The 288,358-nt window shown below is 41.2% G+C and overlaps 6 protein-coding genes and 1 long non-coding RNA gene across 16 annotated transcripts; 2 read left to right on the forward strand and 5 right to left on the reverse strand.

Moving 5' to 3' along the window:
* Positions 1-13,919: 13,919 nt before the first annotated feature.
* On the reverse strand, positions 13,920-43,758 carry UBE2D3 (ubiquitin conjugating enzyme E2 D3). Its single transcript, XM_038399897.2, has 7 exons — positions 42,756-43,758; positions 22,838-22,901; positions 22,716-22,747; positions 18,605-18,682; positions 18,133-18,238; positions 16,584-16,677; positions 13,920-14,781 (listed from the first exon to the last, which is right to left on the reverse strand). Exons 1-7 carry the CDS (start codon positions 42,777-42,779, stop codon positions 14,736-14,738), a joined length of 444 nt encoding a protein of 147 aa, XP_038255825.1. The 5' UTR covers positions 42,780-43,758; the 3' UTR covers positions 13,920-14,735.
* LOC122459830 lies at positions 43,710-49,480 on the forward strand. Of its 4 annotated transcripts, none has more exons than XR_006280777.1 (4): positions 43,710-43,843; positions 46,626-47,111; positions 47,325-48,772; positions 49,362-49,480. It is a non-coding gene; the product is annotated as an uncharacterized LOC122459830 (long non-coding RNA). The 4 variants fall into 4 exon arrangements; XR_006280779.1 differs by lacking the exon at positions 43,710-43,843 and adding exons at positions 45,372-46,117; positions 46,337-46,439 and having other exon boundaries at positions 46,626-48,772; XR_006280776.1 differs by having other exon boundaries at positions 46,626-48,772.
* Positions 49,481-64,516: 15,036 nt separating this feature from the next.
* Positions 64,517-86,199, forward strand: CISD2 (CDGSH iron sulfur domain 2). 2 transcript variants are annotated; one of them, XM_038399902.2, is made up of 3 exons: positions 64,517-64,778; positions 83,956-84,170; positions 85,806-86,199. In XM_038399902.2, exons 1-3 carry the CDS (start codon positions 64,676-64,678, stop codon positions 85,893-85,895), a joined length of 408 nt encoding a protein of 135 aa, XP_038255830.1. In that variant the 5' UTR covers positions 64,517-64,675; the 3' UTR covers positions 85,896-86,199. The 2 variants fall into 2 exon arrangements, with proteins under 2 accessions (XP_038255830.1, XP_043369145.1); XM_043513210.1 differs by lacking the exon at positions 64,517-64,778 and adding an exon at positions 70,569-70,813.
* Positions 86,200-89,551: 3,352 nt separating this feature from the next.
* SLC9B2 (solute carrier family 9 member B2) lies at positions 89,552-118,352 on the reverse strand. The gene is made up of 13 exons (XM_043513209.1): positions 118,057-118,352; positions 113,532-113,634; positions 112,669-112,849; positions 110,106-110,276; positions 105,858-106,000; positions 104,394-104,521; positions 103,526-103,701; positions 100,878-100,984; positions 99,600-99,749; positions 98,413-98,521; positions 97,529-97,665; positions 94,585-94,875; positions 89,552-94,368 (listed from the first exon to the last, which is right to left on the reverse strand). Exons 2-12 carry the CDS (start codon positions 113,622-113,624, stop codon positions 94,636-94,638), a joined length of 1,635 nt encoding a protein of 544 aa, XP_043369144.1. The 5' UTR covers positions 113,625-113,634; positions 118,057-118,352; the 3' UTR covers positions 89,552-94,368; positions 94,585-94,635.
* Positions 118,353-122,197: 3,845 nt separating this feature from the next.
* Positions 122,198-140,799, reverse strand: BDH2 (3-hydroxybutyrate dehydrogenase 2). The gene is given in 14 exon segments (XM_038400905.2): positions 122,198-122,423; positions 123,820-123,842; positions 123,845-123,911; positions 124,784-124,842; positions 127,699-127,812; positions 129,319-129,379; positions 132,489-132,502; positions 132,505-132,596; positions 133,357-133,386; positions 133,388-133,437; positions 133,439-133,452; positions 136,020-136,098; positions 138,168-138,247; positions 140,646-140,799. Coding segments are annotated over 14 exon segments (891 nt in total). The 3' UTR covers positions 122,198-122,369.
* A 4,706-nt stretch (positions 140,800-145,505) lies between these two features.
* Positions 145,506-220,641, reverse strand: CENPE (centromere protein E). Of its 6 annotated transcripts, XM_038399874.2 has the most exons (46): positions 220,170-220,641; positions 218,660-218,754; positions 217,676-217,765; positions 217,474-217,592; positions 215,585-215,704; positions 210,360-210,441; positions 210,091-210,158; positions 209,938-210,006; positions 208,329-208,380; positions 206,388-206,475; positions 205,982-206,108; positions 204,676-204,795; positions 196,930-197,088; positions 196,130-196,274; positions 194,892-194,989; positions 194,505-194,561; positions 194,255-194,422; positions 192,751-192,825; positions 192,378-192,500; positions 191,844-191,978; positions 190,900-191,077; positions 190,212-190,366; positions 187,819-188,133; positions 185,861-186,172; positions 185,500-185,658; positions 184,806-185,018; positions 181,872-182,030; positions 180,269-180,490; positions 178,718-178,876; positions 176,061-176,282; positions 174,715-174,864; positions 173,699-173,920; positions 170,647-170,796; positions 170,154-170,375; positions 162,619-162,819; positions 162,386-162,532; positions 157,245-157,457; positions 155,621-155,830; positions 154,736-154,945; positions 152,900-153,121; positions 151,625-151,828; positions 150,097-150,209; positions 149,506-149,603; positions 148,334-148,496; positions 147,572-147,825; positions 145,506-146,262 (listed from the first exon to the last, which is right to left on the reverse strand). In XM_038399874.2, the coding sequence occupies exons 1-46, from the start codon at positions 220,223-220,225 to the stop codon at positions 146,165-146,167; spliced, it is 7,017 nt and encodes a 2,338-aa protein (XP_038255802.1). In that variant the 5' UTR covers positions 220,226-220,641; the 3' UTR covers positions 145,506-146,164. The 6 variants fall into 6 exon arrangements, 5 of the variants coding, with proteins under 5 accessions (XP_038255802.1, XP_043369163.1, XP_038255803.1 ...); XM_043513228.1 differs by lacking the exon at positions 174,715-174,864 and having other exon boundaries at positions 220,170-220,546; XM_038399875.2 differs by lacking the exon at positions 192,751-192,825 and having other exon boundaries at positions 220,170-220,545.
* A 2,662-nt stretch (positions 220,642-223,303) lies between these two features.
* On the reverse strand, positions 223,304-238,759 carry LOC119854667 (radial spoke head protein 4 homolog A-like). The gene is made up of 6 exons (XM_038399515.2): positions 238,018-238,759; positions 236,518-236,752; positions 233,796-234,554; positions 230,569-230,713; positions 224,215-224,332; positions 223,304-223,652 (listed from the first exon to the last, which is right to left on the reverse strand). Exons 1-6 carry the CDS (start codon positions 238,578-238,580, stop codon positions 223,418-223,420), a joined length of 2,055 nt encoding a protein of 684 aa, XP_038255443.1. The 5' UTR covers positions 238,581-238,759; the 3' UTR covers positions 223,304-223,417.
* Between the last annotated feature and the right edge of the window lie 49,599 nt (positions 238,760-288,358).

Consider the following 288,358-nt stretch of genomic DNA (forward strand, 5'->3'; position numbering starts at 1 on the left):
GCTGGTCATGTTCTTGAATGCCAGAAAAATCGATTCCCGAAGCAAGTCATTTTCTCACAATTGAGCCATGGCCAGCAGATGAGGGGGGGGCAAAAAAGCACTTCAATGACACCCTCAAAGCCAACATGAAGAAGTGCAGCATCGATATGAATTTATAGGAAATCCAAGCCTCTGACTGATTAAAATGGAGAAGGACCTTGTGGCAAGGATTCCACCATTTCAAGACCCCAGGGAGACAACAAGCAACAGAGAAACAGGAAAGGAATGAATATGCCTCAGCCCAACTCAACAGTCCATATCCACCCCTTCCACCAGGAAGTGTCAGCCCCAACTGTGATAAGATCTGTGGATGCCAGATAGGTCTCATTAACCACCTGCAGATCCACCAGCAATAACTGGCTATCATTTCTTAGAAGACAATCATTCTCGAACTCTGAGGGATCGCTTGCCAACTACATCTATACTGTGGGGGTTGCACCATGTGGCTACATCTGTGCAGAGATCCCTAAGGTAGGCAAGCCTTCCAATTCATGGTTGATTGTACCAGAAGGGTGAAGAGCCACAGCCAAAGTCTCCATGTGAGGAGGCCATTTTATGGGCTGGCATAAAGGCTATAGGACTGCACTGCGATATCACAACTTAGCTCTGGACTCGGGGAGGGATAGGCATAGAGAATGCATTTCAGGCTTTATGCCAGTGAGTTTCCTCCCAAGATGTTAGAAGCAAAATTAGGAAACAAATGAAGATTATTTTAAGCAAGAGCATTGTTAATTGCCTCACTAGTATAGAGCTTCATACTGAGGCATTATAAGCAAAATATAAAATCACAGATTTCAGACCTACAATTTTGTCTTATGGTTGTTTTCAGAGTCTATGTAGGTCTTTATAAGCTCACGCCTAAATAAAAAAATATCACTAATAATCATGAGCAATTCAAAGTTTATAAATTTGTGGGACAAAAATAAATTCAAGTACCATTTCTACGATGATGACCCAGAAATCTACCTCTCTAGTTTTGACAGGAGACAGGTCTGGAGTAAAATCTAGTCCTCTCTCTAACATCTCCTCGTGGGCATCTAGCAGCCAGCTCAAGCTCAACACTGCTAAAACAGAGTTCTAATCTTTTCCTCCCCCTCTCTTGATCATTGTGGACAATGCCCACCATCCTGGCTGTCACTCAGGCCTGTAACCTGGTCATCATGTTTGATTCAGACACCTCTTGAATTCTTGCATAAGATCTCCCAGTTACAGCTTTTCTTATCGATCTACACAGCTAAAGCTCTCATCCAGCATCTCAATTACTGCAACCCATTATGTCTGGCTTTGATACATGCAGTCTTGCTCTGCCCACATCTGTTCAAAATGTTGCTACAGTGGTCATTCTCCCAGTCCATTTCTTTCTCAGTACACCTGTCCATTGGCTCCCCCTTCTCTATCACAAACATAAGCAACTTGTCTTCACTTTCAAAGCTCTTCAGTCAATCCTGATCCTACCTGTGACCTCTCATTCACTATCAGTCTGACACTCATATCCATTTGGCCCATGATGGCAGCTTCCATTGTCCACGTATTAAAATTTTCAAACAAACACCTTCGTGCCTTCTCCCATGCTGCCCCGCACACTTAGGAAGTGCTTAGCCATGAGCTAGGTGTTTATATAGTCATTGGGCCAAAGAAAGAATGACTATAACCCAGTGGTTAGGGCATTCAACTGGGATGTGAAGATCATCATCAATCATCATCATCCTAGCAAATTCTAAAGGGATGTGATCTCATTGTCGATTGAGCATCATCCGGCTTGATCTCTAGCTAGGTCCTTAAGGTGGTCTGGCTGGATATTCAGTTTATGTCCATCCCTGGCACTTTTATTGCATCATGAAAGTTTTTGGTCCCTGATCGCTGGCTCTATAGCAGCATTAGTTGGTACACATGCTTTGGAATTCATTGGTCTTCTATTCTAATATGTCCATAACCAAGAAAGCCAACAAAACTCAATGAGTGAGGATGGAGTTGGTTGCTAGGTTCAGCTTTGAATATCCTCATTTCTAATCTTGTCCTGACACTTGGTATGGAGCAGCTGACAGACAAGAAGAATCCAAAATGTCAATCTGCTCTTCAGCCTTCCTCTGCACCCATGTTTCACTTTTGTACAACAGAGTTGGTATAACCATGGTTCTAAATTTGCAGCTTCGTAGCAAACTTGAGGTCACAACATCCCCACAGAGGCCAGTGAAGGGCCCAAAAACGGCAGCTGCTATACAAATATCCACATCTTTTGAGCAGCCTCCAGCATTGTCTATAACACTGCCCAAATATTTGACAGCGCCATCTGCTTGATGCGTGCATTAATCTAGGGACGTTTGTCTGCCCTACCAAATTCATTAACATCATATGTCAATTCCACCAAGACATGACTGATCAAGTACCCTCACATGGTGGCCATTCCAAACCATTTCCCATAACTAATGGGGTAAAACAAGGCTGAGCGCTGGCACTGACCCCTTTTGGTCTCTTTGCTGCTGTTCTGATTTATGCAATGAACAACCTTCAAAAAAAGGGAATATACATAAAGGTACAGAAAACTTCTTAATCTCCAAAAGTTTACTGCAAAAAACAAAAGTTTTTGAGGAACACATGTTAAGCCCTTTTTGTGGATGATTTAGTCACAGTGAAAGTGACCTACAGCTTATCCTTGACCAGTTCTTAGAAGCAACAAAACAGTTTGGACTCACCATCAGCCTGGAAAAAACTGAAGTCCTCTTTCAACCAGTTCCATCAATCATGAGCCAAACATCACTAATCACTTTACATACCTTGGCCATACTATCTCAAGTGACAGTTTTGTGGATCAAGAAATATCAAGTAGAATCTGAAAGTCAAGCCAGGCCTTCAGAAAACTTTGCCAGTGATTGCTTCACTTTTATATGGATGTAAAATATGGACAGTTTACCACACACATTAAGCAACTTGAATAATTTCATGTGCTGTGTCTGCTCTGTTCTGAGGTCCACTTGTGAGACAAATGTCTCAAATACTAACATCCTTGAAAAAAAACAAAAACCACCAGCATTGAGGCAATGATCATCAAAGCTCAGCTAAGACGGGCAGATCATGTTAGCCGAATGGTTGGTGATAGACTCCTGAAAAAAGTGTTGTATGGCGAGCTGAAACTTGGAAAATTCAGGAGTGGTCAACAAAAATGCTTCAAACGCTCCCATCAGCAGAATCTTATTTCATGATGCATAAATATTAATAACTTTGAAGATACAGCCACAGACAGATCTGAACGGAGAGCAATCATCAATAAAGGTTGCCAACACTTTGAGGAAAACAGACACAAAAAACTGATTCAAAAAAGGGTCAAGTTTCATGCCAAGTCTTCGGTGAGAACCTGCACATTCCTGTGTTATATTTGTTTGCAGTCTTGCTCCTTATGGACCAGACTATACAGGCACATGAGAATACACGCGATGTCATGATGTCATTGACTGATATGACAGACAGCCATACTAGTAATTACACCTCAATTTGTGATGTAGATGTATATTTAGTTACCATTTAAAGTTCCAGTTACAAATTAGACCAAACTAAAGTCCTGCCTACATTTAAGAAATTTGCACTGGCATAAGTTAATCTGCTGCAACCCCCTAATGTGGATGTAGTGCATCAATTTAGTGTGGTGTTTATACTAGTAAAAGTTAATCCAGTAAATTGCAAATAACATCAATTTAATTATACTGGTAAAAATTTCTCATACATAGAAAGGAGCTAAGGGAATAGACTTATTGGCTCTTAGCCATATGTCATTAAACAGTAAAACATTGGTCAAGCTCTTAAAGCCATGATATAGCTAGAATTGTGTGCAATGCACTTAGTACATTAATAGCACTACAAAAAAGAGACACCCTTTTACATATTCACATGCGTAAGAAAAGACGTAAGTGTACTGATGTTATAGCATATACAATAATAAAATTTGGGAAGACACTTCCATTCTAAACCTCTTTCAGTTGCTCATAATGGTCTAAAGTATTTTCTTTTCAGTTTAAACTCCATGTTTGGGCTCAGACCAAAAGTTACCATGTTTGTATATTTCCAATAGGCAAATGTAATTTTTGTGATAAATTATAAATACAAGAGAGGAATTTGGAAAGAACCTGGTTTCTTCAAACTTACTTGTCACCAAAGCAATGAGCCTCAACTTAACCTACGAGGAAAAAGTTGTGGGACTTTATTTTTTTAAAATAAAAAAAAAATGTTTATTTACAAATGCATTGCCTCTTGGCCTGCCAGCTAAATTCTGCATCCTCGGTGTAGTGAATAGAAACTTTCATTTACTTAAAATATCATCTGCAGCTTTGACAATTACAAGAGATGCTAATAGTGTAGAAGACCACGGTTTTCCTACTGATAGCAGAACACTTATCTGAAATGGCAAAGGTTGCCTTAGAGAAACAGAAGAAAAATATTTGACATTAGCCAAGCCTACTGAAGGTGTTACACAGAATTCTCCCTTTCATTTTAGCACTAAAAACTTGCTCACATTTACATGGCCACTGAACCTCACAGTTTGTTTTAGCCAATTCAGTTCTAACACATTTTGGCCCAGATCCACAGTTGGGCTAAGTTGCAATAGTGACAGTGATTTTAATTAAGCTCTGCTGATTTACAGCAGCTGCATCTGGCCCTTCACATTTAAATTTTGATTGTGTGTTTTGGTCTCTGTTAAAATCTTCACTAAACACCAAGATAGGCTGAAGCTGGTTCAAGGTTAGATTTTTTTTTTTTAATTACAACATTGGTAAATATTTGGCCAATATTTCATTTAATTTTATTGCACCTATGAATATATGTTTACAGAATAACCAATTTGAGGGAAATCCTTCTAATTATCTTTTCACTAAGGACTTCTTCATTCCTACATAATTAGCTCATAATCTTAACAGGATATAAACATACATAAAACATAAAGGTTATAATTCAAAGTAGATGACAAAAGTAGCCCTAAAAATCCCTGTTTTTCAGTAAAAGTGAAAAGACCCAACATTCTGGTTATACTGGACCTCTCAGTCTTTTGACAAAGATTTATCATGGGTTGTTATGTTTGCAAATATGATGTTCCTTAGGTGTCTGGACCTGCCCTTGAACGGTTCTGGACAGACCCAGATCAGTCAGTGGACAATTTGATTAGAAAGTTTCTGAATTCCCATTTGATTTGATAGGCAGCATTCCCCAAAGGATCTGGCCTATTGAATGCAGTGTTGTTGTAGCTGTGTTGGGCTTACTGAAGTCATTCATCATACGTTGTGACATCAGTTGTAAACATAAGGTAGTTTCCCCAGTACTCCGATATACAATTGTATATTCCCATGCTCCATGGACCCTGCAAGTTTGGTCTTGGCCATGAAGGATTGTGTAGATGACAGGAGCATCTGGATCCATCAGAGCTTTCTTCACAGTCCTGTCAGAGCAAACTTTTGCTAGTAGATAGAAATTGTCAATTTGTACACCTGCTTATTCAGAGACTCTTGGGGTTCATCGTCATGTGCAGCTGCGCCACTGTAGCACTTTAGTGAAGACGCTTCTATGCCAACACAAGAGCTTCTCCCATCAGTGTAGTTAATCCACTGCCCCGAGAGGTGGTAGCTGTGTTGCCGGGAGAAGCTCTCTCCTCGCCATAGCACTGTTGACACGGAGGGGCTAGGTCAGTTATAACTACATGGCTCAGGGGTGAGGATTTTTCACACCCTTGAGCAACATAGTTATACCAATATATGTATGTAGTATAGACCTGGCTTAAGTCACCTTAAAAATCTTGGTGCTACTTTAACCATGAGCTTTCATAAAAAGACGTGACATACACAAAGGGTTTGGTTTTGTTTGTATTGATTATGTAGTCTCAGCCCTTTTTTTTTTTAAAAAAAATATCACACATTGACCTCTCCGCACACAAGCTATGATTATTGCAATTACCTCAGAGTTTATCTGCTAGTTGAAGCTTTTTCAGAAAGCAGCAACATAGCTGAGCAACCCCAGCCCACTTCCCTCCAGCATAACCTTAGTAGTCCTGTGTACATGGTCGTTCCTCTCCTTCATAGAGCCACTCAGACTGAGCCCCAGCAGCCTTCCTTCCTTAAGCAGCCAAGGCTGTCCCTCATTTCCCATCTCCATCTAATCATTAGGAGCCCTAGCCATTTCAGTAGCACCTACTCAGAATACCAGGAGTAGCTGCCACTCCAAAACATAATCTAGCCAAGAGTCAACTGGAACAGTTTCCCAGCCAGCCCCTGGCCCCCAGAACCAGTCCAGACAACAAGTAGTGTCCCTCGTATCTGGTGGCAGAGAAAAGATAAAGATTAGGGCTGTGCCACTAGAGGAGGGGGACAAAGAATAGGGAGTGTAGTGGAAGAAAAATAAAACTAGGAGTCTGATAGGTCAAATATGAATGATAGTCTTGTCGCATAATCTCCTGACTTGTGATCCAACCAGGGCTGGCCTTACTAGAACTGCAATGGGAATTTTGCTTTCCATCTTCTCTTTTTCTTATATAGTTTCATAGAATATCAGGGTTGGAAGGGACCTCAGGAGGTCATCTAGTCCCAACCCCCTGCTCAAAGCAGGACCAATCCCCAATTTTTGCCCCAGATCCCTAAATGGCCCCCTCAAGGATTGAGCTCACAACCCTGGGTTTAGCAGGCCAACACTCAAACCACTGAGCTATCCCTCCCCATCTTGGTCTTCATGTGTTTACACTAGGCTGCAATTACTAAACTGATATATCACTATATTTCTAAGAGATTGCTTACACTGAAATTGAGAATAAAAGCAGTATAAATCCATCTGCTGATTTTCATGTCAATATTCAGAATACTTTTCTAGGTCAGATCAGAGCCTTGGGAAGAATGCAAAATACAGAAGCTTGCAGATGGACTGCATTTTATTTCCTAAGAATTCACCTGCAATTTTTTTTGTTCTACACAGTATGTTTTAAGTTTTTGCTTCTTTCCCACTTTATCAGACAAGGGCAAAGTGTGTCTCTGCTCCAATAGTGATACCTTCACAAAGCCTTGCTGGGGGAAGAGGAGAGACTTTATGGAGAATTCCATTGGTAAGTTTAATGGATCTCCTACTTCAAACCCTGCAATAGAAAAGTAACAGAATTGATGGATTTTAATAGGATCTCCTTTTCTAAAATATCTTTGAATTGGAATTAATCTTTCATATCTAGATGTCAGAGCCACATTCCAATTAAGGCCTCATTTACACTCAAAACTTGAGTCAATGTAGCTACAGCACTTCAGGATGTAAAAAATCCAAACCAGATTGGCACTGCTATGCTGACCTCCACCCCGTGTAGGTACAGTTAAGTTGACAGAGTAATGCTCCCGTTGACTTAGCTACCGTTGCTTGGGGATGTAAAATTACTGCAACACCGAAAAAAACCCTTCTGTCACTGTAGTCGCTGTCTACACTATGGCACTACAATGGCATAGCTATGGTACTGTAGCTTTGCTGCTATAGCATAGACATAGCCTATGACTTGAGAAATCTGTGTACTTAAGGCAGCAGAATCCTATGAAGTTGATCTAGAGCACTACACCAAGGGTTTTGTTTGCCAACATCATTGGTGTGTGTCTTTTCCAATTTTTTTTATGTCCGTTAATAGTAAGGGGGGGTTGGCTATATAGCAGATTCTGGGACCTTGGGATTGATATGGCATCCTGCAGCTGCCTACCTAGAGGAATGGGAGACATAGAATAAACCAGTGCAGTGGGTTCAGAAGTCATGCATATTAAAAAAGCCATGAAGACAGGCAGGGAGTAGAACTCTCAGCCACAGAAAGATTTCTACATGTTTATTTTTTGTGAGGTGGGCAGTACTAAAGTGTCTCGGGCCAGAGGAAAAACAGATTTGTGAATTAGAGGTAGATAAGCCTTGGATTCTTTTTCTATTTCGGGAAAGTTGAGACATGTAACCACATTCTCTGTGTCTGGACTGGTAATTATACCAGTATCAGAATTCCCCAGGATGGAAATATGGCCTGTTATGACCCTTACTGCTACAAGAGGTATATAGACTCTTAAATTGATATAAGGCTACTTTCCCTTGCCCATTCCCCCTAATTGGGCTCACATTTTGGTATTATGTCCAATAAACAGCCCTCTTATTTTTTCAGGGGAAAACTATCCCACTCCATCCAAGGTATTAGACTGTCCAAGTTTTGCTCCCAATTGTCTTTTGCATAGAACAGGAATGAACGCAAGCAGAGCGAGAAAAGAATTCTAGCTGTCTACCTCAAGAATATTGAGCAGCTGCATTTCCACTAAGCAAACCGTGCTGTGCAATTTTCAGCTCCTAGATAGCTGAATGCATTTTGCTCACCCCCACTGTAGGCAATCCCAGAATCTGTATAAAGTTTAATACCTATCTGCATGAGATTGTGAGCAGGAGCTAGAAATCTCCTCCCAAACCCAGGACTGAGATTATATTTAAAGCATGGGTATACTTCTGCTCATCCACAGTAGTCACTTAAAAGGCAGCCCCACACTCTACATCCAGAGGTGAGCCAGTAGAACTGCCATGGCTTGTAAATGAATCTTTAAGAATCCAGGGGGAGACTATGACTTGGAGATGCAATCTGACAAGGCACAGCTGTTGAACAAGCAGCATATGCCAATCAGCATCCCTGAGTCTCCAAGAATACTTGAACAATTTCCAATGCAATGCTGGACTTCATTTCATGTTGGCAGAAAGCAATAAACTGGTTTAGTGTTTTCAAAACCATGATAACACCCATTGGCTAAGAAATGAATGAGAGTCTTTATTCATTTCTGGGGAGTAATATCACCTTTATTTTAGAGGATGTTATAGTCTATTAACCAATGATAGCCAATCTCCAGGAAACAGAACCAGTGATTTTGGGGGCAGATGGGGATGTTTGAGGAGTTTCTCAAGTTACCATGTGTAACAGACCTTACCCAACAATCTAAAGAAACAAGGTTCCACTGCTGTTGAAAAAGGGTAGCAGAGACTGGAGCCCTTGCTTCTGACAGCTAGTCATTTTGGTCTGTAAAACCCCTTTTTTGGTTTGTAAAATGACTAACAAAAAGCTTTGGCCAGACTCCCTTGTGCTGGTCAGTTTACCCCTTCTTTCTTGGTGCAGTTGTGCTCCAAAAATCTATGTTTTCATGTTTGAAAATAGTTGGGTTTCTGGTTCTCCTGGTTGTGAAAATTATGCTTGATAATTGTTTTCAAAGTTAACTGAACATAAGGCTAGACAGCATGAAAGAATAAGAGGCCTGAATGACCCTTTTTCTCTAATAAGTAACTTATGAAACCCTACAAAATAAAAATCACAATTTAAACAGCCTTATTTCACAGATGATCTAAGCACATCATGTTATGTTTATCCCACAATCCTCAAGTGCCTGGGTTGCCACAGCAGCAGCATATCTTCATCTTGGACTTCCTCAGAGTTGTAAAAACCAAGTTATGGTGAAGGTTCAACAAGGCCTCTGGAAAGGAGCACTCTCCTCTCCCCAAGTACCAGTAGAAGCTTTGATATCTAGGTACAAAACTGTGACCTAAAAGACAGTAGGAAAAGGTAAGCTTGAAGTTTTTCCCCAAGACAGTTATAGCAACTTTTGCATTTATACCTGATTTAAGTATTTATAGGTGTTAAGGAAAATAATTAGTACTGGCACTGCCATGGCTCAAAATGATTACAATTCAATTGTTTATCACATGGAGCCCTTTGATGGTAGTTTATAAGATTCTTCCAGTGACCTTTTATTGAGTTATTTAGGGACAATATGAGGTGAAAGAACCTCCAGCTTAACTAATTTTAATAGTCAAAAGCCTAGCAGCTGGGGTAGTATGTCATTAATATAAACTCCCAAAACTTTGAGTCATATTGGAGAAAGGAATACATCATTGCAAACACACACACACACACACACACACACACACACACACACACACACAAAAAGGCAAATAAATGAGTATATACTGTAGGAGCTTTTCAATCAGCCATTTTCACTTTTTGGTAAGAATGGTTACTTCACCTTAAAGGATGAGTAGCTTCCAAAGTGACATGGCCGAGTAGGATTTTCAGGACTGTATTGGCAGTTAGGTAAACAGTAGAGCCTAAAAATCCCAACCTTGAGGTTTGTTTTGTACAGAGAATCATTTTGGCTGAAGCCGATTTATATAAAATTTTGCACTCACTGCCTTTATCAGAAGACTTGATCAGCATTCACAACTCACTGAAGTCAAAGAAGTTCAGAAGTTTTTAAAATAGTACCCAAATTACATGCCTAAAACCACACAGTCAGTGGGTACAAATAGAACAAGTTATCCTGAGTCTAAAATCCACTCTATCACCTATAAAGACAGTCTTAATGCAGGAGCATATGCAAGCTTTCAGCCTGCTTGGGATTTTGACAACCTCAAATACACTGTAAGCATGCACTACCAAAAAACTTTTGTGGCAAACCAAACCAGAATAATATATCTTCTTCTGTGTTTAAGGTTTATATTGAAAGTGAAAACATTCAGCAGAGCGCTGAACCCTCCGCTGTCAATACCATCTTTTTAGACTTACTAAAGGAATCTTGTTTTTTGGGCATACTCTTTGCTTGTGTATTAGCAGTAAAGAATTTGTACTTTAGGAGTTAACTGGCTGTAGATTGTGACTCAATTCCATTCTCGTGCTAATGTATGTAATGCATTTACTATCACTTGAAACACTGGTCTTAGTTAATTTTTCTTTATGTATAGTAAAGATGCAATCAAAGCGGGAGGGGTAAGGGGGGGGTTAAGTTCCCTTAAGAAAGTTCTGAGATAACCTTATGATCACAACAAAAGATCTTCATTTGTGCTCCAATCTCCATCCTGATCTCCCTTAGCTGTCTTTCACTGTATTAGACATACTTGCAGATAAAGTTTCTTTTGAACCACTTATCACATCCAATAGATCTATGAAATCAAGTCTTTCAGCTACCTGTGGTCTTAAGAAGTGGTGATTTCTTCAGTACCAGGTTGGATCCATTGTGATTAATAATTTCCAATGTTGGTAACTGAGTAGGAATAGCAGAGAACGTGAAGAGATTTCTAGCTTTAGATGTTCTAACATTAAAATGGGCAGACAATATCTGAATTAAGACTTTTTCCCTCATTACATAAAGACTAGAACATTTTTAAACAGGTTTCTCATCACCAGAAAGGTTAAAATATGATCCTCTAACTTACCACTCTAGGTTTTTCAACTTCCCTTGTTTCCTGACAAGCTTTTAAAGACTAAAAGCCTAAGTTATTCACTTGTGTTTTTGCTTCTCATATTCAAAATAACCGACATCAAAAACCCTTTGATCATTATACAGATTTATAGGATTTGGGACATCTGACTAATATTTGTTTAGAGCCTAATCTAAAACCCACTGAAAGGTGAATGCCCTTTATAGATTATTTATGCCTATCATGCAAGTTAATGTACGAGTTTAACAAGCTGAGTTGTCAATTTCTTCCTTCAAGATGTCCTAACTGACAAAGCTCTGACCCATACTGATTTGATATTTTCTGTTATGCCATGATGACACAGTGGATTAATTGGTAGTTGTATTAGAGAAAAGTAATTTAGAATATTTAAGTCTTAAACTCCTAATTTTTCCTATTCAATTTAAGCCTGCGAATTGTAAATTAGCTTCAGAACATAGAAGCTACTTCCATTATTATATGCACCATCCTTGACTTAAATCTTAGAGCTGGCTGGGAAACTCAATTTCACTTCTGCAAAAAGTTGAGATTCTGGAAAAAAGCTTCATCCCGACAGACAAAAGCCTAACTCTCAAAAGTTTTATGGAGAGAAGTGAAATTCCGCAATATTTAGTCTTAGAAACACCACAAAAATGTGCCTGCTATGAGAATGTTTCAGTATTTCCAGAACAAAAGATATGCTCCCTGGCTCTGATCGAGAAGTTGCCAAGGAGCTAGGCACGTATACTGGCAGCGAACGAAGCAGGTTTCCATCCTAAATTTAGTTGAAATTGACATGTTCCCATGGAAATGCATTGTAAAGTCACACTATGAACACAGTTCAAGCAGCACTGTCTGGCACATCCCATGAGGGGGAATCACTGAACACCCGAACTTCTCAGTCTCAACTAACTGGCACTGACCAACTGAAAATGTCAGAAAACTTCTGACAGGCTAAAATATATAGCCTATCTTGATTCTGCACAATGCTTCCTCACTCTAACATACCGAATCCAGCTTCAATTTGTAGGTGCCTTTGCACGTGAATAACTCAGGTAGATTGAGGACCAAGGCATTTTTTTTCCTGTGGCAGTAAGACCTCAACTGGATGCTACTTTTCTCTTCCTAATCAGGTCACTTCATAGTCTTCTGGCTTGATTTTCTGCTCAAGTTAGATGGCACTGCTCTTACAGCAATCAAGAGAGTTTGCTGAATCTCGTACAATTAAGATTATGCATCCTTCTAAATTTAAGGAACTAATCTGATCTGCATAACACAAACTACAAACTTCACCCATGAATTCCTGCAACAAGCCCATAGCTTGTTTGAAGAGGAGTACATTGTACCTGGGAGAGGAGGTAGTAAATATATCAAATGGACACTCAAGCAATGAAGACATTGAGCAACATCTGTTTCACATCTTACAAACATTACGTGAGCACAGTCTTACCTCTCAATCTTAAATTGCAATGCTCAATAAACATTAAGTTTAATTGTATCTTAAAAAATTCACCTGATCCCAGAAGAACTGATATAGATACACCCTGTAGAAATGGGAAAGAGCTACAAAAATCCCGTTACTGAACTAGTAATAGGTCCATGCTTAGTCACCAATGACACCTTTTCTTAAATATGCTTTCTGGAATATTAGGCAAACTAGACAGAGGTGAAACTGTGATTTCAAATACTATTTTAAAACCAGAACAAACCATGTACCAAACTACATATTCAAATATTTTATAAAAGTTAAGGTTTAACATTTATTTTACATCTAGCTTTCCATATCCATGTTGAGACAAGGAATTAGAATGCACATAAACTATAAGCAGTGCAAAAAGTGCTGCCAGAGAGAAGTCACAGATGCACAAACTGATAGCATAGGACTAGGAAAAAAATGAAGCTATGAACACTAAGAATGGAGACAAAAAATAAGAAAATCCATGGAAGAAGATGGCAGGAAAGAAAAGAGCAGGATGATTAATAATGCCCTTGTTGCTGCAGAGGAAATAACTAATGGCACAAGACAGTGTTTCTTGTCAAATAAAAAAATCCAATAGCAATGACTCTTTATTCATTCACGTTTAGTCACCTGAAATAAATGTCTGTTGTATTAAAATATTCATTAATTGTAAATGGCAGCATGGCAGAACAAGTCTTTTTCAATGGATAACAAACATCCCACATAGTAAAGTCACTTCGACACAGCCTCATGACAACTCCCACATCAAAACAGTATTTTATTTTGCATTTTTTGCCCCATTATTACTCCCACAATAAGATCTTTCGGCTATCACGTGTACAAGGTGAAGAAAAGCTTCTGTTAGCAAACAGGGTGCATCTGGAAATGCCTCCACAATACACCACTTCAGATCTGCTGGGTCCCAAGTCCATCCCTGAACTCTGGGCTCCCAGAACCAAGTATAGCACACTAAGGCTACACTACTAGGTTAGCTTATTAATTCTGCATACAATCAGGCTGATCAATGTGTCAACCTGCAACCGACCAAGTATTATAACTGATAATGGCAAAAGAGATTCACTCTATTGAACTTTACATCATTATCTGATGTCAAACAATGAGGCAAATCCCAACAGTATATACAAAAACCAGCTTTGCTTTTACAAAAGATTGTTTCCCATATTGATTAATCCAGGCAGCTAACTCATTGGTTTATGCAACTTTATTGAAGAAAATAAATCAGTTACTAGCAGAGCTATTAGTTGATCACTCATCCATTGACAACTTGCTTCATTTATTCAGTGCTTTATTAAACAGTGTTCTGGAAGATAGATTAACTAATAGCTCCAAGCCTCCTAACAAAATTTAAATGAATTACAAAAATGTTCTGAGACCCTGTTTTGGAATACAAGGGATGTTTGACTTCCAAATTTTCATTCTCTGTAGAACAAGAACTGGTCATTCTTTTATTGACATGCATAAAATACATCACATTTTCTGTTCTGATGCTATAGATTCTGTACCAATTCTTCAGCCATGTCAGTTATGAGCATAAGCATATAATAAAACATCAAAGCTCTAACACTGGAAGGTTTAAAACAGGATGGATGTTGCTACTGCAATGTTACTTCCTTTGATGTAAGAAAACTGAACATCCATCTCCCCTCCCTTCAGGTGATATCTTCAGTATCTGTTAGAGCAGTGAGGAATGGTTTTAGTCTCATAACCAAGTTAGAATGAAGACATTGGCCACATAATACACATGCTCCTTTTAAAAAAATTTCTGAATGTTGGGCAATTGTTCTTGTGTAACTACTTTATGGATTCTAAAAGCAGTTATTGTCCAAAGCTGGAAAAACTAAAGTCTTCTCAGATGAGCATGTGCATGAATGGAAGGAGGTAAACAAAAAATAAAAAAGATGAGGTCTGATAGGGGAGCAGCCGGATAAGAAAATCAAAAAAGGAACAGTAATTTAAAGTTTATTCCAGCTATAATGCAGGTTATTCTGACTTTAAGGTATCATCACATGGCATACTTCTGAGTCCATTCCCGAGATATTCTGTTGTATCTGTTAATAAAGGAAGAAACACATTAAACAGGCCCAGTTAAACCACAGTGATATTTTAATATACTATTTTTAGAAGAAAGTTTTCAGTAATTTCTTACTGAAGAAATTCACTGCTGCTTCTTTTAACTGGCTGTTCCAGTTCTTTCTATACTTTCATATGTGGTCTTTTACTGAAGAAAAGCAAGTCTTACTAGAATGGTTTTCAAGAAACTTAGAACAAAAGCCTACATTTTGAGACTATTTGAAACACACACTTAGATTGCACAGAAGATAGGTAAGCTGCTAGAAGCATGTTATGAAACAGATTATTGCACGGGGGGGGAGGAGAAGAGGAGTAAAAAGGGTTGAAAATTAAAAAGTTCACTTTTCTGCTAGATATATCAGGTTGTTTGGAGCCTGATTTTAGAACAAAGTCTAAAGAATACTGCATGCTATGATTAGAGATGATATATTGAACCCTACAGTCAATTATGTTATTGGTGGATTTTCAGTTATGTCCTGACAATTTCAGTTGGAGAATGATGCAAGACTCCATTTTTCACCCCAGCATACTGCCCAGGCACAGAAGTTTTGACTGAAAATTAATAATGGAATTCCAGCCAGCGTTTGCTTTTAGAAAGGGATATTAAAATAGGTCATGAACTTTTTGTACAACACACTAGTCTACAGGAATTGGGCGGATACAATTAGTTTACTTAACAGCATGCTTGTCAGTATTAAGTTAATTTCCAACTATACAAGCATAAAAAAACCAAACCAAACAGTCCTTTTTTTAGCATATTAAATTTTGCCTGTGCACAGTCTGAATTTGGACCACCTAGATTTTTTATTTACAACATGGTGGTTTAACTACACAGACCAGTTCACTCCACCCCCAGTCTCTACAAAATTTGGTTAAATACTTACCGGGACAGAGGTACAAGATATCTCAGAACCTCAACAATTCAAATAAAGTTGGTTTCTTACTACCACTATATTTGTTTTACCATGCAAGAATATTATCTATTTGTGAGATACAGTAATTGGCCAATACATTTCACACTAGTCACAGATCAAGCTGTTAAATATTCAGGTTCAGCAACTGATAAATCCATTATCTTTGTTAGTTAATCCGGTGCCTTAAAGCATGCAGCACTCAAGTGCTGACAGTCCCCATTTTGTTAAATGCACCATCAAGTGCAAATATTCTTACCCTACAGCATAGCGTATTTCTCTGTCCACTCTCTTGCTAACCTATTGTACCTAATTGGACAAGTATATTTAATATTACTATACAAACTTCAACAGCTATTTCACTGAGTTCTATCCGAGTAGAACTGTAAAAAACCATGTTTGAGACAAAACAGTTTCTACACAGATAGAAGATCATAAAGCCTTTATCCAATGGGAAACTCCAAAATGGAAAAAGTAGGCAGTTATCAAAAGGCGGCACTGGAGTATTAACAAGGCTAATTTCTCTCCTCAAACTTTAGGGGCTTTATATGAACTGATACTATTTCAGAGAGTCTCACATGAGACTGATTAAAGTAGACCAATAATTTTAGATAAACTTTCACATAGAAAATCACTGCAACATTAGCGAAACACCTCCGTGCAACTTCAAAGATAGCACACATTTCTTCGTATTTGCATGTTTCCAAAGCCAAAAAATACCAATTACTTCTTCCTATGCCACAAATTCAGTCTAAGATGGAGAGATCACAAGTAACTAACTCATTCATTCCCCACCTTTGCTTTCTAACGCAAGAAGAGTGTGTTTCACAGTATATTAGTAAATTATCCTTATATAATTCTGTACTTACTTGTCTCTGTCTGTTTTATAGATACGTGCAATCTCTGGCACTAGGGGGTCATCTGGATTTGGATCACATAACAGTGAACAAATGGATAAGAGAACTGCAAAATAACAGAAAAGATTGCTCAACAGTGAAATCTGAACAAAGATCTCAATTAAATACAATGGAAATACAGTCATTTGCTTTGTTAGGACAACCTCAGTATGCTATAAAGAAAAGATTTGTTAGTCTTCCGTTTATGATGCATGCTGAGTAAGTTTAAAGGTAAATTTGGTAGCCCAACTCTAAATGTGTGGCTTACAATCATTAAAATATATTTATAGGATGTTTAACCCCCTCCCCACTTTGTTCCTGAGCTCCTCGGACTCTAGCAGCTCCCAGTGTCCCACAAATATACACAAAGAAAGGTAACACTGTCCAAACTATAATGTAACAGAGTGGCAATCTACTGAGCCATTTATATAGCTGATCAGCTCTTTCACAGCTAGAAGTCTGTGATAAACAGATTAGAATCAGATGGGATTTCTTTTCTGCAATAGTAATAATACATTAATATTCTAGGCTGATCAAACTAGATACATACTGATAAGATAAAAGGAAACACTAAAGTAAGACTACTATGGAGAAATACTGTTTGAAGCAACTCATTCTTTACATTCTTCATTTCCCATCAGTGGTTTTTAAAATTGTAAAATTCAGAATAAGCAAGCTAGGGGTATAGTGTCAACACAACATGCTATCATGTGGTGGATCCAAATTCAGACCCAAGCTTGGTTCTTGCTTCTTGAATAGGCAGGAATCACTAGTTCTGTAGGTAAAGGAACCCTTTGCTTATTCTGACTAGTGCAACTCTGATCTAAGGGGGAATCTACCAAACCAAAAAATGGAAGTGAGCTCTGGTGAGCTTTTCTTGAAGTCAATTAGTTTCAAGAGTTGAATTAATTAGATTTAATGAGAATATTCACATTTACAGGAAGTGGAAGTCAAAAAAAACCCCATAAAGCAGTACTGATCACAAATCCAAAATATGATTACTAAAATTCATATATGGAAATTAATACTCCATGCTAGCAGCTAGCAATTAACTGTAAAGCATTAGACTGATCACAATCTAAAATTAGGAGTTTTCTATGTGCACAGATGCACCAAGTTACAAATTTTAGGTCAACCTAAGCAAAATGTTGTGTAGACACTTATTTTGGTTTAAAACCAGGTTTATTTCAGATTAACTTCATTTAGGAATAGGTTAAAACTGAAATAAGCCACTCTCATAGAAGTGTCCATTTAGGGATTCAACTGCACTGGTTCATGCTGGTAAGTAGACAAAGCTTTAGTAATAGCTAAAGTAAAACTGCACAAAGGTTTTGTTTTGTTTTGTTTTTTTTTAAATAAAAGGTGAAATCAATAAGCATGCAACAATGTAATCATTACCACATATGCAAGATGTCCTCTTCTCAGGCTACAGTATAATGGGAAATTAATGGAATGCCAAGAAAAACTAAGCAAAAATATTACAGTATCAAAATGAAGATGAAAATTGTAATGTTTTCTTCACCTTTAGAAATAGTTAAAGCAGGAGACCACTGTGATCTTAGAATATCGAGACAAATGCTGCCATTACTGTTAATATTTGGATGATAGATTCTTGTTGTAAATGCAACCTATAACAAAAAAATAGGTAAGTATTTGTGTTTCACATATGCTAAATTGCGTAATTAAGAGTTAAGGTGCACAAGAAAGACTTACTGAAACATGTATTGTGGTTCTTTAGCCACCAAGCATTTGAATCAGATACTCAGCACTTACATGCTACTTTTTTTCATCACTGTACAAACATGAGTTACCAACACTTTATATAGATAAGTATCATCTCCACTTGTCTGGCAGTGAAGAAGTTAAATGATTTGTTCAAGACAAAAAAGCCCAAGTGAAGCAGGGCTGCTTTTAGAAATCAGATGTTCCATATTTCCATTCCTATGCTCGGTTCATTAAAGAGCATTAGTCTCACAAAAGAAAAGACTACTTGCCTTAGGTGGTTTGAAAGGGTAGTCTGTAGGAAAGTGAATTGTCAAGAAGAATACGCCGCCTTGATATGGACTGTCATTCTGTCGAAGAAACACGTCCACTGTAATTATACTTTGTGAGAAGATCCACTACTTAATTAGCAAGGCAAATCATTCACTTAAACACAAATAAGATGTTTAATCCACAACGTAAGCACTGAATTTTGATCATACCTGGGCTTAAAATTGGTGGAATGAGATAACTGAGTGCAGCAAGTCAAGCTGGTCACTGGCAATGAATTTCCTCCTAAAACAATTGTGTTCTGTAAAGCCTTAGTTTAAAGCCGGGGTTCTCAAACTGGGGGTCGGGACTGCTCGGGGGCACAAGGTTATTACATGGGGGGCGGGTCACAAGCTGTCAACTTCTACCCCAAACCCTGCTTTGTCTCCAGCATTTATAATGGTGTTAAATATATAATGTGTTTTTAATTTATAAGGGAGGGGGGAAGGTTCGCACTCAGAGACTTGCTATGCGAAAGGGGTCACTAATAAATAAAAGTTTGAGAGCCACTGGTTTAAAGCAAGTATGTTACATGCAGACCAGAACTGGCCCTGACAGCTTCTTCCTCCCTGCAGTTCCCTCTGCAATTTCAAATGTATCCAAACTGCAGCAGCTCAGAAGGTCAGAAGAAAGCTGGAGTGAGAGGAGCTTAGGCAGAAGTAAGTGCCTGACTAGCCACAAGCAACTGAGCCCTACTCCCCCTGCCCTTGTAGCAATTGTTTGTAGGCCAGTTGCTGTCCTTCCCAGCCTTCTGCACATTCTGTTCCTGCCATCATCACTGCTTAGCCTTCCAGTCCTTTTTCTCACCACATGCCTTTTTCTCCCTGCCTCTGGGTTGCACATAACCATGTTCCTGGAAAATGTATTTTCTTCCCCAGCTCAGGGAAAAAGCAATCATAACGATAACCTCAAGGGGGGAAATTCTCAGGTTCAAGTGGTGGTGGAATTACTGTCAAAAGTAGGGCAACAGAGAATACTCTCAAAAGGCGGAGACTGAGGCAGTGACTTGTCTTGGGGGGCGGGGGCAGGAAGTAGCACATACAAAAAAGAGGAAGTTTTAGAAAAAGTAAAAGCTTTTATTAAAAAAAAGTCTTTTTAAGTGCAATATTTAACTTTGCTGGCTAAAGAAGCATATTCCACGATAAGAACGAGCTACAAAATTTGCCTATTGCCTTTTTTTTTTTTTTAATTAAACCACATACACAGCGCCTCAGGATTGAGCAAAAGAGGGTAATGTGACCCTTGTCACAATGGATTTCACATATTTGGTTTACAGGAATACTGGAAGTTGGCTTTATTCGGTTTATCTATTTTTTAATTACATCATATCCTTTAAGACCAATCTCTTGTTTATATACAGACTAGACACGTCCTATTTCTTAAATTTATATATACTTTAATATCTGCAAATGAAGCAGTGTAGTGAAAAGCCAATAGATAAGTCAAGGGGCAAAAATGTAGTGCTAGAGTTGATACTTCAATGAGACAGCCTTGGCAGAGATTAAGCGCATCATGTAGTATTCACTGAAAAACTGCTATATTGGCAAATGAGAAGTTCAAAAACTACTTCAACCCTCTTCATCGCTCACGAAAGCTTATGCTCTAATAAATTTGTTAGTCTCTAAGGTGCCACAAGTACTCCTTTTCTTTTTGCAAATACAGACTAACACGGCTGCTACTCTGAAACCTATACTTCAACCCTTTTATTGTATACATGCTGGAGGCAAGTCTTAGTGGTTATTAAAATGAAGTCACAGAACTGGTTAGAACAAGTGTAGAAAAGAACTATGAAAGCTTCCTAATACCTCTCTGACAAGGAGAACTCAATCCTTACTATTAGACTTCTGTGTCAGTAGTGGGTCTCAGATGTGGAATATGTTAAACCATCTGCAGTACCAATGCCTACGCTGTCATTAAGGTATGAGGCCTACAACACCAGCAGACCACTAAGCTATTATCCTAAAGCAAGGATAATTCTATCTAAAATACTGCTCTAAAGTATGCGCCCATACTATTCCAAAGGGCATAACTAATAAATGCCTTTTGACTGATAGCACAAAGATTAAGTGGGAAAAGAGGATAAACAACTCTGAATGAGCAGGGAGAGATAGAACAAAAGAAAATCTCTGCATCTGAAGTCCAACTATACTTTTAGTGTTCTGTGACCATGCAGAGTCAATCATAGAAGTATTACTCAATGACATACAATGGAGATCTTTCCATACTTTTGGAAATTTACTTCAAGTATTAGTATAGCTATTAAGCAAACATTCTGGTCTCTCTGGAGAGCATACTTCGTTGCATTCAGAGGGATAAGCTATAAGAACAAATCCAGCATTTGAACTCTGAACTGAAGATAGAAAGATTCTTTAGTATGCCACCCAAAAGAAGCTCTGCACTAAATGGTATCAATAGAATACCTAAACCACATTGGATACATGTGTAAGGTCAAAGTAGCACATTAACACCAACGATTAAGTTCTACTCTAACATGACTAAGGCCTAGTCTACACTTAATTTAGGTCAATATAGCTATGGCACTCAGGAACGTGACAAATCTACACCCTCGAGTCCAATAGCTATGCCAACCTAACCCCTGCTGTAGACCCAGCTAGGCTGATGGAAGAATGCTTCCATAGACCTAGCTGCTGTCACTCAGGTAAGCGGAGTTCCTACAGTGACAGAAAAACCCTTTCTGCCGTTGTGGTCTGCATCAATAACCCAGGGTTACAGCAGCATAACTATGGCACCTCAGCTATGCCACTGCAGAAGCTGGAATTTAGAGATGGCCTAAAAGTGTCACTGAAGGGGTTCCTTGTTTATTAGCACTTGACTCTTAAAATTTAAAAATCCGAGCAAACTGAATCAAATCAACTGCCAGCCTCAAGACAGCCTGGAATCTGAAAGTGTCCTAGTACCTTCTCATACCCCATTAATAGTGACAGTGCAGGTGAAACAAGCCTTCAGTTACATAAGTGCAACCCCATTAGCTTTCAGTGTGGTTGTACAGGTATAACTAAGACCTGATTTTGGCCTGCAGCATCTTATTGCTCATTACGCATAACGAGAGAATCTAATCCAATGTTCAGATCCCAAGCGGAGTATGCACAGCCGGCAATTATATCACTCCACCTGTAAACTGAGCAAATTTGGAGTTGTTCTAGATATGAAACCTTAGTCACATTAAGAATCTCTTTTTAGAGTAGAAATGCACATTAATATAATTCTCTTCATTATAAAAAAAAGCTGTTTCCAGATCCCAAATACAAACCATACACCAGTGTACTAGTTTTACTGAAGGAAGAACTTTGTTAGAAGGCATCTAGCCATAGCTTCCTGGAAGACTATTTAGGAGTTTTTTAATAGCTTTAATCCAAATATGCACGCTTTTGAAAAACTTGATAAAGTTATGTTTGGCCATTTGATATGCTGTAATATTTCAGTGTGGTTTCCTAGAAGCTTCAACTACTTGGTTAACTGAAGTACTAAGAAGTCTAACTTGTAATGCACTTAATCCTCAATCAGGGCAAGGGGCTTTAGACATTCTTCTTCCTAGTCAAGTTATACAATCACATTAAAAAATTCATAGTAAGCATGCACCGCATATTTTCCTCCCATATGCACTTAGAACACTTTGCACTTCAGAAAACTTCTCTATTTTTACAGAAGTGCTTGAAACCATGGTAAGATCCACCAGTCCAAACTTCAGTTTTCCTCATCTACACAGAGGGGTTGCACCAGGGCAGCTATATTGACAGCTGAAATTCTGCATGCAGACAAGACCCAAGGGGATCAGAACTACAGAAACTGTTTGGCATACAAACATTCTACATGACAAAACCTTGCATTGCGATGCAGGACATTTTAATTCAGGTACATGTCATGTTACAGAAGTGACACACCAACAATGAGGAATCTGCTTAACTAAACTCATTTTTTCCCCTCTCTGTTCTCAAACTGGCATTTTTGGGAGTGTCTAAATTAAAAGATTGGAAAAATCTGAAGACAATTCTTGCTGAATAAGAATTATGATTTCAAGTTAGTATTAACATTCATGGGAGTCAGAATACTTACAGGTCCCATAATTGTTGCTTGCCAATGGAACACTAAAAAGGAAAAAAAGTCAGTATTACTACTTAGGCACTATATACTTTAATTAAAATCTGAACAAAACATTAAAATTTAATGCTACTTACTATCATCTCCAACTGGACCTGCAGAACACTGTGCTGGAGGGTCACGGGCTAAGTCACTAAGTTCCTAAATAGAAAACATTGTGTTCAGAGAGAGAGAGAGAGAGAGAGTGAGTGAAGTGCCACTGCCACTGTCCAATTGGATGTATAGAAAATCCTTAAATTGTGATATTTTGGATAAAAAGAGAGAATTATTTGGCAAACCTATCAACCGGAGCAGTTGTGGTTGGTATTAGGAATGTCTTCACGAAAGAGTTAACAAGACCTGCTAGCCCTGGCAATTTAAATAAGTTAGTGAATTGAGTGCCGATACTTAGAAAGTCAACAATAAGAACAGAATTACTACTTGTAGCTTTTAGATACCCCAATGCAGGGAAAAAAAAAAATAGCATGAAGAATTAAATGAAGCCCAACAAATTAAGATTTCCTTCCTTAAAAAACACTTAACACCACAAGGGGAAAAGAACAGATAAAATGTCTTCACACTGTGCAAAAAAAACACTGAATTTTATCATTTCTATTCTGGACAAACAGCAGCACAGCCATTTCATTTCCTCTTCACCTCGATGTAAGATAGATCCTACATATGGTAGTGATTTTATATATATATAAAAATGAGAGAGAGAAAGAGACCAACACCCACCAACAGACCAGTCTTTTCAGTTCACCTTTTAGAGGTGAAAGGTTACAAAAGCAATACATGCTTTTAAAACAAACATGCTTTTAAAACATGCTTTTAAAAAAAATGCAATTAACACTATATCAATTTCACTGTAGTACGTTTTTAAAATCCTGAGAAATCTGAACAGCAGACATGGTTTCTCAAGTGGCTTCACAAAAGGGAATGAAAATAGGGATTTAGAAAAAAAGATTTTAGTCCATTTATAGCAGTTGTGAAATCAAAACAATAAAACCGGAAGTTTCAGTCTCAGATTTCTCAGCTAAAATAGCAATTTTCTTGAATTTCATCGAAAAACAGTGTCAACTGCCATTTACGTAGTCAAAAGTAAGTCAGTTTACTTACTCTTAGCATACTAAAAGACTGCGGAGGGATTTTAAAAAAAATTCTTCACCGCTAACCTCTAAGACATCAAGAAGTCATGAGTGCAAGGAAAGCAAACTAGCCACCTCTTTCTATAATGCATTAGTGTTAGAAATCACATGCATTTCACTACAAGTTACTAAAACCAAGCACTTTGCTATAGGTCAAAGGTTTAAGAAACTTAGACTTGAGTACTGTGATGCACAGACATACGGAAATTTTGACGATGCAGCTTAACAGCTTTTATATTCATCTTAGTCTGTGGTGAACTTACACACACCTGGAATAAAAACACTTTTGACCAATTATGGTTTTAGCAAACTCACCACCTGCTAATACTTTAACAGCAAAGAGAAAAAATGCAGGCCAACATGGCATTAAAAGGGATTTCAATTTTGTGTATCTTTAGTCAAACAAGTGCATCACTCAATGTAGGATAGCAGTTATTGGAAGGCACACCAAAAAGTTAACCTATTTTTCTATACTGCCTCACCTCTCAAAGTTTCTTCAAAATACTCTTATCAGCAGTAATTTTTTTCTGCTCCATTTTAAAGTCCTGACAACATAAACCAGTTCACTTTGTACTATTTCCGTCAACACTGCAGAAAACTGTCTAGCAAAACAGATACAGCGTGGGTGAGGCAAGTCTTTTATTGGACCAACTTCTGTTGGGGGGAGGGGTGGCCGGCGGCGCCGGGGAAGAGACAAGCTTTTGAACCTCCACAGAGCTCTTCAGGTCTGGGAAAAGAAAAGCTCCGTGGAAGCTCAAAACTTTCTCTCTCTCACCAACAGAAGCTGGTCCATTAAAACCTATTACCTCACCCACCTTGTCGCTAATATCCTGGGAGAGAGACAGCTACATCAACACTGCATATAGCAAAACAGAGGTAACTAAAGTTTATCCCCTTCCCTCCTAAATGTTTAATTTAATCTGAAGTGTTAATATCAAAGCTTAGTTCGGACCATCTACAGAGCTAATGTAAAGTATAGCAATCAATTGCAGTCTAGGAACTTTAACAAAAACAGCACAGGTAAGTTCACTATTTACCACTCCTCCCATTCTTTTACAATAGATTATCTGACTTCACTCTAAATCAGGACGTTACACTGGCTAGAGTGGAATATTCCATTATCCTTTATTTATGGTACTTTGCCATTGTAACTAGAAAGGCAAGTGTGGCATCTCTAAGTTAATTTAAGTCAGCCTGTTTTTGTTTGCTTTTGCAACAAATCAGACAAATTATGGATCAACAAGGCCTGAATTTTACAGCTGGAGACTTCAAAAAACAGTTTGTATTGCAATGTTTCCCCTGCAGTTCAGTTTTGCCAAGCAATGGCAGAGTGAAACAAACAATATTATGGTCAGTTTTTCTACTGCTATTCTGACATAGAGGCAGCTGTTCTTTCCAAAGAAATCAAGATAAATCCCATGTGAAATGTCTTTACTCAATTTGTGCATTTTTTCTATTAAATGGCATAGATTCTTCAATTTTAAGAGGATTTAGGTCTCTGCATCATCTAACGATACATTTTCTGGTACATTATAATGTTGATAAGATCCCTATGTTGTTACAGGGTTGTTCTGTAAGGACATTCCAACAGGCTAAGAAGTGGTTTAATTTTAATTCTTGAAATGATACTTGGGAAAGGAGAAGGAACGCCCTCGGTTCAATGTGAAGTCTCAATTCCTCTAAAAAGGCATGTGTGGATGAGAAATGTGATTACATCCATGTACATGAGAATGGTCACTTTTCTTAATATCTAGCTAAAATCTGTGGAGTTCCACTAGAGAACCCCTCTAAATACTAAAAGTGTCATAACAGATGATGCATCTACAGTGAGTAGAAGCAGTCTTATGGTGTTTAAAAACTGAGATACGTTTATTTACACTGTCACTGGGCTATCCATTTGATCTGGGAGAAGCAACAGATCTGTTGATATGTTGTGCTTTTACCAGAAACTGTCAACAGCACCTAGAGCCCTAGATGGGCTCTTTAGTTTGCAAAAAACATACAAATATAAAGGACGTGGTACTGAAGGAGGAAAAAATTGAGGTTCGCACTGCAACTTTACTAAGGTTGTAAGAGGCAAATCCCATGGACCAGGGAGAGTTTCAAAGGATATGGAGGTCTTCAGAGCAACAAGTTCAGACTAAAAGGCAACTGAGACATGAGAGATCTCTTTTAGTGGAAGAAGGATTTTCTAATAAATCTAGTAAAAGAAATGCCAGTACTTAAGCTAGAGGTAGAAACACTTGACTACCGGTGAAAGAAATCCCATCTAAAAAAAAAAAATGAAGCCGAGGACAACAGTTCAAAGCAAAGACAGACTGTATGTGTATATACAGTTTAGCTAATATTAACAGTTTGAAAGTTAACACATTTGAGTTTCAGGACTCTTTACTCTTCAAGTCACACTCACCACAAGCATTTACTCCAATATGGAGGTATCCACTTTACTCATTAAGAAAATGGTTTTCGATACTGGTTAAAATGACTGTCAGTGTATAAGTAGCCTCAACAGCCTGAAGGACTATTGTTTTGGCTGGCCTACTGTGGTGATTAGATAAACCACGTCCTGATTTTAAACAGATTTAATGGGTAAAAATTCCAGTGCAGAAAGCATCATATAGCACATCACATTTCAACTGCTATACAAACATCAAACTTCAAAAGCCTCAAATACAAGATTAGGTTAACACTCTTTGTTCGCCTCCATTCCTTCATTTGGAAAGATGCATTTTTCATTCCTCTTAGCCCCACTACTTGTGTGACTAGCTAGAACTAAATTTCACAGCAAGGCCAACTGATTTCAGATGTGCTCCAGCAAGAATCTGAGAATTCTGCACAAGAGTCAATGTCAAAAATTTAAGTACATTTTCACATTTAATATAATCAACCTAGTTGTTAGAATATAGATCTTCAGGCCTGCCTGTAAAGGTCTATTCTTTAAGAACTTAGGTGTATTTTTTAATCACTTAGCTAGTTACAGGGGTATAAAAAACAAAGAATCAATATCACATTCTGCCTGTGCATGGGCCATCTCTCACTTTGGCTAAGCAGCAGGAGCAGCCATAAGATGGGAAGCGTAGGGTCACATCCCAAACCAGTCACATTGAAATAAAGGTGGTACTGGGCTGTTAGGAATATGATAATGCCCATCACCATCAGATAAAGATGGTTTAAGAAAACTTAGTTTGATAGCATCCTGTCTGGCAAGAAATCACTTATCAATGATTGTTGTTGCAAACCCTCATTTCTGTATTGTTTTATCTTTATGGCCCCCACTTTTCTATTGTTAACCTGTCTACTTCTCCAATTGTTTCTCTCTGCTGTACAATTAATTTTGCTAGGTGTAAATTAGGGTAGTGGGATATAATTGGTTAGAGAATTACGTTACAATATGTTAGGATTTATTAGTTAAATTTCAGTAAAATGATAGGTTGAGGTATAGCTGAGAATATTACTATAAAAACTGGGGTCAAACAGGAAGTGGACGGGAAATTGGAACCATATTTGTTAAGGGGGGAGAAAGGGGAACAGGGACGCAGGCAAGGCTCTGCAGCATCAGAGCTGCAAAAGGAACATTAGGGAACCGACTATCGGCATACAGAGATAAGCCCGACTGGTGTGAAGGGTTTCGGAATATGCTTGTGACACGAAGTGGGAATGTTCTTAATGTTTTCTCTGAATACTGTGTGGGTGCCTCAGTTTCCCCTATACATTTCTTAGTTATCTACGTGGTGGGATATGGGTGTGTGACTGTCAGAGCCCGAGAGGGCAGGTGTAATGCCATATACACAGACACTGGCTGACACCCTGTGTCCTGGCAACTGATGACCTGGGCCACTCCCCTGCAAGGTGTCAACTGAAGGTATTGGAGAACAAAGAGATCAGGTGGCCTCCTGGCCCAAAAAAGAGAAAAGGCTAGAGGAGGGGTTAGAGGGAGTTTCAGTTTGGAGCTGGTTGGAGAGACGGGGGGGGGAGATGCTGGGGCTGGGCTCCCCACCCCCCCAAGATGGACCTGACTGAGGGGGTCCCGTTTTCTGTACCTACAAGCTCTGTTCCTGTTGTCTAACAAACCTTCTGTTTTACTGGCTGGCTGAGTGTTTCAGTGATTCACAGAAAGTGGGGACTACAGGGCCCTGACTCCCCCACACTCCATGACAGCTTGCTTGGAAACTAACCCCAATAAATAGTGTTTCTCTCCTGCTGGTAATAGCTCACCTTACCTGATCACTCTCATTACACTGTGTATGGTAACACCCATTGTTTCATGTTCTCTGGGTATATAAAATCCCCCTACTGTATTTTCCACTGCACATATCCGATGAAGTGAGCTGTAGCTCATGTAAGTTTATGCTCAAATAAATTTGTTAGTCTCTAAGGTGCCACAAGTACTCTTTTTTTAACCCCAATAAACACTGCATTGTCTGCACTTTGGACTTCTGGTCTTTTGCTGCTTGCTGTCTGCGTGACAAGAACCAGGGAAGTGGGAGGGTGAAGGGAAAGCCCTCTAATACTAGTTTTCCCAACGTTTATAGTAATACTGAATTCTATGTTGTGGCATTCTCAAATTTAATGTGTTGCTCATTTATGTTACAGCTACATTAACGAAGTTTTCAATGGAAAGAGAGAGGTATTTTGCATATGGGTAGCTGAAAAGTTCCATGCTTGCTCTTAGAGATGCCTATCGCTATTGTCTAAGCACCTCCTCCTACAGAGGACCAGAAAAATCATGATGGCATATAGAACCTGGAAAAGTGGGAGGCCATTTGGGTTATGGCATTCAAGATACAATTAAAGTTTTTCACACTAGGGAAGGCAAACATCTGATCTTTCCCCTCTTCCTTTGACGCAAGGCGTGGGTGAGAGAAGAGAAGGAGAAATAAGGAAAAATCAGAATACATTTTAATTTTTAAAAAGCTGCTAGGCTTTTTGAAGCACCCTTCTGTAGTAATTTCTGTCTGCAGAAAACAAGGGGCCCTGTTTACTCTTTCAATATCTTGTTTGTGTTACTTTCTGCTTGTTCCCTCCAATTTCTGTTCCCTTCTTGTTTCCCTTTGGTCTTAGTCTCCTCTTCCTTTTTTGGAAGGCAGATTTAAGGATACTCCATTAGGATTCCTCAAAAAATCCCCAGTGGAGATTCCATTTGATGGGGAATAGACCTGTCTCCATCCCAAGTCCGCTAATGATACCTTTTTTCAGTTTACAGGGACAGTTTTGAGAAACATGACCAGTATTTCCAAGCAGCTGAGACACTCATCTACAGAGATCTCAGACCCAGCTGGGAAGGAATAAATGACCAGTCTTGGTTCAGAACTTGGATGTACTACTATTAGATGGAAAGATTAGTTTTGTGATAGAAGCAAAGGACTAAGAGAATCTAGTTTTCTGTCCGGATCGGCCATGGACTTCCCGTGTAGCTTTGGGCAAACCACCTCTGTATCTCAGTTTTCAAATCTATAAACATGCGATAGCCATATTATGGATTAAATGTACAGCATTTTAAAGCACTAATTAAGGATTAATTACACTCCAGTGCTCCTGTTAGGGCACTATGGGGTGCAGTGTACTTAAGTAGCAGTACAAGTAATTTGCCCCAGTAGGGAAAGTTATGAACATGGCAAGGTAGTTGGGAGAGTGAAAAAAGATACCCTCAGTTATGATCCTCATAACAGATTTTAAAACACAAAATCAGCATTTACTAAGAGTTTCTGCTAAATTTTTGGCCTAGAAGTTTACAGTAGCTTTGTATTAAGTAGTAATAAGGGAGAAAAGAAATGACAGCATTTCCCCAATATTCCATGTGAATATGAAAGCTATCCAGTGGTTTCAAGACAGGAAACATTTATCACTGTACTATAAAAGTTAATTGCTTATTATATTTGTGTAAAATGGGCAAGTCATTGTTGATGCTGGGAACCATAAGTGAATTTCTTGGGTTTTGGATGGAAAGTAAACCAAAATTTTAACACTAGTTTTTGCTTAATTTTTTTTTGTACTACTGTATTTGAGCACACACATTTATAAGTGTACATCACATGTAATTTCAAACACTGGATTGTGCTCCAAGTACACACCACTCTACAGAGCATAAATTTTGTAACAAAAAGACCAACTCAATTGAGACCCCTTTTTCAGATGTTATTTTAAAAGGTTTGAGAGAAGACATCTGAAGGGAAAGCGAAGACCGCTCAGAGGACCAACAACAGCACTTGTGTGCAAATACAGGCCCATACATTGAGTAGAGTTAAGAACATTTCATAAATATAGCAGCTAAATGTTCAGAGACCTGATAAATTAAGAAGTTAGCCTGTTATGCAACGTGTCTTGCAAGATTCTATCTGTCCACCCTTCTCTCCCTCCCAGTTAGAGTTTACATTCCACATCATAGCTGCTGTCCGCCCCTCCCTGGTCCAAGTTGAAATATTATCTACTAATTCAACATGAATGCCAGCTGACTTCACCCCATGGATTCTAGTGGACACGTTTTTCCTCTCCTACTGTCAAAAGTGTAATAATCTAATGGGGAGTTTAAGACTTGTTTTTGAAGATTAAATAGTTAAAATAGATTTATTCATAAAAAAATGCATTGCAGTCTTCTGGTAACTAGTTAAAAAGGCACAATAGAAGAGGCTGAATTGATCTGCTAGTTTCAAAGAAGAATTTGTTTAAACTAAGAATGAGAAATTACAGATCAAAACGTAACTCCAGGAATATTTAAGCCCTAGCAAAAAGGCATTTAAAAATCATAGAGCCTTCTTATAGTCCATTAACTTGACACTTAAAATGTCAACACCCAAGAATGCATTATTACATTAATCTTCACTCATTGGTTGAGACTTGAGGACTACTCTGTGAAAGGAAGGATTGGACGTATCTAAAAAGAGGGATAAGAAAAAAAATGTAAGTCCGTGTTTTAAGATTAAAAATTGAAGCGTCATCCAGTGACTAAGTTAAATGCCAGGTTTCAGAGTAGCAGCCGTGTTATTCTGTATTCACAAAAAGAAAAAGGAGTACTTGTGGCACCTTAGAGACTAACAAATTTGAGCATAAGCTTTCATGAGCTACAGTTCACCTCATCGAATGCATCCGATGAAATGAGCTGTAGCTCGCGAAAGGTTATGCTCAAATAAATTTGTTAGTCTCTAAGGTGCCACAAGTACTCCTTTTCTTTAAGTTAAATGCCTTTCCCATAACCTCCACTCATAGCAGCCATTAGAGTACTAGAATTAGAACAGACGACCAGATTAAAAAGCCATAATAATTCCAGTGCTACTCATACTTAAATGGGGTCTCAAATGCAAGTATAACTAGCAAAAAATATATACTAAGGGCCAGTTACTTGGAAAGTAATAAAATATAATGGAACAAAATCCATTATACTTATTACAAATAAAAAATTAAAAACAAAAGGAGTAGACAAATATAAGCTGTGACCTAACAAGTAAGTCACAAGGGTTAATATTTACATAAGAAAAAAGCATTAAATTATTAAGAAAGTAAACATGGGCTAAAGTGACCAGAGCGAACAGGCAAGGAATAAAGCCATCGTACAGAAACAGGTACAGAAAACAATGAAAACAAACCCGAGGATCATTGATATAGTTAAAAACACCACATTTTCATTCTTATTAGTTTGCCAATACATTGCATACCTTTCAGGTACATTCCTGTTTTGTCTTTAGAACTTAAGCTCTTCAGGGCACAAACTAAGTTTATGCAGTGTCTAACAATGTGGTCCTGATCAGGGCTGATGGATGCTACCACAGTACAACTGTTATATACAAAATGAAAAACCCCACTTTAAAAGAACATTATGGCTGTAATTCAAGTACTCAAAACTTAGGAAGTGTCAGACTTCAGGTGCAACTTTAATTCAGCTTCAGTACCTTGTACATATGCATGAATTATATTAGTCTAATTACGATCCCAAACTATTTAACTGAAAGGACCCTTGCCTCAATCAGTGCACAGGATTGTGTAGTTGAGGACTTGCCTCATTTGTTATAGAAGTTAGAATGGGTACAGAGAATAAGGCAGGGATTACAGGAAGAGAAAGGTCTCATTGTTATGGCAGATGAATGGCACTCCAGAGAACTGGATTCTATTCCCACTTTTCACACGCAGTTCCTGATGCTGGGCAAATTACTTAAACCAAACTTCATAGGTGACCACTACCCATTTTCTTCATTTTCTGAATGCCTAACTCAAGACACCTTGAGCTTGATTTGCAGACATGGTGAGCACTCAACTGCAACAGAAGTCAGCTGTAGTTGTGCTTCCAACATATCAAGTACTACAAAAAGGCTAAGTAATCTTTTTTTCAAAAATGGCCATAGGCATCTCAAATTAGGCATGCAATATGAATGTATGCTTTCAGGCTTAATCTCTTTGCTTCAATTCACAATCCATAAAATTGGTTTATCCCTATCTCACAAGAGTGTTGTGAAGAAAACTTCATTAACGTTTGAAGCACTTGGATTTCCGGTAGCAGACACCACAAAAAGCCTAGGAGGAAATTAATAAATCTGTATTCAGTGCAGTTTGGACAGTATGCAGAAAATAAGAACTAGGACCACATTTCTTTTTATCATTATTCAGTATATCGAATGGCTATCCATTCAGTGAGTACTGTCCATCCTTTGAATCTAAATTGGAATTTCTCTAATCTGAGAAACTCTGCAACCTTCACATACAAGAAAATCCCTATATTAAACACATTTCCAAGTTTTTTTTTTTTTTTTAAAGTAAAAAACCCAAAATGTATCATGTGGAACATACTGATGCCCCCCTCCCGCCATGGGTCATCAGCAGAGCTGGAACTTTTTGAACCACAGAATAGACCACCACCTGAGGTTGCAGTAGAAGGCTATTATCCTCTGTGGAGCAGCCACCGGGGGGGAGGGGGGGAGGCGAATAAGACTCACTTAGCCATGAAACACACTGCTAATTTGCTAGACAGTGGAAGACTGTTCAAACTCAGGAATTCGTGGTTCAATTCTAGTTTCTGGAGGTGGTTCTCTCTACTCAGACTCTTCCATTTCCATCCCCCAAACCTCCTTGTTTTCCTCTGCTCCTATCCACACCCTGCCCACCCCAACCACACTACCCCAGATCCTATTGTCCCCAACCCTCTGCATTTGAGTCAAGTTTTATCCTCCCTTCTCCATGCTGCTTGGGAGCCAATAGAGGGAGCTTTGACAACACAGGATAGAGTCCCCATGTTCTCACATTGCTGCCCCTGCAACCAGTAAGTACAACTGAAATAGAGAATCCTGCTCGGGCCCTTGTGTCTTGGGCTGGAGAATGCTCAGTGCCAATCATAGAAATGTTCTGCCAAACAAACAAGCCTTTGCTAAATAAAGTAATTGTGATTTTTCATACTGGTAGTTCAGCCAAGCTTGAGTAAATTTTCCACAGAGACAGCAAATTTTCAATTCCCTGTAACAAAGCATGGAGACACTACGGCTTCTCAGAATATTCTGAAAATGTTTTATAATGGGCAATGTAACTTGCACTTTTAGTAAACACACAACCACTATTTAGATCCGTTTAGGCAACCTCTGGCACATGTGCCAAAGGCGGCACACGCAAGCTGATTTTCAGTGGCACTCACACTGCCCGGGTCCTGGCCACAGGTTTGGGGGGCTCTGCATTTTAATTTAATTTTAAATGAAGCTTCTTAAACATTTTTAAAACCTTATTTACTTTACATACAATAGTTTAGTTATATATTATAGACTTATAGAAAGACCTTCTAAAAACATTAAAATGTATTACTGGCACGCGAAACCTTAAATTAGAGTGAACAAATGAAGACTTGGCACACCACTTCTGAAAGGCTGCCGACCCCTGGTTTAGATTCACACTGAATCTCATGTCAGCATGTCACTCGATTTATTTACCCAGGATTATTTTATTTTAAATTTTAAAGTATGCAATGTCAATTTTTGAAATTCTTAGTGCAGCTTTTCATTCATGTGAGGCCCTAGCTACCACTTAAGTGGCTGATTTCTTATGGACCCTCACTTTTTATGAATACAAAAATGTGAATGAGAGCTCATGTACATGGGGAAATTTTGCCATTTGAAATGGATAACTATACTACTGCTACAGATATATTGTTGTAACTTTCAGTGTGTAAACATTCTGGAAGAATGTCCACACAGGAAGTTCACCAGTACACCTGTAGAAATATACATTTTACTCCCAGGAAGTTCAGTCAGCTGATATATCAACTTGAAATACTAAATTCCCCACGCTCAGGCAGGACCATCCCTACTCTCTGAAAGGCCCTCTGATCTGCTTTGTGAAAGGATCAGAAAAAGGTATATTGTAGGCTTTACACAGGACAGCATCTTCACATCTCCAAAGTGTCTTCACTAAACAGCTGAACTTCTGGTTTCCTCTCACACCTTCCACTTAGACCCACCCCTCTTATGGGAGGGGAAAGAGAGAAAAGAAGGATTTGACAGCTGCCCAAACACTCCTCAACACACACCTATGTTTTTTTGATCCCTCTGCTTTTTTCATCTCAGCTGCAGATTGCATCATGCTCCTTTTGCTATATATAATGCTTCAAGCAGCAGAGGAGTGAAACTAACCAGGTGTAAGGAGCAAAACCTGTTTCTCTTCTCTCCTCACCCACAGTAGTCAGAGACCGTTTATGCCCCTGCTGCTTTTAAGGGAAGTGACGCACGTGTTGGAGCGCAGACTGCAAGACCAAAACAAGGTGGCTGAGATAATATCTTTTATTGGACCAACTTCTGTTGGTGAGAGATACTCTTTTGAGCTTACAGAGAGCACTTCAGAGCTGTGAAAGCTCAAAAGCTTGTCTCCCTCATCCGCAGAAGTTGGTCCCATAAAAGAAACCGTCTCACCCAACTTGACTCTCTAATATCTTGGGACTGACACAGCTATAACACCACTACATACAACAATGCAAGGTACCAAATTTTGCCATTTGAAATGAAAACCACAACACGAAGAAAAATGAAGCACAACTTAACAGCGACATCTACTTTATGAGCAAATGCAAGGAACAAAACATAACTCTTGACCTCTACAGACAAAACTAAAACTATGTTGAACAGCTCTGCAGACAGACTTCATAAGAACTGTGGAATCGCTTATTGCACCTCACATACTCCAGAAAAGATCACCTCAGACAAGAAGCCACCACATGTACATGGGGAAGAAAAAAAAAAAGATCAGGAAAGTCACCTGAAAATCATGCAAGAAATCCAAAACAACTATCAAGAAAAGCTGATGACAGCCATCCAACTCAAAAACAAGAAGTGGAACCAACTACTCTACAACCTACAAAACTCCACCTCCAGGAGAAACCATGGCACCAATAAGAAAAGGAGTACTTGTGGCACCTTAGAGACTAACCAATTTATTAGAGCATAAGCACCAATACCTACTAAATGAACAATACATGATGCCCGAACATCTATCAAGACCACCACTAATGAACTGAATTATCTGCACTCTCTAAGGGTATGTCTACACTGCAATTGACAACCCACAACTGGCCTGTGCCAGCAGACTCTGCCTCATAGGGTTTGGGATAAAGGGCCCCTAACTGCAGTGCAGACATTTAGGCTTATCTGGGCTTCAGCTGCAGCTCTGGGATCCTCCCACCTCACAGGGTCCTAGAGCCCGGGCTCCAGCCCGAGCATCTACACCACAATTAAACAACGTCTTCACCCAAGCGCCAGCCAAGGGTCTTTAATTGCAGTGTAGACATGCCCTGAGGGATTGAACATCTGCTCTGTCACAGAACTGGATACCAGACTAAGAGCAGGTCAACACTACAATTGATGACCTATGTAATTACTGCAGTGGCTGATGTCCACACTACCCTCTTTCTGCCAGTGGTGTGCATCCTCACCAGGAGCACTTCTATCGACTGAAGAGGGGCAGTATCGGGGGGGAGGGGAGGGGAGGGGAGAGAATGGTGGTTCTGAGAGCCTGGCTTTTCACCTCCCCGCTCCTATGCAGGAGTAGGGGGAAAGCCGCATGTGGCTTCTCGCCTCCAGCAGGGAGATCTGCACCTGGAGTCCAGTTGGCCGCTGACCCCAGGGCTCCCAGAAGGGAGCCCAAGTGGCAGGCCAAGCCGGAAGCCTGGATGACAGCCTAGCTTATAGCAGAGACCCAGTAGCAGCATGACTGGGAGCACTACAGAGGCTACTGTGAGAGGCAGTAGCTATGTCAGTGGGAGGAAGTCTCCCGCTGACATAGTGCTGTCTAAACCAGCGTTTAGGTCAGCGTAACTTGCCTTGGTCAGGTGCGTGGATTATTCACACCCCTGAGCAACGTAAATTATACGCAAGTGGTAGCAAAGACAAGCCCTGAGTAAGTTTCCCAGACCTGAAAAAGGGGTCTGTGTAAGCTCGAAAGCTTGTCTTTCGCCAGCAGAAGTTCATTCAATAAAGAATATTACCTCACCCACCTTGTCTCTAATATTCTGGAACTGATACGGCAACAACAACACTGCGTACACCAAAACAATTCATTCTTGGCCTTCACAGTTATTTTCAGAGGCCCACTGTCCTTTAAAATAGGCAGGTGGCATTTTTTGTTAATTGGGGCTTTGAAAACAGAGTTTATGTTTAATCTCAAAAAATATGGATAGATTCTTTGTCACCACCATACTATACAGCTAGACCCCATTTGCTGAGACCCTAAAAGCCAGCTCAGAGTCTAACCGACTCCAAGTATGAAGAAAGAATAACACATACTGGAGGATCAAAGTGACTGGAAGGCTATCAGTGCAATTTCTAGCAAGCTGAAAAGAAAAGGTTTAAAATTAGTTGTGTGGTGACCATTACTATTTCGTGCAATCTGAACCTTAATTCACGTTTTAAAAAGTATTTGCAGTTCACTCGACCAGGAACACACCGGAATCCAAGAATTTTAAAGGTAACCTACAAAAGTATTTTAAAACATTTTCTTTTTCAGGTGTTTAAAGGTTGCCTGAAAAATGTATTAGTCCTGGTCTACATTACAGGGTTTGAGTGACAGAAGCTGCCTTGCGTCAAACTCACTAAGGAAAGGTCTTCCCTTAAATTTGGCTCCCACAAATACAAGTGCCTCTCTATGCCGAGTCAGTACTATACCCCCATGTTCCCAAGCGACACAGAGTCACAGTTGATGCAATTAGGTTAACACAGTGTCAGCGTAGACACTGTGCTGCTTGCGTCAACTATTACTGGTTTTCAAGAACTGTCCCACACTGACAATACAATCGATACAAGAGCTCCTGGTAAGGATGCACACCACAGACCCAAGCAACCAAAATGTGTACACACACAAGCTATTTAGTATCTGCGGTAGCTATATGCTGACACAAGTTAACTCAACATTTTGTAGTGTAGACATGGCCTTAATCTTTAAGCTCAAATACCAGAAGTGTCATGGTCTTGCTGGAGAACCTGTGGGAGTTCTCAGGAATATTTATTTGTAAGATGTAAGGCATCAAGTGAAGGGGCCAGAGTAACAAAGCCTTCATTTATCCAAAATATTAGCCACTGTAGTTAATGACCTGTTAACAAAAACAGTGACAGAAAATCCCTTTCCCTCTTCTTTATCAACTTTCACTCTTTGCTCTTGCAATGCACCCTTTCACTATTTCTCCAGCAATAAGACTTTTCTGAACTGAAGTATTTTACAAAAGAGGCATTACCACCAATTCAGCTGAAAATATGGTAACATCAGAGGTAATTTTTTTTGTAAAATCCCTGGTGTACACAATGGCCATAGTCTTCCAGCCTAGATAGGGCTGGAATTTCAAACGTAATAACGAGAAGAGAAAAAGTCTAAAACTTTTCAAACTTCTGTCATAAAGAAGCAAAAAAGAAACAAACTCAAAGTTTGTGCTTCAAAGATGATCTACAAAGAGATCTTATTGTTATCAATTGTTTTTTCCAGGATCCATTCTACTGCTTAATACCCATTTTCTTACAACACTGCTTATTTGCCCAACCTTTTAACAAGCACAAATTCCCCAATTCCTGTAACAAGGTCAAAACCTTGCCTCCAAATCACATGATAAAGGCAAACAGAGCAAATCATTGATCAAGATATAAACATGACAACAAGGATTGCTGTATAGTGGCAATTCCCACCTTACTTGGTAGGAAGCCATTTTAAGGAACTTCAACGACTACTTTTAATAACTCAAATAGCTGTATGGTACTAAATAGATAAAGTAACTAAGAACTATGGGACCATCTTGACTTATTGAACCATCGTGGCATCTCAGTATAATTTTTCTTAGCATTTCTTACTGAAGACCAATCCAATTGATGCACAGGAAAGGTAATTTATTGTAAGAATGCACTGGAGGTGGGAAAATCTGTTTAAATTCTGTTGAAACATTTGATTAATTTAAGGGGACACGTAGTTGCTTCTGTGTTTGAATTGTTACAAAATCTAAAGTTACTAAATCTAAAAGATTAAACAAAACTTCTATCTCGTCTCCCCCAGTTTGTGTACTCCACATATATGTATACAGTGCTATCAGAGTCAATTTCACTATTTGCCTTGCATAACCAGTTTTCCTTTATTTGCTGTTTGAGAACCCTACACAACAGAATAAAAACTTAAATTAGGAAAATGATAGAGCAAAAATATGTTAGAGGGGCTCAAGAGCCAGATTTCAGAGTAGCAGCCGTGTTAGTCTGTATTCGCAAAAAGAAAAGGAGTACTTGTGGCACCTTAGAGACTAACAAATTTATTAGAGCATAAGCTTTCGTGAGCTACAGCTCACTCCAGACTAATTTTTAAAGCATGATTTCAAGTTACTAACCCTTTATCAGTGGTTAACCGACAACTTGCCTCAACAAATCTGAAAAATATTCTGCTTCATATATATATATATATATTTTTTTTTTTAACACACTGTCACTCACTAGTGTCCTCTGGGCATTAAATGCAGTGTACATCTTCCATTTGAATCAGTTTTTTAATCCTGCTCCTGCACTCTCTCCAAAATTATTAGCCTGAAGAAAAAAAAACTTGTCCTGCACAATATTATGGAATCTTTGGTCCCACGGTGCACAAACAGATTAAAAACATTTTAATTCCCTTATTTTAAGAGTAGTTGCCATTAAAACGGTCTGATGTAGTCAGATTCCCATTAGATCGGGGTGGCCACCCTGAGCCTGAAGAGGAGCCAGAATTTACCAACATACATTGCTAAAGAGCCACAGTAATATAACAGCAGCCCCACATCAGCTTCCCCTCCCACCCATCAGCAGCTCCACTGATCAGCACCTCCCTCTCCCTCCCTACACCTACTGATCAGCTGTTTTCTAGCATGCAGGAGACTCTGGGAGGGAGGGGGAGGAGCGAGGGCATGACAGACTATGGGAACGGGGCAGGAAGGGGTGGAGTGGGGTCAGTGACTGTGGCAGAGCCAGGGGTGAACAGTGAACGCCCCTGGCCCACTGGAAAGTTGGCACCTGTAACTCCAGCCCCGGAGTCGGAGTCTATACAAGGAGCTGCACATTAACTTCTGAAGAGCTAAATGTTGCTCTGGAGCCACAGGTTAGCCACCCTTGCATTAGATCATTACCATCCCACTTCTCTGGGCAGAAACTGACAAAGTATTTTGCATTGGAAAATAATCTCAAATTGCCACTAAACTGAAAGCTACCTAGTACCGGTACATTGGTAGTAATGTAATGTGCTTATATAAATAAGCGTGAAAAATTAATGCTGTCAGTTATAACATTTTCATCTATTTCTTCCCAAATACCAAAAGTCAGCATTCTGTTTTAATGTTAATTTAACCCTCAAACAAGAAAACAGTAGTTTCAAGGTTAAAACTGTAGACTCAATGACTTGAAGATACTTTCATAGAAAGTTACCCCAAAATACATAGCCTAATATTGTCACCTATTCTAAAATGCAGCTTCAAAATGGTTGATGTAGTGCCAAGTCAATATTAGATAGCCTTTGTAAATAAATTTTTAAAAAAGTAGTCTTATCCTGAATCCCAACTTTTTGGAACTAATTTCTACATGTTAGCAAGACCTGAAAAGTCAATTTTTACTTACCTGCCAAGCCTCAAGTTTAATGTTTTGGTTCCCTTCAAAGAGCATAGTCCATAACAAAGGAATCAAAGCAGATCAGGGATTGAAAGAAAATGCCTCCCCTTTGGGTGTTTGTGATGTCATCTGCTGAAGATAATGAACTCTGACCTTGGCACATAAAATGTCTACAGACTTGTAGGTTACTGAATCAGGTACGTACAATTACAGCGCTCTGAGGTCCTGGACTTGCATTTTGCAGCCCTGGACTAGTGCCAAGCATATACTATAAGGAAGCATGGAGTTTCAAAGTCTCATCTGTTGCACCACAAAAATCTAGAAGCTGATGTCTGGATGAGCTTGCCATTTAAAAGCTGGGGATCCCAGCTCTTCAACCACTAAAGCTAGAGATGGCTGCTTTGTCACTGGTGAGACAGATCTTAAATTCACCTCATTTGTTTCTGATCTTTATTTTCTTATGCTTCAATTTTAGCATCAATTCTCCCGAGAGCCTGGAAAGCATCTCAGAATCCAAAATTACAGATAAAGGATTAATCTAACTGCTGAAAATCAAGTCACAACTGTAAACAGAACAAATTTTGAGGCATATCTTGCAGCCTGGTTTGGCTACACTAGTCAAAAATGGTTACCATTTCCAACAACTAACCCTGGACAAGAAAGATTTGAACCCCTGGACATACTTATATTATTAGTCATGTTTATTACAACAGTGCCTAAGAACTATCTAAAAATGCAGCCCCATTTTGTTAAGCACTGTAGACAGTCCCCTACACCCCAAAGATCTTGCAATCTAAATAGACTTCTTGGTACAAAATTACTTTTAAAAATGTGCTAAGGCTCCAAGTAAAATATCAGGTTAAGTATAGACTATGCATCTGAAAGTTTGTCTTGATTTATACTTGACAAATTCCTCGGCCCTACAGAAGTCTGAGTTCAGGATGCATTTCATTTGCATGAGTTGGTGACAAAGCATACCAGGGAGTCTCCCAGCTGCATTTTAATTTAAGTTATATCATCCACTGTTACAGTGGAAACAAGTTTTCGTGGCAGGTTTACCAGAAACTATTTTGAAAGCGTTTTAAGAGTATCATTTTAATTCAAATCTACACTTCTACTTATAACAGTTTTGAATGTAAGAGGAGTTGTTCTTGAGTGTGAGCAATAAATTAAGACAAGCACCACATTATGCTCCTGTTAGATAACCAAACTAGTAAGTCAAGCCACCAAACCTCCTCCACAGTAAGTGTCAAGTTACTGTAACATTTAAGAAAAAAAAATATGACAAACCCTAACCACTGTATCCAAAATTGAGATTTTCAGTGTATGATTTAAGGGCACTATGAGATTCTGGCTTGTTGGAAAGCAGAAGAGTGACAAGGAGAAAAATAATCCATCCAGTCTCAAAATATTTAAAATGCCATAATGCTTGCAAGTACAGATCAACACCAATTTAGAGCTTAAGCTATTTATCTTTAATCATGCTTGTCATTAAGACCCCAACAATTTGGGAGCTTGGATGCTGCACTATAACACTAAACCTTTGTTCCACAGGAACATCACAACTGAAATTAAGATTTACAAAAAGAAAAGGAGTACTTGTGGCACCTTAGAGACTAACAAATTTATTAGAGCATAAGCTTTCGTGAGCTACAGCTCACTTCATCGGATGCATTTGAAGTGAGCTGTAGCTCACGAAAGCTTATGCTCTAATAAATTTGTTAGTCTCTAAGGTGCCACAAGTACTCCTTTTCTTTTTGCGAATACAGACTAACACGGCTGCTACTCTGAAACCTAAGATTTATAAGTTACCTAAACCCCTCCCTCTGCCACTAACCTTCCTCTCGGGAAAGGTTGAACTGCCATCACCCCAACATTTTTTTTGAGTTAGCTGTAAATTTACTCCACCCTGCTGGATTGTGCAAGGACGAAATTCTCAATACATCACACAGTCCTCCGCCTCCAGTAAAGCAAGAGATGAGGTAAAAAGCCATTCCTCTACATTATGGAAGTAGTGGGTTTGCAGGGGGAAGGGGAAAGCTAGAGGAGCAGCTGCTCCTGTGCAGTGTGAGTTGACGGGAGTGTGGACGCGTGTGTGTGTGTGTGTGTGTGTGTGTGATGTTATTGCAGAAACCAAGAGACCCGGAAAGAGCCTGAACTAGGCAAACCCGCCGCCATCTTACAATGCGGGAAAGAAGTTACACGCCAGGGAAGAGAAACCAATTTGGCCGGGAGGTGGATTCCCCCCTCGGGAAGGAGCGGCCCAGCACTGACTGTCCCTGCGATGTAAACACAGCCACAGCACAGCCGGGGAATCAGTAACAGCAGCGGAAGCGATGGAGGCGAGAAGCCGACACCATCTCCGCGCCGGGTGACACTGACATTTAGAGCCCCTGCCCTGGCCCTCCGGACAGCCCACAGCGTCCCCCGAGGCCCCGCGACCTTCCCGGTGACTGCGACAAAAAGGGCTCCCGGGCGACACCACCCGCCCTCCCCACGTCGCCCCGCACAGCCAGCCCGAGCCCCGGAAGGAGATCAGCCACCCCCCTGCCCGACAGGCTCCCTGCTCCTCACCGCAGACGAGGGTCACCCGCCCCGGCCGCACGCCCCCCTCACTCCCCACCCCAGCCGGGGGCACCGCGCACACAGCAAGCAACGCTGCCCCCCTTCCCCTCCGCGCGGGACCCAATAACCCCGAGCGACAGCAACACCGCCCCAGGGACAAGCCCCCGCCGGGGCCTGACACGCAGCCCCGGCGTCGGGGGTGGGTGGGGGGGGGTCAGCAGCGCCGTCTCCTCGGCCCGCCCCTCGCTCACCTTGTTGATGCGTTTGAGCGCCATTGTGTGTGTGTGTGTGTGTGTGCGCGCGCCGCCGCCGCCGCCCGCCGGGCCTGTCTCTGCGCCGCGGTGACTCCGGGCTCCGCTCGCGCTGAGGGGGGAGGGGGGATAGTTGCGTCTCTCCTTCCTCCGGAAACAGCCAGGGGCGCCCGCCCGCACGGAGCGCAGCCGCCCACAGCCTCCTCCCGACGGGCGGGTCCGGCCCCTACTCCGGAGATCGCTGGCTGCTACTGCCGCCGCCTCTCCCGCCCGGGAGAGGACAGACGATGAGCTGAGCTGAGCTGAGCTGAGCCTCCGCCGCCACGGAAGAAATCGAGCTCAGCCCCCCTGCACACCCGCCGCCGGTGGCGAGGCCGAGGAAGAAAGGAGGGGACAGCAAGCACCGCCCCCCGCTCCCGGGGCGGGTCACTGAGGAGCCTCGCCTGCACCCCCCCCCCGACTGGAGCGGGGGAGGGACGTGCTAACCGCCGCCGCCTGGGAATCCGCGCACGCGCTCCCGAGACTGACGGGGGAAAGTCCGGGGGGCAGGCTCAGGCTCGTGCAAGTTGCGCGCATGCGCCTTCTAGTGCTACGGCGGCGGGGGGAAGAGAGTAAGCGCACGCGTTCCTGTTCTGGGGTGGGGAAAGAGGCGCCGCTTGGCCAATCAGAAGCTTGTCGTTCGCTCTTCGCAGACAGTGTGAAACTGGAGCTTCCGGTGCATTAGGCAGGGCCCAATGGCCGCTTGAGGGGGCGGTTTGTCCGTCGCTCTGCGGGCTACGGAGCAGCCCACAGAGCGAAGGGTCTTGCCGGGCCTTCGATTCTCCTGCGTCCCCGCCCCGAAGGGGTTCGTCTGTGCGTGTGCGCAAAATGGCCGGTGCGCCCGGATCTGCGTTCGTGTTTAGCTGACCGCGTACTGGTATCCCTCCGCTCAGCCGCTGCGAAGGGGAAACAAACCCCAGCGGGGCTAGAGGAGGAGTGGCAGGAATGCCCCTCCCCTTTCCTGTTTGTCTCCCTTTGTCCTGGGTGTGTTTCCGGGTCCGTGTACGTCCAGTGTAGACGCAGCACGTTTGCGCCTCGGTGGAGTCGAGGTTAGTCCTGTCCCCAGCTGGGTTCACCTGGCCCAGTTACAGGGAGGTATAGTTACGCTGCCTTGCTTCTGCTAGGATTGTTGGAGGTACAGACACATGTTCAGAAACAGACTTCAAAGGGAAACTGCAGAACTAAAATTCATTTGCAAATTTAACACCATTAATTTGGGCTTGAATAGGGACTGGGAGTGGCTGCCTCACTACAAAAGCAGCTTTGCCTCTCCTGGAATTGACACCTGCTCATCAATTATTGGATGTGGACTACATCCACCCTGATCGAATTTTCCCTGTCAACACTGGTTCTCCACTTGTGAAGTAACTCTCTTCTCTTCACGTGTCAGTATATAATGCCTGCATCTGTATTTTTCACTCCATGCATCTGAAGAAGTGGGTTTTTTACCCACGAAAGCTTATGCCCAAATAAATCTGTTAGTCTTTAAGGTGCCACCGGACTCCCTGTTTTTGTGGATACAGACTAACACAGCTACCCCCTGATTCAGAGACATCTTAGTTAGGGTTGCTAACTTTCTAATTGCACAAAAAATTGCAACAACACCCTTGTTCTGTCCTGAAGTCCTGCCCTTTCCCCAAGGCCCCACCCCGTGCTAACTCCATCTCCCCCTTTCCCCCATCCTCACTCATTTTCACCAGGTTGAGGTGCAGGAGGGGGGTGAGGCTGGAGATGAAGGGTTTGGGGTACAGGAGGGGGCTCTGGGCTGGGGCGAAGGCATTCAGCATGTGGGAGGGTGTTCTGAGCGGGGGTTGGGCCGTGGGACGGGGTGCTGGGTACAGGCTCCAGGAGGTAGTTTGGGTGCAGAAGGGGGCTAGGGATTTGGGGTGCAGACTCCGGACGGTGCTTACCTCAGGTGCCTTCCGAGAAGTGGCCACCATGTCCCTCTGGCTCCTAGGCGGAGGTGTGGCCAGGTGGCGCAACTCCTGCAGCCTCCATTGGCTGCAGTTCCCAGCTAATGGGAGTTGCGGAGCCAGCGCTCGGGGCGGGGGCAGCACGTGGTGCCCCAGTGGCTGCCCCTGTGCCTAGGAGCCAGAGGGACATGGCCACCGCTTCCTGGGAGCCGCGCAAAGCCGGGTAGGGAGCCTGCCAGTCCTGTGCCAACTGGACTTTTATTGGCCCAGTCAGCAATGCTGATTGGAGCTACCAGGGTCCCTTTTTGACCAGGTGTTCCGTTAAAAAAACAGACAGGTGGCAACCCCACCTTGCTTGCTGTGGCAACGGCTCTGTGGCTCCTGATCCTTGCATGGCCTTAGTCCTTCCGTGGCTCTCAATTCCCATTCTCCCTGGGCCATGTCTGACCCCCTCCCCATTCCTACCACTGCTCGGCAATTAAAAAGTTAAAGGTGACATTATTACACTTTATAATTAGCTCCTGAATGAGAATAGGCGTGGACAAATTGGAGAAAGTCCAGCAAAGAGCAACAAAAATGAATAAAGGTCTAGGAAACCTAACCTATGAGGGAAGATTGAAAAAATTGGGTTTGTTTGGTCGGGTGAAGAGAAGATTGAGAGGGAACATGATAACAGTTTTCAAGTATATAAGAGGTTGTTACAAAGAGGAGGGAGAAAAAATGTACTCCTTAGCCTCTGAAGATAGGACAAGAAGCAATGGGCTTAAGTTGCAGCAAGGGCAGTTTAGGTTACAATTTGTCAGGGTATTTAAACACTGGTATAAATTACCTAGGAGGTTGTGGAACCTCCATAATTGAAGATTTTTAAGAGCAGGTTAGACAAACGTGCCAGTGTGGGTCTAGGTAATACTTAGTGCTGCAATGAATGCATGGGACTGGACTAGACCTCTCTCTGGAGGTCCTTCCAGTCCTACAATTCTATGATGGAAGTTCACACATCAGGACTATTATTTCAGGCTGCCTGCAGACCAAGGCAGACAACACTTTGGAAGGCTACCTTTGTTAACCATGAGGACTAGAAATCTTATTTAAAAAACAGTTTAGATTTGGGAGAATCTGACTCTGCCCCTGCATTCACAAATGTGTCAAAAGGGCAATGTGTTTAACACTTCAGTGACTCTTAAGTAAATTAAGTCCTGATGTCTCCAAGAAACAAAATAGAGCTTGTTTTATCTTGGACTCCGTATGATCTTCAGAGAATGTGGTCAGGAGAAAGTCAAGACTCTGGAGAAGGCTAGGTGCAGAGAGAGGCTCCTCTGAGAATGGAACATGAGGTCCCTTTAGGGTGACCAGACTCCCAATATTAGGGGCTTCATCTTATAAAGGCAACTATGCCTCCCTCCAAAAAAGGTTTCAGAGTAGCAGCCGTGTTAGTCTGTATTTGCAAAAAGAAAAGGAGTACTTGTGGCACCTTAGAGACTAACAAATTTATTAGAGCATAAGCTTTCGTGAGCTACAGCTCACTTCATCGGATGCAGTGAGCTGTAGCTCACAAAAGCTTATGCTCTAAATAATTTGTTAGTCTCTAAGGTGCAACAAGTACTCCTTTTCTTTTTCCCTCCAAAAAAGTGTCTCAATATTTTGTACTTGCTATCTGGTCACCCTAGGGCCCTTGCAGCAAGAGCTGGGACGATTCTGGGAATGGAATAAGAAGCCCTCTGTAGGAGGTCAGGTATGATGCTGAGACTTGGCTTATTTATTTTACAAGAACATCATAATAGTAAAGCCAAAAATACAATTGTATGCCTGCCTCTTTAGGGGGAAGAGCTGTGGCTCAAGCAAATATTTAAGAGTCTTCACTCTTCCAAGATTTTGAAAATGACACCTACTTCAAGCCTTATGTCCATTTCTATTCTAGGAACCGGGTGGTACCTGGATCCTCAAGCACTTGGAGCCATTCTCTCTGGAATTAACTTGATTATCACACTGAGTTCCATGGACTACTGTAATTCTCCCAGAACACTTCTAAAAGACCCATGGAGCTGCTGCTTTTATCCTGGTGGAGTAACTGGTCAGTCTTAAACAGTGATGCTTCCTGTCTAAAGGTTTATAAAGCTTTTTTTAATATAGGTAACTCAGAACAAGGCTGCTTTCTAACTTTGTATTAGATGCTTATATTTGTGTAAATTCAATCATACTTAGATTTTTGAGGCAAGAACCTTACCCCATTTTGATGACGTAGCAAACATGTAAGAGGACAAAATCAAACTGCAAACTGACCTGGAGAGATTAGAGCAGTGGAGTTTTCAGGAAATTATGGGAGGTTTACTATTAACAACTGTGATGTCCAGGGAAAAGAAATAACCAGCTTAGATACATAATTAAACAATCATATCCATTTCAGGTTTCAGAGTAGCAGCCGTGTTAGTCTGTATTCGCAAAAAGAAAAGGAGTACTTGTGGCACCTTAGAGACTAACAAATTTATTTGAGCATAAGCTTTCGTGAGCTACAGCTCACTTCATCGGATGTATCCGATGAAGTGAGCTGTAAGCTCACGAAAGCTTATGCTCAAATAAATTTGTTAGTCTCTAAGGTGCCGCAAGATATCCATTTCAGTGATTTGAGTTTGTTTTCGTTATGTTGTCTTTCGTATTGCTCTGTTATTACTTTTCTGTGTACCCAAGGAGTCTAGTTACTGCAGAAGAGATGTGGGCCCAGGAGGGGAAATGTCCACAAGAAAATCTCAATCTTTAAAAATGTTTCCCAATATAAAAAAGTTTGAGAAGAACTGGGTTATAGGGCAAACACATTGAAAATAATATTCTGCCTTATAAAATTAAATGTTTTTTAATATGGGACTGATATGTGGCTCTTAAGGGATTTTAGCAAGTGTAGCCCTAAGAAAAAAAATGATGTTTTTCTGTGTGATAAATTTTACCCAGTCCGAGCATCTTCTTTGCTCTTACTCCTTTTGTTACCCAGATGCTTGCATCAGCACTATACCATATAATCATTATTACTGTATTCCAGAGATGTGGTCCAAACCACATCTTTCATTAATGTCTCTACAATGTTTTGGGCCATTACTATAGAATACCTTACTGTTACTTATAGCTCATTGTAATCCTGAAAGTGAATAATTTTGGAGAAATCAGTAAAATTCCAACTATCCATTTTTAAAAAATTTTCACTAATTAACAGTTTTTAGACACTTTTTTTAATGTGGAATTCTCAAAAATAGTTTTATTTTGAAATCTGAAATCTGATTAGGCATCTTTGAGGATGTCATGCTTTGCTATTTTACAATAAAATGGTTGAGAAATAAATTATAAATGAGTGAAAATATAGCATGCATCTCTGTAATTTTTCTTGCTAATTTAAGTGTGCAAGAATGGTTATCCTGGTAAACATCTTGTTTTTGTGTGCTGTTTCAAAGATCACACATCAAAATAAAAACGTATTTGAAAGTGTGATCTCATGTACTTGTGATAAAATAAAAATAACTACTGAGTGGTTTCATGTGTGGTCATTGGTTTGTAATAGATCATCATTTCTGTAAATAAGAATATATTGTCATGTTAGGTGAATATACATGATTAAATAAAAAATAGGTAGTTTGTATGCTCAATAGTTTTTATTTAAAAGCAATTAAATTAAATACATAATAGTATGTTAATGTAACATGATACTTGAGATTTTAATTCAAAAAAGGCAAGGACATTTAAAGTTATGTTACTGATTTATTTAGAGTTATAAAAAAATAAAAACAGGGCACTGCCCAAGGTTTTAGCTCCCCTGCCATAAATTACAAAAACATATAATAATAAACCACTTGCAGAACAAACTCTCTCCTACCATTCTGATTTCTCTCAAATCTTTTAGCAATGTTATATATATATATATTTATCAGCTTTGAAAATTATCATGAATATTCAGTAACTCTTTGATCTCAACAAGAATAATTAGGTTAGTAAAGACTAGTTGTGCAAGTAAGGGTTTGCAGGTTCAGGCCCTATTATGAAAGCCTGTGCAGAGTTTTGCAATGCTGACATAAAGTAATGAAGGTTTCAGAGTAGCAGCCGTGTTAGTCTGTATTTGCAAAAAGAAAAGGAGTACTTGTGGCACCTTAGAGACTAACAAATTTATTTGAGCATAAGCTTTCGTGAGCTACAGCTCACTTCATCGGATGCATTTGGTGGAAAAAACAGAGGGGAGATTGATATACACACACAGAGAACATGAAACAATGGGTTTATCATACACACTGTAAGGAGAGTGATCACTTAAGATAAGCCATCACCAGCAGCAGGGGGGGGAAAGGAGGAAAACCTTTCATGGTGACAAGCAAGGTAGGCTATTTCCAGCAGTTAACAAGAATATCTGAGGAACAGTGCGGGGTGGGGTGGGGGGGGGGAGAAATAACATGGGGAAATAGTTTTACTTTGTGTAATGACTCATCCATTCCCAGTCTCTATTCAAGCCTAAGTTAATTGTATCCAGTTTACAAATTAATTCCAATTCAGAAGTCTCTTGTTGGAGTCTGTTTTTGAAGCTTTTTTGTTGAAGGCTAGCCACTCTTAGGTCTGTAATCGAGTGACCAGAGAGATTGAAGTGTTCTCCAACTGGTTTTTGAATGTTTTTTTTGTAAAGAAGATAACACCATATGAAGTAATGGAAAATACTAGTGAGACAAGTTATGATTGCTGTAGGAACAATGAATATGGATTTCCTGATTTACATACATTTAGCATTTCAACCTTAATGTATTTGCCTGTAAATATTAGTGTTTTGAATTTGGTTAATTTTATTTAGACTGTTAAGATCAATCCTAAATAAATGGTGGTGGGATTTTCACATATGTAATTTAGCCAATCCCTGTACAGCTACGATTTGTTCATTTATATACCACCATAATATTTATTTAAAAGTTGCAAAAGAAGTAGTAGTTTTTTTCCTCAGACATTGAAACACTGAGTTCCTGGCCACAATGTCATATTTGTGAATCAGAGGCCTCTGAAATCATAGCTGGGAGATATGGCTTACTTGTTAAATAGTTTTCAGAGTAGCAGCCGTGTTAGTCTGTATTTGCAAAAAGAAAAGGAGTACTTGTGGCACCTTAGAGACTAACAAATTTATTAGAGCATAAGCTTTCGTGAGCTACAGCTCACTTCATCGGATGCATTTGGTGGAAAAAACACCAAATGCATCCAATGAAGTGAGCTGTAGCTCACGAAAGCTTACGTTCTAATAAATTTGTTAGTCTCTAAGGTGCCACAAGAACTCCTTTTCTTTTTGTTAAATAGTTGAGTACTAAAACTTTATATTACAGCACTGTTTTAAAAACAATTTATAAAGTACCACACATCCCTCATCAGGTATTTTCATAACATCTCAAACACAGTGGAATACTTTACCACTGTCAAACCTGTATTAAATATTGTGTAAGTTGAATTACATGTGTATGAAATATTTATGTAGTGATACAGTAACCGTTGTCTACATTTTGCTACTTTATTATCTTCTACAGATCCACACTAAGAGCCAAATTCTGAAATTCTTACTCCAGCAAAAGTCTAATTACATGACAAGTTTGAAGTTTTAAATCCAAACAGTTTTTGAGTCATGGAAAGGCATTTGAACAATTTTCTTGAAGTGCAAAAATCCATCAAGTTTTCACACACTACTAACTTAAAAACTATGGAAGAGATTTTCTTCAAAATTTCTATAGACACACAAAAAAAGAATTAAATTTCAAGAATACCTTCTCAACCATATCAAGCATTACAATAAAACTAGGAGCAATGGCCTAAAGCTAAGAAAGGAAAAAAGTTTAGACTAGACATGGGGAAGGGGGGAATCTTAAAAGTACAAGCCTAGAACAGATTTATAGTGGAGTTGGTTGGGGTATCCTCAGTTCAAATATTCAAAAACTTGTTATGTAAGACTGCAACGTGGGGATAAAAAATGCTGTAAAATGCAGTGAGGTATGGATCAGATGGGGCAGTCAGTGTTACGGGAGTAGCTGCGACTCCACATTCACATAGATTACAGCACCCAACTGCTCACTGGACCTCAGTTTTCCCTATAACGTCTGATCTTTGTTTTTTTTCAAATAGGCAAAAACTGATATTACTGTTAAATACCACAGTAGAATCTATAATCTGAGGACAATGCATCTGCACTTGATCCAATGACCATTTAAATCAGGAGGAGACATCATGGAAAAAAAATATATACCTGTGAAGTAAAGTGAATAATTTAGTTCTTTGTAGACAGAAATCATACTATTCTTCCATTATATGTGGCACTAGAGAGATAAATTAGATTAGCGAAGGTTTTTGTGATTCAGGAGGTTTAAAATCTTGGTAGTATATTAATACTTGACACTGAGACCCAGATTCAGCAAAGCACAGGCTTAACTTTAAGCACACAAGTAGTCCCATGGAAATGGTTAAATGCTTTTCTGAATGGATGCCTTATATAGCATCTTCCATTTGATGATCTCAAAGTACTTTACTAACTTTAATGAGGTAGGTACTCCAAGTATTGTTATCCCCATTTTAGCGACAGAGACTGGAATTACAGAGCGGTTATGTGACTTGCCCAAGGTAAAACAGGAAGTCTGTAACAAAACCAGGAATAAAACACAAAATGGTGGTGGTGGGGAACACTCTACTTTGCGATTATACTTCAGGTTGCTTTGGCACTACCAAAATAAATATCAGGGATATCAGGGTCCAATTCACAAGTATGTGCTGGACTAAAACTGAAGTAACAAATTAATTCAATGGAGTTACATGCCTCTAGCTTTCATCCAGATCATACCACTCGATCCATTGTCTACAGCCAAGCGCTACGATATAACCGCATTTGCTCCAACCCCTCAGACAGAGACAAACACCTACAAGATCTCTATCATGCATTCCTACAACTACAATACCCACCTGCTGAAGTGAAGAAACAGATTGACAGAGCCAGAAGAGTACCCAGAAGTCACCTACTACAGGACAGGCCCAACAAAGAAAACAACAGAACGCCACTAGCCATCACCTTCAGCCCCCAACTAAAACCCCTCCAACGCATCATCAAGGATCTACAACCTATCCTGAAGGACGAGCCATCGCTCTCTCAGATCTTGGGAGACAGACCAGTCCTTGCTTACAGACAGCCCCCCAATCTGAAGCAAATACTCACCAGCAACCACACACCACACAACAGAACCACTAACCCAGGAACCTATCCTTGCAACAAAGCCCGTTGCCAACTCTGTCCACATATCTATTCAGGGGATACCATCATAGGGCCTAATCACATCAGCCACACTATCAGAGGCTCCTTCACCTGCGCATCTACCAATGTGATATATGCCATCATGTGCCAGCAATGCCCCTCTGCCATGTACATTGGCCAAACTGGACAGTCTCTACGTAAAAGAATGAATGGACACAAATCAGACGTCAAGAATTATAACATTCAAAAACCAGTTGGAGAACACTTCAATCTCTCTGGTCACTCGATCACAGACCTAAGAGTGGCTATACTTCAACAAAAAAGCTTCAAAAACAGACTCCAACGAGAGACTGCTGAATTGGAATTAATTTGCAAACTGGATACAATTAACTTAGGCTTGAATAGAGACTGGGAATGGATGAGTCATTACACAAAGTAAAACTATTTCCCCATGGTATTTCTCCCTCCCACCCCACCCCCCACTGTTCCTCTGATATTCTTGTTAACTGCTGGAATTAGCCTACCTGCTTGTCACCATGAAAGGTTTTCCTCCTTCCCCCCCCTGCTGTTGGTGATGGCTTATCTTAAGTGATCACTCTCCTTACAGTGTGTATGATAAACCCATTGTTTCATGTTCTCTGTGTGTGTGTATATAAATCTCTACTCTGTTTTTTCCACCAAATGCATCCGATGAAGTGAGCTGTAGCTCACGAAAGCTTATGCTCTAATAAATTTGTTAGTCTCTAAGGTGCCACAAGTACTCCTTTTCTTACTGGTAGAAAACAAACAATACTGTGGTGAATCAGGCCCTCTAAAGATTTTTGAAATGTCTTTAACAATATTATAACGTCTCACACTATAAACCTGACATTATTTAAAAACTGTAATTTTCACCATTTGTTATTAAGTATTTCCATTTCATTTAATTTGGACACATTTGGTATGGTTCTCATTTACACTAAGGCTACTTTTTACCTCTCTGGCAGCATAAAGGGGCCTTTACACTCTTAGTGCACATGAGAATTAGTCCTTAAACTTAGATTGGTGAATGTCAGTTTTTTCTAGTTAGTTTCATTCTCTAATCCTCTTGCACTTAGAACAGTGCTTTCAGTTTTTGTTTCCAATGCTTCAGGAGAATATTTAAATTAAAAAACTATCTTGTTTTCACTGAAATGAAACTATTATGAAACATTTGTATTCATAACAGGTTTTATAAACTCTGATCTGCTGAGGTAGTACTCAAGTGCATTGCAAAATTGACTCCTTGAGTGTTTTCTGGTCAGAGAATTTCAGGATTTTATTCTAACTGCATTTACACTGATTTTATTCCAATATAAAGCCACTGACTTCAGTTGAGTTATTCCTGATTTAAGAACCAGGCCCAATGTGTCCAAAGAGTTCCATAGAGCTTTCAGGCCAGATTATGCTCTCAACTACACCAGCATAAATCTGGAATAAATTCAATTATTTCAGTGGAGTTAGTGACGGTTTACACTAGTGCAACAGAGATCAGAATTTGACCTTGCATTCACACTAGTGTAAATCCAGAATAAACCCATTGAAGTGAAGGGAGTTATACAAAAGTAAAACCAATGAGAGATCAGAATGAGGCCCTTTGCCTTTATATCCACCGGTTCCAAATCAGCATTCCTCAGCTTGGTACTTGATTCAGTTTAATGAAGCATTTGTGATATTTAGTATCTTGTTCTGCCTTAATCTAGGCTTATTGCAATTTGCTTTAGAGTGTGAGGATAATTTCATTGGTAGTTTATTCAAATGCTTCTTACCAGGTTCATGGATCCTACAGGCCCGGTGGTCTCAAACAGCTCTGTAATAGCCCCCAGGAGAACTGCCTTCAGAGGTCAATCCTCAAGGGTTGCACTCTTTCTCTGTGGTAAGTCCCGTGGCTTCACTGGCTCCGGGGACTGAACCTCAGAGCCTTCAGCACCCTTCCTTCACACCGTGAGATCCCCTCAGCAAGTCCACCTAAATTGGACACATGGGGGAGAGTTACATACAAAGGGAGCAATGCACCCCAACTTAATCTGGAGTGCCTCTCAGCCAGCATTATAAAAACAGTTTTGTTTTGTTTTTTGGTTTGTTTTTAAAATATACGGAACATAGCGTAGGAAGCCCTTAGGTTAGCGTAGGAAACAGGAAGCTAGAGTGAAGTCCAGCCGGGTCTGTACAGAACCCAGGGCTCTCTCTCAGCCCACAGTCGAGAAGTGTCTCTGCTTCCAGCAACCCACACTATACAATCCCCCACCTGGCCCCTCCTCAGTCCTTTGTTCTTCTTCCTGGCAAACTTGTCAACGGGCTAGCCACCTTAGTTTTTTGTTCTCCAGCTAGTCCAAAGTGGCCGGCTTCCTGAATGACCTTCCATGGTCATTAGTTGATAGGTACCAAATATCTGGGCCTTTGTCTTCTGTGAGATCACAGATGAGTAACAAGGGGGTTAATCGCTTCCTCGGGGGCAGTGCTGCCAGACCTGGCACTGGGAGTGAGAGTCTGTATCAGGAATCTCTAGAGCACTATTATTAAACCAACAGCTTTCAGAGTAGCAGCCGTGTTAGTCTGTATTCGCAAAAAGAAAAGGAGTACTTGTGGCACCTTAGAGACTAACAAATTTATTTGAGCATAAGCTTTCGTGAGCTACAGCTCACTTCATCGAATGCATCCGATGAAGTGAGCTGTAGCTCACGAAAGCTTATGCTCAAATAAATTTGTTAGTCTCTAAGGTGCCACAAGTACTCCTTTTCTTTAAATCAACAGCGAAACATAAAATGACTTATCCTAATAGCACAATGCTACTGGTCATACTTATCCAGCAGTAACTTTGAACTGAATTTAGTTGTGTTGTGGAGATCATATACTCAGACTTCAACAGAGAAAGCTAATACTTGCTTGCGCTATTAGCCATTCAAATCACACTGCACTGCAGGAACTGGCATTCTCACCTTTGATGTCCCATATAATGCGACAATAATTGGCATTTTACTTCACAGGGAACTTTAAAATTAAATAATGGTACATATTATTGGTATGGTACAGTAGGTACTAAGGTATTTTATAAACAGAGCACCTACTTTCAAAACATAACAGTTGCATTGTGAACAATGCACAATGAACAATAGCCAGACTAAATAGTAATATACTCTTGCTCAGTTTTTTCAGGTAGTAATTCTTCCCTTATTATATTCTAAAATAATGTAACAGTAATTTTATAATTTGCTACTTAGAATATATCCATTATTTATATTATAAATAATAACGTACAATAGTTTTTTGCTATAGCCTCTCAGTTATGGTGTTCAGTAAGGAATATTGGATATTTGCAATAAACATTAGTGGAAATCACTGGATACATTCATTTATAAGAATGTCAGAGATTCTTTTACTTCATATCATCTTAAAAAAATAGGTCTGAAGAACAATTTTTTGTTCTGTCATTCGATAAATGAACCCCGGGGTTATCTTTTATTTTTCACAAAATATCCTACGGAGGAACTTTCCTAATGTCCCTATGGAAACTATTATCTTCTGCTTCAACCTGAACACTGTGCTGTCCTAGAACACTGCATTACACACTCAGTGAGAACAGGCGTTCGCATGGCACTGTTGTAGGTGGTGTTGCAAGATATTTATGTGCCAGACGCGCTAAAGATTCCTATGCCTCTTCATGCTTCGGCCGTAATTCCAGAGGACATGCTTTCATGCTGATGACGCTTGTTAAAAAAATAATGTGTTAATTAAATTTGTGACTGAACTCCTTGGGGGAGAATTGTATGTCTACTGTTCTGTTTTACCTGCATTCTGCCATATATTTCATGTTATAACTGTGTCGGATGATGACTCAGCACATGTTGTTCGTTTTAAGAACACTTTCACTGCAAATTTGACAAAATGCAAAGAAGGTACCAATGTGAAATTTCTAAAGATAGCTATAGCACTCGACCCAAGGTTTGAGAATCTGAAGTGCCTTCCAAAATCTGAGAGGGATGAGGCATGGAGCATTCTTTCAGAAGTCTTAAAAGAGCAACACTCTGATGCAGAAACTACAGAACCCAAACCACCAAAAAAGAAATCAACCTTCTGCTGGTGGCATCTGACTCAGATGATGAAAATGAACATCCATCGGTCTACACTGCTTGGATCATTATTGAGCAGAACCCATCATCAGCATTCTGGAATGGTGGTTGAAGCATCAAGGGACGTATGAATCTTTAGCGCATCTGGCATATAAATATCTTGTGACGCTGGCTACAACAGTACCATGCAAACTCCTGTTCTCACTTTCAGGTGACATTGTAAACAAGAAGCAGGCAGCATCATCATCTGCAAATGTAAACAAATTTGTTTGTCTGAGCGATTTGCTGAACAAGAAATAGGACTGATTAGATTTGTAGGGTCTAAAGTTTTACATTATTTGAATTTGAATGTAGGGTTTTTTGGTACATAATTCTACATTTTTAAGTTCAACTTTTATGATAAAGAGATTGCACTACAGTACTTATATTAGGTTAATTGAAAAATACTATTTCTTTTGTTTTTTACAGTGCAAATATTTGTAATAAAAAATAAAGTGAGCACTGTACACTTTTTATTCTGTGCTGTAATTGAAATCAATATATTTGAAAATGTAGACAACATCAAAAATATTTAAATAAATGGTATACTATTATTAACAGTGTGATTAATTTTTTAATTGCTTGACAGCCCTAATAATTATTCCTTCTAACAACTGATCAATCTTATACTTCTATAACCCTACAACTTAACTCTATTTAACATACAATGACATGACATGTTAGTTAATCATAACATCACACAATAAATGAATAATAAACTAATGTCATTACACTACTCAGTATAAATGTTTCCAGCGAAGTGCAGTTCAATATGTTATTTGAGAAGCCTCAGTTGGAATACTGTGCCCAGTTCTAGGCACCACACTTTAAGACAGATGTGGAGGAACTGGAGAGGACAACAACATAAATGACAAAAAAGGTTTAGAAACCTGACCTATGAGGAAAGGTTAAAAAACAACTAGATATATTTAGTCTTGAGAAAAGAACACTGAGAGGGGACCTGATAACAATCGTCAAGTATGTTAAGGGCTGTTATAAAGAGGACAGTGTTCTCCATTTCCACTGAAGATTTGGCAAGAAGAAATTGGTTTAATCGGCAGCAAAGGAGATTTAGGTTAGATTTAAGGAAAAAACTTTCTAACTATAAGGATAGTTAGATACTTGAAAAGGTTACCAAGGGAGGTTGTGGAATCCTTGTCACTGGAGGTTGAAAACAGATTAGACAAATACCTGTCAGGGATGGTCCAGGTATATGTGGTCCTGCCTCAGCATGGGGGAGATGGACTAGATGACATTTTGAGGTCCCACCCATCCCTACATTTCTATGATTTTAAAATTATCTTTTGGAGATGTGAGTCTTATTTGTTTTCTGACTTATATTATTCATGTCATTAAAACACGACTGTTGGAAAAAACTGCCAAACAGCAATTAAGTATCCAAAATATTTTTTAAAATAAGGTAAGCTTGATTAGTTATAAATACTCTGTGTCTCTTGAACTAACACCGAATTTATCAGGGAACGTTCTCAAATGTTATGGGCTAAATAACAACACTGATGCTAATAACACATGTTAGTAAATTAAAGGACATTACTATTTACAACGATATGCATATTTTAGTATTGATTATCCTGGTTCTGTTCTACTAAGCTAAGTATTTGGAATATGCATATTATTATTTCTACTACAGTAGAACCTAGAGATCCTATCCAACATCAGAGCTCCATTGTGTACAAACCCATAGTAAAGGAAGAGTCTTTGCCCCAAAGATCTTACAATGTCATAGGCAAGACAGACAAAAGATAGCAAAAAGAGTTAAAACATACAAGCAGAAGATTGCAAACTGAGACAAACAGATTAAGGGTTTATCTACGTGGGGATATTTACCAGCATAATTCTTCTGGTATAATTATACAGCTATAGTTATATTGATATCATTTCCTGTGTGGATGCTCTAATTCCAGAATAAGAGTGCTGCTTTCTGGTTTCATTTATGTCACCTTGAAAGCAGTATAATCTAACCCAGAAAGAAACACTCAAAGGGTATGTCTACACTATGAAATTAGGTCCATTTTATACAAGTTGATTTTTAGAAATCGATTTTATACAGTCGATTGTGTATGTCCCCACTAAGCACATTAAGTCGGCGGAGTGTGTCCTCGATATCGTGGCTAGCATCGACTTACAGAGCGGTGCACTGTGGGTAGCTATCCCACAGTTCCCGCAGTCTCCACTGCCCATTGGAATTCTGGGTTAAGCTCCCAATGCCTGATGGGGAAAAAACATTGTCGAGTGTGGTTTTGGGTACATGTTGTCAGTCGCCCCTTCCTCCCTCTGTGAAAGCAATGGCAGACAATTGTTTCAAGCCTTTTTTTCTGGGTTACCCATGCAGACACCATACCATGGCAAGCATGGAGCCTGCTCAGCGCACCACTGCTGTTGTGAGCATTGTAAACACCTCCCGCATTATCTTGAGTATGTGCAGAACCGGGCTAAGAGATGCCAGCATGAGGACGATTGTGATGAGGACATAGACACAGACATTCCTGAAAGCACAGGCTGTGGCAATTGGGACATCATGGTGGCAGTGGGGCTGGTTGGAACACCAATTCTGGGCCTGGCAAACAAGCACAGACTGGTGGGACCGCATAGTGTTGCGGGTATGGGATGATACGCATGCGAAAATTTCGCAGCCACTGTGAAAGGCCACTTTTCTTGAACTTTGTGAGTTGCTTTCCCCCATCCTGAAGCGCTGGAATACCAAGATGAGAGCTGCCCTGACAGTTGAGAAGTGAGTGGTGATAGCCCTGTGGAAGCTTGCAAGGCCTGACTGCTACCAGTCAGTCAGGAATCAATTTGGAATGGGCAAGTCTACTGTGATCCAAGTAGCCAATGCAATCACTGACGTTTTGCTATCAAGGGTAGTGACTCTGGGAAATGTGCAGGTCATACTGGATGGCTTTGCTGCAATGGGGTTCCCTAACTGTGGTGGGGCATTAGACGGAACACATATCCCTATCTTAGCACTGGACCACCTTGTCAGCCAGTATATAAACTGCAAGGGGTACTTCTCAATGGTGCTGCAAGCACTGGTGGATCACAAGGGATGTTTCATTCACATCAATGTGGGACGTCCAGGGAAGGTGCATGACGCTTGCATCTTTAGGAACTGAGGGCTGTTCGAGCAATTGCAAGAAGGGACTTACTTCCCAGACCAGAAAATTACCGTTGGGGATGTTGCAATGCTTATAGTTATCCTTTGGGACCCAGCCTACCCCTTGCTCCCAAGGCTCATGAAGCTGTACACAGGCAGCCTGGACAGTAGAAAGGAGCAGTTCAACTATAGGCTGAGCAAGTGCAGAATGGTGGTAGAATGTGCCTTTGGATGTTTAAAAGCTCGCTGGTGCTGTTTGCTGACTAGGTTAGACCTCAGTGCAATCAACATTCCCATTGTTATTGCTGCTTGCCGTGTGCTCCATAATATCCGTGAGAGTAAGGGGGAGATGTTTATGGCGGGATGCCAGGTTGAGGAAAATCGCCTGACGGCCAATTTTGAGCAGCCAGACACCAGGGTGATCAGAAAAGCACAGCTAGGCATGCTGCGCTTGAAAGAGGCTTTGAAAACCAGTTTCATGACTGGCCAGGCTACGGTGTGACAGCTGTGCGTGTTTTTCCTTGCTGCAAACCCGCCCCCTTTGTTGATTTTAATTCCCTGTAAGCCAACCACCCTCCCCCCTTCAATTACAGTTGGCAAAGGAACTAAAGTAACTATTGTTTTGAAACCATGCATTCTTTCTTTATTAAAAAAAAAGTGAGATAACTGACAAGGTAGCCCAGGTGGGGTGGGGTATGGGAGGAGGGAAGGACAAGGCCACATTGCTTATTGCAGCCACCCTACCAATCCAAACAGTTTGAATGACAGCCTTCTGCTGCTCGGACCATCCTCTGGAGTGGAGTGGCTGGATGTCCGAAGCCTCCCCCCACTGCGTTCTTGGGCATGGGGGTGAGGAGGATATGGAACTTGGAGGAGGGCAGGTGGTTATACAATGGATGCAGCAGGGGTCTGTGCTCGTTGGCTTTCCTGCAGCTCCAGCAGACGCTTCATCATGTCTGTTTGCTCCCCCATTAGCCTCAGCATCGCCTCCTGCCTCTGCTCTTTGTGCTCACTTAATGCTTTCCTGGCCTCTGCCACTAAATGCCTTCATGCATTAAGCTGTGTCCTATCAGTGTGGGAGGACTGCATGAGCTTGGAAAACATGTAATCGCAAGTGTGGGTTTTTTTGCCTTCTAATCTGCGATAACCTCAAGGACGGAGATGATAGGGGGAGCATAGAAACATTTCCACCTGGGGGGGGATAAAAAGGAGAGTAAAATTTATGATACATTTCTGAGAACAAAAGGGAGACTCTTTCACAGTGAATCAAGCACAGGAGACAGCACATGTGCTTTAGGTACAAGGTCGCATTTTGCCTTTTACATTGAGCACCTGCCGGTATGGTGACACATCACACACAGCTGGGCAACAGAATTTGGTTTCCAAGCAGCCACGATAAGCCTTTTCGTACGCGGGGTTGGCTTCTTCCACCTTCATAACATGTGGGAATGGTTTCAAACTGCAGCGCCATCCTTTCCCATAGCAAGCAATGCTGGTTGGGTTTCATATTTAAAAAGAGTGGGCTGCGGTTTTCAGCACACACCTCCCCCCACCCCACTGCATGGCTATTCTCTGGGATGATCTCTTCACCCCTCCTCCCACCGCGCGGCTATTCTCCGGGATGATCCCTTTTAGCCAACAGCAAACAACCCAGCATGAATGGGGTCCTTTTACTGTTCCCTTACAAAAATTCCCCTATTTCAACCAGCTGACCATGAATGATATTCTCCTGAGGCTAACACAGAAAGATAAAGACCAAATGTTGCTTGAATGCGACCAAAACCCAGGACCATTCGCTGCCACGCTTTGTGCTGCAATGATTCCAGACTACTTGCTACTGGCCTGGCCTAGTAAAGTGTCCTACTGTGGAGGATGAAATAAGGCAGCCCTCCCCAGAAACCTTCTACAAAGGCTTTCAGAGTTCCTCCAGGAGAGCTTGATGGAGATGTCCCTGCAGACTTCCCGCTCCATTCTGACACGTTAACAGACTTTTCCAGTAGCCGTACTAGCCGTGAACTCATCCCAATTCAGGGCAAATCAAACATCAAACACTACTGCTTTTAAACCCTGTACTGTAGTTACAAATGTGCACTCAACAGAGCTGCTTTCTCGGCTTCAGGGTCAGGGATTCCGCCTCGGGAGGGTATTGGCTCCAGGGTGACGAAAAGGTCCTGGCTGCCGGGAAGAACAGATTCACTGCTTGCCTGCTGCACATTCTCCTCCTCCTCCACAAAATCCTCCTCCCTGTTGCATGAGACTCCCCCCTTGCAGGTGTCCTTGGACAGTGGTGGGGTAGTGGTAGGGTCCCCCCCAGAACAGCATGCAGCTGATCATAGAAGCGGCATGTATGGGGCTCTGACCTGGAGTAACTGTTTGCCTCCTTTGTCTTTTGGTAGGCTTGCCTGAGCTCCTTAACTTTCATGCGGCACTGCTGTGTGTCCCTGTTGTAGCCCCTCTTGACCATGTCCTGTGTGATTTTGGCATGCATATATATATTAGCATTTCTTCTTTTTGATCGGAGTTCGGCCTGCACAGATTCTTCTCCCCATCCAGCAATCAGATCCAATATCTCCCTTTCAGTACATGCTGGAGGTTGTTTGCAATTCTGGGGGAACTGCATGGTCATCGTGCTGCTAAGCTTGCCACGCTGACCAAACAGGAAATGAAATTCAAAATTTCCCAGGGCTTTTACTGTGTACCTAGCTAGTGTATCAGAGTTCAAAGTGCTGTCCAGAACGGTCACATTGGAGCACTCTGGGATAGCTCCCAGAGGCCAATACCATCAAATTGTGTCTGCACTACCCCAAATTTGACCCAGCAAGGTTGATTTTACTGCCACTCCCCTTGCTGGGGAGGAGTACAGAAGTCGATTTTAAGAGCCCTTTAGGTTGACGGAACAGGGTTGGTTGTGTAGACACATTCATTTTAAAATTGACCTAATGTGGCTAAATTCGACCTAACCCCATAGCGTAGACCAGGGCTAATAATTCTTGAAAAGCATTCACACGGGAAGTTATACCAGTATAACTCCAGCTGTATAATCCTACTGGTAAATTTTTCTTTGTAGGCAAGCTTTAATACTATGATCCTACAAAGAGCTCCATGCAGGTAGACTCCTGCATGGAGCCCCATTCACTTACGCCAGCTCTGAGCCTAAATCTTCCCCCCTAAAGTCACACAGGAAGTCTTTGGCAGACTTGGGGACTGAACCCAGATATCCTGAGTCCCAGTTCACTACTTCATTCCAAAGACAATCACTCACCTTCCAATAGCATACCGAATCCCACTCAGACTTTATTTTCTTTATACATTTTTCCATAATAAGTGCATGACTCCATGCTTTAAAATAACAAAACCACTCAACACTAAATTTGTGTATGTGATGTGTATACAGACAGGTGAGAAGCAAAAAGTGCAGTATGTCTAGTATCTCTGCAGTGAGTAGAATGCAGACTACAACAGGACGCAGCAGTTTCAGAGAAACGTTAGCAGTGCTCTCCGTTGATCACAGTCAGCATCAAGAGGAGACAGAGCAAAGAAGGGAGGTGGGAAGGAGACTACAGATACAGCATGACAACCCAGTACTGATTTCAGTGAGTGTTTTGCTTGATTTGTAGCTGCAAGTGCAGGCCCTGAGAAAGTTCCTTCATCAAAAAGTTGCAGTAGGAAGGTTATAGCACAACAAATCTGATTTTTAACCTTTTTCAAACTGTTCTAGCCTTTAGCTCTTTCATTATCTGCATAACAGGATCTTATCCAAAACCAACAGAATCATTTTAGGATCCAGTCATGGTCAAAGTGAGAGCCTCAGGTCAGGTAATGAACTCAAGGATACACTCAGAGCACAGGAATAAACTAATCACCTTAAAAAAAATAAATGATGGGGATGTGGTGGAAGGTGTTAATAGTAGCTAAAGATGGGAGCTTAGGAAGGACAGTAACAGGACCCCAAAGGATACAAACAAAATAGGTTTTGCTTGTTTAACACAGGCTGTCTTGTTTAAAAGCATGCTTGGCTCTACTTTTAGTCTGCTTTAGCTCTATCGCATGGGTTATTTTAAAAAATTGTTTGATAGTCACTTGTTATTGGAAATAGACACACTGAAGATTAAAGGTGAAAATGACTCTCGGATGAAACCTGAAAGAATTTCAAAGTGATCTAAAGGTTTATCTTGAATAGGATTTAAAGGTCTGATATTAGATATTAGCCCTAGTAAAACCCTAACCAAGACAAGACAGGTTGTACTTTAGTACCTGCTAATCTAATCAAGTTCAATTGCAAGAAGGTGCCTAGGGTTTAACTTGAATAAGCTAATGGCTTGTCTACACTGGCAATGTTAAAGCGCTGGCGCGAAAGCGCTTTAATGTGGCTTGTGTAGTCACGGAACAGCACTGCGCTCTTAAAAAACAAAAACAAAAAAAACCAACCCACCTGCACAAGGAGCACAGCTCCCAGCACTGGTACACTGTCTATCCCGGCACATTACAGCGCTGAAACTTGCAGCGCTCAGGGGTGTTTTTTCACACCCAGATCATTAATGAAGATGTTGAACAAAACTAACCCCAGGACCGATCCCTGGGGCACTCCGCTCGATACCAGCTGCCAACTAGACATCCAGCCGTTGATTGCTAGCTGTTAAGCCAGACAATCTAGAAGCGGCGAGATGACGGTGATGGCAGATTTGTCTTAATTCCATTTTCCTCCATATATTCGGTTTTTATATTGCTCTATCACTGCCTTTAACTATGTCTCTACTTTCACCTGTTTCATATTATTTTATAAAATAGTATTACCTTCGCCTTGCCTATTCCCTTTCTACTTTTGCCTTTTTGCATTTTAACCCCACTTTACTAACGGAAACTACGTCATGCACCTTCCAGACCTTTGCTGATGTTTAAGCCCCCTGCAATAGTCTGCACACTTGTGCCAATCCAAGTCCCCTGATTTGGAAAAGTGGGGTGGCATTGCTGCCCTCCTTGAGCGCCTCCCGCTGCCCTCTGCGAGGCCTTCCCCGGGGCGGCGCCCGGAGCTCCGGCTCTCGGGGAGCTCATCCCCCCGCGCCCATCCCGGCCTCACGTCTGGCCGCAGTCCGGCCGCCAACGCTTCCCGCGATGCCCCGCTGTATGCAGGCGAGTAGCTCGCAGGCACAACCTCGCTCGTGCGCTTAACGGCCGGCGGGTCCCGGCCCGCTACGTCACCGCAGGACCCTAGAGCTCGCGGGGCTCAGAGCCAAGCCCCAGGCCCGCCGCCAGCCCGAGCCCCCGGCACGCGGGAACAAGCTAAGCACGCGCCGCCCCAAGCGCTAAGGGGAGGCGCCCGCGCCCGCGCCCGCGCACGCGCACTAGCCTCCTGTCCGCCCGGTGGGCCGCGCCGTCCGCACATGCTCAGTCGCGGATAGCCCCCCACCTCCCTCCTTGGAGGAAGGGCATCGTTGTGGCATGACAAGGGAGCGGGTGGGGAGGTCGCCGCGTAGCGCTCGTCCCCCCGCGTCGCCATGCCGCTGGAAAGCTTGGCTCGCATCGTCAAAGTGCAGCTACCTGCCTACCTCAAGCGCCTGCCCTTGCCCGAGAGTATCAGCGGCTTCGTCAGGCTGACAGGTACCGCGGGCTGCGCCCCCTCTGCTAGCCCCGCCAGGATCCAGCTTTCCCCCGGCCCTGGCCTTCCCTATTCCCTCCCCCCGCCTCCTCCTATTCCTCGCCGCCCCCAGCCTAGTCCTTCCCCTTCCTGCCTCATCCGATTCCCCCTTCCCCGGCGTCCCCCACCTCTTCCCTTCCCAGCTCCCCCACTTCTCCCTGATCCTCCCCCTTCCCACTGCTTCATCCCCATCCCATTGCTTTCCCCTCCCACGCCTCCCCAAGCTCCCCTTTCTTGCCCCGAGGAGTATCAGGAAGGAGGAAGTGAACCAGCTAACGTAACTGGCAGGAGAGTTGCTGATCTCTTGCTGGTGGGTGAAAGTTTGCCCTTGTGTGCCTTAGTTTCCCTCTGCCTAAGGGGATGACTGCACTTCTGCCTTGTGTGCTTCACAGTAGCAGACAGAGAAGCAAGTCTGTGGCTAAAATAAAATAACCTCCAGGGGTAAAATATTTACTCTTGCAAAATGTTACTTCCCCCAGATCTAGTGCGAGTTGTTCCTACCAGTCTTAAGAATTGACTCTGTTGACTGCCAGGCCAACCCAGCGCGGTAGTCTTCCCTGGATTGAGTGGCGCTGTTGACTGCCAGGCCAACCCAGCGCTGCAGTCTTCCCTGGATCGAGTGGCGGTCTTTATGCGTCTAATATCACTTCCAGCAACAAGATTTTGCAGTCTGAAAATGGGTAATAAATCTGATTATGCCTGGAATAGAATGGAATAGACTCTCCAGCTTGCTTCTCTATTGCTACATGGCCTGTGCCCGGCTTATAGGACAGAAAGCAAGTTTTATCATGAGACATGACTTGAAGACCTGCAGGGAGCAGCTGTTTTGAGTAAGAAGGGGATGTATGTTTTACAGGTCTTTCCTAACTGTAACCGTACTTGGAAATCTTACACATCACTTTTGTAGCTCTCCCTCAGTTCAAATTGTAATCACAACTCAGCCTGGACTAATTAACCATTTTGTAATTGGTAAGTATAAGACTTGTACTTTTAACCTAAAAAACGAATCCACATTAGGTTAAAAAAATGTCAAACAGGCTTAACAAGTTTTTATCTGTTCCATAATTACCAGCAAAGATTCTTAAACCAGTGTTAAACTGAACCTACTTTAGAAATATCAGCTAACATACTTTGTGCCTGATTTTCATTTACACTGAGGCCCCTTTACATTTTGACCGATTCTCATTACTGCTTACCATGAGCCTTAGACTAAATTAATATCACGTTGTTTTTAAGGCTGCATCTGTAGTTCAGTTACAGCCAAGTTAGGGGACCTGGTTAACTTTGTTCTGTAACTAGCCTAACCGAGTTGCTGAACAAAAAAATCCACCACCTTGATTTCTTAAAAACAACTGTTTGACAGAGCACCCTTTAAAAAAAAAGTTACATAGTATTTAAAGTATTTCTCTAAAATGTTATAGAAAGGATTTTCTGCCCATATGGTGACTTTTTTTTAAAATAAATGTCTCCTTAGCAAGGGAAAAAACTGACTGACTACATAAGGGAAATAGGGAAAATAACCATACAAAGTGCTGCCAATTGCACAAAGTGAACTAACTGAAAAGAGATTTTTTTCCCCTCCTAACTTTGTCTGTGTTCTCTGTACTTACTACAATTATAGTTTCCAATAGAATTGTGATTTTTTCAGGTTTGTGTCCCATTAAGATCCCAACTATGTTACAAATTAGAACTATTTGAACCTGGTTTCTAGACTCAGTTGTAGTGGGTATAGGACCTCAAGTATCATATTGTTTTAGCTAGCATGGTTTGTTTGGAGACATAAAAAAATTAAATTGTTCTGGCAGGGTAAAAGGTCCTTTAAGATGCAGTCAGACTAATTTGTCCATACTGCATCACCAAGCTGTACCATCTTCATGAGTGTTGGAAAACAGTTTATCTACAACTAGGCTTAAGTACTATTTTCCAGCATGTTTATGCTGTGTGTTTACTTAGTATCCCAAAATATCTTTGGCTATCTATGCCAGGCTGGACCCTATTGAGCTCTACGCTTCTCCTCAAAGTTCTCTTGTTTGACTGACATTGGTAGTGAAGGGCTGGATTCAGTTTCCATAAAAGTTGATGGAAAGTCTCCACAGTTTCAGTAAGAGTTGGATCAGGTCCTATATAATCTTTAACATTTGATATTTCCTGACTTCAGTGCTTGATCGGGCAACTGTAATATTGCATTAACATAAGAATGTTTTAAAATTTAATTCTCTAGGTTTTTTTTTTTTAAACTTCTTGGATTTAGGTTGTCTACACTAGCATATTTGTCAGTATAATTTATGTTGCTTAGGAGTGTGAAAAAACCCCCCCACTCCTCTGAGGGACATAATTTACACTGACAGAAGCGCTGGTGTGAACAGCGCTATGTCCAAGAGAGACGCTCTCCTACCGACATAGCTACCACCGCTCATTGGAGATTAATTATGTTGATGGGAGAGCTCTCTCCCGTCAGGATAGAGCGGTTACACGAGCGATCTTACAGTGGCACAGCTGCATTGATAGAGCTGTGCTGCTGTAAACTCACTAGTGTAGACATGGCCATAGCCTCTTCTTGCTTCAGCCATCTGAGCTCATACATTTATGTAACTGAGGAGGTATGAAATCTACCTGTATATTCATACACACCACATCTGTCAAAGTGCACAACTGACAGCATAATGGAATACAGTACTTTTAATGCTCAATCCTGCAGTTTCAAACATTATAACTATTAAACACGAGCTTTTAAAAACTTAGCAAAGTACTTACTGGTCACTCAGGCCAGTTAGCATACCAACTTTGAAGTTTCAAGCTTCTGTCGTATGAGTTATTCTGAAAAAGGTAATCAAAACATTTATGAGTGAGGTGGGGAGCAGAGCTGTTTACTCTCAAATCAATTAGCTGAAAGGATTTTGTTTAAACTTAGAATAAAATAAATCACCACGTCTGGGAGGGGCCAATCATGTGACATTTCAGTCCCAAAGGTGAATGTTTCAGAAAGAATGAACATAGGTAGAAGAGGGGATTAGAATGGAAACTGCTGTGTGATTGCTATAGGAATTTGGGGACAATTTTTTAGCTGAAAAATTCCAGAAGTCCGATACATTCACTGGCTCTGGTACTTACTGATTTAATGAACACTTGAACAATCAAGCATAGTGAAAGTATGGATGCAGATACAAAATGCAGTCAGAAATACATGGCTACACGGCTAACATTCCAAATCTGGACACAGGATTCATTTCTGCAGAATGTAATAGGCTGATGTGCATGGTCACACTTAAATGTCTTTTCTCTACGATGTAATGTATGCATCATGTTGATAACACTAAATTGAGAAAAACAGCCCAAAATGCTATGGTTGCAAGGTTGAAGTGTTTCAGTCTTATGGCACACAGCAAACAATGTCTTTTTTCAAGAGCATCCTCCTTGAAATAATATGCTCTTGGCTCACAGCCCCTTTTTTCTTAGCAGCAGCTTGACATAACAGCACATGATTGATAGTATGACTTTGCTTGTGAGCCTAATGTTGGATACCATCAGAGATGAAAAGACATGAAAGTATTCTAGGTTAAAGATGCTGAATCTCTCACCACCACCTATTTGTGTGAGAGCATGCACACTACAGATTGACTGAATTGTGAAAAAGGACATTTGAGCAGAGCTTTCTGGGTGGTGTCTTATGGTTGAACTAAGCCTCTTACATTTGCCAGCCTACTAGTCTTCAAAGATTTACACTAGCTTTTGTGGCAGAGCTCCAGCCTTGTCCCCATGGGTCCCACGCTTCCAGGCGCTTTATGCTAGTTTCAGAGGCTCACTGCAATCCTCCACATAGCCCGTCTCTCTCTCTAGGGCCAGGGATACAGTCTACTGAGCCCTTTTCATCATAAGCCAGCAAGGTCATCAGTGAGAGAACTCCCACAGAAAGAAAAGGGGTACTTGTGGCATCTTAGAGACTAACAAATTTATTTGAGCATAAGCTTTCGTGAGCTACAGCTCACTTCATCGGATGCATTTGGTGGAAAATACAGGGGGGATATTTATATACACACACAGAGAACATGAAACCATGGGTTATATCATACACACTGTAAGGAGAAAGAAAAGGAGTACTTGTGGCACCTTAGAGACTAACAAATTTATTAGAGCATAAGCTTTCGTGAGCTACAGCTCACTTCATCGGATGCATTTGGCTCATCCATTCCCAGTCTCTATTCAAGCCTAAATTAATTCTTTCCAGTTTGCAAATTAATTCCAATTCAGCAGTCTCTCGTTGGAGTCTGTTTTTGAAGTTTTTTTGTTGAAGGATAGCCACCCTCAGGTCTGTAATCGAGTGACCATTGAGATTGAAGTGTTCTCCAATTGGTTTTTGAATGTTATAATTCTTGACGTCTGATTTGTGTCCATTTATTCTTTTACGTAGAGACTGTCCAGTTTGACCAATGTACATGGCAGAGGGGCATTGCTGGCACATGATGGCATATATCACATTGGTAGATGCGCAGGTGAACGAGCCTCTGATAGTGTGGCTGATGTGATTAAGCCCTATGATGGTGTCCCCTGAATAGATATGTGGACAGAGTTGGCAACGGGCTTTGTTGCAAGGATAGGTTCCTGGGTTAGTGGTTCTGTTGTGTGGTGTGTGGTTGCTGGTGAGTATTTGCTTCAGATTGGGGGGCTGTCTGTAAGCAAGGACTGGCCTGTCTCCCAAGATCTGTGAGAGTGATGGGTCGTCCTTCAGGATAGGTTGTAGATCCTTGATGATGCATTGGAGAGGTTTTAGTTGGGGGCTGAAGGTGATGGCTAGTGGCATTCTGTTATTTTCTTTGTTGGGCCTGTCCTGTAGTAGGTGACTTTTGGGTACTCTTCTGGCTCTGTCAATAGGCTTGAATAGAGACTGGGAATGGATGAGTCATTACACAAAGTAAATGTATTTCCCCATGTTATTTCTCCCCCCCACCCCACCGTTCCTCAGATGTTTTTGTTAACTGCTGGAAATAGCCTACCTTGCTTGTCACCATGAAAGGTTTTCCTCCCTTCCCCCCCCTGCTGCTGGTGATGGCTCATCTTAAGTAATCACTCTCCTTACAGCGTGTATGATATAACCCATTGTTTCATGTTCTCTGTGTGTGTATATAAATCTCCCCTCTGTATTTTCCACCAAATGCATCCGATGAAGTGAGCTGTAGCTCACGAAAGCTTATGCTCTAATAAATTTGTTAGTCTCTAAGGTGCCACAAGTACTCCTTTTCTTTTTGCGAATACAGACTAACACGGCTACTACTCTGAAACCTGTCATTATGCAGAACTCCCACAGTCTCTGTTGCTCCTACAGCCTCATGCCAAAACAGTGTAGCCTCCTGTCCTGACAGGGACCCGTTTTCCCCTCCCAGGAAGTGTTTCTGTAGTGGTAGGTTGAGGGGAACCCAGGCCCACCCTCTACTCTGGGTTCCGGCCCAGGGACCCTAATGGTAGCAACTGTTGGCAGCCAACCTTTCACTGCCAGAGTTGCTACATTTCCCTGGGCCACTTCCTCACAGCTCTCCTGATTCTCCCTTCTTCACCCTTACCAATTACTTGAGGGTGTCTTTGTTAACCAGCCCTTCAACCATATTTCCCCTCCCTTAGCTCTCCTCTACCTGCCTGGCATGAGCCCTTTTATAGTATCCGAGGGGCCTTAAGTAGAGTCAGATGGTCACATTAGCTTAATGGCCTCACCTGACTCTTTACAGGTTAGTTGGAGTCAGGTGTTCTCATGAGCCTGGAGCAGTCCCTGCTCTGGTCAGTCAGGGAACAGAAAACTGTTAATCCAGTGGCCAGTATATCTGTGTTCTACTACTCTGCTGTACCCAACTGGCCTGGGTCTATCACACTTTGTATTTTGCAATTATATTCATAGGAGTTTTGTAGATTTGTGGTAGTGACAAAATGTTTTGCACTTCACCATAGAACCTTGCCATGGCAGCAACATTGGTGCTGAAACGGCAGAGTTCTGCTGATTTGCCCCTTTGTGGTATGTATAGGCTTCTGTGATATTGGTAATTTAAACTGAAATGATGTTCACCTCTATGTAAGCTTTTCTTTAAGGACAGCATCAGCAGTAAATGCTGGAGCTATGATACCTTCTGGAAAAGATTAGGGAATTCAGTTCCCACTTCTGTCAAACTTCATATAAACCTTTACAAATATTTAGGAATTATTTTAGTAACTTAGCAGTTTTATTTGCTGTCTGTCACGTTTTTTAAACGGAATATGGTAAGGCTGTACCCGCTTACTAGAGAAGGGGAGAGGAAAAAAAGCTGCCTTTATGCTTCTGTTACGGAGTTACTAGGCAATGCTTTGGAACTACTTTAGATGAAGCCAGTTAGGACTTTGGGGATCCTTTTTTTGTGAGGAGACTGTTTTTAGGGCAAGAAGCTTACACAGCTTTGACCTTTTTGGGTTTGACCTTTGAGCATTTAGGGTTTTTTGTTTTTTTTTTAAACCGTGCACTTTTTACAGTGAGTTCGCATAGGTGGGACTCCCGGGGAAGCCAGAGGGCTGTGCCCCCCCCCAACTTTGCAGTTAGACTTGACTTTTAGTCAGTCAGTAAAACAGAAGGTTTATTAGACGACAGTAACATGGTTTAAAACAGAGCTTGTATAGGTACAGAGACCAGGACCCCTGAGTTAGGTCCATTTTGTGGGGCAGGGAGCCCAGAGCCCCCTCTGGCCCTTGTTTCAGTTTAAAGCTAGCTTAAAAAAACGAAAGTTTTTCACCCTTCCTCTTGCCTTTTTTCTGGGCCAGGAGACCACCTGATTTTTTTTGTTTTTCAACAGCTTTAGTTGGCACCTTTGCAGAGAAGGGGCCCAGGCCATTAGGTGCCAAGGGACAGCGTGTTGGCCATTTTTTGTGCAGACATCATTACACTGGCCCTTTAGGGCTTTGCAACAATTACACCCCCTTATTTTACCCCATAGATACTTAAGAAATGCATAGGGGAAACTGAGGCACACACACAGTATTAGACAAAACATTAAGAACATTCCCATTTTGTCACATCTTCTCCCTAGGAGGGGGGAGTTTGGCCACCACCTGAATTTTGCTTATCCATGGAAAGGGCTCTAATGGGAGTGGACAGTGGAGGGTTTTGCCTGTCATCTCTACATTCTTAGAGGGTGCCTCAGCTCCTGTGAGAGCAGGACAGCTTGGTGACTTACAGAAAGGGTAATTTAATGCTCCTCTCAAACTGACTATGAGAAGGTCTAAAGGCCCCCTCCATTGAAATGTTGGAGGACTTTGATCCAGGCCCCCGAGAACACTGATTGAAACTTACAGAAAGAGAGAGGGTTTCTTTTTTAAAAACAATGAAGGTTGGAAAATATTTAAATTTTTGCTTTACATCTTTTAAAAAAAAATAAAAAGACCCTTTTGAGTTATCTTTCAAAATTTTTATAAGTCAAAAATCTTAAGTCTTATTTGGTATAATAATAATAATTAATAATAAATAATAAAGCAAACAGCAGGGCCTATGAAGAGAGCATCTAAATAGGGTACCTAGGAGGGAAGAGAGCACTGGGCTCCTCACCAGCGCATTGCATGTAGACCCGGCTCTCTCGTGGAGAGAGGACAACTTTATTATGTTACAAAATGCTTTTGTAAATTAGATGCTTTAAAGAAAATTAAAGCTATCTGAATGATTGATAGAACATACGGGTACAGTAGAACCTCAGTTATGAACATCTCGAGAATGGAGGTTGTTTGTAATTCTGAAATGTTTATAACTCTGAACAAAACGTTATGGTGATTCTTTCAAAAGTTTACACCTGAACATTGATTTAATACAGTTTTGAAACTTTACTATGCAGAAGAAAAATGCTGCTTTCCCTTTTTTTTTTTAGTAGGTTTCAGAGTAGCAGCCGTGTTAGTCTGTATTTGCAAAAAGAAAAGGAGTACTTGTGGCACCTTAGAGACTAACAAATTTATTTGAGCATAAGCTTTCGTGAGCTACATCTGATGAAGTGAGCTGTAGCTCACGAAAGCTTATGCTCAAATAAATTTGTTAGTCTCTAAGGTGCCACAAGTACTTTTTTTTTTTTTAAATAGTTACATTTAACATAGTACTGTACTTGCTAATTTTTTCTTCCTCTCTGCTTCTGCCTGATTGTGTACTTTCGGTTCCAAATGAGGTGTGTGGTTGACTGGTCAGTTCATAACTCTGGTGATCGTAACTCTGAAGTTCTTCTGTTCAGCGCTCCAGGGAGTTGTGGGCATGCATATGTGGAATTCAGCACAAAACAAACTCAGCCTGGTAAATGGAGATGGTTGCATATTGAATAAGAAACTGAGCACATAAAAAATTAGACCTTAGAAAGCTACATTAATACAACCTATTTACTTGGTTTTCTGACATGCTTTTAAGTCTTTGGCTCTGATTTGTGCTGACCGATCGTTTTACCCTTGTAGAGTTGCATTCACTTCACTGGCACTGCACATTGGCAAAAGGGTTTTCCCACCCAGATCAAATGGCAGGAACCTTAAGTTTTTCAAGCAGCAGCTGTAATGTGGGCATGTTGAATAATCAGTTTTGAAGTACTAAATTTATACAGCAACACACTCTACTACATTGCTTTATGGAATCATTTAATGATGGGATGTTTGCCTGCTTCTTCCAAAAAGTTGCTCAACAAGAATACAGCCAAATACAGGGGTTATATGGTGCCAAAACTGCTCTTGAATTTATTAATCAGCAGGAATTTTCACTTAATTTTTAGCAGACGCTGCTCTTTGACTAGAGCTCAGTTAAAGACACCTTCAAAGTGTTTTCCTAACTCTCGAAAAACTATTTCACACCATTTGAAGTGTGAAACAGACATCTGGTTACTTCTTGAAATATCTCTTCTTTTGTTGAATTTTTCCCCCTGAAGGGTTGCAGTTGGAGACTAAGGACTTGTCTGCCCTAGGAAGTTGTACCACTTTATAATCCAACAGCAAACCGGTATAGTTATTGTTTCCTGGACTGTAGAATTTATGTTCTGCACTGTGCTTGCTCTAAGCACTGTGGCAGCTGTAATTCAATAAATTACTGATTAAGAACTAAAAGATTACTAGTGGCACCTTAGAGACTAACAAATTTATTAGAGCATAAGCTTTCGTGAGCTACAGCTCACTTCATCGGATGCATTTGGTGGAAAAAAGTTTTTTCCACCAAATGCATCCGATGAAGTGAGCTGTAGCTCACGAAAGCTTATGCTCTAATAAATTTGTTAGTCTCTAAGGTGCCACAAGTACTCCTTTTCTTTTTGCGAATACAGACTAACACGGCTGCTACTCTGAAATAAAAGATTACTGTATACTAATACAACCATATTTTGTATAAAGCAGATTAAATATACAAGCATTTTCTAGGGCATTTGCTACTCTTTGTATTGTATTACAGTCTGTTTGTTGTTCTCCTGTCCCTAACTTTTCTGTCTGTGCTTAGGTCATGAGCACCTAGGAGAAGAGTTTGTCCCATCTTGAATATCTGGGAAGCGGCTAGCACTGGTAGCTAGTAGGCGTTAGTGGTAGTTGTTAGCATTGTTAGTCCTGCAATAATCAAATCATCCCAACATTTAGATAATTGTTGTAGGTGTGTTTATCATTTTACAAAACATTTGTAGACAAGATCACTGCCTTGAATATTATGCAGTCTAACTCAAAGTATTCACAAAGTAACAGCTCAAATTCAAGACAAGGAAGGAGATATTATAGAACTATCAATTGAATTATGGTCAATGAAAGATTACTATACAGCACAGAAGCATAGAGTCAAAATTTTATTTATTGCTAATATTTACTACTATAAATTAAAGAGAATAAATGTTCTTTGGCAGCCACAAATGAAAATTTACAAACTTGGATTTAGTTTGTTTCCTGGTTGTGAAAGAAGGGAAGTAATTGAGTGATCTTAAATTATGGTATTTAAAGATACTATTTGTACTGAGTGAGCATCTGCTTGGCCATCAATCAAGGATCAGGGTCCTGTGCTAAGCACCATACTCACTAAGCACGCATTTGTTTGAGTGTCGATCTTGTAGTCTCAAGCAAAAGCAGGCCCGACCCCAGAGTCAGGGTGAGCAGTAAAATAACATTTGGCAATTAGAACTTTTCTTCTTTTGCATCCCTAATTTTAATTAGGAAAAACTGACCCTGAGAGTCTTAAAGTTCTTGACTTATCAATCACAGAGAAATGAGGGGGAAAACACATGGTGGAGAGCAGCATCTTACATACAGCTTTGTATTTTAGGCTGATAAAAATCCTGAGTCCCCTCTACCCTAGAAACGAAACCATTTTTTGAGATCTCAGGTCAGTCATGGCCTCTCTCTGACTGTTTGTGCTGACAGGGACAAACTATAATCAGTGCAATATACAGAATCAGAATTTACCCCGAAAGTACAAGCATCAAGGGTTAGCAGGGAGGAAGGGAACGGTGTTTGGCATTGGGTTTCAGACATTATCTTAGTGTTGGTTTCAGAGTGGCAGCCGTGTTAGTCTGTATTCGCAAAAAGAAAAGGAGTACTTGTGGCACCTTAGAGACTAACAAATTTATTTGAGCATAAGCTTTTGTGAGCTACAGCTCACTTCATCGGATGCATTCAGTGGAAAATACAGTGGGAGATATATACACAGAACATGAAACAATGGGTGTTACCATACACACTGTAAGGAGAGTGATCACTTAAAATGAGCTATTACCAGCAGGAGAGCGGGGGGGGGGGGGAGGGAGGTGTTGTCACACCCTTAGTGTTCAAAAGTCTCCACCTCTCTTATTTTCTTGTCGTGGCTGCCTCTTCCCCCCAGTCCCATGTGTTTGTTCACAACTCATGCTGAAGTGTACAGTACGGTCATTATTATTATGTTTTTTATGCTGGGAGTATAAATATATACAATATATAGACAACCTTTATCTGTATATCAAAATGACGTGTTCATGAGTGAGGTAAGATAAGCGTCAAATTCCTTGTAGGAATTATGTGCTGATTATAATTTAATTTTTCAGTGAAGGGCCACAGGCACAATTTTTGTGGGCTTTCCATCTAACATCTATACAAAGGGGGCTGTTGGTAACCTAAGCAGCATCCCATACAGGAAGAGGCCACTCTTATGAAGCCTCTTTTACAAATGTTTGAGCCACCTCTGTTCAGAGTATATGCTCCTGTAGTTGCTGTGAAAGTGTGTGTGGGGTGAAGGGGATGGGATAGAGAAGGCAGGGGCACATTGAGAAGTAGCCTCCACAGACCACTTGAGTGAATCTCTGACCTTGTCATCTTGCATAGTAGTGTGACAAGCCGCATGTGGATCTAATAGGGGATTTGGGGTTTCTTAATTTATTATTTAAACTGTGATCCAACACTGACAGGACTGTGTTCTCTCTGCCCCACCTAACTTGCTGAGTTATCTAGTGGGAATCTGAAACTTAGAGGGTTTTTTTGTGTTTAGAGTGCATGGAAGTGAGAACTCATTGACTGATTGAATCTAAAAAAGGAAGCAATATCTGTTAGATAAAGCCCCCTGCTAGTTAACTTTGAGGCAAACATAATTCAGGAAGTAACTTCTGAATTTGCATAGAGCCCGGAGTCACTGAAAATCCAAATGCAATAGCAAGTTGCATGCTGAATGGTGGATAGTTCATACATGTTTAGTGTTTTAACTTACTGATGAGTTGCTCTGTAGCCAGTTAGAATAGAAAGTGGTATAATAATTACAGTTGTAAGTGAGCACCTACATGTTTAGTTTTTGAAACAGATATTAGAAAGTAATTAAAAAAGGCAACAGAGCTACCTCTACTGCTCAGTTTTTCTATGAACACCAGTTTTTGTACTCAAGAACTACTCTGGCTGACACACTCCTTCCACCTAACTTTTTTTCTTTTCTTTTCCAAATGAGAGGGAGAGGACAGAATATTAGTTACTGGATGCTTCAGTGTACGCTGTGGCCATTCACTTTAGTTAGGCTGTCAGTGTCAGGGTTCCATTTCCGTTCACATCTAATAAAGGATCTTGTTATTGTTAGGGAACTTAAAGTGTAAGTATGAAAAAAATGAGTGGACATCTACTTCCCAGAAATTGATAAGGGAAAAAATAGGGAAGGTGGCAACACCCTGGTAAGATGCCTATACCCCAGAGTTGGGATTCCTGTCTTGTTACTCCTAAACACTCCCCAGGGACTCCACTTTTTGGATTGGTCTTTGGCTAGCAGAAGTATAAGTTTGAAGATTCACCCCTTTCTGATTGTAGAGGGAGAAGGAAACTCTGGTCTCTTCCTCCTTCCCTTCTCTTGTGTTCTTTGGCGGGACAGAGATTTGTCTTTGTTACTCTACCCCCTTTCCACCCTCTATTTTATGGGTTCCCTCATAAATAGCTCCAGTGATTGGCTCTGATGCTCAGCTTTCCCAAGCAAAACCACGTGAAATTGGTTTGATTCTTATGTTTGTGTTGTCCACAGAATAGCATCTGTGAACAGAATATTGTTAATTTCGTTGCATCTGCTTCAGAACGCTATGTGTAGCTACAGAGGCAATGGAGCTGCTTAGAGGCTCAGAAAGACATTATTGCATGAGCTCAAATTTGAAATGTGTTTTGTAAGCATTGGGGCTAGAAACTTGTTTTTAAATGAAAGCCTGTCTCTCTCTGCTCACCAGTAGCATGTCAATTTTTCAAGATGTATTAAAGGGTATCCACGTGGAAGCTCTATGGCAATAGTTTGTGTTATGAGTCAATTTTGTTTTGATTCTCTGGAAAGCCTTGTCATAAATATAAAGGGAAGGGTAAATACCTTTAAATCCCTCCTGGCCAGAGGAAAAACCCTTTCACCTGTAAAGGGTTAAGATAATCTCACTGGCACCTGACCAAAATGATCAATGAGGAGACAAGATACTTTTAAAGCTGGAGGGGGGGAAAAACGAAGTAGGGTGTCTCTGTCTGTGTGATGCTTTTGTCGGGACCAGAGCAGGAATGCAGGTCAGAACTCCTGTAAAAAGTCAATAAGCAATCTAGTTAGATATGCATTAGATTCTGTTTTGTTTAAATGGCTGATAAAATAAGTTGTGCTGAATGGAATGTATATTCCTGTTTTTGTATCTTTTTGTAACTTAAGGTTTTGCCTAGAGGGATTCTCTGTGCTTTGAATATGATTACCCTGTAAGGTATTTACCATCCTGATTTTACAGAGGTGATTTTTACTTTTTCTTTAATTAAAATTCTTCTTTTAAGAACCTGATTGCTTTTCATTGTTCTTAAGATCCAAGGGTTTGGGTCTGTGTTCACCAATGCAAATTGGTGAGGATTTTTATCAAGCCTTCCCCAGGAAAGGGGGTGTAGTGCTTGGGGGGGGATATTTTTTGGGAGGAGACGTTTCCAAGTGGGCACTTCCCCTGTTTTTTAAGATGGTAAAAATAAGCTTAGGGGATCTTTCATGCAGGTCCCCACATCTATACCCTAGAATTCAGAGTGGGGAAGGAACCTTGACATGGTGGCAGAGCGGGAGGATTTATTTGAAATCAATTTGAGATTTTTTGGGGGGATCATTTTGAACCAGAAGATTTTTTGAACATTTTGAACAGAGATTTTTTGGGATCAGTTTGAACCAGAAGCACAGAGATTTTTAAAGGACACTTTACCCCCCCCCCGCCCCTTCTTTCTGCTGCTTGGAAACTGGTTTTAAACTGAAAGCAATTAGAGTTTTTTGTCTCTGCCTGGGGGCCAGAGCAGAGACAAAAGGGAGCTTGCTTTTGTGAGCTGGAGTTTCTCTACCTAAAGGCAGGGTAGTTAACCTCCTGCAGGGAAATTCACAAGTCTTCACAGACTGAAGGGGTTTTTTTTTTTTTGTAATGTTTTTTAAAGCTAAGAGCAACTAGAGGGTTTTTCTGTCTATTTTCCTGGAGACAAAGGATTTTTTCTGTAGTCTGAGAATACCATCAGAGAACATAGTTATCAGGTTACAGCACAACCTATTTTTTTTGACAAGCCAAGTTTTTTTTGTTTGTTTGTTTGATTTCATTTCTAACTCTCGGGTGTAAAGTTAGTTAAAAACAGAACGACAAACATGACAGAAATCAAGGAAACAGCCAAAGAGGCTGCCCACAGGAGAGCTATGGAGGCAAAGGAAAAAGAAATGGAGGAAAAGGAAAAAGAGAGGAAGCATGCCGAGGTGGAGGAAAAGTAAAAAGAGAGCTAGCATGCAGTGGAGATGGAGAAGGCAAAGGCTGAGAGGAATCTACTGGATAACCCTAACCATCTTTCCCCAACAATCCACAAATTGGAGCGACTATGTCCACAGTATGATGAATTCAGTGATATTGCTGAATATTTTCTCACCTTTGAGAGACTGTGCAGCCTCCATAAAATTTGTGAAGCTCACAAGATGACCACATTGGTTGCAAAATTAACTGGAAGAGCTCTGGACATATTCAATAAGATGCCTATTGATGAGGCTTCTGACTATAATAAGTTCAAGGATTTGGTTTTAAAACAATTTCAGATTACATCTGAAACGTACAGAGTAAAATTTCAAACCCTTAAGAGAGGGCCTGGACTAAGTAATGTGGCTTATCTAAACCAGATGAAGGATCTGTTAGATAAATGGGTCCAAGGAAGGGGTGTCACTAGCTTTGCGGAATGTGTGATTTAATAGCTCAGGATCAATTCCTGATTATGTCCAAGGAGGAAATAAAACAGTGTTTATGGGATAAGGAAATGGATTCAGCAGAAAGTCTTGCTTCTTTTGCTGATCGATACGAGCAGTCCCAGACCGCCAGAGAGGCGGGGCAAGCCGGAACAAAATGGGTGGAGGGAGGAGAGAGGAACACTGGTCACAGTTGGAGCAGATACCAGAAGGGACACCCTCAGACCACACCCTACTACCGGGGGCAGCCCAAGGCCCCAACTACACACCAAGGAATACTCCAGACACCTTAATTGTCCTGCCACACCATTCTCCAGCAACCCACCTCGCCCCAGTGACCCGTCAGCTGGATGATGTTTTAAATGTAATGAGCCAGGGCATGTGAAGGCCAACTGCCCCAAGAGCCCCAACAGATTACAGTTCATTGCACCAGAATCACACCAAAAGTCCTCAGGCCCAGATACCTCCAGATACCCTCGGAGCGGAGGGAAATTGTGAGTGTGGGTGGGAAGAAGGTCACCACGTGGAGGGTCACCGGAGCACAAGTGTCGGCTATCCATGCTTCCTTAGTGGACCCCAATTTAATCGACCCAGAAATCCAAGTGACAATTCAGCCCTTCAAGTCCAACTCTTTCAATTTGCCTACAGCCAAGTTGCCTGTCCAGTACAAGGGCTGGTCAGAAATGTGGACTTTTGCAGTCTATGATGATTATCCCATCCCCATGCTGTTGGGGGAAGACTTGGCCAATCATGTGAAGCTAGCCAAGAGGGTGGGAATGGTCACCTGCAGCCAGGCTAAGCAAGCCGTCACGCCTAGTTCTGTTCCAGAAACTTCTACCAGGACCCGGTCAGAAGTAATGGAACCAGACCCCATGCCAATGTCTGCAACAGCAGTAGTGGATCCAGTCCCAGAGAGAGACAGTCCCAGAACTGGAACCGGCAGAACAAACAACACCAGAGGGCCCCACCGAACCTGAACCGGCAGCAGCTGATAACCCTACACAAGAGGCTCAGCCGGAGCCTGAACCCCAACATAATGCACCAGCGGAGAACGGTTCACAGTCAATGCAAACAGCACCATCCCCTACATCACTTCCAGAGGGACCAAGTGTAGGTCCACAATTCAATGTGGAACTGATGTCTCCAGCATCAAGGGAACAGTTCCAGACCGAACAGGAAGCAGATGAAAGTCTCCAGAGAGCTTGGACGGTGGCACAAATTTTGTTTTGATTATCTGGAAAGCCTCCAGGTCCCATGTAAATATGCTGCAGAAGTCATTGGCTAGTGAAACTAAAAGCCCTCTGCATTTTGCTACCATAATACAAGTAATAAATAACAGCTTCCTATCCTGGTTGTTACTGGTCTTTTCTCTGCGTTTCCTCTCTGTGTGTTTGTAACCAAGTGGGCTGAGACTTTGTTCCTCAGTCATGCCTAATAGATCAGCTAAATGTTCTGTCTTTGAGCTTGGCTTGAGGTTCTCCGCGCTATATTAAGATGCGAATCACTATTCAAAAATCTATTTAATGCCATTTGATTCTAAGGGCATTTTTAGATGAGGCCCTTCTTCTCCCTGTGTGTTTAGTCTTTATCAAGTGTGCTACATGTTTTGTAAGTGCCCTACTTTGGTCTGTAGTGCTCCCAAGTGTGCATCTTATCTGGCCTGGAGCTCTGAGTAGATCTTACGGATTTGGGGAGGCCAGGAGACTCACCTTCTCTGCTAGTGGGTCTACTGAATGTGTGGTTTGAAAAATTCTTTGAGGAGAGAATCTTTTCTTATGCTAATTGCATTCTTACTAAGTTAAAAAAAAATGTATTAAAATCCTTTAAGTGGTGGTTTGATTTCCAAATCTTCATGTTCTGGAACAAAAGCTTTCCATACAGCGTTTTGTCGTATGCATAACACCTGCCTTGTCAGCACACAACATGGTTAAGGCATAATTCCTACCTGTAGCTTTCGTGAGCTACAGCTCACGAAAGCTTATGCTCAAATAAATTTGTTCATCTCTAAGGTGCCACAAGTACTCCTGTTCTTTTTGCGGATATAGACTAACATGGCTGCTACTCTGAAACCTATGAGCAACTGGTGTCTGGCACATATAATACTCTATACAACACTTACAGATATTACAGTGAATACTTCAGAATTCAGTACTGTGGAGAACTCAAAGGATTTTTGGGGTGTGGGACAATGGGAAAAGTCAGAGGTAATAAACTACTATATAGTATTGCAGGGGCTGATGTTAGCAAATTCTGTGAGAAAGCAAACTCATGAGTGACTCTTGCAGTTGGAGTTGCAGAAAGACTGTGCTTCCAGTGAATATTCTATACTAAAGCTGCGTACTTTCCCTTTTGCAGTTTATAGTGCCTCTTTCACACAAGCCACGGCACTTTAAATGTGCATTGTCATTCTCCCAGGTATCCTACGTGAAGGAGGGCTTTTACTTCAAAGGCGAAGGAATTAATAAAGCGTGAATAAATGTCACCATGCAGAGTTTTCATTATGTGATGTAATTTCATAACTCAGAATACCTTGCCTCTTTTCAAATGAGTTCTGGCTGGGAAAGTGTGTGTGTTCTTTTCTTTTAATAATCTATTCACCACAAATGCAATGCTGTTGTACAGAATAAAAAAAACCTACTGCATCTTTTGGGTTACTTGAAGCTTTTAGGACAAAAAGTACTTCTCATCCTCTGTTTTCTGTATTACATTTCCCTTGTTTTAATCTTGAAACACAAACTGTAGAACGCATCTAGCTATATTTTGGCCCTAAGCCCATTTAAAGAGGAACTTGGTTTGAATGCAAACAGCAAGGTAATTGGGTACCATCTTCTTTGACAAGGAGCTTATGTAATAGTTTGGGTTCCATGACCAACCTATTCAAAAATTTATCTTTATTTAAAAAAAATATTTTAAGCGTACTTTCCTCTTTGAGGATTAAAGTGTAACTCCAAATAACAACCAAGAATTAATTTTTCTGATTCCTCATAGCTCATTTCATCAGAGTCTGAGGGGCAGAACCTTTGCAAGTTTTATTGAAGTCAATGGAGCAATAACAATTTACACCACTTGAGGATCTGCTCCTGCATATGTCTTGTAAAGGTTAATATATACACCCATTTTACTGGTATACGTAGATGATTTTAGAATGATGCAAGAGGGTAAGTGAGTCTTGAGGGCATGCTCAGTGCAAATAGAATATTGAGAGAATTTAGGAGGAAACTTAAAACAAGTTCTTCAGTGTATGCTCAAGTGGCAATTTTCTGTGGCTTATGTTTACTTGGCCAAATCCGGATGGGGACAGCAAAAGGGACCTGTCTGATTTCAAGAGCCTCTGGTCTGCCAAATGGTAATATCCTGCTCCAAAGTCTTGAGGCACTAGAGCTCTTAAAACAAACAAAAAGAAAAAACTAACGTTTGCAAAATCACTTTTTTCCCACTAACTTCCTCCCTAGAAATGGTTGCATCATTTCCACTGATTTTCTTTTTTTCCTCCTTTTATGATTTCAATCTGAAGAAGACACCAGGCATGGAAAAACTTCAGGCCCAATGGTTAAAATTTGCTGAAGTTATCAGTAATTGAAAACACAGGATGATAGGAAATCTTAGGCAAACTTAACCTATACATACACATGTATGAAGAAAAAGTTTAAGCCTGATGAGGTGTAGAAGAGGAACAAATGGAGAGATCCAAAATAGGATTCACACTCAAAGAAGAAAAGGAGAACTTGTGGCACCTTAGAGACTAACAAATTTATTTGAGCATAAGCTTTCGTGAGCTACAGCTCACTTCATCGGATGCATCTGATGAAGTGAGCTGTAGCTCACGAAAGCTTATGCTGTAATAAATTTGTTAGTCTCTAAGGTGCCACAAGTTCTCCTTTTCTTTTTGCGAATACAGACTAACACGGCTGCTACTCTGAAACCACTCAAAGAAGGACTCTTAAGAATGCTCACTAAAATTAGCCTCTGGCCATTTTCTAACAAACACAACACATGCTGTTAATAGGTTTCAGAGTAGCAGCCCTGTTAGTCTGTATTTGCAAAAAGAAAAGGAGTACCACAAGTACTCCTTTTCTTTATGCTGTTAACAGTTCCTCTTATATTTGTTAGAAAATGCTCGAAGGCTAATTTGAGTGAGCAGGTAAAGCATTAGGGAACCTTCATTTAGTGTGAATCATGATTTGCTCTCTCCATTGATTCCCCTTCCTCTACTGCATCAGTCTTAAACTATGAGTGAGAACCTGGCCCCATTGAGATCAATGGGAGTGTTGCTCTGGACTTCCGTGGAGCCAGGATTTTACCCTTTGTTCTGTCTCCAGAAACCTATGTGCACCTTCTCTATTTTCCATTCTCTCATCTCATTTCACTAGTCCACTCCATCTGTTAGCCTTGATTCCCTACTCATTCTAAATCAAACAGGAAGAGCTGCTGCTGTGCCATTTGAGTGTAACTGATGCTGAAAACAGTTCACAATCCTAGTGCTCTATATAAGTCTAGTGTATTTTTTTTAGTTTCAGAATGGCTGCGGTTATTGCCGTTCCTGGGTGTCCTGGCACTACTTGGATATCTGGCTCTTCGTCCATTCTTCTTGGGGAGGAAACAACAGAAGGATAGCTTGATTAACCTCAAGATCCAGAAGGAAAATCCCAAAGTAGTAAATGAAATAAACATTGAAGATCTGTGCCTCACTAGAGCAGCTTACTGCAGGTGTTGGCGTTCTAAGACGGTAAGCTGCTTTATGGCAACGCTATAGTGCTATGGAGTTAACTTTTTATTATTGTCAGTTCTGCTTTCTGTGAATTGGAGCACATTACTCCCACCCTGATGCTGGACAGGTTCATGGGTTCTGTAAGAATTGTGCAATTCTTTTTCTCCATTCTAAACCTACATATGCAGGAGAGCTTAGACACCTACAAGCCACATGACTGTCTGTTCTGTGCACAATAAGTAGAGCAGCCACCCTTTAGTCTGGTGCAGTGATTCTCAAACTTTTGTACGAGTGACCCCTTTCACATAGCAAGCCTCTAAGTGCGACCTCCCCCAATACATTAAAATACTTTTTATATATTTAACACGATTATAAATGCTGGAGGCAAAGCGGGGTTTGGGGTAGAGGCTGACAGCTCACGACCCCCCACATAACCTCCTGACCCCCAGTTTGAGAACCCCTGGTGAAAACTAAAGTAAATTTTGCCTTTTTCCTTTATGTATTTTGCTCTATTCCTGGAATAAACCAGGGCTGGACAGAAAACAGTTCCACCTCATGAAAAACTTCCAGATTTTTAAATTCATTTTTGTTCAGAAATTAATTCTTGTTCCACCTCAGAACAAGACCTTTCAATTTGTTTAACCCCAAAAGCAATTAACTTGGGACTCACAGGCCAAGTGACTGCCTTCACCACCAGTCTATTCAGAGGTGGATTTCTCTCTTTTTTGACCTTATTTCATCCTAGACCTGTGAAACCTTCCCAATGAAATTTTAAAACAGATCCTTTTGTATAAAACGTTTAGATAAAACAGCATTTTCCAATGGAAGGAGGGGGGGGAAGGTTTCATCAAAACTTGACCAACTCTAGAATGAACCTCAAAGTACATTGGGTGCCTCTGGATTTAGCTGCTCCTCCATTGGGCTATTTTGTCATGGAGAATGTGTTTAAACAAAAAAAAAAACTTTGTAATGTTTTAGGCTATTGTAAGGAGTTTAATTCCTCAGCAGTAGTGATCTTCTGACTGACCAGTGCCATATACCTGATGGAAGATAGGGATTGCTTGGATGTTGGAAAAGAACAATAGCAGGAAACTTAGAAAATTATATATATATATATATATATATATATAATATATTTTCTTTGTAAAATGCTCTTAAGCTTTATTCTTATGCAACATGCTGCCTTTGGCCCATTTAAATGCGTACGTATACTTCTGTGCAGAAAAAAGGTATCTAGTCTAAAGCTGCCCAGACTTTAGTACTGAGAGCTACCTTTTCAACTGGCTGGAAGTGAAAGGACTTTTCATTCATTTATTAAATAGACAATCATAATCTTGTATCCCTATTTTATCTGAGAAATTAAGATTAATTGCTACTTATTTGTCAGAATCATTTCAGCAGCTGGGTCACATTGTCCCTTATCCTTTCACTTTAGGGAAGGAGTGGCAACAGCTCTAATTTAAGGGATGATGTGTTGCATTTGGTTTTTAAGTTATACTCTGAGCATTTCTGACCTATAGGCTTTTTTGTTATTTGCTTGGCGGGGTCTTGATCTCACTCCAACTATGTGGATTATCCTCTACACAAACGACCACCACTTGTCTTAGTTGCTTGCTGTACAGTAAATACACTAATCATTCTTGTCTTTTCCAGTTCCCTGTCTGTGATGGCTCTCACAACAAACACAATGAATTGACAGGCGATAATGTGGGTCCACTAATACTCAAGAAGAAAGAAGTATAGAGAATCTCTCATTCATTAAATCATGACCGATGTGAAATCATTTATACACTTGTAGTTGCAGGACACAATGTATTATGTATGTCTAATGGCTGTACCTTTTTCTTTTGGTTTAACCTATAGTTACAAGCAAGTGCTAGACCTAGGTCTGTGCTTTGATACTTTGTATGTTCTGAAGAATCATGTCTTATGTAAAACTGTAAACTAAACATCTTTGTAAATAAGCCTTTTTATCTGAACAGTGACCACTCCCAACTTAATCTTTTCAATATGAATATGATGTAATAAAAACCATACTACTCTTAAAGGGCCAGATGTGTATCTTTCCATTGCTTTTATTATGGGCTGAGGTGCTGTTAAGAAAGAACGAAGACTGCTTTTCAGGGGAAAAAAAAATCCTGTTTTTTTCCTACTTAGTGGGTCTGATCTTCAGCTGGTATAACAGCTTCACGACTTCAACTGAGCTATTTTAATTCACACTAGCTGAGGATTTGGCTTAATATGCGTAAATGACTAACTCTTCCTTTTACCATACCAATCCTTCCACCCTGACCTGCTGCACAAAATATATTGCAAGATATAGCCATGTCAGAGGAACAAAAAATTGTTCCAAAGAGTATGGAAAAAGAAAATTAATAGCCGACATTATAGAAACATAGCTTGTCTGTATTCTGATAGCCGGAGGGAGTACAGATGCCCACATCAGTTGGTTTGTGCAGTAATCCTAGACTGTCTTCAAATTAAGTCGCTGTTGAGGTTAGGCAGCAATACTTATAGTGCACCCTTATTTCAGACCTCCAAACTTAGACTTCAGGAGTTGTGAAGCAGGGACAGGAGTTTGCCCCTTGCAGATAATTCTTATACTCAAGATGATGCATTTTTACCCAATATGAAAGTCCCAGCTCCAGGGATGGAGTAGGATCTTCTGATTAAATCACAGAACTGGATTCAAGGTGTGATCTTTATTCCTGTCTTTACTACTTCATCACATGGACACCCACAATAAATCACAACCTCCCTGTGCCACGGTTTTATCTATCAGTCTTCAATTCTTACTTAGCCAACAATGCTTATCTAAAGTTTTGATCCTTCAATGAAAGGCACTATAAATCAGTTTTCAAAGCCTAAAGAAAACTCTAACGGATGACAGTGCCACAATCTGCATTCTGTAGAATTAGACCTTAAGGCCCCCTTTATACTAGTGATTTTTTTTCTCCAGTAACAACAATTTAGCTGAACCAGTGCTAGTAATCTTGGAATCCAATGCTGACTGCCAACACCATCCTCAACCTCATGTCAATACAGTCCTGAGAAATACTGCATTCAGACAGCAGCTTATCTACAGCTTCTCTAATGGTGGAAAATTTTTCCAATGTTTCTAATGTAAACTTAGGCCCTGTCTAAAACAGGGGTTGCATTTCTAGATTTAGTGTGAGGTGCTAAAAGGGCCTGGCTGTAGTAGAATATATGACATTTTATAGAACAGTGCTTATAAAATGTCAGGACACTATTGTGTTAATATACTTGGTCTACCAAATCATGTAATGGAACTGGAGTACAGAACTACTGTAAGGCTTTAATACTTTTCCAGAACATAGTTTGGTCTTGTCCTGATAAAGGCAAGGTCAAATTGTGTCAGAGTACGGTATAGTTAGAACTTAGTAATCTTAAGGCTCCTCTACCCTAGAAATATCTTCTATGTGTATTGCCTATCTACTCAGTTAAAAATTACTATTGAGTCAATAGTGGAGAATTATTATATAAAAGTAATAAAATAATTTGAACTGAAATCTTTAAATTAAGATTGGTCTTGAACTAGATTATAGCTTTTAGAGAGACATCTACAGTATTGGGCTTGATCAAAGAATTACTGGGTGAAGTTCATGGCTTGTGTTGTTTAAATGGTATTTTCCACCCTTAAAATCCACAAGCTCTCAAAAGAGGCTGGTTAAGTTATACAAGTCCATTTGTAATTCCAGCTTTTACCTAGTAACTCAAAACTTTTGCATTCAAGTAGTTTGATTTACTTATTTGTGAGAAGTACACTGTATGCATCTTTGTAATGAAGATGGGGTAGAGTACAAGCAGCACAAAGTTATTTGCCAAAAATCTGTTGGTTTTCTCTCAAAAGGCTCACCTGAAGGAGTAGCAAACACCATGCACCTAATGCAATTGCACATTAAAATAACTTAAATACATGACAAAATAATTTTGCCTCTTGGCTGTCAGTTGAGGTTGCTGAAGTATCTTTGATATTTAAACCAGTTACAAGTCTGTCCACCAAACACGGATGAACTGTTTGTCTTGATTTTTCCTTTTAAAAACAGAGCAAGACAGAAGTATTTGACAAGCCACCACTTTGCTGCTTCCAGCAACACAAAGCTTTATTGAGTATTGCACCTGGAACACATGCAGTCAGTGCATGTGAAAGCAGCAGTCAGTCCCATTTCTTTTCTACTTCCTTTTCTGGCTGCTTCTGTGGCCATTTTAATTCAGCAAGATACTAAAAAAGTTAAGCTCTGAGGAGACATGACATCCATAAATGGATTTTGAAATGCAAGAGACTGGTGAAGTTAAAACTGCCTCATCTGCCCTGGTTCAAATCCCACTGAAATCAATGAGTAAGCTTCAGTGGGTTTTGGATCAAGCTTGTTAGAGAAGAGATCTTCAAATCAAAAGTATACATGCTTGCACATATTCCTGAATGTGCAAACATGTCATTTTGGTTCTGCAAATGCAGAGTCAAATCTAATCTAAAATAAAGAAAGTCCACAATATTTGAAGATAGTCTTTAGACAGTTTTAATGTGAAAGCTTCACTGTTGAAAAACCCAAACCAGGAATGATTTCACATTAGTGTATCAAGTTAACAGAGGGTTTTCTGTTTCAACCTACCACCACCTGGAGGTTGAAATATAAATGCACCAGTGCAACATGAAGGCTAATGGTATCAAATGCATCAGCAGGCTCAGGAAGCCTGTATTGAAGGGGACAACAGTAGCAGTGCCCACATCACACCTCTTGTGTTTTTTAGTTTGTTGCAGCTAGATCTCTAAAACTCCAGCTTTATCCTATTTCTTCAAGACATTTTATAAATTAGAACCATTGGTGTTGCCATACCATCTACCCAGATCCATCTGTTCCTGTACCTGTTCCTGCCTCTTGCAGGGACCAGTAGTGGGCTCTTCAGCTGCAGGCAGTGCAGACCATAAAATGCTGTTTCTGGGCAGATGGGGGTTGGAGGAAAAATCCTTCTTGACCCTTTGACAAACAGTTTGCATCCCCAAACATGACACTAGGATACTCTCATTTTAGCATGAGTAACTACAAACATTATGAATTATACATTCTTTAAGTCTACCACACATAAGGGCACACATATAAAAAGACTGTCCAAGTTATCTTCACAAGGGAACTGATCTTGGAACTCTGAAGACAATAGGAGCGGGATGAGGATCAAAGGTAATAGATCAAATCTGATACCTTACTGCAAAGATAGGAAAAGCCACCTTTCCAATTTCCTGCTAGAATATTAGGTGGTTAGCTGTGTCCATTATTACAGTTGTCATATTTGAACATTGTTTGCATTCTCTTCTACTGAACTTAGATGCCTTACAAATGGACTAAATAAAACAAATAATCCTCATAGTAAAATTAAAATGGGTTATTACTAGCAAAATGCTTTTAATTCTAAACAATGTAGTGGCATAGCACATGATATCTTTAAATATTTTAAAAAACAAAATACAAAGGTTATAAAAATGACTTGTGCTTCTTTGGAAAAAATGTTTAAAATTTTATAAATTTTTTTAAATAAATTGTATGCTTCATAATCCGTTTCTTACATCAGTTACCCCCAAAAGCTATCAATCTGACAGGGAAAAAAAAGAAAGAAATAATTCCTTATATTGATATCACCGCCACAACTACAGAGCTTTGTAAATGCCAGAAGTTCACATAGCTGATTGCCGTTTCCCTGTATTCAGTCCTAAGGTAGCCCGGAACACATATCACCCACTGCAGAATATGAAGAGCACACCACGCTGTCAAAACATCAGTTTTAGGGTTTTTCTTATTTGGCTTCTATAATTTTACCTGCAAATGTTGCTTTTACACTTTCATATAAGAAGTTTGCATCATAAAACTCCATTGTATTTTCTTTTAATTGCACATTAATTTTGTTTACAGGGACACAAGATGCCACAGTATGCTGTAAAAGGCTTTACTGAGCTAAGCCTGCATGCATTACAAGTGGCTGAGCAATGAGTGAATTATGCAAATAACTCCAGCAATGTCAATAAAACCTTCATACCACATCACAGCATTATGTACTCTGTAAATGTGACAATCTACTGTAGAAATACTGAAAGGATTTTAAAAACTATTATTGGGATTATTTCATTAATCCCTTTCTGGGTAAAACCTATAGTTTTAGCCTGTGCTTGAGGCCAATTCTATTCAGCAAAGCACGTAAGTGCATACTAAAATTAAGCACTTAAGTGCTTTGCTGAATGGGGGCATTAGTTACCATGAGTCCAGTTATACAGGAGTCAGAGGGAAAGTGCAGGCTTAGAACATGAGCCTATGTTCCACCTTTTATCTCCTTTCATTTCACCTGACACTACTCCTGGGGATGCCACAAGAAAGCAGAGACATGTCCCTCCACAACACGCAATGACTGACTTCATGACATGGTTTTGCAGCAGCAGTTCATACACTCATGTCCACTGCTGCCAGCCCAAAGCCAGTCTCAGATGACCAGCAGCATATCAGGGCCAACAGCTACGTCCTTGCAGAGTGGCAACAACTCTGAGATGGAGAGTCAGGCATGCTGACAGAAGCCCTAACATACATATCTACCTGTTTTTAGCCACACATGCAGATATTGGACTAAGCTTAATGCACTCCTGACTGGAATGGCCAAGGGGCTGACATAGTTCAGAATTTTGGCTTAGCCCACTCTTCACAGTGTGACTGCGGGGCAGTAATGCAGATGATCAGACATATGGTGAAGGAGTGCACAATCGGAAGACTGGAAAGTGCACTGACTGCAACACCTTGTTGCCCTCAATGATGCAGCAGTTAAATGGATAAACAACCTGGATATCAATTTGTGACACATCCTAAAGGAGAGGGAAAGTGAAATTATAACTCCTACATTTAACAACTATCTTAATAAATATCCTAAATAGCCTTTTGCCATATTTTTAAAAAAATCATGACTTCGAGGTCCAAATATCTGAAGTCTTACTAGGGCTAGAAAGAAAGGTTATATCCCCTTTGGAAAGCAGGTAATCTCTTCCTCCCCTCCCCCATGACGTTTTAAACTCTAGTTTTGCAAGGTCATGAGATATTTGTATACCTGTCACTGGTGCAGGATTTAAATACAGCCATCATGGGTCAGTTTAGTTTTAGGAAAAACTAACTATTTTTCTTTGAGGAGGAGGAAGGGAAAGAAGGAAGAAGAAACATTTAGCTGGCAGTTTATTTTTATTTTATTTTTTTAAATAGACAATATTGGGGCTGAATGTAGCTGTTCAGATATTCAGAAGGTTGGAAGTGGGTCCCCCTAGAGCGAGATAAATTAAGAAAGTGCAGTGAGGTATGTCAAAGCTGCAGGAGATAAATGCAATTTATCAGATGGCTCTGCAGTTTATCACAGATATCTCCACACAGGTGATGTGCATATTAGAGACTTCAGTAGTGATTCTATAGTCGTGTTAAGATTTGCACTTAAAACTAAAGGACTATTTCTTAATTACATTAATTCTCCAAATTTGGCATAGTAACCCTTTTGAGTAAGAACAATTCTATTTGTTACATATTTTCAAAGTTAAATATTAAGTTGATTTCTCGCTCTCCACTTCCATGCAAGACGTACAACCTTAACTCCAAGCACAGACATGAACTACTGGAAAAACCACCACATTTTCTAATTTCAATCACTAAATAATACATCTACTAACAACTTCCAAATGTGATAAACAATTATTAAAACTACTGCTATTTAAAAAACAAAGCCATCAACTACAAATCCACAGCAAAGACGCTACCCATCTACTAAAAAGCACAGCACCAATTCATCATTCCAAACAGTTAGAAAACATCAATTTCTAATCATTTCAAATGTGGTCAGAGTTAAAGGTCACACATTTTGTGCAGAAAAGAAGAGGAAAGTTTTATGGAGAAGGTGAATTGAGACTGTAGACTACATAGTTTAAATGAAAACTTGACTAAGTTTTCTGGCTTTTTTATGGTTGTATTTATGTTATGTGCACTCTAGCAATCTTAACAGGATTTTACTGAAGTTTTTTGTTGTGTTTGTGTGTATCATACACACACATACATGTACACACACAATGCCATTTCAGAAATGCACAATATCTTTTTTTTTTTAAAGAAAATATTTTTTTCCTTTTTAAACTTAGTGTTAACAATATAAGCGCTGGACATAAAATTGATTAAACGCCTACCAATATTAAGGGGAGCCCAAAGTCTCTGGGTACATCAAGAGTATACAGTACTATAAAAACAATTCAGTATCGTTAGTAAAAGCAGGCAGCTGAACACCACTGTGGAGTTCAAATGCAGTGCTCCCTCAATTAAAAAAAATAATATAGGATGCTCTCTTCCTAAAAGATGCTTTAAGGACTCCATACCTCTGACTAGAGTAGGGGAGCAGCTCTCCAGAGAGCTAGTTCATCAACCACTCTAAAGTTCTGCTGGAAAAAGGGGCACTGAGAGCAGAACCTCAGGCACTTTTTCACTGCAGCAGGCAATATCACACATCTGATTGAGGGCGTAAGGCTGGTGGCAGGTCCAATGGAAGGAGCAGATTTTGACCTTGATTAGAAAGGAGTGGTTGTTGGAGGCTTGCTTCCAGCTTGAGAGGTGGGGAGGGAAGATACAATTTGTAACAGGTTATTTTGGAAATCAGATCTGAATGAGATTGTATTGAATGTGTGGGAAAGACTGATGCAACAGTAAGAAGTCTAGTGTTTGTATTAATCAAAATTAAGGAAAAAACCCCATGTGTCTAAGCCTCTTGCTCCCCCGGTGAGATATTTCTAAAGGAGAATCAATCAAGATGTACATTTTCAGGTATTACTGCACTTCTAATCCATATGGAACCTGCCTTTCTATTAAGATCCACATCATCCCATGCTAACAAACCTTGATAAGTATATACCTCGCTTGTAAAAACTGTGTGGGAGGGAGAGATACATTCAAATATTTCTTTGTTCTCCTTTTTCCTCTGGTGTACAGGGCATCCACCAGTTTCCACCGTTCATTTTGGTCTTGTGCTAGTCTGTTCAGGCTTCTGAGTGCCACGCTGATGGATCTGGCTCCTCTCTATTGCTCCATGCAATGTTTCTCTAGGTCACTCTTTTTCTTTCCATAGTTGCACTTGCCATGGCAGTCACGCAAAGCCCAAGACCCTCCAGCCCGGGGTGCTAGCCAGGAGGGGCCAAGCCCTGCATGTGCCAAAGCCCGGCACAGCACTGGCACAGGGAAGCCTCTCCACCCCTCAGCTAAGCTCTGGAGTGTTGTGTGTGTGTGTGGGGGGAGGAAGTGATTTCCAGGCTCCACAGCAGCCCCCACACCCGCCCCGCCGGGTCCTGCTACCAGGGAGCATGAGGCTGCTCCATCCCCTAGGCATCATCCCTGCTGAGCCACCTCTTTGGCCAGGTTCACTCAAGTTTCCCAGGACTGAGTTGTGTGTGTGCGCAGGAGGGAGCAGAAAATGAAACATCCCTAGTAGTCACCATCCCAACCCTAAACAACCCCTCCAGTCAACCCCCCTGCCATACCCCCACCAGCTCCAAACTCAGCCTTCCAGCAAGGAACTCCCACAAGCACTACCCCAATCCCCAGTGCACCCACTCACTACTCAAATGCTCCTGCAGTTTCTTGCTATGACTGAATCACACAATGCTCTGCAGCTACGAAGGACTGCAAGAGACTTGGGTGGATCACAGCACATAAACACAGGTTTTGGGGTTCCAGAGGGGACAAGGTTGATAATCACCATCTTAGGTGCAGGATTCTTCCATACACTGTCCACCAGTTGTCAGGTGCATGTTCCTGTCTAACTTTAAGAGGCTCCAGGGATGGGGCTCTTACATCCTTCCCCAATCTCTAATCTCAACATGAGAAAGTTATTCCTGACGTTCACTCTAAATTTTCTTCTGTTCAAATTTCATCTCATTACTTCCAGTTATACACCTTGAACAGTTCTTCTTTTGTGGTGTTTACACCCACGCTCGTCAACTAACCATAGACCATTATCCAATCCCATCAGTCATCATCTAGGCAGCCTACATACTGTACATTTATTTCTTTTCATCTTTCCTCATAAGGCTCTATCAACAGTTTAAAATATTTTGCAGAACATGGGGGCTGCTGTTTTAGGACCAGTAACTGATTGTTACCTATTTCAGTTTCTTTCCGAACAATACAGACATTGTGTTTACTAATGACAGGTTTCAGAGTAGCAGCCGTGTTAGTCTGTATTCGCAAAAAGAAAAGGAGTACTTGTGGCACCTTAGAGACTAACAAATTTATTAGAGCATAAGCTTTCGTGAGCTACAGCATCCGACGAAGTGAGCTGTAGCTCACGAAAGCTTATGCTCTAATAAATTTGTTAGTCTCTAAGGTGCCACAAGTACTCCTTTTCTTTTTGTGTTTACTAAGTAACTAGTAGCAGCAGCTGTGAGACCTATATACTATCCACTGTTTCTTTCCTATGCGGGCCCAGCAATCTCTTCTTCTCCTCCTCCTCCAACACCTTCCTCCTCTTCACAACTGCTTATCTGAGCCTTCTGCAGAAGTCTGGGCCCTGCCAGGCCAATAACCAGCGCTCCAATTGGAGCTGTGATCAGGATTGCCAAGAATGCCACTGTTAACACATCCATTCCATACTTTTCCAGCTGTTCATCCTGATGCCCTCTGGCTGTATCTAAGGCAAGGGAACCTATCGCTGCCTACAGAGAAAGAAAAATGTTGTTAAAGAAAACAATGAAATAAAACAACTCACCATTTGCATTTAAAGAGGTAAATGAAGGGTCTAATCCTACACTTTCAGTTCTGTGTGGGTGCACATGCGCACATCCATTGCATTGTTAGCTTGCATACATTCTCAATGCCAGGGGGATGCCTGCTTTTTACTCAAAATAGCTGTCATCTATTTACATTTCTAACACTTCCAACACCGTAAGATTTAAGCACCATATACAAGGTTAAAGGTTGCATCTTAAGAATGGCCTTCATTCTTTGTTCTACTTTAAGCTGCCTTTTCAAGTGGGTTTGCCCTTGGTGATAGTCTTCCATGAGAAACATTGCTGAGCTGTCATGTTACTCCATTATGAGGGAAGGCCTAATTAAGTCTACATTTTCAAAAATTACTAGTGACTTTTGGGCGCTACCATTTTTGATGCCCAATTCAACCCTTTTAAAGGGGGTTGATTTGTACTTTAACTTGGGCACCCAAAATCACTTATAATTTTTGAGATTTTCAGCCATGAGCCTTGGAATAGGCCTTAAAAGGTGCAAAACTCAGGCTTGTCTCATCTCCGGGGATTGCAGGTCCCAGAGGCCAAGGCCTTCCAAAGAGACAGCTTTGCCCTCAGCCCCTGGAAACTTCACCTGGGGACTGTCAGCCATGGCATTTCCTGAGGATCACAGCTGCTAGCTTCAATGGTGGACTGTACAGAGGAGGTTTTAAACAGGCACAAAGCACCTGGAAAACACTTTAGCCCCAACTAATTAACCACATTATGCAAGATAGGCCTATTACACTTGAACTGAAATTGAGGCTCCTGACATTTTTTTTGGTCCAAACTGATATTCGACACATGATTTTTACAGTTATATGCTTTTCAGCCTAGGGCCTCTGCTATAAAACAGTTTGTTTTACCACCCAAGTAACTTATAGATGGTTAGACTTTCCTCATGACAACCAAACCTCTCTGGAAGGGATGGAAGGAGAGGTGCATTCCCTTGTTTGATAGTTTGCTTCCTGGCTGCCTAGAAAGCTACAGTGAAGTCCAAGTTCAGGGCCAGATGCATATTTAGCCTAGCTTTTCTGCTGCTCAAATGATGTCATTACATACTTTCACTTTTAAAGGGCAGATGAAGGAAAGAAAAGCAGCACTCAGAGGAATCTAGTCCTGACTGCTGAGGTACCATGTGTCTCTGCTCAACCAGGAAACAAGCTATAGGATGGCAGAATGAAAGACACAGAAAATGCCTAGAGGATGAAGGAGACAGAAAGGGTTGAAACAATCTACAGAACCACCATTCACCTTACTTTGCCATCTCTCTCCATCTCCTAGATTGTCAGAGGAGATTTCTAGTCACTGTAATCAGTTTCTTTTTTAAAATGTCCACCTATCTAGTCTGCCAATATATTCTTTTTCTGTTCTGCTTATTCATTTCTGTTTGCAAGTGACCAGGTCACTGAGACCAGAATCAGTGGCATGAGAGGACAGGAATGCAGGACCTGTGTGGCAATACAGGAACAGCCTCTCCAATTAACCAATATCCTTCTTGAGTTGTAGGCACAGTACTGGGCACAGTATCCCAGCAGTGGTCACACAAGTGTCAAATATCAAGTTCAAATAACCCCTCTGCTCCTCCTACATGAGATTCCCCAATGGATAATAGGGCTGCTCAAGCATTTTACAAAGACATACAGCAGCGACCCTAAGTCCACGCACTTGAAATTTCAAGTATTAAAAAGCCATTGCCATGGTGTCTAAACTGTGAAATGTACTTTTATTTAATGTGTTATACTTATATAGGTGTCTGCCCTGGAGGATCACATAAGCACTTTCGAAACATAAAATGCAAATAATACATAACCTTCTATTTAGCCATTCCTTTGATAGGCCTGAAAGCACTTAATGAGGATAGCCTCTGACTGAACTTGATCTTGCAGAACATCACAAGATGCAAGACTTCAGCAGCACCTGAGGACCCTCAATTGATTTCAGTGGGAATTATGGCATCTTGCAGGAGGTATTTACTCTTCTTAGCTTTGGCCCAGTATCCATGTGATGCAAGTAAGTATTTTACAGATGGGGAAAATGAGGCACAGAGAGGTTTAGTGATTTGTTCAAGGTCACAGAGTAAGACCCTGGCAAAGTTTGACTGCAAGTAGTCCCCAGTTCTAACCACTTGGTCATGCTGCCTCTCCAAAATGAAGCTGAAGAACACAAGTGGAATTTGAGCCAACTTGTGGCCTCTGTCCTATTGACAAGAAAGTGATGTTCTGTCTCTAACAGTATGTAGAGAGACTGAAAACTCTGTTGCCAGCCTGGGAAGGGAGCCACAGGATACTGGAGAGGAAACTTAAGCTATGTCTACACTGCCCTGGAGCGTGAACCACAGGGGCGTAAACCCAAGTATTGTGCTGCAACTCCACTGCCCACTTCAATATGGAAACCCAGAATTCATTATTTCAAAGTCCCACACAGATCAGTTAATGGTCTGGACCCTTCTCTCACTTACACCCACACAAATCAGTAACAAGTCTACTGTGGTCAATGAATTCTAACTGGGGTAAAACAGGTGTGAGAGAAGAATCAGCCACAGTGTCTTCTATGATCCTGTCATTCCTCCTCTTGCATACTCTACCTGGACAGTCGCTTTGGGGATCCATGCCAATGAGACAAATATTTTCTCCTTGAAGTTAAAGCCAGCAAAAGACACCATCAGGAATGTGGCAATGATTCGTACGACTAAGGCAATACCCAGTGTGGCAACACAAAGCCCTACAGCAGAGAGAAAAAGAACGTCTTGAAATGGTGGGCACATTTGAGGAAGAACGAGCTTTTAAAATTGCTGATTAACAACATTTGTGTGTCAATTTTTTTAAAATTAGAAAAACAAGGTACAGACCATTAGAAATGACCCAATACCGTATGTTTAGAGGTATTTTATAAAGCTAGATTTTTAGTGAATCAGTAATAATGTGGTGTCTTAAAGCGTGGAGGATATTCTTCAGACAACAAGGACCAATGCAGCAGATAATGCAAGATGTTATCTTGAAAGAGCCATTGTCACTTAAAGCCACTTGTGATGCGACTGTGCATTTGTGCAAATGATGTTTTCAGCATACAGGGCCCAATCTGGCACTCCTCTCTCAGGCAAAACTATCACAGAAGTCAAGTGTTTTGCTGAGGTAAGGAGCTTCAGATTGCCCCAGAATGTAGTACTTTACTTAGAATTAACTCTGCAGTATTGACTGGAAAACTCAGACTTTATTCAGAACTTGAGAAGATGTAGGCAGGACTTGAGCAACTCACCACAGGCAAACCCTATTTGCTATAGAAGTAAGATGCTCACAAGAGCATTTGCTGCAGTATGTCTAGGGCAGGTAAAACAAAGGAAACAAACTTGTATAGCTATGCCATAACCTATAGTCCAATAGTCACTACAAGCTGTTTTGTAGTGATTCTTTTGGCAGGATAGCTAGCAAAAACTCTAGTCAAAACTATTGGTCTTCCGAGTAGTCTTACCGACAGTTTCAGGCCTGAGAGACAAAACAGATATTTCTGCTCCAATTAAACCAAAGAGAAAGGGTTGAAAGATGTCCCATGTGACTGCAACAATTTCTTCCACAGCCACCTATAAGGAAAGGGATGCAACCTGTAAAGTTACAAAAATTGAACCTTGTGGCCTCAACATTTGATTTCATCACAAAATAAAATGAGATTGACTGAGATATTGTTCTATGTCCATTTTTGTCTGCATTATATTGCAAAATTAATATTTTTAAAAAGAAAAAAAATGATGCAATGGGGTTGCCAAGATGCAGACATAGCCCATTATGATTTTAAGGAAAAATTATTTTGGTCAAGCAAAATTGCACTATGCCTGTACAAGTCATAATTCATAGCAATTACCTTCCTTTTACTAAACAGAGGGAGTGAAAGTGTGTTGGTACTGCTCAGCCCTTTGCCATGTGCTTTCTTATACAAAGAAGGGTTTTGCAGCTAGAGGAACAGGGAAAAGACTCTGTACTGGAAAGGAATTTGATGTTTCACTCACGACAGTACATATTGTACCATTAGCAGGATATTGTGCATCTGCAGGAAGAAACACCAAGCCCGTTTCCTTATATATTTACATTTCTAGAGACTTGTTTCTTCAACACAGCTAGAGAAGATCTTGTATCTCAGCAAGCTTTTCTCTGTGTGTATATGTCTCATATAACTGCATCTAAACTTATATACGCATATATAAATCACTTTCAAAACTACATAGCCCCGAGTTGCTCAAGATAAAAACTGCCAGATGGGTTCACTATTAAGCTACATCAGTGTTTACGCCTAATGTCTTTGCCAGTGTGTCCATTCAAACATTCCACAGTGATAGCTGAAGGGTTCTACAGGTTTTCTCCATTATTATCCCATGCGTACTGACTAGTGGTAAACGCAATTACATTTGTTAGGTGCCAATCTGCAGAAATACTTTATTTAATAAAACTCTTTTTAAATGACCGAAATAAAGGGAAGCACTCTTTAAGAAATATATCCACCATGCGCTAATAAGTTGATTCTAGCTTCTCTCACATAAGCATGGGCATTGCCTTATAGCCAGGTGACCTTACTCCTGCCCTTAAGAGGTTCTGGTCAACACCCTCCAGACATCCAAGATCACAATCTGACCCTGTGTATTTAAAGTGACTTCAGCTGGCTTTCACCTTTTCACTGGACCATCCCATGCCTGCAATGAAGGCCAAGACCAGTGTGCAGAGTCCTCCTGATCCTGGGAAACCAAAGTACAGGCTGCCAAAAACAGCAAACATGGACAGGCCCAACACAAAGTATGATCTCTTCCATACAAGAGATGCCTAGAACCAGGGAAAGGAATAAACAAAAGTACATTTTATTTAAAAAAAGTTGGAAAAAAAGCTTACTTAGATTCATTAAAACACCAATAAGAAACTGCACCAAGATGGAGGAACCAGAGCTTCCAGGAATGACGTCAGCTATGAGGAGGTTTTGTTTATTTTCTTTTTTACTTCTATTCCTATGGAACTTTAATTTCAGATGTTCAATATTTCCTTTGTTCTATCCATCAGAAATCTTTTGTGTGCAAAGGGCTTTTGTACCATAGGATTCTAAACCTGAAGTTCTATACAAACAATCTTACTTAATGGCAACCACTGAGTTAGCAGCATTTAATCATTTGGTTGTTTCTGTAATGTGTTCTTCATGTCAATAATCGATGAAGAAAGGATGAAATCCTGGCTCCAGGCGAGTCAATGGGCGTTTTGCCATTGACTTCAATGGGGCAAGGATGTTAGCCAATATCTTTTGGGATATTTTATAATCTCATATTCCTCTAGTCCAAAGGCATTATGCAAACTGTAAACAAATTTCTGTCTACTTAATCTTAAAGCCAACTACAGAGGCTTATGTGATTTAAAATAATGTAATCTTAATTTTTATTGAAGGCAACAAATACAAAATACTCTTGAATGTTAAAATATTATTAAGAGTATAACAAACCAGTTAAACCCAGGAAACTCAGCACTATCGTTCTCACTTTGCTCTCAGTACAGCATATTGTACCCATTGCAAGCAACTCACATAAAAAGGAATGTTCTCTTGCACGTATGTGAAGCACATCAACTAATTGATGTTCACATTATTGGCTGAAATCGGGGCCAGGATTCTGTTCCCGCTGAGCATGAAAACTCCAAGTGACTTCAGAGGGAGGTCTAAGGGTCTAAACTCCCAGAACATTGGAGGATTATGAAATCGCACATCATTACCCTAACAGCAAACAAACAAATAATAAAAATTCACAGGATTCACAACCATTGGTGCTAGACACATACCATTCTCTATGAAGTCATATCCATACCCATTTAGAGTTAGGAAATGGATTGTCTAGTTCTCCTGCTAACCAGCCTCTACTCTTAGCAAGATACTCTAGGTGGTATCTTTTCAGAAAAGTTTTTTGGTTTTTTTACCTGATCATTACTTGGAAAATATTGAATAAATACTCCTAGAAGCCCACCAGCTACTATGCCAACTGCAACCTCCAGGACCCCTCGGAGGACATTGTAAAGCGTGGAACCTGTTTGTGAACAGTAAGAGAAGAGGGCTTAGACACAAGTATTTATGCACAACCCCTCTCATAGCACCCACTAGTCACCATCCCTTCTGCAAGAAAAAAATACAGAAAGAAGCAACCAAAATGTTGGACAAGAAATAAGGGGATTAGCGTAGCTCCCAGATTCACGGTAATGTTGTAGTTTTAAACTATATAGCGAGAGTTTCTGCTCTTCTGCACAGAGGCGAGAAAAGGAACAAGAATTCAAGGGCTCACATGCTATGCATGGGGATGGAAGTATGCTGAACCGCATGCTCTCTCTGCAACATTGCAGATATTCATCTGCATATGGTTGAGACTTTGGTCTTTTCTATGGGGGTAGATCAACCACAAGGTACAGGCAGAGCTGAGGAGCAGGAGATGTACATGGGAGGCCTCCCTCAGGCCACTTGGTGGAAATCAGTGTGGGAATTAACAGTGCTCCCAACAGCATTGATTTTCCCTTCTCCTTTCTAAGAAAGAGATTCACATGCAGTCTGAATGGAGAGAATCATTGGCAGCATGGCTTCTGAGTGAGAAGTGCTGTCAGGGGAAGGCACAGAGGAAGAGCAGCACTGACACGCAAGTGTCATCCTCTCACAGATGCCCCACAATCTGACATGATGTCCCCATAAATTCTTGGATACCATATTATTTCTATATGACATATTCTGCCTCCTATGTGTGGCTGTTAACGCTTCCCCATGATGGGATGGGGAGCTCCGAGTTCATACTGGGAAGATTTAGAGACTTTTTCGCCTTGTAGGGTTTTTTTTGGGCAGGGAAGTATTTCACTTACACAGTATGGAAGTCACATGCATGTCCTAAGAAAGCTAACGTTACTTTTTGAAATACAAAATTACTAAAATATTTAATTTGCAAACACTTTCACCAGATCAGCCATTTGTTGACTTCTAGCTACAAATATTGATGATATAGTATTTCTTAGGCCATGTTTACACTACAAAATTAAGTCAACCTAATTTACATCGGCATACAGCCGCCACGGTAATTACATCACTTGTGCGTCTCTACACTTTGCTCCTTGTGTCGGTGGTGCACGTCCTCACTTTGTATCAATTGTGCTTTCAGGGGCATTGTGGGACAACTCCTGAAAGCCAGTAACAGTCAACGTAAGTAACACAGCGTCTACATGGCCACTATATTGACTTACCTACCTCACTTTGACTCTATGCCACTCATGGAGATAGAGTTATTAAGTTGGCGTAGCATGACACTTATGTCGGCAGAAGCAATATTTAAGTATAGGCACTTCCATAGTTAGGTGGACTGTTACATCAGTCTAACTCTGTAGTGTAGACCAGACCTTAATATTGGCCTACGTTTCCCCTTCACCGCTAAACCTCCTCACATGAACAAGTCACTATTCTTGTTGCCACTTAAACAGGCTGCCACTTAGAGATGCATTCAAAAATTAGTTCAGTTTACAAAGCACCCAAATTGGGTTCATCAAAAGCGCTTAGTGCTGACTTAACTCTGCTCCCATTGAAGTGAGAGTACTACCACTGACCTTGATGGGAGCAGAATTAGGCTAATGCCGAGTGCTCGGAAAATCCCACTCCTAATTCCTAGCCCTAAAACATGACTTCAGGTTTGTGCTCTAACTCTGCCTTATTTTCTAGTGAAGATAAACCTTAAGAGATAACCTGATTTATGACAGTGGCCTGGTTAACAGGATTTCTCATGGGATGAGCAACAGGGAGAGAGGGAAACGTACGCAATCCTTATAGGGATGAGATGGCCATATAGGCAATCCTTACCCTATCATCAACAATCAGTAGCTGCAAATGATGACAGGTGGTAGGAAATGTAACACAGTGTGCAGCAAATTAGTGACAGTGACAAGAATAAGAGCTACCCACTTCCAACACGCCACTCGGAAACTCTTTCCCCGAGACAGTCATAGAGAGGCTTTCAGGGCACAAAGTTTGCAATTATAATCTGTGAAGTTTTCTATTGTTTTAATCAACTGAGACATTTCCCCACCAATACTTGTTTTAGTGAAAACCAGTTATTTGATATTTTTTTTAAAAACACAGATTTGACTTTTTTTGTAAATATCACAGTTTGTCTAATATCTGCGAAGAAGAAGATGATCCATCCAAATGACTCTCTAACTTTACATGTGCAGCAAGAGTGAGGGAAAATGCTTATGGAATTGCTCGTCACACCTACTTGTTCAGAATGATAAATTAATAAAAATAATGGGGACAGAGAGTCTTAATAACTTCCTGAAGGTCATACAGCCAGTCAGTGGAGGAGCTTGGAACAGAACTCAGCTTTCCCAGGTCCCAGCACATACTAATATGCTTTGCTGCATATCCGATTAGCATCAGCCACTTGCGCTGCACATGGGTAATTACACACATAATTATTATCTGAGTCTCCAGTATATAAACCGAGCCCCTATAGATTTATCACTAATTGACCATAACAGAAGGCAGATTCCTTATCGTATTTTTGTATTTGCCCTGGATTTTGCCATCGATGGATTAGGTAGTGTACCTGAAGAGAAGGCCATGCCCAAGCATGTGTTGAAGCCGGTGATGGCCAGGATGTCATCAACACTGCCAGCAGCCATTAGCAAGGTCGGGACACCCTTTTCAACACCATACCCTCCTGCTTGCAAGATCAGCATAGAGGGGACCACAACAGCAGGAGAGACAGCACCTAGAACAAAACTAAACACACAGAATTTCATTCATCCCTTCTTAAAAATAAAATACTCAGCTGGAAAATCCCCTTTTAACTACATATCTGTGTAAACAGTCCACTTTTGTTACGTGCCCAAATGGGTGACATTAAAATAAGGGGCTTGATGGAACAAGATGAATAAACTCCCCGTCACCACAAAGAGTAGAGGACATATCAGATTCTAACGGCATAGCTACATTATAGGTGGCTCTTTAAGGGGAAATTCTGAACTCCACTATTTCTACGTCCTAACAGAATGCCTGCTACAACATTTCTTTTTGCTCCTAAAGGCCCTCTGCATTCCAGACAAAGCCCCCAGGATTCTATCACGCCATTGTTCTTTTGTTTATGTTAACGCTTCATTTTCAAGGGCCCACATCACAACCAGCATCCCTGCCAGTCTAATGCAGTGAGGCTAGATTCCCTTCCTTGCCTATGAACACCTTCCCCTCAAACCAGACATAGGGCGTGGTATAGCTTTCACGGCATTACAACACTGTGAAACACACAGGCAACTAGTACCGAACCCATGTCTTCTGCCTGGCAGCGCATGAATGATGCACTGGGCTAGCTGTAGCATTCTTTAGTTCAAGGGAAGATCCCTAGCAGCGAGATAGACAGCATCAGCTAGAATTAAGCCATTTTGAATTTTTACAGAGGAGAAAAGAGAGTAAATTACCCTAATATAAATCCCCATTGCCATGGCAAATGCATCAGAAAGTGGGCAAGAACAGCAGCTGCGCATGTCTCAGTGAGGCAGGGCCCGAAAGAAAGCCTTAAACAGACGGCCTTTAACTTCTTCAGAGCCTGAAATAGAAACATATTTATACATTAACAACATAACCCTTCAATTTCATAAAGAGGAACGCAGCTAAAGATCTGCTCTGGTTTATTACTGAAGTCCCAGTGACATGGTATCATACAGTATAGTCTATTGTAAAAGCTAGGACTTAGGGCATTTAGCGCTGTTGAGCCCATCTTTGAATTAGTCCTAGCTTTGGTCTCCTTTGGTCTGAAAATGACCACATCACTGAGGGAAAAGAATTCAAATACTGAACTTGACAGCCCAACTGTGTGTAATGATGTGCCCAAACACAATGTTTAAAAGCCCTCTTGAATATCTTGATAAAAAATAGGATGCTACATTGGAAAACCCACATTTTAGAGTGTAACAGTAGAAATGCTGCAACCTGAGATTTTCTGGGACTGACTATAAGTGAGTACTCTCAAGAAAAATCTCATGTCATGTCATGATGGACACTTCCTATACAGATCTTATCTTGACTAGGAAAAGCGTCCGAGTTTAGGTAGGCTTAGCTAACATGTGCAAGTTACGTCTGACATATGCTCTACTTCTGTTCAAGTGTAGGAACAGGACAACACCTTGTAGCTTGATTTTAGCTGGTGAAGTTGTAAACCAGGCAGGAGCCCCCCTTCTTTATTCCCCTCTTTTATTAGCACTGGAGATATCAAGTTTCGTAGTGGCTGGGGAAGGGATTATAGAAATATCATGGGATCTATTATTTATCAGGACCGATGTCAGCTCTCTTTTCACCTAGGACAGCTGGACTCTTCTTTACAGTTATATCCTCACATAAAAGAATAAAAAAATATTACTTGTAGGGTTTCACTTCACCAGAGTGTCTTATCATACAGGAGATCCTCTTCTCTTCAGTGTCCTGGATCCCTGCGTTGTTTATTTTACTTTTTTCTCCCTTTGAATGATCTCTTAGCAGGACAATAGACTTTACAGGAAAACTTACTACACAAATGGAACAATTTGCACAACTTGGCAAATCAAGATAAAGTGCATTTAACTGAGATGTCTGGATCACAAAACAGAAATAATTTTATTTTTTTATTTAGTGGGGAAAAAAAAAAAAATCACAAAATGGAATGCTCACCAATCCTATATATCCGGCTGAGAGGGTATAGATATTCTTAATCTTCACTAATATAAGAACTATATTGTATTGTATTTTAAACCACTTCTAACAGAAACAAGGCTATAAAATGCAAAAGTTATGAGATTTAATAGTTTGATACAGTATTGATTTCAAGCAAACAGCTGATCAAATATTTTGATCCTGTTAGTGGGTTGTCTGTTTGTATGTTTTTACACCAGAAACATTAGATACTGTACCTTTGGATCAAGACCAAGCCCAGCTCGGACCAAGATAACAGAAAGGGCAATATTTCTCAGCGCTGCAGACCACTTCGGATTTATCTGGACTATGTCACTGATGAATGGGGTATTTCGGATGAGAAAACCTGCAAGCAACATCCCTAAAAAGAACGCAAGCAAGCATTTCTTGAATAAGTTGTTATTATTGTATTTCAGTAGCGTCTAGAGTGAAGTCAGAATCTTTTGTGGAAACTTCAATGAGAAAATTAGGATCTGCTATGCTGGGACAGGAACACGTCTCTGAAGAGTTAGTGGCATACTTGACAGATGTTACTCTATAACCAGAAAGATTAAAATTGAAAAATTAGGGGACAGGAAGCAAAGAGGAAACTGAGGAGGAAATTAAGAGGTAAAGGTATTGAAAATGATGTGGTTTGACTGACTCATACCAAACTAGTGGTAGATAATATTGTTATTGGTGAAATGTTGGCCGATATGTCCTATATTAAATGTAAATTTGTCATCGACACTAAAAGTGAAATTTAGTCAGCGCACAAATTTAAGAAGTTCTGTCTGAGGTGATCATAGCTATGTAATTTGATGGCTCTTGCAAAAATGTTTTTTTTCTAATTTTTCTAATTTCTAAAGGGAATTAGCAGATGCACTGATCAGCAATGCCCCATTTAGGCCTTTTTTACATTACTGTTTTTACTTGCATTACCGTAGTGCCTAGAAGCCTCAACCAACAATGAGCCCCCAGTGTACCAGGTGCTGTACAAACACACAGGCCCTATTTTCACTAAAGACTTTTGTTGTGCTGTAATTCAACTGATTATTAAGTAACTCAAGTTGGCTAACATCACTAAAAATGAAAATGTAGACACTCCACAACCAGCTGGTCATGGTTCATTCCACAGCGCAACCCAGGATTAGAAGCCACATCTCCTGATTCTCAATCCAGTGCCCTATCCAGTGGATCATACTGTCGCCCTGTCAGGGTCAGTGCTGTCAATATGAGTTTTATAATCGTATCTTATGTCCTGCAATCATGTGGTGAGAAATAGGATTAATAAAAGCAAAGAAATTTAAAGTCATGCATCAGATGAAATTAAGAAGTAAGATACACAAATCAATCAGATGGGCAGCAGGAAGAAACATACTCAGACCTGATTTAAAACCCTGTTTTTCTTAAACAAGCAAACCCACTGAGCACAAAAGGTACTGGCGACAGACATCAGAATTAAGACCTGCCATCCAAGTGCAGCCCATTCCAGACTACATAGCCCACCATGAACGTAGGCAGCTTTATGTCTTTCACAGAATCTCAGGGTTGGAAGGGACCTCGGGAGGTCATCTAGTCCAGCCCCCTGCTCAAAGCAGGTCCAATCCCCAACTAAATGCTTAAGTGCTGCATTTTTTTTTTTTTTAAGGGAAGAAAGGAAGCTTCTGCTGCTCATTGCGGGTAGTTTAATTACGTTGATGGGAGAGCTCTCTCCCGTTGGCATAAGGCGGCTACACAAGAGATCTTATAGGGTTCAGCTGCATCAATACCCCCCTGCTCCTGTAAGGTTTCTAGTGTAGACATAGTCTTTGACAAGTACTCAACAGCCAGGAGCTTCCGTTGTTCAATGGGAGCTGAGCTTGTCTGAAAATCTGACCCCTTATCCATGTGCCTAAAGGGGAGTGATTGGGTGCAGATTGAGCTCCTTTGAAAATCTGGCCTAAAATATATAGTATGTGTAAAAATTAAATCACAGATTTTTAAAAAATTCTTATGAATGCAATAGTCACATAGGAGGAACTTCAGTTGTTTGCTCCCATCTTCTGTTTGAGCCACAAGGAAAATTCAACCTTTTGCAAATGCTTGTTTTGCAGTCTCCAGTTAGATGGTTTTGCTACTGGAAGTGCTTTGCAAAAAAGGTATTTTTAAACACAGGCTTATCTTAGGGCCTGAACCGGCAAACATTTAATTTTGTAGCAGAGCTTAATATTTATCTTACGTAATATAAAATCATAATAAGATTTTCTGGGGGGGTCAATACTGTGCTCATGTTGCTCACAAACTGCCTGCTGTGTGCTGACAGGCCTTGGCTACGGCTTGTATTTGACCTGGAACACGTCTACCTGATAGCTACTATTTGTTCTTCTTCCCACGCCCTCTAGGAGAAACAAAGGCAGCAGCATGATTTATTTGTGCTTCACTGTGCAATTACAGCAACCTATGGGTTGGAACACTGGCCACAGTTTCTCTGTGTTTCTTTTGCCATGTTAGGGTCACAGGATCTGCATAACTATGGGGTTCATAGCCCCTTAAGACCATCTCTATTGCGATACTCTCCTTTAATCTATGCAGGACTGGTATAAAGACCCCCTTCACAGCACAGAGAAGATCTGCAATATGCCCCCATGTAGCTGATCTGCTGGCAATTGCACCACCCAGCCTCACTGTAAAGGTTAAGTAGTAGGAAGTCACGTGCATTGGACTGAATTCCTTCTAAAAGGAATAAATCAAAGGCAAGGACGTCCATGAATGAATATAGGTCCTTGTATTTTTAATCACCATTTTTCATGTGAAAACAAAGAACATTTAATATTCCCTTCTCCCTCCTTGATTCCTAGAATTTTTCAGATTTTCCTCAAATACTAGGAACCTTAAGCATGAAGACTGTCAAAAGCATCTCATCAGGCATGTGCTATCCTGCTTATGCTTCTGTTCTTCAGCATTACCCACCTGACAAGTAGTTTTGTTCCCAAGTCATAACTTTTGAGCAAAGGAGTAGTTTACAAAAAGTAAGAAGAACTGATATGGTCAGAAACAGTAGCTCAAACTTGCTTTAAAAATAAAAAGGAGTTGACTTTGCAAAATTTTCTCTCCTTTCTCTTATCCATTTGAATCTCTTCCTACTTGTGAATCCAAATTCTTGTAAAACAAGTTCACTGTCTAAAGGCTGCCATACCTAATGATATATGCCACTTCATACAACATTGCACTTCAGTAATCCATGTGCAAATTCTAAATCATGGTCAGATCCAATGGGTTTACTTATTATTTTCATAATCTCAGTGGACCAGATTCTGACCTGCTTCTTGATGGTGCTCTTCATGTCAGGGTGGCAAGAGAGCTGACCAGGAAAACATTGATGGCACCATTTTCCAGTGGAAAATGCAGTTCTATCAAAACTGAAACACTTCATGAAATTGTGTTGATTTCACCGACATTTAGAAAAAAAAAAACAAAAACAAAAAAAATTCAGGCAAAGTGTTCCATTTCACAACATCTCATTTTTACATTTTTGGAATGAAACTTTTTAATTTTTTGTTTTGAAACCACATTTTGTTCTGAAGTTTTTATTATTCTGTATTATATTATATAAAGGAAAAAAGTCATAACGGAAAGAAAACATTTTGATCAACCCAAAAAGGAATTTTTTTGGAATTTTTCTTCCTGAAGAATTTTGAAATGTTTGGGTTTCATTATACTTTGAAACTAAGACACATTTTTAAATCATTTGTGACAGGGGATTGTTGAGTCACAAGTGGGAAAATCTGAGCCCAGATCAGCAACCATGATGACAAGCTTGAGTCAAGACAGACAAAGGGGGAAGAAACAGTCTGCTTGTGGGAGGTGGGGGGGGGGAAGAGATTCTTAAAGTACTAGACAGGTTTCAGAGTAGCAGCCGTGTTAGTCTGTATTCGCAAAAAGAAAAGAAAAGGAGTACTTGTGGCACCTTAGAGACTAACAAATTTATTAGAGCATAAGCTTTCGTGAGCTACAGCTAGCTCACGAAAGCTTATGCTCTAATAAATTTGTTAGTCTCTAAGGTGCCACAAGTACTCCTTTTCTTAAAGTACTAGAAACTTCCTTTTGAGATACATGCAAGACAGCTTAATAGTAACACTCCTTGTATTATGAATTCATTATTATCCTGTAACTTGGTGGCCTAGGGGTATGGATCTCACTTACAGTGCCAGATATCCTACATTCAAATTCCAGGGTAGCCACAGTGGCAGGAATGAAAGTTACAGAAGGGATATTAAACCTTGTGCATTAGGGCTTACAGCCAATCTTTATTAGAGATCAGGATGAGACCTGTGTGTGGGCAGATTACCCCACACCTTCCTATGAAGTATTTGGTATTGGCTATTGTCAGAAGCAGGACACTGGACTAAAGGGACATTGGGTCTGATCCTGTATTTCAATTCCTTTGTTCCTAAGCAAATCTATGCAAGAATAAAAAGAGAGAGAATATATCACATAATACTTACCGAGAAGAGGAGGTAAAGGAGGAAGTGTTGGTATTCTAATGAGCCCAAAAATTTTACCTCCAATGACAGAAAAAAAGAAGAGAAACAGAATTCCAAATATGTTCCCACCCGGAAGACACTCACTGCCTGTGATGGACCAGACCACAGCCCAGACAAGTATTACTGTTGTAACTGGAAGAAGACAGGAAAAATATATTTAATAATCTCTAAGGAATAGCTTAGTTCACTTTAGAGTTACATTTGTAAATGCTTTTTTGAGGAGAGGGAATGTATTATCTGCTTGATTTTAGAGATAAAACATTTACTTTTAATGTTAGTTTAGTTACAACAATCTTTGATGTTCTTTGAGCTGGAGCTCCGATTTTGTTGGTGCTAAAATACGACAGTAAATCATAATAGTGTATGCACCGTACTTACGGCCCTTTGTTTTCAGTTTTTATTTTATTTATTTTTTCCTGGGAATTTATCAGTATTTATTACCACCAAAAAAAAAACCCAGGTGAAAATCAGTGCAAAAATTATTAATAATTTTTCTGGGTAAATACTGGGGTTTATTTTGGTGGATGGAAAGATGGGGGGGAAGTATTCAGTAGATTAATGCTTTGAATTCCGTTCATCAATGTGGTTTGCTGCAGAACTAAAACAGAACTCAGAACACAACGCCACCTCTGAGTTTAAGAAAACAATACATCTCTAATCCCTAAATACAACTTTTCATTTGAATAAACAGTTTACTGTTGTAGACTTAGAATTATTAACCTATAAATATTTACATTTAATAATTGAGCCACACCATTTGCAGTGCATACACTCAACGACATCCTTTTCTCCTACTTTTGTTTTTTTAAAACTTTTGAATACTTCCTTGTGTTCTGAAACATATTCTGATAGAGACTTTCATTTTCTTCCCATTTTAGTATGTCAAATCTTTAAATCGTGATCTGCTAACAGCTTGAAATGTGTGTGTGGTGGGCATGAGATTCATCAGTATGTTCAGATGGGCACACACTTCGGAGCTTGTTTGCGTGCTTGTTTGTTTATTGTGTGCATCTTCTAGACTAATACGTAACCTTACTTCAACAGGCAACTTTGCCTATACACACAGACTAATGTATTATCATAATACATATATCATGCAGTGTATTGTATTTTTCTAACAAAACAAGTTATTTTTTATATATTTGAATGATACAAAAGTAGGGTGAAAATTGGAAACAACTGAATGATACTTTTTGTAAAATTTGGGAATTTTTTTTTTTGTAAAAACCAGTTTAAACTGAAAATGAAGAGGCTTCACTGTATTGCAAGGTGCTGAGTGAGCATCTGTCCCTGATACAGAGAAGCACTTAAGCATGTGCTTAAATTTAAGCAGGTGAGTAATCCTATTAACACACATCTTGCCTGTATTGTGAAGTCTTCAGCTGCTTGATGAATGCACCAGTAATCTCCTACTGTATACTCTGACATGGCTTATTGCTGTTAGAGTATAGCTCAAGTTTAATTTTGAAAGAATAAAAGAAAATTGCAGCTGGGTAGATTTATGCACTGGATTCTTCCACTATGAAAACAATCCCTAGCAAAAGAGCATGCACAGGGGGTCTCCACACAACCTAATGCAGGGCAGAGAGTTTCCCCTGATACATCAGTCAAGCAGGAGAAAATACAGATATTTCATAACCTGAAGGTATCTTGTTCTTCCAGGCTCGCAGCTCTGGTCTGCAATCAGCCGGGGAGAGCAAGCAAGGACGGACACAAACAGAAGATGGAAGAGGAGAAAAAAAAAATCCCAGAATGATCCATCCCTGCCCTCTTGCACCATCTCCACACAAGCAGTCAGGGAAGTTACTGCATTTTAGAGCTGGAGTTTCTTCTTCTTGTGACAAGGCTCAGGCAGCCAGGAGAAGGAGGCAGTGGGGTAACAAATGTACTAGCCCGAGTGGCAGAGCATAGGATAGAAGGCTCTCACATACATGAGTGCCTTCATTTGGGAAGCTCTGCAATCCTTGGCCAGCCCGGAATTTTTATCTTAGACTTCTATAAGAGGCCAACCTTTCTATTGAATGGGTCGATCTGCCCTGGGGCCAGGATTCTAGGCTTGCAAAATCTTAGGTATGTAGTGCTGGACTGAGTCCCAAGTAACAGAAGAAGGTTCTTCTGCACACTAGTGTATTCATGACCTAATTTCAACACAAGCAATTTATTTTGCCAGAAATGTAATGATTTATCATCTTCTCTACAGTTCATTTGTGGGTGAAAACATTCAAACAGGCTGAAGAGCTCACGCTTCTGATCAAAACAATTTCTAATATGAAGATAAACCAACTGATAAGACAGAAGGAGTGGGGCAGGAAAGGCACTAAAAATGCAAGTCTTTGTTCTACATAATAATTCTTCCATCAGTGCACCTAAAGATTTGCCTGACAGGTCAAAAGTAACAGTCCCTTCATGTTTCTTTACTGTTTACAGAAAAGCTGTCATCTACCACATCTAGAAAATGAAATGTTGGCGTGTCTACTCTTATGTCAAAGAATTAAACATTTTGCATAGCCTGTCCCTTACATACCATTTGTCACTGTTCGGGCAAGGAGGCCTTGAGGAGGACAAGCAAATATTTGCCTCAGTTTCCTTGGAGGCTTTGACTCTGCCAGCGGTTCCTGAAGTTGCCTTACACAGTTGTGCAATAGAGCAGTTTCTTCCGTTTGTGCATTTCCATCTGTACCTTTGCAATCCAAGACAGTTACCTCCTGAGTTAAAAAACAATAGAGCTTTCTCTGAAGCAGCATTGTGTACATTTGCAATGAGCTATCCAAGGACTACGTTTACTAGAACATTGCTAACTGGAGGTCAGGACTTCTCAATATATTTTTACATAGCGTGGAGCCCAGTTTAAGAGAGATTTGCTTGTGAGCCAGCTGCCCTTCCATTCTGCCACCTGCCAGTCCCAGTCACATTCTCATAACATCTCTGTGGCAACTACAGAAATTTACTACATGGAAAAAACAACATTAGGAGGGTAGGTCATATTTTCAAGCTGTTTTTTTAATGCAATTTTAGCAGCTGAAAACAAGTAAGAGGCAGCAGCTGCTGCCCAGTGAACTGCCTGTGGTCCACTCTTTGAGAATTACTGCAGTAATCTTAACTCCACCTGAAGGATTTGTGTGTGGGTGATGAGTCTTTGTAATATTTAAACTAATTCAACTGACACTTTAAACTGAAGTCAGGACCACTGATTTCAGGCAGCTAAATCCACAAAGGAAACACTTTATAGAATATACAGTAAATGTCAGAAAGGCCCAAATTGAGGGGGTACAAGTTCCCCTTGTAAAACTGCTTTTCTTCAGTATTTTAATGAAGCTGGAGAAAGGAGAGCTGCCCTGGGTAACCCTGTACTAGGAGAGGCCTGAATACAGATACAAATGCAATTACCTGAATTTTCTGATTCATGGGAATTGTGCCATTTCCCATATCTACAGACAGCTCTGGGTCTTCACTCTCCTCCACAATATCCTCCTTCACCATGTTGACAAACCTACAATAAAAAAAACCAACAAAGATTTTGAAGAATAAGCAGAAGCAAAATCACACCATGTATATTTGCCTGTTTCAAGACTTTAAAAAGTCATATTTCTTTCTTCCCCATACAAAAGAGAAAGCCTCATAGGCACCAGTAACTGTACATTACACATTAGAAAGTATGTAATGAAGCTTGTATCCATGAACATCTAGTTTATATCTATTTATTCTGTTAAAAAAAAAAACCTACATTAGAAGAACATTGTTGAAGTTGCAAAGTCAAGACCTCAGAAGTGGAAAGAGTCAGAACTATGTTTGTCTGTGCAACCTTAAATCATCTCCCTTGTGTGTATGATTCTGATAAGTAATTCCCCCCCCCACACACACACACAGGACCAAGAGGAGGAAGAGAATAGATTTTTCTGTGTCCTGTCTGGACTTGTAGTTCTGCCTGAATCACGAGCATATGATGCAAGGGGCTCAATGGGTCCTGCAAACATGCGCAGTGCAACTGGAGCTTTCAGAAAGTTAAAATCAAGCACCAAACAATTTTTAATAATGTGCAGATACAAGTGGTGCTTTTCCACAGCCTAACACTTGGCCAAATTTAGGTTGTATTTCACGGGGGTAGTGAAGGGAACTTCTGCCAACTGTTAAGTTCCCTACCCCAAACCATGTCAGAGCTATTTAACAAAAAAGTCCTTAAGAATGACAGAAACCCATTTGAATTAAGATCTCAAATATCTATTGATCTGTCTGGGTTTTTATACTGTCCTCATCAAATGTGGCATCTGAGCATCTTAATACAGTAGTTACCCAATTACCAACAAACCAGCCTGCAGGATTCCTTAACTGTCTGCAGCACTCATTTTATTAAGCATGCCATCTCATGCACCTCTCGGAACAGCCACCAGTCAATAGGCTGGCACAGTTAGCTTTTGTGGGGGGTGGAACATTCCATTAGAAAGTTCTCTCCTTCAAAACAAACAACAAAAAGAGGACGCTGACTCCGATAGGCGCGACGAGAATTCTCCCAGTGCTTTCAACAAAAACGGACGGTTCAAAATAATCTTGTCCGCTCTCTAAGTCTCTGCTGGTATCCTGACACCTTCCCCCCCCCCCCTCAACCCAAGAAGGAGTGGGTGGGAAGGTGTCTCTGCATCACTGATGGAATGCAGTAGATATCATCACCCCACTCCAAACTTCAGTGTCCAACAGCCAGTCTGTCGGGGTTGCTCCTTAATCACTTAGGAGGAATTCCAGTTCAGCTAGGCAGCACACTACCTCCCTTCTCAGTGGCTGAAGACACTTGCCTCAAGGGTCATTTGATCCCCTGCAATTCCAGAGAAGACGACGAGGACAAACTCAGGCAGCATAAACATGTGCTTGTTTGCACTGTGTTTTAGGGCAGGGGTCAGCAACCTTTCAGAAGTGGTGTGCCGACGTCTTCATTTATTCACTCTAATTTAAGGTTTCATGTGCCAGTACTACATTTTAACTTTTTCAGACGGTCTCTTTCTATAAGTCTATAATATATAACTAAACTATTGTTGTATGTAAAGTAAATAGGTTTTTAAAATGTTTAAGAAGCTTCATTAAAATTAAATTAAAGTGCAGAACCCCTGGACCGGTGGCCAGGACCTGGACAGCGTGAGTACCACTGAAAATCAACTCGCATGCTGCCTTTGGCACGTGTGCCATAGGTGCCTACCCCTGTTTTAGGGTAAAGGTAGGAACATGACGGAGCATGGCTCTCCATTGCACCCCATGTGAAGCCCAAGTCCTGCCAAAGGACCTTTTCCGATGAAGTGGGAGACCTCTCACGGAGCTCTGATCCCCTCTTTTACACCCCTCTCCCGGGCGAGATTCTGTGGGCTGAAGTCTCTTTCTACTTAGCCGTTAAACATGGATATAATAATTAAAAGCCCAATCCTGATCCCATTGAGTTAGTGAGAGATATGTCAGTGCATTCACTGGAAGCAAAATCAGGCTCTAATGCACATTTGCCCTATTTTCAGTTATCTAAACCAATGGGTGTTCCACACACATCTAAAGATAAGGGTTGAATCAAATTGTTTGCTAACATTGGTCTCCAGCACACTGAAATTGTACACACTCTCTGTTAACAGCTACTTTCTGCTCTTCAGCCTGTTGGGCGTGAATGGCAGTTTCTGGAAATTTATCAAATCATTTTGGCTGAATTTCTGTCTCAGTAGAAGTGCCACCTAACTCAAAACTCAGGATGGGCTGGAACGCAGTCCTTTGAGCCAAGAATTGGCCTTCCTCATTATACAGTGCTATAAATGAGTTTGTAACTCCCAGAATTATCCATCAAATCTCATTTGTACTGTTAACAAACCTGGGAAGACTGACTTGATGAACAAAGACAGATTGTTCCATTGCTTTATTAGGAAACTGGGTGTTTGTGTTGAACTAGTCAAATAGGAAACCTACTTAAAGGCAGCAAAGACATACCTGAAAATATATGCAGTTTTTATGTCTTAAAATAAAATAACATTTTGCTGCACGTTTGTTTTCTTTTTCCTTTTGTTTCCATAACTGCATTAAGCCATCTTTTTTAGTTTAGGATACCAGCTTCCTCCAGCGTCAGCATTTGTGCCACTTTCTTTGGTCTCTGTCCGTTGACCTGAGTTGTTGTGGATTCTTTGCATAATTGATGTTTCTGGTTTTATTCTTAGATATATTGGGTGAAATATTAGCCCCACTGAAGTCAATGGCAACACTTCCATTGATTTAAACGGTGCTAGGATTTAATCCACTAGTTTTAATGTTAAATTACAGACTATAAGTAATAGCATTTTGGAAATAGGTAAACTTTACCAATTCCTCCCCTTCGATAATTTCCACCATATCTCTTCAGTGACGGAATTTACTAATATTGCTATTTTCCCCTAAGGCCGCTTAAAGGCTCTGAATTCAAAGAAAAAAAGAAGACATTGGCACTATGATTAAGGCTCAGCCTGGCAAGGTGGGTTGTATGCATGGGCTCCTGGTCCAAGGCAGCCCTGTGTACTTTGCAGAAGCAGGAACTTACGTTACTATTGGACAACATGTAGGTGCCCTAACTAACGTTAACTGATGACCCCGGGACAGTTTCCAGCAGACAGGAGTCTGCCTCCCGATGACTCTGTTACAACATGCCATGCTGACAGTGGTCTCAGGGGAGAAGCCAAGAATTGATGGGACAAGGAGACTGAATTACTACTTAGAGGTGCAAAAAGAAAAGGAGTACTTGTGGCACCTTAGAGACTACAAATTTATTTGAGCATAAGCTTTCGTGAGCTACAGCTCAATTCATTGGATGCATTTGGTGGAAAACTACTACTACTTAGTATTTTACCATGCATTCCACTGGCCTTTCATAATCAAGGAAGTTTCATGGCAGTGGGTTCAAGCACTAGAAAACCTAATTTGGCATAACACATCCATTTTTTACCCTTGACAATATCTCCATGATCAGTGGCAGAATCAATTAATTCAACCTTTAGTCCTTGTACAACTAGCTCACTGCGTTCAGTAATTGTTTCCACCAAATGCATCCGATGAAGTGAGCTGTAGCTCACGAAAGCTTATGCTCTAATAAATTTGTTAGTCTCTAAGGTGCCACAAGTCCTCCTTTTCTTTTTGCAAATACAGACTAACACGGCGGCTACTCTGAACCTGGCATTACTTAGAGGTGATCCCTCCAAACTGGAACGGAGGCGCAATGGGCAGAGGGCCTCAGGCTCTCAATCCAGTATTAAATGAAGTACAAGCCATTCTTAGTAGGGAGGCACACTTTCAAAACCAAACTAGGCTTTCTCTCTGTATCATAGAAGGTCAGGGGTGGACGGGACCTCAGGAGGTCATCTAGTCCAACCCCCTGCTTAAAGCAGGACCAATCCCCAATTTTTGCCCCAGATCCCTAAATGGCCCCTCAAGGATTGAACTCACAACCCTGAGTTTAGCAGGCCAATGCTCAAACCATTGAGCTATCCCTCCCCCCCCCCCCCCGAGCTATCCCCCCCCCCATTCTTCAGTTCAGTCTCGGGCAAGCGGAATGAATGAGCCATTGCCAGAAAAAAAAATCACAGAAGCGGGATCCATGCACACGCCGTCTGGTCTTGACGGCAACACCTCTCGGATCCAGTCCCCCGCTAGAATACACGGTCTCCTCCGGTGAGGGTTGGAGGACCCCAGCACTTCATCCGGGAAGAGAGGGCGGGGTGGTTGCCGCGGGCAGCCGGGGCGTGTTTTACCAGCTTCTGCTGCCCACTGCCGCTGCCAACCCAGAGAAAGGAGCAGGGAACTACAGCCATGAGCCAGCCTCGCTCAGGGCCGGGAATAAAAACCCGCCAAGGCCCGGAGAAGGCAGCCAGGCAAAGGGCCCCATCCGCTCAGCCCTAGGGGCGCCCCCAGCCAGCTGCAAAACACCTACCTGGGACCCCGCAGCAGGGTCCTGCCGCCCAGCAGGATCCGGGGCAGCCCACGCGGCAGGACTAGCGAGGGGGGCCGGGCACGCGACCGGTCCTCACCGGCCGCGGCGACCAGCCAGCGGGCCAAGGGCGGGGGGGTGGCGACGAGGGAGGCGGAGACCCCCCCACGGCGGCAGGGAGGCCGGGCCGGTGGGATAACGGGCCCGGCCCAGCCCCGCCCGTAAGAGGCGGAGACAAAGCGGGCGGAGGGGTGAGGCCGGCGGAGAGCCGCGAGGTGAGGCTGGAGCGGCGGAGCCCCCCCCCCATTCCCTCGGGACCACGCCGCTGGGCGGGAGCCGGAGGGCTTTCTCTCAGCCGCGTACCAGGTTAGCGGGTTCTCCCCTCCCACCCCGCAGCCCTGTGTCTGCTGGAAGGAGAGTCAGGCCGAGGGGAGAGGATGCACGGGAGATGCACCATGTAACCCACAGGCGTGCGGTACAGCCTCTGGGGGGCAAGTCCAAAGAAAGGGAACAGAAGCGGGGGGGGGGAGATGGCGTTTTAATTGAAACCCTGCGGGGCGTCAGTGTGAATGGACCAGACTGAGATAACGGCACGGGGTGGTGGGCTTCCTCGCAAAGGATCTCAAACCACTTTACAGAGACTGTAAAAGCGGCCCAGAGTCCGGGGGCCCCTGATAGACTCACAGAGGGATGGGAGCATGAGCTTTCCTGGGTGAATGGATAAGGCAATCCGACAAAGTGGGTTATTCACCCGCGGAAGCTCACGCTCCCATCCCTCTGTGAGTCTATCAGGGGCCCCAGGCCTCTGGGCCGCTTTTACTGATCCAGACTAGCACGGCCACCCCTCTGATACTTTCTAGAGACTGGCTAACAGATCGTCCCGTCCACTCGGTGTGAAGGAACGAGACGCAGGCGGTCTGTGAAAGAAAAGGAGGGCTTGTGGCACCTTAGCGCCTAACAAATGTATTTGAGCAGAAGCTGTCGTGAGCTACAGCTCACTTCATGGGAGGCATTCCAAGTTCTGTGACTTTCTCAAAATCACACAGCAAATTAGGTGTCAAGGAGCTGGGAATCTCAGCTAGATTTTTAAAAAGAAAATAGGATCCAACAGTGCTGTTAGTCACCCTAATGGAAAATAATAAGGCAGGTCACACATTTTCTGGTCACTCTGACTTTTGCTTAAATCAAGCTTTCCATGGAAAGCGGCTGTTGAACACTGAACATCCGACTAGTCAATTTGGGGTCCAAACTTCTGGGTTTTCTGTTCTGATGAAAAGTCAAAATTTTCATGGGGGAAACATTTCTGCATAGCTCCATAAAAAATAAAACATAGCTCAGCTTTAAGTGATAATTTTTGAACAGGCATGCTCCCATGTAAGCCTATTAGAAAATTCCAGATTTCATAATACATTTCAATAGTGGTGGTGAATATCTTATCTGTGAAAGATACTTCTAGCAAAGACAAGGGACTGGACGTGGACTATCTGGATACAATTCAAGCTCTGCTACCAGGTTCTCATGTGACCACTCTCTCTACCTCATTCCATCATTGGTTAAATGGGATACTACTACTTCTCTCCACACAGGCGTGCTTCCAGGATAAATTCATTAATATGCAGCTGGTTTCAGCTCCTACAACACCAGGTGGCCTAAGGACATTGACTGAAAACTCCAAGCGTTCAATAACCTCTGAATTTGTCAACAGAAAAAAAAAAAAAACCCCACACATACACATACTTACTTTTTTTATTTTCAGATTGGGGCAACATGAGCTTCCACAATGCTGAGCTAAAACAGGAAGCTCTCTCCTCTTCTCACACAATTGCCATGACCGCTATCACAGCACAAGGACTTTGGCCTTGATGATAAATTCATAAAAGGTGGAAATACTATTTTGCCATACTGAATTTGCAACATTTGGGTTCAGATCAGTGAAGTCTAACCCAGCCACTTTGGTCTAGGTTGTTTTTTTGCCCTAATTTTACCCAGTCCCCCTTAAGAGGTCTTTTTAATTGGACATTGAAGGAAGATCTGTCAAAACCCCACTTCATCTGTACGCTATATCCACACAAGCCAATGGGGTTGTTTTGTGTCAAATATTTCAAATATCTGCTGTGCAGACGATCAACATGATTATAGAAAGTACTAACCCTCCTCTCCCCACCCTACTGACTAAGCATTACCTATTTTCCCAATTAGATCAAAGAGTATATTACCGCCAGTACTTCCCTTTGGCAGCCATTCCTATCTTAATGCAGGTATGACTCCGTGCGTATAAATCCCTTCCCACAATATCCCAGTCAAAATACCCATTTTTTAAGACAGTGATCTTTACACCTGCAGCCGGCACCGTGCAGGGAACTATCTGAGTCTTAATGACTACGGAATCTAACCGTAAAATTTAAGGGGAAAAATATCAAGTGAATTTAGTGCTTATAAGAGATGCCACTTCAACATACTGAATTCCTCTGACTTTAATTGGACTGCACATTGCTCAAGCACCTTCAAAAGGTGCATGAGTAAGATTAAAAGGAGATTTAGGCAATCATCACATACACATACCAACACCCTCCCATACGTTCGCCCCCGATAGATTTGTATCTATGAATAACCATGCTTTCTGGAGATTCCTTTTCAAAAATTGCAGCAGCAATTTTTCTTAATAATTATAAAGCAATTATTTCTTAAGAAGCCACATTTATAGGCATTCATAGCTGTAATAGTGTAGTGGCATGGTAGATTTTTTTTTTTTTTACTTAGATTGTAAGCTCTTGGGGCGGAGAGTATCTTTTTGTTCTGTTTGTACAGCACCTAGCACAATGGGGTCCTGGTCCATAACTAGTGCTCCCACGGGCTCCCCCCATGCAATCATAATAAATAATAACAGCTACAATGGAATGGAATGAGTGTCATTTTTGCAATGTGACTGAACTGGCTGTTTTTAGTAGTAGTTTTACCATGCATTCCACTGGCCTTTCATAATCAAGGAAGTTTCATGCCAGTAGGTTCAAGCACTAGAAAACCTAATTTTGGCATAACACATCCATTTTTTACCCTTGACAATATCTCCATGATCAGTGGCAGAATCAATTAATTCAACCCTTAGTTCTTGTACAACTAACTCACTGTGTTCAGTAAATTGTAAAAGCAAATTTACCGCACTGAGTTTCTTGTTGTTTTTCTTCCTAAAGATATTAACCAAAGTTCTGCTATTGCATAGTAATATGGTTGTTTTGTTGAGGGACAGCAGGGGATAGGATACAGGGAAGGTATAGAATGCTTTACCGTGAGTAGTAACGCAGCCAAGCCTGTTTTTTGGAAACTAAGCCATGTCAGTAATGAAACAGTTCTTCTCTTTGCTGCTAACATCAACTAGCTCACTTGGGTTCCAGTAACCATATTTAATGTATTAGTGGAGAAAATGTTTTACTGATGTAAAATAATATCATGAGTCTTTATACTAATACACCACAGATCCTTGTCTTTTAACACTGCTTCAGGTTCATTCATCATTTCCGCTACATGTAAAGTTTGTCCACAGCCTTTAAGGTATTTGGAATACATTTACTTTTCCTCTCTAATGTATCAGGAACTATGAGCTGCTTCTAGCCGCTCTTAGGGTTGTACAACATGTTATTAATGATGGTGAACAGGAAAAGGGAATAGATTTAAATCTTTGGAAAATGAGAGATGGGTCTAGCATTTGATTTCAAGAATTAATATGCCATTACAAGAAATAAGAGCCCACCACCCCCAGAAACACTTGGTCAGCATTTCATGTAGTTCAGACTTTTAAGTCTGCACATTCCCACAGACTCTGCTTTGGGGCGCTGTTGCACAGTTCAGGTCCAGTTCAGCAGGCTCAAATGCAGCCTTTTTCCCATTTCCTCCATTGCCCAAGGCTACTAGGAAATCCAAACAAGAATGTTTCACTTCCAAGTGAGACAGATGCCAAGAGCCAGTGGCATCTAACTCTTTCCACTGAGACTCACATTTTGTTCTACATATAATATTGTTGGCACACCTTAAACGTCCAATTGCTGTTCTTCGTGTAGTGAGCTTCCAACAAAAAACAAAGTTGAATGAAGTGTGCTTTACTGCTACTGTGTAAAGTATGCAAAAGAAAATCAGACAAAGTAATTTCGAAAAAGAGGTATGGCATGTCTGTGCAACTACACTGACTTTTATTTGAAGGTCAATCATTTTAGTCCATTAAAATGGTGCAATTATATTAACAGAGAAATGTGATAATCTCTTCATTATTTGCCTTTTGTACTATGAATTCCATTGAAAACTTCAGATGAAAGTTTTGTAAGTCACAAGCTCCAGCCTCCATCAATGATAAGCTCATTGCCAGTCATGTAGGCAGACTGAAATCATAAGAGGAAGAGTAACCATCATTTATTACTAATAAACAGAGGAAAAGGCTAACAATTATTGCAGTTAATTTAACAAAAAAACATTTCCTCTATCTACAAACAGTCCTTTAATCTCCACAAACGCAACAGTGGCTCTGAAAATTTCAAGGATTAAGAAGCTTAAAAACTAAAACTTTTAGCTACCACAGTGGGCAGATGCAAAGTAACAAATCATTATCACGCGGCTTTAGGAATTCTGACTCTTACAATGGTAGGCACAAATGTGTCATGGAGGGACCACATGAATGCCTCAGAAGGTGGAGTTATGACATTGGCCTGCAGCCATATCACTTGGCACTGAGAAATCATTAATTCTCATAGGCTAAGCAGGGTCTGACCTGGTTAGTAGTTAGAGGAGAGATCTACAAGAAAAACCCAGATGGTGGAAGAAGTGGTGGTGTTGATTGAGTAGGAGGTGCTCTTTCCTCTGGATCAATACCAAACCATATTGAGTTAGATCGAATACTGAAGTCCTGACCACATATGGGCAAATATCCTATTAATAATAAGTTCTACCAATATATCAGACTGATAGGATTAGTCTCTGTGTGGCCAAGATGGAACCCTGAGAAAGTGACAATTGATAGAAATATTGGGACCCAAACACTTTCCTCAAGTGATTCTGTGGGACTCAAAAAGATTGTCCTAACTACTGGGCAATTTCCATGGCATCTAGTCCTATTACGTATGCTGTTAAACTAGAGTTGGTGCTATTTGTGGCCAGGTTTGGGTCTACTATGTGCCCTGTGCCCCTACTATATCCTCTGGATGTAGCCTCTCTAGACGGGGAGGGTTTGAAGTTCAGATATTTGTAGCAGAACGATATGTTCCTGCATCTTCATTTACACCATCACTTGCTGGTGACTTTGATTGTTTTGAGGATGATTATGGCCCCAATGCTATAATTATTATTTGTCCTTCCCTGAGAGATCTAACTGTCTCACCCAAACATTTTTGTTGTTGCGTACTGTATTCAGGTACAGATCCACTGACTCTACTGTATTGAAGGTGGTATCACTTGTGGTGGAAGCAAAGCAACTTTGTGGGGCCAATGGGAAAGGACTCCATACCTCCTAGAACTGTGCTGTGCACAGCCAGTTTGTTCAGAATTCATGCAAGGTCCAGAATATGGTCCTCTGTAAATAATGACTTAACCTTCACTTTCATGGCCCGGAAGTAGTTCACTGTTTGTATCTTGGGCTAGACTCAAGTATGTCAGTCTTCTATTACTGCAGTAATCTGCCTCCAAGACTGTGTAAGTGCCTGCAAAATAGCTTCCCTCTACTGAGAAGACACAAGATGGGGTGGGATTCTGTGGGTCACAACAGATTTGTTGTACAGTACTTACTTCATCAGAGGCCAGATACACAAGATGTGGGCCACTTCTTCAGCAGTAGCCATCCTACCAGTCTTCTGTCTAGCCAGAAAGTCTTTCAGGGCCTAGAGATACCAGAACATTTCATGCATCACTGCTACACACTGAAATATGTAGCCATGATGACTTTGTGCTACATTAAAAAACTATGTGGTCAGATGGCCACAAGCTCATAACATGATTACTGTGCAGATAGTACATATGATGCCCAAAGAAAACACTGGCCGGGTGACTTAGGGTACATCTTCACAGGCATAAAAGCCTGAGTCAGCTGACGGAGGTTCACAGGGCTTGGGCTCCGGGGCTGAAACACTGCTGTGCAGACTTTTGGGCTTGGGCTAGAGTCTCAGCTCCAGGACACTGTGAGCCCGTCGTCTGACCTGGGCCAGCCACAGCAATGCTGTGGTCTTTTATCCCCGTGCAGACAATACCATTAGTGCTCTTAGCTTCAGAGTTGCAACACACCTCAGTACACTTGAACCAGAGGTTTAAATTCCAGTAAGGTCGACTCAGCCGTTCTCCTTCTGCAGCAGACAGAATTCTGTGCAGAGGTCTTGCAGATTAGAACTAAGAACTCAGCTAAGTGTTTGCCAAAATTTTCCTCTTCTTCACTGTTGTGTAGTTTACTGCACATCAGTTTGCTGCTGCCATATGCCCAAGAAGTGGTTGTATTGTACTGGCGCTGGTAGACATAGTATATGATTGTAAAATATTTGGGAAGGCCGCAGGATAAATGCACTGTGGTTTTCTTTAGCATAGTGTCATGGAAGGACCTGCTGATGCCACTCTGGGCACCAGGTGACCAAGCAGCCAAAGCACAATCACTGCTGTTGCCAATCTTGAATGCTGAGATTTAGGCAGAAATGCTATTCAATTTTTCCCAAATTCTTAACATAATTTATATTTGTGCATGAACACAGCTAAGTAGCCTGCTTACCTGTTCTGGGTAAGGCCTGGCTTGGATTCTCTCCCGTAGAGATGGGAGTGTCACAGTTCCTAAGCAACGTTCAAAATTTAAAATAATACTCCACTGCACCGAACATGAGCAGTCATGACAAAGGACTTCATCACCATTAATCCTATTATTTATACACTGCCATGGGTGTATATGACTTCATAACAAGATTGGGATAAAGTTTTCAAAAGAGTCTAAAAGATTCAGGACTCCAAATCCCACTACTTTCAATGAGAGAGTGACTCTTAGTGGCTGAGAGTCATTTCTGACAATGGAACTTACTAGCCTAAGTCATAGAAGTGCTTTTGAAAAAAACGTTACCCACAGCTAGCAAAGAAATGAGCAACATCCGTTCCCCAGTGTGTTTACAGTCTAAGCATATGAATGGAAATAGCAAAATGTTAAAACTGCCTCACTATTCCAGATAGTGACAAGAGAATCTTTATCCTGATAGTAATCTATGCAAGAGGACACGAGATGGTTTATTACCATCAAGTACTTTTATGGCAGCTCACTTCCTCAAGCAATTTACTGTGCTGATCACCACCAGGGATAGGTGATGCAGCTTTGGTTTGATGCCACTGAACGTTCACAAATGAGAATACAAATCAATAGTTCAAAAAGAGATTGTGGCATTCTCTTGGCTTAGAGAGATACTATCGTCGTACAACGTGGACTTCTAGTTACCTATCCCAGGGTATTCTCCCATTCCATTGCAGTGACTAGGCACCTATGCGGAGAAAGATCAGCACAAGACATGGGGTTTCACTTTGAACTGGGCAGGGGTAGAGGTTACCACTATCTTGAGATTAGCTTTTAATTCCAAAGAGTTTCGGAAATGGTCCTTGATTTGTGTAGTATTTTATTTCTCCCCATGTTGTTGTGAGTGGGGAGGAATGGAATTCGGTGGGAAATCAGTGTTGTGATGAAGTAGCCAGGCAATACTTGAGAACTCTCTGAGAACCACTTCAACCGTTATATTCTAGGCATGTGCGTCATCTCTAGTCAGAGATGATCCTTGGCTTGTACAAGTGGTTGTATAGATAGAAATTATTTGGCCAGGTTACAAACACTCCCCATTGAGATATTCTGCAGCAGCAGAACTAGCTTTCCTCCCTTGGCATTAGCAAAGAAATTAGTTTTTGCTCGGCTTCTCATGTAACGCCGACAGACCCCGGTTGTTGGCGGGCGGGATCTAACCTGGGGCCTCTGGAGCTTAGTGCATGAGCCTCTACTACATGAGCTAAAAGCCAGCTGGCTGTTAGCTAAGGCTGTAGAGTAGACTCATTTTCTCTCTCTCGCTCTCTCCTCTCTCTCTCTCTCTAAGGGTCACGGTGCCACTAGATGGGACAGAACACCACACCCAGGAGGTGTGTGGGTTATACTCACACTTACATAATTTAGGTGTTCCTTGATGTGGGTTTGTTGCTCAGCTTTAATGGCGTTCCACACAGGCACAGAGAGGAAAACATTCCACAGAATTACCAGTACTTGATTTGGCCAATTAAAAATAATTTAAGGGGAAGCAGTCCTCCAAGATTGCCTCATTCCTCCTTTCTGTTGTCCCTCTCCCCCAATGTACCACTCCCCTCCCATTACGCAGACCTATCCCTGTGTCAAGGAGGAAGGATGAAGCACCTTCTTGAATCTTCAGTTGGCAATACAAGCACTTTAGACCAATGTAAGGTGCTCCTTCCACACCAGGGACTGAACACACTGCCTCTCCTAGGCTCTAGTAAGTGTCTTATCTGTTTGTTAATTGTTAAAAGGTGATGCTGGTGGGATGTGAAGAACCAGGCACAATTCATGATGTGCAAAGAGTTCTGCAGGTTTTCCGATTTCTCACCCAGAGTTTCACCCAAAGTCCCATATGAACAAACCCCCAAAGCTCAACAGGAAACTCAGATGAAAGCGCAAAGTTTATGCTTTTTTCAAGTTGAAAAGTCTTGAGTTTTGCATGCTGCAGTGGAAACCTCAAACTGGCCTAAGGTCACTCAGAACAGTACCAGTATTTTACAAATTGTTTATGAACCTTTGGGGGATTTACTTACACAGGCCCTGATCACCTACAACTCCAAGAGAAATGAGAGGGAACTGCTGATGCTCATCACCTATTAAAATCCCCAGGCCTTTTGTCTGATTTCGCCAGTTGGGGTTTAATGAAACCTCACTGCAAATTACTATTAAAATATATATTTGCAGCTCTAGTTTTGATGCTTTAAAAATAAAAAGCAGGTTAGATTTTGTAGGTGTGCATGGACATGCCTGTGGTATGTGTTCTTGTGGTTGCCTCTGCCATACTAACTTCACCACACTCATCACCAGGCATGCAAGCCCCACCTCATGGCTTTCACATCACCCAGACCTAGTCACATCCAATTTTGTCTCACGACAAATGTCTCAAGACATCAGGAATGAGGCAATCATACTTTCAGCATTGCTAATCAGCTACTGAAAGCACCATTTCCCTCTTCGTCCCCCAATCTGGTTCTCTAAGTTGCAACTTTCATGTCCAGATATAACTGGTATAATACACCATTGAGATACTCTGGGGATATGTAGGTGTGCATTTATAGGCCACAGAGATTGGAATGCTATAAAAATAGCAATTCTTAATTTTACATTTCAGGAAATGCCAGAAGATGCTGGAAAACAGAACTCAGCTAAGTGTTTAACTCAGCTTAAATGTGGTTTCTCCCTTGACTGCTGATGCCTTCAGCAGCTGTTTGCAGGTGGTTGGGCTGTTTTCAAGTTTCATTTTCCATCAACAACCTCAAACTAAATCTGGAGCATTAAATAGGCCAGGTGGTGTATAGCTCTGAGCTGACGCTAAAGACAAGCCTGAGCTTTTCAGTGTCAGCTCTTAAGTTTACAAAATGCTGCCAGGACTTACTTACCTGGGCATATGCAGTTGCATCTGATGCCTTGTTCAATGAAGTCAGCAGCTACGGACTTGGTTAGACCAATAATTGCTGCCTTTGAAGTGCTATAGACACACCGGTTTACCACTCCTGAAAGAGAGGTTAGTTTTAGGGGTAACATGAAAATAAAAATCACACTAAAAACTAAAGAAAATGGTTACATTCCCATATGGATCTGCTTTTGGGCTCTAGCATTTTCTGGATGGCATCTCCTTGAGCAGAGGATGAATGACAAGCTGGCTAGAGTGCTGACTGCAAGACAAAGGAATCTGTAGAGTGCCATTCAAGAACCAGGATACAGCAGTGTACTGACCAACAGCACAGAATGCAAATGTCTGAACGAAGTAGCCTCGGAAGTTTATTTTAAAATTGCATAAGATTTATAAAGGAAAGGGGTATGATCTGCTCCTCGCACACAGAGTTCTTGTTGGGTAGGTCTTATGCAGTTGGTACTAAGGAAGCAGCGAAAAACAAGAAAAATTATATAATGTGTTATGGTACCACTAAATAAGGCAATAAATTGCATCATTCCCCACCCCCCTGCCCCATCTTGTGCATATTCATTGTGATATGATCTTAATCACATGACCATATACTGTTTTTTCCACAGTACCGCTACCCTCATTCACAGCACAGTGGGTAGTGCTCACTGGACGGGCAGCTATTCACAATTCCTTTATCCTGATCATTCAGACCTGTGGCCCCGTGCCTTAATTACTGTGAACCATGCAAACCTGCACTGAACACAGAATTATTAATTAATCATGGGCTTTTCTATGGTGCTCTCACTGTAGCAACTTAGCTCTTTACAAAGATGAATCAATAGTTCTTTGCACAAAACCCCAACAAGGTGTATCATCATTTCCATTTACGTATGAGGAACTAAGGCACAGAGATTAAAGCCAAACTGTCTAAAAAGTGTCACTTAAATGTTGGGTGCCCGCTTGGAGATGCGTAGGGCCTTGTTTTTTCAGAGTACTTGGCATTTTATAGCACATCCTATGTTCAGAGCAGAGCCCCCCCTGACCTCAGTTGCAGTGTGAGTGCTCAGCACTCAGCAAATCAAGTGTCAATTTGGATACCCATTTAATGAGCAACCAACAGTGGCTACCTGTGCCCAGCATCATATAGGAAATTCTGGGGCAGAGACCGGGTAGAATCCAGCTCTCCACGTAGCACTCAGCTTCCTAAACCACAGAAGAATCCCTCTGCTTCCTACAGTCCTCTCCCGCATTCACTGCAACCTTCAACTTCTGCAACAAATGAGGCAAGGACCCTACAGACAACAGCCTCTTTTGCTGCACAGCTCTGTTCATCCCCAGACCACTGTCCATTCTGTTCACTGAATGAGGTGGGAGTCGCGTGAGGGAAAACTGCATGTGCTCATGTAAGTAAAGGCTACCTCATAATGCTTATGCACAAAGGGGCTAAAAGGAGGTTACACTTCTGTATTCAGTCCCATCCCTTCTAAAATAGGTGCTTTCAAATTTGGACTGACAAAATATTATTCTACAGGTTCAGAATGTCAATCTTGGACATGACCTAGGACTATTGCAGGCATGTATATGGCAAAACATCCTCTAGGAAGTCTATTACCTTTAATGCTGGATGCCACAGAAGACATGTTGATAATGTTTCCAGATTTCTGTGCAAGCATCTGCAAAACAACCCACAACCACAATCAAGCCATTCAAACAAAAGCTATTCTGCCCGATGGGGACTTATTCTGCCACCATTCCTCACAGTAAGTGGTATTTTCTCCACAAGCAATTTCTCAGATTTGCAGGTCAAAATACTATCCCAAAGGGCAGTGTTTGGCTCCTGCTTTACAGCTTTGAATTAGTAACCCAGTCAGATCAGTCTTAACCATGTTACATTTTGAGTTTCTCTCGTTTTCATCAATAGTAATACCCACTTTTTACTATGTACTCATGTAGCACCTACCTACAAACAAGATTAAACCTCAGAACCTCCTTTGAGCTAGGTACGTATTTTAGAGATGGAGAAACAAAGGATCATGACTGCAAAAGTCATATACAAAATCTGTACCAGAGCAGAGTTAGAAACAGAATCCACTTTCCCTGATTCACAATTAACACTAGAGCATCCTTCCTCTCCTGAGCTTCATCTCACTAGAGAATACTTGGTTATTACATTGCAGTGACCTCTCTGCCAATCAGAGTGGGGGAATGTTGTATAGTTACTGACACAACTGTACCCTTTCACAACTAAAAATGGCTCAGGGCAATTAGTATCCACAACATAGGGATCTGCATAATGGATGGGTCTTTCTCCTATGGAATAGCTTTGATAAAATCTGGGATCTAACTGAATGAAGAGGCTTTCAAGCGAGGCAATTATCTCCTAAGAAAATTACACACCTGGGACAATAAAAACTTCTCTAGTAGCATGATTCACCAGGCTAGGGGCCCATTCAAAACTTGATGAAAAAGAATAAAAATTAAAGTTCAGTATATTGCATTTCAATGCATCTAATGAGGTTCGAAATTAGACGAAGGATGGTCTTATAGTAAGCATTGGACTGGGACTCGGGAGACTTGGGACTTGCGTCCAATTCCTGGCTCTGCTACAGACTTACTGTGGGATCTTGCGCAAGTCATCTAATCTCTCTGTGCCTCTTCCCCCCTCTATCAAATGGGGATCATTATAAATCCTTTCTCCCACCCTTTGTCAATTTAGCCCATGAACTCTATGGAATAAGGACTGTCCTCTTATTACTTTTATGTTCAATGCCTAGCAAAATGGAGACCCCAACCTTGCTTAGGGTCTGTAGGTGCTACTGTCATAAGTTATATTCATCAGTGATATCCATGATAATGAAGATATTTGAAACAATACATACTCTTTCTGATTCTGAAGGAGGAGGAGAAGCAAATTTTGGAAGACGATCCAGGTTCTGCACCACCCTTTCAGATGATCTGAGTGCAGAGCAGGATAGGAGGGGATTCTGTTTCTCACCTATTCTCTCCACAAGGCTGAGGCTACTTCCAGGAGTTCCACTATCTTCTCTGAAGAGGCTGGAGGCTGCTGAGCCCTGTGGGACTGATGCCAGCTCCACTCCCCACTTTCAAGGAACAGGGATTGTGTGTTTTTAAAAATGGGGGATGAGGCTGGGAACACGGAAAACACTCCCGCTGCTTGCTGGGCTCCCAGATTTATCTCCCAGTTGTCAGGAAAGGTGAATTTTTTGGGACCTTTTCTGTTCCAGTTTGCATGGTGGGAAGAAAAAGGCAGGAGAGCCTTAGAAACTGATCACTGCTGGTTCTGCTCATCCCTGGGTAGCTATTTACTTTCTTACTATTGCACTGGGTAAATTTAATACAATTGTTTCCATTTGAAACATTTAGTTCAGTAAACTATTGTATACTATAAATCCACATACACACAGCAGGGCATGTGCTTCTCAGCCAAAACACTACCCCCGCTACAAACATGTTCAAACATTCACCTACACTTTGTACCCCAGCATATTCAAGGGGTGGGTATATTCATTGACAAATGCACCTTGTAGCGAGCTATTGCTTGTATAATCCTACAGAATTCTAACCACTGCCCTCTGATTCACTGCTGCCTTCATAACTCCCTTGCTAGGTGCCCAACAAGGATATGACTACCATAGCTTCTCAATCCACTCACTTCTCAATTCCTGTCTCTCTCCACCCCAACCTTTCTTGTTCTTGGGGAAGTTTTAGCCCCACCCCAGTGAATATTCCACTCAGCTATATCTGTTATTTTGTGGGTAAACTGGCATGTGCACCCAGGGGGTGGGTAGGGGAGGGAAAGGGGGAACCTAGATGGAATAAGGAGATTTCTTCCCCAATGCCGCTTCAGAGTGCCAGACTCAGGTGGTGTTTGCCAGTTAGAGCGAGTCTCTCCCTAAGTCAAGTATTATGCAACAATTTTAAAAACAATTATTTTGGGGAAGGGTGCCCAACTTGAGATGCCTTAAAGGCACCTGATTTTCACCCACCCTCTGACCATCATGCCCTTTTCGGCATCCCCCATTGGGCACCCCAAGAACTGAAGCACCCCAAATCAAGTAGGCCACTTTAATTAGCACAATACTCTCTGGAACTGAGGGTCTGAGGAAAACAGGGATTGAGATTGTATCACAACCACCACAGGGAGCATCCTGTTCACTTTGGTGATAGCCATCCTTGCGCTATTTTGGCCTTCCAGTATGTTCCCTGTAAATACCTCAGCCTCGTGGCCCAGAATGTGGTGATTATGTGACAAACAGGAAGTATCCTCAAGCTATGGTATAATGGTACAGGTAAGTTGTTTATCTATGGAGGGTTACTCCCCTATTGTCGATGGTATTGAACAGCTCTGCAAGGATAGCTTCCTGTTGTGGGTGTGGGGGAGAAGTCACACAATTACATCTGAATCTTTACAAATGTTTTTGAAGAGATGGTGTAGCCTAATTGTCTGCGTGCTTCTTGTAGAGTATTGCTTTCCCATGCGGCCTCTTACTGCACTGCATTTGAAAATGATTCTAAATACAAATTGTACAGTGTAAAAAACCTGAATTAAGCCTCTCCATACGCTAGTCTGACATTGTAGACTCTGAACCAGGACTGAATTAAAGCAGTCCTAGGCACAAATATGATATGAGGGTTCCGTGGCCACACCCCCCACATTTTCACCCTCCATCACGCTCTGATAGTGCCTATGACTTAATATTGCCCAGCTTGAAACACACCCAATGTCTTTTACACTAAAGAGCATTGTAGACAGAGCCTTACCTTTGGCAGGAAAGTCTGATCATTAGATACATGCTGCGAACATTGAGGTTCATTGTGAAGTTCCAGTCTGTCTCCTCACACTCCAGAATGGTTCCATGATGGACAAAACTGATTAAGTGCACAAAAGCAATGGATTATTTCCTGTGCCTTTTCTGGATAATTTATATTTTTTCTCCTGCTCCTCTGGAATAACTACCCCTCCAATCAAGCAAGGTTGGACAAAACTCTTCAGAGGTTATAATGCACATGCAGCTTGCACAAGTTTCCCGTAACCGGAATATGTAGTTCAAGACAGTCACAATAAGCCACCATATGCATATAAAAGATTTGGTAATAGGCAGAACTAGTAATAAAAAAAGAGTGTCACTGAAATCATCCATCAAAAATTATTGGTCAAAATTGACATTTGAAAAATTTCAGTGAGCGCTATGGTACTGTAAAGATATTTTTATTAGATGTGTCTTTTCCAAGTTAAAAAACAATGTATGATGTGAGCTCTTGAGTTCTGGAAAAGATAATGCCTTATCACTAACATATCCAATGTAGTGATGATGAAGGGTGCACAAAAGAAAGCCCTGGAAGCTGAAGGCCTCTCTCTGCAAAACAGGAAGAGCACAGACAACGTTGCAGTCTTCCCCACTGGTCTGCTACTAGTAATGAGAATATAATTCAGTCTCCAGAGCCATGGAGTCCTGTGGCTTGTCTACTTAGCTCACCCTCAAAGAGTCCAGTTGTGATGGAGGATTTGTTATGCAGACTCCAGAAAAGCCTTGTGGAAAGGAGAGGATAGACATAAAATCAAACAAAATGCCTTTGGGGAATAAACACTGGAAGGAGAAGGGAATTTAAAACAATAGGCTCTAGTTACCCTGCAACATTGCAGAGGACATCAATCCTTCAATCTCCTTGGCCAGATTTCTATTTGTTCTTTGCTGGTGACATCCAGCAAACCGCGTTTGAATGCCTATAAAAACAAAATGGTTTATTTTGCTTTGTTTTTTTAAAAATTAATAGCCTGATTTCAGAGTTGCTGAGCGCCTGCAGTTCCCACTGATGTCAGTGGGAGTTCACAGGTACTGAGCAGTTCTGAATACAGACCATAACATGGGTACCCTTGGGTAATATGGCCTTTTACCCCCACCACCCCGAAGCTCCACTGTTTTGTTAAATTGTCTCAATACTGAATGCTATAATAATAAGAGCACGGAGTGCTATTCAGAGCCAAGAGAGGAGTCAGAAAAGACCACTGATGTTATTGTAAGAGAACAACCACCACATGAGCAGGTGTCTTCTCAGAAGTGGAGCAAATTCCAATACACTCCCATTTCACAGAAACTCAGCCCACCACAGCACTCATCACCGTACTGAATTACAACCATTACAACGACCACAACAAACTCTCATTGGCCAATTGCAGCCACAGCTCAGGTCACTGTTACCTAGTAATCGTTATGGGTGTCACATAGACTACAGATCATAGCACATGCAATATTTTATTTGGAACCAAGAGGACTATGAGCCAGGCTTGTACAACTCATTAATGAGGAATAAGTGACTTGTGTAAGTCATTAGTCATCTTATATCTTGACGGGGTGAGTCATAACTATGTTTAATGGGATAGTGGGAAGTACATATGTTTGATGGTCAAAGCCTCAGGGCGTGCACATATTGTGGGAATATTGGCTAGTTTTAAAATGTATGCAATGTGATGTCAATGTCTTCGGAATGAACCTTAAATATTTATAAACAAAAAAATGTTTATTTTGCAAAAAAATATTAATCCACCTTCCAAGCTGTTTAAAGAGGTTGCTTGGGGCCCTTTCCTGCGTGATTTAAATTTATCTCTCACATCCACAGCAAACACAGTTGATTCAAAATGGAGATTGCTCTGACTCCCTTCTAAACACTTTACAGTAGAGCCAGCCCCACTGTAACATAGTTACCTTCAGGTAGAAAGCATAAAATGCCATCTGCTGGCAGAAATGCAAACAGCAAAAATATGAAATCCTAAATTCACAACTGATCTCCAGAAAGGCATGCCAGAGCCTACACACTATTCCAGCACCCTCATGCAAACAACTCCCATTAAATCACCATGATTCATTTCCTGTGCACTATGCTGAAAATACATTATTTTGTGGTTTTATCATCCACGCCTATATACACAGAGTTTAATAGCTACTGTGATGCCAGTCTGGTTGAGTGGAACAATGCTGATGGAAGATAATAAATCATTCTCAACTGGAAAAACCTGCACGTCTTGAAGCCAAACGGACAAGTTCATGTACATGTTCTAAAACACCTCTGGTAATTTCTCTAGGAAATATGTTAGCAAGAAAGCTAACTTTTCCCTGGCAAGCTGACTAACAGTGGAGTCTTCTCTTCTGTATTAAGTTGAAAGTCTGACATATTCTAATTCCAGTCCTCAAGGGAAGAGTTGGGATTTAACAAATCATGTGTCTGAAGATCCTTTCCCAAGACTGCACAGAACTTTGATTCCACTTCCTGGTGTCCTGCCAGCCACAACTCTGCCTGATATGTCAGAGAGTAAAAAACCCTACTGAGTTTGAGAAGTCCATGAAATTCTTAGAGGTTGATTGGAAATTCCCCAGAATGCCGTGAGTCACCCAGAGGTTTGCAGTGAATCTGGCTAAGAGATTGTTATTCGGCCTTCTCAGTGTCAGGAATGTATATAAGGATCAGAAACCACTTTTATTCACTAAGTTAATTTGGAAGTATTTTCATTCTGTTTCATTGTGTATACAGGATAGATTTCACCCATAGTTTTTATGTTAGACATAAAAATAAACTTGTGTTAACAATTTCCCTGCCTTGTGTCTAACTAAGGAACAATGATGTGAGTTTGTGGCCATGAGTAGTTGATACATACTAGTATGTATCAGCAGGGAGAGAACTCTTAGTCCTGAGAATTTATACAAATATAATAGGGGGTGATTTAGTGACGGTGTAATTCACATTTAAAAGATATACCAATTCACACTAGTGAACAACTACGATGCCATTAGTGCCATTTACTGATCAAACTGAAATGCAGAGCACTAAATCTGGTTCTTATGGAGCTAATGAAGTGCGTTCTATAGCTCAAATGATAGAATTTCATGATTTTAGCACTAACATCCCAAAGCTCAAGTCCCATGACTGAAACAAGAGGTAGTTAGACTTGTCAGTCAGCCCAATGGCCAAGACAAGTCAGTGAAACGGATGCTATCATAAGGAGTGGCAGCAGTTAACAGCTTCACTACTGCCTAGTAAAATCAGATGGATGAGGTTACCCCATGTACCTAGTATATCCTTTTGAAATGCTGAAGTTTCAGTGGAAAACTTGCATTCAAACACCAAACCTCCACATTCTGCTGCAGCAGGGAAAAGACCAGTTGCAACACAAAGGAGTAACTGACATCATTAGTTTCTACTGCCTTTAGAATTCTGTATTGTCCTCCAATGAAATTTCTACAAGCAGCTTACAAAAATACAACAGAGTTGGACTTAAGTCAGTTGTAAAGCATTTACCTGAATACCCCTCCAATTCTTGCAGCTTGGGCTCACTGATGTCAGTAGCAATGACCTTTGCTCCTTCTTTTGCAAAAGCCTGAACACCACAAGCAAAAGGAACCGTTAACATTTAGATATTTTAGGTTTTACCAGTAATCAAGGCTGCCTTCTCCTCTCACTTCCTTCTTGGACTGAAAAAGGAGCTGGCTGAAGGCAGCCAGTCTCTTGCTTTTCTTTTTGAGCATAAAGAAATTCCATGTATCTACCACCTGGCTACCTAGCCAAACACCCGGGTTCCAGCAGAGTGTACACAGGAGAGGAGGGAACAGAACTTACTATGTTTATCCCCCAAACCAGGAATCTGTAATTAAAGCACTGGGTCCCATTACTTGACCCAGTTGAAGGAACAGATATACACAAGAGTGTGATTGATCCATTGGTCTCTAGTAAGGGCAGCACCTGTACTAGACAGTTGGTTCCAAACGTGTAGGGGCCGATCCTAAGGTGCTGAAAATCAATGCAGCACTAAAGACTTCAGTGGAGCTATGCCATTTACAACAGCTGGGATCTGGCCCACAGTTTATAGAAAGTGAGTGCTTTTGTACAGTGCTTCACGTCCAAATCATTGAAGAATGCACTACTAAAGAAACAACTTATTAATGGTTCTGTTCACTACATTCAACAGAATCAGGTAGCTATTCCTGAGAGATACCCCTTAATACTAGGGACCCTCATAGTCACCTATGTGATGTCTATTGGGAGAAAACTACTTGCTCTGCTCCTCAGAGTTGGTTGTTATCAAGTGACTGCTATACAACAGATTCATATGCTGATCACAGAAGCAAGAAGCTCTCAGAGACAGACACACTACCACTAGTAAGTGGCAGTAATGCAGTTTCTGAGAGTACCTATCTACAACTATGGTGTATCTTTAGGAGCTCAGGCATGCCAACTCCATCTGCTAGCTTATTGCATATTTACAAAAATGATTCATTAGGAAAAGAAATCTGTTTTGCAAATTAGCTATTCCCAGTGAAAGGGTATTTTAAATGCAAGTGACAGGATTAGCAGTCCCCTGGCAAAGCCGGTGAAAATCAAAGTTTGTGACAACTAGGTATCATTCATTGCCTGTCTCATGCTAGCTTTGCTAGTCCCTCGCTATAATTTAGCACAGGCAAAGTCATCTGTGGAGAGTAGAGCTGATCAAAAGTAGAGAAAAATAGGCAGAAATTTCAGAAAAAAAAAATCCATAAAATGTTTTTCATTTGCTTTTCAGAATGGTTTGGACTTTTTGTTTTCTCATTCTCCACTGGATTTTATTAAATGAAAATTTTCAGGTTTTGGAAAAAAATCTCAATGTGACCAAGCTGAGCAATCAAAAACTACCAATAGAGCAACAGACTAAATCTTTCCATTTAAAGTTTGCCAAAAAAAAATTCAAAAGCTTTAGATGGTCTCCGAAAAAAAAGTCTTTAAAAAATCCAAGGCCAAACGTTACGGAAAAAGGTGGTCAGGCAGAAGTTTTTGATCTTGCTCTTGTGAACAGCTTGGCATCTGCACGTTCCCTTCATCTCCCATAGATCAATGAATGACATTCGGAACCAACTGAGATTGAGTTAAATGAATTAACAAGGAACACGAGGGGCCACCACATTCCACCTGGTGCTGTTGCCACAGGGATCCTTGAGACAATCTACTAATTGTCTGACCTCCAAGCTGATACAACAGGAAACCTTGGGACATCACCTTCCCAAAACAAAGCAGCTGAGATATTTGATGAAGGTCATTGATGGCCTAGCCACTTTCCCGAGAAGCAGCAGCTGCAGCTCTCTTCAAAGCAGAAGCAACTCATGGCTAGATGCCAACACCAGTATGCCCAGCCAACCCAGCTGTGAAGATCTTCCGGGAAGGCTATTTATAGAGCACCAGGGAATTTTGACAATGTGACTCTTGAATGAATTTTTCCAGAATGGAAGCAAGGCTCTCATGGTGTAGCAGTAACATTTTTTCATGTGCTTTTCATGGAAAAGTTGAAGGACTTAGCTTTTAATTTAATTTCCAGCGTGATAAAAGACAGCTCAGTACAGGTACCATTGAGCTAATCAAAACAGCAAAGCTAGCAAAGAACTAAGAGGGGGAAAAAGAAGATGAAGCTTCCAGACTTACTATAGCAGCTGCTTGTCCAATCCCTTGTGCGGCTGCAGACAGCAATATTACCTTCCCGTCAAGCCGACCCATGCTGCCCCCTGCAGGTATTTAAACATGTTCTGTGATATCTCTCAAAAGGAAAAGAGGTTAATACCAGCTCCAGGGAATCAAAAACAGATGCATTCTATAACTGAACGGGTGACTTGGAGCATCTATCACTAGAGAAAACTGGAAAGTACCTTGTTCTTCCCACAAGAGAAGAAAAGTTTTCAGTATGGCTATGCCATACATTGGCTTATAAAATGAGAACTTTTAAAGCAAAAGCTTTAAAACAGGACTTGCCTGATCCCTGTAGGCAGATCGGAGTCTCCAGTGTTCTTTAGCAGAGTGTGACATCATCAGCAAAATGCCTGACTTCAGGATAGTATCAAATTAATCTGAAATGCAGAGTTTTCAGCACTTCCGTAGGAAGTGACATGTTTTAGGGAGTTGTAGGATATTTTAATTGAAATAAATCTATCAGAGATTAAAGTGAATTTTAATGCTTATTACAAGTAGTAAGTGCACTTATGACCAGGCAGCGTGGGTAGGATGTGTGTATGCAAGCTCCCCGATGTCCTGGGACTCTCTGCAGTTCTGGGAAGGATTACCAGTTATACCAAGTTGGTGGCTTTCATAAATTCCAGGTTTCCAAGGCCAGAAGGGATCATTTTGATCATGTAGCCTGACCTCTTGCATAACACAGGCCATAGAACTTCCCCAGAACAATTCCTAGCTCATAGGCTCAGTGAAGCGAGTCTGTCTACAGAGGTGTAATGGGATAGCTTTTGAAAACCACAACTGATCAATTCAAAAATTGAAGGGAATGTTCTAGGTATCAATGGGCAGAACACTATTAAATTGTGGTGAGAATCTGAAAAGCCTGATTTCCACTGATTTCACAGATATCCCATTTGGTGCTGTAGGCAAAGCTCTCTAGTGCCCTCTGTACTGCCTATACAGATAACAGACTGCAGCTTCCTAGAAGGTCATGGGCTTCCTTGCTTACACAAAACAGAGCTGGCCCCTGGGCAGTGCTGGGGTCCTAAAAAGAGAAGTCCCAGAACTCATGGAGGTGCTGGCCATGCACACCGCGAGGCAGGGGCAAAATCTCCTCCCATTTCAGCAATTTTGTCACTCAGTCCAGCAACGTTTTAGGTCTGCTTGAGATTTTTCAAGCTTTTCCTCAACAAGTCACTAAACTATGAACTTAATCAACCTGGTGACATCCTGGTGACATTTGCTACACCTATTGACAAAATTTCTAACTGGCAAGTAAGAGCTATGAGGGGGAGGGGAGGATGCCAAGGGGGATTGAGGGTTAAGCAAGGGGAGGGCAGAGGATATATTGCAGATTAGCAGTAGGGGAGGGGAAGGGATATATTTGGGCTGAGAGCCGGGGGCAGAAAAGGGGAGATATTGGAGTCTGGTGCATGAGGATATTGGGACTGAGGGCAGGGGGATATTGGTTGTCAGGGGAGAATAAGTGGCTTTGTAATTGGTGGGGAGAGTGTGATCAGGGACTCATGATCAGCCAGAAGAGTGGGAGAGAAGGGGGCTTGTGTTCTGTGTGGGGAGACTAGAGGGTCCCTGCTCCCTTGCAGGGAGCTAAGTAGCTTCTGTGGGTGTAGCTGGGCTGCTCCAGCCTGCTGGCCCCAGAGAGCTCGGCTGTGGGATGCTCCTCCAGGATGTGCAGAACAGCCCCTACCCTTCCCCAAATCCGGACTTCCTGTATCTGGAGATGCAGATGCTGTTGCGAGGGAGGGGTATGAGCAGACGGAGGGATGGTGGCTGAGCCAGGTCCTGACTCCGGAGGGTCCCCTTTGGCCCTGGCTCCCTGCTCTGGAAGGAGAGAGGGCTGCTGAGTAACCAAGCTGCCATTACTCCTTCTGGAATGGGCCCAGGGGCAGCATGAGGAGCTGGTGGTCTGCCAACAATATGGACCATCCAGAGCAGGGAGCCGAGCTCCCGCCCCGGCTCTAGGTTCCAGACGGAGAGCTGGTGGCTCAGGAATCCGAAGTATTGGAACCTTGCCCCAGCTCCTCCAAAAATGTCCCAGAAGGGTCCTTGTGACTCAAGCCCTGCCTCTGGCTCCCTCCCACTCCGCCAGCCCCCACCTTACTTCCCATTTGCGCTACAAATAAGCCGGAGAATGCACAGAGCTCGGCCGACAGGAGCAATGAAGCGTGCAGCCCTACCAATAACGTGGGAGCTCGGTAGACTATGTGCTCACTAGAAACGACCCGGATCGCATCCGCTCATTTTGCTTTCGAGTTAGGTCGGATTTTACCCCCTGTCTCCAGCTCTCAAGGCGTAACGCGCTCCGCTAACTGCCCATTTCCCACCACGACAGCAGGCACGCATATAAAGGTGCAAATCAGTTTCTCAACCTCGTAGTCACAGCTTTCCGGCCTGTTATTCCAGGCGAAACACACGAGGGTGAAGACAGCCACCCACCTCGGGATCTCCGCAGCCAGCGTTCAGGCTTTAGCGCCCCGTGCACCGGAGCAAAGTACAGGCTTCCAGAGCGAATGCTGGGTGCTGTAGTTCTGCTGGTGAATTGCTGTTCAAGACAATACCGTTCCCCGTCGAAAAGTTCAGATGCTGCCATCTAGTGAGGCTGGGGATACAAAAACCAGTTACTGTGGCTCAAGGAAGAAGTGAAGATGGTCAGCTTTCCCTGGCTATTACTCTAACCAAAAACCAACCAACCAACCCATGAGAAACCAACCCAAACCAAACAGTGAACGAGCAGGCTTTCCCCCAGTAATTTGTATTGGCTGTGCATCAGTCAGCAGAATCCCAAAGAGAAAAGAATACACAATGCACAGATGATAACATTTTGCTGATAGAGCAACAGAAGGAGTTGCAGAGGATGCTGCATGGATTCCAGATGAGCCAGCAAACAGAATGACGAGCCCGGTTGGGATGGCAGGAGGCACAACGGCGGGTGTTTCGGGAGTTCCTGAAGGAACAGATCCAGGTACAGCAGCAGTTAATACAGAAGGTGACAAGTCCTGCCTGGGGAAAGAGAAGCTGGGGGCGGCGGGGGCTGGGACTCTGTGGAAGGGCTCTGGGAATGATCCCCACATGTTCCTATTAACTTTCAAAAGAATTGTGGCTGGTGCGGGCTGGGTTAAAGGATTACGGGCCCTACGGTTAGCCCCTTATCTGGTGGCAGAAGCCCAAGCTGCCTATATGTCATTGAATGAGAAGCAAGCCAAGAACTACAATGTGTTAAAGGCTGCCATATTGGACCATGTAGGCTTGGCAACTGAAAGATACCAGCAGAAATTTAGGACAGCCAGGTGGACTTATGGGGTAAGGCTGAGAGAGTTTGTGCAGAAGTGGAATGACTGGGCCAACTGATGGCTAAGGCTGAGAGAACAAAATGTGGAAGCAGTCCTGGAAACTGTGATATTAGAGCAGTTTATGCAGAGTCGTCCGGATACCACTGAGGCCTGGGTGAGGACACACCAACCAGAGACAATGGAGGCAGTGATAAAACTGGCAGAGGGATAGTTGAAGTAGATTTTCCAAGGAAACTGGCTGGTCTGACAAGTGGGGGAAGAGGGGAAAAAAGAGGAGATCCTCAAGCAGTAAACCCTTAAGCGTGAGGCAGGAGAAGAGGAAGGCCACTTCGGCTGGCAGGGATACAACCTATTATCAGCATGGGGGGAAAGGCCACAGTAAGCAGGGTTGCCCGTATATGGAATGTGGACTGAGGGAATATTGTGGCTGGACTGGGTTGATGGGGAGCACTAAGGGAGAAAAACAATTCCAGGAAGGGTGAGCTGAAGACCAGAGATGGGGGTTATTGATTCAGTTGCCAATTTTTTCCGGGCCCAGGGAGGGATGCAGAGCTTCTGGCATTTGCAAAAAACGTACCTCATAGATTATGAGGGGTTCTCTCCTCCTTGGGAATCATGCTCCTAGTTGAACCCTCACACATGGGTGCTCATACAGGCATTTCCTAAGTTAATACTTCAGTCTACAACCTCAATAATGACTTTTTAATGTAGCTTTGTATGTGTAATTTCCTAGGTTTTTAAAACAAAAAAAAACAAATTGAAAAAATTCCAGCATGTGGCATCACATTGAGCCATGATTCATCCGCAGGATTGGAACCTGCTACTGGCGCTAATGGAGTAACTGAGAACAGTAGTAAAAAGAAAAGGAGGACTTGTGGCACCTTAGAGACTAACAAATTTATTTGAGCATAAGCTTTCGTGAGCTACAGCTCACTTCATCGGATGCATTTGGTGGAAAATACAGTGGGGAGATTTATATACACAGAGAACATGAAACAATGGGTGTTACCATACACACTGTAAGGAGAGTGATCACTTAAGATGAGCTATTACCAGCAAGGGCCGGGGGGAGAAAACCTTTTGTAGTGATAATCAAGGTGGGCCATTTCCAGCAGTTGACAAGAACATCTGAGGAACAGTGAGAGGTGGGGTGGGGGGAGAAATAACATGGGGAAATAGTTTTACTTTGTGTAATGACTCATCCACTCCCAGTCTCTATTCAAGCCTAAGTTAATTGTATCCAGTTTGCAAATTAATTCCAATTCAGCAGTCTCTCGTTGGAGTCTGTTTTTGAAGTTTTTTTGTTGAAGAATAGCCACTCTTAGGTCTGTAATCGAGTGACCAGAGAGACTGAAGTGTTCTCTGACTGGTTTTTGAATGTTATAATTCTTGACGTCTGATTTGTGCCATTTATTCTTTTACGTAGAGACTGTCCAGTTTGACCAATGTACATGGCAGAGGGGCATTGCTGGCACATATCACAGTGGTAGATGCGCAGGTGAACAAGCCTCTGATAGTGTGGCTGATGTGATTAGGCCCTATGATGGTGTCTCCTGAATAGATATGTGGACAGAGTTGGCAACGGGCTTTGTTGCAAGGATAGGTTAGTAAGTTGCCATCCTCTACGTGGACCAGCACTAGAGGGGATGAGAGACTTTACCAGAGGGTTTCACAGCCATTTATGGAAGCAGAGGAACAGCAAGATTCAAGCATGTGTGTTCCATTCCAGACTTTGGAGGGGAGTAATAGTGTGTACACATTCTTTTGCTGCCATCCTCCTCTTCCCTGCCCTGGCTCCTCCTCCCAGGCTCATTCTCCTCACTTAGCTAGTCCCAGTCTCCATTCCTCAGGCTTCTCATCCCAGTCCCAGACTCCTTGCATTGTCTTCCCCCCTTCATCTCACTCCATTGTTTCCAACCTTACTGCCCAGCTCCTTGTCCCTAGTGTCCTTGCCAGCCATCCAAATCTCATCACCCATACTTCCCGATAGTATCCTTTCCCGACTATTCCCAGCTTCTCGGCCAAGCTGTTTCTTTCCTCCCTGATCACTTGATCCCCTCAACTCACCCCAACACTCACATCCCTACTAGCTCCTGGATCTCTTTTGGGGTCCATGTCCAATTTCAGTATGCCCCCCAGCTTAACTCCATGTCCCAATCTTTGTACATCCAATTCCAGTTCTCTTCTTCCTGCACTCTGGCTCCTCATCAGATGTTTCCCCTATCTCCTGGCCCCCTAATCCCAGTCAACTTGCCCAGCTCGTCCCAGTCACTCACTCTCTATGCTAGTCTCTTCCTCTCCAGGCTCCTTGTCACACTCCATTCACCCTGCCCACGCAGGTTCCACTCTTGTCCCCTCTGCATTTGATTCAGGTGGATTTCTCCTCAATGCTGCCTGAGCCCAGAAGGGGGAGTATTGAAAGCACAGGAGAGAGAGGCTCCCTGCTCAATTCTGGACCCAACATGGCCCGAACTCCAAATGCAGGGGGAGTCCTGCTCAGCCCCAGGCTACAACATACAGTACACAAAATCTTTGGGAAAATTAAGTGGTGAAGCCCTAGCAAATCTCTATGGAACATGTGCAAACTACAGTTTTTCAGACTCTTAACTTGGCCAAATTTGGCAGATTTTCATATGGATGGCAAAAGGCACATCCCAGATACATAGGCCACCCCTGCCAAATTTCAACTCCTTGCTCCAAAGCATGGGGATGCTGGAATTTCTCAAAAGAAAAGGTTGTCTGTATTTTTTAAAGGGGCAAAAACATGGGTCAATGAGCTGCTTGACCGGCAGGGGGCTGCCAATTACCTCTCCACCCTACAGCAAACCAAGGGCTACTGACAGATCCCCCCAACAAACAAAGCATGGAAGAAAACTGCCGTCTTCATACCCTGGAGCTGTACCAATTTATAACAATGCCCTTCAGCTTACATGGGGCAGTGGCAGCCTTCCAGCACCTTATGGACTGGGTACTACAGCCACATGAGGTGTACGCTGTGACATACATAGATTACATCATTTACAGCCAGGACTGGGAAGACCATCTTAAACATGTCACAGCCGTATTGTAGACGTTGAAGATGGCAGGGTTGACAGCAAACCCAGCCAAATGCCTTCTGGGGCAGCTGGAGGTGACATATCTGAGCTACCGTGTGGGAGAAGGAAAAAAACGGTCCCTGGTCGACAAAGGACAAGCCCAGGCAAAGTGCGTTGTTTCCACGACCAAGCAGCACGTGCAACAGGTTTGGCCTCGCAAGGTACTACAGACTATTGATTCCAGCGTTTGCCATGATCGCAATGCCCCTAACTGACCTGGTGAAGAACAGTGCTAGAAGTGGTCAGCAGCCTGTGAAATGGTCTTCTGGGAAGTGACGGAGAGGCTGAGCCAGGAACCCGTACTCATCCATCTGGACTTCACCCCTGAATACACCCTTCAGACAGATGCCTCAGAAGTGGGCCTGAGTACAGTGTTGTCCCAGAACATTGATGGGGAGGAGCACCCCACAGTATACCTCAGCAGGAAATTGTTTCCACGGGAGATGTCCTACTCAGTCATAAAAAAGGAAGCCCTTTTGGTGAAATAGGCTGTGGATGCGCCAAGCTATTATCTGTGGGGGAACTCCTTCAAACTGGTGACCATGCCCTGGTACGTTGGCCGAACACCAAGACAGACACCAACCCTAGGCTCATGAGATGATATCTCTTACTACAGCCTTATAGCTTTGAAATACTTCAATGGGCTGGGAAAGACATTAAGAAAGCCAATTTCTTTTTGGGGAGGGAAAGGGAGAATTTACCTGATAAAGCCCCACAGCAGAACCTGAGGGGGAGGGTGTGTGATAGGGTATATGAACCCTATACTTGCTGCTAGGCGAGACCCCCATCACTCAGCTGTGACCAGCAGGCAGGAGCCTCCTGCTACGTCCCCCAGTGACACAACAACAAGAAATGGCAATAGTTAGCTTTGTTGCGTAATACAATGACTAATTCTAGATTGATTGCCTGTGTGCATATTACAATCTTTATTGACAAAAGATAAAATTATTCAGACCAGAATCAACTGTGCACTGCAGATATGAAGTAGAGACTTTTTAAAAACACAGCTTGATTGTGAGCTCATAAATAGAATATTATATAGAAACTGGTTAAAAAAAGTTGAATGAGAATGCTATTCCCCATCCAAGAAAAGTCAACATATAAAACTTGAAGTAACACTGAACATTAGAAAAAGAGTGGCAGAAAAAGTTCTCTCCACTTTCCTTGTGGACTTCCAAGATTAAATTGATTGCCCTTGGGAGGTTTGTCTTAGGAGTGAGAGGGGAAAGTTTAACATTGATAAGTTTCACAGTAGAGATTCTTTGATTTGTGATCCATTCCAGTTTTCACTTCCTCTTCAGCTGGCTGGCTTCGTTATCTTTGCCATCATAAGACGAGCAATAGAGAACTGCTACAGGGACACCATCAGCTGGATTCAGGCAACACTATTGTCATATTTTTATATTCCAGCTTTTCCAGTTATTTGCTTAGTTCCTGCTCCAAGAAAACTTCTTCCCACTGGCTAGAGTTAAAACATACCAGCTACTTCTGTAGCACATCTTCTGTATATGCAATCTTTGACCTTTTTCACTAGCAAGGACAGTGAAATAATGCCCAATAATGGGCAGTTTTACTGGGTTGTGCAGTCAGGTGCTTTATCTTTTTCTGACGCTCCAAACCAGTGCTTAAAGCGATCTTCTATACACTCTGTTCCTGCAGGTCGCATGTCTATATAAGAGGGAAAATAGAAAGACTTGTAACTTTCCCAGTTTAGCACATGCTAAAGTACAATTGCTTTGCCTTGTCTAGACTTTTAGAAGGTGTTCAAAGGATTGAGCTAGACTACATGATCCAACCAATATCTTTAAATCCTAGTCTAGACAAGGCGCTTCTTTCATCTTAGCAGTTGGGCTGGGACATGGAATTCTGTGGGGACCTCAGACATTGGGAGATTTGCTGGCAGAAGCGTCAGCAACAAGTTAGATCACACGCACTGAACAGTGATGACAATGTCAAAACTTGCTCCAGGACCTAGTGCTTCACCACATTTCCGGGGAGTATTGATGGTTTTTCAAACAGCTAATAGTGGCTGCAATGTAAGATGTAATGCAGGCCACCCGTAAAGGCTTCCCCCACAAAAAGTGCCTGAGTGGAGAAGAGCAGAGAAGCCATTATTTGCCGGCCAAGGGTTGTGGAGACAGGCAGGAAAAAATAGGAGCAGAGTAAAGGAGGGTAGGGGGAATGGGAAAGGAGACATTGCCCAGGCTGCCATCTTTGCAGCTGGAGGTGGAGAGACTAGTGGCTTGGGTGCAAAACTTGCTCTTGAAATTAAAGGTTAGGCCTTGGAGACAGAAATTTGCTTAAATGCTGCCTCTAGAGTCAAGCGGGTGAAACTTGCTCATAGCTCTCTGCACTGGTGGAGGGCCAATGCTGGAGAATTCACTTGGGCTGGCCAGAAGACAAGAATGCCATTTTGTGCAAAGTTTTGAGGTTTTGGCATCTGGTTTTGTTCTAGACTGGGATGAAATACAGACCTTTTGAAACTTCTGGCAAAAAAACAAGAGAGCAACCTACCCCAGAGTAGCCAATATTCCAGTTGTTAAGGAAGTACCTATGATACGGGAAAATCCAGCTTCTTCTATTTCAACAAACTAGCACTTTACAACAAAGAACTGTTTAATCCAAAAAAATCCCCCAACCATTCACCCCTTCCAAACCTTTCTGAACTAAAACTATATAAATGAAATAATGTAAATAAAACATACAAAACTCTCTCAAAACCTAATATATCCACTGTACAATTGCACAATATTTCATTTATCCATCCTTACTATTAATCATTAAGTTCAATATATACTGCAATAAAAGCTAGCCCAATCTTTTGAGTACTCACCCAATTTAGGTATTCAAGTCCCCAAGTACATATGAATTAACTGTAGTGTGTACCTACCCTAGACCTTTCACAGGTCTGGCTAGCCAACCCCTTAACGTTCTACTGAATTAGTGTTCCTAACAGAAACAGTATTGCATTACGCACCTGTAAGCGTGCCTAAGCTTGAATTATCAAAGAAATTTGGACAAGTAAGAGGCAGTGTGTTTGGTGAATCCAGAGGCAGGATTTCTCGTGAAGAAACTTCCTTGGAGGGAGAAGGCATTTGCTCTTTAGCTGAACGAGGTGTGGTCTTCCTTGGAGACCTCTTCTCCCTAGTGGTGTCTCTACAGGATTCTGCTCTCATTTTTAGTGCTCTCTCTTTCCATTTGGTTAGTTCTTCTTTCAGCTGAAGTTCATTGCTTAAAAGGAGAAAAATGATAAAAGAGTGTAAACTACTGGAAGCATGACAATGCAAGTTCCCTCACACTGCCATATCAATGTGTCTTGATCCTGACTTCAAGGGGCAATCTCTAGAATCAAAGCAGTTAAGTCTCCATACCCATTCAGCTGTCTGCTGCAAAACTGTTAGACAACCAATTACTGCCAACTCATGTAAGCAAGTTTATATTAAGAAGGGAAGCCAACTCCTTTCCTAAGGTGTAAGGAAGAGACTGAATGATAAAACGTCACCACTGGTGGTGTCCAGATTCAAACTGCTGATGTGTGAAAGGCACAAGTCCCCAGCCACAAAGAGAAGAAAGTTCATCAAAACAAATGGATCTTTCAAAATTTCTCATTTCTCGGATTCTCCCCAGAAATATGAACTCTGATTTACAATCAAATGCAGTAAAACAGCAAGTATAGTAATGTATGCAGTTAAATCAGAAATTAGAGTCTAGACTCTGATGATTAGCTTTTTAAACTTACTTTACTAGAAGGTCATTGTTTTTCTTCAACTGCAGGTTTTCTTTCTGTAATTTAGCTTGTTCAGATTTTAAAATGAGCATGTGTGTGCTCTGCACAATCCCACTGCCACCACCACACGTCAGGGGTATATGGGATTCCTGAGGAACATCTTTTCCTGATATTACTGGGAAAAAAATTATTATTTGAATATATATTAGAAGCTGTTTGCTATATCTTGGACAATACAAAAAAATCAAGTAAAGTTGACCTTTATAAAGTAAATAAAGAAGTGTTCTGTGACTAGAAAATTATATTAAAATTCCCTTTTGGGATTAAGTGTTCACTGTATGGGTTACAAATACGATTACAACAGCTTCAATCTTTCTACATAGGAATTCAAACAGACTGCCAGTTACCTAGTATAAAATTCAAACGGTTCTCTAGTACATCACATGATCTACTGCATTTAACTGACAAATCCAAAATACAGTAATATAATATCAGTTATGGTTAGAAGAGATAACCATAATACCTAGCTCATAGAATTATTCAGCAGTAGATCTTAAAGCACTTTACAAAAAGAGGAAAGAATTGTTATTCCCCTTTTACAGGTGGGGAAGGGGAGGCCTAGAGAGAGGAAGTGATTTGCTCAAAGCAACCCACTGAACAGAGCCGAAACAGAACCCAGGTCTTTCCAGTCACAGCCCAGTGCTCTATCTATTAAGCAACACTGTCTCACATTTTGATATAGTGAGGATTCCTTTTTGCTTCCAGTTTTGAAAAAGCTATACAAACTTGTCCCAAGCTGTGTACCACTCTGTCCAGGAGTGTTTGATAAAAGTGTGGGGCCAATTACAGAAAGATTCAGATATGTCATTCAGATATGACAAGCAAAAAAAAAAAAATTAAAATCTGCACTTTCATACCTCGTCACTACTGCAGTCACACATGGAAGAACTCTACATGCTAAATTACTGTGATTTCCAGAGTTAACGAGTGGATTGTGAAGAGCTCTCTCACTACACCTCACCTACCGTATGTCCCAAATAAAGTCCTGTCCCTCCCTAAACCAACTGTGGACCGAAGACTAACATTTTTCTATCTAGTGCTCTATGCACAACCCACAGCCTCAATTCTATGTTTGTTTGTATAGATATTGTGAAAAAAATCCCTTGTATGTATTTTATATTTACCAGTAACATCTTGTTCTTGCTGTGCTCTTCTCAGTTCTTCTTTTAATTTTCTTAACTGTTCCTCTTTGTGTTCGGCAAGAGCTTTTGTAGTAGCAATTCTGCATAAGGAAAAAGAGGAAGCCACTATTTTAGCAGTTTGCCATTGTGTAATTCTGCAACATTTTGCAGTTTTAATTTGTTTGTTCCTCTCCAAATGAGAAATCAAATAGCAACAGGATCCAAATATACCAATAAAATAGCAAAACATATCAGAGCTAAGAAACTAGAACTCTTCACCAAGGAAACACAAAATACTTAATTTACACAGCCCGCCACTCCCCATCCCTTATGACAAAATAGCTTTATAGTTTCTGGGTAGATTAAAGACACTCAGAGCTCTCTTCAAAACCATGCCTGAGCACCAAATATCCAATAAGGTTTGTATTTTCAGTGCAGTTTCTACCTATTCCTGGGAAATATCTGAAGTGTTTAGGTAGGATGTTTGAAACAACCTGTATAAAAAACTACTTTAAACATCAGACCTTATGCTTTCCAAAAAAAGAACTGGAAAATTTCAGGATATCATACTTCAGTAAAAAAAATTAAACTTACTCTTGTTCAAAAATTCTGGATTGTTTCATTCTTTCCATGTCAGCTTTCACCAACTGAGTTTTGAGATGATCAATTTCTTCTTTATATAACGTGGCACCTTTATCTAATTTCGCCTAATATGTTGGATGGGAGAAAAGAGGAGATCTAGTGATAAGAAAGTTAGATCTGTTAAAGTTAATTAGGGATATTTAAATACCATCTTGCAGAGGCAATACTCTTATTCTAATGATATAACTTTACTCCTGAGGGCATTCTGTGCCAAAAAATTAAAATTCTGCACACAATATTTTAAAATTCTGCAAAAGTCTGCAAATGTTATTTGTCAAATAAATGTGGAGGCTCCAGCATGGCATTGGGGAGCACAGGCCACTGGCTGCACAGAATTGAGAGATCACTGTGCAGCTCCTCGCCCCTGCAGGGACATGAACTCAGCAGTGAGTCTGCACCCAACCCTGACACAGTGCAAGGACCTGATCTGCCCCAGAAACGCCCCAGGGCCTCCCCCTGTGCCAGGTGCATCAGGTGTGGGCAGGTAGGCTCAGCAAAACAAGATCCAAATGTGGAGGGGCTTAGTGTGGAGGGATCCAGGTGGGGGTTGAGAGGGTTCTGTGTGGGGCAATTTGGGTGCAGAGTGAATCTGGATGCACAGAGGCTTATTGGGGGGTTCTGAGTGCAATGGTAATGGACTCTTCAGGGGGGTCCAGGTGAAGGTGGTTAGAGCTCAGTGAGACGGAGTGGGGGTGCCTGGGTGTGTGGAGGGTAGAGCTCAGCAGGGGATCTGAGTGTGGGTGGCTTGTTGGGATGATCCAGGTGCAGCGCGAGTGGGACTCCTCAGTAGAGGTTCTGAGTGCGGGGGGGTCTGGGATTGAGGGGGTCTGGATGCACAGTGGTTGGGCAGATGGGGGAGCAGCTCCCTGTACAGGGATCCCTCCTGCTGCAGCTGAGGAGCGATGAGTTCAGGAAGCAGGGGTGTGGAAAGGGAGTTTATAGAGCTTCCTGAAGCCAGGAGAGAAATCTGAGGGTGCCATGCAGGGGAAGAAGAAGTCCCATCCTCCCCAGCCCGGCACAGGGTAGGAGCCACCAGCTGGGTCTTCCCCAGTTCCGCCTCCTGCCCTACAGTGATTTCTCTCTCTGCCAGCTGCCCTGGGCACCCGAAACATACTGCTGGGGAAGGCTGCATGACCGCTCTTGTGGCTTCCATTCGCTTCCCATCAGAAAGTCATTTTTCTGCGGGGAAGCAAATAAATCTGGGGGGGAGGCATAAATTCTGCCTATGCACAGTGGCACAGAATTCCCCAACGAGCATAACTTGGGTTCCAAGCTTGGTCACTTGCTGCTGCACCGAGAATGTCTGAAGATATAGACGAAACCATAGGGAAAGAATGCATCACTTCAATACCATATAGTGCAACAGATTGGCTTCCACATATTGGCCCGCAAGAACCTTCTCAGATTTCCTCCCAGCTCTCAAGTGGAAAACAGGAGTGACATTTTGCTTAAACAACTGAAGTTTTACAATGAAACATACCTTGAAAGTCTGTTTCTCTGTTAACGCATTTCTAAGACACTTCTCTGTCTCATTCAATTTAGCCTGAAGTTGGTTAAGTTCACTTGCAGCAGCTTTAGTTTTAATCTCTGTTTGTAACATGGCTATTCTCTCTTCCTTCTCCTTGACATTTTTTTCTGCTTCATTTACTGCATCTTCCAACTTTCGGATTGTTGTTTTCATAATCTTGAGAAAAATATCCAGTTATTAGAAGTTATCCTAGCAATTTCAACTACATTTGGCAGGCTTATCAGCTGTATTAGAGGCCAAGGAAATAAAATATTGTCTCATTCTGTTGGCTGAAAAATGTAAGAAGGCTTGTGCTGCCTACCTGTGGCAACTACTTCAGACGCCAGGGCTGTCAGCATAACATTTTTCCAGATATTCTGGAGTGCTCAAAACTTTAGAAAACAAGTGCATCTGACAACTGATTATAAGTGACCAGCTACTCAATTGTCCCACACTCATTTAAGATTCTTGCAGATGTACCAGATATCTTAATTTCTTCACTATAATCAAGTACCTAGTCATTTCTACTAAAAGTTTATGAACTGATGTATCACCCATGTCATTATCTAGTTGCCCAGTTCAGTCGTGATCCAATAGGACCTTTCCGAATTATTATTTAATTCTTTAATTTTGGTTTTGAGTTCTGTGCCAATCTCTAGTCTAACAGACATAAGGATTGTAATGACCACATGTAGCCTTATAGCCATCGCACTATTAGGCACAATATTTTAAATATATTTGAACACATTTGAAATGCTCTCAGTTGGTTAATATTCATATACACTATTGTAAATCTAACCTGTAGCTACAGCGTCAACTCTTCACATTCTAAATAAGACTGCTTTAATTTATTTTTGGATAATGAAACAGCTACAAAAAAGTTAAGTGTAGACTGGGCCAGTGGTGTTTTAGCAGTTTTACATTCATAGAATATCAGGGTTGAAAGAGACCTCAGGAGGTCATCTAGTCCAACCCCCTGCTCAAAGCAGGACCAATCCCCAATTTTTGCCCCAGATTCCTAAATGGCCCCCCTCAAGGATTGAACTCACAATCCTGGGTTTAGCAGGCCAATGCTCAAACCACTGAGATATCCCTTCCCCTACATATTAATTATCTAGTCTCTTAGCTTTTTTTTTTTTTTTTTTAAAAACTCAGTTTAAAAGTACCCTGTGAAATTTCTCTGCTTCGTTTACAGATTGTTTTGCATTTCTGCTGATTTAAATTGATTAACATATCAGATTATATCACCTTTATATCTTGTTCTGTGGCTTTTAATTGGTTACAAAGTCTATAGTTTTCTTCTTCTAGTGCAAGATTAGCAACACCACAAGGTGCCAGCTGTTCCTTAATTGTCTTCAGTTGCTCAAGTAACGCCTCAGTTTTCCCTTTTCTTTGTTTCAGTTCAATTTCCGAGTCCTTGCAATAGTTGGCAGTTCTGGTATCCATCTCCAATGAAGTTTGAAGGAGTGTCTGCAAAATTAAATAGTGCCATGCATGTAATTGTAAAACTTTTAGAGCCCAGCCACAAATAAAATACCGTTAAAGATATATGCTAAGAAACCAACCCAAATATTTAACTTGTCAGAGTACATACATCCACTTCTATAGAAATGGCAAAATAATTATGCAGGAAACTGACTCTTTAAAAAGCAGTTAAATGTATGCATTTAGAATATATTAATTTCTAATATACACGATGGGAGCCAGTCCTGAAAACCTTCCTGAGGTACAAACTGGACTTCCAGATTTGGATGATTCGCCTCAAGAACCATAAAAAGTAGGGGTGGCGCTGTGGCAGGAAGAAGAGAGAGAATTGCTTCGTAAGGGAACCCAGAACTTCATGTCCTTAAACTTTTACCCCCACTAACACAGTTTGAGTTTTTTAGGGTAGGAAAGGTATGGAAAAGAGAAAAAATTGAGCAAAGTTTTACCAGATTATTGTATCAAGTCTTGAAGTAGTGTTGGAGAAACAAGAAAATAGTATCCTAGGTGAAAAGTTTGAAGAAACAGAAGTGATTGGATTAAGCCCTAAAGCTGTGCAAGCAAAGACACATGTATGCACACTGAAGTCAATAGGCAACTTTTCCCTGAATTTCCAATGGGCTTTGGATCAGGCCCTTAAATGAGCCAAGATTTTGCCTTCCCCCAATCACATGACCTGTCAACTATACTTATTCCTGTAAAATGCCTATAAATAGATTGTGTACCTCATATGAACTATTACATGTAGCTAAGATGTCTTAAATCTCTGGAGATTTTAAGTCTCAGCCATATTAAACCATGACATTTATACAGAATGCATATTTCTAAATGAAACGGTCATCGTTTTAGTTTAAGTTTGGTTTTGCTGAAATAGCTTTACGTGTAAATTCATTTTTGTTGGGCTCCTATATAGAGTATAGTGTTTCACTGGACCACAACTTATAGAACATCTTTTCATGCTGCATTAAAAACTCATTGTTCAAGTTTAAGACACAAAGTCTGTTACAGTTTCAGATAGAAGACATTTCAGATAGAATGTCTGACAAAAGTCTTCAGCAGGCTAGTTCCAACAGAGAATTGGTAGTATTGCTGATGTACGCCCCATTTAGGACCTATAGTGCATAACTACGGAAACATCTCTGGTACGTAGAGGTGCCTGGGCTTAAGTAACAAGAGGTGCTCTAAGCACTGAGCACTTGGCTCTTTTTTTTTTTTTTTAAATACCCTTCCTGACCCCAATTACAGAGTAAAAAGCACAGAAACGATGAGAAGAAAGTTCATGGGAGGCAGGGGAGAAAATTTTCTGAATGAAAAATCTTTAGGGCTCCATCTGGCCTGAAGGTCAATATGGACCAAGAACTTGCAGCGGTGTGAGAAAAACCAAAAGGAAGAAACAAAAACCCTGTAAAACTTCCAAGTAGAGCTTCACTTTACAACTTAGTACAATATGAAGATACTACTGGAAATTAAATACTTTGCCTATATACAATATACAAGTACTTGTTAACACGAATACTCCCAGAAAAAAAAATCTGGTGGGTTTATTGATTTCAGAGCTGTGTTAAAAGTTGAATGATGTACTGTTATAGCAGGAACTTTTACCTTGACTTTAGGTGTCCAGAATTTAATCACTTGTAAAAGCCTCTCATTGTCTTGCTTTATTCCTTCTTTAAGTTCTTCTACATCACAATGATTTCCTGAACATGTTTCCAAAAACTGCATTGTTTCTTTTCTAGTACTCTCTTCCTGTTGTAACTCACTCTCTATACTGAGAAGCTCAGTTTCTGTTTCTGACATGTCTCTGAGAATGTGCTGCATTAAAAAAAAAAAAAAAAAAAAATTGAAAACAAGCGATTTACCAATTTGATTGCACTACATTAGTTTTCATTGACTGAATGGCTCAAATAACTTTATTTGCAATATTGTTATAGTAATTTTTTAAAAAAATTGTTAGTAAACACTGTATTTGTTATTTTACACTATAATGTTGTATATGGAATATTTCTTAGCTTCTAGTTATGCTATATTTGAAGTATAGGTTCAAAGTTTATTTTACATTTGACCCCCTTTGTTAATAGCATAAAAATATCCTTAACTTAATGGACAGTTGTGCCATTCAACGATATATATATATATAGTATTTAAAATAATCAAGCAAGAGATTTTTACAAATGGAGTTGTAGGTGCTTTATAAGACCAACATAAAGAGATCCCAGGCTGAATATCTTGCATATAATAAGCTCACTTATTGTGTCACTTCATAAATTGAAAATTTAATTCTGATCAGATCAGAAAATTAAGATAAAACAGATCAATTATATTTAAAAGTGAAGGTTAGTGTCAATTAATTTTCCTAAAGCTTACGAAAGCATGAGTCACCTGCAAATAAAAGCAACTCCACAGTGAAGTAGCACATCCATGTTGTGATATTTCTCAAAATATAAATATTGATGTCTATTTCAGTCAAATCAATATACTGAGTGCTACCTCGATGTGGATGTCCAAGTTCTGCTGCAATTCATGGATATTTAACTCTTGGGAAGCCGTTTCATCCTGTTTCAAACAAGTTTGCTTGAGACACCGAATCTGAGACAGTAGCTCATCCTGTTTTCTCTTCTCATCAAGCAATTCCATTTCATGGTTGTTTATGGTAGTATAGTGTTCTGCCTTCTTCCGGCAAACACGGCTGAACAGAAACTGTTGAATATGAAAAGGTCAGCATTAAGGATACATTGCATTTAGATAAGATTCTAGACAGCTGTGTAGCACTTCATGCATACACAAAAAATTTAAGAACAATGTATAGTAAAAGGCCTTGTAAAAAACCCTCATCTCAATTATTTCCACATTATGTTTGTAAAGAATATATTTTTCACAGCTCTAGAAAAGCTCAAAGCTTTCAGGGCATGAGGAGATTGACTGAGATACTAAACTAGTGGTGGGAACATATACTACATAGCTTGCAATCCAACAAAGAGCAGAATTTGGACCCCGGCAAATTAAAATACCTCGATTTCAGAGGACTTACTCTAGATTTACACCAATGTAATCAAGTGAAAATCTGATGTATTTATTTTATGACATCTAGCATGGCCTCAATCTGCCAGGTTTAAAGTTTGTTATTTTTTAAATGGCTGAAACTACTACATACACACAAAAGTCCCCGCAAAGTAAATAAATGAAGGAAGACTATAAAAGAAAAAAGGACCAACAATTATTATGAACAATTTAACAAGAACTTAAACATACGACTCCAAAAGTGCAAATGCTGATGTGAAGTTATGAGCTCAGACTCTATGGAACATTTGTTTAATTTCTTAGTTAACAAACATTTACAAAAAGTAACAGCTATACATTCTCAGGCCTAGTCAATGTTTTGTTTTCTTTGAATTACTGTCCCCAGTAACAGAAAATTGCCTAGAATCACAACTACAAAGACCCAGAAGAGAATTAACATGTTAAACTCCATTTACTGTACCTATTGGCATGATAGAACCTGATCTATTCATATGGTGGAGCTCCTCTCCTTCCCCCATTCCTCTTCATTTTAAGTGATTAAGAATGAATGCAGTCAATCACTCAACTGCAAGATGGGTGAGGGTTACAAGTATCCAGAAACTTTAAAGCTACCCAATAAAGGTGTCAAATCAACACCTGCCATGGGACAAGGCTATGCTATGAAAGCAACCTGTATTTTGAAGAGGTTTACATAATGATCCGCAATTCTACTTCTGGAGCATCTAGCATACGGATCAAGTTTTCTTTGACCAGTTACAACATTTGAAAGAAATGTTAAGGGTATTAGACTATTCAAAATAGCTGAACTATATTCAGAGTTTAAGGCCAATTCTATGGTTCTTAATTGGCTCCATTATACAGGGCTTATGCAGCAATTACATATCAGTTTACATTGCACACACTATATATGTTCTGCAATAACTGCATACAGCAGAACAGGTCCAGGAATGAAGCTCAATCCCAACACTGCATGTTAGTTAGGGATTTCTTCACAACCATAGTGCTCCATGAGCACTTGTGTTAGTATGTTGGATATAATGTAAAAGCAGAGCTACATGAAGCCCTCCACACAACCACTGTTTGAAATTTGTACCTTAAGTTTGTTCAACAAGCTCTGGAGATGATTGCTTATTTTCTCATTTTCAGTTTGAAGCCTTTTGACTTGTTTAGCCTGTTCAGGTGAAAGGTGTGTCAGCATCCCAGCTATTAGTGCTTTTTGACTGCCGAGTTCACTTTTCAGATTTAGAGACATTGTAGTGAGACACTCATATTTCTTCTCCATCATTAGGAATTTCTCCAGAAGCTCCTGAGATAAGGAGAAATAGAATCAGCCACAATAAAGAATAAAGCATCCTTGAAGAATATTTTACAAAGTGATCAAGCTTTAACAGCTCATCAGACTCCAGGTGTTCTTTAAGGAATTTATTGGTTTTATAATATTAAGAGAAATAACTATGGAGTAAGATTCCAATCACTATTCACCGCAGAAGGAAACGGGACACAAATTAGGTCAGACAGTACAAAGAGAGCCAGAGCCCCAGACTCAATTATACGCTTTCAAATGAGCTCAAGTTGTTTCAATGACTTAGACTCAAAAGATCTTCATACCTCTGCTCGCCCCCCCACCCCCATGCTGAACTATCAGATATATTAGATATATTTTTCAGTACACAATGAACATTTCAAGAAAATGTACTGAATCAAAGTTTGCTAACTGGCATTGTCTCCTTCCATGTTTAAATATAACTTACAGTAACCAGAGACAAGATGTTAGATTCCCCAATACTTCAATCCCCCAGAGAAAACACAGAAATTGCCCTATCAGACCATTATCCTGTGTCTAACCTGGCTAGTGTCAGACACTCCAGTGGTAATGTGCAAGAAACCCTAAAGCAGGCAGTTATTAAATAACTTGCCCATAGGGAAGTTTCTTCCTAATCCCTATTAGTTAGATATTGGCTTATGTCATAAAGCATGAAGGATATTTCCCTTTCAAATCTTTAAACGAAAATCTTTACTACTTTAACACTGGATGTTTGCACTAACCATACGAACATCCAACCCTTTGACTATTAATGAACTCCTGGCCCCAATGACATTTTGTGGAAATGAATTGCACGGGCTAATTATGTGTAGTGTTAATTTTTATCAAAAAAGGGATTGTATACCAATACTGATATCAGATATCCAGTGTTGTAATTGTAGAAAAATTACCAACATTCTAGAAGGGGGTAAAAAAAGTCTTCAGGACATGGATGCTAGGAAGAAGCTTCTTCTGTCGGTCAGGTATTCAATAACTACCTACCACAGGTTTCAGAGTAGCAGCTGTGTTAGTTTGTATCCGCAAAAAGAAAAGGAGTACTTGTGGCACCTTAGAGACTAACAAATTTATTTGAGCATAAGCTTTTGTGAGCGACAGCTATCCTTTCCTCAAAACAGCTGGAGACTGTCAGTCAGGGTCCTGGACTAGCTGGACCATTGGTCTAACCCAGCATGGCAATTCCTATTTTCCTCATCAGTTACAAATTGATTGTATTTCAGTTTCATTGAATGTTCCCTTGTTCTTGTTTTATGAAAAAGGATGGGATGAATAGAAGTACCCAAGTTTACTTTATTTATATAATTAGTTATTCTCTCTCTTTGAACCATCTTATTCATCACAGTCAGTCTTTCATTCTCACGCTCTTCATATGGAACTTTTTCCATTCCTCATTCTCATTACCTGTTTAGGCTCTTGTTTCTATTGTACCTTTCTCAGAGATGGCGTGACTAAAAATTGAACATGAAGCATTCCAATGAGAGTTTGTACCACTGGATTTATGTGATGTGTTCTAAAGTTTTCAGTATCTATCATTCTCTTCCTTACAGAACCTAAAATTATGTTAAATGTGCAGCAACAGCCAAAAAAGAAGAGGTCTTCATTGAGTTGTCTACAATTTTGCCCAGGTGTAAATTAACTGACATCTGAGGAAAAACATCACGAGTGCATGAATAGTTCAAATTATTCCTTCCAACGTGCACCATCTTGCATGTACACATTCAAATTTTTGAACGTTATCTATGTCAAATACATGTTTTACAGAAGCCAGTTCTATGGTAGTTTGAGAAACCGTATGAGTGCTACTGCTGAAACCAAACGATCCAACACATGGTTGGCCAGCAGGTGGTATTGTTGAGCTGCATTAAGAACAGTACTGGAAGGAACAGCAATCAGCAATGAGAGCATCTTCACTAGAACTCAACTGTTTCAAGCAAGGTCAGGGACCAATAGCACGTGGGTGTCTGAAACCTGGTGTAAATTGGAGAAGCCCTTTGGGACTCTCTAACATAGTTCAGATTAACCCTGTGCACAGTTGCAGCAGAATCAGGGAAGTACAAAGGTAAGCTATAAGCCACTTAAGCCATGCATCTTCGCACCCCTGATCTATGCAGATCAGCAACACCACAGAATCTGTCCAAGGTTTTGTACAAATGCTCCTCTCACTAGCAAGGTTTTAGAGAGATTAGAAGATTATTCTGTTTTGAAAGGAGAAAGGCTTCATTAAATACAACCTATAATTTTCAAATAAAGCTAGGAGTTTTACAAAACATCAAAGTCAGAGTGCTTGTATATCAACTTTTCAGTAAAAACAATTATGAAACAGTTTTGTTTCCATAATTAAGATCAGACATTTTAACTGCAAAGTTCAATTCAAGAGTCTCTCAGATTACCTGCAGACAAACTGTTACCACAGTGTCCCCAAATGATTTGTGAGCTTTTAACCACTTCATTTTAGGACACATGTACCCCCCCTCAATATTTTTATAAGGCTAAAAACCCTGCTAAAAAGGACAATTTAAAGTCACTTCGGATAAACTGGTTACTGACCTTTCTGTAATGGTTCAAAATGTGTTGCCTGTGTCAACTCCAACATAGCTGTGTCCGCACCCCGAGCACAGTTGCCAACATTTTTTCTCTTTAGTGGTATCCGTTGGCTCCAGCACCTTCTGGTGCTGTGCACACATAGTGCTGTTATAAAAGGCCCTGCCAACCTGCTCCCCTTCAATTTCTTCTTACGGACCGCCTCCGACGAGAGGGGACGGAGGGTCATTTTGGAATGGACATGTGAAACACATCTCAATAACTTTTCTGTAACTGATTGTTCAACAGTTTCCCCTACCCCCCGTTTCAAGTGCTTCCACATATCCATTCCAATGTAGGTGACTCCCAAGCAATTGTACAGTTCGGAGTTCAATGACAGGCTGACTGCAAGACTGCGCGGCCAGACCCAGCTTCTTCTCTAGCCTGCTGGGTGATAGCATAACGTGTTCTGTCCAGGTAGAAAGCTAATACACGTCTGATGTCCAGGGTGCGCAATGCTGCCTCCTGTTGGTTGCTGTGAGGCTTTGGAAAGAAGCAAGGAAGGTGAACGGGTTGATTAAGATGGAAAGAGGATGGTACTTTGGGAGGTGGACACGGTGTAACTTGTCTTTATGAAAAATTGCATACAGGGGGGTATGCCATAAGGGCTCCAATTTTGCTGACCTATCGGGCAGAGGTGATAGCAACAAGAAGTGCAATTTTCATAGATAAGCAAACACAGGAGCATGTTGCCGTTGGTTCAAATGGGGGTCTAATAAGAGAACATAGGACGAGGCCGGGATTGGTGCCCTGTGCCAGGGGAATCACCAATGGTTCCAAAACAGCTATTACATAGGTGCTGGTCCCCATGACCCGGTGGCCAAATGTTTGGAGCTGCGGTCCCATAGGAATGGCCTGGGGAACAGCGCGGCGGCTGTGGTGACGGGGGGGAGTAAGATCCCACTTCCGAGTCTGATGAAGAGAACGAACTGTGCTGTAGAGACCAACGCCGTGCCATTCCCTTTAGTGCTGGCAATCAATGTTGAGGGGAAGATCGTGATGAGGCTGCCAACAGGGGTTTTCCTCTAGATGGCAGCCGCAGTACTGGGTGAAATCCTAGCAACAACTGTTTGCCATTCAGTGTCACCAGCTGTGCCGGATCCTGACAGCGTGGGGATGCTGGTACCAGTAGGGAAAGCAGGTCCCTGGCTGCTGCAAATGCCTTTGGAGTTAAAGGTACCGCAAATTGGCCAGAATGCAGTCTGTCTGGAGGAGGTGGCTCCTGTGCTGGTGTCAGTGGGGCTTGCAGTGGCACTGGAGCTGAAGGCATCTGATGTTGCAGTGCCATGGAGGAAGAGCGGCCAGACGTGGGTCTGGCTCTCTCCTGGTCCCAGTCTGCTCACCTTCAGCACCAGAAATCAGCTCTTCTCTTGGCGTTTACGGTGCTTTTTCTTAGGCACCGGAGAAGATTAGTGCAGAGATTCCTGACCCATGCCAAGTCAGAACCTGGCTCTGAGGAAGGTCTTAAAGTTGCCCCCATGAGGAGGGCCTTCAGTTTTGCTTCTTGGTCCTTTTTGGTGTGGGGCTTGAAGTTCCTGCAGATTTGGCAACAGTCTTTCCTCTGAGATTCCCCTAAGCACTTGAGACAACTCGAGTGCAGGTCACGAAAAGGCACAGACTTATCACAGGAAGCGCAGAACTTGAAACCCGGTGACCAAGGCATGCCCCGGCACCAGGATGCAGATGATCCCACTAAGCATGGAGGGCAACTAAAACTAACTACGATAACTATTTACACTAAAGAAATAGAAGAGTCCCTAGGAGAAAATTTCCTGAGTAATGAAGAGTTCCAGCAACCATCACGGGCAGTAAGAAGGAACTGATGGTAGCAGATCAGCAGGGCCCTTTTATCGGCGCTAGGAGCGTGTGGCACCAGACGGCACTGGCACTGACCAGACAGATATCACTAGGGGAAATAATTCCAGCAACTGTGCTCAGGGCATGCACATACTTACATTGGAATGGACATGTGCAAACACTCAAAGAATTATACGTTATGTTTAAGGACACAATTTAGTTGCAGATTCAGTAACTTTACTGGACTTCTGTGACTTCTGGCTTCAGCTGTCAGTGCCTGCAGCCAGGGCCATGTACCCCTTTCTCCACTGCCCGTCCTACCCTCTGGTTATTTTTAGTAAAGTCAGACAGGTCATGGGCTCCCGTGAATTTCTGTTTATTGTCCACAACCTGTCTGACTTTTACTAAAAATAAAAGTGACAAAATCTTAACCTTAATTATGTTGTAGACAGACAAAGATACTGCTCTAGAATTGTACCAGGGAATGAATAGTTCTACAGTTTCACACATCAGTTACCTTTGTAACTGATATTTACCTTTACTTCCAAGGCTTTTGCTTTCATGCTATCTGCATGTCTCAGTTCTGTGTCATCTGGTTGTTTTGCTTGAACTGCCACATCATTCAGCTTCTTCTGTTTCAATTCATCTAGAGCACATTCAAGTTTTCCATTTGTTTCAATGCTCTGAAAAAATACATGCACAAGTATAAAACTCTAATTTTATAGTAATATGACTTCTATTAGTATCTAATAGTATTTGGGACACAAACCATGTCAATATTTTTTTGCAGTTCAGTCTTGAGCAAGTCTCTCTCAGACTTTACACCTTCAAGTATTTGTTGGAGCTCATCTTTCTCTTGATTAATTGATGAAATCTGATCTTGAAGTCGGAGATAGTGATTAGTTCTTTCAGCCACTAACTGGTGTCTTTCGTGCAAAACACTGTTTAATGCCTCAGTTAACTGGTTGACCTACAGAAACAGTTATACAGCATTACTATGAATTGGTTCAATTATGTATACTTTCAGTATTAGAGTAGAGTGTTCACTCAATTTTGTCAAATACCGCATACAAACACCCATCCAACACCACCTTTTAAGTTGCTCCTTCCCATTATCTAATTAAAGATAATTAGAAACAAAAGACATTTCAGAATTAAACCTTCTCTTTCTCATAGTGATAAAAGAATTGGAGCTAAAGTAATCATATCAATTTTGTGGGTTAGCATTTCCCCTTTGGAGACCTAGACTTAAATCCTGAATTGGGTCACCAGTGAAGAGGAGGTTAAAAAAACAAGCAAAACAACCAACCTTCAGTGTACTGGATCTTCATCTACTGCAAACTCAGAACAAATAATGAAAGGAAATAAGAAAGGAGAAGGAGGAATAGATGATGGTATAGATTTTTATAGTTGGTTTTATTGGCCTATCTACACCAGATATTCCATTGAATGAAGCCACTACAAATTAAAAACTATTCTGTGAGCTGTGTCTCATCTGAGGAGACAGCACAAGTTGAATAGCTTGAATGTTATAGGTCAAAATGGAAGTGAAGAGGTAAAAAAGTGTATGGAGAAGCTATACTAGTGTTGCTTTGACTATTCCTGGCTCTTTGGTCCTCCCATGGAGTACCTGTGTGATGTTATATGATTGAAATGAGACCATGTATATCATTGATGCTACCACTGTTAGACAATTGCAACAAATCTTGTACAAAGTATGTATGTCATATAAAAAGTGTTAATGGAAAAGTTATGACTTGCTAAATATTATCCTCTTTAAATCCAGTTATCACTGTATCTGAAGTTATGATTACTGGCTATGACCTGCATCATAATTGTCTTTTTTCCTGGGGTAACACCCACAAGATAGTTTATATCCAGTCTAGACAGCACATTGTTAATGGACTATTCAAGTTTCATGGCCCATCAAAGACACTTTGCTCTCAATGGGCCATAGAAGAAACTCATTCTGCCCAGATGGCTCTTCCTGCAGACGGCCTCAGCCTCCAAGGGGCCAATGGCTACCCCCTGAGAGTCATCAAGCTTTGCAAGGACATGCGATGTACTCATCTGACCCTGGACTCCACCTTGTGCTAGTAACTTTCCACAGACTGGGCTGTGAGCTTTGTTTGAAACAGAAAGTTTCCAGGGACAGGGCAAAGGGTATAAAAGACTCCTGGAATAACTCCATTTTGCCTCTTTCCTGCCCTGATTCTCTGAACTGTGAATTTACAACATTGGACTGCGGACCTTCCAATCTTTTGGAAGTTGCCAGAGCAACTTTACAAGTCAGCAGTCTAACATCATGGCTACAAACCTGATGTAAGGATATTGCCATTATTGAATGTATATGATCTATTAATCATTTTAACTCTCCTTTTCTTTTATTAATAAACCTTTTGCTTTTATTTACTAAAGGATTGGCAGCAGCATGATTATTGGGCAAGATCTGAGTTGTATACTGACCTGGCCAAGTGGTTCATCTTTTGAGATTGGAAGGACCCTGTATTTGATGAAATTGGCTTTCAGTAACCACTCATTATAAAGTCCAGTGGTTACGGTAGTGAGACAAGGGCTGGGATGCGTAAGGAGACTGTCTTTCTGACTTCTTCTTAACCAGTGAGATAAGACAGAAGTTTACTTTTATTACTGGCTTAGAATAAACTAATGATAAAATAACCACCAGTTTGGGGTGAGTCTGCCCTATTTCTCAGAAGTTTGTCTTGAATCTGGCACTCTCAGTTGTGACCCACTGAGGCACTCAGACACTGTGATTAATAGATTTTTGAAATGCCTGGAGGAGGAAAAACAAAAAAACAAAAAAAAAAAAAAAAATCACATTTTCCTCACAGTGCCTTCTAAAATTTGACTGGGTAAAAATATAGAAATATACAAAAATGTATTGATCTGCCATTAACATTGGTATAGTTTTGCCCTCACAAGGAAGTACAGTAACTCCTCACTTAAAGTTGCCCCTTAACGTTGTTTCATTGTTATGTTGATGATCAATTAGGGAACATGCTCATTTAAAGTTGTGCAATGCTCCCTCATAACGTTGTTTGGCAACCGCCTGCTTTGTCCACTGCTTGCAGGAAGAGTAGCCCGTTGGAGCTAGCTGGTGGGGACTTGGAACCAGGGTAGACCAGCAGACCCCCTATCAGCTCCCTGCTCCCCTACGTTCCCTGTGCAGCAGCCGGCCAGCAGGCTATCGATTGCCAGGCAGTTCAGCTGTCCCTCCCCACACTGCCATGTGCTGCTCCTGCCTTGGAGCTGCTCACGGGAGCTCACGGGGAGAGGGGTGCTAATGTTGGGGTAAAGCAGTGGGAGGGGGACACCCTATCTTCACAGAGCAGGGGAGGGACACAACAGGGCTCAGGATGGAGGGAGCTTGCTGGCAGCAGCTGCTGTCTCAACTTGCTGATCTACTTAAAAAGGCAATGACCTTAGAGTGAGATCAGCATACTTAAAGGGGCAATGCGCATCTCTCTCTGCCATGCTGTCTCCCTTCCCTCAATTTGAGCTGCCTTGTAGAGTGTGAGGCTACATTAACAACGTGTTTCATAGATTCATAGATACTAAGGTCAGAAGGGACCATTCTGATCATCTAGTCCAACCTCCTGCACAACGCAGGCCACAGAATCTCACCCACCCACTCCTACGAAAAACCTCACCTATGTCTGAGCTATTGAAATCCTCAAATCGTGGTTTAAAGACTTCAAGGAGCAGAGAATCCTCCCTCAAGTGACCCATGCCCCATGCTACAGAGGAAGGCGAAAAACCTCCAGGACCTCTTCCAATCTGCCCTGGAGGAAAATTCCTTCCCGACCCCAAATACGGCAATCAGCTAAACCCTGAGCATATGGGCAAGATTCACCAGCCAGATACTACAGAAAATTCTTTCGTGGGTAACTCAGATCCCATCCATCTAATATCCCATCTCAGGGGATTAGGCCTATTTACCCTGAATAGTTAAAGATCAATTAATTACCAAAATCCCATTATCCCATCATACCATCTCCTCCATAAACTTATCGAGTAGAATCTTAAAGCCAGATAGATCTTTTGCCCCCACTGCTTCCCTTGGAAGGCTATTCCAAAACTTCACTCCTCTGATGGTTTGAAACCTTCATCTAATTTCAAGTCTAAACTTCCTGGTGCCCCGTTTATACCCATTTGTTCTTGTGTCCACATTGGTGCTGAGCTTAAATAATTCCTCTCCCTCTCCTGTATTTATCCCTCTGATATATTTATAGAGAGCAATCATATCTCCTCATAACCTTCTTTTAGTTAGGCTAAACAAGCCAAGCTCCTTCAGTCTCCTTTCATAAGACAAGTTTTCCATTCCTCGGATCATCCTAGTAGCCCTTCTCTGTACCTGCTCCAGTTTGAATTCATCCTTTTTAAACACGGGAGACCAGAACTGCACACAGTATTCCAGGTGAGGTCTCACCAGTGCTGCGTATAATGGTACTAAAACTTCCTTATCCCTACTGGAAATACCTCTCCTGATGCATCCCAAAACCGCATTAGCTTTTTTCACAGCCATATCACATTAGCAGCTCATAGTCATCCTATGATCAACCAATACTCCAAGGTCCTTCTCCTCTTCCGTTACTTCTAATTGATGCGTCCCCAGCTTATAACTAAAATTCTTGTTATTAATCCCTAAATGCATAACCTTACACTTCTCACTATTAAATTTCATCCTATTACTATTACTCCAGTTTACAAGGTCATCCAGATCCTCCTGTATAATATCCCGATCCTTCTCCGAATTGGCAATACCTCCCAGCTTTGTATCATCTGCAAACTTTATTAGCACACTCCCACTTTTTGTGCCAAGGTCAGTAATAAAAAGATTAAATAAGATTGGTCCCAAAACTGATCCCTGAGGAACTCCACTCGTAACCTCCCACCAGCCTGACAGTTCGCCTTTCAGTAGGACCCGTTGTAGTCTCCCCTTTAACCAATTCCTTATCCACCTTTTGATGTTCATATTGATCCCCATCTTTTCCAATTTAACTAATAATTCCCCATGTGGCACGGTATCAAACGCCATACTGAAATCTAGGTAAATTAGATCCACTGCATTTCCTTTGTCTAAAAAATCTGATACTTTCTCAAAGAAGGAGATCAGGTTGGTTTGGCACGATCTACCTTTTGTAAAACCATGTTGTATTTTGTCCCATTTACCATTGACTTCAATGTCCTTAACTAATTTCTCCTTCAAAATTTTTTCCAGGACCTTGCATACTACAGATGTCAAACTAACTGGTCTGTAGTTACCCGGATCACCTTTTTTCCTTTCTTAAAAATAAGAACTATATTAGCAATTCTCCAATCATTCGGTACAACTCCTGAGTTTACAGATTCATTAAAAATTCTTGCTAATGGGCTTGCAATTTCAGGTGCCAATTCCTTTAATATTCTTGGATGAAGATTATCTGGGCCCCCAGAAATTATCTGGGCCCACCTTTGTGCTTTGGATTAGAACAGTTCTTAGCTGCAAGCATCCTTATTTCTAGTAATGTCTCCTCTACCTCCCTGATAGGTTGTCCTCTCCTCACCTACTGAGTGCAGCTCAAATATTTGAAAGTTGACTCTGGGGACATTAGTCCTACCAACCTGACAAGTGATTCCAAAGCGGTATAAGATTCTTAAAGCAGAGGAAAAAAATTGGAAACTTCAGTCTGTTCCTAGTATGAGGTCAGGTCTCAAAATGCAATTCCCCATCCCACAACGTATCAACACTACCCAGAGAAAAAAGGAATTAGCTTAACTTGAAGTCTTTATTGAGACAGGTTTCAGAGTAGCAGCCGTGTTAGTCTGTATCCACAAAAAGAAAAGGAGGACTTGTGGTACCTTAGAGACTAACAAATTTATTTGAGCATAAGCTTTCGTGAGCAGCCGACGAAGTGAGCTGTATTTATTTATGCTCAAATAAATTTGTTAGTCTCTAAGGTGCCACAAGTCCTCTTTTTCTTTTTATTGAGACAGTTAACTGGCATTGAGCAGGATGGATTGGTAGAGACATTTTACAAGAAGTTAGTAAGTAAGAATTTTTCCCACTCATATTAGCTCAACTAGTCTTCCAGCATGGGGTGTAGTGATTGGGAGGGGGGAGGGGGAAGGAAGTGGAAGGAGGTGTAAAGAAGACCTAGAAAGTGATCCCTCAAGCGTCATGAGGGATTTAATTGAGGCCCACCTGATTAGAGAACCCCTCTCACAAAAAAGAGGTACCTGCAGATGTTTGAAGGTTGTCCTTGTAGCACCAGACAGCCACACTGTGGCTTTGCTGCCCATTGTTTCCTGATGCTTTGTATGCTTATGTTATACAACACCCAATCCATCTGCCAGTCAAAGCTTACCAATGACTTCACCTTTTGCACTGTAGGTGATAAACAAATACTGATTTCTTGTACTTCTTGGTATGACTGAGTTAAATATAAGGGTGTGAAGAGTATATAAAGTGTGTCAAACTTTTGAGGGGATTTTGGACCAAGAAAAAAAGGTAGGCAACTTGCAGTGAAGTGCTGGAATATGGGACTCTAAGCAGTCTGGCAACTAAGATTTGAGGGTCTGTTGCGACACACTACAGGAATGCCTCAGAGTTTGAACAGTGCTAAAACTTTGCTTTCCTAGGCTGGCCTTCCATTTTAGAGTGGAATAAGAATCCAGTTTTGATTTAATTTAATCTTCAACTAACAAAATGCCAGTGGAAAACAGCTGTAAATAATATTTTGACAATGTAAAGAATTATACAAATGCTAAATGTTCTACAAACAAGACTGACTCATATCCCAGGGATATAGTGGGAAGTACGAATCGCTATTTTACAGATGGGTGATGTACGGCAGTGGAACAAGGCAAGTTGCCCAAGGCCCTACAACAAGTCAGTACCACCCTGAAGTTCCTGATTCGAGTCATATATTAATCCTATTGATCATCTGTTCTCTCCAAGTGGTCTTTAAAATGTCTTTATTTTAATAAAAATAAAAGACATTTATAGTGCAGTATTATAATTAATCCTCCGAGATACTGCAAATAAGTATCTACATAATGGTTCATTAATACAGCACAACTGACTTAATATAGACTTCAGTAGGTGGACTGGACACCTCAGAAGACGAAACAGGATTCCAGCATGCCTGCTATTATTGACAGAAATCAAGGTGATGTCATTAATGATCTGAAGTTATTAGTGAATACCTATCTGGTGGTCTGACTCTAATTTGGGACAAACAGTATCCACACAATTTGTATTCATAGATTAAAGCCAAAAAGGATCATTGCGATAATTTAGTCTGAACTCCTGTTTAGCACAGTCCGTAACAAAACTTTCAAAATAAGTCAAAGTATATATTTTAGAAAAATACCCAATCCTGATTTAAAATTTGGCAGTGATAGAGAATCCACCATGATCTTTGGTAAGTTCTTCCAATGATAAATAAATCTCTGTCAAAAAAGTTATGCATTATTTCCAATCTGAATTTGTCTACCTTCAGCTTCCAGCCATTAGATCAGTCCAGCAGTGAAAGGTGTGACATGAAGAGGCCATTATTAAATATTTTTCCATATATAGGTCCTTATAGACTAATTGACTCACCCTTTAATCTCCTCTTTGTTAAGCCAAATAGATGGGCTCCTTGAGTCTATAACTATTCTAATTGGCCATCTCAGCAGAGGGCCTGCAATGAATGTTTGCCCACGAAAACTGAAATAGCCTCATTTTAAAGGACGGTCTTTCCACAACAGTGATGGGAAACTTCTGTCTGGCCAGTATGTGTTTTGTAGATGAAAGAGAGTGCTTTAGCTCCTAGTACTACACATCTGCCACTTATAAACACTAAACTCACTTAAAGAAAAGAAATGAAGTGAATATAAAACCCACTGGATGTTTTAAAATTAATTTAACTTCTGTATATTGCCCTATGCTGCAACTTAAATGAATACCTGAAAATACAGCCTCAAACAAAGTATTTCTGAAAGATTATTCATAAGCACATTTCAACACACCTTACCATATCAGTGTATAAACTTCAAGTTCACGTTTTATTGTAATGGACGCTCCACATTTCCACATACCTTAAGCCTACCACACATTTAAGTTTCCACTAATGCTTTCACTTAGGTATTGAGCCCTAGATAAAGAATAAAGCATCTCTAACTACTGCATTCTTAAAAGCACAAATTACTATTAACATATGTATTGGTGTCAGATGCCTCTAGGCCTATCGGGAGGGCTGCAAGAACAAAACACAACACACTTAAATGTTTTTACACTTTACTCTACACTTGCTGTACCTTCTCATTGCTTTCGTGAAGGTCCACCTCAAGTTTGTTCTTCTCTGCTCTAACAGTCTCCAGCATGTGCTCGAGTTTGTCTCTTTCAGCTGTTAATGAGGAACTCTGTTCCTCCAGCTGCTGAATACGTTCATTCTTGCCCTCCGTCTTTTCTCTCAGTTCACTCAGCAATTGATTCCTTTCACCAGAGACTAGGTTCAATTCTTCATTCAACATTTTTATCTATAAAAACATCAGAAAAAGAATACATACAACTTTGTAAAAACCAAACAAAGTTACAGTATCCCCCAAATTTACCACTCTAATAAGCTACAGGAAATGGCACTGTGAACAAATTCAGGCAAACATTCAGTCATAACATCTAACAATAGGTAGAGTGAAGAGGAGTTTTATCTCTAGTAAATTATAGGAAGTAACTTAGTGGATAAGTGTTCTTTATCCTGGAAAGGAAAGCTAGGCAGCAGTCCTTGCTTTCTTGGTGTATCATACTTGCCTTCTCTTTTAGTTGTGTTGTTTCTTCTGTTAGTTTTTCTTCAGTCTTCAACAACTCCTTTTCTCTCTCTACCATCAAGTTCTTCTGGTTATCAACCTGCTTTTCCAGCTCCTCATGTAGATTTTCTATTTCTGCCTGAATTTTTACCAACTGAAACACAAGAGTTATGTGATGATATTTAAGAGACTTCCTTGTAGTCTACCAATATGGAACTACAAAGAAACAATTGTGCTCATTTTAGGGGTTCCGAAAGAGAAAAGTCAGCGTACTCATTAAGTCTGCTGTTTGGAAACCCTGAAAATTCAGTTTATTCTCAGCTGACACCTCCCACCCTAAGTTCCTCTAGGTTTCAGAGTAGCAGCCGTGTTAGTCAGTATTCGCAAAAAGAAAAGGAGTACCCGTGGTTAGTCTCTAAGGTGCCACGGGTACTCCTTTTCTTTTTAAGTTCCTCTAGGAATTCCAAAAGGACATTGACTCATCTTGCAAATACAATCCTAGCTAATTTTGCAAGGCAAGTGAGGACAGGGATAGTGACTGGAAAAGAGTATGCCTAGACTAGGAAGGATGATAGATAAGGTGTTACTTATCCAATTGTTCTCTGTAAGTATCAGAAGAGATAAAAAAAAATTCTTGATAATCTTCTGTTAGTCGCTTCTCTAAATTCATTACAAAAATGCATAGTACCGCTTATACTTGAAATTTGAAGGTTGTTACTGGAAGCTCTAGGACTAAGCCTTGGCCTTCAACTCAGTCACCAGCATTTGTAGGGCAACATCTTGAAATTAAATTAACTAACCTTATGGCATCTATATGTTTAAGTCTGAAATAGTTATCTAAAAGGAATTTGTTACAAACTGTATTCCGGTCATTTGCCAGACCACCCAGTTGGGTTGAAGGAGAGAAGCCGCTAGCAGGATAAAATCATATATGAAATTTCTCATTCTGCTGCACAATTTCTCTTTATTCATCACTAATGGGAAGTAGCAAGCAGTGATTCCCAGAAATGGGGTGGGAAGGTTAACAGGCATTATGGTAGAATAACAGGTAGAAATAGAAGTGCCCCACATACATAGCAAAACCTTTATAATTTAAGAAATAAATTTGTGAATGAATCCAGTAGCCCCTTCCTAACAAAGGATGCCTCTACAAAGGAATTGAAGCGTACTCTGCAAAGTCATTCTCTGACCATGCTCCGACACCCCCTACTTCCAAAATGCCACTAGGGACTCTATATAGGGAGTCCTGATTCCAGGGATGTTCTTCCAGATGCTTACAGATCCATACCAACTGGTGTAGGATTTCAATTTCTCACCTGCAGCAATGCGATGGCCCTGGCATTTCGGATAGAATGAGATCAACGTGCTACAATTGTCACATGTGCTCAATAGGTTTGATATATATTTTTGGAGCTCTAAGAAGGCCTCTTATGCCACAAACTTCCAAAGGGGTGCAAAGGACTGGAACAAAATGGGAGAAATATTTCATAGGAATTGTGGAAAGAAGAATTTATTTTGGGTCAAAAGATTTCTGAAGCTATGACAATCTTCCTCACAACAGAAGCAGTGTGGTTTTGATATAGATAGAACTTATTCTACACCCTGCCTTTAGGGGGTAATAGCGACTAGAGAGGCTAGCCATGCACTTGTCTAATCCATCATCTTGACAACTGATTTCACCCATATGGGGAGTCTGATGTGCCTACCTAAACGAACACTGCTAGGGCCTGTTACCCACCTTCTATAGTTCTTGATTATAGGACTCCAATCAACCATCCCAGAGAAACTAGTGTAGCTGACATCACCAGAACTTGTTTATTACAACAACAGATATAGGCCAGTTTCCCACTGAGCCAGGCACTGTACAAACAAAGATTTGTTTCTCCTTAGCCTAGAAACAAAATACGACCAGTTCAATGAACAATTTCCTGATTGAGTTCTGTCTAGGTAGCATAAAGCAACAGTGAGCCAAAGCTAACAAAATTCTTGTGCTCAACTTCCCATTTTATTAATACTAGGTAGCACAGACTCAGAAGAAGAAGGGGTCCCTGCTTCTAGAGATCTGATCTTTTCTGCAGGTGCAATGGATGTTTCTTGACTGTCTATCAAGCCCAAACAAGTGCCTTCTAGGCCAGTGGAGAAATTCAGCTCTCCTTCTGTATCCTTTATGTGAACTGCCTTGAAAGGCAGCAGATTTGTCTTTGCCCTGTAAATTATTTCCATTTCTAGCAAGAGGCTTTGAACTGTAGTTACACCCTGGTTTTCGATAGAAGATAAACTGCTCATGCTTCGATATGATAAACTAATCTCCAACAGGATGTAGAAGCAAACATGTCCTAACGGCAAGTTATTCCATAACTGCCCCCTACGTCATCGTTTCTTGTACCTTTCTCTGAAGCAATAGGTACTCGCCACTGTCAAATGGCATACTGAACTCTACTGGCCATTAGTCCGACCTCAGACGGTTATGTCTATGTTTTTATTCATACACACATCCGAGAGCAGTTAAACTGATCTAAAAGGATGTGTACTTGAGCTTTTGTAAGTTAGTCTTCTAACGGCTATGGATGTCCACTACCAGGAAATAACTGATGTAATGAACTATTGGATCTTTTTGGTAAAAATTTTACTACCATGCTAAAGATTTACAGAATCATGCCTGTTTTCACCCTGGGTGAACTGCATAGATGAGAAGCATTACCTGTTGGTCATGAATAAGGAGAGAAGCTGTGCAGCTGCAGAAGTGTTCATAAACATCATTTCAACACAAACCTTAGCGTATCACTATATTTTCCAGTCTATGTCTCACTATAATGGATTTTCCACAATTTTACATACCTTAAGCCTTCCACACCTTTAAGTTTTCACCAATGCTTTCACTTAGGTATTGAGCCCTAGATAAAGATGAAAGCATCTCTAACTACTGAATTCTTAAAAGCACAATTACTATTAACATAGGTATTGGTGTCAGATGCCTCTAGGCCTATCGGGAGGGCTGCAAGAACGAAACACAACACACTTAAATGTTTTTACACTTTACTCTACACTTGCTGTACCTTCTCATTGCTTTCGTGAAGGTCCACCTCGAGTTTGTTCTTCTCTGCTCTAACAGTCTCCAGCATGTGCTCGAGTTTGTCTCTTTCCGTTGTTAATGAGGAACTCTGTTCCTCCAGTTGCTGAATACGTTCATTCTTGCCCTCCGTCTTTTCTCTCAGTTCACTCAGCAATTGATTCCTTTCACCAGAGACTAGGTTCAATTCTTCATTCAACATTTTTATCTATAAAAACATCAAAAAAAGAATACATACAACTTTGTAAAAAACAAACAAAGTTACAGTATCTCCCAAATTTACCACTCTAATAAGCTACAGGAAATGGCACTGTGAACAAATTCAGGCAAACATTCAATCATAACATCTAACAATGGGTAGAGTGAACAGGAGTTTTATCTCGAGTAAATTATAGGAAGTAACTTAGTGGATAAGTAAAGGAGCACTTGTGGCACCTTAGAGACTAACAAATTTATATGAGCATAAGCTCTCGTGAGCTACATCTCACTTCATCAGATGCATTCAGTGGAAAATACAGTGGGGAGATTTATATACACAGAGAACATGAAACAATGGGTGTTACCAAAGTAAAACTATTTCCCCATGTTTATTCCCCCCCACCACTGTTTCTCAGACGGTTCTTGTCAACTGCTGGAAATGGCCAACCTTGATTATCACTACAAAAGGTCCCCGCCCCCCGCTCTCATTAGTAATAGCTCACCTTACCTGATCACTCCCGTTACAGTGTGTATGGTAACGCCCATTGTTTCATATTCTCTGTGTATATAAATCTCCCCACTGTATTTTCCACTGAATGCATCTGATGAAGTGAGCTGTAGCTCATGAAAGCTTATGCTCAAATAAATTTGTTAGTCTCTAAGGTGCCACAAGTACTCCTTTTCTTTCTGCGGATACAGACTAACACAGCTGCTACTCTGAAGCCTGTCATTAGTGGATAAGTGTTCTTTATCCTGGAAAGAAAAGCTAGGCAGCAGTCCTTGCTTTCTTGGTATCATACTTGCCTTCTCTTTTAGTTGTGTTATTTCTTCTGTTAGTTTTTCTTCAGTCTTCAACAACTCCTTTTCTCTCTCTACCATCAAGTTCTTCTGGTTATCAACCTGCTTTTCCAGCTCCTCATGTAGATTTTCTATTTCTGCCTGAATTTTTACAGACTGAAACACAAGAATTACATGATGATATTTAAGAGACTTCCTTGTAGTCTATCAGTATGGAACTACAAAGATAAACAATTGTGCTCATTTTAGGGGTTCCGAAAGAGAAAAGTCAGCGTACTCATTAAGTCTGCTGTTTGGAAACCCTGAAAATTCAGTTTATTCTCAGCTGACACCTCCCACCCTAAGTTCCTCTAGGAATTCCAAAAGGACATTGACTCATCTTGCAAATACAATGCTAGCTAATTTTGTATGGCAAGTGAGGACAGGGATAGTGACTGGGAGAGAGTATGCCTAGAGTAGGAAGAATGATTGGCAAGAGGTTGCTTATCCAAATATGGTCATGTCTATGTTTTTGTTCAGACACACACCTGAAAGCAGTTAAACTTATCTAAAAGAATGTGTGCTTGAGCTTTCGTAAGTTAGTCCTCCAGGTGTTCTCCCCATCCTGTGACACTTGCTTCGATAGTAAATTGGAAGGGAATGGAGTGACAATTGGATTGGCTGTCAGCATGTTAGTTGTTTATATCTGCCCACAAAGTAACATTTGGATGCAACGTGTGGGTGACACACCTAGTTTTGCATTGCATCTGGCAAGTGAGTGCATGTCCTCAAAAGAACATTCTGGAGACACACCCTGATGAGTCCCATTCATAGGGCACTGATGCACAGCACCAGCAATCCCAATTGCTAGAGACAATTGGCTATGGATGACTACCGGGAAATAACTGATGTAATGAACTATTGGATCTTTTTGGTAAAAATTTTACTACCATGCTAAAGATTTACAGAATCATGCCTGTTTTCACCCTGGGTGAACTGCATAGATGAGAAGCATTACCTGTTGGTCATGAATAAGGAGAGAAGCTGTGCAGCTGCAGAAGTGTTCATAAACATCATTTCAACACAAACCTTAGCGTATCACTATATTTTCCAGTCTATGTCTCACTATAATGGATTTTCCACAATTTTATGTACCTTAAGCCTTCCACCCCTTTAAGTTTCCACCAATGCTTTCACTTAGGTATTGAGCCCTAGATAAAGATGAAAGCATCTCTAACTGCTGCATTCTTAAAAGCACAATTACTATTAACATAGGTATTGGTGTCAGATGCCTCTAGGCCTATCGGGAGGGCTGCAAGAACAAAACACAACACACTTAAATGTTTTTACACTTTACTCTACACTTGCTGTACCTTCTCATTGCTTTCGTGAAGGTCCACCTCGAGTTTGTTCTTCTCTGCTCTAACAGTCTCCAGCATGTGCTCGAGTTTGTCTCTTTCCTCTGTTAATGTGGAATTCTGTTCCTCCAGTTGCTGAATACGTTCATTCTCGCCCTCTGTCTTTTCTCTCAGTTCACTCAGCAATTGATTCTTTTCACCAGAGACTAAGTTTAGTTCTTCATTCAACTTTTCTATCTATTAAAAACATACAAGGAATACATATTGTAATTTTGTTTGGTTTACAAACTTTCATATAAATAGTACCCCTCAAATTTTACCATTCTAGTAAAAGTTACAGGAAGCAGCATGGTGAACAGATGTAAACATTCAGTCAAAGTCTAAAAATAAATGTTACCTCTCTTTTTCTTTATAAACACATAACCAAGTTGCTACACCAGATTACCTTTTGAAATTTAACTAAGGTTGATAGCCCAACAATAACATTTACACACAGTGGGCAAGGCGTTTTTCTGTGATTTAATGTCTTTGCCATATTCTGAAGGAGACACAAGGTTGGTGAGGTAATCTTTCATTGGACTGACTTCCTTTGCAGGGGGAGAGAGAGACACACAAGCTTTTGAGTTTATACAGAGCTATTCTTCAGGTCCTTCAAGTTCAGAAGTCAGTCCAATAAAAGATATTACCTTGTTGGGAGAGACTTGGACTTGACTTGACCTGCCCTCAGTCATCTTGTATGCTCAGCCACTATAAATTAGGAACAAAAATCGATAGTCAGGAAAATTTGGCCTTGGCTTAGGCAGATAAAACAAAATGCCAGCTGCAACATTACTAAGAGGGATAGATACAGTTAAAAACGAAAAAACAACTTGAGTTTCGGCAAGTTTTTTACTGGTGTCTGTGAGGGTTTCTTGTTGGAAGTTGCTTTTGAGGATAAGTAAAAATTATGAGGTTTTGCTGTTGCTAGGGAAATAGCCCATTAGGGGTTATTTTGAGAAATTAGAGAGAATATTTGAAAAAGTAGGGAGTCATGATCTACTGCTGATTAAACATTCCTATCCTGAGAGTGCATCCCACCAACAAGCATACAAGTCATAAAAATAAGCAGACCTTGAGATGTTTTAACAAACTTTGAAAAATGCAAAAGATATATGAGTAGGCAGGTCCTAGGCATGTGAACCTCTGTATAGTCATATTATGTAAAATAATTGGTTAGTATTTTTGAATAGCTACGTTTTGAATAAAATAATTGGTTAAGGTACAGATAAAAAACTCTCATTTTAATTACACAAGAATCAGAAGAAAAGTTTGTTGTAATTTAACTCTGGGAGACAGCTCAAGAACAAACTGCTAGAACTCTGATACACTGCATGACACCACACTTGTGCAGAAGCCGGAGCCCCAGACAATTTGATCCTGACTGGCCGTCAGGAGAACTCCGTCTGCTTTATGAGTTGTGATCATTGGAATGCTTGGCATGTGTATTCTGTTGCTTAATTGCTAATAAATATAGATTAAGGGTATTACTGTGTGAAGGCTCTTTCACTGTGAAAAGGTCCCACTAACCCATAGAGGGCCACTGGACCTGCGGAAAGGGGAGGGGCTCTAAATTGTTCAGGTAACCACCTCACCTACCTTTTCTCTCTAGTAACCATGTTGATTCCAGGATATAACACCACTGCATATTCTGAAGGAATGAAGTTTCAGAATCGAAAGGAAGGAGAAAAGAGTCAGATACCCAAGTTCATGTTCAACTGTTTTGTATCTAACTGATCTTTTTTGGAATGTTTCTCTCCTGTCCATTGTCCTAACCACATCTGTCCTCTGACGAGCTAACCAGAAGATATCACGCTTGCTGCAGGATACAGACTCCACGTAGGAAGCTGCCAAGTAGGTTTATTTCGCTACTGACAGTCACTTTTAACTCACAGCACCATGACATTTTTACCTTTAAAAAGAATGCGGGCTAAGTACTTCCTATCTCTTGTTCTACAAGGTCCTTTGGAAACAAAAGTTCCCTTTTGAAAGAATGGATGCATCTTTTGTGAGCATGAGCATTGATGCACTGGCATCTGATTGCCTGCACTACAATTACAGTTTTGTTATGCTTTTGTTCAATCTTAGTCTTATCTTTGAGGACGTAGTCAGAATAGAAACTACTAGATGACACAGGATGGGAGTCCTTAAACACCAGGAGGATATTTTCCCTGGGATAAGGGCCATTCTTTTGTCTGGTTTAACGTTAGACACTACTTTTTTTTCCCTCTCTCTGAAACTTCTTGTAAACAACAGATTTATTTATATCTTTATATATGGCTAAGAAGCATAAAAATGAAAGTTTTCATTTTTGTGCTTCTTAACCAAAGTTCCCATAGTTCATGTCATCTGTGGGTGACATCTCAATCATTTTCATGACACACTGACAGCAAGCTCAGGATTTGGATCTTCCTATACGAGCAAGCAGGAAGAGGAGCCAAGGTATCAGGATGAAGCTGTGAGGCAGATATTCAGGACTGCCCAGCATTCAGCCAGCTCCCATTGTCCTGAAAACATGGGAATTTCTGAACCTCGCCCATAAGAAGTTCTTAGTACTAGCAAAGAAAACCAAAAAGCTACTTGTCCAGTATGTTTATTCTGCAAAGTAGTCCTTGCTGTCTTGATACAGTACTTGCCTTCTCTTTAAGTTGTGTTGTTTCTTCTGTTAGTTTTTCTTCAGTCTTCAACAACTCCTTTTCTCTCTCTACTCTCAAATTCTTCTGGGCATCAACCTGCTTTTTCTGACATTTCAGCTCCTCCTGAAGATTTTCCATTTCTGCCTGAATTTTCACAGACTGAAACAGAAGACAAGACATTACATGATACTTAATAAGAGACTTTGCTGTATTCTATCAAATTGGAACTATAAAAAGGTGTAAGCACAACTGTTCAAGGGTTCTAAAAGAGAACATACCTATTAAGTCTGTTATTTGAAAGCCGTGAACATTCAGTTTAGCCTCTATCGATACCTCCCACCTCTAAGGATTCCAAAAGGACACGGGTGGCTCTCTTTCTGGAAATGTAATCCTTGCCAACTTCAAAAGGCAAATAAGAATATGGATGTGCAATTAAGACAGACTAGTAAATTTGGGTATGAGGAGGTTGCCTTTCAGATGGTTTTCTGAATATAATAGAAGAGATCGCTGAGTCCATGCTCAGTGACCACAGCAAGAATTTTCTCAAGCTCAATGTTCTAAAGCTGGGTAAGTAGCAAAGAATCCCACATGGTACACTTCATGGAACAGGTATGTATGTACTTACAATTGCTGTTCTATTAAGATCAATATCTGAATGGAAGAATAATTTGATTACTTGGGTCTGTGCACTTGCACCTGTAGTGTGTACAAAAGTATCTCAGCGCTTTAAAGCTTGAAGCCATTAAGATCCATCAGGAGTTCTAGTCTGCTACCCTACTGAAATACTTGGGATACTCCAATTCCCCAAGTAGTCAGGGTACTAGCATTCCTGTTATAATCAGTGATTCCAGTTCAGTCTTTGTTAAGTTTACCTAAAACCTATATTCCTGACCAGAGTTTACTGAACTTATAGAAAATAGCTGTTATTTTGCTTCCATTAACTTCAGAATCTGATTTTCATCATTTGCAAGGTGAAGCCTTTCACTAATACCTGCTTCCAGACAAGGTAGGATTGATGAAGCCAAGCACAACACAATCACAGATAAAATAGAGCATCAACTTCAGCATATGCTGCATACATATGCTGTGCTTTGAGAGACCATGGCATTGTTTTACTTCTAATATTAGAGGGGGGAAAATGTGTTGCCAATTGGTTTCCTTCCTCAGACTAACCTCCCCTAATCCAACTCAACCTGGACTGAATTATCCAGGAGCTCAAATCTCCTGTTACCATTAAACATGGATTGTTCTACACAGTTGTATTCAAAGTTAAATGCAGAATCACTGTTGCTATATGCTGTTATAGAAACTAAGTGTGTACTTCTAAAGTTTTAGGAACATTTGTTTAACAGGTAGAAGAACGTGCCTAAACACTGCTGCCAGAGTCAAATCTTCATTGCTTCTCTCTGGTGACCGCAAAACACAACCTGTGGTAATTGGGGGAGTGATCCTGGCCAAGAGTCAGTTTCAGGAATTCAACTGTAAAGCAGTTTAAACCACTCTGAACATTTGCAAGTAAATTTAAGCCCCAAAGAGAGGTTTGATACATACCCTCTCTCTGTTTTCCTCTATGACCGCCTTTAACTGGTCTCTTTCTGCTCTAACACATGCTAGAATTTGCTGAAACTCATCTCTCTCTTGAGTAACCGAAGAGGCCTCCTGCAGCTGCGGACATATACGATCATTCATTGTTTGTTCTATACGTTCTTTTTCCGCTAGTAGTTTGTCATGTTCACAAGAGACAAGAGTCAGGTTTTCAGATAGCTGAATGACCTAAAAGGAAAACAAGAATTGGAATGATCATCAAGGGTATAGCATACAAAAAAAGCTTCATTAAATTCTGTGATTATTTTAAGTGAGAAAAGCTTTTTTTCGACCTGATATACAGATTCTGTTACAAAAAAATCCATGTTTGGTGCACACTTCATGGGAATGATCTACCAGTAAGTTCACTGGCTTGTTACCAATAGTGTTTTTATACCACATTAAATGAGACATTTCCTTTATTATTAAACTTTGATAGTAAAATAAAGCAATATTTGACAGACTTCCTCACAGCCCAATAAAAGTTTTCAATAGGATTTATTTCAATAATTTACGGGTGAAAAATCAACAGTCCAATTTTATGGTGACATGAAAGTGGCTTTTGGTTAGGCTTAGAAGAATTCAATTTTTATTTTTTATATTGACAGAAGTTTATTTTAAGCATGTTTTCAGTTTTTACTGATTTAAATTTTCATAGTTTCAGGAAATTGTGGGGTATGTGCCAGACAATAGTGTGGAGGATCAGTTATTTAAATGATAGACGTTGAGATTCAAAAAGCTAAATCTTGAAACTATTCAAAATAAGTTGCCAACATTACGTCAATATATACAAAGTAAATAACCTTAAATCAAAGTAATAAGTTCTCAGGCAACATTAGGCTTACTTTACTTAGCTGTAAATTTTGATTATTGAAGGTTTTTTTTGTTGGTTTGTGTGTGAAATAGAGGTTTACTAACATTTACTGATAAATATCTAATCCATCCAAGCCTATTTATAGTTTTTCACACTACTGTCAGGCTTTATGCTACTGAATATTCAGATATTTCAGATTTCATTTTACTACATTAGATATATGCATCAGAATTTAAAAAGCTCCTAGAAACTTGAGATTGTCTGCAATAACCTTAGAGTTTGAGGCTCAAAAAGGACTTTTTAAAGTAGTTTAAAGAATATTTACTAATATGTAGGCAATTGAACTAGAACTACATCAAAAGATTTCCTCCAGATAGTTAAGAAAAAATCTAAGCCTTGTCATACATATTAAGGGTGAAATCCGGGCCCTTAGTGAAGTCCATGGGAGTTTTAACATTGACTCACCTGAAGCCACAAATTCACCCTAAAATTGTTAGTTACATTTATTTACTATAATTCCTACTCAATTTGTAGCTGTGAGGTTAGTTATATTAGGTTTTCACTGCCCTTTACATTTTTCAGAAGTATTTTGTTTTGTTGGACAGCACCCAAAGTACCATATTGGGAAAAAGACATATTTTAGTGAAGTTACAAACTGAAATTAGGATTCCACAGATCATAAATTTGCTACATACAAGTCTGCAGAGAACACAGAAGGCAGTGTTAAACAAATTTTTAATATAAGTTACAACTTACCTTCTGCTTCAGATCATTAATTGTTTTCCCTAGCGTCTCTTGAACTTTGGAGAGTTGAGTTTCCTTCTCGGAAATATTTCCTTTCAACTCCTCGATAGTTTCCTGATGCTGTTTGAGAGAGCTATAAGCATTTCTCAGTTCTTCCGTCATCTCTGCATTCTTTAAGCATAGGACATGAAAAAAAGATTTGTTGTAAGTGAACATTAAGTGTCTGTTCACAAAAAACTTACTTTAAATTATTTTAATACAGTTTTAAAATTGGACAACATTTCTTACTATTGTAATTGGTTCCTGGATAGCCTCTCTGAACTAGTCCCTCTCACTTTGGAGAGTCTCTCGTGTTTTCAGATCATCTCTTTCCTGTGCTACAGTTTTTGTTTCCTGACAATTTTTGTTTCCTGAAGTTTGAGCGCTCTGAAAACTCTTTTCCAGATTTATTGGTTTTCAATTCCTCTATTTCATGCAGCCTCTTCTGAGTGCCTCTACTTTTCCTTCAAGCCAAGTATTTGTCCCTGCTAAGAAGACTTTTGTTGCAGCTGTTGGATTTGTTTGATTTTTTTGTTTTATTCAAAAAGAAAAGTCAAAGCAATTCTTTAACAACTCATTTGGAGAGGTCAAAGATTATAATATTTAACTTTCATTTATGGCACTGAATGTGACAATGCCAGAATCAACATTCTGAATCTCTTAAAGATATTAAATCTTTATTGACATGTATTTTTCTTAATGGAGTCAAGACATTTATTCATAAACCAGGTAAGTTTTTCTATGACAACTGTTTCATAAAGGAAGAATCTAAAATTACAATTTTTAAAAACAGGTTGGCTGGTCGTGTATTTCTGGCAATACTGTATACACATTTACATCTCCCAGAGATGGATATGATATAGATGGCATCTCATTCACATCCACTTTTACTTTACTGTAGAGAAGATGAGTGATAAGAATGGATTTATTGATGAAACAGTTTAGTTTTTTAAGGTCTAGAACAGGGCAAAAAAACCCACTAGTCTTTTGGGATCCAAGAAGTACTCAGAATACAATCTTTTCCCCGTGAGCTCCTGGGGACCTCCTCTGTTGCTCTCAGTTTCAGAGACCAAACTTTGTGAAGCAATATGTTCTTATGAGTTGGGTCACATAAGGGACAGAGGAGGGGGGTTGGAAAAGTGGAGGGAGGTGAATTGGATAACATACCCTCCATTACTATGCTGAGCACCCACTTGTCTGACAATCTTCCCAAACTTTCAAAGAGGGATAAGGGGCTTCCCAAAGGGAGAAAAGAGATGTGGTTGGGGTACTGTCCTCAACTGAGCAGTCAAAATTACTGCTTCATAGTCAAAAAATGTCTGGTGAGGATTGCCTGCTGAAGATGATGCTGACTTGTGACATCAAGGAGGCCTAGACCGTCTCTTGGCAGTGTCCTGTGACCTCTGCTGAAAGGAAGATCTAAAGTAAGGTTGAGGTCCAAACAGTTTCCTCTTTGTTGTTGGGATGCAGACCCCAATGGATAGAGTCACTTGGGAGCTTTTAAGGTGGGCATGGTGTCATCTGTTTTCTGAGATAAGACCCTTCAAAAGGGAAAATCTTCAGTTGTATTTTGGCAAGTGCTTTGAAATTGTAGCTTGAGCACTGAAGCTTACGAAGGTGGGTGTACTTCAGAAGCATCCAACAAAACCAATGAACAAGGTGGCTGGAATGTCAGAGAGGTGATTGGAGTTGGCAGTGCTAGCATAAAGAACTGAACTGTTTCTGCAAATGTTGAGGGCACTGACAGTGCTGCTAGTGCCAAACACATTGCAGCTGCCATTGTGGGTGCAACATGGAGAGTCCAGTAAGGCAAGGCACAGAAGATTCGCGGCATTCAGCAAGGCCTATGGAGTCAGAGGCACTGAGATAAGAAGGTGTTCAGCTGACATTGCCAGCTGTGCTCAATCGGGGGTGCTGAAGAGGGACCTCGTAAAAGGTGAAGACACCAGTCTTAAAACAGCCCCCTGAAGGAGGCAAAGTGTATGGTATTTCCACAGGTGGAATTGGTGAGTGCCTACGCCTATGAGAAGGCGTTGATACTGCACCAAAGGACTTGCTGGAAGCCTTCTTATGAAGTGAAGGCTGGGATTTCAATTTCCTGTCAGAGTTGGAAGGATGCTTGGAACACTTTGAGGAGATCATTGAAGAGGACAAAAAGCAGCACTTGTCTCCAGATTTGTGCTTTGAATCCAGAACAGCTGCAGGGGCACTGTTGACTTAGTCTTCTCATGATCAGGGTCCAGTTCTGAAGAGGGATGAGTTGCCCACTTCATAAGAGGAACTTTGAGGTGGAAATCCCTCTGTTTTTAAGTTCTGGTAGGGAAGGAGGTACAAATAAGGCCCATCTCCCTCACATGCCCCTCACCTTGACAAATTAAGCAGCTTCTGTGCCTATCTGTGACAAAAGGCCACACACATAGGCATGCTGCTTAAAGACTTGGGATTTTTTCCACACCAAACCCAGCAGACTACCTAAACTAACTTTGCTAACTTATACCACTGAACTAACCATCCACAAAAAAACAAGATTAATTGAAAGCTGGTGAACCAAAGCCAATAGTTACTGGGAGGACCAACTTTCACCATGAGCAGTGAGAAAAAACAGAGGGAGGTGGCAGATATGTCTCTTTTATGCCCTTGGCTCAACACATGAGCAGAGCAGGGGGACATCCATTGCCTAGTGGAACTGCTGGCAAAACTCTGACTTGATGGAATTGGGCACATGTACACTTACACTGGAATGTATATGTGCACAATTACTTGGAGAACAGTTAACTCCTTTAGAAGGAGAAAAAGGTCTTGTGTTTTTAATGCTGTTATTACTCTTCAAATAAGAGATTAAATAATATCAAACATTAGCTAAATTTGAAAAATAGTTATTAGGAAATAAGACTTCTCAATAGTTACCGGTGAAGTGCATTCCTCACACAGTTTCTTTTCCACTTGTAGACTCTCCAACTTTTCCTGCAATACAGTCTTTTCTTGGGTAAGAGACAAGATTTGTTCTTGTAGCAAAGGAAGTTGATCACTTTCTTCCTGGTGTTTAATATAACCTTTTTCTTCAAGGAGTTGGTCTCTCTGTAAAGTGACTTGTTTTAGCTCTTCAGTCAGCTGCAAAATCTAAAAAAAGACAGGGTATCCAAAAGAATACCATTCACTCAAAGACTTAGAGAAAAAAATTAAACATGAATGACATTTCACTCTGCTATTTAATACCAAGGTAGGAATTTGACCCCAACGAATGATAAAAAGACCTGGACCACCTTCCTTTTACACCTCAGTTGCTCAATTACCTTCCACAGCCTTACCTCACAATTTAGCTAACAGATGTCCTACTACTACTACAAATACAACATCATCTTGTTTGAAGACCTCATGATTTGAAGAATATGGAGAGAGCCAGAGGAGCAAATAGTAGAGGTACAGCTCTTAGAGGGAGCTCCCTTCTTGATCCCAGTTACTGACTAGAAGGTTTCAAGAACAATGGTTAAGATGAGGAGATTGTGCAAGATAGGCATTGGCGGCCTATTTTCACATATCTAAAATTTTAACCAAGTTGTGAATTGACAGTGTTATTTTCAAATTTGATTTGACATCTTACCTTGAGCTCTAGCTCACCAACAGTTTCTCCTAGAGAATCTTCAACATTTAGAATCTCAGATCTTTTCTCTGAAATATCTTTCTCCAACTCCTCAATAGTCTTCTGGTACTGCTTAAGAGAGCTTTGCGCATTTCTCAGTTCTTCCTGTGCCAGGATGTTCTTTAGCACAGAAGGAGAATTATACACGTCAAAATGAACTCATGACATATCAGTAACTATTCTGTTGGAAGAGGTTTTATTACAGATTCCTTTTCCATTTTATCCTCCCCCATTCCTTATCTTTCAATACTATTTCTAGGCATTTCTATAGCGTTCCCCACTGCAGCACAATTATTCATTTTGATTAACATCAATTTCTTACCATTGCAATGGTCTCCTGTATATCCTCCTTGAGTTGATCTGTCTCACTTTGAAGAGTTTCTTGTTTTTGCTTCAGGTCATCTCTTTCCTGGATTAGAATTTTGACCTCTTCTTGACTTTCATGGAGTTTCTGAGCAATTGCCAGTTTCTCCATCCTCTCGGCCTCCATTCTAGTTTCATTAGTTTTTGATATCTCTTTCAGTTGCTCCATTTCACTCAACCTCTGCTGAGCTTGACTGAGCTCTTCTTTCACACCAAGAAGTTGTTCTTGCTCAGCAGTCTTTTCTTGCAATTCTTGGATCTTGCTGGAGAGCTTAAATTTGTAAGGAAGTCCAAGCATATTAAAGGTTATAATGGAGAGTCACTGTGTTCAAACATTCTTCCCCAACCCTGTATGTATTTGCCTTTTCATAGAAAGCATAGCTTTCATTAACTGACAATTGTATCCTGTCCATCCTAGTTCCTGGATTACATTCTTGCCCAATCTAAATAAAAAAAAAGTGCATTCCTATACATGACATCATGCATCAGTTTCAGTGCCAGAAGTCCAAGATTTACAGCATGGTGTCTGGACACATTAGTCTGTTGAGTTTTTTTTGGCTATATAGAAATTACATCTATACATATCTTTATGTCACTGACCATTCTTTTGGCAAAATTCCCCCTCTTTCTATGATAGCATACTTTTAGCAGTATAATATTATTATGGATTTTAGCCATATAAGGCACTAAAGCAGGCACTCATTCTCAAGTTTGAGACCTTAGTTTCTATTTTTTTTTTTAACTAAACAAAAACCAATTGTGTAGCAGGTAGAGCCCAATTCTTTGAGGAGCTAAGCTGGCTCCACTCTTATCAACTTTAGTGGGAGTCAGGGTGAAGGCAGGGAGGACGGGAGACAACTGCTCAGCAAGTTGGCTTGTCCACACAATCACATTAAAGATGAAAATATTTTAAAGGAAAGACTGTGGGAAGGGAAGGGAAGAAGAGTATGATATATGAAAGAGGAAGCAGATGTTTCATCTCTGCCACTCAACAATCTGTGTGACATCATAGTCCTACAGCACAGTCCTTCCCATAAACTTCAACGGGATATTGACTAACAGACTGCTTTGTAGTGCGGGCTTACAGAGTGTTTAATATGTAGTAAAAAAAAAAAAAAAAAAAAAAAATCCATTCACCATGAAATACTGCCACAGTGCTACTACACATCCATGTGAGCACCCATCCACTGGCATTGGTAAGCTGCACTATTGCACACTTATCTTTTCATGACCTTATTTAGATGGGCTGGTTTATTAGTCAGGTTGCTCCAGTGGCTAATCCTGCTTGGATCAAACCCTTGCAAAATTGTTTGTATAAAGAGGTGAGGAGTTTAGTAAAGTAATAGGCTGTAGCAGTAAAGCTTTACTAAATTCATTTTCTGCCTCTTATGCTGTGCACAAATCCAAATTTGAGGGAGAGAAAAGGCAAAAAGTTTTACCCTATTCCCCAGATATCTGCAGAACTTGTTTGGGGAAGGAAGAACAAGGTATACAAGCCTGGTGATCCATTTACAAAACAAAAACAAACTCAAACAACTGTATAGAGTGTTTAGGAGACCAATCTAAGTTGTTGTTAGGTAAACAAAAGAAAAAACTCCATATATTTCAAACCAAAACATCTTGTCTATTGATCACAATATACTCTATAGTAGGCCTTCAGCTAGTAAGAAAATACTTTCCAGATTACTACATCTGTTTTATCCAATGTTAGCGTTCAAAAATAGCCACAGTACCAGCAGGTCAGGTGCAGTAAAGGCCTTTGTGAAATACCCAATTATTATAGAATCTTCTGTCACAGATTGTGGAAGCTATTACAGATATATTTGTGCAACTTCAGTTTAAGAGTTTCTCAAGGAGGACTTTACTATGAGTGAGTTGTTCAGTGACTATTCCATACAAAAGGTGGAAGACACTAACCTCTAGTCTCACATTGTCCACAATAGTTTTAAGCTTTTGGGCTTCGTCAGATAGATGTTCTACTTGGTGTTTCATTTGCTCACTTTCTTCAGATGCAGCCAACAATTTTTGCTCAAGTTCTTCATGATGGCCTTTGAGCTCTAGGTACTCCTGATCAGCCTTTACATACTTCAGTTGGATACTGGCTAGGTCTTCTTTTGATATTCTGATTTCTTCAGTCATGCCTTGAAGTCTAGCCTCCTTATCAGCCACTTCAGAGAGCAGCTTCTCTCTTTCTGATGTTAATAAACACAACTCCTCTGATTTCTCAAATATCTGCCAAGGGAACCGGAATATTAGTGCATGTGCTTCAGTAGCTATATCCCCATATGCAAAGGCAAGAAATGAAAATAGGCTGATGAAAGCTGGATCAGATCTGTAAGTGGTTATGAAACTACGTTTTACCCAGGCAACAGCCAAAACTTAAAAAAAAAAAAAAAAAACCCAGAGAGAACACATACAAGAATGGGGTCTAAAACCTGCTTCTTTCAACTCCCTTCTCCAACATCTTATAAATTCCTTGGGCTGCCCCCAGATATATATTTTAAATATCTTTAAGACACGTCTCTCTTAGGGTATGTCTATACTACCCGCCAGATCGGCAGGCAGTGATTGATCCAGTGGGGGGTCGATTTATCACATGTATTCTAGACCCGATAAATTGACCCCTGAGCGCTCTCCCGTCAACTCCTGTACTCCAGCACCACGAGAGACACAGGCAGAGTCGATGGGGGAGTAGCCGCAGTTGACTCACCGTAGTGAAGACACCGCAGTGAGTAGGTCTAAATACGTCGACTTCAGCTACGTTATTCACATAGCTGAAGTTGCGGAACTTAGATCGATCCCCCCTCAGTGTAGACCAGGCCTCAGAAATTTAGGCTGATATTCTTAATTAGAGAGTCCTCTATAAATATTCTCTTAAAGAGATATGCATGCGACAGATTTTATAGGTACAATAGCCTATTGTTATTCTCTAATTTGGAGGACTTTTTGGTAATCACTGTGCTATTAAAGTTTGAAGACTTTTTGGGGTGGGTGTTTGTGATCAGGATTCTATGGAGGAAATGTGCCTTGGATATTTTTAAGTCCATATTTTGGCATGTAATTTTAGTATGTGTTTGAAGATAAAGAAGTCCTTAGAAAAGCCATGTAAAAATAAATTCCTTGAGCTATATTTAAGGGAAGGTTAAGCAATTGAAACCTGCCCCGAGACTTTGCTTTAACTTCAAAAATTAAATATTTCATTCCTATCTAAGACAGTGGAATCCTGTTCAGGCCATGAATGACATGTCTAAGTTTAGGGTACTAAGCCAAAGCTCCAAATCCCACCTCAACCCTGACCTGGAATGGTCACCTCTAAGTCGGATTGGGCAGTCCAATGGTTTTATGGATTACTTACAAGTCTCTAAAATGTGTTTTAGAACTTGGAAAAAACTGGATGAATTCAAATTTAAGTTTTGAAATATAAATATTAAATAATTTTTTTAAAAAACAACCAAACATTACTTATTTGGTTGATTTACCATTGTTCTAATCAAGGTTTGGGCAATTTTTGACAGTATGACTGGATATCCAGTAACCTTCCACCAATGTACCAAGCCTCTAAAATTCAGTATAAAATAGTAAGAGAACATCTGAAAAAAGTAAGGCTTATCTTAAGCTCAAAAGCCTCCCTAGAAAGTTTCAAATACTCGTCACCAATGCATATATTAAGGTAGTCAGCACATGCTTAATATTTTTAAAATATATGCAGACCATTTAAGCAGCAGCATACATGCACAGATGACTTGTTACTTTTTTAAGATCTTAAGAGAAATATACATGGCAAGGGGTGAGTGTGTGGGTATAGAGTGTCACACACTTCATAGCTTCCATAGGATGAGATTGTTGCACACCACAGAGCCTCCTTGCATCCCTCAATTCCACCCCACAAGCCTGTGCACTGCTTTCTATCCCCCTCCATTTCAGAAATATCTTGTAACTCCCCTACATCTCTTCCTTCCAGGGGTTTTGTTGCCCCCCTATTCTCCGTTCTTCCCATACCCAGGGTTCCCCCCAATGCCAGCAGGTCTGTGCACACTTATTTCCACTTCTCCCCATTTCCCCACTCCTCACAATGGGCTCTATATGTCCCCTCATTCCCCAAAGCTCCCCTCCTGCAGGGGGGTCTGTATGCCCCAGTTTTCCCCCATTCCTGGGTCCCCCATTCTCCCTTCATGTCATGGACTATATGCATGTCCCCATTCCCCCACCCCTTTTTTCTGTCTGGGAGATTACATACAGACACTGTCGAATTAGTATACAGCCTTCATAATCTCAGCATATTATTAGAGCAAGAGGTTTTGAATTTTTACCTGTTTCTGTAGCATTTCAACTTTATCAGGTAGAGATCTGAATTCTGATGATGTATCTACTTCATTTCGTAAAACTGTGTTCTCTTCTAACACTTTATCCAATTCATTTTTTAAATTGGCTATCTTTCTTTCCAATTCCACAAGAGACAACAAATCTAGAGTTTGAAAGATTTACGTTAATAAAAAGCTCCAAAGATCCACTTTGGTTGGGAGAACATTACCAGGTTTTAAACAGATTTACTTTTTGGACTGATTAAAATGAGACCTGTTGACAATGAAGGAGGAGGTCAAGCTGCCAATTAGTTATTTTATCACTAGCTGTTTGGATCAATCCCAGATTATTGTAAGACAGCTTCTCCCAAATATAAAAAAAAGTTAACTTCACTGTTTATTGCAGAATGTAACACAAAAATCCTGTCACATGAAGTGAGTTGGAAAAGCTGAACATAGGAATGTTTTAAGCAGTTGATATGCATCAGAAAAAACATTGGTCCCAAGCTGGTGAACAATGAAGCTTCTAAATGCATGAATGAAGTAAAGCTCAATAGCTCTTGCTCTATACCTTTCCCTCCCCTCTCAAAAACCCCCAAACTATTAACGTACACTTTTATAGGTTACTATGTCAAAACACTATGAAATGGGAAGATTTACAAAGTCATTCAGAACATCTGTTTTTTTGTAACAGTACCTTTTGGAACTTTACCCTCCAAGAGCGAGGTTAGCTTTGTGTTTTCTTGAAAAGCAGATTGTAGCTCTTTCTGTAAGTCAACTTGCATTTTTTTGTAGCTCACTTTTCCTGCTTCTAATTGACTTTGATACAATTGAACATCTTTTTCCATTTGCTTGTAACCATTTAAGAGCTCATTCTATATGAAAAAAGAATAAGATTATTCTAGTCATAGAAATACTATGACAAATTAAACTAAGAATTTAGTAGTAAGCAAAGCTCCTTTCGCCATTGCAATCTCTCAGAATTGTCCCAGTATTATCCTCCCCACATATCTAGCTGGTCATTAGAGTCTTGTTGCTTCTTCATCAACTCTTAACAAATATCAGGTCTTTCTTTATGTACTAGCTACTAATGCTTGCCTTCCATCTGGATTACCATAGCCTCCTCTCCAGCTTGATACCTTGATATCAGCCCCCTCAACTTTGTCTGAAGCATTCTGAGCAAACTGATCTTTCAGGCCCAGACCACCTCAATCCCCTTTAAAATCACTCCATTTGTTTATCCTGCCCCTTACAGTATCTTGTCCTTATCCTCACTTTCAAATCTCATACCTCTGACTTCACCTTCTTATATTCCTCCCCTTCGCTCCACCACCACCACCAGCCTCCATCTCCCATTCTGTTCTTTTGCTTTCTTTCATCCTCTCCCAAGCATCCACTCCCATCCAGCCGCAGTGTGCCAGGTCTCTACCCTCCATAGTCAAATCCTTCCTGAAATCTTACTATCCAGGAGCCCCATGATTATAAAAAACAAGTACAAGGGAGATTAAATAGTAACTTCCCCTGAGTCTTGTCTTTCCAGATTTGTTCCTTGACTAGTCTCTCTGGAACAAGGAGAGCCTCTATAACAGTTTCTTATACGCCAGAAGCATACCACTTATGCTGAAATAATAAGTTACTTGCCATTTTCTCTTTTAGCTCTAGATTTTCACTCTTGAGACATGCAGATTCTTTCTTAGCATCCAGGGCTACAGTTTCAGTATCAACAAGAGACTTGCTCATTTGTTGAATTTCATCAAGTAGTTTATCAGAATCTCCCTGTAAGAATGAGACAGATATTAAACACATTCAGAAATTATGATAAAGCAACTATGATCTTGTTAGGATTCCCACGTAGCCAAATAACTATCATACTGGTTTTAAGAGTCCTGGAGAGCTTGTTGTGTTTAAGTGCCACAGTAGCGGGAAATTTTTCCTGCAAAAAAATAGAACACACAGCAGTTTATCTAGTAATCGTGATATATGCGGTATGAACTGTATTTGCCCAGCAAAAATTCAGATGTGTTGACTAGTATAATAATAAGTAGTCAGCATAATAATCAGCTCTTATATAGTAGTTTTTCTAAGCTTTTGTCTTTTCTTCCCTCTGGAAGGAGTTCAGGCTCTCCTATTATAACCGAATTAGCTCTAAAAAATCAGAGGAGAACTCAAGTTTACCATTGAAAAAGACACATCTTTCTTCCCCATGCCTGCCTTCTGTAGTTCTTCCACATATTTCTGCAAATCCTTTACTTGATTTTCTTTTTCTTTAAGCTGTTCCAATTTTGATTTTAGTTCAGTCTGAAAAAAAGAATTAGAGAAAAGCAGCATAAGCAGGTGAACAATTTAAGTATACAATTTGGTTTTACAGGTAACTTCACTAACAAAAAATAATTATGAACACTTACACATAAGTAAAACTGACCAGAGCCCAATTATTTTAATCTATTAAAAAAGTTAGAAGGTTAAGATCTGATATATACAAAATTATGTATTTCATTCTATACAGTCATCCAGTTTTGTTACAAGGAAGACCATCAGCCAAGCTCACCTCCAGATCTTCATTGTATACTTCAGCATTTTTAACTATATTCTGTAAGTTGGTAATTTCATGTATTAGTTGTATCTGTGGAGCAATTGAAGCAAAATTGCAAAGCATATTAGAAAGCACCCATCCATTAATTTTAGTTGCCATCACCATGAAAATAAGCAAGATCTACCTTAAATTTTCCCCAGGGTTTGGCAAGACAATATGTTGTTGTTTACTATAGTTAAGAAACAAGTTATTACATCTGTTTTAAGGCAGGAAGAAAAGTTGCATAAAGTCACAGCCCTTTACTTTAGCTTCCCAATAGTTTAACAAGGATTTCAGCATACCTCAACCTGCCATAGCCTAAACACAGGATGCAATGTGATGCAAAATAAGCGATTCATGCAGGAAAAACTTAAAAAGTGAAATTCTATTATTAAGATTAATTAATTTTTTTTTATAAGATCGGTTGCTATTGAGTTTGGGTTCCCAAGACTGCAGGGAAAGTTTTAGATATGAGACTGTCTCCTCAAAAAACTTATTACAGCATTGGTTCACACTTTTATTAAAAGCTAATTCAGCAACTTTTAGAGAAAATGCAGTTTTTATAGCAACCAGTTTACTGTCAATGAGCAACTCAATCTTCACTCCCTCCTCCCAACCACAAATTGTTCACCTCAATAAATCAAGAAATAAAATCCTCAGAGCATGTTTTATAACTGTCAAAAGATGCTTTTATTAGCAGTCAACTGTAGTCAGCTGGCAAGAATCAAGCAAGATTTATTTTTGACCTTTAGCATAAGTGATTTTATATTTTCATACTTGCCATGCGTGAGTTGGAAGCCAGCTCCTTCTATACTACATAATTTCCCAGTACATTGAAGTATTTGTCTTAGGTTTCTTTGCTGACATAGTATCATGCAGCAAAAGCAAGCATTTCAATGTCCCTCAGATATTACTGCTGAGTCTCACAGTGACATTTAATTCATAAAACAAGACTTGAATAGTTATAAGTCAGACCTATACAAGTAGTGCATTTAGAAATGCACTAAAGCAAGATCTTCTGTTCATGATGTTTGAGTTAAATATTTAACTTTATTAAACTATCAACGTTTAGAAATCAGTTTACTAACTTTAATGACAACAGCACTCTTGACAAAATCCAAAATAATGTGACGTGCAGATCAGTAAATTCAATTTTTACTGTGGACATTATCCAAGTTACAAAGAGCTTATTTAGTTGAAATTCAGCTAAGGAGTGCAACCCTGAACTTGCCTGCATATTGAGGTCAGAAAACTGAAGCAAATTTTTCTCCATGATATAGCGTCCAAATTCCACAATCCCTAAACTAATCTGGACATCCTTTGTAATTTTGTATTCATGATCCTTGGTAGTCAATATGACTTTCTAAAAACATACCTGTCATTTGGAATAAGGTCTTATATTACACACTTCTGAAAACAGACTTCACCTCATTTTTCAGAGAAGTCTTATCAGGCTGTAACTTTGATGTTAACATCTTACCTCATAGTCTTTTTGGGTTTGTTTTTCCAGTTCCTCAAATTCATCCGTTTCTATCTTTTCCTTCAATTTCTCCTTCAATTCGCTTATCTCCAATTTCAGCTGTTCGTTTTCTAATACTAGGTTGTCAAAGTTAGCTTGCAGGACATCCACCTCATTTCTAGCAATATCCTAAAAAAGGAGGAATGATGTGTTGTAAGAGGGTTTACTTGCATTTTAAGCTAATTTCTATTAGGACACTGAGCTGACCTACCTTTTCTAGTGCTAGTGTTTCACAGAGTTGGACAGAATCTGCAAAGTCTTTTTGACTCTAGAAAAATGAATGCTTTCTGTTAGCCATTTTACAAGATTGAGTGACTTCGTTTAAAAAAAATTAGTACTGTACGGGTAGCCAGAGTGGAAATAAATAAAATAAACCCTCAAATTAAGATGTATTTATTTTTAACAACCACACTCTGAAGGCTGCTAAGATGATGAGAACAACATTGGTTAGTATAATGTTTAGAAATATAGGAAGCACAATTGATCTCACACAAGAGGTCAGCCTGGCCAGAGCAGATTGCAGAATGAAAAAATTATAAAAAACAAATTCCCTCAATTGTGTACGATCTTGTATTAAATTAACAATCTTGAAAGTTACCCAGTTCATATTAGCTCCAGAATTCCATTCGCTTTCTGAGACTGCATCAGGGGTAGGCAGACACGGATAATCATATTCAGAATACTCTGAAAACATAGCTTGGGGAAAAAAACCAACCAAACAAAAAAAAAAAAACAAGAAAAAAGATAGGTGCATTTAAAAACAAAACAAGACACAGCAACTTGTTCATGATGGTAAAATTGTTTTCTCACAAAAAGGATTCCATCAGTCCATAACCAACTATTGTGTAGCCATATGTGCAAATACTGCTAACTTGATAGAAATTTTCTCTCCTATGTGATCCTTCTATAAATGGCCTGGAACTATGCCACACAGTTCAGTCTTCAATATCCAATGTCCTGTAAGCTAACAAATATTAACATAAGGAGAGAGAATCCATTGGATTTTCTTGTTATGAAGTGACAAGAATTACAGGTAAGGAAAAATATTGCCTTTAGAGGAAACCCAAGGAGGAAAAGAATTATGTAATTTTAAAATGGTGTGCTCATCCGAGAAAGGGGTTTTGGGGGGAGTGGGGAAGCAGGAGGGAACAAGTTCCAATGAACAACAACTCTGTCCAAGTATTCTTATCCCCAGCTCAGGCCTTCTGGAAGAAAGGGTTGAACCTCTGCCCTTCTAATGAGGCTTGTGGGGTTTTGACCACTCTGGTTCTGTTGATTTTGACAATGGATTCACCCATTCTTGCTGACGGGTTTAGATTTTTTAAAAAAAGAACTCAGCAATTTTGATAGGGACCCTTTGTTGTAAAGAATGATTTGTCAGTATGTGAAATATATAGCTAATCTTCAAATGGACCATTTTGGGTGACTTTTCTTGGGGAGACACCATTGGTCTAGGTTTTTACCCTTTTTCTGAAATAGATAGCAACTGAAAATCTGAGACAGGGCTAAGGAATTTCCTTGAGCCAAGTATGTGAACATCACTGGATACTTTTACCTTTTATTTGCCCCACTGGAGTGCTGTTTTTACCCCTTTGTCAGGAAACCTAGAAGCAAGTCTTCTAGTTCGCTGTTATTCATGTGCAGTATCTCTATTTTAACTCATTTGCATTGTATCATCCACTACAACTGCTATGCTAAGAATAAATTCTTTTACTCCTTGTTCCATTTATATTGGAGAGATCTTTCCCCATCTCAAGGTCTTCATTTGGATAACCAGTGAGCACCTTCTAAATCAAGTTTCCTTGTTAGTGTCTTCTCCCCCAAACATGTACTCACAATCCTCCATCTCCGGAAGCCTCTCTGCCAATGTTTTCATTTTTTTGGCATCAGTTGGCTTTAGCTTTTCAAAATTTGCAAAATAGCTGATGTCCCCTTGATTTATTTTCCCAGGGGCCCAAGTAACTCTTCTTTTTCTTTTGGCCTTAAAAAGGGGAGAGGACACAAATGAAGTCATGTTAGAACAACAACAGTCAAGTGAAGCATTAATAATAAAGGTTACTTGCCTTCATTTTACACCTCGTTGTTCCCATAACAGTATAAGCAGATAACTAGAGGGGATGATTTTGTTTGTATTGCAGTTTTTCCAAAATTGAGGTTCAGCTGAACAGTTTGTTTTCCACAAAACTACTTCCGCTTTAAGTTTTGCACCAGATATCAAAGAACTTTACAGACAATGGACTGAACCTCACAACAACCCTGTTACTTAAAAAATTATCCTCATTTTAGACTAGGTAACTTAGGAAGAGATTGTGTAATTCACCTAGATTCGAATAAATTCTTATGACAGAGGCCACCAAGCCAAGACTAGAACTCAACTCTCCTGAATCCCAGTCCTATGCTTTACTCACTAGGCCATCTTCTGCATCTTATTACTGCAAGGCCAGCTAAATAGCCCAACACTGTAGTGAAGTGTCAACCAAAAGTCTAGAGATTAGTTATTTCATAAGCTTTACAGAAAGGACCACTTTTCATTATATTTCACAGATCTAAGGAAAAACGCACAAAACACCTTCTCCAGTTATAGGTCAAGATTTTCCAGGTGTCCTGTGTGACCTTGAATAGTTACACAGTCTTACTTTAAGATCTTTCTGGGATGTAAACGAGGAGGAGGTGACAAGCATTTCAGTTAGATTGAGTATTCTATTTTCTTGTATTTTCTGAAGAGAGTTTTTTTCTTCTAACAGCTGGGCTAGTTGGTCTTTCTCCATCGCGTGGAGATGAGTCTTTGAAGAAACCTACCATTAAAGAAAAAAAAAAAAAAAGGCCAGCTTTGTTGTTTCCTTCAAGTAAAAACTATTTTATATAGATACATAACATTAGCACGTAAGACCCCTTCCCACCTTTTTAAAAAACTTTAACTTGGAGCAGCTTTCCATATACTTTGTCAGTTTTCCTGATGGAATAATCTAGCCTGTAGTTTACTTTAAAAAAATCTAAATATTTATGAGAATTGAATAGGGAAAGTGTTTGCTGTCCAGTGTTTCCTAGCAAAGAAGAGAAGGTTACTCACCTTGTGCAGTAACTGAGGTTCTTTGAGATGTGCGTCCCTGTGGGTGCTCCACTTTAGGTGTTGATGCATCCCAGCACCAATCAGAAATTTACGGTAGCAGTGTCTGTGCAGGTCACGCCTGCACAGTAGGCATCTTCCGGTCCTGTTGGTGCCGCGTCTAGTGCACGCATGACCTGAGCCTTCCAATTCCTTCTCTACCGCAGAGTCCCAACTGCGAATTCCAAAGTAGAAGGGAGGAGGGCGGGTAGTGGAGCACCCACAGGGACACACATCTTGAAGAACTTCAGTTACTGCACAAGGTGAGTAACCTTCTCTTCTTCTTCAAATGATGTCCCTATGGATGCTCCACTTTAGATGACTGTAGAGCAGTGCCCCATAGAAGGCAGGAGGGACTTTGGGTTCGTTTGAGTCATTGAGGTGAGTATGGTTAGGCCCACTATGGCATCAGCCCTGGAGTCATGAGTGATTGCATAGTGCTCAGTAAACGTGTGGATGGAGGCCCAAGCGGCAACTTACAAATCTCTAGTATTGGAACATTATGTAGGAATGCTATTGAGGTTGAAATGGATAGTAGAATGTGCTCTGTTGTGCACAAGAGGGTCTGTGTTCCGAATATGATAGAAATTTGGAGGCATGTGGAGATCCATTTAGACAATTGAGTGGATATTGTGTCTCCTTTCGAGTGCTCGGTAGTAGTGTCCAACTTGTTCTAAGCAGGCTAGTTCATCATGATGAAACCATGTACAAGCCACGCTTGAAGGTGGAGTATCTCTGGATTTGGGTGAAAAGTGCGACTGTTATGCTGAGACAGCAGTTCTGGACAACTAGGGAGAGCTCGAGGGGCACATATCGCCATGCACATCAGGTAAGGTACCATGCTTGTGTGGGCCACGTCGGAGCTATGAGGATAACCTTGGCCACGTCTGTTCGTATTTTGTGTATCACACGTGATATCAGTGGAATCGGTGGGAATGCATACATTAGTTGTGCATCCCATTTGATGAGAAAGGTGTCCCCTGGTGATTGGGATCCTGTCCTGCTTTCAAGCAGAACATTGCACATTTGCGGTTCACTGGGGATGCAAACAAGTTGATGAGTGGAGTGCCCCACCAGCAGAAAATGGATCTCAAAACTCCCCCATTCATCTCCCATTGATTGTCTTGGGAAAAGTACATGCTGAGTGTGACCGCCGTTGCATTCTGACAGCCGGGCAGGTAGGAGGCTGAAAGGTTTATGTTGTGTTGTATGCATAAGTTCCTTAGCTTTGGTGCATAACGAGTATCAACAAGCGCCTCCTTGGCAGTTGATGTAAAACACGCATGCAACGTTGTCTGTCATAATGCGTTCTTTATATGAGGTAGGATATGCCTGCAGACATTGCAGACTGCACACAGCTCTGGTAGACTGATGTGTAAATGAGTCTCCGCAGGAGACCATTTACCTTGAACTGTGTGTTGATGCATATGGGCGCCCCATCCTATCTGCGAGGCATTTGCAGGGATCACAATTGATGGAGGTTCCTGTTGGAACAGGATGCCCATACAAACATTTTCTGGTCTTGTCCACCAGTGTAGAGTGTCAAGGACACTGGGTGGTACTGTAAGTTGTTTGTGTAGGCTGTGCTTGCTGGGTATGTATATCGTTCTTAACCAGCCCTGTAGGCACACATATGTAGTCTTGCGTGTTGCTCCACGAATGTTGTGGCTGCCACGTGTCCCAGCAGTTGCAGGACAGTATGAGAAGGTATTTGAGGGCTGACTCATACATCTGAGATAATGTATGTCAGATTTGTGAATCTGGTCAGGGGCAGGGATGTCTTGGCTTCTATGGCATCGAGATGTGCCCCAATGAAGTCCAGTTGTTGGACTGGGATTATAATGGATTTTCGTTCATTTATCTGTAACCGTATATCCCTGAACAGTGTCATAGTGGTTTGGACTGTGTCCATTGTTTATTTTTGAGTTGGTCCTTTGAGAAGGCAATCATCCAGGTAAGGGAAGATCACTATTTCCTGTTTATGTAAATATGCTGCAACTACCAGTAGGGTTTTGGAGAAAACTCTTGGAGCAGTAGATAAGCCGAATGGTAGTACTGTACTGGAAGTGTTTATGTCCTACTGTGAATCACAGATATTTTCTGTGAGTGGGATGAACGGTGGTATGGAAATAAGCATTGTTGAGGTCGAGGGCTGAAAACCAGTCCCCCTGTTGCAGCGCTAGAAGTATTGTGCCGAGTGTGACCACTTTGAACTTTTGGGAGCGTATGAACTTGTTGAGCTTCCTGAGGTCCAAGATAGATCTCCCTCCCGCATTCTTCTTCTGGTTCAAGAAATAATGGAAGTAAAATCTCTTCCCCTTGTATTGTGAAGGCACTTGTTCCTAGGCACCTCTTTGTAGAAGATGATTGACTTCTTATTGTAACAGGTGCCGTGAGAAGGGTCCCTGAAGAGGGATGGGGGGGAGGGTAGGTGGTCGGGATGGTATATCCCGAACAGATTATTTCTAAAACCCATTGGCCCAATGTTACTGAGGCCCAGATTGACAGAATGGGCAAAGGTGATGACCAAAACATGGGAACAGAGTGGGCATAGGCACTGCCTGGTGAGGGAGGTTGTTCAAACCCTCGACCAAATCTTCAAAATTGTGGTTTTGGAGGAACCGATTGGAAAGTTGGCACTTGGGATTGAGGTGCTCTCTGATGCTGTGAGTGTTGCCATTGATTATCGTAAGGCCATTGTTGCTGTAGATTGTTGGAGTCTCTGATAAGGTTGCTACCTTCTTCTCTTTGAAGGTGGGGTATAAATCCCCGGAGTGGCCCAAGAGTCCTTCACTGAGTGGAGCATCTTATCAGTTTTATTCGAGAACAACTTTTCTTGATCAAAAGGTAGGTCTTCTACTTTTGTTTGTAGTTTTCTAGGGATGCCTGAGGCCTGCAATCAGGATGTCCGGCGCATCACTAAGGCTGTGGCTCTGGCTGCCGTGTCTGCGATGTCTAGGGACACTTGGAGGGCTGTTTTGGCTACGAGTTAGTTGACCCTCATTTACAATGGCCTGAAATGTGACTGTTTCTCCTCGGAGAGCTCTGCTGTGAACGAGCTACATTTCCCATAGTTATCATAATTGTATTTTGCCAACAAGGCGGAATAGTTGGCGACTCTAAATTGTAATGTGCCTGTAGAATAAACTTTGTGCCCAAATAGGTCAAGCCTGTGGTGTCAATCTAAACGGAGTTTGCTTGCCGCATTGGTTAGTGGCAACGACTACCAACAAATTGGAAGGTAGATGGGCAAAGAGGAAGTCTCCACCTTTTGCGGGGACATAATACTTTTTATCCAACCTTCTGCATGGTGGCGGCATTGAGGCCAGTGTCTGCCAGACTGTCTCCACTGATTCCAAATTGGCATCATTGATGGGGAGAGCAATCTTGGAGGCAGATGATGGTTGTAATATTTCTACCATTTTGTGCTGGTTCATCTGCACTTCTTCCAAAAGGGATGTCCTGGCTTTGAGCAACCCATTTAAACAGTTCCTGGAACTGTTTGAAATCACCTCCAGAAGTAGGCGGCAGTGGCATAATCGCCTCACCTGGAGAGGAGGAAGAATTGTGCAGGAGATGTAGTCTCCTGGTCTGCGCCCGTTTCTGTGTCATCCCCAACTTCCTGAGCTGCTGTGGGGTGGGAGATGCTGGGTTGGACAGTAGTTCACCTCTATGAGCTGTGGGTGGCCTGGAGCGTGGGGAAGACCATTGGCAGGTACATCCACAGTGGTGTGCACCAGGATTGAGCCATCTGTTTGTAATAGTATCTCAGCCCCATATGGCTCCAAGGTGGTTGACATTCTTTCGCTGAGGAATGGTGCGGTGAAAAAGTGCCTTGTTCCTGCACCTCATCATCATCTTCACTAGACAAGTGCTGTTTCATGAGAGCTACTGGGGGAGCCTCGGTACCAAATACTGGGGAGCGTGGTGCCGACAATACCATCAAGTCTCTCTAGTGTGGCAGAAACTGTGTTGGTGCTGATGTCGGAACCATCGGTGCCACAGGGTCCACTCTCATCCGTGCCAGCCAACTGATGCTGCATCTGTTTGGTTGGTGTGGTTAGTACAGACGGTTTTCTCCACTGGAGCTGCCTGTGCTGGGGGCGGAGGCATGGTGCCTGAGGAGACACTTGGTGCAGAGTCTCTTAGAGGTGAACTCGGTGCTGTGGAGGAGGCATGTCTTTGTCTGTGCCTTGACTCTGTCTCCTTTGCTAGGGCTTCAGCGGTTCTGGAGGTACCCGGAGCGTCATAGGTGCTCACCTAAGCATATGTCAACAATGGGGGTAGTGACCTAGCAGGAGACCATCGCTGTTTTTGCAGTGCTCTCTGCAGAGATGTCCGAGCCCTCTTCCTTAATCTTTTGCAGGGCAAGTTTCCTTTTTCTGTTGGAGGAGTGCCCGGAGAGGCAGTCTGCATGTCCAATTCAGGTTGGAGGGATTTCTCCATAAAAATCATTTTTAGCCCGAGATCCCGGTCATGTTAGGCTCTGGCTTTCAAATTCCTGCAATGGGTGTATTTTGGGGGGATATGCACCTCACCAAGACATTGTACGCACGAATGCCTGTCCAAAACGGGCATTGCTTCGCAGCAGGAGCCGCAGCGCTTGAAGCTTGGGGAGCCAGGAATCTTAATGGTTAATCGTCCCCAGCAGAGAGGGTAACTAAATAATTAAAAATAATAAATAATAATAATAATCTTTAATCACTATTAATCACAGTTTTAATCACACTGTTAAACAATACCAATTGAAATGTGTTAAATATTTTGGATGTTTTTCTACATTTTCATACATATTGTATTGTGTTGTAATTGAAATCAGTGTATATTATTATTACCAATATTTGCACTGTAAAAATGATAAACAAAAGAAATAGTATTTTTCAGTTCACCTCATACAAGTATTGTAGTGCAATCTTCATGAAAGTGCAACTTACAAATGTAGATTTTTTTTTTGTCACATAACCGCACTCAAAAAATAAAACTAAGTCCACTCAGTCCTCCTACTTGTTCAGCCAATCGCGAAGACAAACAAGTTTGTTTACATTTAAAGGAGATAATGCTGCCCTCTTCTTATTTACAATGTCACCAGAAAGTGAGAACAGGCATTTCCATAGCATTTTTGTAGCTGGCATTGCAAGGTATTTAAGTGCCAGATATGCTAAACATTTTTGTTTGCCCCTTCATGCTTTAGCGCATCTGGCACATAAATATCTTGCAATGCTGGCTACAACAGTGCCATGAGAACACCTGTTCTCACTTTCAGGTGACATTGTACATAAGAAGCGTTACATTACATTTGCAGGAGGTAAGAAGTAACTTGTTTGTCTGAGCAATTGGCTGAACAAGGAGGAGGACTGAGTGGACTTGCAGGCTCTAAAATTTTACATTGTTTTATTTTTGAGTGCAGTTTTATGTACATAATTCTACATTTTTAAGTTCAACTTTCATGATAAAGAGATTGCACTACATACTAGTATTAGGTGAATTGAAAAAATACTTTTTTTGTTACAATGCAGATATTTGTAATCAAAAATAAATATAAAATGAACATTGTACACTTTATATTCCATGTTTTAATTGAAATAAATATATTTAAAAATGTAAAAAATATCCAAAATATTTAAATAAATAGTATTCTATTATTAAACAGTGTGATCAAAGTGGAGCACCCACAGGGACAACACTTAAAGAAGAAACATAAATTCCCCCAAATGCTAGACATATATGACACTGAATACAAGACATTTAAGCTAGACATTTCTTAAAGACATACCCATGATTAAAATGTCAGATATCCAGAGAGATGTTCCAGATCACTCCAGCTCCATAAGAATAAGCGTATACAGTTTTAAATGGCATTTCCGGAGAATTCTTCTGAGAACTAGTGTCATGGCATTACCATGACTGCTCTAAATACCACAGCCATGCAGAAAAATAGGACTGTTTCCTCAGACTTCAGAATAAAAAGTAATTGATCATCTCAGCAGAGAGTGGGCAAGACTTGTATGCTTCTGCAGGTCTGTGGGTAGGGTTTTAAAATTTGGGTCTCTTAAAACAGAGGACTTAGGTAGATTTAGGTAGGAAGTTTCCCACATGACGACAAGCTTCTGTTTTCCCCTAAAAATTCTGCATAGATTTTATAGGCTTTGAGGCATAGCATATTGTTATTATTCTATGTATAGTTTTTAATGCTTTGATTTACATTTTGTATCCTAAAGTAACTAATGATTCTTTAAGACAACTATGCAAAGAAGTAGAGTCTTTATTTTAAAAAGGAAGTACCAGGGTGGAGCTAAATATTGTGCTCTTTCTCAACCTCTCAAGGCATATTCAGGATTTGAGAGCAAACTTCCATTCTACATGGCTTTTCAGGGTAGAAGACAGGAACAAGGCGTTCTGATAAAATCTGAATCTTTAAGAGTGACACTATCAACTTGAAATATAGTCATTATAAACAGTTTCAGGTATGACAATTATATCTGTATTTTCCTATAAAAGTCCTTACAGTCCTCATGTCTTATATTACGTGTACAAAACAGAATGGGAATTAACTGATTGTACAGCAGAAACACTGTAATAGTAAAGCCAGTTGAAGAAAGTTTGCTGTAGCCTCAATTTGTCAAGGGAATGTCTATTTTGCCTTCTCGTATCAGGAAATCCATCAGCCAGAGATTATGGGGTTGCATTAGTGAATTTGCTGGGCATGAGAAGTGATATTATTGTTTAGAAATTTTCCTGCGTTTTCAGTGTATGTCATGTATAGTCAGGAGACGTGGAACCAAGTGCACCGGGGGAGGCAGGAGGTGGATGGCGGCAGCATGAATGTCTGAAAATTTTCCAATCTCAGTTACAGTAATCTTAGGAGGTTTTATAGTAGTAGGTTACGAAATTCTTCAAATGCAAAAGGAAGAAAATTCTTTGCCTCTAGAAGTGTGGTAGCTAAATGAGAAAAAACACAGGAACTAGAAGTGGGATCTCCATGCCTCTATCCCTATACCTATGGGCACATGGGATCTTATTAGGTTAACTGCATTGAATCTGTGAAGTTTCACATATGGATCTATGGAAGTAACGACATAGCTCATGGTGGCTATGGGTGTGTTGTTATATCACGTTAACCTCACACAATTCAGCTTGTTGTATGAGAAGTGAGATATGGTCCAAAGTATTTTAAAAGCAAGTGCAGTTTATCTTCAAGTTTAGTTGCCTTTTATTTGGCATTTTTGGTCTTTCTATATTAAATGCTATATGATTAGCTTAATATGTTCCAACATACTTCTTCCAGCTGCCTTTTCAAGTCCACTATTTCCTTGCGATATCGTTTCAGGAGGGCATCATCATCCAGGACTTCATTGACTTTTGGAGTATTCCTCATTCTTTTGGCTGTATTGGCAAACTGGAAGAATGACCATACAAGACAGTGAAGCTTCCCATTAGCAGAATAAGTAAATAAATCTTTATAGTTTTCTATTAGAGTGAAAAGTCATAACAGGATGACTAGAAGGCAAAATGAATATTTACTATTTGAGTAGCAAGCGCCAAATTAGTTAAGGCCGCAATTCAACAATAAGCCTTGTTATTTTCCACTTACTCATAACTTGTTCTTTTTTGGAGAGGGAAGAGGGGTGGTGGGGAGGATGTGTGTGTGGAAAGGAAGGAGTGGGGCTGAAAGCTTCCATTGCTTGGTATCAGCCCAAAGATGAAACAAAGCGGTTATCCAGCTAAATTTGATTTTGGAGAGCACAAGAAATACAACAAACCCAACCCTACAGATGAGTAAAAATTGAGTAGTCCTATTAACTTCACTGGGACAACTCATTCGAATAAGGGTGTAGGTTCAGACCTAAAGCACTTTTCCAATTAAAAATAAATTAAAAAAAAAGCCAAAACATTTTGCACTTAGCTCAGGGTGCCTGACCTTAAGTTTGAACTTCACATATTATGAATCCTGAAGCAGTTGCTCATTAAATTCAGCTATCTTTTGTACATGCACAGCAAGAAGTTCACATTTGGTTTAGTTCCGGTTTTCCTATCTCACTACAGAACTATGTAGGTATTTTCTGCTGCTCTGTAGCCCCAACCTCCAAATGTGCCTTAATTTTGGAAAAAGTCAGATTGCATGGGGGGAGGGGGAAAAAAGAGACTAACTTTGAACCCCCCAAAAAATCAGAAGTGAAAAATTATTCCAATAGCAATATTAAAAGGGACACCAACAATTTGAAGTTGTCAGCTTTTTTCTTTTTTTAAAATTGTTGACTAGATTTCATATATGAAGTCTCTGAAAAGGGGAATTAATGAGAAAGTGGAGACTACAGATTATACAGATGGAGGAAACAAGGAGAAATGAAAAATCTGCCTGTCAGAAGAAGTAAAGTCCATACAACATATGTCAGAAGGTGCCTGGGTAAAGGCTCACAGTATCAAACGGTACATTTCAATGGCTCTCAAGTCCACAGGAGGCCTCAAGAAAGATCAAGTAATCAATTTTGTTAAAGCATGGAAGCTGAGAGACTTGGGTTTCTGACCTAGTTAGCTAAAACATATTAACGCTTGGAAAAAATAAAGGAACGGAACAATTTTACCTGAAGGGTGCTAAGAGTTTCATCAAACGAAACTGGCGTAATTGTGCAAATGATAACTGTCTTAGCATTTCCTCCCAAGGAGTTCTGGAGAATTCGTGTCAACTTGCTGTCTCTATAATTTATGAAACTGTTATGGAGGGGAAGAGAAAACACCAAACAAACCATGAAGCAAAGATTAGTGTTCTTGTATTGGTGAATATAATGATATTAGTTGCAAAAGGTAACAGATTGACCTAGCAACATCTGGTATGAAATTGCAGTTCTCTTCATGTTTTATATGTCTGATGTAAGGAAATAAGAACAAATCAATATTAAGAATACGAATGGATTTGAAGGCTTGCTAACTAGTCAACTATGTAGAGAGTTACAACTACTCATTTGTAGTATCTTTTCTGGAAATGCTTACCCAGATGGGTCATCACAGAGTTTCTTGATCACTTGACCCAAGATGAACAGACTCCTGTTTATGTTACATCCTTCTTTGAGTCGAAGACCTAGATATTACATAGAAACACTTTGCTTTTATTCACAAAAGTCCACTTTTATCCTACATAATAGTCAGAGTAACTGTTCAGAGAAGGTTAAGCAGTCTTAGGTACTAGGAATTGCCATAACAGAGCAGACTAGTTGTCCATTTAGTTTAGTATTCTATCTGACAGCAGTCAGTACCAGATGTTTTAGGAGTATATAAAACAGGGTCGGCCACCTTTGAGAAGTGGTGTGCCAAGTCTTCATTTATTTACTGTAATTTAAGGTTTCACGTGCCAGTAATACATTTTATATTTACAGGGGTCGGTGGACAGAACTCCAGACTGGTTGCGAGCTGAGTGGGGCCGGTGACTGGGATTCTGGCTGGCAGATGGAACCCCAGACCGGCAGCGGGGGCTGAGCCGCTCAGCCCCCGCTGCCGGCCCGGGGTTCCGTCCACCGGCCCGCTCAGCCCCCGCTGCCGGCCCGGGGTTCCGTCCACCGGCCCGCTCAGCCCCCGCTGCCGGCCCGGGGTTCCGTCCGTCCAGGCTGGCAGCAGGCTGAGCAGGGACGGTGGCTGGGACCCCGGCTGGCAGCAGAGTGCCACTAAAAATCAGCTTGTGTGCCGCCTTTGGCACGCATGCCTCAGGTTGCTGACGCCTGATATAAGACAACCCCCCTGCTATAAAACAACAAAAATACCCACAACAAGCATCCAACTAACCTACCACACCCCACCCCGCTTCTTAAATGGACAGTTAAGGATTGAGCTTCTCATAGAGGAAACATTTCTTTGTGACCCTAGTCAGGGGTTGGCTGATGCCCTCAAGATTTGTATCCATGCTAAAATTTGAATCCCATCTAATCAAACTGTAAATACTCTCATTATGCATAATCTCAGTGAGTTTTTGGTTGTAGTAATAAATCCCACAGGTTAGTTATAGGTTATGTAAAAACAAAAGAAGTGTTACATGTTAAATTGATTTGCCTTTTAATTTCGTTGAATAACCCCTTGTTCTTGTATTGTGAGAGGGGCACTACTGTTTACCTGGTCTATACCATTCATTATTTTGTAAGCCTTTATCACATCTCCTCTCTAAATAATCCCAATTTATTTGCTCCTCAGCCTTTCATATACAAAGTTCCTCCATGCCTCTAATAATTTGTTATGTACGTCTGATTCCTTCTATTTCTCTTATATTCAACTGGCCAGCTAGGATTGCACCCAATATTCCAGGGAAATGTGTACTATTATGTTAGTTATAGCACTGTAACAATTGTTACAATAATATAACAATTATGATAGTCTTTATACCATTCTTAAGCTTTATAAAGATTTTAGTTTAACAGCAACTTCACAGTGAGCAGAGTTTTACACTGAATTATCTACAACGTGCTTGGCTTCTTTTTCCTGAATGGTTCTTTTTAAATTTAGAACCCAGCACTTCATGGACAGATAATTTCTTCTATGGTAGAATACCTCCCGATTGTTAGAATGTTAGCCAGCATTTAAATAGCAGGGAGATGGGCACTCTAGCCTGGGAAGGGCTTGGGTGAGTGTCATGCTGGGGGGGAGGAGAGGGGATCCTCCTCTCTGGCCCCCAGCCCCAGGGCAGCTTGTCTGCTGCACCCCCAACTCCTCATCCCCGGCCCAGCCCTGCACCCCAACCCACTGCCCCAGCTCAGAGCCCGCACCCCAAAACCTCTCCCAGAGCCCGCACCCCAAAACCTCTCCCAGAGCCCGCACCCCAAAACCTCTCCCAGAGCCTTAGGCAGGAGTGTGTGCGCGGGGGGAAAAGGGGCGGGGGGGAAGAGAGAGGGACTCGGATCCATTCTGGGCACCACCAAAAATTATATAAACTTGCCGCCCCGTACCTACCTTCTGATCCTGTTTGGCTAGCTCTTTCACTGCCTGCCAGATCTACCAAGTTCTGCAAATTCATTAAAGATTTCATGAGGCACAGTTTGCAGATAAGTCAGTTTTAAATGCTTTCAGTGCTAAATATATGCTAAGAATTTCAATCCAAGTTCAGTTAAGCCTTTGACATTTCTGTAGTAATATACCAACTGCACAACGAGACCAATATTTTCTTAAGTTGCATGGGGAAAATGGCTTTAAAATATCAATGTAGACTCCATTACCAATATTGCGATCACTATTCGTAAATTAGCTTTGCAACTTTTAAAGTATGTACTCTTCAATATACATTTCAATTCCCATTAAACACAAGTTTGTCTCACAAGCAGTCATCTCCGTCTCTTCACCCTGAATAACAGAAGTGCATAAACAATCTGCCAGGTCTTCAGTTTCCGTTAATACATAAGCATTACCGTCATCCTCCTCTGAATTGAGCCTACATCAACTGTTCATCTCCCCCGACCCAAACTAAGAGGTCAATGGAAGAAATGAAGTACCAAAATACCAATATTTGCTCCTAATCCCTTATACCTGTATGTGGTACAACTAGTAGGTAACAGGGATTATGAGCTTGCAGTATCATCTGATGGTGATTTGGTTGATGCCTAGCAACCAGCCATCACCTTTATAGGCCTCCGATTTCAGGAGAGAGCTCAAAAACTGAAGATATACTTGACCGAACTCCACCAAAGAGTACAACCCAGCCACCAATAAACACCAGGTATCAAAGGCTGCTGACAGACCCAATGCTTTGAAGGAAATAGGCTATCACCTGAAGATAGCCCATTACTGATCAGACTAGTCTGATCAAGATGCAAATAGTCAAAGAAGTTTGATACTGGAGAAATTAGAGATGATTAGTGAATACCTCCGTTAACCAGTTCACCAGAAAGTAGAGAGCAGGCAGTAGTTTGTCAAGATGTTAGAGAGGTTTTAAATAGGAATTGCACACACAATCTAGTTCTCAGAGTCCCAAATACAGACCGATACACCAAACATTCATTCCCTCCTTTGGTTCCCTGCCATACTGCTAATATCAATACATCAAACAAAGGGGAAAAGGGATGACAGCAAGAGTGGCTGCAAGCCCCCATTATGTTCGTCTAGTCCTGAGGCCACCTGGCTCCTGCAATCTGCTCTATTTTGCACCAAGTGACAGAGGTTCTTATGAAGAATTATGGCAACTGTGGTGTTCAACCAGATTTCCCCATGTCATACCCCTTTCTGTCCCAGCAGCCAGAAGGGGTTAGGTAGGAGTTTCCCTAGTGGCAGGGAAATCCCAAGTAGTGGGTAAACTACCTTCAGGGATACTTTGCATCACAGCCTCTATCTGCACAATATCTAGTAGACTTTTACATATATATTGTTATATAGTCTTAAAACAGTACAATATTTCTCCTTCACCCAAGTTTTTCCATTCAGAGCATTTCATTCTCAATATAATGGGAGAGAATCTCTGATTTTAGGATTTCATTTTAGTGGTGTCCAATATTTTAGCTGTTTTTAAAATTGTAAGCTTCCACATTAATACCTACCTGGTACCTGACAACCTTTTTCAAATATAACTTACCAGATGAGATACCATTACTGCTCCATCACAGTTCGTGTTGGCAGGATCATTTTCCCTACTTTCTATAATCTAAAAGAAGAAAAAGTCTCATAAGATTATTGCACATCTTTTCGGTTAATACATAACAAAAACCACGACTATACAGACACCTACCATTCTGAAAATGGTGTGAGAACGGCTGCTGTGTTCATTCATTTTTGTTTCTCCATAGTGTCGTTTTTCTGTCAAAGTAAAGTCATAGTGTTTGTTATCCAAAAACCCCATATGCTCCAGACAATATTAATATTGTAAGGAAAAGTAGTCTAACTGATAAACCAAAATAATAGTTTTTATGAAATTGTAGTTTTAGCTCTGTATTAAATTTAGAAGAGTGGTCATGTGTTTTAAAATTGCATCAACAAAGGAGACGCTAATCATCCTACTTTCTCCTTTTCTGAGCCATTCCATGACTTGCTCTGGATTAACAACCACCTCTTCGATCAGATCTTCCACGTAGATGTTTCTCTGCAAGAGAAACAGAATTAAAGACAAATTTCACCCAACTGTAAAATAAATGAGAAATAGATGTGCATACTGTATTATGCACTGGTTTCAGTTGAATGTATTAATAAAAGCCATACAGCAGCGTGAAGACAGACAAATCTATCTGGGGAATAAAGTCAGAACACTGCCAGTACAAATTTTTAACCTACATATCTCAACTGTAACTTTAAGGAGACAATATCAAACATTTAAGATCAAAAAATATGATACATTTTAAAATGTATATGATTTGGCAGGGAAAGGTCCTCGGGCTTTTAGATCTTTCAAGGAAATTTGTACTTTTCAGAGGTTTGAGAAACAAAAATTCCAAAGGCACTATTCATGGAGGATCTACATTTTGTGCCCCACACAGATTAGAAGACCTCCCCCATTCCAAAAGCTTTGCTAAAGCAGTTAATGTAGCAAATGGTGCTCATTAACAAGGAGAATGAGCAAAACTTTAGCATAATGAAATTGAAGACAGCAACAAGATGTCCACATTAATGCTACTACTGCTCACGCTGTATTGGCCACAATTCTAATTTGATAGTTATGTGATCTAGGTGTAAAAGTGGTGGATGGTGTATCCCTTTTGAATGTATTATGATGGTGAAGTGTGTTAAAGCAACTCTCTGAGGAAATGGTGTAGGTTCTTTTTTGTGCTGACTGCAGATGCATTTTTGCAACCTTGACAATAAATTAAAGTGTGAAGTTAGTCAGATTTTGTAGAAGCGTTTTAGACACTCATAGCCCCACCCCACTCTCAAAAGCTCCCACACTGCTCAAGATTATATATTTTAAGAGACTAAATAAATTCCAATGCTTAGGAAAGAGAAAACAACAAGACTGATTACAGCTTTGCAGTAGTTCTAGGCACAACATGAAGCTTGCTTACTTCTAACTTGCACTCTTCAAAAGGGATTTTGTATATTCATACTCATTGGATGCGTCAGCGAGTGTAGCTCAGATGGTGTAACCTTCTTCTAGAAGTGCAAGTTACCGCATTCACATATACATCCTACTTTTCCCTTAGCCTTCCAAGGGCAAATATCAAAGGGGGCATGGCCCTATAGTATATGCCATCTCAGTTCCTTCCACCATCTCTTCAAAATCATGAGCTCAGAAGAACCCAAGGAAAAGGAGAAGGTGGGTGAGACATGAAAATAGGCAGAAGCCATCTTGGACTCTGCTATAAGTAAGTAACTTTATTTTCTTCTTTTAGAGTCTTCTACATATTCAGCACTCATGGGTCAGATTGGCAAGCAATACTTCATCAGCTGAGGGTAGAACTCAGGGTCCTCCTTGAATAAGGGTTGAAGTACTGCCTATCAAACAGGGCATTTGTTCTGGACCCAAGGTTCTAAAGCATTGTGTTTTGTAAGTATATACACAGAGCTTAAAGTGGCAGTCCTACAGGTTGCTGTGAATGGAACATGTTTAAAGTATGCAATGGAGATAGACATTGCAGTAGTAGAATATGATTTAATGATAGCAAGGCCCAAAATGACATCTAGTTTATACCTTTCTTCTATATATTGTCGGCCTATCACTTCACAACCATTACCTTAGGTGGATTAAACAATCAAAGGTGATCCTAAAAAAGAAGATTGGGGGGGGGGGGGAGGGAGAGAAACTGTGAAATTCCTTAGCCCTGTTTAGATAGTATGCAAGGGCCCTCTTAGGGCTTCCCTATAAGGAGACTTTAGTATGGCGCCAGCAGATGCGTAAATTGACAGCGCTCTAGCCTGCTGCACACTAACTAGCCATAAAGACCCTGCTCTGTACATTACAAGTTCTATAGTGTGCTTTGACATACTGCTGTTACAGCAGGGTAAAGCACACTGTAGGACTTTTAGTGTACAGCAGGAGGGTCATGATGGCCAGTTAAGTGTACAGCAGGCTAGAGTGCTGCAATTTATGCACCAGATGGCCCCACACAGTCTCTGTGGAAGCAAACCCTACAATGCTGACAGCATGTAACTTTCATTCACCCTTATTAATGTGTGACTGAGGGAAGATAATTGGCAAATTTATAGTGTGGTTAACGTGGGGGGAGGAGAAACCACGAAAACCCCTCAATACTACTTTAGGTAAGACTCCAGGGTTAGGGTGAAAAACTCCACCTTTTGTCTTTGTGAAATAGCGAACGCAAATCCGCCATTAGGGCGCGTGACTCACTCACTCCTCTGGTTGATGTTATGGCAGTTAAAGTTTTAATTAGGGCTGCCAAGCAATTAAAAAAATGAATTGTGATTAATTGTGCTGTTAAGCAATAATAGAATACCATTTATTTAAATATTTGTGGATGTTTTCTACATTTTCAAATATATTGATTTCAATTACAACACAGAATGTAAAGTGTACAGTGCTTACTTCATATTTTTTTGTTACATATATTCGCTGTGTAAAAAAGAAACAGCATTTCAATTTACCAAATACAAGTACTATCGTGCAATCTCTTTGTCAGGAAAATTAAACTTAGGTGTAGAATCATGGACAAAAATACCCTGCACTCAAAAAATAAAATATACAAACTTTAGAGCCTACAAGTCCACTCAGTCCTACTTCTTGTTCAGCCAATTGCTCAGACGAACACATTTGTTTACATTTGCGGGAGATAATGCTGCCTGCTTCTTGTTTACAATGTCACCTGAAACTGAGAACAGGTGTTCACATGGCACTGTTGTAGCCTGCGCTGTAAGATATTTACATGCCAGGTGTGCTAAAAATTCATATATCCCTTCATGCTTCGAGCACCATTCCAGAGAACAGGCGTCAATGCTGTTGATGGGTTCTACTCAACAACAATTCAAAGCAGTTCAGACTGATACAGTCATCATCAACATCTCAGTCAGATGCCACCAGCAGAAGGTTGATTTTCTTTTTTGGTGGTTCAGCTTCTATAGTTTCCACATCGGAGTTGCTCTTTTAAGACTTCTGAAAGCATGTTTCATCTCTCTCAGATTTTGGAAGGCACTTCAGATTCTTAAACCTTGGGTCCTGTGCTGTTGCTATCTTTAGAAATCTCACATTGGTATCTTTGCATTTTGTAAAATCTGCAGTGAAAGTATTCTTAAAATGAACAACATGTGCTAGGCCATCAGCCGAAACTGCTGTAACATGAAATATATGGCAGAATGTGGGTAACACAGACAGCAGGAGACATTGAACTCTTGGCAGCGAGAATTGTGTCACAAATTTAATTTAATGCATTATTTTATTAACGAGCATCAGCAGTATGGAAGCATATCCTTGGGAATGGTGGCTGAAGCACGAAGGGGCATATGAATGTTTAGCATAAAAACCTTGCAACTTCAACTACAAAAGTGTCATGCAAATGTCTATTCTCCTTTTCAGGTAACATTGTAAATAAGATGCGGGTAGCATCATCTTCCCTAAATGTAAACAAGTTTGTTTTAGCGACTAGCTGAACAAGAACTAGAACTGAGGGGACTTGTAGGCTCTAGTTTTACATTGTTTTGGTTTTGAGTGCAGTTATGTAACAAAAAACAAAAACAAACCACAACTACATTTGTAAGTTGCACTTTGACAAAGATTACACTACTGTACTTATGAGGTGAATTGAAAAATAAAGTATCGAGTACTGTACACTTTGTATTCTGTTTTGTAATTGAAGTCAATATATTTGAAAATGTAGAAGAACATCCAAAAATATTTAAATTTCAATTGTTATTCTATTATTGTTTAACAGTGTGATTAAAACTAATTGCAATTTTAAAAAATCAATTAGAGTTAATCGAGTGAGTTAACTGTGATTAATTGATAGCCCTAATTTTAATAGATAAATGGAATAGTAAATAGTCAGCCATAGGTTCAAATAGAGGCTTCATGAGCTAAATTAGAACTGAACTCCATCTGTTATCTAGTGTTGTTGAACCTGATGGTGCATAAGGTGGTCTCTGTAGAAAAAAAATGAGAGCTCATCCAATCTTTTCCACTTCTTGGGAGTAGAAAAGGGTAATTTGCAGGAGCTTTCCTCTTTAGCTAGGGAGAATGATTATTCCTGTATGTGACCTGACTGCAAATCTGCACAGCGAACTTCTGCTATCACAGTAATGATGCTGGGGAAAAAAACAAAACAAAACCAAACCTGTAGCCACACCCAGACCCTCCCACTGATCCCCAACCAGCTGCACCTGGACCCTCACCCCCATCAAACCCCACTCCCTCCAGCACCCCCTACCCCTCAAGTTTCACTCCAGCCCCACCCCCCGAAACCTGAGACCCAACCACTTTCATCCCGATCCCCTGCGCCACCCACACCCAGATACCTCTCATCCCACACCTGGATCCCCCTACATTAAGCCCCTCCACACTTGGATCCTGCCTGGCTGAGCCTGCGCACCCACACCTGGTGTAGAGGGACAGGGCCACGGGGTGTTTCTTGGGCAGGCCCAGCCCTCTCACTGTGTCAGGTGCATCCTCACTGCTGAGTCTCTGTACTGGGGGCTTCAGGATGCTCTCCAATCTCAATGCAGGCAGTGGCCTATGCTCCCCATTGCCATGCTGGAGTCACATTTATTTATTGACAAATAAATCGTGCAGAATTTTAAAATACTGTGCACAGAATTTAATTTTTTGGTGCAGAATTCCCTCAAGAGTATTTAAAACCAGGTCTCTTCATCTTTGGATCAGCCATTAAACTGGAAGTCAGAATGAAGACTAATTTCAAGTATCTCATAAAAAGGCACTAAGATTATTTAGAGGGTTCCAGATCCAGAGAGGTTCACATGTATCTGCTGCTGCAGTTAGAAGGAACTGAGGCAGCAGATGTCACATCTCACCCATGAAATGTTCAGGAAGGCTGAGGGGTGGAGTAGAAGTGGCCTGTGAGCACTCTAACAAGCACTGCTAGAATGTTCCACCATCTGAGTTGCACTGGCCAGTGCAACCCAAATGAGAATAGCCACAGGAACCTCAAAGAGCCATCCAGCTCTGCAGCATCCTTCTAGTTTAGTCTAGCTCAGTCAAGATTACACAATCTGGCAAACATTCAGCCATGGACTCCATTTAGATCAGCATCTCATGATTTAAATCCATGCCCACAGAGGTTTGTTGCATCAAATAAAGACAAAAAAAAAACCTGTCACCTTGGTTTACTTACATTAAAATCCTCTCGAATTCCTAGAGGTTTGTTTTTCCTGCTGTCACAGAGTAAGTCTGTTATGGTTTCATTGTATATTTCCATATAGGAAACTCTCAACAGAAACTCCCTACCTGGAATCTAAAGATTAAAGACAAGCATCATCAGATCAGAAGTTGAAGCGGGGGGAGGGTGGGGGGAAAGTGCTTTAATGGAAGAATGCTCAGCTTTTTACATATAGTCTTGGACTACATCTTTACATAGCTTGTTTCATTGACTTTTCCTTTCTTCTTTGTAAATATGCACACCATCTCCCTTCTGGTACATAGTCCCATAATTACTTACAAGGAGAAGTAGTTAGGTACTTATCTTTAATGCAATATGTATTTCACTCCTTTCTGAAAAAAAGATCTGGTACTCTATTTTTGCCCTTCATTATCTGTAAGATGGGAATAATGATACTAACTTTCTTTGTAAAGTGCTTTGAGATCTACTGATGAAAAACACTATTTAAGAGCTGGATATTAGTTCTCCCTTCTGTTTTCCTGCTGCTAGATTACCTTCTCCTGCTCTCTTTCTTCTAAACCTAATTCCTTGTTGAGTGACTCTCCTCTCCACATCTACTTCCCTGTTATTTGGGTCCCCTCTCTCCAGCCATCTAGTCCTCTTCTTCCTCTGTTTGACTGAATGTACCTTCCAGCAGCCATCTTCCCTCTTCCGCTCTCCCTCACAGACAGTCATCTCCTGTTGATGGCTAACAGCTTAAGTCCCACTGGTGCCTCTGGTACCCATGACAAGTTTTATCTTTTCCAGGCCCTAAGGCTCTTTGCAATGAGGGAGGAATCATCCTGTACCATGTAACCTACTAGCTCTTCAAACCACAAGCAAGCATCATGTTTTGGGAACTAGTTTTTTAGTTTATATCTTCCCTGACTTCTCATAACGTGGGTGCTCTTATGCTGTCAAATTCATAGACTAAACCATTATTTATTAATGCCCTCTCCCACAATCCATAAATGGCACCAGGAATTTCTTGCATCACACTGAGACCCAATCCAAATAGCTTCTTGTGTCCAGGCCCCACTGACTTCAATGGAACTCCACTCAGGTGTAGTTGTTGGCCTGTTGGCTATACGTCTGGATGTATATGCCTAGAAAGCAGTACTGTTTGCTTCATGAGTACAAGAGGGGCTGCCAGTGTGGCACATCTGAGTGAGAGATAACCAGGGCCATCCCCCATTAGCTTCTGAGGGCACACATGGCACTTTAAGTTTTTCTTCTTGGCCTGCTTTTCCAGTGCACACACCCCATAAGGTATTCTTGCTGTTGCTGTACTGCACAGGAAATACACCTGCAGTTTTCACTATTTAGTCATTGCACCTCCTCACAAACCTTCTCTCCAGCACACTTGTGGTCTGTGTTCTGCAAGTCAGACCAGACAACACTAATGGTCACTGCTGGCCTTCAATCTATGAGTCTTTGAACCTCTTATGCAAAGCTCTGTAGTTTATGATTCCGCTGTGTATTTCTTCCACTGTTGGTTTTTCATCTTTTAGAAAAAATTTCTTTAAAGAGGTGAGGTTAGAGTGTACTAATCTGATACACATGAGACCCAGTCTTCATAACTACCAGATACGGAACTCGATATTTTATTTGAAGTTTTAATCAAGGTTCCATGGGAAACAGATATTGAAATATAGAGCTGGGGATCTACATGGATTGCATCCCTGCTACTAGTGTGAGGGGAGGGCTTTCCCAAATTTCATGCAAGGATATGTATCACAGCAAAGTACTGCAACACATGCTACCACATGTAAACTTGTTTCCGTTTGAAGTTCCTTGTTATCAAGTCCCCTCCCTAATATTTTTGTATAGGATCCATGTGACAATAATTTAGCTGTATTACTTACTTCACAAATAATTTTGAAGACATCCTGAACTGCTTTAGGTATAATGCCCATTGACTTGTCACTTCCCATCATTGTATATGTTTTTCCTGAGGCAGTCTGCCCATAGGCAAAAATAGTGCCTAAAAAGAGGAACAAATGTTAACTGACCACTACCCAACACTTTCTACAAATACGGTATGTGTAAAAATAATAAGAAACTTACCATTATATCCTTGGACAGCAGACTTTATAATTGGAACAGCTACACCTTCATATACTTGTTGGGTGCTGTCATTTGAATGAAAGACGCAATCTTAAAAAGAAATTTTTTTTTTTTTTTTAAAAGCTGAACAAAGACTGAGAAAAATGAACTTCCCTCACACTCAATTTTGGCAGCTTTTCATCCAATAGGACCGAGACCTTGAAGCCCCCAAACCAACTCTTCTGCAGGATGGTGCCAAAATATTTTATGCAGGATATAACTGATTGTCTAAAACCAAACTGAAGCAAAATAGAATATAACAATGTAATAGGTAAAGTGCAGGAAATTTGGATATAGAGTTGAAAAGATGCTATAAACAGTTAAATAGTAAAACCATGATAATTACTAGGTTACCTACTGTGATCTGAAGCAAAGAAGGAAGTCATTTAAGTCAGACTTGAAGATCCAATCCAGCTCTTGGTTATGCCAGACTTCCTTGGGCAAATCTTAGGGCACAGCTACCCCACCTCCCTGAATGAGATTAGCTAAACTGACAGAAGCACTCTTGTCAGCATAGCTGCATCTACAGGAACAGCTATGTCAGCTCTAAGGGGAGTGATTCTCCTCCCCCGCACACACACATTGCTAGCAGACACAGATATGCTGGCAAGACTCTGGAGCGTAGTCCAGGCATTACTCTAGCCCATGCCACAGTTCTCCATCTCTAACATGGCAATTATACTTCCCAAAACAGGGGTTGTATTATTTTCATAGAACAAAGCACCGTAAAAAGAGTCACATTATGACTAGTAAACACAACACATGAGAGTCACTGGCCAGCAATCTTCCTCTGCGGTGTGAGATCTTCAAGCAACTTTGAGAAGCACGCTATACTGCAGTCAGTCACAGGGGTGTTGAGAATAAAATTAACGATTGTGAGGAGCTCAGATACTACAGTGATGAGGACCATATAAGCGCCTAAACAGATGTTCCTTAAGGTCTTACCATAATTAAAAGTTCTTGTACCATCCACTTGTAAAATTGTACAATTTTCACTTTTCCAGTGAAGCTGTACTTTATCTCCAGATGCTTCATTTTCTCTAAGAAGGAAGAGATGTTTTATTAATCTTATTAGAGATCAGAACAGAAAAAAATGTTCACTTCATTCTGTACATATGTTTTCCTTTTAAAGAAATTCCCTTAGTGCTAGGTAAGTAATATTCAGCTTAACTGAACATATTTTCATCAACAGAAGATTAGAGGCATACATCATTGTTACCTATCTACTTCGTCCAATCAAGAATACACAAGTTCCACATTTGACTCTTTGTGCATCTATGAGCCTTTTTTCCAGCACACAAGCTTATAACATGAATAAATTGCTGCAATGCAGACTCTTCTCTCAATAAATGAAAAAAAAAAAAAAAAAAAAAACCAAACTCAGGGATGAAGTTTATCCAACATCTACGAGCCCAAAAATCAGTCCACTAGCCAAAAATAATTCTAACGGTTTGTAATTTAAGGAATAAGACAGCTGTGCTCTGTAATTCACCAGGTCAACTTTCTATTTCATACCTTTGTTAGAAGTTTTATTACGCCTGGCATACTTTGGGTCTCATCTTCTCTTCTTTATTCCACCACTTCTCCCCCCTCCCAGTCTCTTTTCTTCCTGCTCTGTGTCTGCTTCCTCATTTTCTCCTCTCCCTACAGACCCTGACATCCCTTTCCAGCTTTATGGCACATTGCTTTCTTTGCCTCTTTACCCAGGTTTTGTCTCTCCCACTTCTCCAAGCATCATACTTGGTCTCCAAATCCCAGCTTACCTCATCAACGTCTGCCCCCAACACATAAGAGGCACCAAATCTATTCACACCTCCTTTTTTTTTTTTTTTTAAACAGAAGAGTACACCAGACACTCAGTGAGCTAAACGAAAAGGAGGGGCCCCCCTTTATCTGGGGCAACGCCCAGGTGAGGGGCCAACCCAGCAGGCAAGCTGCTGGGAAAGCTCCGGCTCCTGGCAGCTCAGCTAGCAAGTCTTCTTCACGCCGTCGAGTTGCAAAAGCGCCCCTTCAAAACGCGAGCCAGCGCTCAGCAAAGCGGCAGCGGCCTGAGCCTGCCGAGAGCCCCGAACAATGGGCCCCATCCCCAGCTGGAGCTACCCCCGCCCGCGCCGTTTATGGGAGCGTTAGCTCAATGCCACAGCGCTGACGCCGGCTCCCCCAGGGCACCCCTGACAGCACATCGCAGAGCGCTTGACACGGGCGCACAGCCCCCCCCCCCTCCCCCGCCCGGGGCGCGCGCGGCCCGCAGGGCTTGGGGCACGAGCCGCCCCGGCGCCCTGCTGAGCGCAGCTTCCCCGCGCGCACCCCCGCGCTGCGGGCGAGCGGAGCCTGGGGCAGGGAAGGCCCCGCTTCCCGTGGGAATCGAAGGGTCCCCCAGAGGGGCGGGCAGGCGCTGAGCGGGGCAAGGCGGGGTCCCGGGGCAGGGCAGAGGGCTCCGGTTCCCTGCAGTCACCTGGCGATGAGCGGCCGCATCCGCACGCAGACCGTCACGGCTCCCTCGTCCGCCATCGCCCCGCTGGGCCCCCACGCCGTTGGAACAAACCGCTGCCCTTCTAGGCTCCGCAACCCCAACCGCGTCCACCAGCTACCGCCTGCGTCTCCAACTGCCGCCAGGGGTTTGAATTCCTCTCGAGCTAGTTTCCTATTGGTCCTTCCCTGACAGGCACTTCCGGAATCCGGACTGTACCACTGTCAACTGCGCTCACGGGGAGGCACGTGGAACAAGCCCCGCTTAGACAGTCCCTTTATGAGGTTTAAAGGGCAGGAACGTTCCATGGGGGTCAAACAGCTACGTTCTTACTGTCCAGGAAACCGCTGTGGCTCGAGAAACTCCAGCTCTCAACGTGCAAAGCTGCATCCTTTATCCCGACCCCGCCCACCACCGGGACGTATGGCATGCTGGGAATTGTAGTCTGTGACGCCGCACAGGGTTCTGCTCGCGGCATGTGTTTTGTGACATTTCTCGGCATTTCACCGTCAGCTCAAGTTAGTGAAATAATAGTCTTTGCCTAGACTTTGTTGTAGCTTTGTTCTTTGTCTCATAGACACCACACACCTGCAGCACCTTTAGCTGCACAGGCACCAGCCCAGGTTAGCCTGAGAGGTTATGGATGATCTGACCCTACATCATTTATAGGGCCCTACCAAATTCATGGTGGTAAAAAACGCAACACAGACCATGAAATCTGCTCTCCCCAGGCGAAATTTGGTCTTTTGTGTGCTTTTACTATATATTATACAGATTTCATGGGGAGACCAGTGTTTCTCAAATTGGGGGTCCTGACCCAAAAGAGAGTTGTGGGAATGGTGTGGTGTTCCACAAGGTTATTTTAGTGGAGGTGGGGGGGGGGGGGTGTTGCAGTATTGCCATCCTTACTTCTGCACTGCCTTCACAACTGGGTGGCTGGAGAATGGTGGCTGTTGGCCAGGCATCCAGCTCTGTAGGCAGCACCCCGCCAGCAGCAGCACAGAAGTAAGGGTAGCAATACCATACCATGCCATGCTTACCTTACATTGGTGCTGGTGGTGGCTCTGCCTTCAGAGCTGGGCTTCCGATTAGCAACTGCCGCCCTCCAGCTGCCCAGCTCTGAAGGCAGAGCCTCTGCCAGCAGCAGCGCAGAAGAAAGGGTACCTGTACCGCAACCCCCCCGCTGCAATTATCTTGCAACCACTCCACAACTTCTTTATGGGTCAGGATCCCTACAATTACAACACTATGAAATTTCAGATTTAAATAGCTGAAATAATGAAATTTACTATTTTAAATACCCTATGGCTGTGAAATTGACCAAAACGGACTGCGAATTTGGTAGGGCCCTAATCATTTATGTTGATGTAAGTTTTGCCATTGATTGCACAAGGAGCAGAATTGAGCTCTAAATTCTTTTGCAGTAATTTTGTTATAGACAGTAAGCCTTTAGTAATTAACTGTCCAGTTATTATGATGTCACAAATTTAGTATTTGATCCTGCAAGCCATTCAGGTCAACAGAGCTCAGGTATTTTTACCACCTCCAGTGGTAGATGATACTGGTATACAAACATCAGAGTATTTTTGCTGCCACTGGTTTGCAGGTCCTAATGCAGAACAGGCCTATAAGTGTATCCTTTCAATAGCGTATGTATAATACAGATGTCGATGATCTGGTCGTGAATTACAGGTCCTAATTTTTCTAATGTAGGTGCAGCCCAAAACTGCTTCTTTTGAACATAGTCACTTTTGAAAATTCACGGTGTTCCCTTTAACAGAGAAATAAGCTGCAAGAAAATGCCAGTACATCTCACACAACAGAGATTTTTCAGAATATTGTCCTTAATGAAAATGTGGTGTGAAAAAACAGAAAACATGCTACATCAGCAAAATTGTCTCTGAATAGTATTTTCCAGAGTTTGACAGGAGACCCTAATCAGCTTTTATGATCCATTTTTCATAAAGAAACGTTCATAAAAATGGGATATATGCAACTTAGAGATTCTCTGAAACTGTTGTAAGTATATGCATAGATCAAGGTAAATAGCTATTACAAATGTGGATCAAGCATTGGGTTGCTGAACACACCACCAGTGAGTGCTCAGCACCTTGAAATATTTGGCTCAAAAAGTCCAATTTTGACTGATTCACACATATAATTTTTTGCCGCATATGACATTTAAAGGAATATTTAGAATGTTTCTCAATTTACGTTGCTCAAACACATTTTTTAAAGGGACAAATCTATGATTTTCTCATTCGGAGTGATGGGGATGCAAGAAGCTCACGACATTTCTAAATTTCTCAAAAAAGTGGAGACTTTGCTATATTATTCTAGGAAACTATATGGTTTCCCCTCCAAACCCACCCCCCATTTTATATTATTAATAGCTGTTATTTATAGAATGTCATTGGTGTACATGGTACTGTCCACACATGTAATACCTGTCCCAAATGGCTTACGTAACTTAGATAAAAGTACAAGAGAAGAACTAGATGTAGCACCAAAACCAGTATGATTGCTTTTTGAGTTTGCATCCGTCTTATTAGTTCCAACTTTGTGGGTTTTTTTTCCTTTCTTTACTTTGATATTATAATTTATATTGATATTTAAATGCAGGCTACATCAAAGCCTATAAGGAGAGGCATGAGAGCAGGGTGAATGGTAGTGATGGAAGGCTAGCTTTGAGACACATGAAGGAGACTGAGTTTGCTTAGTGTACTAGAGAAGGAGTACTTTAATTCTGACCTGGAGGCACCTTGCCTTCCTGTGAAAGCAGTTCCATACCCCTGACCATTCAGTCCACAGTCCCTCTGATGGGACTGTTACCAGATATGGCAGGGTGGTAGAATATGAGGATGAAAATTGTCTATTAGGAAGTGGATTGAAAATACCAATCTAGATGAGGGCTTTCTAACAGAAAATGGCAAAGGTTTCCACTACCATTTTAAACAAAGGATTATTAACAAGGGCAGCAATTTAATTCCACTGAATTCTCAACTACATGTTCTGCCCCAGAGTCCACGCTGCCAGCCTTAATATCATTAGTGAAGACATTTTTCTAACGTATTTATTCAAAATAAGGAGAGTCTACTAGAGCAGAAAAAACAAAGGCATCTAGTTTAAATAAACATTTATTTTTAGATTGACTCGGTTAATATACTAAATGTATTAAAATTATGTATTATTTTTTAGAAGAATTTTTATACAAATCTGATTCTTGTAGCATTTTAATCATCCTCATCTTCCTCTTCTTCTTCCTCTATCTCATCCATTTCCTCAGCTGCAGCCAAAGCTTCTTCCTGTGCAGCCTTGAGTGCCTGCTCCTCTTCCACAGTAGGGTCATTCATTTCAGTGATTTCTGGCCCACTTGGGTACTCTGTCTGCACCGGTGGGGGCATCGAGGGCGAGTAGTTATCTGGACTGTATTTGTGACCCCAGCCCAGATAGATATTATCAAATTTCCTGAGGGAAAAAAGCAAGAGATCACACAACTTCCTGGCAAAAAAACCCCCTGAGGGCTCTGCCTATTCTTAGGCTTCCCCACTTCACTGAACAAAAACCAATATGGGACACATTTTCTATAGCTAGCATATTCAATATTGGCATCTGCACTTAACTAATGTAAATAACGATGAATGTGTCATGTGGCTATTAAAGATCTCATTGCACTTTTTTGCAAGAATAGGGGTGTTACACCTGAAGTCTTGGCCAAATACTAATTGGATAATTACATTCTATAAATCTGATTTCCACTATAGTTCCAGTGAAGATGGTATTCTTCACTTCTTGCCCTAAATTATTGTTATTATTGCTGTGCGCTGTTAAATGGCCTCCATGATCAACTCCTGAGGTGGCTACATTTTAGTAGTGGGAGAAGTCAGGGGATTAAAAATCACCAAAATAAACATTTCAACTGAATGAATTAAATAGGTGTCTGTGATTAACTAGTTTAAGATGGAATAGGAGTGAACACTATGAGATACCAAGGTTAACCAGTCTAGCTATATAAATAAGAGCTACCTACTTGCCGATAGCATAGGAGTACGCTCCAGGCCACAGGTTGGATTGAAGGACTGCAATGGCATATTGAGGAACCAGGTTTGTAGATAACTGAGATGTCCAAGGAGGAATGTTCTGAATTTCTGCCAAAAAAAACCAACAACACACACTTACGTGAATTACTTGACTCATGAACATCTATGAAATATTTGGTAGTTAGGTAGAGGACAGGATTTCGTCTCTATACAGTTGTTCTCAAAACCCAAGCAACTGATGTATCCTAAAAAGGGATTTTCAAATGGATGTTAAAGGAGTTGATAGACAAGGGGCAAGAGCTTTAAATATTGTGAAAGCCTTGTAATCTAAAGTCTGGTGTGGAGTCACTGGTTGATAGTCACAGAGTTATTAATTCAAGGGTGTAGTAAGAAGAACAGGAGAAAAGAAGGTTACACACACAGCTCCTGAAATTCAGTGGTACTTAATTCAGTACCAGTTCCCCAGGCAAAGAATACTGTGGACCACATACTGATAAATTTGAGAGACCCAGATCCAAATAATACAAAGATATGACCTTAGTCTAAGAATGGAGTGGTTGTACCATTGTCCATGACCTGCTGCAGTATTGAGCTCTAGATCTAAACTTTTATGTAATTTTTTTTCTAGCATAAGATAATGACAAAAACATCAACTCAATGTAACTGATGTAGTGTTGTCTTCCTGAACCTGCAGAAACCGAAGACAGTAGCTCTGAGAGGTGAAATTCCCCCTTTCCTCTCAATGTGGAGGAAGCTTGGAATTTCTTCAAATCAACTTTACAAAAAGTATCTGAAATTTATACCCCAAGCAAGGGGAAAAACTTGTAGGGAAAGGCTTCAGACTCAGCTTGATGAAGAACCACCTCAAAAAGGTTATTAGGAATAAGTAGGGAGTCTACAGAGACTGGAAAAAGGGATTGATATGCCATGGAAGCTACATCATGGAGGTTAGAAAATGTAGGAATAAAGTGAGAATTGCTAAAAGTCAAGCTGAGTTAGCTCTTTCCAAGGAAATTAAAACAAATAATAAGAGGTTTTTTTAGTTATATAAATAAAAAGAGAATAAGGAAGGATGAGGTTTGGCCGCTATGCAGTGTGGACAGAAAGGAGATTAAAGACAGTCCAGGTATGGCCCAAAAACTAAATGAATACTTTGCCTCAGTTTTCAGTAACAATAATAACATAGAATGTGTGCATGAAGGCAGTAAGGCTGATGGAAATGACTGTCTCGAAATGGAAATTACCACACCTGAGGTGGAAGAAAAACTTAAAGATCTAAATGCATTCAAATTGAGGTGACAGGAAAATTTCCATCCTAGTATACTGAAAGAACTGGCACATGAGATTGCTATTGTGGTAGGGAAGGTCTTTTAAAATATCTCTGTATTTGGGGGTAGTACCCTATGACTGGAGAACAGCTAACTACGTACCTATATTTAAGAAAGGGGAGAAAAAGTGATATGTGAAATTATAGACCTGTTAGTCTAACCTCAATAGTAAGCAAGGTTTTAGTACACATTTGTGAATGAAAGAATAATTACATTCACATACGTATATGATAAAGGGGGTGTATTTGCAACATGGGTGTGACAGTCTGTACCCCAAGGCAGTGCCCTGTAAACTCCATATTCATCATTTGTATATAACTGTGATATGGCATATAAAGCAGGCCTCGTGAGATATCACGGGAAAGGTTATGATCTGCCGAAAGTCATTGTTCTATCTAAATATGTATATCATTAGTGCATATGAAGTTATGAGATTGTGTTGTATGGTTGTCACTAAAACATGCTGCAAGTTGGGAAGCACCCAGATACTAGCTCCCCCAAGACAATAACCAGGGAGATAACCAATGTCCCAACAACAATCATCAGCCATTGTCCAGCAAGGGAGCTACAATTCAAAGACTCACCTGCCTAAGGCCACACCAGGGGAATTGCTCAACCTTGCCTGGTGACTCAGCAATGCCCACCAGACATGCCTGGACTTAGACCAATCTTATTCAATATTTTTATTAATGTTCTTGGCACAAAAAGTAGCAGTGTGCTAATGAAATTTGCTCATGATACAGAGTTGGGAAGCATTGTCAATACTGAGGAGGATCAGAATATTTACAGGAAGATCTGGATGACCTTGAAGACTAGTGTAACAGAAATGGGATGAAATTCAAGAATATAAGGTGTAAGATCATGCACTTATGGTCTAATAATAAGGATTTCTGCTAAAAGCTGGGGGCTCAGAGGAGGAGAGAAACCTAGGTGTGTGGGGCATTCGCAGGATGACTATGAGTTAATGGGGCTGTGAGAAACACAAATGCGATCCTAGAATATATTAGGCGAGGTATTTCCAGTAGAGATAGAAACATATTAATGGCATTGTACAAGGCATTGGTAAGACCTATTTTGGAAAACTGTTTACAGTTCTGATGACCCATGTTCAAGAAAGCGGAATGTAAACTGGAACAGGTGCAGAGAAGAGCTACTAGAAAGATCATGGGAATTGAGAGCCTATTTTATGAGACTGGAAAAGCTTGGCTTTTTAAGTCTAGCAAAACAAAGGCTGAGAGGGTATAATGATAAGGAAGGGTGAAGATCTATTTAAGATAAAGGACAATGCTGGCACAAGAACAAATGAATACAAACTGGCCGTAGACAAATTCCTGGCCGCAGGAAATTATAAGATTTCTAGCCATTTCAGAGGGGTGAGATTCTGGAACAACCTCCGAATAGGAGTTGTGGGGGCCATAGGCGCTGACTTCCCCTCTTTCCCCCGGGTGCTTGACCCCCCCTCCTCCCGCCCCCACTCCACCCCTTCCATGAAGCCCTGCCCCACATCTTCCTACCCTGCCCAGCCCCCATTCCAACCCCTTCCCAAAGTCCCTGCCCCAACTCTGCCCCCTCCCTGCCCCATTCCAACTCCTTCAACAAATCCCAGCCCTGGCCCCGCCTCCTCCCCTGAGTGCGCCACGTTCCTGCTCCTCCCCCTCCCTCCTGGAGAGTGCTAATGCTGCCAAACAGCTGTTTGGCGGCAGCTGGATGGGAAGCACTGGGATGTAGGCGGAGGAGAGGGGACGCGATGCACTCAGGGTGGGAGAAGGAGGAGGTGGGGAAAGGTGAGGAGAGCTTGGCTGCCAGTGGGTGCAGAGCACCCGCTAATTTTTCTCCGTGGGTGCTCCAGCCCCGAAGCACCCACGGAGTCGGTGCCTATGGTGGAGGCAAACAATTTAATTAGGTTTAAAAGAGAGCTGGACAAATTTATGAATGCAGTTGTATGACAGGGTTGCTTGTAATGGTAGGAAGTAGGGCTCAGAGCCCTGGGACTCACTTTTAGTTTATGTCTTTTGTTCCTAAAGCAGGGGTGAAATGGGGTATCCGAACCCCACACTGAGCATAGAAAGAAGTGGGAGGAGAGCTTCTCAGGTTTACAGGCAAGCAGCTTGAGCACACCCCATGCAGTTGCCATCATAATTAGGGTTGGAAGGGACCTCAGGAGATCATCTTGTCCAACCCTCTGCTCAAAGCAGGACCAATCCCCAATTTTTGCTGCAGATCCCTAAACGGCCCTCTCAAGGATTGAACTCACAACCCTGGATTTAGCAGGCCAATGCTCAGACCACTGAACTATCCCTCCCCCCATTGCTGCCAATCATGGAGGCAGGCACCCAAAGCTGCAGCCCACAGAAGAAACAAGGACTGCTATAAAGGGGAGAGTACAGAGAAGGAAGAGGAGGCAGAGGGCCCTGGGGCTGCACAGGGGTAATGCCCCTGTACCAGACTGCCTCCACAAACACAGCCAACAGACTGAAGCAGACTCAGTTAGAGATGAAGGTCCAAGAACTGCCCTGACTGGGGGCAAACTGAGGGGGGTCAGAGAGAAGCAGCAGAGACCCCTGAAAAAGGCACACCAGGCAGTGGTGATAAGGGTCAAAAGTAGGGCTGTCGATTAATTGCAGTTAACTCATGTGATTAACTCAAAAATTAATCATAATTAAAAAAATTAATCATGATTAATTGCAGTTTTTAATCACACAGTTAAACAATAGAATACCAATTAAAATGTATTAAATATTTTGGATGTTTTTCTACATTTTCATATATATTGTATTGTTGTAGTTGAAATCAAAGTTATATTATTTTTATGACAAATATTTGCAATGTAAAAATGATAAACAAAAGAAATAGTATTTTTCAATTCACCTTATACAAGCACTGTAGTGCAATCTCTTTCCTGTGAAAGTGCAATTGACAAATGTAGATTATTTTTGTTACATAACTGCACTCAAAAATAAAACAATATAAAACTTCAGAGCCTACAAGTCCACTCAGTCCTACTTCTTGTTCAGCCAATTGCTAAGACAAACAAGTTTGTTGACATTTACAGGAGATAATGCTGCCCTCTTATTTACAATGTCACCAGAAAGTGAGGCATTTGCATGGCTCTTTTGTAGCTGTGATTGCAAGGTATTTACATGCCAGATATGCTAAACATTTGTATGCCCTTTCATGCTTCGGCCACCATTCCAGAGGACATGCTTCCATGCTAATGATGCTTGTTAAAAAAATGTGTTAATTAAATTTGTGACTGAACTCCTGGGGGGAGAATTGTATGTACTCTGCACTGTTTTACCTGCACTCTGCCATATATTTCATGTTATAGCAGTCTCAGATGATAATCCAGCATACGTTGTTCATTTCTTAATAGGAACACTTTCATTTCTTGTTCATTTCTTAAAATGAACCTTTCACTGCAGATTTCACAAAACTAAAAGAAGGTACCAATGTAAGATTTCTAAAGATCGCTACAGTACTCAACCCAAGGTTTAAGAATCTGAAGTGCCTTCCAAAATCTGAGAGAGATGAAATATGAAACATGCTTTCAGAAGTCTTAAAAGAGCAACTCCAATGTGGAAACTACAGAAGCCGAACCACCAAAAAAGAAAATCAACCTTTTGCTGGTGGCATCTGACTCAGATAATAAAAATTAACATGCGTCAGTCCGCACTGCTTTGGATTGTTATCGAGCAGAACCCATCATCAGCATGGACGCATGTCCTCTGGAATGTTGGTTAAAGCATGAAGGGACATATGAATCTTTAGCACATCTGGCACGTAAATATCTTGTGACGCTGGCTACAACAGAGCCATGCAAAAGCCTGTTCTCACTTTCAGGGGACATTGTAAACATAAAGCGGGCAGCATTATCTCCTGCAAATGTAAACAAACTTGTTTGTCTGAGCTATTGGCTGAACGAGAAGTAGAACAGAGTGGACTTGCAGGCGCTAAAATTTTACATTGTTTTATTTTTGAATCCAGTTTTTTTTTTACATAATTCTACATTGGGAATTTCAACTTTCATGATAAAGAGATTGCACTGCAGTACTTGTATTAGGTGAATTGAAAAATACTATTTCTTTTGTTTTTTTACAGTGTAAATACTTGTAATCAAAAATAAATATAATATGAGCATTGTACACTTTGTATTCTGTGTTGTAATTGAAATCAATATATTTGAAAATGTAGGAAATATCCAAAAATATTTAAATAATGGTATTCTACTATTGTTTAACAGTGTGATTAATCACAATTAATTTTTTTAATCGCTCGACAGCCCTAGTCAAAAGGGATTCCCCCTGCCCAGTGTATTTTGGGAGGGTTTTTTAATCTCCTTTCTCTGAAGTATTAGGGATGGCCACAGCTGGAGATGTGACATTGGGGGGGGGGGGGGAGTGGCACTGAGCATTCTCTCTCAGGTGCTGATCTGGCTGGTTCTTGCTCACATGCTCAGAGTCCATCTGATTGCCATATATGGGGTTAGGAACAAATTTTCTACCAGATCAGATTGACTGTTACCTTGGGAGTTTTTTGGCAGCATGTGTGTGTGGGTCACTTGCCAGGATTATCTGGATACATCTCACTTAATCATTTTCCTACCATTGGTCCTCCTAGTCTCTGCCTGTGGCACATAATAGTCTAGTCTCCTGTAGGTTATACTATATTAGTCGCATTTCAGATGCTGCATTTAGTATGTGAATCCTGGCTGGGGTTGGTGCCCTGTTGTATAAAGGAGGGAAAACTAGTGATTCCTTCTGGCCTTAAACTCTATGGCTCTAGTGGAATTGTTAACTCTGAAACCTAAAGGTGACAGTTTAAATGTCAACATTGATAACTATTTCCCTGTTGATCATGTTAGGAGAAACATACAGTTAATGAGATTATCTCACAATCCCAAACTACCTCCAGGGACCCAAAACTCTAGAATGTTTATTAGAGAGCTGCTAAAAACTCCAGATGGATGTTCAGTGTCAAAAAAGATCAAGGATTCAAAGAAGTTTAAGTGGCCTGTACCTGCATCTTCAGAGAGTGGAGTCAGAAGAGGGGGTCCCACTTCTGGCTGTAGTTCATCTGGCTCTTCTGCTTTTTCCTCTTCCTCACCTTCTTCTTCTTCTTCTTCTTCTGACTTTTGTGAGGGGTTAATCCAGGAACAGCGGCCCTACAACCGACGTACCAAGAGTTATAAAACAGGTGCAGCAATCTTTGAAATACTGTGATGTGAGTTAAAACATTCAGTTCAGAAGCACTAAGGTGCCTAAACACCATGGTGATGGGTGGCATATAAAAAGAAAAATAGATAAATAGATGACATACAAGTATACTTGGCAGAGTTCTCCAGGCATCCCTTATTCAATTAGCTGCTTCAGAATTCATTCCCTTATACTTCAGTCATCAGATTTCAATCTGCTTTAGAGTTCTCAATTTTTTAAAAAGGTGCACTTAGTGTTTGTGAAAGATTCTGGACTTAAACCAAAAGAGTACAATTCTATATTCATTCATAGCTAGATGGTGTTGGTAGGCAGAGTCCAGCAAGGGCTTCACCACCCCAGGGGCTTCTTTAGGAGGCACCATGCATCAAAGACACACCTCTGAGGCATAATTCGCTCCCTGCTTCCTCCTTCCTCCAGTGAAGGGGTAATAATTTGCTGCTGGCCTATACCAGCAGCAAATTATAACACCCTCTGACCCAGCTGTGCTGTATTACCCATCCCTCCCTGCATAGGGGCATGAAGTAAGCAGGCACATAGCACCCATGTACTCCTGCATTTCTGGACCTACGGTCCAGGTTGCCTGCACAAGTAAGTAAGGAGAAGTCTTACTTCTCCATCCTCCCTTGTGCAGGCATGTAGTCCAAATTATAATCCAGGCCTCACAGAGCAGAGACAGCATAGGCAGCAATGATGTCTGTATCTCCACACTGTTTTGCCAGAGTGCCTCAATCCTGACCAGGGGGGACTACTTTCTATGGATGAGAGGATGGTTCTGTCCTGGGTCCATTCAATCCTTGGCCTTGTTGCTGATACTGCCAACTGTGATGGTACTATTCCACTGTGAATACAAGTGGCAGAATTGATTAATAAAGTGGAACTTGATTAATAAAGAATTCAAGGAAGGTAATGTAATTAATGCCAATCAACATAGGATTATGAAAAACAGATTCTGTCAAACTAACTCGATATGCTTTTTGAAAAGTTTACAAGTTTGGTTAATAAAGGTAATAGTGTTGATGTAATACATTTATGTAAGGAGTTTGGCTTGGTACTGCATGATATTTTGATTAAAAAAGTTGTATGATACAAAATGAATATGGCACACATTAAATTGATTAAAAGTTGGTTTACTGACAGGTCACAAAATGTAACTGTAAACAGGGAATCTTTATCAAGCAGGGGAGTGCAGAGATTGGTTCTTGGCCCTACACTATTTAACATTTTTATCAATGACCTGAAAGAAAATATAAAATCATCATGGATAAAGTTTGCACAAAAATTGGGAGAATGGCAAATAATGAAGAGGAAAGGTCACCGATAAGAGCAATCCAGATTTCTTGGTGAGCTGGGAGCAAGCAAACAATATGCATTTCAATATGACTAAATGTAAATGTATACATCTAGGAAAAAGGAATATATACTTACAGGATGGGAGAAACTATCCTTGGAAGCAGTGACTCTGAAAAAGATTTGGCGATCATTGTGGATAATCAGATGAACAAAAGCTCCCAGTGTGACACTGTCACCGAGAGGGCTAATGTAAACCTTGGATGCATAAACAGAGGAATCTCAAGCAAAAGTAGAGAGGTTGTTTTACCTCAGTATTTGATGCTGATGTGACCGCTGCTGAAATACTGTGTCTAGTTTTGGTGTCCACAGTTCAAGAATGATGTTGATAAATTGGAGAGGGTTCAAAAAAGAACCACCAGAATGATTAAGGATTAGAAAACATGCCTTATAGTGGTAGACTTAAGGAGCTCAATTTAGCTGAACAAAGAGAAAGTTAAGAGGTGACTTGATCAGTCTATAAGTACTACATGGGCAACAAATATTTGATAACGGGTTCTTCAATATAGCAAAGGAATCACACATTGCAGTGGCTGAAAGTTGAAGCTAGACTACTTCAGACTGGAAATAAGGTGTAAATTGTTATCAGTGAAGGTAATTATCCATCGGAAATATTTACCAAATGTCATGGTGGATTCTCTGTCATGGGGAATTTTTTTAAAATCAAGATTGGATGTTTTCTAAAAGATATCCTCGAAGAATTACTTCGGGAAATTCTATGATCTGTGTTATACATCTGTCTGACTAGATGATCAGAACAGTTCCTTCTGGGCTTGGAAATATGAATCTGTCCATTATTTTGCATAGGTTACTTGTTATGTCTGGCCAACAGCTGGAAAGAACAACTCAAAATGTCCTTAAGATTTTAAATATCTATTGATTTTATATTTAAAGCCATCATTCTGTTGCCAAGAAATAAAAAACCAAATATTCACCAATACTCAATGCATGACTCTACAATATTATTGTTGGGCTGCTAGAGGGCAGTCAGTCACCCAGCAAAGAAAGATCAAGTTAACAAATACTCTTCCCAGACCTGTGTTGACATCATTAATGCTGCTAACTTTTAACAAGGAAATAAGTGCCATGTCACACATAGCTTTTCCTTCAGAAGAAACAAAGGGACCACATTAACAGAGTTAAGTGTTATTTTCAAGCTTCTGTAATGGCATTACTTACAGTGTAAACATCAAAAATTCAACTGGAGAAAATATTGGACAGTGTTCCCTTTATGTACAGTTATGAAGAGCCTACATTGGTATTAGCACTCTAGCTAGTAAGGCATACCTAGTCATTGCCAAGTCAGGAAAGAAACTGTCTTGGCCTTTGGAGAAACAGAAACCAGACAGAAAGGATCAAAGTCCACCAATGCTCAACCCCATATTATCACAGGAAATTGATTATTGAGGGATATATTCCCTTATCCCAACAGGTTATGCCTGCACATTTATCCAGAGGAAGACATGCAACTTCCCCCCACTCCCTGCCAAAAAAAACCAAAACAAAACAAAAAAAACCCTAGGAAGTTGCTGCCAATATGCATTAGGATATTGCAATAGGAGACAATTCTAGCTCAGCTCCAAATGTGGTGAACAGTTCATCCTATGCAGATTACTTTCTGAGACACCGTTGATAACCATGTAATTGGTATCCAAGATCAATACTGATTACATAGAGCATTACCTGCATTAGAATATTCTGTACATGGTGCACCCAGTTGGAAATGGAATCCACAAGTTCCATCACACTAATGGTCTCAAAGTCAGGATTTTCTTCATATGTGTCTCTTCCTCCTCCCCCCTCCTCCTCTTCATCACCTTCCTCCTCTCCAAACTGGTAGAACCCCAGTGGGCTGATCTGTGTCCCTGCTGAGATCCGAGCGATCTGTGCACGCAGGTAATTGGCCTCGTTCCCTGGGAAAGGTGGATAGCTTACAATAGGAGCATCCAGCCTTCCAGTGAAGAACTTCTTGATTTTCCTGGAAGCCACAATTTGCGCTGGTGTCACTGGAGGTAACTTCACCCAGGGTTTGCCTGGCTCATTACAGACAAAATAGATAAACTTATTGGTGCCAGTCCGGTTTTCTTCTTTTGGGACCACTGGTGGGGGTTTATAGGTGGACTTTGGTGGCTCATCTTCTTCCTTCTCTTCATCTTCTTCTTCATCTTTGTCCTCACTGCCCTCTTTTTCCCCCTCCTCAATCACTTCTTCCTCCTCTGTCTCCTCCTCCTCTTCCCCCTCACGATACTCCACTTCAGCCACGATATAGTTCATCTCCAGGCCCAAGATCTTGCCCCAGAAGCGACATGTCTGGATTGGCTGCATGCTGACGAGCTGCTTGAGGGCAAGGAATATATGGTAGTTTTCCTCCATGCTCAAGCCGACTCCAGCCTGTTCAAAATAGAAGGCTGTCTCCATCACGTTGGGTAGAGGGCTATCTGTCTAGGGAAGAAATTGCTGGAGTTAAAGCTGAAGTATAAATAAAAGATATTTTTAAAAGGTTAAGTATATTACCCACTAAAAATAATACTTAGCATTTATATATTGTCTTTCATCCTTTCAAAGTGCTTTATAAACATTAATTAACTAAGCATCACAACGTAATAATACACCATTTTACAGAAGGAGAAATTGAGGCAGAAAGCTTAAACAATATGCAGCTTTCAGGTAGCAGAGTCTGGAAAAGAATTCAAGATTCCAACCCCCCAGTGCTTTCGTAACTACTTCAAAACATTCAGGGTCAGAACTAGTTACAGGTGGACAGTATGAGCAATCTATACCAGGGATCTCAGTGCTGGCACTCATATACTACTACATCAATGCCACTAATTGGTTGGGAAGCCATCGATGACCAGGGACAGTAAGGCTACATTTCCTCATGTGCAAGACAGGTGCACTTTGCAAGAACAGAATAATCTTTTTACATACTCAGCTAATTTGGTTGGATTTCAAAAGCCTGAAAGAAGCAGAGAAATTCCATATATAGCCAGCAATCCCTCCCTTATTTTAGTGTCACTCTTTTGGATACCTGGATATAGAGGTATTCTAAGCATGCATTATTTTAGATTGACTATATTATATGTGGGATTTTCCAAATCATTCAGCATTGGAGTACTTCTGCTCACTCAGAAATCAGTGGTAAACCTTCCATTGGCTTCAGTGGGAACACAGTTAGGCAACAACAAGCCTTTCTGAAAAGTCTCCCTATGTCTTGCCATCTTTACCCCTTTACCATTTGGCAATTCATTCCCAGCCATTTACATCAGATAGAGGAGCAAAAAAAGTAAGACTGGAAGTTGTATACTGTATTATAGGGTAAATAGTTTGGTGGCATGACTATTGGTTTATGTGTAATTTCTCTGTCAAGCTTTTAAGTATCAACCAATTAGGTTGAGGATATGAAAAATGCAATTTCTTCTTCCAAAATACATTGCTTTTTCTCACAAGGACATGTTACCACTTTGTTCTTGGCTATCACTGACCTGAAGATGACTGGTACAGCATGGACAAGATGGCTTAATGTTTTTCTATCTTTAATGTTCAGTTGCAATGATTTACTTAATGACAGGTTTCAGAGTAGCAGCCGTGTTAGTCTGTATTTGCAAAAAGAAAAGGAGTACTTGTGGCACCTTAGAGACTAACAAATTTATTAGAGCATAAGCTTCCGATGAAGTGAGCTGTAGCTCACGAAAGCTTATGCTCTAATAAATTTGTTAGTCTCTAAGGTGCCACAAGTACTCCTTTTCTTTTTGCAAATGATTTACTTGTACATATAATGTTGACTTGCTATGAAGGTCAACTCCAAACAACTGGTATTTGCTTTCTCAAACTAATGGTTCTACCTTTCACCACCTAGTGGTTCTAACTTTCACCACAGAGCTCTCTTAAAACCATTTGGGAACTTAATATTCAGCATATGAGAAGTAAGGGGACACAAAAAGTACCTTGCTGCTTTCATATGAAAAATACCTTTTCAGTTCTACACTTCAGTTCTTTAGGCCAAATGTCACCATAGCTTTTTTCTAGCTGGAACACAGACCAAAACTGCAACTGGAGTAAAAGGGAGTTAAAAATTCTCCATCCTTTGTCCCACATTAGCGGCTGAACACAATGCTCTTAACCCTGTTCCCCATGCATCCCCATACGAATTTCATTTTAGGTAAAATAAATTAGTCAGTCTAGATTACGTAAGGAAAAGAGAATGCTGTAATTCTTCTTTTTCATCCCTCATTTCTAAAGGGACAAGAGGTAGAAGTCCCACTGAAGGGATCATTTAAGCTTCTGAGGGGCAAAACAGTGAAGATTAGAATATACTGTAGGGAAAAATCCTAATTTGCCAGGGGTTGGGCAAGATAACCTCATGCCTTTTCCATCTTTAATCTCTGTTTCTACAACAGTCACTCACTATTTCCTCTTCTGGCTCTTGATCTCCTCCCTCTCCTGTCCCCTTGAGGAACAGAGCCTTATATTTCTCTGCCAGCTCATATGTTGGAAGCATTTCATGCTCATCACGAAGAGTGTCCATTTTTTTCTGGAAGTGAGCCCATTTCACATCCTTACTGATATTCTCAATGATGTCTACTGCATTTATAGGGCGTTCATCCAAGATCTTGGTCAGCATGTGAGCAAGATGATCATATCTGTCAAATCAAAAGAGAATGAAAACTCCAAGGAAGAATATTACTGCCTTACTATATCAAATACTCAGCATAGTTGGTTTCTCATGTCAAAGATAAAGGCATATGTCCTGGGATAACTCCTAAGGTCCAGAGCCATCACTACAGTAATTAGCTCTAATATTGAAAATGTCAGCTGAGTGTTATGGAAATTAAGCCTGAGATATATACCTGGTAATATTCATAAGGAATAGCTTGTTTGTAGTATGTCTAATAACATGTTCATCTTCCATTTATAGATTTTCCCACCATTTCTCCACTTACAGTGTGAAGCTGGATTTAGAACTCTTAATAGGGTCTATCTCCCTTTAATCAGGGGTGGACAAACTTTTTGGCTCGAGGGCCACATTGGGGTTGCGAAACTGTATGGAGGGCCAGGTAGGGAAGGCTGTGCCTCCCCAAACAGCCTGGCCCCACCCCCTATCCGCCCCCTCCCAATTCCCGCCCCCTGACTGCCCCCCTCAGAACCCCCCACATCCAACCCCCCTGCTCCTTGTCCCCTGACCGCCCCCTCCCGGGACCCCCTGCCCCTAACCACCCGCCGGGACCCCACCCCTATCTAAGCCCCCCTGCTCCTTGTCCCCTGACTGCCCTGACCCCATCCAAACCCCTGTCCCCTGACAGACCTCCTGGGACCCTTGACCCATTCACCCCCCCCACACTTCTTGTCCCCTAACTGCCCCCCCGACCCACCACCTATCCAACTCCCCCCGCTCCCTGTCTCCTGATTGCCCCCCTCCCCGAATCTCCACCCCATCTGACCGCTCCCTGTGTCCTGACTGGCCCCTGGGACCTCCTGCCTCCCTCCGCCCCCTTACCACGCCACTCAAAGTGGCAGGACAGGCTTGTTGGAAAGCCTGGGAGATAGGTGGGCGGGCGCAAGCTGTGCTGCTCATACAGCAGCCTGGCTGCGGGGAAGAGAGGGCAGTGGGGGAGGGGCCAGGGGTTAGCCTCCTCAGCCAGGAGCTCAGGGGCCAGGCAGGATGGGCCCGCAGGCCGTAGTTTGCCTACCTCTGCTTTAATCCCTCTAAATTCCTTTTGGTAGGTCTGATCTTGAATGCTGCTGAGAACCTATGACTACTACCAAAGGATTAACCCTTATGTCCTTGATTCTCCCCAGATGCTTTCCCTTCCCTCCTATACCTCGTTGTCCTCTCCACTCAGACTATCTTCTCCTCCACTCATACCTCCTTCCCCTGCCCATGTTATTCCCCTCTTTTCACACTCACAAGTTCAGGCCAGACTTTGTGCTGCTCTTCATTAGATAGGCCTTTGCATTCTGGATTGCCAGTGCTCTAGGTTCAGGATCAGGTATTTCATCCTCATATGGGCTGTATCCTGGCTGATAAAGGCCATACCCTGGTTCCTGTGGTTGATAAGGGCCATGTCCAGGTACAAAAGGCTGATAGGGACCAAGCATAGGTTCTTGTTGCTGATAAAGGCTTCCTCTTGGTTCCTGTAGCTGGTAGGGGTCTTGTCCCAGGGCATGTGGCTGATAGATGCTTCCTCTCGCCTCTTGTGATAAGGGTCCCACTCGACGGGCTTCATAGGCAGATTGTCCTGGTTGGTGAGGCTGATAGGGAGCTTGACCTGGTGTGGTATCCTGGCCCGGCTGGTGAGGTTGATAAGGGGCTGGTCCAGATTCAGAAGGTTCATAAGGAGATTGTCCTGTTTGGGAGGGTGGGTAGGGGCCCATGCCAAGTGGGGAGCCCTGGCCTAGCTGCTCGGAGCTCTGCCCTGAAGGGGGGGAGGCCTGAACCTCGGGCGGAGGGTCTCCGGAGGGATCCGCCATGGCACTGGCTGCCGGCTGGGGCTATCGGTCCCTCAGCACCGGGGTCCCGCCGAGCCCGCCGCCGCCTGGACTCCCGGCTTCTCCTGTCTCCAAGCCACAGCTTCCGGCCCCAGAGAGGAGGCGCGGGCGGGGCGTTGCCAAGGTAAACGCGGCTCCGTCGCCAGGCTGACTTGAGCGAGCGCGCGGGCGCGCGTGCCGCACGTGACTCCGCTCGGCACGAGGCCGGGGCGTGGCCGAGCTCCAGAGCGAGCCGGGTAGGCAGGCAGGCTGGCCGGCCGGCCGGCCGGCCGAGGGAGTGCAATGGCGGGGGCGGAGAATCCCAGCGCCAAATCAATGCCCTGGTGCCCCCGTCTCCCCCGCGCTTCTTTGCGGGTTCCACCCAGGCTGGGCTCGCGAGGCTGTGAGGTCTTGTGTTGTAGTTTGTTTTTCAAGATGTACCGAGCATCGTTGGGGAGGGGTGGTCTTGATAAATACAAGGCAAAACTGGCGGGAGGGCTAGCCCTGAAAAGTTGACAGCCGAAGAATGCGTAGGTAGGGACATAGCCACACAGTCTGAGTTTGCGGATCACTCCACTTCTCTGCCCTGGAGCTGTACCCCTTCCACTTGATCCCTGTCAAGGTGCCTAGCACAGTGTTTCCTAACGCGTGGGTTGTGCCCTCCTGAGGGTTACGAAGGACTAGACTCAGGACATGAAATGACCTCTCAATTTTGTCCTCAGAGCCTCAGATTTCATTAAAAAAAAAAAAAAAAAAAAAAGGCCTGGGCTACATGACAAAGTTGCACAAGTTTTACTTAAACTGAGTTTTAAATCGATTAAAACGGGTGCAAATGCCTGTTTAGATATTTCATTTTGGAAGTGGTTTATTTAGGTTTCTCTTAAATTGATCCCTAATTGGATTTAAGATGGGGAGGGGGGAGACTTGTTTAAACCAAAATAAGAGTGTCCAAAGGGGATCTGCACCAGTGTAAGTAAACTGATTTAAAAGCACATCTTAGAATCATAAAATATCAGGGTTGGAAGGGACCTCAGGAAGTCATCTAGTCCAGCCCCCGCTCAAAGCCTCAAATTAAACTAGTACAAGATTCTCATGTAAAAAACCCTGAATCTCTAGCAGAGACTTGAACTGCACCATTCATTTTAATAGTGCTAATGAAGATACCAATATGATACATTAAATGTCAACATTATTAACTATTTCACTGCTCATCAATGTATGTACAAAAGACAGGAAGAATCTACACCAGCATTTCTCAAAGGGGTGGCAGGGAGGGTGTTTCAAGCAAATGCTCCCAAGTTGTTCAAGAGGCAGACCAGGGCTACATTACAAACTTTTGCAGGCATAGCTATGTTGGTCAGGGGTGTGAAAAGGGTTGATCCCTGCCTCTCTCACCTACAGTAAATGTAGGTGAGATATACTGGCAAAACTGCATGTTTGCTGGGTGTAGTTTATTTTGCTGATGGGGGTGGGAGGGAAATAAGTTATACAAGCAAAAGCACAGTTTTGCCAGTATTACTGTGTCCACACTAGGAGCACTTTGCCAGTATACTATATATGAACAAGTGTCCTTTTCCTTTGCCTTTCATTGTCCACTACTACCCTCATAACCCACTCAAGTAAAAATTCCCACTACACATACCAGATACAGATGTTATCATCTGTAGGAGGAGAGCCTTCCTTGGGAGCGCCTTGTAAGATCTGGCAGAGCAGAGCTCTGCTCCTACACACCAACTCAATTTAAAATTTGGATGTTCACTTAAAATAAATCCCCGGGAAATTTGTAAAATGAAAAAGAGAGATCTGCCTCTCCACTAAAGCCCACCATTTTTTTTCAGTTGAATCCAGCTAATACCCAAAAAGGAATATGACACTTTCCTCTTTAAAAGCATACACCTTTTTAAAAAGCCTGAGTGTTGCAATGTTTGGAAATAAATAGTTAAGGGATCCAGCTAGTTTTCCACGATCAAGTAATCTTCCATCATTTGTTCTTACCCCATCCATCCAAAGTCAACACGGCCTTCAAAACATTTGGAAACATATATCCAAAAGTAAACTCTCTGGGGGCAGAGACCATCTTTGTACAGTGTCTAGCATAATGAGGCCCTGATCTAGGATGGAGGCTCTAGGCACTACTGGAATAAAATAATTATAATAAATAACAATATTTACTGGTTTCAGAGTAGCAGCCGTGTTAGTCTGTATCCGCAAAAATAACAGGAGTACTTGTGGCACCTTTGAGACTAACAAATTTATTAGAGAATAAGCTTTCATGGGCTATTTACTGATTAGTAATATTTGTGAATATTTACTGATTAGTAGGAGATTATAAAATGTTATGTTTTATTAAGGGGATCTATTCCAATAATTTAGCCCTGAAGGAATTGTGATTTATCTGATCTTATACTTGTTACTGATCCAGGATAGCACATTAGTAGGGCCGTTCATTTTTAGTTTTTATTTTATTTAATTTTCCCCAGGAATTTATCGGTGTTTATTTCTACAACAAAAATGGGTGAAAATCGGTGGAAAAACAATTAATATTTTTTCTCGGTAAATATTGGGGTTTATTTTGGTGAATGGAAGGACGGGGAAAAAATATTCAGTAGATTAATGCTTTGATGAATGGTTTGCTGCAAAACTAAAACAGAACTCAAAACACAATGCCATCTCTGAGTTTAATTAAACAATATATCGATAATCGCCAAATAAAACTTTTCATTTGAATAAACAGTCAAACTGTTTAGACTTAGAACTGATCTGGTTTTGTTCAATATCTTCATTAATGATCTGGAGGATGGCATGGACTGCACCCTCATCAAGTTTGCAGATGATACTAAACTAGGAGGAGTGGTAGATACGCTGAAGGGTAGGGATAGGATACAGAGGGACCTAGACAAATTAGAGGATTGGGCCAAAAGAAATCTGATGAGGTTCAACAAGGACAAGTGCAGAGTCCTGTACTTAGGACGGAAGAATCCCATGTAGTGCTACAGACTAGGGACCGAGTGGCTAGGCAGCAGTTCTGCAGAAAAGGACCTAGGGGTTACAGTAGACGAGAAGCTGGATATGAGTCAACAGTGTGCCCTTGTTGCCAAGAAGGCTAACAGCATTTTGGGCTGTATAAGTGGGAGTATTGCCAGCAGATCGAGGGACGTGATCATTCCCCTCTATTTGGCATTGGTGAGGCCTCATCTGGAGTACTGTGTCCAGCTTTGGGCCCCACACTACAAGAAGGATGTGGAAAAATTGGAGGGAGTCCAGCAGAGGGCAACAAAAATAATTAGGGGGCTGGAGCACATGACTTATGAGTAGGGGCTGAGGGAACTGGGATTGTTTAGTCTGCAGAAAAGAAGAATGAAGGGGGATTTGATAGCTGCTTTCAACTATCTGAAAGGGGGTTCCAAAGAGGATGAATCTAGACTGTTCTCAGTGGTAGCAGATGATAGAACAAGGAGTAATGGTCTCAAATTGTAGTGGGGGAGGTTTATGTTGGATATTAGGAAAAACTTTTTTCTCTAGGAGGGTGGTGAAGCACTGGAATGGGTTACGAGGGAGGTAGTGGAATCTCTTTCCTTAGAGGTTTTTAAGGTCAGGCTTGACAAAGCCCTGACTGGGATGTTTTAGTTGGGGATTGGTACTGCTTTGAGCAGGGGGTTGGACTAGATGACCTCTTTAGGTTCCTTCCAACCCTGATATTCTATGAACTATTAGTCTACAAATATTTACATTTAATAATTGGGCCACACCATTTGCAGCACATACAATCAACTTCATCCTTTTCTCCTGTTTTTTTTTTAACTTGCAAATACTTCCTTGTGTTCTGAAACATATTCTGATACAGATTTTTATTTTCTTCCCATTTTAGTATGTCAAATCTTTAAAGCGTTAACTGCTAACAGTTTGAAATGTGTATGTGGTGGGTGTGATATTCATCAGTGCATTCAGATGTGCACGCACTTCAGAGTTTGTGTGTGTGCCTGTTTGTTGTATGTATCTTCTAGACTGATACATATAGCCTTATTTCAACAGGCAGCTTTGCATATACATGCAGACTAATATATTATCATAATACATATATCTCATGCAATGTATTGTATTTTCCTAATAAAACAAGTACTTTTTAATATATTTGAATGAGACAAAATTAGGGTGAAAATCAGAAAAACTGAATAATACCTTTTGTAAAACCCAGGGTTTTTTTGGTAAAAATCGGTTTAAACTGAAAACAAAGAGACTTACACATTAGTGATGGAGGAATTCAACATTTTGCAGGAAAAGAAGGTCATTTTTTCTGGCAAGGTGATTTTCTTTATTCATTTATTTATTGCTTTTTACAAAGATAGTGCTATGAAGGTGTTGAGAGATTTGGTACGTTAGAAATAGTTCAGCTGGATATGGATTAATGGACAGAATGCAGATGAAATGTTCAAAGTTCCATGATAAATACATAAGTACAGGTACAATTTGTCACATTGGAATCACTGCCACTTACCTGCCAAATTCTGTTCTCAGTCACACTGATTTAAATTAGGAAGTAATACCATTAGGCCTGATTCTCTCCACATTTACATTGGTGTAACTTAAACTGGAGTAAGATATACTGGTGCAAGTTACTGTTTACTTTAGTGGAGAGTGTCTATAGTAGGGATTTATAGTAGTGCAAAGAAACCTATCGTAGACAAGGCCTGTAGTCTAGAAATGCTATTGTAACTCTAAAACTATGTGCCCAATTTTTAAACATGGACAAGTAATTAGACACCCAAATTGTCCCTTTTCGTACTGAAATGGTTGAGTAAGAAGGGGAACTTATGATTGAAGGAGCTGTTACGAGCATCTAGATGTGCAGTTTTGATGTTCTTTTTGGTTGTCCATGGTTGAAAATTTGTGTATATTGGTCCACAGTAATATCTGCCATGTATAGGCGCTTCACATATTTTTCACTTTTGGATGTGTGAAAATGTTAATATATCTGATAGTATGAAAACTCTGTGATACATAGATAACTGGAATGCCTGTCTCTGTTTAGCTACCCAAGGAACAGAGTTCTCACTTATTTGGTTTTCTGGTGAGATCTTCAAGTACTGTATATCGCCTTTCAATCATGATCCATAATGCCAGTGATCATGTTAAAACATTTTGTGTCTTGAACATTTATGATACAAATATATTTTATCTTTCTGATGAAGACATCACAAGAATAAATCATCAACTGCTTGACTTTGATTTAATAAGGAATGTGTGACATTAATTTTCCCTCATTGTTCTCAGCAGGTACAGCAGCAAATGCAGTTTAATCTTCCAAGCAGATTCAATCATCCTTCACTGGTGATTTATCATACTCTTGCTATCAGACACCAACTGAGTGTGTTCTTTCTGGTGGAAGAAAAGATTGCTTTCTGAGAATCAGCTGGCTGTAAAAACTTTATATGATCCTGAATTAAAAACTGATCTACATTATACCAGATTGGGGGTGTAACAATGAAAATGACTTGTTTATATCAGTCCAACATGCTGTTATTATTATGCCTTAGTTCAGGGGTAGGCAACCTATGGCACGGCTTCTGAAGGTGGCACACGAGCTGATTTTCAGTGGCACTCACACTGCCCGGGTCCTGGCCATCGGTCCAGGGGGCTCTGCATTTTAATTTAATTTTAAATGAAGCTTCTTAAACATTTTAAAAACCTTCTTTACTTTACATACAACAATAGTTTAGTTATAGATTCACAGATTCATAGATACTAAGGTCAGAAGGGACCATTCTGATCATCTAGTCCGACCTCCTGCACAACGCAGGCCACAGAATCTCACCCACCCACTCCTACGAAAAACCTCACCTATGTCTGAGCTAATCGTGGTTTAAAGACTTCAAGGAGCAGAGAATCCTCCCTCAAGTGACCCATGCCCCATGCTACAGAGGAAGGTGAAAAACCTCCAGGGCCTCTTCCAATCTGCCCTGGAGGAAAATTCCTTCCTGACCCCAAATATGGCGATCAGCTAAACCCTGAGCATATGGGCAAGATTCACCAGCCAGACACTACAGAAAATTCTTTCCTGGGTAACTCAGATCCCATCCATCTAATATCCCATCTCAGGGGATTAGGCCTATTTACCCTGAATCTTTAAAGATCAATTAATTACCAAAATCACATTATCCCATCATACCATCTCCTCCATAAACTTATCGAGTTTAATCTTAAAGCCAGATAGATCTTTTGCCCCCACTGCTTCCCTTGGAAGGCTATTCCAAAACTTCACTCTTCTGATGGTTAGAAACCTTCGTCTAATTTCAAGTCTAAACTTCCTGGTGGCCAGTTTATACCCATTTGTTCTTGTGTCCACATTGGTGCTGAGCTTAAATAATTTCTCTCCCTCTCCTGTATTTATCCCTCTGATATATTTATAGAGAGCAATCATATCTCCCCATAACCTTCTTTTAGTTAGGCTAAACAAGCCAAGCTCCTTCAGTCTCCTTTCATAAGACAAGTTTTCCATTCCTCGGATCATCCTAGTAGCCCTTCTCTGTACCTGCTCCAGTTTGAATTCATCCTTTTTAAACATGGGAGACCAGAACTGCACACAGTATTCCAGGTGAGGTCTCACCAGTGCCGCGTATAATGGTACTAAAACCTCCTTATCCCTACTGGAAATACCTCTCCTGATGCATCCCAAAACCGCATTAGCTTTTTTCACAGCCATATCACATTGGCAGCTCATAGTCATCCTATGATCAACCAATACTCCAAGGTCCTTCTCCTCTTCCGTTACTTCTAATTGATGCGTCCCCAGTTTATAACTAAAATTCTTGTTATTAATCCCTAAATGCATAACCTTACACTTCTCACTATTAAATTTCATCCTATTACTATTACTCCAGTTTACAAGGTCATCCAGATCCTCCTGTATAATATCCCGATCCCTCTCTGAATAGGCAATACCTCCGAGCTTTGTATCATCTGCAAACTTTATTAGCACACTCCCACTTTTTGTGCCGAGGTCAGTAATAAAAAGATTAAATAAGATTGGTCCCAAAACTGATCCCTGAGGAACTCCACTCGTAACCTCCCTCCAGCCTGACAGTTCGCCTTTCAGTAGGACCCGTTGTAGTCTCCCCTTTAACCAATTCCTTATCCACCTTTCGATGTTCATATTGATCCCCATCTTTTCCAATTTAACTAATAATTCCCCATGTGGCACGGTATCAAATGCCTTACTGAAATCTAGGTAAATTAGATCCACTGCATTTCCTTTAATCTAAAAAATCTGTTACTTTCTCAAAGAAGGAGATCAGGTTGGTTTGGCACGATCTACCTTTTGTAAAACCATGTAGTATTTTGTCCCATTTACCATTGACTTCAATGTCCTTAACTAATTTCTCCTTCAAAATTTTTTCCAGGACAGATGTCAAACTAACTGGCCTGTAGTTACCTGGATCACCTTTTTTCCTTTCTTAAAAATAGGAACTATATTAGCAATTCTCCAATCATTCGGTACAACTCCTGAGTTTACAGATTCATTAAAAATTCTTGCTAATGGGCTTGCAATTTCAGGTGTCAATTCCTTTAATATTCTTGGATGAAGATTATCTGGGCCCCCCGATTTAGTCCCATTAAACTGTTTGAGTTTCGCTTCTACCTCAGATATAGTAATATCTACCTCCATATCCTCATTCCCATTTGTCATGCTACCATTATCCCTAAGATCCTCTTTAGCCTTATTAAAGACTGAGGCAAAGTATTTGTTTAGATATTGGGCCATGCCTAGATTATCTTTAACCTCCACTCCATCCTCAGTGTTTAGCGGCCCCACTTCTTCTTTCTTAGTTTTCTTCTTATTTATATGGCTATAGAACCTTTTACTATTGGTTTTAATTCCCTTTGCAAGGTCCAACTCTACTTTTAGCCTGTCTCACTTTATCCCTACATGTTCTGACCTTAATAACGTAGCTTTCCTTGCTGATCCCTCCCATCTTCCATTCCCTGTATGCTTTCTGCTTCTTCTTAATCACCTCTCTAAGATGCTTGCTCAGCTTGGTCTACAACTCGTGCCTATGAATTTTTTCCCCTTTCTTGGGATACAGGCTTCCGATAGCTTCTGGAGCTTTGATTTAAAGTAATCCCAGGCCTCTTCTACCTTTAGATCCATAAATTCTTCAGTCCAATCCACTTCCCTAACTAATTTCCTTAATTTTTGAAAGTCAGCCCTTTTGAAATCAAAAACTCTAGTTGCAGATTTCTTTTTGTTAATCCTTCCGTTCAGTTTGAACTAAATTAGCTCATGATCACTTGAACCAAGATTATCCCCTACAACCATTTCTTCTATGAGGTCCTCGCTACTCACCAAAATTAAATCTAAAATGGCATCCCCTCTAGTCGGTTCAGCAACTACTTGATGAAGGAATCCATTCGCTATCACATCTAGGAAAATCTGAGCCCTATTATTATTACTAGCACTGGTCCTCCAGTCTATATCTGGGAAGTTAAAGTCTCCCATGATCATGCAGTTTCCATTAGTATTTACTTTATTAAAAACATTAAAAAGGGCTCTATCCATATCCAAATTAGATCCTGGAGGTTTATAGCACACCCCAAGCACTATCGTAGGAGAGGCTCTACTAGTTATCTTCCCCAGTGTAATTTTTGCCCAGATGGAGTCTGTTTTATCCATTGCATCGCTTCTTATTTCTTTACATTCTACCTCATCATTGATATACAATGCTACTCCACCACCTTTACCTTTATTTCTGTCTTTCCTAAACAGCACATAACCTTCAATACCTGTAGTCCAGTCATGACTACTATTCCACCATGTTTCTGTTATCCCTATAATATCTGGTTTCACTTCTTGCACCAGTAGCTCTAGTTCCTCCATTTTGTTACCTAGGCTCCTCGCATTGGTGTACAAACATCTTAATTTTTGCTGTTTGGTCTCGCTCACATTTTGTACCCTATTAGGCACAGTCATTCTACAGCCAGTATAACCTATTAGATTGATATCCACACTGCCCTCGCTCCTTATATACATACTCCTACCCACGGCTGTATCTTTTCGTACTTCATCTTCTTCTCTCTCAGTGTGGAGATTACCTGGACATCTCCCAACCATCTCCCCCAAATTCCTAGTTTAAAGCTCTCTTTATCAGTTGTGCCAGCCTCCATCCTAGAAGTCTATTTCCTTCCCTACTCAGATGAAGTCCATCCTGAGAGAACTGTCCTCTGTCCATGAATGCCTCCCAGTGGCCATACATCCCAAAGCCCTCCTTATAGCACCACTGCCTAAGCCATCTGTTGACAGTCATAATCTTGTCACACCTTTGTTGTCCTTCTCTAGGAACAGGCAGGATCCCACTAAAGATCACTTGAGCCTCAATTTCCGTAAGCGTCTTCCCCAGCCTAGCACAGTCTCCCTTAATACTTTCCAGCGAGAATCTAGCCGTATCATTTGTTCCCATATGAAGGATACTTAGGGGATTCTTTCCTGCTCCCTTTAGGATCCGTTTCAACCTCAGGTCTACATCCCGTATTTTAGCACCCGGAAGACAGCACACCCTTCTATTCTCTGGATCAGCTCTAGTTACAGGCCTATCTATTCTTCTCAATAAAGAGTCCCCTATCACATAGACCTGCCTTTTCCTGGTGACAATGCTATTCTCTGGTCTATCCCCTGTTCCCTCTGGCTGCAAGTTCTTTCCATTCCTATTTTCCCTTATAATCCTCTTCAACCCATCCTGTATCCTCCTGGGGCTCATATTTGGTGTAGTCTCCATTGACTCATCCCCTTTTCCTATAGGACTAGCCTCTCTTCTCTTCTTCCTTGCCCTTCCACCTTCAGCGACTACCTGCTGAGCCCCTTCTTCATTTTCCAACTCTGCAAACCCGTTCCTAAGCTCTATTTCTCCTTCACTAGCCCGTCTTTTCCTCTGCCTGGTTCTTTTAGTCACATGCTTCCACTGACCACATTCCTCACCCAGTCTCCCCTCAAAATTCCCCAGCCCTGCTTCGATCTGTAAGTCTGAGCTTTTCCCTTCAGATACCTCATGTCTTTGCTCCATCATCTGCTCAAACCCCTTCCTAAACTCAACCAGACTTTCCACCTGCATCTCCAGACCTCGGATCTTTTCCTCCATCAGCTCTATCAGACGGCATTTCATGCAGAAAAATCTCTTACCAGGTCCCCCCTCCAGGATCATGTACATACCACAGCTTCCACATCCAGTCATCCTCATTGTGTCTTCCACTACATGAGTCACTCCCACAGCTGCCTCCGTATCTGTCATAGCCTTCCCACCTAAGTCCTGTTAATCTGGGAAACACAAGCCACACCAAACCACTACCCCCCACAGCAAAAACAAACCCCAAACAAGCACCACAATACAAACTCCCACTCAAACTCCCCTGTTTACAGCTCTGTTTGCTAGCTCCTGTGCCACTGCAGCTGTCTGTGCTGCTGCCTGACTGGCTGGCTACTTATACTTATATAGTATAGACTTATAGAAAGAGACCTTCTAAAAATGTTAAAATGTATTACTGGTACGCAAAACCTTAAATTAGAGTGAATAAATGAAGACTTGGCACACCACTTCTGAAAGTTTGCTGACCCCTGCATTAGTCTGATCATTTGCATCTTAGCTTTAGACCTTCCCTGCAGAGGGGAAAAAGACAAATGCTGTCAAAATAGAGAGGGAGAGCCTGTTTAATTCTGCAAATCTAATAATCAAAATCATTTTTTTATAGGAAAATAATAAGTGAAATATGCTTTTGAAGCCCTCTAGTGTGTTGTGTGATACAGTGCTAACTGTATGCAGAGTTCATGTCACAGAAATAATTTCTTCTGTACCAAGTAAATGTCACTATAATGCAAAAATGAGCTAATTCCTCATTATATAATCTGAATCAGAGTCAGTTATAATAATGGTCTAAAAGGGTCTAGACAAGATATACAACTTTCTTTTTAGCCATGTTCTTCTCCCCTCCTACAACTATAAAATATGAAAAATTTACTTAAAGATGGTAAGATACATATGACTTATGTGCTTACATATGTTTTGGACTGTTTAGTGTTTGATCCTGTACCATAGAAGTCAATAAGAGCTTTGTTTAGACTTCCATAGGTGCAGGATCAGACTCTTACCGATTATGAGCCCATTTCAACAAAGAACTTAACATGTTTTTAAATCACACTAAAGTCAATCGGACATAATCATGTGCTTGACTTTAAGTATGCATTGAAATCATTTAGTGAATAGGACCATGTGACATAGTATATAATGAAAGTACTGTAAATTAATTATAGCCTTTTCATTCTTTTATATATATTATTAATACTAAAGTAGTATCCAGAAATCCCACGTAGACAGAGGCCATTGTTCTAGGTACTGTAAAACATATGGAAGACATGATCCTTGCTCCAGTGATTTTACGATTCAAGGCCCTGACCTTGCAAACGTTTAAGCATGTGCATAACTTTATTCATGTGAGTAGTCTTATTAATGTCAATAGGACTACTTGTGTGAGTAAAGTTACATTTGCCTAATTTTTTTCAGGATTTGGGCCACAGTAAATGGGTGTAACGAGCAAGTGGAGGGGGTGAGAGAAAACCCCATCTCCTTAGCGGCTAAAGGTGACATAGGCAAAAAAGTGCCATGGGCATGCAGTTTTGGAATATCCTTAGAACAAGCTTTGGCGATAACTCTTTAAAGGGGTTCACTAAGGATTTTAGTTGATCCATTACTGTCACCATCGGTGAAAGTCACATGTCACTCAGGAGAGAAGAGCAGTAGTACATAAATGAATGCCCTAGTACAGAGGTGGGCAAACTACGGCCCACGGGACTGTCCTGCCTGGCTCTTGAGCTCCCGGCTGGGGAGGCTAGCCCCCGGCCCCTCCCCCTCCCCCATAGCCTCAGCTTGCCACACCGCCGGCGTTCTGGGCAGCGGGGCTGAGAGTTCCTGCTGGGCAGCGCGGCGGCGGGGCTGGCTCTGGCTGGGCGGTGCAGCTGCCAGACATGCTGCTCTGAGCGGCATGGTAAGGGGGTGGGGAGTGGGGGGGATTGGATAAGGGGCGGAAAGTCCTGGGTGGCAATCAGGGGACAGGGAGCAGGGGGTGGTTGGATAGGGTGGAGATTCTGGGGGGATGGGGAAGAGGGGTTGGATAGGTGTGGGAGTCTCAGGGAGCTTGTGAGGGGACTGGGGTGTGGACGGGTTGGGGTAGTCAGGGACAAGGAGCAGGGGGGGTTGGATAGGGCAGGGGGTCCCAGGAGGGAGCGGTAAGGGGACAAGGAGCAGGGGAGTTGGAAGGGTGGGGAATTCTGAGAGGGGTGGGAAGTGGGAGGGGGGCAGATAGGTGGTGGGGGCCAGGCTGTTTGGGGAGGCAGAGCCTTCTCTATCCAGCCCTCCATACCGTTTTGGGACCCCAATGTGGCCCTCAGGCCAAAATGTTTGCCCACCCCTGCCCTAGTAAGTCTACTACATTCAATAAATGAAAAAATAAACCACATCACAGAATTTTAAAATAAGGAATTAAACTTTTCTATCATCCATGGATGAATAAATGAAACTTTTCTTGAGTGTAGTTTGTGTTATGGATATTCTTCAAAAAATACTCAGAAATCATTCCCAGGTTAGGCATTGTAAAGTTCTGTAAAAATTTTAAAATTAGAGTGAGAGAATTACTCATTAAGTGAACTCATTGAGTGTGACTGAAACAAAGATAATCTATTTCCATATCCTTTATTAGCCAAAGCAGTTATTAAAAGAATTTTAAACATTTAATGCTGGCTTCATGTTTACATTATTCCTACAGATTATACTATATCACACACACACAAAAATTTTTCTGTTGTGATAAATGTAAAATCTTTCATGGTCCATTTCATTTGAATCAATTTTGAAGAAATATTTTCTTGAATCCTATTTTCTTCAGAGTTGTTTTTTTTAAACTGAGTTTCACCTTACAGAGTTTTAGTATTGATGCTGAACCTGTACCTCATTCACATATGAATAGCGAAGAAAAAAGCATTGCATAGTGTAATGTGCAGTCATTACTTTGCAAAAGACATATTTGAAGGATTATACAGTAATGGCAGAGGGCATTGTGATACTTCTGATTTGTTGCAGGCTACCTAGGTTTTCACTTGATACCCACGTTTCTTAAATGATGGAAAAACTTGATTTTTTGTTTTATAATTCATTTTCACTTATAAAAATTATGAAATTTAGTTACCTGTATCCATTTGTTACTTTCTGTGAAGTGGCTGTTCAAGGAGGGGCAATTGTTTTAACTTTTTCAATCATGTCCAAGAAAGCAAGAGAAAACTAGTGTCATTTAATACATTTTCATCATGATATTATCATCAATTTTTTTCCACACTTCTGACTTTTTAATTATGTAGGTCACTTAGACAGAGTGGCTTCATTTCCTGGTACAGATGAGTAGAGGAAACCTCTACAGTTGTTCCTGCAGGGCCTGGCTCCAATGAACACTATTCAGCAATATTACATGTCAGTTAGTGGATCAGTAAATAAAATCTTTGTTATTGTTTCCCATCCCAGAGGAGCTACCCTTCTAAAAACCATCTGCTGGCTACACCCACTATGTTGAGATCTATAAATTGTTTTGATGATTTCTGCCTTAGCAGATTGTAACTATCTCTGTAAAGTCTTTGGCACTAGACGCAAACTGATCTCTCACTGAAATCTGGTTTATTACTATATTCTAGTTTACAGCTGTGGATGATATGAAGTGTTACAGGCTGGAACCCGAAGTCCACAGGATCTTCCTACTGTTTTATCACTGAGTTTTGAACAAGTCTGTATTGACAGGGGCATGAACTAGACACTTTAATAGATTTGTCCCATTTTAAAGTTCTATGACTCTTTCCCTATTTAGTCAGTTACTGTGTAAACGATGGACTCCAGGGCCGGATTAACTTTTTGTGGGCCCGGCACCAAACATATTTGTGGGCACCCCGGGCAATGATGGGGCCAGGGGCAAGAGCACAGTTGGCAAGGTGCATTTGATTTAAATCATGATTTAAATCACTAGTCAGGAAGACTCGATTTAATCATGGATTTGTACATAAAAATACATTCTTGTTGGTTGTTATAACCTTAACACATATTTTTTGCAACTCAGAGATAGATGTAGGTTTCATTTTTAGAAGGTACACACTATACATTTTTAAACAGTGATTTATTTTGAAAACTTTTCAGATGAGTTTTACAGCTATATCAGAAAATATATGATTGTTTGTTTATTTCATTTACAAATGATAATTGAAGCAGATATTTATGAAGTCACTGGGAGATGAACTATCTCCAGTTCAACAGGTTAGTCATTAATATTTGGAGGATTTTCTTGCCATGCTGTATTAGGAGAAGAACATCACCAGATAGACATTTAAATTGTTTTATTTAACTAAAAAAACAATGTTAAGTATTCTGGATTTTTTTCTTCAACAGCAAACAAAATATTTTAACAAAAAAGCACATGTCCCTCACTTCTCACATTTATCTCCAGACTTCTTCTCCTTGTCCAGATCTATTCCGCCCCAACAATCTTCTATTCATTGAACTTTTTGAAACTTTGCACTTTTAGAGAGAGATAAGGATTTAACTCTGTGTACACAATTTGCAGAGGGACAATAGAGTTGAGGTCTGTTATTTCTCACCTCTATATATCATTTATTTATTTAAAACATTTTTGCTGTAAACAAGCATATTACCTCTGGAGACACAAATCCACGTTTGAGAACTGCAAAAATAAGCATCTCTGATTATATCTTCTAGACTGAGCCACTGAGTCTCATTGGGTAGATAGAAAGATTAACCTAAATAATCTATACAGAAGCCTGTGGAACCCCATAAGATTGGGTCCCTAATCCATGCACTATTAGAACTCATTTACAAAACTTTTCTTAAACATTACATGAATATATTGTCTCATACTATAGAATTAATAATCCCTATTCCATGATGAGATATAATGCATCTTAATTAAAACTATGTTTAGATTGGATTTTTGAGGAAAAAAAACTATTTAAATAAAAAAATCCAATTTTTAATTTTTTTTAAAAAAAGTAGTTGATTTTTATCCCTCCCAACAGCAGGGCATGTGTGGGGGGAAGGATTGGTCCCCATCTGGAGCGAGACAGGGGCCAGGGGCAAGATGAGCAAGCTGGGGGATGGGGGGAGGATTAGTCCCTGCTGACTGGAGCAAGACAGGGGCTGGGGGCAAAAGCACAGTGGGTCGGGAGCTAGGGTTGGTCCCTGGAGCAAAGGAGGGGCCGGGGGTAAACTGAAAGCGCAGCAGGACTGGGGAGAGGGTAAACAGGATCCCCCCTGCCACAGCCCACATAGAGTGGATACCTACCTTCTCCCTGGTTCTAGCCCATTCTCTTTGTCTCCCTCTGCGCTGAGCTGAGGGTGGGGCTGCACTGAGCACAGGGCTGAGGGTGCAGGGTCTGGGAGGGAGTTAGGGTGCGGGAGCAGGCTGGGGGTTGGAGTGCAGGGTCTGGCCAGGAGCTAGGGTGAGGGAGGGGGCTCAGGGTTGGGACAGGAGGTTGGGCTGTGGAGCGCTTACCTGGGCAGCTCCCATTTGGTGCGAGGGGTGCAGGTGGGAATGTGTGGGGGGGTGCAGGAGCTCCCGTTTGGTGCCCAGGGTGGAGGTTGGGATGTGGGGGTCAGGGTGCAGGAGTCAGGGCATGAGGTGTGGGGGCAGGGCTGGCCTTACCATGAGGCAAACTGAGGAGGCTGACTCAGGTGCCAGACTGTGGGGGACCCAGAGTGTAGAAAATTGTGTCTGCTGCTGGAGGATATGGATTCTTTCTGCTCTAGATGCACAGAGATGGTGGAGTGCTGTGCTGGAGGAAGGAGGGCACAAGAGACATAACATACAGGCAGGAGAAAAGGTGAGAGGGAAAGCAGCAGCAGCTGTAGGGAGAGAGAGGAGGCGAAGCCTCTTATGTACCTCTCTAGCACCCCCAGGAGCCTGGACCGATTAACACCAGTTTCTCCGCGAGCTTCCTGTTTCCTGCTGCTTCCCTGAATCCACTTAAGGAGAACAGGCAGTCAAATGAAGTAGTAGGAGCCAGTTAGGCCCTTAAGATGCTAATATCTTCCCTCACTCAGGTCCTGCTACCAGCCTGCTTATTTGTCCCCTTCAATTGAGTGTTGAGAACTACTATAGCTGTCACAGAACAGGAGTCATGAGTGAAAGAAGAAAATGCCCCTCTGGGGCAGCATTCAGAAAAAGAAAGAAAGCAAAAGAAGCTTTTCTATCTAAGCAGGAAGGAGCTCTCCTGAGATACATAGACACAAATGTTTACGATGAGTCTTCTGGCCCCAGTAAGGATGTGAGTGGTGAGGAGATGCCTGATCTTCCAGTTAGTCAGAGTGCAGGTGACCTGGCAGCTACTGCACCATCCATATCTCCATCTCAAATGGATGTAACCATTCCTGAAGAAAAGTGTAGATCAGAGAAGAGTGTGGTGGAGGTGCAAGAAACAGCTGCTGGTGAATTTAGTTCCTTAAGTCTAGATGATCCAGGACTGTGGACCCACTTGAGCAGTAGCCTGAGGGACTTCCTTGTACTGCATGGGCCATAGCAAGTGAAAAACTTCATGTTCCCCAAAGACAATGAAAAGAGAAGTTTCCATCCAACACATTACTGGCATGAAATCCCCAATGCTGACAAAGTGGAGAGGCCATGGCTTATGTACTAAAACCCCAGAATGCTGCACACTTTTTGTTGCAAACTCTTCCAGTCTAATGTTCCAGCCACATTGGGTTCTACAGGAACAAAGGACTGGAAATGTCTGGCTAGAAATCTGGCATGCCATGAGAAGGCAGCAAATCACCAGAGAGCATTCCATAGGTGGAAAGAGCTTGAGATCAGACTAAGGTTAAAGGCCACCATAGATGATCAGCATCAAGAGAAGATTGCATCAGAGTCTCTTTATTGGCAAAATGTTCTGAAAAGGCTCATTGCCATTGTGAGAATGCTTGCTACCCAAAACCTAGCACTGCGTGGCACTTCAGATCAGCTGTAGGTGCCAAACAATGGAAACTTCCTTAAAATTGTGGAGCTGATGGCTGAGTTTGATGCTGTACTCCAGGAGCATCTAAGAAGAGTCACCACCCAAGAAATGTACACACCCCACTACTTTGGAAAAACAATTCAAAATGAGATCATACAGTTACTGGCAACAACTGTCAAACAGAAGATTGTGGCAGATCTGAAGTCAGTAAGATATTACTTTGTTATTCTGCACTGCACACCTGACATCAGCCATACAGAACAAATGACTTTAATGGTGCGTTTTGTAACAACAACAGAACCTAGTGAAAATGTCCCTGCAGTGGTGACTGTCAGAGAGCATTTTCTAGAATTTATTGACATTGATGATACTACAGAAGCTGGTATGACAAATGTGCTTCTTAAAAAGCTGGAAGATATGGGAATTGCGATAGCTGACATGAGAGGTCAGGACTACGATAATGGTGCCAACATGAGAGGAAAGAACAGAGGAGTGCAGACACGGATCTGAGAGTTAAACCCTCAAGCTTTTTTTGTCCCATGCAGTTCTCATTCATTGAACTTGGTGGTCAGTGATGCAGCATCAGCTTCGAGTGAGGCTGCTGAATTTTTTAATGTAATTCAAAGCATCTATGTATTTTTCTCTGCATCAACTCATCAATGGCAAATTTTGAAGCAACATCTGGGAACATCCTCTCTGACACAGAAACCACTGAGTGCCACACGATGGGAAAGTTGAGTGGAGGCAATAAAGCCTATCAAACACCAAATTAGGAAGACAGATGTTGCCATAATTGTCATTATGGAGGATAATGCTATGACAGGAACTCTTCGTGGGAGAACAGTGGCAGAGGGAAATAGAATCACCAGAAACATACATAACTTCAAATTTCTGTGTGGCTTAGTATTGTGGCATGACATACTGTTTGAAATAAATGTTGTAAGCAAGAGACTCCAAGGTGTTGACCTTGATATATCTGGAGCAATGGAACAACTGGACAAAGCAAAATCATACCTACAGTCTTACTGGTCAGATGAGGGATTTCAAAACCTTCTGAAGAGTGCACAGAAGTTGGCAGAGGAACTTCACACTGAAGCTATTTTCCCACTCATTCAACAATACAAGAGTCATCGAAGAAGAAGACACTTTGATTATGAGGCACGGGATAATCCCATAAGAGACCCCAAACAACAATTCAAAGTTGAATTCTTTAACCAGGTGCTAGATTGTGCAGTACAGTCAGTTGAAGAACGTTTCATGCAGTTCAAGGAACACAGCAGTATATTTGGGATGTTGTATGATATTCCGAAACTCCTCACTATACCTGAAAAAGACCTGCTCCAGCAATGCAGCGCACTAGAGACAGTGTTGACCATGATGACATGTGTGATATTGATGCGAGTGATTTAGGTGATGAACTGAAAGCCCTTTCAAGATACATTTCAGCAGGATCAACTCCAAAGGCTGTTCTGGAATATATGTGCACAAATAAGATGACCACCCTCTTTCCAAATGCTTTTGTTGCTCTCCGCATACTTCTAACACTTCCTGTAACAGTTGCCAATGGAGAACGCAGCTTCTCCAAGCTGAAGTTAATAAAAACACATCTACGCTCCACAATGACATAGGAGAGGCTGCTTGGTCTTGCAACCATCTCAATAGAACATGAACTGGCCCAGACTGTGGACCTTCAGGAAGCAGTTCAAATCTTGGCAACCAAGAAGGCATGGAAAGCACCACTTTGATGATTCAAACAGATAAAAATGCCAGTGAAGAAGAGAAAAGTTAACTTTCAAATGCCTGAACAGCCAATATAAGTGTTACTTAAAATTTTCAGAGTAGCAGCCGTGTTAGTCTGTATTCGCAAAAAGAAAAGGAGTACTTGTGGCACCTTAGAGACTAACAAATTTATTAGAGCATAAGCTTTCGTGAGCTACAGCTCACTTCAGCTCACGAAAGCTTATGCTCTAATAAATTTGTTAGTCTCTAAGGTGCCACAAGTACTCCTTTTCGTTTTACTTAAAATTTTGGAACAAGGCATTTTAAGTTGTTAGTTCTCCTTTATTGGGGTAGGTAGCAGAGCAGTACCATGAGAGGAGTAGAATAGGAAGAAGGCAGAGTTGAGACCTTTCAAAGTTTTGGCATAGGGGCATCATTTGAGCTCCCTGCCTCAGGTGCCAAAATGTTGTGGGCCAGCCCTGGTGCAGGGGGAGGGGCTGGGTATGTGTGGGGGGTGCAGGAGTCAGGACTGGGGGTTGGGTGTGTGTGAGGGGGGTGCAGGAGTCAGGGCATGGGACTGGGCGTGTGTGAGGGGGGTGCAGGAGTCAGGGCAGGGGGCTGGGTAGTGGACTGGGGTCGTGGGGGGAGAGGGGCTCCCAGCCCTCTACCCTGAAGAGCTCACGGCAGGGGGCTGAAGGGGGTATGCTCTAATTCCACCCCCTTTCCTAAGGCCCCCCCCTTCCTTTTCTCCACCTCCTCCCCCGAGCGGCGAGCGCGTTGCAGCTCCGCTCCTCCCCTCCCTTGTGCGGGCGATCAGCTGTTCAGCAGTAGGGAGAGGGAGGGAGGGAGAGGGGGAGGGGTGGGAACACAACACGCTGGGGGAAGAGGCAGGGGATGGGGGAGGTTGGCTGCTGGTGGAGTCTGCCCTGCAACAAGCTTCTTCCCACTGCCCCTGCAGGAGAAAGCTGGGGGCGGGGGGGGGCAGAGAAGAGCGGGCTGGGCTGGGGCCCCTTTGGACCATGGGCCGGGTGCCATGGCACCAGTGACACCATGGTAAATCTGGTACTGATGAACTCTAATCTCATGCTAGCTTCATTAGGACTACTCACATGATTGAGCTCTACTCCATGTGAGCAAGGGTTGTAAAATCTATGGATGGAAATGGTTTTTAATATTTTTAAAGCAGCACACATTCAAAGCCAACTTCGGCTCTTAGTTATTATACTGGAGTAAAACTGGTGTCATTCCACTCAAGTCAATTGAATCATTCTGGGTTTACATTCCTGTAAATGAGATCAGAATTTGACCCAGAGTTTTTCAATTCATGGTGAAACGCATGCAAATTTGCATGTCAGTCATGAAAATGACAATGTCACATAGATGCGGTTCTGTTGGGGGGATATTCACAGTTCCATCACCCCTCCCGTCCAGAGCTGTACCTCAGTGTTGTTTTTTGAATGTTTTAGAATCTTTGTCTCATCACAGTTTTGAATGGAGATGATATGAACATTTGTGACTAAAAATATCCCAGTGAGTAACCTCATTTCAAAATGTTTAAGCATGTGGAAACTTTACATAATACATGTAACTGATCTTTTGAAACACATGGAATAATCCATGAGAGAGAGCTGAGAGAACAGTAAAGAGAGAAGTCTTACTTCATGATGTTTACTACTGCTGATCAGTACTGATCAGCTGACTCTGTGAGTGCTCCAGGGCTGGAGCACCCATGGGGAAAAATTAGTGGGTGCTCTGCACCTAACGGCAGCCAAGCTCCCCCGTCCTCGCCTCCTTCTCCCCACCTCCACCCCCGAGAGTGAGAAAGAGGCAAGGCAGGGGCAAGGCCGGGTCAAGCACCCACCAGGCAGAGGGGAAGTCGGCGCCTATGCTTTACCTGGCATTGCGCTAATGGTAGACACTTATCTAGTTAAGTTGACAAAAACTGGCTTGCATCAACCTAACTCTGCAGTGCAGAACAGGCCTTAAAAGAAGGGGAAATAGGAAAATTGAAATGGAGGCTGTAGGGTACACATCTTATGGAGGCTGTAGGGTATACATCTTAATGGGATTGAGATGTGTACCCTATAGCCTCCATTTCAATTTTCCCATTTCCCCTTCTTTTAAGGCCTGGTCTGCACTGCAGAGTTAGGTTGATGCAAGCCAGTTTTTGTCAACTTAACTAGATAAGTGTCTACCATTAGAGCAATGCCAGGTAAAGCATAGGTGCCGACTTCCTCTCTGCCTGGTGGGTGCTTGACCCGGCCCCGCCCCTGCCCTGCCTCTTTCTCGCTCTCGGGGGTGGGGGTGGGGAGAAGGAGGCGAGGACGGGGGAGCTTGGCTGCCATTAGATGCGGAGCACCCACTAATTTTTCCCCATGGGTGCTCCAGCCCTGGAGCACACACAGAGTCAGCAGGTAGAGCACACTACAGCAACATATATTACTCTAGCTCACTACTGAAGTGGTCTTTCACAGCTCTGTGAGCCAAATGGGCTCCGCATTGAGCTCTTCCTACAGACTTGGTATCTGGCAGCTCAAAATCAGCAGACAGCCTGGCAGAAACTTTCCCCCACTTTGGACACGCAGGACACAGCGGTTATCTGTAACTACTGGGATTTTTTTTCACTGAGGTCCAAACTCTTGAGCGGACAGAGCCAGTGACCTTTCAAATGACCAAAGGCACATTCAATGGTCATTCTGCATCTGCTGAGCCTGTAGTTGAAGTGCTCCTTGGTGCTGTCAAAGTCACCTGTATATGGCTTCATGAGTCATGTGAGTAAGAGGTAGGCTGAGTCTGCCAGGATCACTATTAGCATTTCAGCATCCCCAATAGTAATCCGCCAGTCCGGAAAGAAAGTCCCTTGCAGCTTTCTGAATAGTCCTGTATTCTTAAAGATGCATGTGTCATACATCTTCCCATACCAGCCCACACTGATGTCAGTAAAGCATCCCCGGTAATCCACCAGTGCTTGTATTACAATAAAAAGTAGCCCTTTCTGTTGATATAGTCTGTGACAAGGCGGTCTGATGCCAAAATATGGATATACGTTCCATCTCTTGCTGCACCACAGTTAGGGAATCCCATTGCTGCAAAACCATCCAGTATCTCCTCCACATTGCCCAGAGTCACAGTCTTTTGTAGCAGGATATGACTAATGGTCTCGCACACTTGCATCACAACAGCCCCCACAGTGGATTTCCCAATTCCCAATTGATTCCTGACTGATTGGTAGCAATCTGGTGATGCAAGTTTCCATAGAGCAATCACTACCCACTTCTCCACTGTTAGTGCAGATCTCATTTTGGTCTTACTGCACTGAAGGGCTGGAGCAAGCTCTGCACGCAGATCCAAGAATGTGGCCTTGTGTATCTGAAAGTTCAGCACCTAGCCCAATGCTTGTCATCCCAAACCCGCATGACAATGCAATCCCACCAGTCAGTACTAATTTCTCAGGCCCAGAACTGGTGCTCCACCATCTGCAGCTGCTCCATGAATGTTGCCAACAACTTTGAATTGTTTCTACGTCCTACAGCAACCTAGCCTCCAAGGACCTGGCATGTTCCCCACAGCTCCTCTGGCAGCTCTGAAAATACTACAGGATCAGGTGCCCCGTGCTCTTAATGCTCATCACAATAGTGCAGAGCTGTGTACGAGCCATGCTTCTGATACAGATGGCGGAGAGTGAGGAGGGACGTGTGGGTTCACAGGAATTTTGAGAAGAGGTGCAAAACATTATGGGATGCTGATGAAATTATGGGATGGAGAACTCCACATTATGGGACACTGAAATCACGCTCCCAGTCACCCCTGCATGACTCATTTTGGCCCCATGAGGCATTGCAATACCTAACCAAAACACCCTGCTCTAGATAATGGCATAGCTACCCATGGTAGACTTCTCTCTGCATCGATGCGAGCGCTGCTAGTGAGGATGCACACTGCCCACACAAGGAGCATAGTGTGGACATGAAAACACAATTTAATTACTGCAGTGGCTATATCCCAATGGAACTTAGGTATACTTTTTTATTTTTTTAAGTGTAGACTTGCCCTTAGTCTTACTTATCTGTACCCCATATCACAGAATGATAAATGTTTCCATTGTAAACCTCTATAATTGTGTAACTCAGAAATGGGAAAGAAGCATTAATTAGGGTAAAGTGCTGGGCCTGCAGACAAAAGGGTCCACTGAAACCAAGGGAGCCATTGTGTAACATCAAAGGACAAAAACTTGGTTGATTGCTCTCACCACTCACATGAAGAGCCATCAGGCACCAACATTTGTTCTATCAGTTTTCACTCTGGAGGAAGGGAATAAAAATGCTTGACTGGAAGAAACTTTATTCCTCTGCTGCTTGAATTCTGAGGGTTAAAGATTTCTAAGCATAAGCGAGGAGTCCCCAGCTATTTAAGTCCCCATGGGGACTTATAAAGCATGCATACTATAGCAGCTACTGTCATCTTTTAGAACCTAAGACTGTACCTCATTTGTCTGTGTATATTTACCTGCTTTAACCTTGTAAATAACCCAAATTTCTTTTTCCTAGTTAATACACCTTTAGTTAGTTCGCTACAGGATTGGCTACAAGTCTTGTCTTTGGGTTGAGATCTGAATACAGTTGACCTAGGCTAAGTGATTGGTCCTCTGGGAATGGGAGTAACCCGAATATTGTTGTGATCCTTGGTGTAAAGTGACCATCTCTCACAAAATCCAGCTTGCCTGGGTTGCAAGATAGACTGGAATGCCAAGGGGATTATAAGACTGTTATAGTGCTTTAGGAGTTCACACTTTTTACTGGGTTGGTGAAATCTAATTATAGAACATACATCCAATTTGCAGTTTTTGCCCTGCTTCTTGACAGTGTGCCTCAGGTTGGCACTCACAGTCGTCAGCCATTCCAGAAAGCGTGGATCTGGGTTTAAATACATAAGGGTATATCTACAGTGGAGCTGGAGGTATAATTTCCAGTTTGGATAGACATACAGACCCTAGCTCTGATAGAGCTAGTGGACTTGAAATAGATTTGCGGGCTAGAAGGATGGACTAGCTGCTCAGGGTATGCTACACTTCTATTTTTAGTGCATTAGCTTGATCAGAGCTAGCATGGGTATGTCTACATGAGCTGGAAATTACACATCCATCTCCAGTGTGGACATATCTTAAGTCACTTTTGAAAATGGAACTTAGGCTCCTATGTCATTTATGTGCCTTAGAAAATTTTACTCTTTACATTTTGAATAATGTAAAACTAAGGTCTTGACAATCGGTTCTCATTATAGAATCCATGACACATTTTAAGAGTGGGGGTGTTAACCCTAAAGTCCTGGCCAGCTACTATGTTAATTATATTCTGCATAGCTATATTATTCTGTAGTTTCAACCGAAAAAATATTCTTAATGTCTTACTTTAAACTATTGTGTTGTGATGTTGTGCTCTGTTAAAACAGTTGCTGTGTTTCACTCCAGAGGAGACTGTATTTCAGAGCTGGGCAAAGTAATCCCTTTATAGTACATATCTGCATACACAGATATTGATCTATCTGTTGTGACAGCACTTGGGGGTGAAAGCTGCTTTAGAAATGCAGGCTCTCTTTTTATTTACTGCTTTCTAACCTTCCAAAATCAATGTGAATGCTGTATACAGAAACCTAGCTTTTTACTTTCTTCTCTCTGTCCAGAAACAGGTAAGATTTCTTTCTTCTGGCCTTCATTAAGGGTCATCCAATGAAAACTTTAACAGGCTCATATAAGTTACATGCCCAATTATGTGCATGGCGGTGACTTTTACCAGTAGCATCTTTTCAAAAACGTTGCCTGGTGCATCAAAATGTGTTTCATTGTCATTTTGAGGGGATGATTTTTCCTGTGACTCAAATTCTTCTCTGATTATATAATTCTTACTAATGTTTTCCTTTCACATGTCTAAGTCAAAAAAGAAAAGGAGTACTTGTGGCACCTTAGAGACTAACAAATTTATTTGAGCATAAGCTTTCGTGAGCTACAGCTCACTTCATCGGATGCCTTCGGTGGAAAATACAGTGGGGAGATTTATAAAAATAAATAAATTTGTTAGTCTCTAAGGTGCCACAAGTACTCCTTTTCTTTTTTGTGAATATAGACTAACACGGCTGCTACTCTGAAACATGTCTAAGTCAGTGGCCGTATATACAGAAGCAAATAGTGCTCTGTGAATGTTAGATGTACATCATCTAAAGAGAAGATACTGGAGCAGTTTAAAACATGGCATCACATTTATTTTTTGTTAATCACAGCTAATCAGAAAGGTATTAACAACTCATCAGTGTCACTGTTCCAGTATTATTTCTTCTTTTCAAATGGATTGATGTTCTCCTATACTTTAGGTTACATGAACTTAACTCAAGTGACTGAGGCAAATAGTAGTCCTCCAGTGGCCTTAGGAAGATAGATTGCTGCTAGCAGTCAAAAACTCAGTCCTATGAAGCAGTGTTATTAGAAAGCTGGAAGGAGATCTCCCTTTTGTAGGGGGCTGACATGAAGCACAGCTGCTGCCGAAAAGAGATTAATAATCCCATTTTAGAGAGCTAATGCTGGCTTTTGTTCTTATTGAAGTTAATGGAAATTTTGGCACAGATTTCAGTGATAGTAGTATCAGGCTCCTTACCATTTCACCAGTGTTTCCCCCATATATCAGGTTAGGCAACAAAGCAAATGTAGGACAGTATTAAAGTGGAGTGCCACTCTGCTATAGTTAAGGTGAGCATCACTTTCTGTTTAAATGTATATAAAAACTGTAATTTGCATCCAGCTGCGTCATAATAGAGAATAGTCATTGAGTGTCTTGGAGAAACATTCAGGATAAATAAATATAGATGTGCTGTCAAAGAGACTTGGTATAGACTGACAAATCTTCAGGGCCAATTTCATTTTAATTGGTAAAAATATTGCATCATTTTTGTATTTAAGAACCAGGTAGGCAAAACCTAAATTGTGTGCAAAGGTCTGGTTAAAATTATATGTCAAAACAATGTATTACCATGCTATGGTTGACATTTTGGTCTCACAAAATGAAGGACATTACATTCACTATTCCTATAGCAACCAGAACTTGGTTATTGAGTATACAGCATTTGTATTACTGCAGGTAGTGATATGCTTTCTGCCATTATGTGCATAATGTGTTTAACTTATAATTGCTGTGGACAGCATGATTAAGAGTTTTCTAATTTTTGCATGTATGAAATACTATAATTTTCCACTAACAAGTTTTTCTGTATAATTTTCTTGACTTTTGCTGCTGGTGGTGTTTTGCTGTTGTTTTTAAGGAGAACATGAAAAAAAAAGGCGTAATTTGATTCTGCAATTGTACATAATTCAAAACAACACATATGCTATTCAAATTTCATATAGTCTGGGGCTGTCCCATGTCATCATAAAAATCTCATCCACCCATTACTTGTAATAGCATTGGAAAGTGTATTGTCTGCTAGTCCTTCTGCTAGATCACAGCAGTTTCAAATTTTGTATGCTGTGGAGTGAGCAGTACCTTCTGCAGTGTATAGATCTAGAGTGTGAGAAGCTGAAGTGCATGTATGGTCTAATGACTGAACATCCAAATAAGTATGTTAAGGAAATGTGCATGACATAAAGAGACTCAAGGATTGATGGCTGGAGGTATTTGTATGAAACAGACTAATGGCATATAGCTTTATCCAACTGAACCAGTTTACTTTATATTTCAGTGTGTGATGCTCTAGATATTCATGACATAAGTATATACATAGCATTGCATTTCCACACATTGTTAATTTAAAAGAAATGGCTGCTGGATTCCAAGCTCTTCCTCATTAAACACTCCCTACATCCCAACTAAAAGTGGTGCTAGAGAACCAGGGCATGAAATCCCTTCTCCCTGGATTGAGTGGTATTATCTTTTAATCTCTTAATGTATGTTTATTGTCTTTCTGTATATCTAAAATTACAGATGATAAATGTAAAAAAGTGTTTCTGCTCTTGGTTGTTTGCCTCTGTTCTCTGCCGATAAATTTAGATTAATACAAACTGTTGTTTTTTTTAAATTGTTATGAGGTGGAGGGAAACATTTCAGCTTTCAAAATTAAAGAATTAGAAAGATGAGTCTTTTGAGAATAGTTCTGAAACTGATTGAACAGATTCTTTATAATAGAGCTCAGGCAATTGTCTCAAAACCACTATATATACATATTGAGCAAATTCAACTATTTGAAATTATTAAAATTTCAGTCAATTTGTTATCCCTCAAGATATCTTTATTGTTTGAAGACTTATCTTTGTAGACAAAATGGGCCTGATTCTCCACTCCCACGCATCTTGTGTAGTCAGTTATACCTGTGTAAAACTGGGGTGCAATGCTACCATTTGAGAGGGTAGTGTTTTACACCCACTTTTCAGTGTGGTAAGTATCTATGTAAGGAGTGAAAAATCAAACCCAACATATTTATGATTTAAAATTACAAGAAGAGAGCCTAATGGGCAGGCACAAGATGCTGTCTGACAAGTGTTTATAAACTGTTATTCCAAAATGAAATTCTTTCAGATATATAGATTGTATTTGTTCTCACTGAGGACTATGGAAATTATTAGGAGTTTTGGCACTAATTCGTCATTGTACCATAAGAATATGCCAATTTTAAGCAAGTGAGTAGTCTCTTTGACTTCACTGGGACTACTCACATGTTTAAATTAGGTCCATGATGACTCTAGGCTTTTATGCATGGAGAGCTTGAACGATTAGGTCCAAAATCATGTCAAGTATGAATTTTTCTTTAAAGTATGATTTTTGCATTATGGCTTTTGTCTAAAATCCACTGTAGTCAATGTGAGTCTCTCTGTTGACTTCAGTGGACTTTGGATGAAGCACTTGCTGAGCACAAAGAGATGTGAAACATTTAGGAACAGATGAAAAGTATTTCTTCTCATGCTTAGATATCTCCAAAATGGCCACATTTTCTTCTTGCTTTCCATACACATTCACCTTCATGCCAACATAATAGACGTGAATTTTCACCATAAGATTACTTTTTTCCAAAAACAAAAAGCATTTATGTACACAAATTTAGAGTTAAAATAGTGTACAATGATTTTTGTACAGAAACACAAGATACTGATGGTGACGTGTCCTTAACTGAGAAAGACACTGTCAAAGTAATTAGGAGATCAAAATGGCAAATCCAGGCACATATATAATATGAAGGAGAAGATGTCATCATTGTTTTGTAGTAGTTGCCTTGTTTATTGTGAGAATTTGAAGTGCCTTTGAGTGCAGTACATTTATATTCTGTCTAGAGTCATCTACAGAATTTATAATTTAATTGCACTATGTTTATGAGATAATCACTGAAGGACATAATGGGAATAGCAGCCATTTTATGAATCTCATGGTGTGAGTGAGAAACAACAAACAGAAGAGAAATCTAGCTTTATCTCTATTACTTTATGAAGCATTTGGGGGTTCAAACATTTTCTGAGGGGAAGATTTTCAAAGGCAAAAGGCAGACATCCAACTCTTACTGAAATTAAAAAGGGAATCCTACAAAAAGTGGAAACATGAGCAAATTGCTAAGGATCTGCACAAAAGGATAGCACAAACATGTAGGGACAAAATCAGAAAGGCTAAGGCACAAAATGAGTTACATATAGCAAGGGACCTAAAAGCAATAAGAAGAGGTTCTTTAAAAACCTTAGAAGCAAGAGAAAGAAGAAGGAAAGTGTAGGTCCTCTACTTACCAGGGAAGGAGAGCTAATAACTGATGACATCAAGAAAGTTGAGGTGTTCAATGCTTATTTTGCTCCAGTCTTCACTAAAAAGGTTGACATTGACCAGATAATTAAACACAATCAATATTGTGGGGAAAGAAATGCAAGCCAAAATAGGGAAAGAACAGGTTAAAGAATATTTAGCTAAGTTAGATATATTCATGTCAGCAAGGCCTAATGAAATACCATCCAGGGTACTTAGGAAGCTACCTGAAGCAATCATAGAACCATTAGTTATTATCTTTGAGAACTGCTGGAGGATGAGTGAGGTCCCAGAGCAGGGTTGGGCAAACTATTTGGCCCGAGGACCACATCTGGGTATGGAAATTGTATGGCGGACCATGAATGTTCACGAAATTGGGTTTTGGGGTGCAGGAGGGAGTGAGGGCTCCGGCTGGGGGTATGGGTTCGGGGGTGGAGCTGGGGATGAGAGGTTGGGGGTGCAGAGGGTGCTCTGGGCTGGGACCAAGGGGTTCAGAGGCTGGGAGGGGGATCAGGGCTGGGGCAGGGGGTTAGAGTGTGGGAAGGGGTCAGGAGTGCAGGCTCCAGGCAGCACTTACCTCAAGCAGCTTCTGGAAGCAGCAGCTTGTCCCCCCTCTAGCTCCTACATGGAGGCTCAGCCAGGCGACTACACACTGCCCCGTCTGCAGGTGCAACCCTCGCAGCTCCCATTGACCGTGATTCCCGGCCAATGGGAACTGAGAGGGTGGTGCTTGGGGTGAGGGCAGCGTGCAGAGCTTCCTGGCTGCCCCTACTCATAGGAGCCAGAGGGGGACATGCTGCTGCTTCCGGGAGCTGCACGGAGCCATAGCACGCGCAGAGCTGGGCAACCCCCCGGCTGAAGCACTGGAGTGGGGAAAGCCCCGGACCCTGTTCCCTGACAGGAGCTCGAGGGCTGGATTAAAATGTCTGAAGGGCCGGATGTGGCCCCTGGGCCACGATTTGCCCACCCCGTCCCAGAGGATTGGAAAAGGGCAAACATATTACCTATCTTTAAAAAGGGAAACAGAGAGGAGCCATGGAATTATGAAACCAGTCAGCCTAACTAATACCTGGAAAGCTATCGGAACAAATTTAATAAACAATTTGTTAGCAGCTAGAGGATAATTGTGAAAGGCATACCCACAGCCAGACCAGGGCTGCTCACTCAACTGCCATGACTCATCCCTCCAACACAGCTTGTATTGATTCAGCCATAGGGTGACCAGAAAGAAAGTGTGAAAAATTGGGACAGGAGTTGGGGGTAATAGGCGCCTACATATATAAAAAAAGACTAGAATATTGGGACTGTCCCTATAAAATGGGGACATCTACTCCCTACTCAGCCCTCAGGCATGCTGCAGCACCTATCCCTGGGCAGGGCCTAAATTAGAGGACCCCCAGGCACAGGTATTTCACTGACCCCACCAGAGCTGCAAGTTAGTTTTTGCAACAGCAGTAATTGGCCAGAAACCCTCCTGATTCCTTGCAGTGTTATAGACTCCCTAGGTTCCCAGCTTTCCCTTGAGCTGGTTCCTGCAGCCTTGCCCGAGCCTTGTTCCAACCCACGTCAGCCTTGTGCGAGTCCTACTCTGACTTTGCTCCAGCCCTGCGTCTGCCTGCTGACCCTCGGACTGACTCCCACCCAGCTTTGACTTTCAGCTGCATCCAGACTCCAGCTATGATCCCTGATTTGGCTTGACTATGGACTCTGATCTCTATCCTGATCCACCGCCTGTTCCCTGGAGTAAGTGCTGCCCTCGGCCTGCTCCTGACTCTATGGCTTGCTCCAACCACCAGGGATGACTGCCTAGAACCCAGAGCCTGACAAATAGGGTTACAAGGAATAGCCCACATGGATTTGTCAAGAACAAATGCCAACCAACCTAATTTCCTTCTTTGACAGGGATATTGGCTAGTGAATGAGGAGAGGGAAGATGTAGACTTAGAATATCTTCATTTTAGTAAGGCTTTTGACATAGTCACACATGGCATTCTTATAAGCAAACTAGGAAAATGTTGCCTAGATTAAATTAATATAAGGTGGATGCACAGTTGGTTGAAAGACCACTTAAAGAGAAGTTATTAATAGTTTCCTGTCAAACTAGGAGGATGCTGTGACAGATTAGCAATATTCTGAACAAATCTCATGGAATTAAGTTTACCTTTATTGAATTAGGATTAATACATTGGGGGTACATTGTATTAAAAATGAAATTATGTATGTGGTGTTGTGACATTGTCTGTATCTTTTCTAGGAGGGAGGTGGGATGCTAGTGTACTTCCTTTGTCATCAGCCTTTGAAGCCCCTGGAGAGATACGCAAATACTAGTTCAAACTGGATTCTCTAGAGACCAACAGACAAAGAGAGGACTTTGGATAAAAGCCTGCATTTTAAACTGATGCAGGGCTTTCTTCCTGATCCAGCAAATGGACAGGATTAGAATTCAAAAACTATCTTGACAAATTGGAGATTTGGTCTAAAATCAACAAGATGAAATTCAATAAAGACAAATGCAAAGTACTACACTTAGGAAGGAAAAATTAAATGCACAACTAGAAAATGGGGGCAAAAGTGGCTAGGCGATAGTACTGCTGAAAAGGATCTGGGGGTTATAGTGGATCACAATAGAATAAGAGTCAACAACGTGATGCAGGTGCAGAAAAGGCTGATATTTTGGGTGGTATTAACAGAAGTGTCATATGTAAGTCATGGGAGGTAACTGTCCTGCTCTACTCAGCACTCGTGATGCCTGGAGTACTATATCCATGTCTGGATATAGTTGGAAAGAGTCCAGAGAAGAGTAACAAATGATAAAAGGTATAGAAAACCTGACCTATGAGGAAAGATTTTTTTAAAAGTAGGCATGTGTAGTCTTGATAAAAAAAAATATGGAGGGAGAGTGGAGACCATGAAAGTCTTCAAATATTGTTAAAGGCTGCTATAAAGGGGGTGATGAACAATTATTCTCCAGGTCCACCGAGGGTGGGACAAGAAGTAATTACTTAATTTGTAGCAAGGGAGACTTAGGCTAGATATTAGGAAAAAGTTTCTAACTATAGGATAGTTAAGTGCTGGAACAGGCTTCTGAGGGAGGTTATGAAATCCCTATCAGTGGAGGTTTCGAAGAATAGGTTAGACAAACCCATGTCAGGGATGGTCTAGGTATACTTGGTCCTGCCTTGGCACAGGGGACTAAAGTTGACCTCTCAAGCTCTTTTATAGCCCCTACATTTCTGTGAAAGTCAGCAAGGTGACCAACTTCCATATGTGCCTTTAAAAATCTTCCTCCTTAATGTCTCATGTCTTCACTTCCAATGGATATAAAGCCCCTCTATGTGTAGACTAGGCCTCCAATAAGCAACTTCCTTCTGGAAAAGAGCACTCACAGGTCTTCAATCTAAATCAAAATTTTCTTTTCATTTTTTTAAAATAGAAGCCCTGTTCATACCTTCATTTAGTCTGAGCTCTGTGTTTCTATAGTCCCATCTTTATCAACAGTTTCTTATATTTTCCATAAAAGCAAAAACATACTGTTAGTCAAGAAGGTGCTTTAAAAGGTGTTTCTGCCCCATTCTCTACTCCCGTTTCTGCACCAAAAATAGAAACAGTGTAATGGAGAACTGGAAACCCCCCCCCCCCATCTTTTAACAGACTGAATGCAATGGTACAACTCAGATGTAGGAACCCATTGACTATAGTTCTGATAGTACCATTGATTTGTCCAACAACAAATACATAAGAGCTATATCATATGTCAGTGGTTCTCAACAAGGGACCCCTGGGGGGCCATGAGCAGGTTTCAGGGGGTCTGCCAAGCAAGGATGGCATTAGACTTGCTGGGGCCTAGGGCAGAAAGCCAAAGCTCCACCACATGGGGCTGAAGCCCAGGGCCCCATACCCTACCATCCAGGGCTAAAGCCAAAGTCTAAGCAACTTAGCTTTGTGGGTCCCCCTGTGGCATGAGGCCCTGGGCAATTGCCCTGCTTGCTTCCCCTAATGTGTGCCCTGTCTTTTGTATGCAGAAAAACAGTTGTGGTGGCACTGGTGGACCGTTGAATTTTTATAGCATTTTTGGGGGGCGGGGCGGGGGAACAGGGCTCAGAAAGAAAAAGGTTGAGAACCCCTGTCATATGTAACTCACTGCCATCTATTAAATGCTACTCCGCTTAAACTTTCAGTGATGCTTAGCCCGTGACACGATTTGTTTTTTTTTCAAATTAATAGGAGACACCTATTTCAAAATTCAGTTTCTCAGATATAGCTTCAGCAATACTAGGTGAGAAGATGCAAGATCCTGGAATGTTGGTGCAAGCATTCTTTCTTAAGAGTCAGTGCACTAATGAAGATAATTAGTTAAAGCCATCACTCACCTGGAATACAAAATTATTGTAATACAAAATTATTATATAAACTAAGAGGGAAAAAGCCAAAATGCCTTAGTATTTGATGATGTCTTTGAGATTTACCTTTGAAGAATCTTAGTCCAAATAATGAATCTTCAGTTGATCAGATATTGCATTATGCCTCACCAAGTTAACATAGCCTTCTCCAGACTGACATTTCCTTATCTGATGTTAATCAGTGAAGTTCTACAGGAGTCAATGATGCATCCATAACTTAGAGCAGTTGAGGATCTAGCTCAGAATTCTCAGTTCTTATCAGTCAGCATGAAACAATACATGGTTGTAATTATCAGAGCTATCAAAAACTAGAATGGTAGTTTCATATCCACTTTTGCACAGGTATAAATAATTGCACAAGGTGCAAAGCAATAGAGAATCTTGCCTTGTGCCTTAAAATCTATTGCCAGCAAAATAGGATGTTTACAAGTTGAAACTTAACTACGTGAATAGGAAAAGATGTCAGCAAGCTTAGCATGCCCAAACTATGTACCATTACTAATCTCCCAACCCTGCAACTAACAATAGCTTCTATAAATCATGAGGGATGACACTGGAAGCATATTAAATCATTCAACTCAAGATTGCTGTGTGGTGCTGCAATGGCTGCTGCTTAGAAAGGAGTAGAGAAAACATTAGCAATGATTTAATTCATTCATGTAATTGGTATTTAAAAGGTTTCCCTGACTGTGGAATCTCCAGCTAATTATTTGGTTTAACTTATGTACCATTTGGGACCTGTCTTGCAACCCTGTCAGCCTTATTTCTTCTCCTCACTCACAAGAGATAACATCCTGTTAACATTCCTCTTTCTATAGTGATGTTAACATCTATTTTATGAAAAGCATCCTGGAACTTTTATTAGCATCCACCAACTTTGTAAGTGCTGTGTCCATTAGACAGACAGGGTGAATTTCACCCTGGTTCAGAGGGCAAGCACAAGGTCTATGCACCACTCAAATTCCACTTAAACCCAAAATATAGGACTCAAGAGACATAGTGGTCTCTTGAGTGGTACATAGGCCTTCTGCTGCCCCTCTCTACAGGAATGAATTTAATTCCTATTGTTTTGTACATTTAGCCAGATTTTAACCCTATGAATATAGTTAGTAATTTTGTGAGACGAGCACTATCCTTGAACAGGCAAAACCAGTAATGAATCTACTGACCCCCATTGGCTCTGTCTTCACCTATCTGATGTCTAGCACGGAACATGACAAAAATGGAAAAATGCTATTCATGGAAGAAGAGCCCTGATGCTTAATAGAGATATTGGGAAAGTTCTTGTTAAAGCTTCTGCAGTGTTGTGGACTGAACTATGAAATAGGTATGTCTTGTAAAATGGAATTCATTATTCAGAAAAATGATGTAAGAGCCGTGAGACATTAATCAGAACATCTAGAATGTTTGTGACATATTATGAAAGAGGGACAATATGGTGTCATGTGTCCCACTGTCCAGAGAGGGACCACAGCCACAAAGCAGCATCATCATTCCATTTCCCATTAGCCCCTGCACACCCACCTTCCACTCTCCTCCTACACCACCCATCCCACCTCCCCTTCCTTGTCTTGGAAGAGCAGGTCGAGAAAGACTGCCTTAAGTGTATCCATAGGTCACCCCAGTGTTGGTCTTGTGGTTGCACACTCTAGGGTGTTTGATAGAGGTCCACACCGTGGAAAGCAAGCAAGCAAGTATACAGTCTAATGGTTTCCTGTTTCCCAGGCAGCACATCATCAGGAGACATCCTCTCTCCAGGACAATGAGCCTCCCCAGCAGCACGGAATCGGAACCTTTCACCGACTTCTTCCTATGTATGGCCTCCCCAACTCTTCTGGAACCTCTGTGGCCTCAGCTTCATCCCCTTATGCACAACCTGGCATCTCACCATCTACACCTGGAACCCTGAATGCATGTCCTCAAGTAAAACGGAGCACACTCCCTGGAAGAGAGGCACATCCGGCACAACCCCTGCACCATCCTCTTCCTCTGCTGTTTCTCTTGAAACCCTGTCTTTGAGCAGCTCCCTCCCTCCTCCTCCTTGCTGTCCTCACCGCTACAGATTTGGTAAGTGAACCATCACTGTGGGGGGACTGCAGAGGCAGCTCCCCCAGCAACACACAACGCCACCAGAATCTAGGCTGGTCCTGTCCTGAGCCCCAGATGGGCCTGGGAAGCCACCAAGTCCAGCACTTGGTCCCAGTTCTGGTGAAAGAGGAGGCCCAGCTCCAGGGACACAAGACTGTTTCTGCCTTCTCATTGACCAGAACAAGGCCATGGTGTGGAAAATAGCAGGGTTCAGAAAGGGGCACGTGAAAAGCCTTGACTGGGATCTACAGCTCCAAGAGGCATGCGTGAGCAGTGTCCTTCAAGGCGGGGTTTATGAGGTGATTTCAGTTCAGAGTCAGAAGCTAGACATCCAAACACAGTGCTGAATTGTACTTACGCCTAGAGCCCAGCAAATCTGTGGATATCCACTTTATATCCACGGACCATGTTTGCGGATGGTGGATTTTGTATCCATGCAAGGCTCTATTCATGCCAATGGTATCCTGTAACCATCCCTCCATGGTCCTCCATTGTGCATCCTTGACAGTCTCTGCCTCATCTCCTCCAGTTGTTCATGCAGCACCCCCATCCTTTTTCTCTTTGATTCCTTTGGTCAATCCATTGCTTGTTCCCCATTGTGCAGTCCGATCTACCCCATGTTTTGTACCCATACATTCAGCCCTTTTGCTCCCAGTGTGATCTGCTCATGGCCCAGCTCCCAAACTGCTTCCTGAGCCATGATGGGGGCCTCTCTCCCCTTCTCCCCCTTTCTCCACAGAAGGCGGCAACTCTGCCCCAAACATCAGTATTCCTATTCCGTGTCCTCAGAACCCCATCCCCAGTAAGTTGGACTCTTGACACTTGTATGCCCTGTCTCTGTGGAGACTATCTCCTCCAGTCACCATCATCAGGCTCATCTCACTGGCCTGAAGCCACCCGCATTGCCTTCCACATAGCAGAGTACCCGGAACATGTGGAGACAGCCACCAACGGGCTTTGGCTCTCCACTCCACCAGCAGAATGAGGAAGAAGGAGGTACTGAGCAGTGGTGGGTTTCTGGTTTTAACTCCTTCTTCACTGATAGCTTTGCCTGCTGTATCTATTAGTACAACACTTTTAAAACATGTGCACCATTAACGTTGTTCTGTTTTTACCCTTTTTCTGAGCTTTCTTTCACCATTAGTCTTAGCATTATTTTAACTTTATGAGAATTATTTTACAGTTACTGTTGAAGCCTTGTTTTACTGTTTTATCTGAGCCCTTATTTAATCATTTTTAATTAACCTTATTTTAACATTTTATCTCTGAGTGAAGGATTTATGCCATTTTTATCAACTGCATCAACTGCGGCATTTTAGCTCTAAGCAAACAGCTTTTACCTTTTTAATTTGGGAGCAGTATGCTTTTTATTCAGACTATGTGACCATTTGGCATTTTAATGCAGCGCTTTTTGTAACCTTGTATTGTTTGAATTCTCTTTTATATTGTTGCATGTGTTATGTTTATTGTTGTGACCCTGCCTTGTTGATTTTTATGTACCTTTTGTAATTCTGTAACACACAGACACAAACAAAAAACAAAATTGCATTGCATTCAAGAGAAGCACATTGTGGCACATACCTTGGAGTTTGTCTCTCTATTTTAGCTAAGATTTGTTTTAAATGTACAGGTACCTGGTGATGGTCTAGACCACCTCTTGCAGGAGTTGCTTCCAGATTCTCCTTCCTATGTTGACAAAGGACAATTGCCTCTGTGCACACGTCCATTGTGGATGCCTGTGTCACCCCTCCGTTGCAGCCACAGCCTGCTGATGCTCCTCCTCTTCCTTCTCCACTTCCTCCTCCCACTTCTGTGTGTAGCCCCTAAGGAAAAGGATTCCCATGGGAAAAGCAATATTATGCTAAATGCAGCACACCAAGAATCTATACACCTTTCTGGGGCTCCACTGTAGTGTATCACCAGCGGCATGGAGACACCTGCACCATATCTTTAAGCTTCCAAGGATTCTCTCTATCACCGATTGAGTGGCAGCATATACACAGTTGCAGTGCTCTTCTGTCTGGGTTGAGGGGTTCTTGATGCGGGTGAGGAGCCATGGCTGGTGGGGGTTTCCTTTGTCACCTATGAGGACATGCACAACAGTGGTTAGACACCTGTCCCAATGGTAGGCCTGGCCATGGTGGGTTTTGAGTGGGGAGTGGTGACTTTAATAGTAATGCCTTGCACATAGGTAATGGGCGAAAGTAGGGAGTGTGGACTCCAGGTTGAAGAGGACTACATTAACTCTACTGATGTTTATATACCTTACTTCAGTGGAGCTAGGGCTGCTTAGAAGAGGTCTGAATTAGGCTTAAAAAGATCTTCCCCTCTCCCCCTCCCACTTTCTTCTTCTGTAATTTGAACCAAACCCTTCTATTTTAGGAATAAAATCCTGGTAGAAAAAGTTTGTGAATTCTTTATTCAGTGCGATTTTTTTAGGTTCTGTTTCTAAATATGGTCTAAGTGAATCAAATCTAAATTTGTAAATGACATTTAAGAAAATCAGACTGGGTTTTCAGAGTGCTGTGGCATCACAAGTGACCTTACTCTTCTGAAATGTGGCTCTCACTGAGAGAAAGTTCAGACAAATGGTCATTTTAAACATAGGCTTACATTTCAAATATATCTTACAGCTCACAGATACCAAGAAATGCTTCAATGTGACATCAGAACACATGAGGACAGAATTGGCCCTAGGCTTTTTTTTTTTTTTTTTTTGCCTTCAATGTCGTCTCCACATTATTTTCTCTGTGTGGTAGTCTACAGGTTACATTTCTTGATATCTATGAACTGTAAAGTATATTTTAAACAAACTTTTGTTTCAAATGAACATCTGAATCTGCAGTTGGCAAGAATTATATTCCTGAAAAAAATATCTTTTCAGCATGGTAGCCACATGAAACTCTAGTCAGATCACAAACCAATTTCAGTCCTGATTTATGACATAATAAAAATAAAACCCCCGAACTTTACTGTTTAAACAGTGAACATTGTGTTCTAATGTTAACAATAAAATTCTTCTGCTAGTTGAACATGAATTAAAGCAGAATTGAAATTGCTACCTTGCTTGTGTCACAGAAATTATACCACTTTGAGCAATAGGATCATTACTTGAGAAATCCCCATTTAATCCAAACCCATTATTTAGATACTATAGGTGGGTTTTATATAGGGAGAAAAGCTTCATTTAATGTTAAATTCATAATGTTGCCCTTCTCCAAATGGAGGCAATCTTCTCTGTAAATTATAAGGCCAGATTCTCAGCTAGTATAAATCAGCATAGCACCATGAATATTAATGGAGTTATACAAATTTATGCCATCTGAGAAACTGGCTCATTATCTTATACCTCACACTACTCACTCCCTGAGAGCAGTGAGGCTTTATCCTATTTTCTTCATCTTCCTCACTCCTCTTTGCCTTTTCTTGTGATTTCAAACTGGGGAAACAAGAACATTCTGAGATGAGCAGAAAAGGTTCCAAAAATGTCAACAGCTGTTGGGCCATCTGCTAACCTGACAGAGTCTGATTAACACTTGAGGGAAGTCAAGCCATTTTTGCTGTTGATGTGTTAGAAAAGAGAGGAAACTGCAGACACAGCACAATGTATGAATAGTCCAAGGGAGGATACACTTGAGATTCAGAGCAGGGTCACCACTGAATGGAGTCTCTTCTTCCTCCTCCTTCTTCTAGCCTTAGTCCCACCTATATGGGGTAACTCTTCAAGTCTTTCTTCTCCATTCCAATTTGTCTTGAAGCAGTTCCTTTGTAGCCCGGTCGGCCAGTTTACTTTTTTTAAATTCACTGCTTTGTATTGTATTCTGCAAGGAATGCAAGGAACCTTTGTATTATATTCTGCAAGTAATGCAAGGAACCTACAGGCTTATATCTTGTAAGATATTGGCTTTAGCAGTTAGCATGAGGCTTGAGGCCTACAGATTTTGGCCTAGATAAATTTAGGTAACCCATATGGTTTGGAGAACTGGAAGTACAGTGTAAGAGGGAATTTTGTCCATAATGATATCAGCCAACCATAGAAACATGAACTAACCAGTTTCTGGAAGGTTCTGGGTGAAACATCCGACTGCAAGAGTGCCATGGCAACGAACTGACGTATATGATAATGGGGTAAAATCATAAATATACTAACTAACCTGTAGAAGAAGGACACCTTAACATTGGTAAGCAGAGGAAATATAAATAAGGGAGAGGGGAGAAACCCCCACTGAACATGCATTAGACATGGTAACATCAGCATAACATATTATAAAAGTGGCATCCCAGCCTGTGGGCAGGAAGAGAAAGATATGTAGCCCTTGGGAAAGACCAGAATGATGGCCACTGGTGAAGATGAGGAAGGTGATGGTGATGAGGAAGATAATGGCTAATATTTCAGGTTGTCCTGCAGGGGATGGTGAGAGTATGGATGTTCAAATGTAACTTTCGGTATTATCTCTATCCACCTTACTGAGTTAGAGTGTGTTAGATTTTGCTAAATGTATTAAAAATTATTTTTTTGTAAATATAAAAGAGTTCTTTTCTGCATGGAGATTCATGGGAGGGGATGGGGGAGGCATTCAGGAGACAGTTACAGTTCCCCAGTTCTGTGGGCCCTTCTGTGCTGGCCCTGGATCTGGCAGAAATTAAAGCAGCCTAAAGGCTATTCTAATTTACATCAATTGGTGACAGTCCCTCAAGAATTAGATGCCAGTTAAGAATTGGCAAAGCATGGCTATGCTTTGTTCCTGTCCACTCCTAAAGGGGAATAGGGGTGCAGCAGTTGCAACAGGAGCTGGATATTCTGACTTTACACCATCTGAGAAATATCCACTACTTCCTCCCCGGCTGGCCAGTTGTGACAACATTCCAAGTCCTTTGGACCACTTGAGTAGTGCAAAGGATGGGGAAAGAGAATTTGACCCATTGATTGAAGCTATATCAGGCTTAATGGGTAGAAATTACTCCTCCACTGTCAGCACGCCTTGTAGTAGGGAAAGGATGATTATATTGCTTCATGACACTTCCCTGTTGAAATTAGGGAAACATAAACGTAGGCTCTGAGAGCAAGAATTTGCCTTGGAGACCAATGTACAGCATTTCTGTGATACTAAATAATATGCTTCTAATTTATCTTTCTTCTAGGAGGAATTTAAGTCTCTAGTGGTCTTATTTTAAAGTCTGTGTGCATGTGCAACCCAAAGATTGAGCACAGTAGACACAATGGGACTAGTAATCATTCAGGCTCTCAGGCTTTGCTTGATTACTGTACCTATCTTTCGTCAGTGTATGTTAGTGATCATGATTTCTCTTAGAGAAATTAAAGATTATACAATATCATCGGTACATGGTTCTTTTTCACTTTGGATTTTTCTTCCCATTTCAGAGGGATTATTATACAGAACTGTCTTCACACACTTAAAATACTATTTCTGGTCAAACTTTAAAACTTCTAAAGCTCTCTCTTTTCCTACCCTCCTACATTTCAGGTGGCATTTTAGATGGTGACCCTGCAAGGTGCTGAGGATTGCCTGAGAGTGCCTTTAACTCCCATTTACTTTAATTTCATATTAAAAAGGTATTCAGCATTTTGCAGGAGGATTTCAGTTTTTCCTGAAATATGTAATGCAAGACTCAAAAATTTAGAAACATTACATATTAGAATCCAGTATTATGAATATAATTTAATAAAATTTTTCTGGTATTCTCTGTTGTATTGTTGAGAAAATGACTGGGTCAGCATCCTACATACAGGTGCTGTGTGAATATATTCTACATGCCTAGGGTAAGAAGCTGAAGCTTCAGGAATGTTTTCTTCAGTTAACCCATATAAAAGGTTAATAGCAAATCTCTATCTAGTAGCATCTGTATAGTTGCTTTACATAGTAAATAGCTTGTGAACTGATATCCATATTACTCACAACTCTTGAGCTTTTGGAAAATTCAATGAAAGGAAAATAAAAGGCATTTGATTAGCCAAGCTAATAGTGAATTATATTTGAATGTATTATTCTCTCTGTTTCAAGATTTTCAACCGCTTGGCTTTATTTCTTCACCTCCTGTTATTCAGGGTTTTCTCTGACAGCAAATGTAAAGCGGTAATTTGTTTATTTGCAGTGTGCTTGTTCTTTCATATTGTTCAAAATGTCCACAAAAAGTCACTGAAGTCTGCAGTTTCATATGAGGATAATCAGGGATGGGGGCTCCTTGCTAGAATTATGACACTAAATTGAAGGGAAGATTGGGGTAGTTTCCATTGCTTTTGATGGATCTAGGAACACAGTTCAATCTTTCCAGAAAGAGATGCTTTATCCAGGAGGTTCTTTAAACAAAAATTAGAGAAGCACATTTTTTAATCAGATTTTTTTTAAAGATGGTCTGAACGGAGGATCATCCCAGACACCTACAAGGTCTTAATGACTACCTCCTTCCTTATTTTTCAAGGTGCACAAGCTGTACACTGCGCTAAACTATCAATATACAGAACTCTATATTTTAGAGGAATATATAAACTTTTCCATAAATGCCTTTACTTGAGTTCATTTGCCAAGTAATGTTGCCTTCTTCCTCTGTTACAGCTACAAGAATGCAATTTTGTAAAAAGGGGGAAAACAAATGAGTATTCCATGTTCCTCCTGCCGCTTTTCCATGCTTGGGCATTTTTGTGTAAACCCCTACACAACATTGGCAGCATACCCCCAGAGGATTATGTATTTTCACAAAATACTAGTCTTAGTTATGGCCTGTGTTACAGCCAATTAAGAAATGGCTAGAAAGCGGATTCTTCAATGGCCAGGCTTCACAGGAGAAATGATAGAAAAGATATGTCACTATATATACACACAGCATTAGATACAGGTTGAACATTGTCCATGTTTGCCATAAGCACGGATATGAAAATCCTGCACAGAGTTCTGACAAGACCAAAATCACCTAAGTCTATATTGACTTCGGTAGGAGATGTAGTTGCTCAGCACTGACAATCAGGCTCATGTAGGCATCTTAAAATTGAGTTAGCTGCCTAAAAGTTATGCATCTAACCTGATCCACAAAGGAACTTCAGCACAGCAATGCTCAGTCTTGTAACACCTAATTTATAAGTATGCAGAAAAATAGCTGGAATCCACAAAGCCTGAATTAGGTGTTCAGGTTCCCTGTACAATACATGGAGAAAGACAAGCACTCAGGAACAGGATCAACAAAAGTCAACATATTGTGCGGAAAGCCACCTAAGTTAGGCAATAGCAGATGCTGATAATAGATTCCAAGGCTAGAAGGGACCATTATGACCATCTAGTCTGACCTCCCATACAACACATGCCATAGAATTTCCCCAACATAATTCCTAGAGTATTACTTTTAGAAAAAACACCCACTTTTGATTTAAAAATTGTCATGATCCTTAGTAAATTGTATCTAGCTTTGACTTTCAGCCATTGGATTGTGTTATACCTTTCTCTGCTAGATGGAAGAGCCAATTATTAAAATCTTTGTTCCCCCTGTAGATATTTATAGACTTAAGTCACTCCTTTACCATCTCTTTGTTAAACTAAATAGATTGAGCTTTGAGTCTATCACTATAAGACATGTTTTCTAATCCTTTATTCATTCTTGAGGCTCTTCTCTGAATCCTCTCCAGTTTTCAACAGCCTTCTTGAATAGTGGACACGAGAACTAGACCAAGTATTCCATCAGTGACTTCAGTTCCAAATACAAAGATAAAATAACCTGTCTGCTCCTACCTGAGATTCCCCTGTTTATGTATCCCAGGAGAGCATTTAGTTATTTTGGCCACAGCATCACATTGGGAGCTCCTATTCCCCCAAAATCTTTTTCAGTCACTGCTTCCCAGGACAGAGTCCCCCATCCTGTAAGTATGGCCTACATTCTTTGTTCCTAGATGTACACATTTAGCTGTATTAAAAAAAACACCTGGCTTGCTTGCGCCAGTTTACCAAGCGATCCAGATCAATCTGAATCATTGAGCTGTCCTCTTCATTATTTACCACTCTCCCAATTTTTGTCATCTATAAAGTTGATCAATGATGATTTTATGTTTTCTTCTAGGTCATTGATAAAAATGTTGAATAAGCATAGGGCCCAAGAACTGAACCCTGCAGGACTCCACTGGAAACACATACCCTCTCAATTACGATTCCCTGTTTACAATTACATATGACCTATCAGTTAGACAGTTTTTAATCCACATAATATGTATCATGTTATTTTTAATATAGTTCTAGGTTTTTTTAAAATCAAAATGTCATGCAGTACGAAGTCAAATGCCTTACAGAAACCTTAGTCTATCACATCAACACTATTACCTTTATCAACCAAACTTGTAATCTCATAAAGAAAAAGAGATATTCAGTTAGTTTGACAGGATTTATTTTCCTAAACACATGTTGTTTTCCATTAATTACATTACCCTCCTTTAATTCACTATCAATCAAGTCTTGTATCAGCTTGCCCTCTTGCCTGGAACGAAGGTCAGGATAACAGGCTTATAACTACCTGGATCGTCCTGTTTAACCTTTTTAAAAATTGGCGCAATATTAGCTTGCTTCCAATCTTCTGGAACTTCCCCAGTGCTCCAAGAATTTGAAAATTAACATTAATGGTCCAGCAACGACCTCATCCATTTCTTTTAAAACTCTTGGATGCAAGTTATTTGGATAGGATAATTTAAGGGGTTTGTCCCAAGTCCCACCTCTTTTGGGACTTAAAATATGACTACACTGCAATAAAAAACCCCTGGCATCAAGTCTCAGAGCCTGGCTCTTAAATCCCAACTGGAAGGAGGTGCCATGTTCTGCTTGGGATCCACCACCATAAACCCTCTTCTGGGGCTAGTTCCCCAAGGTGTTCCTTGCAAGAAATGCCAGAGGGGGAGGTAGATCGGGGGACTGGACACTAGGACTCCTACCTCTCAAGTGGGTGCCCTAACCATCTGACTAGAGAGTTCTCTCTCTCGCTCTCTCTCTCTCTCTCTCTGGCTCAGTGACTATTTAACTCTTTATCAAAAGCTTCAAACAGGAGACATTGAGAGACCCCATTAGGATATACCAGAGACCAGTAGTTAGGGCATTCTCCTTACTCCCCATCTGACAAAGCAGGGAAAGGGACACAGGTCTCCCACATCCTAGGTGAGTGATCTAACAGCTGGCATAAAAATTATGGGGGTGTATGGTTGCAGCACCACCACCAGCACCTCCTTGTCCTCTTCCTCTCCTGCCAGGATTTTATATGCATACCGCTATGTAGGCTTGTGCCTACTGCATCAGGCCCATAGGCAAGATAGGTGAAGGAACACTTATTTCCACCTGATTTGAGGATCCTGTTGGGGTGTGAGATAGGTCTCCAGGCTCCTGTCTGAGGCAGCAGTGTGCACACCAAAAGGCAAAAACTCTGGTATTTAAGGGGCCTTTACAGTGACAGCTTAGATACCAAGGGATTTTAGCTGCTACAGAGTTAGGTGACAGCCCAATAGGGGTTTTGAGGATCTCAGAAGCACCTAAAGTGGAAAGTTAGGCAGCTGAGCCTTTTCGTGGATCTGCACCCCCTGTTTTAAAATGTTGGCCATGAACACCCTCAGTTTCACCATCTTTAAAATGGGGATATTTATAAGTAGTTTTTAAAAGCAGCTCGAGTTCCTTGAGTACAACTTCTTACATAAATGCAAAGTATTATTATTGTCTCACTATTTTTGAGGATTAATTAATGCTGGTAAAAGATTTTGGAGACAGAAGTGCTAAGAGCTAAGTATTACAAGATTATTACATTAGAATTAAACCAACAATTTATTCCTTGCTCTTTTTGAACTCAAGTCTCAGAATAAAAACCTAACACTCTTCCTAAACAAGTCCACTCTGATAATTGTTAACCACAAAGTATTACTACAGACATTGAATATCCTCTCCCCTGAATTACTAGATAAAAACTAAATACTTACAGAAAACCAACCACCCTCTCTCTTATTTGCTCCATTGATTTTAATGCAAGACAGAATGGACCCTAAAAACATTTAAAGCAATGTGTCAGTATCTAATCATTAGGGTGACATTCACCCCACCTGTACAAACCCCGAGTATTCAAGATACATGATCTTTCTCTCACAGACTGATACAGAAACAATTTTTGTGATGTGCTCCCATGATTTTGATTAGGTTTGAAAGTAGGTTTTGTTAATATTTCCTTAGCAGGATATCGAGAGTATATTTAGCAGAGGAATCAGGGATGAGAATGGAATATCCTTTAAAAACACCACCACAAACTCTGCCAACCAGAAAGCAGCAGTTTTTGAGTAAAGTTCACCAAAGGGCTATCTTCTCACAAAACTACAATAAAATGCAGGTTTGGGGCAAATGTTTCCTTTTCCCTTAAACTAATGAAGAATAAACTTGAGGACTGAATATTTTTTTTAATCATTCTCTGCTACCTCACTTCTAGCTGTTTACCGAAAAGAATCTGCCAGCCAAATCGTCTGCAATCATGTAAGCTGCTTTATGTGCTGTGAAATTTAGTTCACTCAGGACTCTTGTTTGTTCCCTAAACTTATTTTATTAAAATAGAGTTGTGGTTCTAACAATAAAAAAAAAAGAAAGGAAATGCAAACCCTTAGCCCTGTTCATAGCCTGAAATCATAAATATGTTGCAGTAGAAGGTCACGTATTGAAGTAAAAAAAAAAAAGCTGTCACATGATGCCCTGCTGGGACTAGCAACACAATATTTGCTATTGAATGTCTTCAGCAGTTTTGAATTACTTTCTTCTTTACAATGTCAGGTGTTATTGGACCTGAAATGCTAGAACCTAAAAGTTAGGTGGTATCAAAATGGTTATTGTAGATTGGGCAAAAATAACCATGCCTCACTAAACAATGTAATTTAGTACTGATGAAAATAATCTATTTATACATTTGCTATACTAGTCAAACATTCAAATCTAAGTTTAATAAAGTTATGGGTATATGCCACTGAAAAATGAAATGAAGACATTAGCTTTCTGATCGTAATCTATCTGCTATTCAGCTCAGAGGTGCAGACAGACCATAAAACAGCTCACTGAGCTCTCATCTCAAGCAGCTCAACCAATCTTTCAGCCTCACAACTATTTACTCTCCACCTGCTTCCTTTCACCTCATTCACAGACAACTTATTTTATAAGCATTCGTGAGCTACAGCTCACTTCATCGGATGCATTTGGTGGAAAAAGTTTTTTTTCTACCAAATGCATCCGATGAAGTGAGCTGTAGCTCACGAAAGCTTATGCTCTAATAAATTTGTTAGTCTCTAAGGTGCCACAAGCACTCCTTTTCTTTTTGTGAATACAGACTAACACGGCTACTACTCTGAAACTTATTTTATGTATCCCAACTTAATGGCCAATTAGCAGCTCCATCCTCCCTTATTTATCTGTTCAACAATCAATCCTAATTAAAAAAACCAGCAGGATTCTCCATCTCTTTCATTACACTTTTAATAGGTCCATTTAAAATAAATTCAGAAATAGCCTAGCTTGTCCCCTTTAACTTTAAGTACTGGGGCAATGTCCTGGATATGAATCTCCTTCTGTGCGGGAGAATACAGTAACACATTGGACTAATGCTTCTTAACGGCAAGTTATTCTTATTGCCTTCTTACCTGCTAGCAGGTGGTACCTAATACCTAATAATAGTTTTTAAGTTTCATACTATTTCTGCTGATCAAAGATTGGCATCATTAGACCTATTTCACCTTCCTTTGTTAAAATGGCCTATAATTTCTTCTGTGTTTATAACCGTGAAATAAGTTAAACAAGGAGTGGGTGAAACACAGAAACCTAAAACAGTTGGTTAATGGAAACATCACAGACCCGATTAGCCCACCTCAGGGTATTTATTGTCTTAAAACTACTGGCAGTGCAGCTTTTCTTTAATGTACTGGCAGGGGTTCTGGAACAATTTTTGTAGTGGAGGGTGCTGAGAGCCATTGAACCAAACTGTAAATCCTGTATATAATGGAAACCACTTCAAGTCAGGGGGAGCAGCATTCTTAGTTCCAGCACCTATGTTGCTAGGAACTTATCCAGTGCACAATGGTAACAAGACAATAGTTACACAAGAGAATGTTTGTTTTGTTACAGAATCTATAGCAGACTAATTCTGGTTTTTATGAGCTGTCTTAAGACCAATTTTTCAGCCAGCCTCAATTTAGCTTCTAAATTTGCAGAGGAGCTGAGTGGCTATTCACAAATAAGCATCTGAATATGCATCTTGGTTAACTGTGTTTGACTAACATGGGAGCCCCATCCACTTCCTAGTAGGAAAAGGAGCTTCATTTCAGCAGTAATCCTCAGGCTGGTTGGACAAATCCAATTCCAGATTTAAAGTGTGCAGTGCTTAAGTGTAGTCATGGTCCTTTCAGCTTGGCTATTCTGAAAGCAAAAGATAAAACTAAATAAATGTATGTCAAGCTCTGACACTTTATCTACCTACCAGCGTACAAAAAATATTCTAACATTGCCATACTCCTGTGTACAGTATACTTGCTAGCTGACTGGATGTATCATGAATGGTTGACATTATAAAATCTGTCAGCCTCATTAACAGACAATTATACAATTACATTCCTGGAAAGAGAAGATAAGATTCTCTTGTCAATTAAGCAGACTAGCTGTACGCCTTGGATAAATACTAGTCAACTCATCTACAGTTTGGTAAGAGGTAGAGGGATAATTAAGGACAGAAAGCTCACCGTAATGGGTTGTTGTAATTGAAGAATTCAGTTGTACTCTGACTGGTAAAGTCAATAGGTTAGCTGCTAGATTGTACCCTTTGCCCAAAGCCTTGTGTAGGCAGTGCAGAACCACACCACTCCCAGAAAACCACCAGGAAGGACTGTGTCACAAGAGACACAGTATCGCTCTGCAGTGTTCAATGTACACAATGAAGGAGATGTATCTTCTGCCCCATCTGTGATGTTGTATGATTAAAGGTGACCTTTTATATAGTTGATCTTACCACTATTATACAATTACCATAAATCTTGTACTAACTGTATCATGTAAGAAAAAAGGAGTACTTGTGGCACCTTAGAGACTAACGAATTTATTTGAGCATAAGCTTTCGTGAGCTACAGCTCACTTAGCTCACAAAAGCTTATGCTCAAATAAATTTGTTAGTCTCTAAGGTGCCACAAGTCCTCCTTTTCTTTTTGCGAATACAGACTAACACGGCTGCTACTCTGAAATGTATCATGTAAGGTATCAATGGAAAAGTTAGAATCCATCGAGTATGATTCTCCTGGTTAAATCCATGCGTCATCTTTGTATCTGAAGTTATGAACATTGGCTATGTACTTGTATCTTAAACCTGTGTTGTATTTCTGGGTGATGTCCACCAGATGGATTTACATCAGGGCTATATAGCTATGTACTGATGACCCACCTGACACAGCTTTTGCAACGGACCATTGAAGAAACTCATCCCACCTACTAGGTCTTTCTGAGGATGCCTCAGACTGCAAGGAGCCAATGGCCACCCCCTGTAATTCAGCAAGAAGTAAGGGCATGTGATATGCTCATGTGACAGTAAACTTGAGCTTGGGCCAAAAGAAAGGGAGTACTTGTGGCACCTTAGAGACTAACAAATTTATTTGAGCATAAGCTTTCGTGATGAAGTGAGCTGTACCTCATGAAAGCTTATGCTCAAATAAATTTGTTAGTCTCTAAGGTGCCACAAGTATTCCTCTTCTTTTTGCGAATACAGACTAACGCGGCTGCTACTCTGGAGCTTGGGCCATTAACTTTCTACAAACAGCAGCCGTGGGCTTTGTTTGGGATAGTAACATGGCAGAGGATATAAAAACCCCTGAGATAGCTCCATTTTGCCTCTTTTCTTCTCTAAACATAGATAGCTGGGTTTGCAATGACCGGGAGAACCTCATGGTGACTTGCCTGCCTGGTGCGAAGGTTGCGGATCTCTCGAGACATCTAGATAGACTTATGTGTAGTGCTGAGGAGAAGCCAGTGGTCATGGTACATGTAGGTACCAACGACATAGGGAAGGATAGAAGAGAGGTCCTAGAGGCCAAATTTAGGCTGCTAGGTAAGAGATTCTCTGAGATGCTCCCAGTTCTACGTACAGGGTCAGTTAGATAGGCAGAACTGCAGAGTCTCAATGCATGGATGAGACGATGGTGTAGGGAGAAGGGGTTTAGATTTATTAGGAACTCGGGAAACTTTTGGGAAAGGGGGAGCCTATACAGGAAGGATGGGCTCCACGTAAACCAAAGTGGAACCAGATTGCCGGCACTTAATATTAAAAAGGTTGTAGAGCAGTTTTTAAACTAAGGGCTGGGGGAAAGCCACAGGTGCGGAGGAGCATGTGGTTTGGACATCCCTTAGGGGAGGATCTATTAATAGAGAATCTCTATGTCCTAGTGAGGACGAGAGGATGGAAAATGATAAAATACAGGCAGGGTCTGATCAGAAACAGTCAAATAAAAAAGAGTCACATTCAATTACATCGTGTAATGGCAGACAGCTAAAAGGAGACAAGTTTTTAAAGTGCTTATATACAAGTGTTAGAAGTCTAAATAATAAAATGGCTGAACTGGAGTGCCTCATATTAAATGGGGCTATTGATATAAAAGGCATCACAGAAACTTGGTGGAATGAGGATAATCAATGGGATATATTTTGTACCCTGGTATTACTGTATCAGAAGGACAGAACAGGTCATGCTGGTGGGGGAGTGGCATTATATGTAAAAGATAGCGTAGAATCAAATGAAGTAAAAATCGTA

Source organism: Dermochelys coriacea, chromosome 4 (assembly GCF_009764565.3).
Source record: "Dermochelys coriacea isolate rDerCor1 chromosome 4, rDerCor1.pri.v4, whole genome shotgun sequence".
In the NCBI taxonomy this organism is placed as follows: Eukaryota; Metazoa; Chordata; order Testudines; family Dermochelyidae; genus Dermochelys; species Dermochelys coriacea.

Excerpts from the sequence above, each read along its gene's own strand:
- UBE2D3 (XM_038399897.2), bottom strand. The coding sequence starts at position 42,779 with ATGGCGCTCAAACGCATCAACAAG. Across the intron at positions 22,748-22,837 it reads AGGTCCAGTTGGAGATGATA|TGTTCCATTGGCAAGCAACA; the intron begins GTAAGTAGCATT and ends TTTCCTTTTTAG. Across the intron at positions 18,239-18,604 it reads ACCCTTTCAAACCACCTAAG|GTTGCATTTACAACAAGAAT; the intron begins GCAAGTAGTCTT and ends TTTTTGTTATAG.
- SLC9B2 (XM_043513209.1), bottom strand. The coding sequence starts at position 113,624 with ATGGTGAAGGAGGATATTGTGGAGGAGAGTGAAGACCCAGAGCTGTCT. Across the intron at positions 97,666-98,412 it reads TCTCAGGCCTGAAACTGTCG|GGCTTTGTGTTGCCACACTG; the intron begins GTAAGACTACTC and ends TCTCTGCTGTAG. Across the intron at positions 94,876-97,528 it reads TCCCCAAAGCGACTGTCCAG|GCAGCGATAGGTTCCCTTGC; the intron begins GTAGAGTATGCA and ends CTTTCTCTGTAG.
- CENPE (XM_038399874.2), bottom strand. The coding sequence starts at position 220,225 with ATGGCGGACGAGGGAGCCGTGACGGTCTGCGTGCGGATGCGGCCGCTC. Across the intron at positions 210,159-210,359 it reads ATGGCTCAGAAAAGGAGAAA|AAAAACGACACTATGGAGAA; the intron begins GTAGGATGATTA and ends TTACTTTGACAG. Across the intron at positions 194,423-194,504 it reads AAACACTAGCACTAGAAAAG|GATATTGCTAGAAATGAGGT; the intron begins GTAGGTCAGCTC and ends CTCCTTTTTTAG.
- LOC119854667 (XM_038399515.2), bottom strand. The coding sequence starts at position 238,580 with ATGGCGGATCCCTCCGGAGACCCTCCGCCCGAGGTTCAGGCCTCCCCC. Across the intron at positions 230,714-233,795 it reads TACAGAATATTCTAATGCAG|GGCCGCTGTTCCTGGATTAA; the intron begins GTAATGCTCTAT and ends CGTCGGTTGTAG. Across the intron at positions 223,653-224,214 it reads TACTCCTATGCTATCGGCAA|GAAATTTGATAATATCTATC; the intron begins GTAGGTAGCTCT and ends TTTTTCCCTCAG.
- CISD2 (XM_038399902.2), top strand. The coding sequence starts at position 64,676 with ATGCCGCTGGAAAGCTTGGCTCGCATCGTCAAAGTGCAGCTACCTGCC. Across the intron at positions 64,779-83,955 it reads CGGCTTCGTCAGGCTGACAG|TTTCAGAATGGCTGCGGTTA; the intron begins GTACCGCGGGCT and ends TATTTTTTTTAG. Across the intron at positions 84,171-85,805 it reads GGTGTTGGCGTTCTAAGACG|TTCCCTGTCTGTGATGGCTC; the intron begins GTAAGCTGCTTT and ends TGTCTTTTCCAG.